Here is a 208,936-nt window from a genome sequence, read left to right as displayed (position 1 = left end):
ACCATGTAATATCATTCATTCATGCTCAGGAGTCTATCCTGGGAACAGTGGGCATGACACAGGAGTACACCCTGATTAGGACCATCTCATCACAGGTCTCTCTCTCTCTCACACACACACACACACACACATATTAGAGCATATAGATGCGTGTAATATCATTCGTTCATCCTTATGAATCCTAGGTGGTCCTAGTGGTCGCCTCACAGCAAGAAGGTTCTGGGTTCGAACCTAGTAGCTGGCAAGGGCCTTTCTGTGTGGAGTTTGCATGTTCTCGCCGTGGGTTTCCCCTCATAATCCAAAGACATGCAGGTTAGGTTAATATGGGACGGCCTTGGGCTGAGGTGCCCTTGAGCGAGGCACCTAACTCCCAACTGCTCCCCGGGCGCTGTTAGCATGGTTGCCCACTGCTCTGGGTATGGGTGTGTGTGTGTGTGTGTTCACTGCTTCAGATGGGTTAAATGCAGAGAGGAAATTTCACAAGTGTGTGATGAATAAAGTTGTGCTTTCTTTCTTATCCTGGTCAGGCCCACAGTGGCTCAGGAGTCTATCCTGGGAACATTGGGCATGACACAGGAGTACACCCTGATTAGGACCATCTCATCACAGATCTCTCTCTCTCTCACTCACACACACACACACACACACACACATATTAGAGCATATAGATGCGTGTAATATCATTCGTTCATCCTTATGAATCCTAGGTGGTCCTAGTGGTCGCCTCACAGCAAGAAGGTTCTGGGTTCGAACCTAGTAGCTGGCAAGGGCCTTTCTGTGTGGAGTTTGCATGTTCTCGCCGTGGGTTTCCCCTCATAATCCAAAGACATGCAGGTTAGGTTAATATGGGATGGCCTTGGGCTGAGGTGCCCTTGAGCGAGGCACCTAACTCCCAACTGCTCCCCGGGCGCTGTTAGCATGGTTGCCCACTGCTCTGGGTATGTGTGTGTGTGTGTTCACTGCTTCAGATGGGTTAAATGCAGAGAGGAAATTTCACAAGTGTGTGATGAATAAAGTTGTGCTTTCTTTCTTATCCTGGTCAGGCCCACAGTGGCTCAGGAGTCTATCCTGGGAACATTGGGCATGACACAGGAGTACACCCTGATTAGGACCATCTCATCACAGATCTCTTTCTCTCTCTCACACACACACACATACACACACATATTAGAGCATATAGATGCGTGTAATATCATTCGTTCATCCTTATGAATCCTAGGTGGCACAGTGGTCCTAGTGGTCGCCTCACAGCAAGAAGGTTCTGGGTTCGAACCTAGTAGCTGGCAAGGGCCTTTCTGTGTGGAGTTTGCATGTTCTCGCCGTGGGTTTCCCCTCATAATCCAAAGACATGCAGGTTAGGTTAATATGGGATGGCTTTGGGCTGAGGTGCCCTTGAGCGAGGCACCTAACTCCCAACTGCTCCCCGGGCGCTGTTAGCATGGTTGCCCACTGCTCTAGGTATGTGTGTGTGTGTTCACTGCTTCAGATGGGTTAAATGCAGAGAGGAAATTTCACAAGTGTGTGATGAATAAAGTTGTGCTTTCTTTCTTATCCTGGTCAGGCCCACAGTGGCTCAGGAGTCTATCCTGGGAACAGTGGGCATGACACAGGAGTACACCCTGATTAGGACCATCTCATCACAGATCTCTCTCTCTCTCACTCACACACACATATTAGACCATATAGATGCGTGTAATATCATTCGTTCATCCTTATGAATCCTAGGTGGCACGGTGGTCCTAGTGGTCCTAGTGGTCGCCTCACAGCAAGAAGGTTCTGGGTTTGAACCTAGTAGCTGGCAAGGGCCTTTCTGTGTGGAGTTTGCATGTTGTCTGCGTGGGTTTCCCCTCATAATCCAAAGACATGCAGGTTAGGTTAATATGGGACGGCCTTGGGCTGAGGTGCCCTTGAGCGAGGCACCTAACTCCCAACTGCTCCCCGGGCGCTGTTAGCATGGTTGCCCACTGCTCTGGGTATGGGTGTGTGTGTGTTCACTGCTTCAGATGGGTTAAATGCAGAGAGGAAATTTCACAAGTGTGTGATGAATAAAGTTGTGCTTTCTTTCTTATCCTGGTCAGGCCCACAGTGGCTCAGGAGTCTATCCTGGGAACAGTGGGCATGACACAGGAGTACACCCTGATTAGGACCATCTCATCACAGGTCTCTCTCTCTCTCTCTCTCACACACACACACACACACACACACACACATTCACAACCTGAGACCCTGGAGCTGTGAAGTGGTAATGCCAATGTTACCAGCTGTCAATTTATTTTATGTATGTGTTATCGATCCATCCATTTTCTTTACCACCTACCTATCAGGATCACAGACGAGTTGGAGTCAATCCCAGCTGGCATGGAGAGAACATGCAAACTCCACAGAGAAAGGCCCCAGTTGGCCACATAGTTCAGATCCAGAACCTTCTTGCTTGCTGTAAGTCGACAGTGCTAACCACTGCACCGGCATGCTGCCCATGTATGCGTTATAATATATAAAATATATTATATAAAAAATCTACAAGGTGAGGGCGGCACGGTGGTGTAGTGGTTAGCGCTGTCGCCTCACAGCAAGAAGGTCCTGGGTTCGAGCCCCGTGGCCGGCAAGGGCCTTTCTGTGCGGAGTTTGCATGTTCTCCCCGTGTCCGCGTGGGTTTCCTCCGGGTGCTCCGGTTTCCCCCACAGTCCAAAGACATGCAGGTTAGGTTAACTGGTGACTCTAAATTGACCGTAGGTGTGAATGTGAGTGTGAATGGTTGTCTGTGTCTATGTGTCAGCCCTGTGATGACCTGGCGACTTGTCCAGGGTGTACCCCGCCTTTCGCCCGTAGTCAGCTGGGATAGGCTCCAGCTTGCCTGCGACCCTGTAGAACAGGATAAAGCGGCTAGAGATAATGAGATGAGATGAGATCTACAAGGTGCATTATGGGGCCTCACAGGTGAGTTGCAAAATAGCATGCCTTAATAAAACATGAGTGTGAGTGCATACATGGCTTAATAATAATCTCATCTCATTATCTCTAGCCGCTTTATCCTTCTACAGGGTCGCAGGCAAGCTGGAGCCTATCCCAGCTGACTACGGGCGAAAGGTGGGGTACACCCTGGACAAGTCGCCAGGTCATCACAGGGCTGACACATAGACACAGACAACCATTCACACCTACGGTCAATTTAGAGTCACCAGTTAACCTAACCTGCATGTCTTTGGACTGTGGGGGAAACCGGAGCACCCGGAGGAAACCCACGCGGACACGGGGAGAACATGCAAACTCCACACAGAAAGGCCCTCGCCGGCCCCAGGGCTCGAACCCAGGACCTTCTTGCTGTGAGGCGACAGCGCTAACCACTACACCACCGTGCAGCCTCGGCTTAATAATAATAATAATAATAATAATAATACACTCATTATAGTATAGTGTAAATATCCTAGATCTTATTTCTCTGTATTTATTTGTTGTACAGTGCATTTTTGTGTTGTATTGATTATTCCCTTTACTACAGTACTATAGGGGTCCATACTTTATGCTCAATAAGAGTGTGCAATTGTCTTAAACTTCAGCATAGATATTCTAGTTATCAGAGCACTAGACGAAGCAGTCAAATGAAGTGTTATTCTTACATAAAGTCCTGCGGTTGTTAATTTATGCCAGTGAGAAGAATAAGTGCTATGCTATGTTTATGATGTGACAGTGCCAAACAGAGCTCATTATGTGTGTGTGTGTGTGTGTGTGTGTGTGTGAGAGAGAGAGAGAGAGAGAGAGAGAGAGAGAGAGAGAATGGTAAATGGAAGGATAGGTGGGGGTGGGTGGATTGGTGTGGATACTGTAATCCTCTGGTGACTTAGACCTGATAAACACAAATACACCCACATGGACATGCACATACAGCATTGATATCATCATCATTTTTTAGCAATGATTTCCTAATGGGTGTGTGCTCTGATGTAGAGTTCAAAGCTGCAAGATATAAACCAAAGGTTGTCCGATATTGTAGTTTTTTTTTTTAAATGAATCAACCATAGTGTAGAGTGTATATTACACCTTTCCTTAAATAAATATGGCTAACATATTTTTTAAAAAATACGGGACACACAATACACACCATGTCAAAGAACATAAATCAGCTGTCCTCATACGGCGACAAAGAAGCGACCACAAATTCACATTCAGTGCAATAGATTTATTGATTAACTAAGACAAAGTGGCACCCTCCTGTCACTTGGGATAGCACATACTGACCTATTAAGGTTATATAAGATGTGCTTAGTACAGCAATACTTGATTTAATTAGACTAAAAAAAAAAAATCCACAGGGTGCATCTTGGGCCATTATGGCTCAGATGTTGCTTAAGCACCATTATCATTAAATCATAAAAAAGAATCAGATGAGTATCATATCATCTCATCTCATCTCATTATCTCTAGCCGCTTTATCCTTCTACAGGGTCGCAGGCAAGCTGGAGCCTATCCCAGCTGACTACGGGCGAAAGGCGGGGTACACCCTGGACAAGTCGCCAGGTCATCACAGGGCTGACACATAGACACAGACAACCATTCACACTCACATTCACACCTACGCTCAATTTAGAGTCGTATCATATCATGCTCCTTATAATTTTTAATTGGATAAACAGCATTTTCATGTTTTTATGGGTTAATTTATTCCCAGAAGACAATAAATCGTGCTGTGATCAGTCCAGAGAAGTTGACTGAAAATCAATGTGATGTTTAGCATCACTTCAAATAATAATAATAATAATAATTTCTGTAAAATATTGGAAGGACGAAACCATACACCGTACATCTTTATTCTGTTCTCTTTAGATCAAGCAAAGTTTGATACATCTAAAAGATATATATATATATATATATATATATATATATATATATATATATATATGGAAATAGAAACCAAAACACAAAGTGGAACGCCAAGGTCAAGACACAGGAACGCATTCACTTTGTCTTTCAGCTCTACAGGAAACAGCAATGGCCGCTACGAACAACATGACAGTCTTGACTTTAATCCTCATTTAAGTACAGTAACAATGCAGGAAGTGGCCCTCCCAGTCCCCATCAGCCTGGCTCACTATTTGGCAGGAAGTCTCGACTCTCAGTCTCTGCTCTGATACCTACTACCTAATAAGCATCACTTAGTTAGCGTCAGGTCTCCACCCCCCCCTCCAGCAACGACTATGTAGTGTGTGAACTCGTATTTCAGCTGAAAAGTGTCATTTCTTTAGGCCCAGGATGTGTTCCTCTGGACTTCACGTCTTATCACAGGAATGTCAAAGGCACTGCTGGGCAGATTAGAAAATAAAGACAGTCATGTGACCAGGCCTGCAAGCTGACCTCAGAGTTGGCATGGTTCCCTGCAGAAAAACACACACACACACACACACACACACACACACAGCTCCACCATTACTGGAGATCAGGACTTTTATGCATTCCTCAAGGGCAGGGCACAGAAGCACACACAAATATGCAGTCACACCCTCATGTTTGTATACACTTCACCTCAACATATCTATATGTACATATGGATAAGACGATATCACAGGCTCATCTTATAATCATTAGAATGCTATTTTATAACAATGACACTCATCACAATCAGTGCACTACCAACTATTTATGCGCAGTGCCCATTTTATTACAAACAGCTGCACCATTGATTAATGGACAATCAGACAATCATGTGGTGGCAGTGCAACGCAATGCACAAAACCATGAAGATACAGATCTTCAGTTAACGTTCATATCAAACATCAGAATGAGGAAAAAATATGATCTCTGTGACTTGAACTACAGAAAAATGCTGGAGTTTATACAGAATGGTGCAAAAAAAAAAGAAAAGCATTTGCATATGGAAATGCCTTGTTGCTGAGAGGAACTCGGAGAAGAGAAGAAAGGCCAGACTGGTTCAAGTTGACAGAGAGGTGACGGTAACTCAAATAACCACTCTTTAAAACTGTGGTGAGCAGAAAAGTAAATCAGAATGAACAACACACCAAGGCAGATGGACTACAACAGCGGAACACCTCATCGGCTTCCACTCCTGTCAGCCAAGTACAGGAATCTGAGGCTACACTAGGCACGGGCTCACCCCTACAGTGGACAGTAAAAGATAGTAAAAAGACCAGGCGATATCCCATATTATTATACATACAGGACACTTTTTCGATGGAATAAAAATAGCCTCAATGAGGCTGTAGCTCATACCGGCCACTGTTGTTGTGTGCGAGTTTGAAATCCGATCAATCCTGTGGGAGGAGTAGTGATTTTTGTGAAATTGCACATGACCCCTCTGTAGCTGCATCAATGGCAGGTGGTATCATCTGGTGAACAACTCTTATTGGAATATGTCTTTAGAGTCTTCTGGGAGAGTTTCAGTGAAAACATCCTAGCAGTTTACGAACAGTAGTGTTTGGTGTGACAAATCACCCAAAATTTTCAAACACGCATAAAATGTTAAATATGACAGGTGGCGGGGCAGCACGGTGGTGTAGTGGTTAGTGCTGTCGCCTCACAGCAAGAAGGTCCGGGTTCGAGCCCCGTGGCCAACGAGGGCCTTTCTGTGGGGAGTTTGCATGTTCTCCCCGTGTCCGCGTGGGTTTCCTCCGGGTGCTCCGGTTTCCCCCACAGTCCAAAGACATGCAGGTTAGGTTAACTGGTGACTCTAAATTGACCGTAGGTGTGAATGTGAGTGTGAATGGTTGTCTGTGTCTATGTGTCAGCCCTGTGATGACCTGGCGACTTGTCCGGGGTGTACCCCGCCTTTCGCTGTAGTCAGCTGGGATAGGCTCCAGCTTGCCTGCGACCCTGTAGAAGGATAAAGCAGCTAGAGCTGATGAGATGAAAGATGGCACCACTGTCTTGACAACTTTTATATGTACCAACCTGGTTAACATTCCATATGAGTTTAATCAAAATCTAATCACTTTTGTAGAAGGAGTAGCGATTTTCGTGAAATTGCACATGACCCCTCTGTAGCCGCATTAATGGCAGGTGGTACCACCTGGTGAACAACTCTTGTTCTTTAGAGTCTTCTGGGAGAGTTTCAGTGAAAACATCCTAGCAGTTTATGAACAGTAGTGTTTGGTGTGACGAGTCACCCAAAATTTTCAAACACGCATAAAATGTTAAATATGACAGGTGGCGGGGCGGCACGGTGGTGTAGTGGTTAGCGCTGTCGCCTCACAGCAAGAAGGTCCGGGTTCGAGCCCCGTGGCCGGTGAGGGCCTTTCTGTGGGGAGTTTGCATGTTCTCCCCGTGTCCGCGTGGGTTTCCTCCGGGTGCTCCGGTTTCCCCCACAGTCCAAAGACATGCAGGTTAGGTTAACTGGTGACTCTAAATTGAGCGTAGGTGTGAATGTGAGTGTGAATGGTTGTCTGTGTCTATGTGTCAGCCCTGTGATGACCTGGCGACTTGTCCAGGGTGTACCCCGCCTTTCGCCCGTAGTCAGCTGGGATAGGCTCCAGCTTGCCTGCGACCCTGTAGAAGGATAAAGCGGCTAGAGATAATGAGATGAGATGACAGGTGGCGCCACTGTCTTGATAACTTTTATATGTACCAACCTGACTAACATTCCATATGAGTTTAATCAAAACCTGATCACTCTTGTAGAAGGAGTAATGATTTTCGTGAAATTGCACGTGACCCCTTCCGTAGCCTCATCCATGGTAGATGGCACCACCTGGTGAACAGTTCTTGTTGGAATATGTCTTTAGAGTCTTCTGGGTGAGTTTCAGTGAAAACACCCCAACAGTTTACGAAGAGTAGCATTTAATCTGACAAGTCACCCAAAAATTTCAGATGCCTATAAAATTGTAAATATGACAGGTAGCACCACCGTCTTGACAACTTTTATGCACACTCGCCTGGGGAACATTGTATGCGAGTTCGATCGAAATTCGATCGATCCTGTAGGAGGAGCAGTGATTTTTGTAAATTGCGGACAGACGATAACGATGGACGACGCCCGATCGCATAAGCTCATTCGGCCTGGCCTATGGCTGGATGAGCTAAAAACATGCATTCTATTCCCTTCTACTGGTTTTCGTAGCATTCGATATTGTTAGCATATCGCTTATCCTACGTGTATTACATCACTCTACCCAATGGAGAATGAAATGTTGAATATGGTTCATGATACTGCATGGTTGTCAAGACATGACATCACACGCCAGAGACGTAAAACTTCCGTGCTAGCAAGCGACTGTCTTTGACTCGTTCAGTATCGTGCTAGCTGAATGGAACGTCTCTGATATACCACTCAACACCAGCCAATATCATTTAAGTATATGAATCCAAACGAAAACTAATACTAATGACAAAATTGAATGCAAAAATTAGAGTGCATCCAGTAACAAAGAATATAAACCATTGACAAGAGAAATGTATAGTGTTTTGGGTTTTATTATTGTGTTACTGTTATAGGTATGGATGAAAAAGGTTCAAATAGTCTCATCTCATTATCTCTAGCCGCTTTATCCTGTTCTACAGGGTTGCAGGCAAGCTGGGGCCTATCCCAGCTGACTACAGGCGAAAGGCGGGGTACACCCTGGACAAGTCGCCAGGTCATCACAGGGCTGACACATAGACACAGACAACCATTCACACTCACATTCACACCTACGGTCAATTTAGAGTCACCAGTTAACCTAACCTGCATGTCTTTGGACTGTGGGGGAAACCGGAGCACCCGGAGGAAACCCACGCGGACACGGGGAGAACATGCAAACTCCGTACAGAAAGGCCCTCGCCGGCCACGGGGCTCGAACCCGGACCTTCTTGCTGTGAGGCGACAGCGCTAACCACTACGCCACCGTGCCGCCCGGTTCAAATAGTTACTTGTTAAAAAAAGAAACACCTTTAAAATGACCATGTGTGCAAACTGACATTGCTCGGCTGCCTTCAACTCAAAGTCAACTTTTCAAATACGTGTTTTTGTTCATTTTGCTTCATAGAGCAGCCAGGTAATACAACGGGGTAACCCCAGAGTCCGGGGTTTGATCCTGAGCTCAGGATGCTCTACGTGACATTTCTGTGTCCATGTGAATTTCCTCACACCTTCCAAAAAGTCATTCCAGTCAGTGGATTAGCTGTGCTTGCTCGTAGGCATTAGTGTGTGTACACGGTACCCTGCGATGGGACTGGTGCCCCATCCATTGGTTGTGTTCAATCTTGAATTACACCCAGTGCTCCTGGGATAGGCCCCAGCTTCACGGTGACCCCAACCATGATAAGGCATTTACCAAAAACGAATGAAACTAATCTGGCGGTATATTTTGAGTCATCTTGTTACAAGATGCCATTTCATTTCACCTTCTTGAAATGACAAAACGTTTCACTTGACTGTACATCATTAAAATTAGAAGTACTGACTTCCAATTTTCTGACTAATCACATAACACTGCATCATGCAACACCTCATTGCAGTCCTGACCGTTACAATAAATTTTGCACACAATAGTCTGCAACGTTCAATGTAAGATCAGTTTTCAGCATATCGTTGTAGAATGCTACTGTTTAGTGGGTATTTCTCTGCTTTTAATCTTACAGATTTTTTGTTTTCTTTTAATCTTTTAACTTTTTAATGACCAGTTGCACTTTATGGTCTGTCCTGTTATGTGTTGTCTATACGTGTTTATGTTGTCTTGTTGCACACTCAATCGCCCCTTTTGGGGACAATAAAGTTGAAGGTTGAAGATTAACTTGAACTCAGCCATTAAATGTCCCTTGACAGCGACCAGAAGAAATCCCAGGATTGCCAGAGAGCCGATGGTGGATCCCGAACCCTAATTACATGCGACAATGTTGTAAATTTGACATCAAATGTGCAGCAAACCTAGAAATTTATACTAGTATAGCTCAAGGTCAATGGTAAAACTATTTTCCCAATAATTCCATGTCCCAAGTGTGGACTCCAGGGATCATTAGAACAGCAGCCATGGACTACATTTTTAAGATACATTCGCATCCACAGAACTTAGGCCTTATTGACTCTCTAAGTTTCTGAAGTAATTAGAGTAGTTAAAAAAAAAATTACTGTACTCCATTGTCTGAATTTATTTAAGCAATATCCGATTTTAAATCCATTCAAGAAGCACTTAAGTATTTAATACGAATAAAAATACTTAAATACAGTAGCTAACTGCAATTCAACCACTTTGCTCCGAGACAATAATATAGTGAGTTCAAAAAACATCTCTTCTTTGGTCTGGAGGTATGAATTGAGTTTTTCTTTTTTTTTTAAAGATTTTTTTGGGGGCTTTTTTCACCTTTATTGGATAGGACAGTGTAGAGACAGGAAATGAGTGGGAGAGAGAGATGGGGAGGGATCGGGAAATGACCTCGGGTCGGAATCGAACCCGGGTCCCCGGATTTATGGTATGGCGCCTTATCCACGACGCCCCCTCGAATTGAGTTTTTCAAAGCATGAGACAAAAAAAAAAAAAAAAAAAAGACGCAACTGCTTTTTGTAATGTTTATGCAAAGGGTTTTTTGAAATCTGATGAAAATAATGACAAGGATAATAATATGGATAAATGCGACATATAAATATTCAAACTTTACAAAATTTAATAAATGGATTTATTTGTTAAAACTACAGAAAAGGGGTAAATACCTTTTTTTTTTTTAAAAAAAGCAGTCTCAGCAGGGTTTGTACAGTGAATAAGTGAAAAGGTGGGGAAAGAAAAGCACTGTGACATGTCAGTACAAAAGACGTCATGTCTCACAAAGGAAAATCCAGGGTCTTGTTTTTAGAAATATTTACTAGAATATTACAAAAGGTCTTCAGTTTCACCAGCCTTGAGTTGTGTAAAGATGAAGGAATGCTGATCTGGAATCAGTTTGCTATTGGAGAGAGAGAGATATGGATACAACCATCTTCAACTTGAGAAGATTCATTTATAACTAGGAGCTGAGGATCATAAGAATGGAGAACAGGTAACTGCATCTTTAGCGCCCTCTCTTGTTTACACCTTTATACACATCTCAAATAAAATCCGATACAGAGTGTGAAACATGCTAAGAGGTAAGCTGAAAAGTGTTTAACAATAAATAAACCAAATGTAAAACAAAAACAATGATCCATGACTGTATGCTGGTGCTTTTTCCACCTTTTAAAATTTCACCAAAAGCCAATACTTTGCAGACCAAAAAAAAAAAGTTTCTGGACCTAGCACAGTACGTACTCCCCTCAACAGCGTCGCCAAAATGTTCTTAACTAACAAACTGCCACTGGTAATTAAAAATCTGATACTGCTAAAATATCTGCAGTGCTCAAAATAGAGAAAAATCTATACATACTTTTTGAAATACCCCACACAAGACAAATTGCAAAAAGAAATGATTACTATGCATTTAGTTACAAGTTTTTAAGATGTAGTTAAAAAAATAAAACAATGAAACAGGACAAAAATCTCTTGATGATGCTGAAACAATACTTTGAGATGTGACTTAGCATTAAAAGACACTGACTCAGGGTACCAGGAAATGCAAGACAGCAACAGATTTGCTTGTTAGCTGATCATTCCTCATATCGTGACCTTCAAACTCTTGGGTGCCTGTACAAGCTCACTCAGGTTTGATATTAAAATAAAACGAGCCGTTTGTTACGACAGTCTTTCTTGAAGTATACCCTCATACCAACCCCTGAAAACGAGGTGCGGCTGAATTTGCCGAGTTTGATCAGATCTGCACCGTAAGGTCTTCGGAACTTATGCTCAAACATTTGTTGTGGCTGCGGGTTTTCGTTCCAGACAATTAGTAAACACAAAAGTCAAGTGGGATCAGATGTGGGCTCCTGATTGGTTAGAATGAAAACCTGCAGTTGCACCAAGTTTTCATGGATAAGACTGAGAGGGGGAAGGGGTGAGAGAGAGAGAGAGAGAGAGAGAGAGAGAGAGAGAGAGAGAGAGAGAGAAATCAAACCAGATAGTGCGCTAAAGTAAAGCATCCTGCTGAACACACTTTCAATGCAAATCTAACCCACACTTCAGTATGTTTCGTTTCACTGGTTAAGGTCATGGATGACGGAGTTAATTTCGTTAAAAGGTTAATAATTCTGAAAAATACTGAAGTCTGTGTCTTCTAATCAAGTTTGTACATGAAGCATATACGCACCGAGGAACCAACTAACGTTGACTAAAAGTTTTAAACTGAGAGATGAAGAGAAATGGCTTCACTAATCAAATGACCAAATATATTTCAAGACTGTTTGCCTCCAAAGTTTTGCCCAGTAGAGCCTCTCTCTCTCTTTTTTTGGCAATGTGTGGACGTTCATGAGGACTGAAATAATTATCGTGCCTCTTGTGACTCGTATCCCAACTGTTCCCAAGATCTCAGTGACATCTCGTTGCCCTAACATCATACAAGTTTAATAAGAATAAGTTAAAATCTGAAGAATACAAGATAAAATCTGCAGGACAAAGGCAGTGGAGTCCTGTCTCCTTTAGTTTTAATGTGTGTGTGTGTGTAATGTATGTATCTATGTGCATGTGAGGGCTCAGAGGCTGATCTGTATGTACAATTTGTGTGCTCACAGTGAGTGAGAGGGGGTGTGTATGTTTATCAGTGTGTTATATATTCAAAGCAGGCTGGCCAGGCTGGTTGTGGGTCCGTTCTGAGCTTGGATCTGCACTGGTGGAGGTCCATCTGTCCACTGGAAGACATTTGCGCGCACACACACACACACACACACACACACACACACACACACACACACACACACAGAACCTGTAACTTTAAAGAGGACCCAAGACTACAGAACTCTGCATTCAAGTCGAAACAACATTTGCATACACCCAACCTGTTTATCCAGACACAATAAGCCTGGTCCTGACCTGAATTACTCGTAAATCAAGAGTTCTTTTATTGAAAGGAAAGAAACGAACATAAACGTGTGGCGGTTTGGGAAAACCCAACAGATGTCATTGCAGGTAAACAAACAAATGTGTCCCCCCCCCAAAAAAAAAGGGGAACCAAACTGAGTTTTCTTGCCAATAATAGAAATGACATTTCTAATTCATAAAAAAAAAAAAAGTTTTATTTAGGCCACATTCTAACCTGTCTACCTGCAAAGATCACGCTGGTTAAAGGAACAGTCCACCGTACTTCCATAATGAAATATGCTCTTATCTGAATTGAGACGAGCTGCTCCGTACCTGTCTGAGCTTTGCGCGACCTCCCAGTCAGTCAGACGCAGTCAGACGCGCTGTCACTCCTGTTAGCAACGTAGCTAGGCTCAGCATGGCCAATGGTATTTTTTGGGGCTGTAGTTAGATGCGACCAAACTCTTCCGCGTTTTTCCTGTTTACATAGGTTTATATGAGCAGTGATATGAAACAAGTTCAGTTACACAAATTGAAACGTAGCGATTTTCTATGCTATGGAAAGTCCGCACTATAATGACAGGCGTACTAACACCTTCTGCGCGCTTCGACAGCGCATTGATATCTGAGCTCCGTATCAATGCGCTGCCGAAGCGCGCAAAAGGTGTTAGTACGCCTGTCATTATAGTGCGGACTTTCCATAGCATAGAAAATCGCTACGTTTCAATTTGTGTAACTGAACTTATTTCATATCACTGGTCATATAAACCTATGTAAACAGGAAAAACGCGGAAGAGTTTGGTCGCATCTAACTACAGCCCCAAAAAATACCATTGGCCATGCTGAGCCTAGCTACATTGCTAACAGGAGTGACAGCGCGTCTGACTGACTGGGAGGTCGCGCAAAGCTCGGACAGGTACGGAGCAGCTCGTCTCAATTCAGATAAGAGCATATTTCATTATGCAAGTACGGTGGACTGTTCCTTTAAGAAGTAGTGATGGGATGTTTGTCAGATCACACATGATTCTTGAAGACATTTCCACGATACACAAATATGCTCACAGCACAATATACAGTAGTACTGGGTAGTTCTTCGCTAACGGAATTACATTCACAACAAAATACGATAACCTTTTTTTTTTAAGTTGCAATACTCGATAACGATAAATAAAAATTTCACACTGTATGGGATATCTTTTGACCCTAAAAAAAAAAAAGCACAGAAAAATTGGCTGTGTTTAATTCTGAACGCAAAATCTTTTATGAGGAAAGAAAAAAAATCAGTAAAGGAATGTCAGAAAAAAAAAAAAAAAAAAACCCTGAACTTTCATTTCTTAAACTTCAAACCAAGATTTCTCTGACGCGACATCGCTATAATTGGGGTGATGATTTTTAAATATGGTTTTTTAGTACATTTCACCTTGGATTTCATACTTCAGCGAGTTGACAAGTTAAGGCAAGTTTAATAAATTTCATAATTCAGCCTCTCTGCTGAAGAATTGCCCAGTAGTATTGCATTAAAAAATCCTGTTTAATTTTTTTTTGTATTTTATTTGTATAATTTGATTTACCTGCAAAAATAAATTAATTTACATTTTTATCTAAAAACATTCAGAATTTGTAATAAATAAAAAAAAATTTAACATTGAAAAAAAAAATCTAAACAACCAATAAACCTTACTTTAAAAAAAGATTAAGTACAAAATTCTAAGTTAACATCGTGTCAAGTTTGGGCCATTATTAAAAAAAATATTCTGTTTCCGGTCCACCGGCCGGGTGAGTGCCGTTTGTGCGGTTGAAATATTTTTAACGCCGGTTTTTCGACATTTTTTTCGGGTTCATAAATCTAAAATCGAACTTGACATTTCCGCATTCCCAGGGCTTTCCACTAAGGCTCATACTAGCCAGCCATGACAAATAAGTAGCCAGCCAGGGGGGGAGTAAACACAAAATAAACTCCTGTGCACGCAGTTCCCAGGATTAAATGTATTTTCCACAGACCATTTATTTATTCACTTTACTCAAATACAAAGTAAAATGGCAGTAAATCTTCTTTCTTTTCTTGCGTATTGCATCATGAGGCGTTCCTGGCTTGTAAATCTCTTATTTTCGGTGCATGACACATTCACGCAACTGAGCATGCTATGAATTAACAACGACAACGGTCTGCAGTGGGGCGACACAATTACACACTCAGCGAACATTTCTCCATTTGTGTATGAAAATACACTCCAACCACTCAGTTTGGTTTCATTTACAACCAACGGTGTCTTTTGATGCCAGCACGTAATTGAACGAGAGAAGACTTGTTTACCGGAGACAAAATAAGCGTTATCTCTGCTTCTGTTCCCTCCGACGGCCCCGACACACTACTGCCTCCGCCGAGTGCGCGCGCACTCTGAACTGAATCAGCTCTGCGCATGCGCCGTGCGGCACAAAAAAATGGCAGCCACCATGAAGGAAGGAGATCCGGAGTTTTCAAACATTTGCTTAAGGGTGAAATCGCAAAATGGTATTCTAGCGAACAACAAAATAGTAAAGACTCAGAAAAACAAATCATTCAGTGATCATTTTAATAGTGTAATTTCATCCGAACTAGGCCTAACGCTCGATTTAGAACTACAAAAAGTCCGTGTGTCGGACATTTTAAGTACCTTTGTAAAAGTTTTGCAAATGTTGCAGTCAGCATTTAAAATGCTAACTTAAAGTTTTTGTACAAGTTTCAGCTGATTAAACTGTCATTTTATTAAATGTGTGCTTTTGTAATAAAAAGTACTGAAAGAAAAAGCAAACACAGCATTGCGATTTCTTATCCATCCATATTTTATCTCATCTCATCTCATTATCTGTAGCCGCTTTATCCTTCTACAGGGTCGCAGGCAAGCTGGAGCCTATCCCAGCTGACTACGGGCGAAAGGCGGGGTACACCCTGGACAAGTCGCCAGGTCATCACAGGGCTGACACATAGACACAGACAACCATTCACACTCACATTCACACCTACGGTCAATTTAGAGTCACCAGTTAACCTAACCTGCATGTCTTTGGACTGTGGGGGAAACCGGAGCACCCGGAGGAAACCCACGCGGACACGGGGAGAACATGCAAACTCCGCACAGAAAGGCCCTCGCCGGCCACGGGGCTCGAACCCGGACCTTCTTGCTGTGAGGCGACAGCACTACCCACTACACCACCTTGCCGCCCCCATATTATATATATATATATATATATATATATATATATATATATATATATACACACACATATACACAGACACACACACACAGTGGGGCAAAAAGGTATTTAGTCAGCCACCAATTGTGCAAGTTCTCCCACTTAAAAAGATGAGAGGCCTGTAATTTTCATCATAGGTACACTTCAACTATGAGAGACAGAATGGGGGGAAAGAATCCAGGAAATCACATTGTAGGATTTTTAATGAATTAATTGGTAAATTCCTCAGTAAAATAAGTATTTGGTCACCTACAAACAAGCAAGATTTCTGGCTCTCACAGACCTGTAACAACTTCTTTAAGAGGCTCCTCTGTCCTCCACTCGTTACCTGTATTAATGGCACCTGTTTGAACTCGTTATCAGTATAAAAGACACCTGTCCACAACCTCAAACAGTCACACTCCAAACTCCACTATGGCCAAGACCAAAGAGCTGTCAAAGGACACCAGAAACAAAATTGTAGACCTGCACCAGGCTGGGAAGACTGAATCTGCAATAGGTAAGCAGCTTGGTGTGAAGAAATCAACTGTGGGAGCAATTATTAGAAAATGGAAGACATACAAGCCCACTGATGAGCTCCCTCGATCTGGGGCTCCACGCAAGATCTCACCCCGTGGGGTCAAAATGATCACAAGAACAGTGAGCAAAAATCCCAGAACCACACGGGGGGACCTAGTGAATGACCTGCAGAGAGCTGGGACCAAAGTAACAAAGGCTACCATCAGTAACACACTACGCCGCCAGGGACTCAAATCCTGCAGTGCCAGACGTGTCCCCCTGCTTAAGCCAGTACCTGTCCAGGCCTGTCTGAAGTTTGCTAGAGAGCATTTGGATGATCCAGAAGAGGATTGGGAGAATGTCATATGGTCAGATGAAACCAAAATAGAACTTTTTGGTAAAAACTCAACTTGTCATGTTTGGAGGAGAAAGAATGCTGAGTTGCATCCAAAGAACACCATACCGTGAAGCATGGGGGTGGAAACATCATGCTTTGGGGCTGTTTTTCTGCAAAGGGACCAGGACGACTGATCCGTGTAAAGGAAAGAATGAATGGGGCCATGTATCGTGAGATTTTGAGTGAAAACCTCCTTCCATCAGCAAGGGCATTGAAGATGAAACGTGGCTGGGTCTTTCAGCATGACAATGATCTCAAACACACCACCCGGGCAACGAAGGAGTGGCTTCGTAAGAAGCATTTCAAGGTCCTGGAGTGGCCTAGCCAGTCTCCAGATCTCAACCCCATAGAAAATCTTTGGAGGGAGTTGAAAGTCCGTGTTGCCCAGCGACAGCCCCAAAACATCACTGCTCTAGAGGAGATCTGCATGGAGGAATGGGCCAAAATACCAGCAACAGTGTGTGAAAACCTTGTGAAGACTTACAGAAAATGTTTGACCTCTGTCATTGCCAACAAAGGGTATATAACAAAGTATTGAGATGAACTTTTGTTATTGACCAAATAGTTATTTTCCACCATAATTTGCAAATAAATTCTTTAAAAATCAGACAGACAATGTGATTTTCTGGATTTTTTTTCTCATTCTGTCTCTCATAGTTGAAGTATACCTATGATGTAAATTACAGGCCTCTCTGATCTTTTTAAGTGGGAGAACTTGCACAATTGGTGACTGACAATACTTTTTTGCCCCACTGTATGCATATATATATATATATATATATATATATATATATATATATATATATATATAAAAATAAATCCCTACTTCCCGACTGAAAATTTTTTTGCTCACCCGGTGGACAGGAAACGGATTTTTTTTTAAGGATGGCCTTGTATTTATTATTTAAAAAAAACAAAAACAAACCCCCCCACAATATCTCAGAGAAACATTGACAATTTAGCACAATATCATCATAAGTGACTTTTACCTCCGGGGATTAGACGGAGACTGATGTAGGTGAACTAAAGTCGAACTAATTTCTCATTGCAAACTTGCCTCTCTTTAAAATTTGGCAGTAATGCTGTATATCCATCAGTAGATTGGATATACCTGACTTTATTCAAACTTTACTTGCCGTTGCGGGACATGGAACAGAGAAACACATTTCAGTTCAAGAAAACTGGTAACAGCAAAATTTGACAAACTGTTTTCCCAGGCCACCACACAAAATAATGCAACAATAAAAATAGAAATAATTTATTCCCCTGACTAAATCGAGCATCAGCAGCAGCCATTTTAAAACTTTAAATCACTTGCTTTCTTTGCAAACAACTAAAAAAATTAATTGATCATATACAGTATTTATGGCCTGTGTATGACGTTCTGCTTGTCGAGGAAACCGTATGTGCAAATATCATCAGCTAGACATGGCCCTGGCATGTTGAGCTCTAGTATAAAACCAGAGTAGCAAAATTCAGGCACCAAACTCCTTCATTACATATGGTGTAAATGGAAAACTGCTGTAAATTTGATTTCCCGCTTCAACCTGCATCTTGAAAACATGATGCCAACCCTAGCACTGTTGAGCATTGTTGGTGTGGAGTACTTACGCTTATGAGGTTGTGTTCAGGCAGGCTGCAGGCAGCTATGTGGTCCTGTAGGAGCTGCTGGGAGAAGTTCTGGTGCATTTGTGCTGCCTCGTGAGCATCTATCGTGTTCCCACAAGCCTTGTTCAGATCTGAGCACAGAGAAACTGGGATGCATCAGCTTTCTGGTGAATCATAATCAAAACATTTAGGTACTAGATCATATTTGTGGGATGTTTAATTTGCCAAGAAACCCCCCCCACACACTTTCCGCTGGCTCACTGGATAATTGTAGAGAAACTTGAGTAAAAGCAATACCATCTTTGATTGGCTTCGTTCTGACTTAAAGGAGACACGCAGAGCCATGGCCTCACCTTCGTTTATAAATGCCTGGAGACCTCAAGAATGGCACAGGAATAGTTTTAAGCGTTAACAATAAATCTAATATAGTAATTTTTACGATTAAAGTGATTCATATAGGTAGCGGTCTGAGTGAATGACCTTGACGTCTGTAACGTCACAGCAGGAAGTCTATCGGTCTCATCGCCATTTCCGCTATGCTAAAACACAGAGCTGACTGCAACTCCGATCCTCCATTTTGAGCTAATTTATCGCCATGCCACGTAGATGTGTTGCTGCACCTGCCAGCAACACGACAGAAAGTGGATTTACGTTGCATTCATGGCCCAAGAATGTTCAAACTGCAAAGATTTGGACGCGTTTTGCGAGAAGTTCACGGGCGCAATGGGCGCCTATAAAGTGGTCTCTCCTCTGCTCTGCACATTTTACTGAAGACTCGTACGAAACCTCTGATCTGTTGAGGAGCGTTGGCTATAAGCCCGTATTGAAAGAGGGTGCAGTACCAATAATTAAAGGAAAAGAAAACAAGAAAAGGAAAGTATTTTATTTTATATTTTTAAAAAAAAGGAAAAGTTCAGTTGCACCAGTTCTCCCAGAGTGAGCCGATGGTTGTCGCTAAAACCCGGGATGGAACGGGATGTGACATATCGCTCGGGCAGTGACCTCGCTGTGGTTGTTGCTAAAACCGGTGACATCCCGTTCTGTCCCGGGTTTTAGTAATTGCCTGAGCCGAGCAGTAATGGCGGAGTACTCACTATGGAGAAAATGGAGAATGAGTGAACCAGCCGTCTAATTTCTAAACTGGATATTACTGCCATCTCGCCCTTACGTGGAAGAAGCGAATGAACGGAGAACTGAACGAACAACTGAAAGTCAGATTGTTTCAAAACAAATCAGCCACAAGATCGGCCTTCAAGAAGCGAGAACGCAGATGGGTAAGCTCCGACTCTCATTTGGATACAAAACAAAAACACTGGTTGTTTACCTGCATTTAGATTAATACATGTAACTTGTATTGTGTGTTTGAGTTAGCGGTATAAGATTATTTAATTTGCTTCAGAATGTGATCGCCTCAGTTCATCTGATTATTTAATTAGCCTTTTACGTTTTATCAGTGAAAATGCATGCATGTACATGTATGTTGCATAAGTTATGACACCTATCCTGTTTTAATGAGAGTCAACCCACAATCAATCAATCAAGTCAAATCAGTCTTAGTTGAGCGAGTCGGTAACGGTATTTCTTACTTTCGCCATAAATTTTTATTTATATGACTTTGGTCTATAGCTGTCAAAGGCCTCGGCCTTAAAACCGGTTCCCGCTGTGACGTCACGCACTCAGGGCTGGCTGGCTCAGCGGGGCAGCTCGAACGCCAACTTTGCGGTCGATTTTAACTCTCAAAAATATATATATTTTTTTTATTCCCATTTATGCAGCATACAAGGAGTCAAGGATGGAGATACTATCCACTCAGAAGTTTATTTAAAGGTTCTGCATATCTCCTTTAACAAAGTGAGGAGATTTAGACAAGGGGTGAATCTGATGTTTTTATACATGTGATACATCAAGATGATAGACTTGAAGGAATATATAAAATACAATATAATAAAGCTGAAGTATAATTACTGTTAAATCAGCCCAGAACTTAGAAACGGTTAACTTTTATTAAAAAGAATCAGTGTAGAAAGCATCGTATTTCTACACTGGCTATGCTTTCTCACTACTGAACTTTAAGATGCATGGTGGTGTTGAGTACACACTTCCAAGGCGCCCAAATGCTGTATCTGGCATTGTTAGTGAAAAATTCATGGATCTGCTCCGTGACTCAGATCCACTCCAAAACGAAACGGGTTCTTCCACGGCCCATGCTACACCCTTCTACCAAGTTCCATGGAAACCTAGTCAGTAGGCTTTACGCAATCTACATTACAAACAAACCACACCAAAAACATACCCTCCTAGGCAGAGGTGATAAAATACAGCATAAAGCAATCATCCAACTCTCCTTCTTACTACACGCATTCCCTTCATTTTCAAACAAGCTGAGAAAAATAAACACGAAGAGAAAATGCTACTGCTCATAACCAAACGGTGCTACCTCAGACACCTAGATACGTTAGGGCTTTCACTTAGCCATATACGCTAAAGGTGTAGTGTGAATGGTTTACCTTTAAGCAGAGCAGAAGACCACAGTTGAACAGACATGTCAGGAATCTTGCTGGCCAGCTGCATGGCTGGAACCACCATATTGTTGCTTTCCTGGAGAAGGTCAACATGAAAACCTTTTAGAGTCAACAGCTCAATGAAAACAGACTGCACATCTCTCTCTCTCTCTCTCACACACAATTTCAGGCTTCTCAATACATGCGATTAGATCTTGTCCAGCCATTTTCACTTTATCCCAGGAAAGGAAAAACCAAACACACGTGATCACAAAATAATGGTCAACACATGAATAATTCATTTCCAAGTACATTACCCTGTGATTTCCCAGAACATAGAATATGTGTCCAAGAAGAACAAGCGAGCATGCGGTCAGTCGATTCAGGTCCTCAGCATTGGACATCTTTAGAGTCTCACGCAGGAAACGCCTGCAAACAAACCATCACACAAGTACGTGTACACAAGTCTCAAAAGGGGACATATTATGAAAAACTCACTTTCACTGCTTGTGCATATACTGTACATTTGCGTAGCTAAAGCCTACCAACCCACAAACTCTGAAATAAGACACCCAGTCAGTTTCTTCTGGGCTGCGGATTTCAGAAAATGTGCTTCAACAAGCCGTTCAGATTTGGCTCCACTTTCTATGTCACAAGAAGCTCATTAGGATTGCTGCCCAGTCATACGGTAGCTTCGAGAACTGCCCGCACGATGAATATTCACAACGACAAAGCGACCCGACTGACTTGCGGAAAGGGAGTTGGGGTAAGCAGTGGCTCATTATCATTTAAAGAACCAGGCACTCAAATCAGCCATTTTGAACAGGGCTGTTTAGACAGGGTGAGAAGGGAGCTGTGGTGTTTTAATCTTGTGGTATTTTGAACAAAGTGTTTCATTTCACTACGACCTCAGGGAACCGTGCCAACTTGTGGAAAATGGGCATGTCACCTTTAAAGTGCATATCCTGGACCAATTTTGTTTTATGAGAGTATGTCCCTTTACACACTCATCCAGAAGGGTAATTTTGCACAAGGCCATCTGTCTACAGCAGAAAAAAAAATAAGATAACAAAATGCGTCTGGAAAAATCCCAAATCGTGACGTTATCTGCGGAAGCGCCGGCAGGCTGCGAGAGCTTTGCACGGTTTCAGTGCACAGCCTGTGTAGACCAAGCGCTCCCATTTCTCTCTCATTGTCCAGTCTTTTGGGAAACGATGACTACTAATCCCGTCAAGATTGGTGTTGCTACACCCTCCTACGATACATCTGTTAACCATTTTAATAATTACGTGATAACGTTGAAGAAATTTGCAGAAAACCACCAGGTCGTTTTCTCATAAACAAACCAGCGCTGACGTAGGATTCAGAAGGAGGCGTCCCGCACGCGACGTCACGGAAATCAATGTTTGCCGGGAAATTCAAATGCCAAGTTTTTTCAGAGGCGGACCAATTCGCCTCAAATGGCTTGATTTCAACTGAATTTTTCTGGTATTGCGCAAAGTAAAAAAAAATTGCACAAAATGTGACAGATATTTGACCAAAGTTTAATATAAAATAGGAGAATTACAGTGATCTTGCTCCTGAATTGACCCGTGATATGCACTTTAAATTTCTGCTCTTGTACATAAAGTCTTCTTTCTTAGAAAGAAGACTATAAACATCAAATAATTAAATGTAAAATAGCTGCCTGTCGTGATGCAGAAAGACAGGCATGTCGTAGCAAACTCACTTGGCTTCGTTGTAGCGTCCTTGAAAGAAGGAGAGGAGTCCACGGATATAAAAGGCTGCAGCTCGCAGACAGTGAGAACTGCAAATGGGAGAAATTATGGGAGAAAACGGGTTAAAATATGTTCAGTGTTTGCAGCAAAAAAAAAAAAAGTAGCAGCAGCTATAATTGTTCTTTTTTTAAGAGGTAAAAATTGAAATCTTGCACCATGGCCCAAATTTTCCCCTGTTCTAAGGTGGTGTTTACATTAGACCGTATCCGTATCATTTTCGTTGCGGATGCACTGTCCGTGCACATTAAAACGCCGGGAAACGACTCCACAGGCGGAACAGTTTGAATCCGCCAGGGCCCACGTATTCAACCCAGTACGTATCTGATCTGGTGCTGTGTAAACATTGAGGAACGAGGATACGCAGTGCTGAGCTCTAGCTGACGTCGTCATTGGACAACGTCACTGTGACATCCACCTTCCTGATTCGCTGGCGTTGGTCATGCCACGTTGGTCACGTGACGTGACTGCTGAAAAACGGCACGAACTTCACTTCCTGCTATTTGTCCCGAATCACTGCTCGTGCGCTTCACTCGCGCGCTCTGTGAGCTGCGCAGGGCCGGAGTGCGCACCCTCCAGAGGGCACTCGCTGTTCAGGGCGGAGTGATTTGGAGCGCAGGATGCCTACAGAGCCGAGCGTATCCGTGTATTGGCGTTGCTGTGTGCACGCGAATCGTGTATTGGCGTTGCTGTGTGCACGCGAATCGTTTTAAAAACGTTAATCTGATGATCCGCTGATACGGTCTAATGTAAACACCACCTGAAACTCCCATTTCATGGGTTTTAAAATAAAAATCCTGTTTTAAAGCGAGACGGCCTTTCAATTTCATAAAATCGGTGAAATTTGGTCATTGTGATACATGTTTATTTCTGTAATATCTCACAAAATATCAGGCCATTCTGTGGCTGGGAAGTTATTTAATTTGAAGGGATTTCCTAGCAAATAATGTGCATGAAATCTCTCGCTTCGCACAGTCAAGCAAACAGAGGAAGTCCGTGTGCGCAGGTGCAGGTTTACCTTTGACTGCGCACTAACAGTTCCATCATTCTGTCGCTAAACGAACAGCTGATCACACCGAGGTGCTCGCTGACCGCCGATATTTATTAGTTTGGTCCTGCGTTTCCTTTCCTTCGTATATAAAACATAACGTCTTTTCTTCTCGCTTTCTTTCCGTTACTGTAGTTGGTCTTTCACGTTTCATTCGCACACTCACGTCCTCCATTTTTCTCTCCGGTTTCAAATTTGTATCCCACGATGCCTTGCGTGAACAGGGAAAGCCCACCACGTCATGCATGACGTAGTATCTTGTATTGGGTTGTGGTGAAGCAGGAAAAAAAATAGCGGAGAATATAAGGCCACGTGGCTCTAAATTCAATAACTGTTCTATTTAAAAAAAAAAAACTAATAAAACTGGAAGTCTGTGATCCAAATTCAGTAGCTTTCCGTCCACTAAACAAAAATAATTGGGTGTCGGGGAAAATTCTTTTTATGACCTACACTTAAAATCTGAAAGGCCGTCTACCTTTAAGAAGGAGTTACGTTACAGGTGATCATTCATATTAGGTTCAGGAACCAAAAACAGTGCATATTAACTTTACACATAATTCAGTAACAGAGGAGTCAGTACAAGCACAAATCTCTTACCTGACAGGGAAGTTGTGGTCAGGGTTTATCCTCTCTAGTAGGCTATAAAGCTGTCAAGAGGACATTAAACATGGTTATCGCTCATTAATACACCTGGAATAAAATACTTAATCCCAATATACACAGTGACTCACCTCTTGGTGTCGGTTGCCCTCTCTAATGTAGACACTGGCCAGGTTGGTCACAATGAAGGTCCACAGCTCCTGGTGTGTAGTAAGCTGGAAAGGGAGCAATTAAGGAAAGTTAAACTAGCAGCACTTTTCAAAAAAAAAGTACAGCTTAAATTCACCAGGAAAAGCAGAAAGAGAAAACAATTAATATCTCATCTCATCTCATTATCTCTAGCCGCTTTATCCTTCTACAGGGTCGCATGCGGAAGAGTTTGGTCGCATCTAACTACAGCCCCAAAAAATACCATTGGCCATACTGAGCCTAGCTACATTGCTAACAGAAGTGACAGCGCGTCTGACTGCGTCTGACTGACTGGGAGGTCGCGCAAAGCTCGGACAGGTACGGAGCAGCTCGTCTCAATTCAGATAAGAGCATATTTCATTATGGAAGTACGGTGGACTGTTCCTTTAATTCAGACACCCTGTCAATAATCAAGCTGCTAGTAACATAAAAAGAGGTGGAAGATTGTTCTTTGCTCGTGTTTTGAACGATGTTCACCATGAACCAGATATGATCGTTGTTCCTCGAAGTCACTTCCTGTGTTCATAAATATTCGTTTGAAACACTTGTCTTGGACTTTTTGTGACAAAAGTGAAACCAGACACACATTGGCATTGTCTGACAGTTGCTTTAACACAATAGAACCGAGACATCATTACCTAAAGCCTCGGTCACAACCGGCCATACGTGCTCCTACGGCCGGTCTACGTGCAAAAAACGCAAAAAATGCACGGAGGGCGCGCGTGTGACGTGCTGATTTTCGAGCCGTAGACCGGCCGCAGAGGTTCTTTGTCATGTCAAACAAACTCTACGGGCGCTTACGTTTTTTTCAGGTTGCAAGACAAACTTACGGCCAACGTGCGTCTTTCTCCACGAACAAAAAAAAAAAAAAAAAAAAAAAAAAAAAGCGCAGCGATTTGGGAAACGCCAAAAAATCGTATGTCCGGTTGTGACCTAGGCTTAAAAGAGCACAAACAGTATGATGCCATGCATGACTATTCAGTTCACCATCTGCAGTAATGAACGAAAAACGGAGCACTCACCCGCAAGGCTGTAGTGAATTGAGCCTCTGCGTTGTCCATACAGTTCACGGAAATACAGTAGAGCCCCTGACGAGACACATGTTCATTAGCCACTCTTACAGAAAGTGCTGGCACCCTTGCTTCCCACTGATGGCACAATGCTCTCAAAGACAGCTGAGCTAAACATTTAAAATCCTGTCTCATTTAAATCTGTTGAAACATTAAACCTGAGCATGTCTGTTGTGTGAGTGGACTGTGGACTCACTAATAGGGTATGGAGCTGAGCAGCATGGTTGGAGAACAGACGAGGAGACTGCTGACACAGCTGGCACACCTGAGAGATCTGTTTGAATCACACACAACTTTATTAGGACCAAACTGAAAACGACCAAACGCCCCAAGAGTAATTGAAACGTTGCCGTGAGCCGACCTCCTGCAGCGCCGTCGCTTTGTGGCCTGTAACCAGGCGACACATGATGATGTGCTCCAGCAGGATGACTTGGAATGACGAGAGGATGGGACTGCAGTCCAACACTGCAATAAAACACAAAAGAAAATATGACTGACTTACAATATACAGTTAGGTCCATATATATTTGGATACAGACACAAATTTTGTTTTTTTTACCTGTTTACTGAAACATATTCAAGTTATAGTTATATAATGGACATGGACATAAAGTCCAGACTTTCAGCTTTCATTTGAGGGTATCCACATTAAAACTGGATGAAGGGTTTAGGAGTTTCAGCTCCTTAACATGTGCCACCCTGTTTTTAAAGGGACCAAAAGTAATTGGACAATTGACTCAAAGGCTATTTCATGGGCAGGTGTGGGCAATTCCTTCATTATGTCATTCTCAATTAAGCAGATAAAAGGCCTGGAGTTGATTTGAGGTATGGTGCTTGCACTTGGAAGATTTTGCTGTGAAGAAACCATGTGGTCAAAGGAGCTCTCCATGCAGGTGAAACAAGCCATCCTTAAGCTGCGAAAACAGAAAAAACCCATCCGAGAAATTGCTACAATATTAGGAGTGGCAAAATCTACAGTTTGGTACATCCTGAGAAAGAAAGAAAGCACTGGTGAACTCATCAATGCAAAAAGACCTGGACACCCACAGAAGACAACAGTGGTGGATGATCGCAGAATAATTTCCATGGTGAAGAGAAACCCCTTCACAACAGCCAACCAAGTGAACAACACTCTCCAGGAGGTAGGCGTATCGATATCCAAATCTACCATAAAGAGAAGACTGTATGAAAGTAAATACAGAGGGTTCACTGCACGGTGCAAGCCACTCATAAGCCTCAAGAATAAAAAGGCTAGATTGGACTTTGCTAAAAAACATCTATAAAAGCCAGCACAGTTCTGGAAGAACATTCTTTGGACAGATGAAACCAAGATCAACCTCTACCAGAATGATGGAAAGAAAAAAGTATGGCAAAGGCGTGGTACAGCTCATGATCCAAAGCATACCACATCATCTGTAAAACACGGCGGAGGCAGTGTGATGGCTTGGGCATGCATGGCTGCCAGTGGCACTGGGTCACTAGTGTTTATTGATTATGTGACACAGGACAGAAGCAGCCGGATGAATTCTGAGGTATTCAGAGACATACTGTGTGCTCAAATCCAGCCAAACTGACTGGTCGGCGTTTCATAATACAGATGGACAATGACCCAAAACAAAGCCAAAGCAACCCAGGAGTTTATTAAAGCAAAAAAGTGGAATATTCTTGAATGGCCAAGTCAGTCACCTGATCTCAACCCAATTGAGCATGCATTTCACTTGTTAAAGGAACAGTCCACCGTATTTCCATAATGAAATATGCTCTTATCTGAATTGAGACGAGCTGCTTTGTACCTCTCCGAGCTTTGCGCGACCTCCCAGTCAGTCAGGCGCGCTGTCACTCCTGTTAGCAATGTAGCTAGGCTCAGTATGGCCAACGGTATTTTTTGGGGCTGTAGTTAGATGTGACCAAACTCTTCCGCGTTTTTCCTGTTTACATAAGTTTATATGACCAGTGATATGAAACAAGTTCAGTTAAAAAAATTGAAACGTAGCGATTTTCTATGCTATGGAAAGTCCGCACTATAATGACAGGCGTACTAACACCTTCTGCACGCTTCGGCAGCGCATTGATATCTGAGCTCCGTATCAATGCGCTGCCGAAGCGCGCAGAAGGTGTTAGTACGCCTGTCATTATAGTGCGGACTTTCCATAGCATAGAAAATCGCCACGTTTCAATTTGTGTAACTGAACTTGTTTCATATCACTGGTCATATAAACCTATGTAAACAGGAAAAACGCGGAAGAGTTTGGTCGCATCTAACTACAGCCCCAAAAAATATCGTTGGCCATACTGAGCCTAGCTACATTGCTAACAGGAGTGACAGCGCGTCTGACTGCGTCTGACTGACTGGGAGGTCACGCAAAGCTCGGATAGGTACGGAGCAGCTCGTCTCAATTCAGATAAGAGCATATTTCATTATGGAAATATGGTGGACTGTTTCTTTAAAGACTAAACTTCAGACAGAAAGGCCCACAAACAAACAGCAACTGAAAACCGCTGCAGTAAAGGCCTGGCAGAGCATTAAAAAGGAGGAAACACAGCGTCTGGTGATGTCCATGAGTTCAAGACTTCAGGCAGTCATTGCCAACAAAGGGTTTTCAACCAAGTATTAGAAATGAACATTTTATTTACAATTATTTAATTTGTCCAATTACTTCTGAGCCCCTGAAATGAAGGGATTGTGTTTAAAAAATGCTTTAGTTCCTCACATTTTTATGCAATCATTTTGTTCAACCCACTGAATTAAAGCTGAAAGTCTGAACTTCAACTGCATCTGAATTGTTTTGTTCAAGATTCATTGTGGTAATGTACAGAACCAAAATTAGAAAAAATGTTGCCCCTGTCCAAATATTTATGGACCTAACTGTATATTTGAATATAATAAACAAAAATTCTCAAGGAAGAACGATGCACTTTCCATTTATTATAGTTATAAACATACTGCAGTGCATTTGTGTGTTGTTTAATTCTGACTCACTCTTTAGTTTCTCTAGTTGCATTAGAGCTTTATCTGTGTATTTCTGCGCCTTCTCCAAGTATCCAGCCTGCATCGAGTGCATAACGGTGACCTGCACAACACACGAACAGAATCTTAGTTTTTAAAAAATGGGAGCGATAACTATTCAAATTTGTCACTTACACAATCATGCAGTGAACTGCTTATTGCAATGCTCCGTAAGTAGTAAAGATAGTTGAAGAGAATAAAAAAAAGCAGTAAAAAGAAAGGGAGTAAGAATGTAATAAATAGAATAAAATATAAAAATGGGATCGAACGCTCTGCAGAGTATACACAATATGCATAAATATATATTGCACTATAATTAATCAAACTGCACACACACACACACACACACAGAGTACCAGTCAAAAGTTCGGAAACACCTCTAATTCAGTGGTTTTTCATTATTTTAAAATTTTCTGAATTGTAGATTAATACTAAAGTCATCGACATTATGAAGAAATATATATGGAATTATTTGTTAAACAAAAAAGTGTTAATCAAACTAGAATATGTTTTATATTTTAGATTCTTTAAAGTAGGCACCTTTTGCTTAGATGACAGTTTTGCACATCTTGGCATTTTCTCAGGCTACATCCACACGACAACGGCAACGAGATTTTTTTTTTTTAGCGGGTAAAAAAAAAAAAAAAAAAAATCGCGTCCACATGGGCAACGGATCAGTAAAATATCAGGTACATATGGCAACGCGACGCTTGCTGAAAATGATGCAATACACATGCCACACCTCTACGTGCGCTGTAAGACGGTCCCATCGGAGACACCAGAACAATAAAAGTAGGACGCATGCGCATAAACCCCTTCCTCTACCCGGCAATGAACTACTACTACTCTGGGGTCCGCCATTGTTGCTGTTAAGAATGATGCGCGTGAGAGTGCTGCTTGTTCTAGTCATGTGGTTGTGACGTCATCGTAAACAAATCCGTTCTACTCATCCAGACGACTTTGTGACGGCGCCGTTGCCAGATTTTTCCACTCTGGAAACCGTTCTCAAAAAATATCGTTTTGGGGCACCCAAAACGCCGGTGCCGTGTGGACGCCAGGCCGAAACGCTAAAAAATTTTATCGGATTCACCTGAATCCGTTGCCGTGTGGACAGGGCCTCAGTCAGCTTTGAGGTAGTCACCTGGAATGGCTTTCAGTTTACAGTTGTGCCTTGTCAAGAGTTAATTTCTTGAATTTCTTGACCTCTTAATGTGTTTGAGACCATCAGTTGTGTTGTGAAGAGGTAGAGTTGGTATACAGTGAATGGCCCTATTTGAGTACTGCTCTAATCCATATTATGCCAAGAACTACTCAACTAAGTAAAGAAAAACGACAGTCCATCATTGCTTTCAGAAATGAAGCAGGGATGTGATTTGGGGCTGGTGAAATTATCTGAAAATTTTAGCCAGGGGTCTGGGGGCCGTAGGCCCCCAGCTGGTCCAGGGCAGCGGCCTGGTGGGGGGACAAGGGGGGCGAAGCCCCCCGAAGCTCCTGGGTTCTGGGGTTTTCTGACTTAAAAATTGTACTAAAATGGCAAGCAAAACACACAAGAAAAAACCTGTCATGATTAACAAATTCAAGCCAATATAATGGTCAACATGCAACTCTGACAGACACACACACACACACACACTCGCTCACTCTCACGCGCGCACACACACACACTCGCTCACTCTCACGCGCACACACACACCTCTTGCTCACTCACTCTCGCTCACACACACACTCACTCTCTCACTCACTCTCTCGCTCACACACCCCAAAGAACCAGTGCGAGCAGGGCCCGCTAGCCCCGCGCCTTGTGACGTAATTCGCCCCGAGGCGAGCCGCGGTTTTTCTCCAACCATTCCCAGCAGAACTTTTTTTTTTTTTTCACTATTCTGTCGATTTCTTTAACTCGATTTGCATCTTTACGCCCAATCATGGAGGCTGCCATCTTTCAACTCTTTGTTTGAAGCGAGCTTACGTACAGCTATCTAACAAGCGCATTCATTGGTTGTTACAGAGCGATGAGCCAATCACGTACCTCGTTTCATCTCAATGACGTAATTGCGTAAATGACGTAATTACGTCAATGAGATGAAACGAGGTACGTGATTGGCTCATCGCTCTGTAACAACCAATGAACGCGCTTGTTAGATAGCTGTACGTAAGCTCGCTTCAAACAAAGAGTTGAAAGATGGCAGCCTCTGTGATCGAGGTGTAAAGATGCAAATCCGAGGCTGCCATCTTTCAAACAAAGTCGGAACGAATAGGATACGAATGTGGATGAGGGAAAAATCGGAAAAAAAAATTTTCTTCAAGTTTTGAGGTGAAAAAAGCGGAATTCCGCGAATTCGCGGAAAAATCACATCCCTGATGAAGGTCAGTCAGTCCGAAAAAAAGTTTGGGATGAGTTGGACCGCAGAGTGAAGGCAAAGCAGCCAACGAGTGCTCAGCACCTCTGGGAACTCCTTCAAGACTGTTGGAAAACCATTTCGAGTGATGACCTCATGAAGCTGATTGAGAGAATGTCAAGAGTGTGCAAAGCTGTAATCAAAGCAAAAGGTGCCTACTTTGAAGAGTCTAAAATCTAAAACATATTTTGGTTCGATTAACATTTTAAAGTTTACTAAATGATTCCTTACGTGTTGCTGCATAGTCTGGATGACTTCAGTATTAATTTACAATGTAGGAAAAAAAAAACACATCAAATTTGAAGGTGTTTCCAAACTTTTGACTGGTACTGTATATATAAAAATCACTATATTCAGAGCAGACAGCAAGGAGTTAATACTGAAACAGCACACACCTGTATTCAGACCTCAATCTTAACTACCGATTTAAAGATTATTCAGACAGGTGTGTGGGAGTTGTGTGTGTGGGACAGGAGTTTGCCTAAAACACAGGTGTGTCTCAGTCATATGCATTTCTGTCCCAGGACTTAAGCCTGTTTTTTTTCCCATGATATCAGCTTGAGAGAGTCCAGGAGAGAAAAAAAAGAAACCTGTGCGCTTCTTTGTATTTTCTATCCCTGATTTTCATGTGTGTGTATATAAAGGCAGTGCTCTCGAAGCAATTGAAAAACCAACTTCTTGTACACTGAGAAAAATCTGGCCACTTCTGATGATATGTGAACTACACATGGGTAATATGTATCCAGAAAATCTACCCAAGTGTATGTGTAACTCGTCTCTGAATACACGCAACTTTCCTCATGTAAATATTTCTGTAACATCTAAACTTGAGTCGGCAACTCCGAATATGGCCCTACGCTGTTAAAAGGTGCGCGTTAGAAATATCAGACTGCTAACATGACAAAACAGTATTCTAGAGTATATTTGTGAAGTTTTTGTGAATAACCATGAAACATCTCGCACCAAGGAAAAGCAAATCAAACAGCCAATCTTTTTCAGCATGTGGCCTGAATGAATTAATCTCAAATGAAGAATGCCTCCCAGACTAACATTTCTCGCCTCTTAACTGTGACTTTCTGAAGGTTTTAAGACTATTTATGCAGAAAACTCCTGAGGAACTTGACTAACAAAATACGGAATGACTGCATGTTTGAACCTGCATTAACTAAAACATGTCCTGTCTGAGTGTCCTAATTATTCTGAGGTTGTAACTTAGAGAAGTGCGCGCGCACGCATTTAAGAGAGAAACTTACCAAGTAGACGAGCACACACATATGCTCTTTAGGCAGCCAGTGGAAGAGGTCCGCGGGGTTACTCGGCAAGATCTCATCATCGTGGAGTGTTGAGATGGTCTGGATGCACTGCTGCAGTTGCTTTAAACATGGTTTGACACTTTTCACCTACACACACACACAGTTGAACAAAATGTACTTTTCTCACAATTCATTAAAGAGCAACGCCACAACCAAGGATTTCTGACGTGATTACAAACAGAAGGTGTTAAAACAAAGAAAACCTGGTGTTTTATACAACCAATTCCAAAAAAAGTTGGGGCACTATGTAAAACATGAATAAAAAACCAATGTAAAGACTTGCAAATCATGGAGACCCTATATTTAATTGAAAATAGTACAAAGACAACATATCAAATGCTGAAACTGAGACACGTTATTGTTTTTTGAAAAATATATACTCATTTTGAATTTGATATCAGCAACACATTTCAAAAATGTTGAGACAGGGGCGTGTTTATCACTGCATTGCATCACCTCTACTTTTATCAACCCTCTGTAAACGTTTGGGAACGGAGGAGACCTACTGCTGTAGTTTTGAAAGAGAAATGTCATCCCATTCTTGCCTGATATAAAATTTGAGTTGCTCAACAGTTCGGGGTCTCCTTTGTCGTATTTTCCACTTCATAATGCACCAAATGTTTTAAATAGGAGACAGGTCTGGACTGCAGGCAGGCCAGTTTAGCACCTGGACTCTTATACGACGGGACGGGATGGACCTTCCCTGAAAAAGATTTTGTCTGGATGGCAGCATATTGCTCTGATGTGTAGATATCATTCAGCATTAATGATGCCTTCCCAGATGTACAAGCTACCCATATCACATGCACTAATGCACCCTCATACCATCACAGATGCTGGCTTTTGAACTGTGCAGTGATAAGCCGGATGGTCCCTCTCCTATTTAGCCTGGAGGACGTGGTGTCCATGATTTCTAAATAGAATTTCTACTTTTGATTCATCAGACCTCGGGACAATTTTCCACTTTGCCTCAGTCCATCTTAAAAGAGCTTGGGTCCAGAGAAGGTGGCAGTGTTTCTGGATATTGTTTATATCTGGTTTTAACTCACATTTGTGGATGCAGTAATGAACTGTTTTCACAGACGATGGTTTTCTGAAGTGTCCCTGAGCCCATACAGTGATTTCCACTACAGACACGTGTCTGCTTTTAATCCAGTGTGTCCTGAGGTCCTGAAGATCACAGGCATCCAATGTCAGTTTTCAGCCTTGTTTCTTGCATACAGAGATTTCTCCAGATTCTCTGAATCTTTTAATGATATTATGGACCATAGATGATGTGATCCCCAAATTCTTTGCAATTTTACATTGAGGAACGTTATTCTTAAATTGTTGCACTGTTTGCCCACGCAGTCTTTCATCAAAAGTGTTGAACCCATCCCCATCTTTACTTCTGAAAGACTTCATCTCTATGGGATGCTTTTTTTTAAAATATCCAGTCATGTTACTGACCTGCTGCCAATTAACCAAATTAGGATTTTTTTTTTTAGCATTACACAACTTTTTCAGTCTTTTGTTGCCCGTGTCCCAACTTTTCTGAAACGTGTTGCTGACATCAAATTCAAAATGAGCATATATTTTTCAAAAAACAAAATTTCTCAGTTTCAACATTCGATATGTTGTCTATGTACTATTCTCAATTAAATATAGGGCTTCCATGATTTGCATATCTTTGCATTCTGTTTTTATTTATGTTTTAGTGTCCCAACCTTTTTGAAATTGGGGTTGTATACAACAATCTTACAATTTTTTTAAACAAATTCTTTTGTATAATCACTTCTGCAAAGTGAGTGCACCAATATGAGGAAGAAAATGATAATTTACATATTGTCGTGTACAAGCCCAAATCAAAAAAAAGTTGGCACGGTATGCTGAAATTAAAACTGGAAACAACGATTTGACCTATATTGCACTCAACACAAGAGCACACTCTTTGATGTTTTACCTCATGAATGTTATTGTTTTTCAAAATAAAAACTCTTCAATTTTTATTCTTGCAACATGTTTCAAAAAAAGGGGACGGTTAAGCATTTACCACTTTGTAATGTCGCGATTCCTTCTCACAACACGAAGATGGTTAGGGGCTGAAGACACTGAGCGATTAAGTGCTTCAGATTTTATTTTGCCCCATTCTTCCTGCAAACAGGTCTTAAGGTGTGCAACGGTACAGAATCGTCAGATTTTTAGTTTCAAAATTCGCCACACATTCTCTATTGGGGACGGACACCCTCTTCTTCCACAGCCATGCCTTTGTAACGTCTTGTTGAAATATCCCTGGAAAAGATGCCGGCATATGCTGAAGGCAAAATATGTTGCTCCAAAATCTCAACATACTTTTCTGCATTAATGCTCCATCACAGAAGCGTATGTTACCTTTGCCAAGTTCACTGACACAACCCATACCATGACAGACCCTGGCTTTTGGACTTGTTGCTGATAACAGCCTGGATGGTCCTTTTGGTCTTTGGTCCGGAGCCCATGGCATCCGTTTCTTACAAAAAACGCATGGAATACTGCTTCATCTGACCACAATACACGTTTCCACTGTGTGATGGTCCATCTCAGATACCGTATTTTCTGGACTATAGAGCGCACCTGTATATAAGCCGCATCCGCTCTATTTTAAAAAAAAAAAAAAAAAAAAAAAAAAGATATACAAGCCGCACCGGGCTATAAGCCGCAGATATCCATGTTGAAAAATTAGATATTTACTGCATGTACAGAACGATTTTGTACTGTAAATGTACATGTATGTACCTGAACAGATTCTTTCCGAACAGTGCCTTTTAACACGGCAGCAACTTTGCTGATTAAAACGGAACAGAACCAAGAGAAAATAACCGGTATGTATTTACCTTCATTTCTCCTGTGTTTGAAACCACAAGTCACTTTAATCATCTTCGCTGGATTTGAAAATAATTACCAGTTAGTAATTTGTCGTGCGTGTTCTATCTGCTAAAGATCTGCTAATTCTTCTTTGCATTGATTTTTCGTCTATCTTATTTTTGATTCTACTTCCGGTTAGAGCGCCCCTAGCGGTGGAAGAAAAATCCACAGAATAGCCGCACCTTTGTATAAGCCGCATGGTTCAAAACCTAGGAAAAAAGTAGCGGCTTATAGTCCAGAAAATACGGTACCTCCGAGCCCAGAGAAGTCGACTGTGCTTCTGGACAAAGTTAACATAAAAGGCTTTCTTTCTGTATAGTAAAGTTTTAACTCCGTATCGTAGTGCTTAACAAAGGTTTGCCAAACTAATCCTGAACCCATGTAATGATATCAGCTATAGACGAATGACGGTTCTTGATGCAGTGCTGTCCAAGGGATCAGAGATCGTGGGTGTTCAGATTAGGCTTGCGCCCTTGCCCTTTACCCACTGACATTCCTCCAGATTCCTTGAACTGTGTAATAATAATAATAATAATAATAATAATAATAAGCGGCGGCACGGTGGTGTAGTGGTTAGCGCTGTCGCCTCACAGCAAGAAGGTCCTGGGTTCGAGCCCCGGGGCCGGCGAGGGCCTTTCTGTGTGGAGTTTGCATGTTCTCCCCGTGTCCGCGTGGGTTTCCTCCGGGTGCTCCGGTTTCCCCCACAGTCCAAAGACATGCAGGTTAGGTTAACTGGTGACTCTAAATTGACCATAGGTGTGAGTGTGAATGGTTGTCTGTGTCTATGTGTCAGCCCTGTGATGACCTGGCGACTTGTCCAGGGTGTACCCCGCCTTTCGCCCGTAGTCAGCTGGGATAGGCTCCAGCTTGCCTGCGACCCTGTAGAAGGATAAAGCGGCTAGAGATAATGAGATGAGATGATAATAAGCAACGTAGAGGGTTAAGTACCCAAATTTCTTTTTTTCTTTGAGGAAGATTGTTTTTAAACATTTCAATAATTTTCTCATGCATTTGTTGATAAACTGGAGATCCTCGTACCATCTTTGCTCATCAAAGACTAGTCCTTTCCTGGATACTGATTTTGTACCAAATCATGGCTATAATCACCTGTTGACATCACATCATTATTTAATTGCTTTACCTCATTACTAGCCCTAAATTGCCCTTGTCCGTACATTTTTATGCCTCCGCCACCGTAAGGTGCAGCAGGCATTATGTTTTCGGGTTGTCCGTCTGTCCCGCAACCTTGTGAACGCGATATCTCAAAGGCTAATGAAAGGAATTTCACCAAACTTTCAGCACTTGTGCGCTTTGGGACAAACATGAACCGATTAGATTTTGAGATCAAAAGGTCTAAGGTCAAGGTCACTGTGAGGTCAAATGTCTGTCCGAAAACCTTGTGAACACAGTGTCTCCAAGGCTAATACAAGTAATTTCACCAGGTCAAGATTACTGTGAGGTCAAATGTCCATCCCCAAATCACAACTTAATAAAGGTGTGTAGTCTACCGGGCGGAGGCATCCCCGTCGACGCCGTTGGCGTCAAGTTCTATCTAGTTTTGGAATGTGTTGCAGGCCTGAAACACAGCAATGGATGTATATTAAGAAATGAAATTGACCAGACAAAACATGAAATATCTCGGGGTCATACTGTCCGCAATGAAACACAAGTCAAAGTAAATTTAGAAATTTCCGCTTTCTTTTTTTTTTTAATTTGTATTTTCCATACCGTCCCAAATTTTTCCCGATTTGGAGTTGTATTTTGAGTACAAGTGATAGAAGGCAGCATGTTAAAATCTCTGGCACCAAACCTTCCCCCCCCCCCCCCCCCCCAAATCCCTGTTCGTCAAATGATTAAATGTGGACACACTGACCTGTCCAGCATCCAGGTAATGCGTGACCTGCAGCACCAGGAAAAAGACCCGAAGGGATTCCTTTTGTATGGGGTTTCCCTGCCAGTTCTCCACGATCTGCCCGCACAACGTGAGTAAGGGATGCACCTCCTGTAGCTTACGTTCCATCAGCAGCAACTACGTGCGCGCGCGCACACACACCATACAATTAAATTAAAAACCTGTACAGACAATCCAACTACTGCTACTGTTCAGTCATCAGAACTAAGATTATTGCACACACACAAAACAACAAAACCTTACCATCCCTTTACTCAGAAGAAACAAAGCTCTGTGGAGAAAAGATCAGGACAATCACAATTAAAGGTATTTCCTCCATATATAGATAACCTTCTCTATCTAAAACTAACATATTACAGACATTCATACCTGGTATATTCTGATCCAACGACCCTGGCATATTCAGCACCTACACCCAATAAGTCGCATGCAGACACCAAGTCCTTTTCGAGAGTGTGTAGTTGCTATAAACAGAAAATAGTTTCCAAACTTCAGAATAACTTTGAAAACAGTTCTTGCAGTCAGCAGACTGAAAATTCGCTGTTAATATTTTATAGAGTATTATGCAGAAGAATATCTGACTCCACTTACTGCTAGTTGGAATAACAATCTGCAGTGCCAGTAGGGAGTCTGCTGAGAAATCTGGATGGCTTTGCGTAGTAAAGGCTTAGCAGAATCAACCAAATTCTAGGAAGGAAAAGAACACAAAAAACAAAACACACAGCTATATTTTAGACAACCTCACTTGAACAATTTGTACCAATTTACACTTGAAGCCCGGAACGATAAACAAAAGAAAGCAGCAAATATAGGTGCTTTGTTCAACCAGACAATTCAAATCACAGATCAGAAAAATCTATAAATATTCTGAAAAAGGTTGTGTATACGGTAGTACTACTGAGACAGGGATAATTTACTGTTCTGCATTTTCAGCTCAGCCACTTCTTGGTTTCTTTTGATCTTGGCAGGAGACAATAGAAAAAAAAAAAGTGCTTTCTGGAAAGCCTTTATACTTATGAAAAAGTGCAAATCCTCTTTTCCCACAGAATACAATGGAACATTTTCTAACATGTCAAGTCAGCTGGGATATATTACACAGAAATATTTCTTCAAGCAAATTTATAGAAGCTAGAATACAGCATAAACTTCCCAGACGCGTACACGTCCATGGCTCTTTGGATGAGACTAATGGCCCTTTTCCACTACCCTTTTTCAGCTCGCTTCAGCCCGACACGGCTCGCGTTTCGACTATCTAAAAACAGCACGACTCAGCCCTGCTTAGCCCCCAAAACTCGCACCGTTTTGGAGTGGGGCTGAAGCGAGCCAAACCGAGCTGAGTGAGGCTGGGGGCGTGAGGAGACACTCCCCTGTGCACTGATTGGTGAGGAGGAGTGTCCTCACACGCCCCGCGAGCACGCTGGGATCTGTAAACACCGTAAACCCGGAAGAAGGAGAATTACGAATTATGAAGCCTTATGCGCCTCGCCTCATCTATACACTCTTGCCAGTATCTGTTGGCGTTGTCGGTGACAACAAGCCACAGCACCAAGACCAGCAACACTAACGACTCCATGTCCTCCATGTTTATTGTTTACTCTCCGGGTTGTGAGACTACCGCTTAAAAGATCACTGACGTCACTGTTTGCGCCACCTAACGACATCACCTGACGTCCACCCACTTTCGCTAACTCCACCCAATGTGTCCACCCACTTCCAGCCAGCACGGTTCAGCGCGGTTGTAGTCGAAATGCAACTCCAACAACCCCACTCGGCTCGACTCAGCCCGACTCAGCACGGCACGGCTCAGCCGCGTTGGTAGTGGAAAAGCGGCATAATATCCCAGAGATTCACCAGTAATAATTATATTGCCTCACCTCACTGCCAGGAGCGCCAAAACTAAAGGTCACGACCAGATGTAGTGTCACTTGATTTATAAATGGGGTCCAAAATCTTTTTGTTTTACTTGTCTACCTTACAAATAATTTATTTTTACAAATTCCTATTATGAATATTGTTTACAAGCCAAATTTATATTAAGTGTGTGCGCGCGCACTATTTTGGCCTTTTATCACTATCCTGACATGCTGCACTAGCTTAGGTGTTTAGAAATAATAATAATAATAATAAAAAAAAAAAATGTCCCCATGCATCTACAACCGCTAGCTCCTATACAAAATCGACTGACTCGGACAATGGAACAACAGAAGTAGAGAAAAACGAATGCAAAAATATCCTGAAACATTTATTGCCATAAAATGTTTGGAGTTGAAGAAAATTCATTGTATCCATTTGGGGTAATTTGCCCGAAAAAGTTTGGAAACTCTTGGCTTATAACATCTACAGGGCTAAAACATGGCAGAAAATTGGGCAGGGAGATGCCTAGCAGAGACAGAAGATACCCGCTTGAACAAATACGGGAATCCAAAAGCTGTTCAGAGAACATGAAATAGGTTTGGGGTAGGCAAAGGTTATGCATACAAGCTATTAGAGAATATTAACACGACATACATATAGGAAACCAAAACTAATTTCTCGTAAGTTTGTTAAGGGTTGTTTTACAATCAGGGTACAAAGTTTGTGTCACAGGGATCCAAAATTCAAATTGATTCAAACTGGTTCTTGTACCTGTTTTTAAAGGGGGACAGAGGGCAATATATAGAGTAAATATAACAATAAAACACACATTAACGAACCTTATTCAAGACTTACAAAAGTTTTTTGTTCTAAGGTTGGAAAGTTATAGTGTTTTGAAAGTAGCTCGAGCAAACTATTTCCGCAGTTTGAACAGCCCGCCATGATATTAATTTTATCCAATCAGAATGCACGTTCATTTTCTCTGCGTAACACTCATGACGTATGTATGTGCCCAGTTGTGTTGGCTCACTGAGGTTGGGAATAGCACGTGTGAATCGGAAAGTAGGATGAATTGTAAGTGATCGGCTACACAATGCCACAGTGTGTTGCTTTCGGGTGTAATAACAGGACCGATGGAAAGCATAACGATCCTCCAGACGTGTCTTTTGCGGGATCTCTTTGTATGATTCGACAGAGCTGTCGCTTTCACTTGATGCACCCGACGCCATGATTACACGCTTCTCCCCTAGTGCAGTGGTTAGGGCTGACGTTTTTTGACGTGTGTATGGTAGTTTTGTGTAATCTGCTATAAGATAAAGTAGCAAAAATGTTATCAAAGACTCCTTGTCAAAAAATAGCTGATAGAAAAAACTATCAAATCTGCACTTTTGGAAATTAATACACATATGAACATAGGCATGTGTAATAGTTCGTATTATAACAAGATTAAGTGTAGCTTTAAGCAGGGCTGGGAGAAACAAATGAAGTGATTCTCGGAGAGGACTTTTTTTTTTGACAATTCAGAATCCACTACTTCCACAGTGCTTTTAAATATAAGGCTGTAAGCTTTGTGTTAGTTCTCATCTCATTATCTCTAGCCGCTTTATCCTGTTCTACAGGGTCGCAGGCAAGCTGGAGCCTATCCCAGCTGACTACGGGCGAAAGGCGGGGTACACCCTGGACAAGTCGCCAGGTCATCACAGGGCTGACACATAGACACAGACAACCATTCACACTCACATTCACACCTACGGTCAATTTAGAGTCACCAGTTAACCTAACCTGCATGTCTTTGGACTGTGGGGGAAACCGGAGCACCCGGAGGAAACCCACGCGGACACGGGGAGAACATGCAAACTCCGCACAGAAAGGCCCTCGCCGGCCACGGGGCTCGAACCCGGACCTTCTTGCTGTGAGGCGACAGCGCTAACCACTACACCACTGTGCCGCCCCTTTGTGTTAGTTGTCTCTGATATTTATGTCCCAATATCTTGACCACATTTTAGGATGAAAATAATCATTTTAGATATGTTATTTTATATTGAAAAATTAGCTGTCTCGGAGAGGACATTTTTTGGACACAATTACATACTAATTTGATCAAAATAGTCTGAAAACTTACTGGCATTCAACATTAAAACTTAACTATGTTTCCAATGATATGGAACCAAATATTTGTTTAATGGTATAAAGAATGATTGAAGTGCATCCCTTTTAGAGCTACCAGTGGTCAAAAAAGCACTTTTTCTAAATGACACGAGTAATTTTGCTAAATATGACATATTGCCGGGTGGCACGGTGGTGTAGTGGTTAGAACTGTCGCCTTACAGCAAGAAGGTCCGGGTTCGAGCCCCGTGGCCGGTGAGGGCCCTTCTGTGTGGAGTTTGCATGTTCTCCCCGTGTCCGCGTGGGTTTCCTCCGGGTGCTCCGGTTTCCCCCACAGCCCAAAGACATGCAGGTTAGGTTAACTGGTGACTCTAAATTGAGCGTAGGTGTGAATGTGAGTGTGAATGGTTGTCTGTGTCTATGTGTCAGCCCTGTGATGACCTGGCGACTTGTCCAGGGTGTACCCCGCCTCTCGCCCGTAGTCAGCTGGGATAGGCTCCAGCTTGCCTGCGACCCTGTAGAACAGGATAAAGCGGCTACAGATAATGAGATGAGATGACATATTGCCATACATTCACCAAAAATAACGTTATCACCAAGGTTTTTTTTTGCATGGTAAATAGAGCTATCACAGGGCTACAATAAACAACCAAGTTTATTCAGTCAAGCCTTTTGATATTGAAGATAATAAGTGTTAAATGTGATTTTTAGCTTGCGTACCCTGATTGTAAAACAACCCTTAAATCATAACATAATAGTGAAAAACGTATATAATACTCACCTGTTGGCAATAAAGCTCTGAGAGAAGACTGGCAGCTTCAAATTTAACATCTTCAAACTGGGGGACCTGGTTAATCTAGTTAAGCTTAATTCTGTAAACTGCATCTTCAGGATTTGTCTTAAGCAGAAAATTCAGAAACAGGGCTTTACGGTTAATATACATAAGCTAATATACAATTGACAGTTTCCACAATCTCACACTGAATAATATAAACACATTTGTGCAAATTCACTCAGCCTTTTTTCATTGCAAGTATATAAAAGGATACTTGTTGCGAGATGCACCACTGAAAGAAAAAGAACCATGATCAGCTAATGCATTAACATGCATACACACATGATAAAAAATGATCTAGTATGAATAATAAAACTTGAAAACCAAATATACGAAGCGGGGGAACTAGCTCACGTTAGCAGATACATTTTCATGACCCACTTCACTACAAGACTGACCCATTGAAATGAATAGCCTACCCTTACGAGAACATGTAATTATAACTAATTTAATTAGTTAAGTCAATACATATTGAAATAATAAAAGAATGACTGTAAAACCGTATATGACTTATATACTATAGCTACTTAGCAAACCCAGCTAGCTAAGAATTCCCACAACGCCGCTCCCACTGATGAGGCCTGCATGTTCCGCTTCTCCGTTACATCCTCGGTGTTTCCTTCTCCCGCTTACCGCTTTCTCCAGGTGATTCCGGGCGAGGTCGCTGTTCTTGGTGTGGTGATAGAGCACCGAGCCGAGCTGAAGGTGCGTTCGGGCCTCTACTCTTTGTGGGGGCTTGAACTGAAATACAGCCTGGAGACAGTGCACGCAGAGGCGAATTTTAGGAGGACTCGAAGTGCGAAAATGTTCAGCAAAACCAAGCAGGGCAAGATACCAGGACTCCGGGGCCTCTCCGCCAGTCGCCATTTTGACGACAATAACAACAAAAACAACTGCGGCCTAAACGATACTGGTCTATTCTCGCGAGATTTCGATACGGGAACTTCCGCACACCAGTAGACTTTGGGTGCATGGGCAGGAAAGAGGACAATCCTGACAGCTTGTGTGTATAATAGAGTTTAAAAAACATAACTTCTACCATATAGGTAAAAGCTGAACATTTAATTTCAGGTGGATTTGATTGGCTTTCCTTTCCTTGATATAATTGATTCTTAAAACGTGACTAACAAAAAACATGGGTTTAGCATACCTGTCAACTTTGAGGTTTGAAAAAAGGGATATTTCCCAGATTTTTAACTCAAAATAAGGGAAAATTTCGGAAAGTCATACCCTTCACCAAAAGTGGGTGTGTAGTTGAATGGGGGGCAATTTTCTATCTAGTATTTGTGATTTCCTGTACTCTGGTGCATGTTGGTGATAGCCAAGACCCAAACTCAATATGCTTATGGTTTATAGAGTGCATTTGTGAATAAACTATACATTTATTTGTATTTGCTTTCAGTGGTACCAGTTATTTCCCAAATTAAGGGCTAAAATACGTATCTTATGTTAAAATAAGAAAGGTCATTTTATAACCAGTCAATAAATTCAATTCCATTGCAATTTATTATGGTTTTACCATAGTCATGGCCTCGGAACACTAGATAGAGTGATAAAGAGTAATATAAGATATTAAACCAAGAGTGATTTAAAATGGGTAAGTTTCAGATAGAAAATAAAAGACAATGAGTGGATAAAACAGTTAATACACCAATTAGTTTACACTAGGCTATTTATGAGGCCTTAGCCAGGACATACTTAATGTAAACATGTGTAGCTTACCTTTGATTATTTGGGAGGCTTTCGTTTTCCCCATGGAAAATTTCTTTGCGATGGAAGAGTCTGGGAACATTCCAGCCACGCACTTGTTGAAATCATCAAAGAAAGAGAGGCTAATGTTTTTCTTAGCTATTAGCATTGCCATCTTCACCTCAGATCTAATCAGTGTTGCCAGATACTGCTGACGTTTTCCAGCCCAAAATATGTTCAAAACCCGCCAAAATGCACTTGCAACCGCCCAACTTGGGCAGGAAACCGCCCAATCTGGCAACACTGGCACCTAATCACTTGTTCAGCCTCACCTCCGGACGGAGTTCTGTAATTACTGATGCCTGAGAGGGCGGGGACGTGAATTCATGGCCCGACTTCCTGCTGTAAACTCCTGTCAGAGGCGCGTCATGAATTCTGGACCTACCGACTTTTTTATATTGTGAAAATACGGGATATTTTCGGGAAAATAAAAAAAATGGGAAGACAGCGGGAAATAAGTCAAAATAAAGGATTTCCCGGGAAAAACAGGAGGGTTGACAGGTATGGGGTTTAGAGCCAGTACCAGAATAAGAGGGTTAGATAGTGAGGTGAGAAAGAGAGTGCAGGCAGGGTGGAGCAGTTGGAGAAGGATTTCGGGAGTCATTTGTGATCAGAAAGTCCCAGCAAAAGTGATAGGCAAGATGTATAAGACAGTAGTGAGACCAGCTGTGATGTACGGATTGGAGACCGTACCCTTAACAAAGAGACAGGAGGCAGAGTTGGAGGTGGCGGAGTTGAGGCTGTTAAGATTTGCGATGGGAGGTTGGACAGGATAAGGAACGAGCACATCAGAGGGACAGCACATGTGGAGAGCTTGGAAATTAAGCTAAGAGAGATGAGACTGAGATGGTCTGGGCGCATTCTGAGAAGAGATGCAGAGCATGTTGGAAGGAGAATGTTGAGGATGGAGCTGCCAGGCAAATGAAAACGAGGAAGGCCAAAGAGGAGATACATGGATGTGGTGAGAGAGGACATGAAAGTGGCAGGTGTGGTAGAGAAGGATGCGGAAGACAAGGAGCAATGGAGACGAAAGATCCGCTGTGGCGACCCCTAATCGGGAGCAGCCGAAAGAAGGCGGCGACCAGAATAAGAGGGTTAGATCTTAAAAGAATGTACACACAAAGAATTAGAGGACCAATAAAACTTTAATAGGATGCCAGAGCACATTACAATAGATGTTTTTGAGAACAAACAAAAACAATACAGGTATCGTACTGAGTTTTGATAAATGTCAAAAATCTAAGAATTTAGTGCTATTTCAGTATTTCTAAAGAGAAATGTGAAAAAGTGGAGAAATGGATTTTTTTTTTTTACACTGACAAGTTACAATTATATCAAGGTGTCCATTTCAAACTACAGGTTGAGGAAAAGGTGTGAGACAAGATAAAAAAATTACAATGTAATACAACTTCAGTAATATGGCCTCCTTGGATTATTCTGTGGGGAAACAGAGAAGAGAGTAATTAAGAAATATATATGAGTGATTCCACGCTTATGGGTACTGAAATGGGGACATGAACTTATTTTTAAAAATTCACCTAAAACCATTTCTTTTTTTTACCATCAGGTCACAAAACATGTAATCTTTAATGAATGATATGTTAAAAGATAACTTTAATTTTCTGAGATGTAATAAAAACATATTTATATGCCAAAGTCAGAACGTAACAGAAGTGTTGTGGACATATATATTCTCAATTTTAACAATGTAGAATTACTTTTTGAAACATAGGAAGGTGATGTTTTAGCAAATATAATTAATAAACATGTGTAGTAGAATAAACATACACATTCTTTCAATAAGATTAACATGGTATATAGCTAGATTGTAATTAATTTGTAACAGACGCGAGATGGACAATCGTAACAGAAGTAATGTAACAGACATCATTTTGGAACTCATAGGCTTGACTTTGGCATATAAATATGTTTTTATTACATCTCAGAAAATTAAAGTTATCTTTTAACATATCATTCATTAAAGATTACATGTTTTGTGACCTGATGGTAAAAAAAGAAATGGTTTTAGGTGAATAAGTTCATGTCCCCATTTCAGTACCCATAAGCGTGGAATCACTCATATAAATAAAAGTACAAAAATAAATGCATCCTTAGGACATCTCAAAATTCAGCCTTTTCATCCGCATATAAGGCATCTCATACACTGTACGATAGTATATGACCATCTTAATTTAAAAAAATAAGTATCCTCCCCCACTGTTTAATCATTACTTAATTTGGTTTTTAATTACTGAATCAACGGTTGTCAGTTTTCTTATAAGATGTAGGAAAGGAAACAAAAAGCAGAGCATGAACTCTTAATCCCTGCATTATACCCTGTGCAATTTTTTATTCCAAATGTAATACAACAATACAAGAGACAGTTATCATATAACAAATTCACACTACTGACCAAAGGGTTAGGTCTGAAGCGGTAAGCCAGCATCATTCTTTTGCGGAAAGCATCAAATTCGTCGTCGCTTTTGGTTAATTCAGCAGGTCGGTCCACTCCAAAGCCTGCTCCATCTACTGCCGTGGTGCCTCTGGAATACAGAAACACACAAAGAAAAGATGATTCGATAATTTGGTGAGTGTGCTGAAAAATGAATTTGTAATTTGCAATGCTACTTCAAAACTATAAAAATATACTGAATAGCTCAACAATGGGTACAGTGATGATTACAACGATTATGTGCTCCATACTGAAATTAGTATTACTGAGCAGACTTAGACAGGATGAGACGCTTATAAACCTGCATTCTTTCCAATGTCAATCGCAGTAAGATATCCTGTTGAACAGCCATTTTAATTCTGAATCATCAATATGGCTTCCTCAGTCATGAAAGTTTCATTAATGAGGAAGTCAAAAATCAAAGCGCAGCCTTAATAATATACAAACGTGTACAATTGCAGAGAAATTATGCTTATTAATACACAGCAGTGTATGGATGAGACAGAAGATTCAAAAAGCAATCAAGAGGTCATTTTTATAACAGGCATGAAAACGGGTCAGGGGTGAAAAAGGTGAGAAGGGTGCGCGAGTGGTGACGTGGCCTCTGGTGTGGTTTTATTTTGTTTGGGGGGGTCCTCCCCCAGAATAAATATTATAGCCTCCTTACTAAGGCCAAGTTTACATTAGACCGTATCTGTCTCGTTTTCTTCGCGGATGCACTGTCTGTTTACATTAAACCGCCTGGAAACGCCGGGAAACGGGAATCCGCCAGGGTTCACGTATTCAATCCAGATCGTGTCAGCTCCGGTGCTGTGTAAACATTGAGAATACGCGGATACGCTGTGCTGAGCTCCAGCTGGCGTCGTCATTGGACAACGTCACTCTGACATCCACCTTCCTGATTTGCTGGCGTTGGTCATGTGATGCGACTGCTGAAAAACAGCGCGGACTTCCGCCTTGTATCACCTTTCATTAAAAAGTATAAAAGTATGAAAATACTGCAAATACTGATGCAAATACTGCCCATTGTGTAGTTATGATTGTCTTCAGGCTTGCCATCCTTCCACTTGCAAGTGGTAAGTGATATGCGCTGGGATCACACACACAGCGGCTCAGTCCCGAATCACAGCTTGTGCGCTTCACTCGCGCGCTCTGTGAGCTGCGCACGGCCGGAGTGCGCACCCTCCAGAGGGCACTCGCTGTTCAGGGCGGAGTGATTTGGAGCGCAGGATGCCTGCGGAGCCGAGCGTATCCGTGTATTGGTGTTGCTGTGTGCACGCAAATCCTGTATTGGTGTTGCTGTGTGCACGCTAATCGTTTTAAAAACGTTAATCTGATGATCCGCTGATACGGTCTAATGTAAACCCCACCTTAGTATACTGTATTGACATTTGCACAAGGACATACAGTACAAATACAAATTCAAATACATGTAGTTATAGGCAAGGCAAGGCAAGTTTATTTATATAGCACATTTCATACACAATGGCAGTTCAATGTGCTTTACAGAAGTAAAAACAAAAACAGTAAACAATAGAGAAATAAAATTACATAAAATAATTTTATCTTTATTCTAAAATAATTAATTAAAAGAATTAAAAGAATTAAAAGAAAATAATAAGAATTAAACAATAGTAGAAATAAAATATTAAAATGCCAAAAAGAAAAAGGAGAAAAAGAAAGAGAAAGGGAAAAAAAAAAACCTAGCAGAATAAAATAGAATAAAGTTAAAATAAATTTAAAACATGCAGAGAAAAAGATTATAAAAAATGTAAAAATATTAATTATTTAACAGAAAGCATCTGAAAACAGCTTGGTCTTTAACCTAGATTTGAAGCTGCCAACAGCAGGAGCATTTTTGATGTCCTCTGGCAGTTGGTTCCATAGCTGTACTGCATAGTAGCTAAAAGCTGCTTCACCACACTTTGTTTTAACAACAGGTTTTAATAGTAAATTTTTCTGTTGCGATCTGGTAGATCAGATTGGGTTAGGCCGCTGCAACATATCAGAGAGGTAATTGGGCCCTGTACCATTTAGAGATTTGTACACCAGCAGCAATGCTTTAAAGTCAATTCTGTAGCTTACTGGAAGCCAGTGAAGGGACCTTAGAATTGGAGTAATGTGTTCTGTTCTTTTTGTTCGTGTGAGAACCCTCGCCGCTGCATTTTGAACCAGCTGAAGTCGTTTGATGGTCTTTTTTGGCAGGCCTGTGAAAAGGCCATTGCAGTAGTCAACCCTACTAGAGATGAAGGCATGTATTAGTTTTTCCAGATCATGTTTTGACATAAGTCCTCTTAGTTTGGAAATGTTTTTTAGGTGATAAAATGCCGTTTTAGTGATTGCTTTCATGTGACTGTCAAAGTTTAGCTCGCTGTCAATGAAAACACCAAGATTTTTAACCATTTCTTTAGTTTTAATCCCTTTTGTGTCAAGAATAGTGGTAATCCTGAGTCTTTCATCTTTTTTTCCAAATAGAATTATTTCTGTTTTATCTGTGTTCAGCTGAAGAAAATTTTGTGACATCCAGCTATTGATTTGATCGATACACTGGTAGAGACATTCAAGGGGGGCATAATCATTTGGTGATAGAGCAAAATAAATTTGGGTATCATCTGCATAGCAGTGATACCAAATTGAATTTTTATTGATAATTTGCCCAAGTGGGAGCATATAAAGGTTGAAAAGTAATGGTCCAAGAATCGACCCCTGGGGGACACCACAGGTCAAGGGCATTGACGTTGAGGAACAATTTCCCAGGGTAACAAAGAAGCTTCTATCTTTTAAGTATGATTTTAACCAATTGATAACTTTACCAGTCAATCCAACCCAGTGTTCAAGTCGATATAGCAGTATGTTGTGATCAGGGCTTTGAACCAGAATTTTTTTCCTATCGGTTCGTTCCGAACAGAAACGGAATTTTAACGTTTCCGGTTTTGGGTTCCACCATTAAATAGACGTTCCCGAACCGGTTAGAACAAAAAAATTTCGTTCCCGGAACGGTTAATTACGTTCCCTGTCAGCTGTTTAACAAATGGCTATAAAATTATGTCTCTGTCTCATCCAGCTTAAGCCAAATGTAGGCTAATTCTATTACAACCTTCATTAAATAAGACAAGAAATAATTCAAAACAATTATTATTTCACATGTTGGCGATTTGGATTCTCAGTATGTCTTCCCATCTACGCAAACAGAAAAAGTGCCAAAAATGAAAGATAATTCATTTAGTGTGTTACCAAAGGCTAGTCAGGCCCTATAGAGGGCTACCGCATGACGTCACCGCGCCGCGAGATTTTGTTAGGCGCCATATTGGAAGACCAAGTACACATCTATGCAAGTACATGCATACATAAAACAAACTACACCTGAAATGTAGCCAGGGCCGGTTCTACCCTAATCTGGACCCAGGTGCAACATCGCGCAACCCCCCCTCCCCCAAAAAAACACCAGTCTAAATCAGGACAACCATCACATAACTATAAACATTTTATATCAACTATTTTAACTAAATGGGCTATAATAAATAAGCCTGCAGGCAGCCACGGTGGGCTGCCTCAGAAAAGTAACCATTTGTCCTACCTTAAAACTCGTTTTGCATTTTCTGCCTCCTTTTTTGTATTTTCGACCCTCCGTTTATTTTCTTTCCTTTTCTGAAAACCCGATTTGTGTCCAGACATTTTGTTCTGCTACCAACGAACTAACTCGTCAGGTCTCGTCTCTCGAGCCCGCGATGATTCCCGTGGGAAGGGCAACAATTGATACATTTTTACAAACAGCCAATAGGGAGGTTGCAATGTTCAGGCTCTTCTTTGCTCAGACACTCAGTAATGGAGACGTGATAGTAGTCCACCTTCCTGCTCTCTCCATTCAATCAGCGAACGTCACACAGGAAGTGAACCCCAGCGGGTCATAGAAACTTGCGCAGGAGAAGAATGGCTTTTTTATTTGTAGGCTACGGAAACTTTGAAGAACGAAATAAAAACCGGTATTAACCGGTTACCATTATTTTTAATGAGCGTTTCTGTTCCGGAACATAAAAAATAATAAAGTTTCTGGTTTCGTTTCTGTTCCATGTGAAATAGAAAAAGTTCCCGGTTTTCGTTTTCGTTCCTTGAACCGGTTCAAAGCCCTGGTTGTGATCAACAGTATCAAAAGCTGCACTGAGGTCCAGTAATACCAGGACCGATGTTTTGCCTGCATCAGTATTAAGACGTATGTCATTTATAACTTTAATCAGCGCTGTTTCAGTGCTATGATTGGCACGAAATCCTGACTGAAAATTATCAAAACGGCTGTTTGATATCAAGAAGGCAGTTAATTGATTGAAGACAATTTTTTCCAGGATTTTCCCGATAAATGGTAGATTTGATATTGGCCTGTAATTATTTAACACTGAAGGATCCAGATTATTTTTTTTAAGAAGGGGCTTTACAACAGCTTTTTTTAGGGACACAGGAACAACACCAGTCTCCAAGGATGTATTTATAATTTGAAGCACATCTGTAATTATAAGATGAAGAACAGACTTAAAAAAGTTGGTGGGCAGAATGTCCAGTTCAGATGTTGAGGAACTGAGATTTTGTACAGTTTTTTCAAGAGTCTCGTAATCAATTAAACAAAATTCTGACATTGTGTTAAAGTTATCTGTGTCATTGGTGATTGCAGTTTTTCAATTTTTTGCAACTGAGATATATTATGAGAAATATTCTGCCGTATTTTATCAATTTTACCTTTGAAGAAGGATGCAAACTCATTGCATTTATTAACTGAGAGAAGTTCAGGTGCTAATTGTGGTGGGGGATTAGTTAGCTTCTCTACTGTTGAAAATAGCACATGGGCATTGTTCATATTCCTGCTGATGATGTTGGAGAAGAAAGACGGTCTTGCTTTACGAATTTCATAATTATAATTACAAAGCATCTCTTTATGGATTTGATAATGGATGTGAAGTTTAGATTTGCGCCATTTTCTTTCAGTCTTTCTACATTCTCTCTTTAGCAGTTTAACAGCCGGGTACTGCTTCCATGGTGCTTTCTGCTCATCACTGATTCTTTTGATTTTGAATGGAGCAATATCATCCATAATTTGGGTCATATTTAAATTAAAAAACTTTAATAGTAAACTTTTATAGTGAAATTATGCCCTGGAAAAAATGCGAATAATAGAACGAAGAAAGTGGAGAACACACAAGGAATAGTGATCATTTTTTCCTTTTATTTGCCTGGACCACCAGTGTCTCCATGGCCCGCTTTCACCGAGTTGCCACATGTTTCAGCCTTGCCCGCTTCTCTCCTTCAGCAGTCTGTTTCTTGGCCTGCTGAGCACTGCAAGTTGCTTGAGAGCCATACTTGCTCTGCTGCTGCTGCTTTTCCTGCTTGTTCACCCTCTGCTGGTGTTTGTACGTGGCTGCTGCAGAGTTAATGTTCTTGCACAATGTTCTGTCCACTTCCCCAAACTTCACGTCCTCCCTTCTAAAGAGCTGCATAGCTGTCTTCCCCCTGGACATCAGCGTGTACTTGACCGTCTGTATTGCATTAAATGTTTCCACATTCATGTTGCCACTCCTTTGATCAATTACATCATTCATCAGACCAAATGAGGACTCGACTCTAGGTCCATGAAAGATGGAGAGGCAACACTTAACCAGTGCACCCAGGGAGGGGTACTTGTCTGGTTTGCTGAAGACATGACCCCACCACTCCACGATGCTCTCTCCCTCCTTGAAGCTGGGGATGGTCAGGTCAACACTGAACCGCACAAGTTCCCTCTGGATCTCCTGGTCTGCTGGCAAGAGGTGCCCCAGCATACCACTCAGCCTGCCGAGATATGGAAGTACCTGCAGCTTTCAGTTCTTTTGAAATCAAGGCTGAATACTTTCTTCTTTGCTGCTGTCTTTTATTAAATCAAATTTGAGACTTTCTTTCAGCACAGACAGCACTACAAAATAGCGTCTCCACTATACAATGCCCTATATAGGGAGTAGCGAGCAATTTCGGACACAGGGATTGTCAAAAGATGCGCGCGCCCTCTTTTGAATGCTGACGTAATCAAGCTGGAAGTTTTGTTTGTTTTGATAGCAATCAGGAAAGTGTGAAAAAAGTAGGAAATTCAGTCCGATGACTCAATCCAGCTTCCGGTGGTCTGGTCTGCACTCTGACTGATGTGTGCACGCTCTGGCCAGCAGGAGAAGAGGCGCGAAATGATGCTGCTTGCCGTTCGCAGCGAGATGTACTCGTTGCTATCGCGTCAATATCAAAGCAGGAGGAGGAGGCGCAAACCGGCACGAACTGTCTATGGGTGCGAAGCGACCTCCTTGCCCTTTGGGTCAATATCAACCCCCCCCCAATTTTTTTTCTCATTGGATCTACACGATTCACGTAGGTCACCCATTTTTTTTTTGGTTTTACACAACAGTCTTAACTTATTGTATTTTTTTGTTGCACATGAAAATTGCAACCGTTCTAATGTTTACCTGTTGACGGGGTTCTTAATGCCCTGGCCCTCAGTTCCCAGACCCTCTCCCTCCTTCCAACCCATCTTCATCAGCATCTTGAAGCCGATGTTCTCTACAGTCAGCTTGAACTCTTTATACTCGGAGTAGTCTGGATCTCTGCCTTCCTGCATCATGAAGAGCCACAAAATAGTCAGCATAGACGTACTGAAAATCTCCTATAAAATCTACTTGTAATAGCATGCCATTAAATAAAGCAGACAGATATACAGTAACGACATACATCGATATATCAGAAGCAGTGATATATATTAGTGCTGTCAAAAATGTCGCGTTATTAACGCGTTAACTTGACTCAATTTTAACGGCGATAATTTTTTTATCGCGAGATTAACGCTCTGTGACATGATGCCACGCCCCGCACAGCCAGAGTCCTCTGCCCTCCCCCGAAGAGCCACGGTGCTCCGATCGTTTTCCCATCGGCGGCTCCAGCCCCACTTTGCAGTGGCTGTGACAAGACGTGTTATGCTCTGCAATAAAAACAAACAAACATTGGTACAACCAGTGTTCGAACTATGCCGATATTTTCGGGGGGGTCCCTTTTTTATTCCCTTGGGGGGGTGCTTGCGCTTGTCTCAGAGTGCGGATCTCCGATCGCGCGCTCACTTCGGATATGCAAATGCTTCCCGTTACACACGATTGCTATGTCAATAAACATCATTTTGCCAATATTTTAGAGACCCCCCAACATTTCCCAAATCATGTTTTCAAGGGATCTCATGTCTGTTTCAGGGGATCTCGGATCCCCCGAGTACCCCCGCAGTTCGAACGGTGAGCAAGCCCATTCACTTTTTTATGCTGATAAGAGAATTACAATGGTTTTTCATGTGACAAAAATGTGCGATTAAATTGCGATTAATCGCGAGTTAACCATGACAGTCGCGACATTAATCGCGATTAAATATTTTAATCGCTTGACAGCACTAATATATAAATAATTTTTTTTTAAAAAATGTGTACGTTTTTGGAGAACATCCTCCAGGATGATGAAAGCATTTTCACTTTTTTTTTTTTTAAAAACACCCCATACGCTAAGATCACTCCATCAAAATGATATCTGGTCTGCAGCAGCGTACAAGTATTTATAAATCTTTTGTGTTCCCACATGAAGAGAGGTTTTCAAAAAAAAATATATTAGTATGGACAGGGACAAAACTGTGTTTTCAGAACTATTCAGATACACACGGTGAGGTCTTTGTGGAAGTGTAAAGGCAGATTTAGGCTTCTACAAAGATAAATCTCTCACCTTTAGAGCCTTAAATGTTTCCATGAACTTCTCCAGCTCATCAGGTGGCAGAAAGTCACCAATAAAATGCTTTCCTTTCCCCATCTCAGTTAGCTGCTCGGCCCACTCTGCACCGAAAGACACAAAAACAACCTGTGATACGACATCCAATAAAAACAGCAGGATTATGTTTGCTAGTTGGTAACAATCACTATACAAGTAGTACCGTATTTTCCGGACTATACGTCGCTCCGGAGTTTAAGTCGCATCAGCCAAAAAATGCATTATGAAGACGAAAAAAAACATATATACGTCGCACCGGACTACAAGTCGCACTTTTTTGAAGGGTTATTCTATCCATAGAATCCGTGATTCTATCTGATAAGCGGCGCGTGGTTACTGCGCGACTGCATTGTTTATTTAATAAACGAACAGCTGAGCAGTGATAACGCGCCCTTTGCCCTGTAAGTAGCCTAGTCTGATTATTTTAAATATCTACTACTATCTTTAATACTATCACTATCGTTATTACTAATAGCCTATATTATTATTATAACTAATATTAGTAGCCTATTCAAGTCAAGTCAAAGTCCTTCCCGCGCCGCTTACAGTACCTGGTATTCCTAGGCAGTCTCCCACTCAAGTACTAACCAGGCCCAACCTGTATGGTGGCGCATCGGGTGGCGCCGATCTCCGTTTCCGTAGCCCTCGGCCTCTCGCCTATTACATAGCTAGGGTTACACTGGGGGGCTAGTCCTCTGGTAACCACGAGAGTTTAACTCCCCATGCACATCTGTATTGCAGCGTGCCTTGCCAGATGATAGTAGGTACCATTTTTATGATGGTCTTTGGTATGACCCGACCGTGAATAGAACTCACGATCTCCCGATCGAGAGGCGGACACGCTACCACTAGGCCACTAGTCGGTTTAGTAGCCTATTACTGATGCATTAATCGGTTTGCTTTTAGAATATTTTTACCGGTAGGGCTTATTATCGCCCCATGGCTCTTTCATCTTTGTTATTAAAGCTGTAGTCATCATCGAGGAGTGTCATTCTTCATTTTTGTCGAATTTTATTTCATCAAATCAGAGGTCAAGTAGGCTATAGGTATATCATCTCCAAAGACAGGTATACGGTAGTAAAAACAACCGTCTAGTGAAAAAAAACAACAACCGCTCAGAGAAAAAAAAAAAAAAAAACAGGCAGAAAGTGCGCCTGCCAGTTAACGTCATATCAGATAAAAACATTAAACGTTATTCAGACCATTAACACCATAACATCAGAGACGAAGAATAAAGTTCATCTTGGAAGGAGAGTTATTTTTAAAAATGCAAAACAAAATCATTTATAATAGCCCAGAGAAAAACTGGCTGAATAGGTACCGTAACATCAAGTTATTCAATAGCCTATAGGCCGAAAATCAGGGCTTAATTTGAGCCAGAACATGACGGAACAAGATCCGTAACCTCCGTTGTCGGATCCGGCAGCTATTTTCATTTCATTCGGTGTTCCGGCAGCTATTTAAATGGATCAGATCACCTCCGTGACCATCACAAAGGGAAAAAAATCAAACAATAAATTAAATAAGTAAATAAAAATTTGTTTAGTGTTCGGTTTTGATTTTGATATCTGTTGTTGATTTCTCTCCTATGACATCCACAAAATCTATACGGGGGGGGGGGGGACATGGGGTGTATACTTCCGCTCAATAGAACACCGGGTTTTTTGTAGCCGTTAGCTTGCGCTGTGGAAAAAATGGCAAAAAAAAAAACAAGAAAGCTTACTAAAATTTTTAAATGAATTCTCCAACTTGTTTTGTAAACCCTTTATTTCTTAACTATTACTTGAATTGATTGCACTCATGTTTGCTGGCACTGCTTTTAATGAGCAGGAGAAAAACAGGGAGGGGTTGGAACATGACCGCAGGTCAGAATCGAACCCGGGTCTCCGGATTTATGGTATGGCGCCTTATCCACCTGAGCCATGAAGTCCTGCTGGCGCTGCTTTTAAATCCCCTACTTAAATCCTTAAAATGAGTCATTTAACTCATGTCTTGTGTGATCTGATCTCCAATGGTAAAATAAACCGGTTGTGATATGAGTACAGTCTGTTATTTTAGAAGATAAATTTAATATATAATTTAATATATCTCATCTCATTATCTCTAGCCGCTTCATCCCTCTACAGGGTCGCAGGCAAGCTGGAGCCTATCCCAGCTGACTACGGGCGAAAGGCGGGGTACACCCTGGACAAGTCGCCAGGTCATCACAGGGCTGACACATAGACACAGACAACCATTCACACTCACATTCACACCTACGGTCAATTTAGAGTCACCAGTTAACCTAACCTGCATGTCTTTGGACTGTGGGGGAAACCGGAGCACCCGGAGGAAACCCACGCGGACACGGGGAGAACATGCAAACTCCACACAGAAAGGCCCTCGCCAGCCCCGGGACTCGAACCCAGGACCTTCTTGCTGTGAGGCGACAGCGCTAACCACTACACCACCGTGCCGCCTCTAATTTAATATATAGCCTAATAAAAAATAATATAACATAATATCACAACATATTACTGTCTGTAACTGTTCGTCACTAAAGCGTTTTCTAAGATCATAATGCGCCGGACCCACCCACCTCCTGCGTTCCGGGACCTCCCACTTCACAAATTAAGCACTGCCTAAAATCATTACATAACTTATTTAAATAACTATAGGCCTATCATTAATAATAAAACACAGGTCAATCAAGTTTATCAAGCCGACGATTTCACTCCAAATCAGCAAATCCATTGAATTCCTCATCCTCGGTGTCGCTTCTGAACAACTCTGCCAACTCCAGCGGCAGACGAAGCACCGTTTCCTCTTCTTCTGCGTGGCTGTCGTCAGACTCGGCATCAGCTCCAGTTATTCCGCGGTGAAAAAAACCCCCAAAAACATATATACGTCGCACCGGAGTACAAGTCGCATGGCCAGCCGAACCATGAAAAAAAGTGCGACTTATAGTCTGAAAAATACGGTAATTGTATAAAAAAAAAAAAAAACTGCAGCCAAACCCTCATTTCTGTTAGATGTATTGCTAGTTGTAACCCCCATGTTCCAAGACAAAATCACTGACCCCTTGTTTTTTCCATCTCCATCTTTCGGAGTCTGTGTTCCCAGGTGCCGTTCTTGGAGTCGATCTCCTCGTCGCTGTCGTACTCGTGCTGGTGATCTCGCACAGCCTTCTCCCACATCAGCTGCATCTCCTGCATTGCCTTCTTGTGCTTCATGATCATATCGAACATCTCCTGCATCTGGATACATATTGCACAAACAATGCATGTAACAGAAGACTTGACAAAAATGACCTCGTGTATCCCCCTTCAAATGCAAACCAAATCTTGGCATCAACGCAACTGAATAATACTTGCATTTATAAATTAGATAACCATTGCAGTGTTCTAAACAAATAGAAGCATTTATGTACTCTTCTTGTGATTTGTTTAAAAAAAAAAAAATTTTCACCATTGGTTTAAAAATTATGAATGCAGAGTGGAGCATCTCTACATTATTTTAAATAAAATATTAAAAAGTCAGATTTCTAACAGCACAGTGCAGTGTGTGTGTTTCGTACCTCCTGCTGTTCTTTGAGTTGTTTTTTCTGGTCATCAGAGAGTTCTGTGACTCCCACCAGACCAACAGGCTTCCCTTTCTTATAACCCAATCCTATCAGTTCCTGCTCTGTAATTCAGAGACATTGCGCACGCACGCACACACACACACAAAATCGAACACACGTTTTCATTTCTTATTATGCTGTATACTTGGCTAAGTCTGTACTTACATAACAGACTAAAACATTTGCTGCTTGGCTTTGCCATGTTGCTTCATTTCATTTCAACGACCTAACTATGCAGAAGGAGAACGCTAAACAACCAGTTTAGGTGTGCGCTTAGTTTACAGGTCCATGTATATAATATGGCATATGCTTATGATGTGAGATTATTAAAGGACACAAACATAGTAGAGTACCAGACAGCGAGGGAGCATCAGGATCTGGCTTAACCATTTGAGGGACGACGACAGAGGGGTCCGGCAGCTCCACCCGGTCACACTCGGACCCCCAGCGACTCTTCCTCTTGCGCTTTGCGCCTGTAGGAGCGTCGTCCTGATTCTGCTCTGTTTGGGCTGAACTGAAGTTGTTGGGAGATGGTGGAGCTGCAACCGGGCGCTTGGTGCCTGAAGAGGACTCGACGTTAGACGGAGGTGCAGATCGGCTTTTGGCCTGACGGTAATGCTCCACTCTGGACTTGTAGAAGTGGTGAGCTGGACTTTGGTGATCATACAGGAAGCTAGAGAAAAGGGACACGATTCTCAGTCATATCCTAAAGCCATTAAAATTTTAAACATAAAATTTATAGGTCATATGGTTTGTTTTGATCTTTTTAGTCTAGTCTAATAATGCTTTGAACACGATTATGGTGCGTTCATGTGCTATGGGAATTATGGTAAATACCAAACGCCGACATGGAAAGCACACATGAACGCCCCCTCTTGTGGTATTTTCCACTGGGCAATTTTGATACACGAGCTGCCGAGATGAGATGAACTTTAACCTTTTCAACATGGCGGCGAGTGGTACAAGACTAGCTTATGAACCAAGAAAGAAGTGGTTTTCACCTACGGAAAGCTGACTCTCACCTTTTAAACGAGTCACGTTATAATATGTATATTATAGCCTAATACAAAATATTCTGTGGCTGTCCAAAGAACGCCAACAATGATCTAGATACTGGCTACTCTCATTGTGGCTACAGCCAAATTTCCAAAAACTGCGTGGCATTCAATGTGTTAAGAAAATCTCTACTTGTCATGATCAGGAAATATTCAGCATTATTTACCTTTTGACTTTTGATAACTCATATTACTGCTGCAGCTGATGAACAAGGCAATCTATAATTGTTTTAGCCAAATAACAGGCCTGATTCTGAATCTGGTCCACCATCTTTAATTTGTCAACAACAACAAAAGCATGTGAACACAACACACTGGTAAATACCACTTCCCAACTGGAAAATATCATCTTCCCATAGCACATGAACGCAGCATTAGGCAAGGTAAAAACCAGGAAGTGCACTGGTGATGCATGTTACCCCTTGTAATCTGTTCACTACATAAATACATTTTACAGCAATATACTTGTACTGTTGTAAAACCTTTTTTTTTAATTATATGTAAAGTCTAATATTATATACACACACTAAAAAAAAGCAAGCCTCCAAGATCCTACTTTTAACAGAAAGGAAAGCAATAAAGATAAAAGCAGGCTCTAATATGGCCTGTTCTAAATTTAAATCATAATTGAATTCAGAGTGTAACTTCAGCCCCACCTCTGAGCCTAACCCCACCCACTGCAGAATTCTGGACGGAAGACAAAAAAAAAAAAAAAAAGCTAAAACTGAGCAAGGAGCGGGGCACCAGAATAAACTCCTGCGAATGAGGAGTCTCAATCAGCATACATTTGAAAATAAGTGCAGTTTCACAGACTCCCACTCAGGGACAGGGGTTGGGGAGGTCGGCCGCACAGTTCTGATTAAAGGGCGTAAAATAAATACAAATATATTTTAAATTCCACAATGTAGAGCTGTGCTAAAAGGTCGACTCTATGGCCCACTTTACACGGGGACGGTCTGAAACAAAAACGCAAAAGTCCGTTTTCGTTCTCGCTTTTTTCCGCGTCTACACGACTGTTTTCAAGGAGGAAATCTGCGGTGACGCATAAATGTGTGGAATTCAATTGGATGTGCATGCCAGGTGGTGCTGTGAAAGACCTCCGCCATGTCTGCACGCATGCGCAACGTCTTCCGTCTTGTCTGATCTGCGCCGCGAAAACTTTGACTACTCTAGCTATGGTAAGTAAGAAAGTAAGTAAAAAAGTAAGAGCATACTATACCCGCCTCTGTTCATTAACGGTATATGTGCAGATTCGGTATAGATGTTCGAAGGACTCCTGGACGTTTATTAAAGCTGCCAGAGCAGCTTGAAGGTCCGTTGGATCGATGTAATCAGACATGCTCTTACTTTTTTACTTACTTTCTTACTTCCCGGGCTGGCATGTACAGTATATGACATATGTATGACGTAAACGCGTACCCGACGTGAGCAGATCCGAGCGGAGTTTCGCGTATTGGGTAGTTTAGACGGATATGCAACGGGGGCTGTTTTTAACTTATCCACTCTGGAAGGCGTTTTCAATTTTTTCCGTTTTTCAGCCTCGGAAACGCCGTCCCCGTGTAGACGAAAGGCACTTCCGATAAAATATTTAGTCGTTTTTACCCGACAGTGTCCTCGTGTAAACGGGCCCTATGTCAGCATCAGCCTTGCAAGGTTCAGCATGATTTTAACCAATAGATGGTGCTTTGAGCAATTTTCAAAAAAAAAAAATTGTCAAGATTAACACCAGCATTGATGTGTTTCATCACAATACAGACAAATTGTTTAGTTTACAGCTCAAAAGACACTTAAAGTGCATATCACGGGTAAATTCAGGAGCAAGATCACTGTAATTCTCCTATTTTATATTAAACTTTGGTCAAATATCTGTAACATTCTGCATCCTCTGCAATGTTTTTACCTTGCGCAATACCAGAAAAATTCAGTTGAAATCAAGCCATTTGAGGCGAATTGGTCCGCCTCTGAAAAAACTTGGCATTTGGATTTCCCGGCAAACATTGATTTTCGTGACGTCATCTGTGTGACACCTCCTTCTGAATCCTACGTCAGCGCTGGTTTGTTTATGAGAAAACGACCTGGTGCTTTTCTGCAAATTTCTTCAACGTTATTGCGTAATTATTAAAATGGTTAACAGATGTATCGTAGGAGGGTGTAGCAACACCAATCTTGATGGGATTAGGACTCATCGTTTCCCAAAAGACCGGACAATGAGAGAGAAACGGGAGCGCTTGGTCTACACAGGCTGTGCACTGAAACCGTGCAAAGCTCGCGCAGCCTGCTGGCGCTTCCGCAGGTGACGTCACGAATCTGGCTCCAGACTCCCTTGGGATTTTTCAGGGCTTTCCACTAAGGCTCATACTAGCCAGCCATGACAAATAAGTAGCCAGCCAGGGGGGGGGAGTAAACACAAACTCCTGTGCACGCAGTTCCCAGGATTAAATGTATTTTCCACAGACCATTTATTTATTCACTTTACTCAAATACAAAGTAAAATGGCAGTAAATCATCTTTCTTTTCTTGCGTATTGCATCATGAGGCGTTCCTGGCTTGTAAATCTCTTATTTTCGGTGCATGACACATTCACGCAGCTGAGCATGCTATGAATTAACAACGACAACGGTCTGCAGTGGGGCTACACAATTAAACACTCAGCGAACATTTCTCCATTTGTGTATGAAAATACACTCCAACCACTCAGTTTGGTTTCATTTACAACCAACGGTGTCTTTTGATGCCAGCACGTAACTGAACGAGAGAAGACTGGTTTACCGGAGACAAAATAAGTGTTATCTCTGCTTCTGTTCCCTCTGACAGCCCCGACACACTACTGCCTCCGCCGAGTGCGCGCGTGTGCACATACACACACGACGGCCCCGACACACTACTGCCTCCGCTGAGTGCACGCGCGTGCACACACGATGGCCCTGACACACTACTGCCTCCGCCGAGTGCACACGCGCGCGCACACACACACACGACAGCCCCGACACACTACTGCCTCTGCCGAGTGCGCGCGCACACACCGCATGTCGGGGCCGCAGATGAGTTACTCTCCCTTGATCAACGAAGTCTGCGGGGAATTTGTGGTTATTATCAGTACAAACAGCGCGAATCACAACTTAAATGAGTGCGGTTCAGTTTGACATTATTGTCAGTCCGTTAGATAAACATTTAATTTTATTAAAATCGAAAATTAATATTTAGAGCCTGTGGGCTACAAAAATGTCATTAAAGTAGCCGGCTGGACTTAATTGTGTAGTCGGCTGTATGGCCGGCAGCCGGCACTTGTGGAAAGCCCTGATTTTTCCAGACGCGTTTTGTTATTTTTTTCTGCTGTAGAAAGATGGCCTTGTGCAAAATCACCCTTCTGGATGAGTGTGTAAAGGGACATACTTTCATAAAAAAAAAAACACACACACACACACACACAAAATTGGTCCAGAATATGCACTTTCAGTGTGAAACACCTCTAAATATTGGGGGGGGGGGGGGGGGGGGGGGGCGCTAGTCTCTGTAATTCCACTAGGGGTAAAATAGAGCAATACAGAAGAAACCTTTATTTGTCACATGCACACTCGAGCACAGTGAGACTCATCCTCTGCATTTAACCCATCTGAAGCAGTGAACACGCGCGTGCACACACCCAGAGCAGTGGGCAGCCACACTCTGGTTAGTTACCTTGCCCAAGGGCACTTCAGCCCAAGGCCGCCCCATGTTAACCTAACTGCATGTCTTTGAACTGTGGGGGGAAACCGGAGCACCCGGAGGAAACCCACGCAGACTCCACACAGAAAGAACTCAGAACCTTCTTGCTGTGAGGCGACAGTGCTAACCACTACACCCCCAATAAACTTGAGGACAAACTCAGCTGCTGACAAAATGTGCAAATACGTACACAATTCTGTATTAGCAAGCCTAAAATTGAACCAGGGATGAGAGTGGGTGGTCATCAAAAAAGCACAAAACAAGATGCCCCCCCGGAAAATTTTGAAAAATAAGGCCTTACAAACCACTTGTCCTGCAATCTGAGCTGTAGTAGATTAAAAAACAAAAAAACAAAAACTGTTGTCTTTTTTATATATTTACATGAAAATGTGTTTCAAATCAATAGGAGTATTGTTTGAATTCAAGATAAAAATCACATTCTACATTCAAGGGTATGGTTATAATTCATGATCAACAAAAACGACAAACTAAATTCACATTAAACTTAAGTTTTATTAATTATCAAAATGTTCATACATTAAATAAAATTTTACGGTGACTGACCTTTTCTCCCCATGTCCTCATTAGTTGCATATGATTTCTTCAAAAAGTCTTTTGAAATATTTAAGTTTTCAAAACTGTCAGCATTAATTCAGATTTACTGACTATCATATACGTGTTCAATGTACTAAATCAAACGAATGCTAAGTTTATGGGATAATGCCTATGTACACTTTATACAATTATTTATAGTTCACAGTCACTTCTCATTTTCATTTGATCATTTCGACGACTTCTTCAGCTTTTTGGCCAAAGACAAGAGCTTGTCAGTCCTCTCTCTTTTTTATACCAGCATTGATTTTACGTACCTTTGCTTCGTCTTGCTTGTCAATTGTATTCGGCATTTTGAGTAAAAAAGCCGATGCGAAAGAGAAACGTATTTTTGAAGAGCAGCGACGATGAATATGTGCAAGTTTCGATAAAATAGAACAGATGCAGGTACTTTTGTAAGAACTGATTGGCTTTTGTTCTGTCCCACACTCTTGTAAGAACTGTTATGATTGGCTATCATGCTCTCGCCAGCGATGTTTTGGCCAATTGCATTGTAGATAACACGTATTCTACCGCGAGACTTAGCGAGACTAAAGATGGCGAAAATGTAAACATGCAACATCATCGTAGGAATGAATTACGCTTGAGTATCACGAAGGAACATACCCCAACCCCCCTCAATAAATGAAAAAAAAAATCTCAACAGATTTGGCATAATATAAAAAGGTTGATTTTTATTCAGAAAAAGCGGAAATCCGCCGAAAAGCGGAAAACCCTCATCCCCGTTGAACATCTAATCGTAATTTCGTCCATTTTTCAATTAACATTATATAACCATGTCATATACAGCTCCGGCGGCACGGTGGTGTAGTGGTTAGCGCTGTCGCCTCACAGCAAGAAGGTCCGGGTTCGAGCCCCGTGGCCGGCGAGGGCCTTTCTGTGTGGAGTTTGCATGTTCTCCCCGTGTCCGCGTGGGTTTCCTCCGGGTGCTCCGGTTTCCCCCACAGTCCAAAGACATGCAGGTTAGGTTAACTGGTGACTCTAAATTGACCGTAGGTGTGAATGTGAGTGTGAATGGTTGTCTATGTGTCAGCCCTGTGATGACCTGGTGACTTGTCCAGGGTGTACCCCGCCTTTCGCCCGTAGTCAGCTGGGATAGGCTCCAGCTTGCCTGCGACCCTGTAGAAGGATAAAGCGGCTAGAGATAATGAGATGAGATGAGATATACAACTCCAATTAAGAAAAGCTTAGTTTTTAAAGACTACACAACATGAAAATGTTCAAGGGGGTGAATACTTTATCAAACAATACATCTTTCATATTATCATCTTGTATATGATTCGCAGTCTGTTTGTGTAGTCAGAATGTACCTTTCAGAAAAAACGGTGATAAATTTAAAAGGAAGTGTTGACATGTTGGTGGTTTATAAACAGATTCTATGGGTTCGGTGATTTACTAAAAAACAAAAAAAAAGGGGGGGGGGGAAGAATATATTCACTGCTGCGCTTTGAAAACAACTTTGTTTTATTTGAGGCTGCATTCTGCTTAGTTTAAAAAGGGTTGTGGCACCAAAAGAAGTCTTTTAAGAATATCTCACGCGTTTGTGACATTTCGTTGTGTTTTCTATGAATAAACCATAATGGCACAAAGTTAGCCGATGTGTGAAAAGTCTCACCTGAAGGTGGGGTTGTCGTGGTTGTGTTTGATAGCGATGGCCTCCACCTCTGGCCCTCCGTCGGCCACGAAGCGGGCCAGCTTCTCCGCCACCTTCTTCGTGTCTTCGTCCACTGAGGAGGAGACTTTAAGCAGCTTATCAGTACTGGGACTCAATTCAAACTACAACTCAACTGCCTCATATCAGTCTACTGCAGGTGGAGGAATAAAAGAGGGAGGGGCGGCACGTAGATAATCTTTGAACCTTTCTTAGGCCCTGGTCACACTACAGCTTGCGAGGGTTTGCGAATACTTGGCGATGAAAAATTGGTAGCATCGCCAACAATTGTTTGCTGCACGGCGAATGTTCTCCGAGCTCCGCGAGTTGTTTTTTGGCCGCGTCTCCGCCTTGAGAGCGGCCAAAAACATCGCGAAAAATTTCGATGCATGCACTGAAATTCGGTGGCAACGTTTTCATCGGCAAACTAAGCAGCGAATACTTGCAGATGGGTTTGGGAATACTTCCTGAAGCTCGGTGAACCTTCTTTGAGGCTCTCGAGATGCGTTTGTCTAGAATCCGTGTCTGCAATACTCGCGGGAGCCTAACATTCGCCGAGACTTAAAATATTACATTTACATTCGGGGATCCTTCGGAGCGCACTGTATGCGCGCTTGGGACACAGGCGTTATGGGAAACACCTGATGCTGATTTGAGCACAAACAGCACACGCATATGAGGACACTTTTCAGAGGCTTTGCAAAGTATTCTGTCAGGTATGCGGCGGTAGACGGACATAAGTGCAGGAAGAGGGTTTATTAGCAGGCGTGATATTTACAAAAACGAAACGCGAAGCAAGGTCAGAGTAACAAAACACAAATGAAACCGAAAGCAGCGTCAAACATGGCTAGAAACAAACGACAGTGATAACAGTTCACAAAGCCTCTGAAAAAAAAAACAAAAAGACAAAACAGCGTCCTTACATGCGCGTGCTGATTGTGCTCAAATCAACATCAGGTGTTTCCCATAATGACTGGGTCCTGTGAGCGAGCAAGCGAAGGCGCGACAGTCAGGTATTTGCCTGCAGTGTGACTACAACTTTTAGCTCGCCTGGATATCACCATCACCAAAACGCCTCATTTCCATCGATAACCTATCGCAAAGCATCGTGAGCTGTAGTGTGACTGTAGCTTTAACACTCAGAGTGAGACTGATGTGTATTTTTAAATATCTGTATATTGAAACACTTGTAGAAATATATTGCTCTCCCTCTCTGACAGTTTCAAAATGAAACGAACATGTGTGGTCTCTTACCATCAGCTGGTGTAGATGAGCCATGGCTCACTTGTCTCATTTGTGCTACTTTCTTGCGAAAGTACAGATATTCCTTGCTGTCCTTCTCAAATAAGAACCTAGAAGAAAGAGAAGACATGAGTCACATTTCTTGTCTGTCATCGATGAAGTGTGGAGTCGGTTTTACTCTCCGCCACATATTCAGCGGACTTACGAGAACATGGGATTGCCCCTGTAGTCTTCCAAAGCTTTCTTCTCGAGCTCTGGCCCGCCTTCAGCAACGAAAGCAGCCAATCGGTTGATGATGTTGACCAAATCTTCATCCTCTGGGGGGGAAACTTTAAGCAGGCTATGAGTACTCCGCCATAACTCACACATTCACAACTGTGTACTAATAAGACAGGACATGAAGTGCGGCACGCTGTGAAACATGCAGTGTCCACCAGAACAGCATGTTTTGACAGCTCATTGCCCTACAAGCTCACATATTTAAAAAACAAAACAAAAAGAAACTAAAGCGGGGCGGCACGGTGGTGTAGTGGTTAGTGCTGTCGCCTCACAGCAAGAAGGTCCGGGTTCGAGCCCCGTGGCCGGCGAGGGCCTTTCTGTGCGGAGTTTGCATGTTCTCCCCGTGCCCTCTTGGGTTTCCTCCGGGTGCTCCGGTTTCCCCCACAGTCCAAAGACATGCAGGTTAGGTTAACTGGTGACTCTAAATTGACCGTAGGTGTGAATGGTTGTCTGTGTCTATGTGTCAGCCCTGTGATGACCTGGCGACTTGCCCAGGGTGTACCCCGCCTCTCGCCCGTAGTCAGCTGGGATAGGCTCCAGCTTGCCTGCGACCCTATAGAACAGGATAAAGCGGCTAGAGATAATGAGATGAGATGAGAAAAGACACTAAAGCAATAAAACAAGCCTTTAACAGTTATACAAGGGTACTTCAAAAAGTTCTCAGCCTCACCCGGAAACAAGAGGCGTAACTCCCATTTAGGGGCATAACTGCATATTATCAAACCTTATCACACTGTCCACAAAAACTCAAATAAAAGAAGCAATCAAAGAAAAGAAAACTTCGAGCTGGCGTACTGTTGCTCCAGGACAATACGTCCATCCACACAGCACAGTGGCAGAAGCAGCCAAATGTGGCTTTGACCTGTTGTCCCATGCACCTTATTTCACCCGACCTGGCACCATCCAAACCAAAATCATACTCGCCTGATCTCCATTTTCAGAGTGATGAAGTTATCCATACTGTTGAGGAGGATCTGGAGACTCAAGAGGTGACCTTCTTCCTCAAAGGGGTAGCAAAGCTTGAACATCAGTGGACCGAGTGCATTGAAGTTAAAGGAGACTACGTTGAAAAATAATGCAGGAACAATCTTTCTTTCTCCTGTGACGGTTTCTGGGTGACCGAGGCCGAGAACTTTTTGAAGTACCCTCGTAACTTATTTCTGAAATGAAAACTAAGTTTGTTTGACAGGAAAATTCAGCTTAACACGAGCAAAATCAGACTGGTACAGTATTATATTTGCATGTCAAAGTCAAGAACAATAAAAAGTACAGGGTGTCCAAAACATCAGGGGATATATTGAGAAAATGTCCAAGGGGAGGGAAGAAAGAAAGAAAAAGGCCATACAGTATGTAGAGTATAACTAAACACCTAAAGAATATGCTGTAAATATTAAATACAAAATTAAGTATACATACATGTTATTTACCAGCTGGGAGGTCCGTATCGTGAAATACCGTGACCGAGGTCTTGAAAGTACTGAGCGAGGTCCTCTGGGCCGAGGTCAGTATTCAAGGCTGAGGTCACGGTATTTCGCCATACGGACCGACCGTAAGCTGGTAAATAATATATTAATTTTTTTCTTTACCAAATTCTAACAGAAAACGAGAGCACCCGAAAGGGAAAACCGAGCCGAGCCGCCATTTTGAATCCTCATTCACGGCTGTAACGCAAATTGCTTCCTCCTCGGTATACAAGTGCACTTCCAAGGCAGGGGGGAAAAAAAAACCCTACATTTTGCCACCTATGTAGTCCCCTATTTATACAAATAGGAGTCATTCAGGATTCAGCCATGTCTTTGCTCAGCGTTAGCAAGTTGGAGGTTTTTAGCTTTCTCCCGAAATGCTTTATTTTATTTCTTCTTCCTCAGGGTAGTAAAACTCACTTTCGCTGTGAACACTGTCGTTATCGTTATCCATGCTGTAAAATTAATGCTATTCTCCTGAGAAATGCTGGCAAAAATGTATCAGATTTTTGATAATCTTATAAATAAATCTTATTAAAAAAAAAGTTGACGAAAAATTCTACTATGTTTGTTGTAAACGAGTGAGTTGCCAGAGGTCCATAATGGGGGTCCGTATCATAGGATACGGACCCTCTTGCCAGCCAATCAGAGCGCAGGATTTGATGGAAACCGCACTGCGAAAAAAATAAATAGGTTTATTCTAGTGCTGTCAAAAATGTCGCGTTATTAACGCATTAACTTGACTCAATTTTAACGACGATAATTTTTTTATCGCGAGATTAACGCTCTGTGACATGATGTAGGTTTTTCATAAGCTTTTGAAACTGCCAGGAACTTGGAACAGAGACTTTGCTTAGGAAAACGATAGCAGCTAGACTGTAATGCCACGCCCCGCACAGCCAGAGTCCTCTGCCCTCCCCCGAAGAGCCACGGTGCTCGGCTTAGGTTTCGTTTTCCCATCGGCGGCTCCAGCCCCACTTTGCAGTGGCTGTGACAAGACGTGTTATGCTCTGCAATAAAAAAAAAAAACAAACAAAAAAAACCATTGGTACAACCAGTGTTCGAACTATGCCGATATTTTCGGGCTGGTGCTTGCGCTTGTCTCAGAGCGCGGCTCTCCATCGCGCGCTCACTTCGGATATGCAAATGCTTCCCGTTACACACGATTGCTATGTCAATAAACGTCATTTTGCCAATATTTTAGAGACCCCCCAACATTTCCCAAATCATGTTTTCAAGGGATCTCATGTCTGTTTCAGGGAATCTCGGATCCCCCCGAGTACCCCCGTAGTTCGAACGGTAAGCAAGCCCATTCACTTTTTTATGCTGATAAGAGAATTACATTGGTTACAATGGAATTACAATGTGACAAAAATGTGCGATTAAATTGCGATTAATCGCGAGTTAACTATGACAGTCGCGACATTAATCGCGATTAAATATTTTAATCGCTTGACAGCACTAGTTTCTCCTCATTGGTTGCTGACTTTTTGGACACCCTGCATACAAAACAACAAAACAGATGACAAATTGTTATCCTTCTACAGTGTAAGCATTCTCGTTACCAAAGAGAGGACGAAATTTCCATTTCAAAAGTTACATTTTGAACAATGGTGTGACAGAACTGACTAGAAAGTAAAACTGGATTTAAAAAAAAAAGGACAGTCGGTTACCTTTAACCTCCAGGTAGTGTGAATCATCGTTCTCGTCGTCGTCGTCGTCCTCGTCTGGTGAGCTGAAGACGCTTGGCCGGGGGATCTGAAGTGGCGTCCTTTTGGTCTGTGAGTAGCTCTTATACTGATTGAGCATACTGCCAACACCCAAACCAGGCCGTTTCCCAACCAGAACGTTTTTCTTCTGGCTCAGTGAGGAAGACGAAGGTCTTCTGGGGTCACTGCTGGATGCTGGATGCATTTCAGTACATTATACAGGGTTATAATCTTTTAAACGCGAGTAGAATCCAAAAATTAGAAGGTGCACTTGAGTGCAAAGGTTTGCAAACCCGTAGGGCAAACTGAAAACAGAACTGTACAGACAGTGCTTAAAAGAGAACTGCACACTGAAATGCATTTATACAATAGTTCCAGAGACGACGTACGAGTGGCACTCTCAAATCACTGAAATGTAGCACAACAGCACTGGGACATGTCACGCTTTCTATCACTCCGCGCATCTGTATTTATTACACTGAAATTGTTACTATACTTACTACAGGTTGTCTGTCAGTCTGTGCGTTGGCATCGCAACACACAATGCTCTAGCCATTACAGTAAAGGCATTTAGCAGACGCTCTTACCCAGCACGACGTACGACATACCCAGAGCAGCCTGGGGAGCAGTTGGGGGTTGGATGTCTTGCTCAAGGGCACTTCAGCCATATCTGCTGGTCCAGGGCAGGGCCGTGCAAAGACCTTTGGAGGGGCAGGGGCTCAACATTCAAAAAAGGGCACTTGGAACAAATTTTTCACACAAGTTAAACTTTATTCAAAACTAAATTTCAACTGCAACTGAACATTCTGTGTGTCTTGATAGAATATGTTGTGGACGTCGTCATTCAGCCTTAAGTTTTCGAAGCTGCTAGAATATGTTATTAACGCCGTCGTTCAAACTAAAGTTTCCGAATCTGCCACGTTAATGAAATGGATGGAGCAAACGGTTTAAATATAGCCTAGGCGGCTTCATTAAATGATAAACAACCCTACGCATTTACTGTTGTGTTCTAAGCTGCACAATATTGCATGTTCAGCTAAGAAATGAAAGGAGACTTTCAGTGTGACCTCACCATGCCGTTCCTCGCACTGTCTCCCACTGTCAACCGCCTGCATGCGCTTTCTGCACAGAGGCTCACTGAATGCATGACGTCACGGATTGATGCCCGCATTTACATAGAAAACATTATTTTATAAATCTATAATTTCATATATTATTGTCAAATTGTAGAGAATATTGATGTTGGAGCTAACTTATCTTTTACAAATATTAAAAAAAAAACCCTATGAAAAGGGCACTTTGGACAGCAAACAGAAAAGGGGCAGGGGCTAGAGCACCTGTAGCACCGGTTCATTGCACGTGGGTGGTCCAGGGAATCAAACTGGTGACCCTATGGAGGCAGGAAGCAGCCTTGGATGCAAAGGGTCACCGTTTTGATTTCCAGACTGGCAGGAAAAACGTGAGGGGTGTTAAATGAATGAACGAAAAGCACTTTCATCTCCCTCTGTATCATGGCTGAAGTGCCCTTGAGCAAGGCACCTAACCCCTAACTGCTTCCCGGGCACTGTAGTGTAGCGGCCCACTGCTCTGGGTGTGTGTGTATGCTCATTGCTCACTTGTGTGCTCATGCGTGCATTCTAGGGCTGTAACGATACACCCAACTCACGATTCGATTCGTATCGCGATTTTTGACCCACGATTCGATACGCCCACGATTTTTTAAAAATGTTTTTTTTAAAGTAGTAAATTTGACTTATTAACATTTACTTACTTACATTAACTATTTAATAACAAATAATTCAGACCACTGCAGAGAATGAGTAATATGTCTGCAAAAATGAACAAATGTATATCCAAAGATTGTTTTATTTCTCAAAATAATACTGTTGAGCCGGAAGCTCTGTTTTTTTCGGTTCTGAAAAAGTCATTTTTCCAAATCGTGTAAATCCGTTAAGATTTTTTTGGGGGGGGGGGGGGGGGGTGGCTCTCTCACTGTCTCACTCTCATAGGGCCAATGATTTTCTGTGATCGCGGAAAACAGATGGAAATTACGGAATTTTTATGGTGAGACATTGCTCGCGTGTCAAAATGTAACTGCTGCAGAAGGCTTCCGCCCAAGCAGACATGCCTTCAGTGTTGCCAGATATTGCTAACGTTTTCCACCCCAAAATATGTTCAAAACCAGCCAAAAAGCACCTAAACCTGCCCAATCTGGCAACACTGCATGCCTTTCCGGTCAAGTGATTGTGATTGGCTTGTGGCACACCTAGCCAGCCAATGAGCTGCTTGTTTACAGATTCGCTCCCCGCGTCGCAACCAGAATGGCGACCGCTTAAAAGAAATGAATGCTCTGCCAGTGGCGAGTGTGGACGTTGCGTGACTCGCAGAAGATTGTCGCAGGTCGGCGAAAAAACGACTTACTAATAGATATATAAAAAAAAAGTAATTTAAGTAAGTTTAAAATGTAATTTAAATAAAAAGTATTCATAAATTGAAGTTTGGAAGCGCCTCTGTTTTTGGGCTGAGAAGTTTGAAAGGGTGTACCGCGATTCTGCCTTCTTGTATCGCGATACGGATCGTGGCTCTGCGTATCGCGATTTCGATACGCATATTGTTACAGCCCTAGTGCATTCACTGCTTCAGATGCAGATGAGGAATTTCAATGTGCTTGAGTGTACATGTGACAAATAAAAGCTGCTTCTCAAACCATTTGGCTATGGCTTCTTTCGGAACTATTTCCATTGACGGAGCGAAAATAAAATATCCGGCCATATCGTGTGTCTGAAATGTCAGTTATTCTATATTAACTTCTTGTTTATAGAGATCACGCTCACAGCCGTGCGGTTGCACTGAATATCAGAACAGCTGTAATTACGCATGGCATCTTGTAATATCCAACTATGGTATATTTCTCTTCAGTCCAACTGCACTCTTGCTCGTGCCACATTGCTTCAATATACCGATCTAATATATTTGTGATGTGCTTAGTGACCGTGGTGCTAATTTATCACTCGGTGCTGTATTGTCATAACTCCTGTGACAAGTTAACAGTTGTGTGCTTTGCTGAGGTCACAGGAAGACATGGCTATTGATGGGAGGGGGGAGATTAAAAGCACGGTGGTGTAGTGGTTCGCACGGTCGCCTCACAGCAAGAAGGTTCCGGGTTCGAACCCAGCGGCCGGCGAGGGCCTTTCTGTGTGGAGTTTGCATGTTCTCCCCGTGTCCGCATGGGTTTCCTCCGGGTGCTCCGGTTTCCCCCACAGTCCAAAGACATGCAGTTAGGTTGACGTGGGGCGGCCTTGGGCTGAGGTGCCCTTGAACAAGGTACCTAACCCCTGGGTGCTGCAGTGTGGCTGCCCACTGCTCTGAGTGTGAGCGCGCGTGTTCACTGCTTCAGACGGGTTAAATGCAGAGTAGGGCTGCACGATATCAGAAAAATATGCGATATTCGATAACATGACTGAATATCTCGATATCGAAATGTATCACGATAATTAAATATATAATGTTTTTCTTACCTCTACTCGCCGTTCTGCCCTGTATCTAGCATTTAAAAAAAAAAAAAAAAAACACCCAATGCATCGCTTCCATTCCAACATTATTTTTTTATTGGAAAAACATGGCTACACCTGCAATGGTGTCCATTAATCATCTTTAAATCTCTTAATTTTTGTGAGCGCAGCAGAAAATGTCTTAAGTTGAAGTAAACAAAAAACTGAAAACTACATTACATTAACATAAAGCATTCAAAATGGCAATTTCAGCGGCTCCCGGGAGATGAAGGTGAGCGACACAGATTCACCATAAACTCAAACACAATCTGTTAATAACACATGCGGGTGAGAGAGCAGTGGTGTGTGTGTGTGTGAGAGAGAGAGAGAGAGAGAGAGAGAGAGAGAGCGGTAGCATGTGTGAGTGAGCGAGCGGTAGTGTGTGTGTGAGAGAGAGAGTGAGAGCGGTAGTGTGTGTGTGAGAGAGAGAGCGCGGTTTTATGTTTTTATGCTTCTGTACAGCAGTGTTTGTCCCAGTGAGCCGCCCCACCACTGTTTTACAGGTACATGTCTTGCAAAGTACCTGAGTTTGCAGTACATCACCCCTCCTGAATCCAAAGGACTTCCAAATAGCAGACGTGCATTTTTTTTTTTGGAAACCAGTTCCTCCTCACACAAGTTTGTCTCACCACACTTGCTCCCGCCTTCCGCCATCACCACGAGGCTTTTACTTGTTTTGCAATAGGGGGCGGAGTTATCCCGCGGCGCTTGTTGACATTCAAATGTGATTGGACGGCACAGAAAAATGTGCCTTTTTATGGAAATTTAAGTAATTTTTGCGGTATGTGTATCGCAAACTATGATATCGCGATATCGATACTTTTTCGATATATTGTGCAGCCCTAATGCAGAGGATGAATTTCACTGTGCTTGAAGTGTGCACGTGACAAAGGTTTCTTCTTCTTCTCTTCTTAAACATACAGTGCGTTTACATGCACATAGAGAAAATCGAATTTCTGCCGTTGCTCGACTGAAATCGAAGTTCTAAATGGCATGTAAACACCTTAGCTCGGCTGAAATTGAACCGAACTTGATTTCTCGCAATCGAGCTACACGACCTAGATTATGCGATTGTAGCCGAGCTACTTAGTGCATGTAAACCCTATCGAGCTACGTATTCGATCTACTTACTTCAGCACTGCCCCTTCCGGAAGTGACGAGTGACGAGATCACAAGCGGGAAACACAACAGCCTCGGTCGGCATGACACTTCACCTTAGCCACCCACTTTATTAGGAACACTTCTGTTCGTTCATACAAACTACAAACACTCTTTTTAGAGTTTATTTTATTTTTAAAAGGGACAGTGCACAAATTAAACATTATCCTTGTGGTAAGGACAGATGTCTGTACCAGGTTATAGCAGTACATGCTAATTTCCGCCTGTAGTCCCTTTGTTTATACTCTTGAATAGCTCTTCTTCATGACGACAACCGGAAGTGTACCAACACGATGGGGCGTGTAGCGCCACCTGTGGCTCGGGTGCACAATGCACCTCACTCAATAGCTCGATTTCACAGTATGCATGTAGGATCGGATTTCTCTGGCACCCCTGCTGGGACCCTTTGCTCGATTACCGACAGCAGCTCGATTTGGATGCGCATGTAAACGCACTGATAGTGTAATATCTGGAGACTAAGACTACGTTCAGACTGCACCCTGAAACGACCCATATCCGATTTTTTTGCCCATATGCGACCTGTATCCGATTTGTTATTGACAATCTGAACGACACAGATCCGATTTTTTCACATGCGACCCAGGCCGCTTGGATATGTGGTCCTAAATCCGATGCATATCCGATATTTTCACATGCGACTGCAGTCTGACCGGACAGGTCGCATTCATGCGACCTACATGTCATCAACAAGAGACAAACGTCACTATTCTGCGTTGGCTAATCCCGCCTCTTTGGTGGAAAACAACAACATTTGTACAGTTTTCAGAATTTAAATAGACTTTTATAGAATTGATCAAGCTAATGGTGGATTTGGTAGGGACCTGGATGTTGATCTGTTAGCCTGATTAAATAAAACAGTTTCAATAACTGATTTATAACTTAAACCATCCTGTATTACAAGATTATAAGATTGTTCTGGAAATTTCCAGTAATTTGACACCTTCGGTCTCATTACTCTGCTGCCCACATTAATCAGATTATTGTGCGAGTTCCTCCGCCGCCGCCACAAAAACCACATCGCCAGGTCTCGCCTCATCTCCATCGCAAACTGCACTGGCGTTTCTGCACCTTGAGCCAGCGCTGAGAGAAGTTGCAGAATTCAGCTGGCTATAAACAATCTAAATAAATATTTATAAAAATGTAGAAAAAGTTTATTAATATGACGAAATAAATATGTGCAAATTATTAAGCCTGAATTAAGAGTTTGGTAATACAGCGGCCGTATCCCAAATGACTGCCTACTGAAGCTCGAGTGCACTATATAGAGTTTAAAAATCCATTACTTCCTAGTAACATGTAGTGCACTTATATAGAAATTAGAGACACATTTAGGAGTCAACCCTCGTTACCAGGCTACACGTTTTCATTTCAGTTCAGAAACAAAAACACACACGAGACCTCACACTTTAACACTAACCAGATAATTAAACAAACAAACAAAAAAAGAAATCATTAAACTTGAAGAGTGCACTTTTTTTTGTTTACGTATTACATAGATGTGCTTATTACGTGTCAATTTGCGCATGCGGGACACTTTTGGGTCGTTTTCCGTTCATATTGGAGATCGCATACAAGTCTCATATAATTGGTAATGCGAACGGCCTAACAAAAAAATCGGATTTCACAACAAATCGGATATGGGTCGTTTCAGGTTGCAGTCTGAACGTAGTGTAAGGATCATACGGTGTAGCTGGCGCTGAAAAGTGTGCCAATTTCTTTGTTGCATTTAATATTTTTGTATATTATTTTATATAATATTTTTGTTTTAAGATATTTTTATATTCTTATTCTTTCTATATTTCTTATATAATTGGGTAAAAAGGTGAATTGTAATTTTGAGCTGTAATAATGACGTGCACAGGTAGTCATGTGACTAACGCAATGAGCAGCTGGGAAATCATGCGTTCAGTCTTTTGGACCTGCGATGCTCATGGAGCAAGATGTGTGTAACAGTTTGTCCGTAAAGCCTCAGCAGCTCCTGATTTTCCGGTCAGAAGGCGCACACGGTATGAAAATTGTATTTCTTGTGCATTCTATGTTTATTTCATGTGTTTAAGTTTCCTTAAGATTTTATATTAAAGTTTCATGAAGGCCACACGGACACTCACGGACTGTAAAAGATATTGGTCTAAGATATTCATTGGTTGGGAAGATGTAACAATGTTAAGAATGTAATATTTATTTCATTTCAGTTTTTCACGTTGTCTGGAGACATTAAAGATTCTTGAAGATAATAAAAACATCACTCTCATCAAGCATCAGTCGATGCGTGGCTTTAATTCTGACCAGAAGAAAGGCGTTAGGGGCAGCTACATACGGGATGCAAATGTAGCTTTGCACTCAAATGTAGCACATTTATTTAAAAAAAAAAAAAGAGACACCAGGATGCGCCATACTGGTTCATCTGAAAATAGTTTTATACCTGAATCTGGGTTGGATTTCTCTTTCTGCATCTTTAGGAATTGCTGAAGAAAGCTTCCATCGTTCACAAATTTGTTTGAGGTCAGTCCCTGCAAATCAGAACTGAAAACACAATAATATTTGGTTAGGAAAGCAGAGTTTCATACCAAGATGTCTTGTTAGTATGTATACACCCTTCCCACGTGACGTCACGACAAACGCGGCCACCATTTTGGACATGAACTACCAGTAGTCTACCACAGCCAACAACGAGGAATGACGGCGAAGCATCGAAAGGAATATAGCCATCAAAGAAAGCTTTTACTTTCAGCAAGACTTCCATCATGCCATTATATTGTTGTGCACCTGGATGTAGTAACCATCAACACACAAGGCAAGATTTATCATTTTATCGGATCCCGACAGATGCTGACCGATGGAGAAGATGGATGGTCTCTAAAATATTGGCAAAATGATGTTTATTGACATAGCAATCGTGTGTAACGGGAAGCATTTGCATATCCGAAGTGTTGTGTTTACATCAAAGGTAAAATAAACCGATATGACAACGACTGCTGCTGCCAGGTTGGGGACACAAACTAGTAGAAAGGAAGTGTGCCAACAGACTTCCTTTGTGGTCGATTCTGCTTTAAGGTAAGATGCATTTAATTATTCGTCTGCTGTGGGTTTGGAATCGGTAGCCTGACCGACTCGTTGATGTTTGTGGTGCCATTTGTTTGTTGACGCGTGTTGAAATGGAAGATTGGTTGTTGACATGATTTCCAGTGATGCTTTGGTGCTGCTGTGGATCAGATGTGTTGAGTAGCCTGACTGTTTTTTTTTTCTTGCGTGTGGTATCATTGTTGACGCGCAGTTGTTTTTTGAACATGCCAATGCGGACACGATTTCCCCTGATGAGTTATGACTTCAGACGCGATGCGTGTGTGGAGTCCGCGTGATATGTGCGTAAGATAGGCTTCTCATGTGTTTGGAGATCTCTGAGACAAGCGCAAGCACCCCCCCCCCAAGGGAAAAAAAGGGACCCCCCGAAAATATCGGCATAGTTCGAACACTGGGTTGGAGAAAGTAATGGCAAATAGTGAGTGCACAAACCATAGAAGGTAAACTGTACACAGTGCCAGGGCAGTGTGATGGTATGTCTACTTTTAGATTGTGTTAGCTTATCAATGAACACACTCATCACTCGACGAGTTTCACGTCTTTACGACGGACACTTAAATGTGTGTTAGGTATTATTGTTGCAGTCTAAGCAGTCACTGTAGCAGCTAGATGAGTGAGAACTGAAAGGGTCTGTGCCATAAACTGTTATTTCTTCATGTCCAAAATGGCGGTCGCGTTTACGAAGGTCACGTGAGTGAAAAGGGTCTATACCCCCATACTCAAATAGCGGCCCCCGGGCCATTTTAGGCCCCCGGGGGGTCCATTTCTAGCCTGCGAGCTGTTCTGTGTGTGGTTTTTTTTTTAATTCGTTTTTTTTTCAATCGCGCTGTCCGCTCTTATTTTGAAAGAGCGCCCCTCGCGCTGCGACGAGATGTGAGGATTGCCTCCATGGCAACGATAAACAAATAGCAAGGCTAATCTAAGGCTACGTTCACACTGCAGGCTGAAGTGACTCAAATCCGATCTTTTCGCCCATATGTGACCTGTATCCGATCTTTTATTGACAACATGAACGACACAGATCCGATTTTTTCAAATCCGACCCAGGCCGTTTGGATATGTGGTCCTAATTCCGATTCCTATCCGCTCTTTTCATATGCGACTTCAGTCTGAACCGCCAGGTCGCATTCATCCGACTTACACGTCATCAACAAGCCACAAATGTCACTATTCTGTGCTGAAGTAGGCGGCGGGTCTCTCAAAAAAAGTTACAACAACATGGCGCATAATCACGGGCGCAGATAGAGGGTGGGACTCGTCCCACCCAGATTTAAATTCACCTCGCTCGGTCCCCCCCACTTATAGGGAGGAAAAAACATCTATGCTGTCTTTCTTTGCATAAGGCAAACCTCACGGAAAAATCAAAAGACTAATTACCATTCGGTTTATTGAGGTGCACGGCAGTGTATACATAGTTGCAACAACTCACATAAAACAAAAAGACTGATATTCGGTTGGTTGAGCTGCGCAGACTGCACAGGTTGCGAGCTCGAGCTTGGTTGCTATGGTTACTAACAACAAGTTTGACAGGCATATCGGGGTTTGGGGTTGGTTTGCTGGCAGCTTTGTCCCCCCCAGTTTTTCGTCCCTCCCCAGTTCAAAAAACGTATCTGCGCATGACATCAATGCGAGGGACGCTTCGGGCTGTGAAGGTTCTGAATCTTCTCAATGGAAGGACGCAGAGGTTAGGGAGCTGATTTCCATTTGGGGGGATGCAGCTATTCAAGCTAGATTGGATGGGTCATACCGCAACCGGGCGGTTTTACTTCCGTAAACACTGGCCATGCTCACTGCGTGTGACGTCGTCGTATCCTGCAATGCGCATGCGGAACACTTTTAGGTCGCTTTTCGTTCATACTGAGGATCACATACAAGTCGCATATATTTGTTAATGTGAACGACCTCACAAAAAAATCGGATTTCACAAAAAAATCGGAATTGAGCATTAAGCCTTGCAGTGTGAACGTAGCGTAAGCCCTCGCAAAACTCCAGACAGTCAGTTTACCGGCCGTAGCCACAATGGCATGCTCGAAGTTTGCACCAAAAAGAAAACTGGACAGCGAGAACCGCCAATTCCAACCAGAATGGACAGAAAGGTTTGCGTTCTTTCTTCCACTGTCCAGCACTCGACCTTTGTGTTTAATCTGTCAAGAAAGTGTTGCGGCAATAAAAATGTAAAAATAAAATAAAAATGCGGTATTGCAACCGGCTCACTAATGAACATACACATCAGTGTGTCTCCCTGGCTATCACACCATTCAAACCAAGGTTCCAAACATTGGCCAAAGACACATGAGGCCATTTCTCCCTTTTTTTTTTTTTAAAGATATTTTTTGGGCCTTTTCACCTCTATTGGATAGGACAGTGCAGAGACAGGAAACGAGCAGGAGAGAGAGACGGGGAGGGATCGGGACATGACCGCGGGTCGGAATCGAACCCGGGTCCCCGGATTTATGGTATGGCGCCTTATCCACCTGAGCCACGACGCCCCCACCATTTCTCCCTTTAAGCAATATTGAGAGTGTGAGTTAGTTCTTGAGTTTGTTAACCAAAGCACAGAAAATGGGCAGCTTGAAGGGTATTTGTTTTGGATTATTAACAGGGTAATGTTTTATTCAGTTATTTATTTGTTTTATTTATTTTATTCAGTTATTTATGCCCAAATGAAAAATATATATTTTTATTTTAGGTAGGCCCTAATACTGTTGTGTTCAATGACAAGGAAATGTTAAAATAAATGCGTTACATTATTATGGCATATATCATACACATTCTCAATAAATGGCCCTTTGAGTAAATGGAAAAAAAAAAGTGGCCCCTCATCATTTGTATTTGAGTACCCCTGGTCTATAAGGAGGAGGAAGAAGATGAGGATGTGTGTAAATGTCGCATCACCTCTCTGCTGATGGTTTGCTGGCAGCTGACAGATTCTGTTTGGCTCGTTCGGCCAACTTGGCCTCTATTTCTCGCTTTTTCTGTGCTATGAGCTCCTCCTGACGGATCACACCGTTAATCTTGCTCTTCTGGTGAGATGATTTACTTTTCCAGCCTCCTCGAGCTTAAAAAAAAAGGGTGGAAAAAAAGAAAACAAAAAAAAAAAAAACAGGGGCTGTAAGATCAACATTAACCTGAGACATGAAAGAGCATGCATAATAATAAAAAAAGATATAATTTACTCATGTATTAATAAACGAATAATTTAAAGAGATGAGAAAACAGTTATAAATATATGATTAATAAATATAACAACGTTAGCATTCTTCCTTTCCACACGTATTCCGACTTGTTCCTATTCCTGCGCTCTGATTGGTTAGAAATTTACACCCGCAACCAATCCGCTGCTGAGTCACTGGTTACTAACCAATCCAAGCGCAGAAGGTCGGCTGTGCCGCAATACGGGTAGGGGAAAAAATTATGCATTCTGCTAGGTAAAACTGCCAGCACAACTTAGCCTCCTCCTGCTAGCAAAGCAACCACCTAAATTAAATGTTGCGTTTATCAGCACAGAGACAACATGTGCTATGAAATTAAAAGGCTAAATCTGTAACGTATCTGCTTTTATATATTTACCTGCGTCATTCGACTCCATTTCCAAGACTTATAAAACCCAGCTGACGCTGTCGAGAAGCGTTATTTCAGGATCTGTTGAGAAAACAAACGTTTATCGGTGACGTGAGGGATTTCACAGCGCCACCTAGCGGACCGGCGGTTTCAATTCTAATGAATGTAAAATTAGAATCAGAATCAAGTTTATTGCCAAGTCTATTTTTGTTGATTGCTTGAACAGTTAAGATAAAAATTTAAAAACACTATAAATAGAATTTTAAAAAATCTAAAACATACAAATCTGAAAAATAGACGTATTTAAGGGTGTGTATGGGTTGTTTTGAAGTCCAAGCTGTACAGTATAAAGAAAAGAAAGAAAGAAAGAAAAACTTTATTCATCACACACTTGTGAAATTCCTCTCTGCATTTAACCCATCTGAAGCAATGAACACACATAAGCAATGAGCACACACATACCCAGAGCGGGGCGGCACGGTGGTGTAGTGGTTAGCGCTGTCACCTCACAGCAAGAAGGTCCGGGTTCGAGCCCCGTGGCCGGCGAGGGCCTTTCTGTGCAGAGTTTGCATGTTCTCCCTGTGTCCGCGTGGGTTTCCTCCGGGTGCTCCAGTTTCCCCCACAGTCCAAAGACATGCAGGTTAGGTTAACTGGTGACTCTAAATTGACCGTAGGTGTGAGTGTGAATGGTTGTCTGTGTCTATGTGTCAGCCCTGTGATGACCTGGCGACTTGTCCAGGGTGTACCCCGCCTTTCGCCCGTAGTCAGCTGGGATAGGCTCCAGCTTGCCTGCGACCCTGTAGAACAGGATAAAACGGCTACAGATAATGAGATGAGATGAGAGACATACCCAGAGCAGTGGGCAGCCATGCTAACAGCGCCCAGGGCCGCGTTAACCCTTGCCGAGGCCCTGGGCAGACACCCCCCCGAGGCCCCACCTCCGCCTGTTGTCAACTGCGCTCAGCAAATTCACCCCCTCAGACGTGCCTGTCTAAGCAGAAACTTAAATAATGCCAGTGGCACAATTAGAAATACTACTGAACGATAAAACTTTATATCCATCAACACCTATTTAATTGAGAAAAAGCAATGGTGAAATAGGCAATTGCATGGTGAAAAAAATCCATCAGACATCACAGTTAACAAGTCTGGTTAACTAAAGTTTAGCCTCAAGAAGCCTTTGAATGAGTGAGTCAATGAAAAACATGGGCGGCACGGTGGTGTAGTGGTTAGCGCTGTCACCTCACAGCAAGAAGGTCCGGGTTCGAGCCCCGTGGCCGGCGAGGGCCTTTCTGTGCAGAGTTTGCATGTTCTCCCCGTGTCCGCGTGGGTTTCCTCCGGGTGCTCTGGTTTCCCCCACAGTCCAAAGACATGCAGGTTAGGTTAACTGGTGACTCTAAATTGACCGTAGGTGTGAATGTGAGTGTGAACGGTTGTCTGTGTCTATGTGTCAGCCCTGTGATGACCTGGCGACTTGTCCAGGGTGTACCCCGCCTTTCGCCCGTAGTCAGCTGGGATAGGCTCCAGCTTGCCTGCGACCCTGTAGAAGGATAAAGCGGCTACAGATAATGAGATGAGATGAACAACATGTCAAGAACATAACCTCGGCCTACAACAGTTTCTTTAGTATTCAGAACAAGAACATTCATTTGGTATATAACCGTTCGTTTTCATTTTGGAATCCAGGCGACTTTTAACTTGTGAAAACAAAGAGCGATAACAAAGAAAGAAATATATCTTGCTTCTCAGAAATAAATCTCAAAATGTTAGGCTATGTGAAACATTTCATCCTTTCACACACGTAATGTCCCAAACAGCAGTGGCACACAGCTTTGCGCATTCGGTTTGACAGCCATGGGTCAACTTACAAGGGCACTTTCCTACTTTTCTGGAAAGCGAAGTCATTAATTAAATCATTGAACTCAAGCTGGCGTAGCGTGTGAAGACATGGTGGACAGTGATCATATTGACAATGACGGGTGATTTATACGACGGGACAAGGTGGGCTTCCTTACGGGTGGCGAAATGCATCAAAAATGTTATCAATATGATCAAAACTTCTGAAAATATCGTTTCATATTTTCCGATCTCGCTACCTCCGAGGCCCCCTAGTGGCCGAGGCCCTGGGCAGCTGCCCATGAAGCCCATTAGGATAACGCGTCCTTGACAGCGCCTGGGGAGCAGTTGGGAGTTAGGTGCCTCGCTCAAGGGCACCTCAGCCCAAGGCCGTCCCATATTAACCTAACCGCACGTCTTTGGATTGTGGGGGAAACCCACGCAGACACAGGGAGAACGTGCAAACTCCACACAGAAAGGCCCTTGCCGGCCGCTGGGTTCGAACCCAGAACGTTCTTGCTGCGAAGCGACCGTGCTAACCACTACACCATCGTGCTGCCCGTATGTCCTGAAATGAAGATGACCATGAGATGTGCAAAATTACAGTTCAGAGAAGAAGTGCATTAATGCTACAGAATGACTGAGAGTTTAGAGTCACTGGGTGTCTCTGACCTTATTGATGAGGCCAGCTGCAGTGGGAAAAATCTGGCCTTCTGGCATGAGGTTTTGGTTCTAATGGATCATAACCTCCTACCAGACAGGAGTGATTCAAAAAGTTTATGTCCGGGGTGAAAAAGGAGTCAGCCACAATCCTTTCTGCTCTCCTCAGGGTCCTGGACTCGTACAGTAGACTCCTCTCAGCAGAGCGAATGATGTGCTACAGTCTGTCCTGGCAATGGCAGCGGCGTACCAGACGGTCATGGAGGAGGTGAGGATGGACTCGATGATGGCAGTGTATGTAAAAGTGCACCATCATTGTCTTTGGCAGGTTGAACTTCTTCAACCGCTGCAGGAAGAACATCCTCTGCTGTGCTTTCTTGGTGAGACAGCAGGAATTCGTTTCCCATTTGAGGTCCTGGGTGATTATAGTGCCCAGGAAGTGGAAATACTGTAACTACAGAGGCTACCGGGGAGTCAAACAGGGTGATGGGGGAAGGAGGGCGTGGCAGAGCTTCTCCTGAAGTCTACAATCATCTCCAAGGTGTCCTGCCTACACCAGGACACCAGATGGTCAACCTCCTACCTGTAGGCAGACTCATCCTCATCAGAGACGAGTCCAGAGAAATACAGTATGCAATCAGAAAGCACAAATAGAAGACTGACAAATAACTAAATCACACCAGTGACAATATTACAAAGTAAAGATGGGTTACTTAAGTAAAAATGGAACAAAATATTTACAGTATTTTACAAAGGATGTCACTGTAGTACATATCACAAGAAGTTATTTTTCAATACAGTTGTAGGAAATGACTTTAGTGGGCAGAGACATGGGTATTGTGTCTGTCGATCATTTTTTTCATCAACCAATCAAATAACAGCCAGTGCCCATTTGTCCCCTGTGACATTGGCCAATCACAAGTCAGAACAAGCTGCCCATCTTTTCTTTAGTCATGTTTAATCAATTAAATAGGATTAGAAATTAAAACTATACATGTAGTTTTGGTCAAGATAGTATTTGGCCAGTCGTCCTAAAGGTGGCTGTTTCACCACACTAGTATTACATTAATGGCATTTAGCAAACGCTTTTATCCAGAGCGACATGGAACATATCCAGAGCAGCCTGGGGAGCAGTTGGGGGTTAGGTGCCTTGCTCAAGGGCACTTCAGCCATTCCTGTAGGTCCAGGGAATCAAACCGGTGACCTTTTGGTCGCAAAGCTGCTTCTCTAACCATTAGGTCCTTTTATCAGATGAAAAATCAAGAAGAGTGGAAGTCTGAGGCAGATTCAGACTCAGACACAGGCCTGGATACTGAAGCCGGTGATGCACGCGTCACAATTTCACCACCTGTCTGAATAAAAGCACTGACCTCTGCAGCTACAGACTGAAAGAGAAAAGGAGAAAGAAAACAAAATATGTAATATTTACGTTTATCTTATAATACATTCCAAGAAAATGGAATTTTTTTTAAGGATTTCAATCAATCAATCAATCAATCAATAGATCGATAGACACAGTACCAGTCAAAAGTTTGGAAACACCTTCAAATTCGATGTGTTTATTTTTTTTCCTACATTGTAAATTAATACTGAAGTCATCCAGACTATGCAGCAACACGTAAGGAATCATTTAGTAAACTTTAAAATGTTAATCGAACCAAAATATGTTTTAGATTTTAGATTCTTCAAAGTAGGCACCTTTTGCTTTGATTACAGCTTTGCACACTCTTGACATTTCTCTCAATCAGCTTCATGAGGTCATCACTCGAAATGGTTTTCCAACAGTCTTGAAGGAGTTCCCAGAGGTGCTGAGCACTCGTTGGCTGCTTTGCCTTCACTCTGCGGTCCAACTCATCCCAAACTTTTTCGGACTGACTGACCTTCATTTCTGAAAGCAATGATGGACTGTCGTTTTTCTTTACTTAGTTGAGTAGTTCTTGGCATAATTTGGATTAGAGCAGTACTCAAATAGGGCCATTCACTGTATACCAACTCTACCTCTTCACAACACAACTGATGGTCTCAAACACATTAAGAGGTCAAGAAATTCAATAAATTAACTCTTGACAAGGCACAACTGTAAACTGAAAGCTATTCCAGGTGACTACCTCGTAGAGCTGACTGAGAAAATGCCAAGATGTGCAAAGCTGTCATCTAAGCAAAAGGTGCCTACTCTGAAGAATCTAAAATATAAAACATATTCTGGTTTGATTAACGGTGGCACGGTGGTGTAGTGGTTAGCGCTGTCGCCTCACGGCAAGAAGGTCCGGGTTCGAGCCCTGTGGCCGGCGAGGGCCTTTCTGTGCGGAGTTTGCATGTTGTCCGCGTGGGTTTCCTCCGGGTGCTCCGGTTTCCCCCACAGTCCAAAGACATGCAGGCTAGGTTAACTGGTGACTCTAAATTGACCGTAGGTGTGAATGGTTGTCTGTGTCTATCAGTGCGTTTACATGCACATAGAGAGAATCGAATTTCTGCCGTTGCTCGACTGAAATCGAAGTTCAAAATGCCATGTATACACCTTAATTTGGCTGAAATTGAACCGAACTTGATTTCTCGGAATCGAGCTACACGACCTAGATTATGCGATTTCTGCCCCTTCCGGAAGTGACGAGACCACAAGCAGGAAACACAACAGCCTCGGTCGGCATGACAACGAATCATGACAATGGCATGAATCTTTTCTTTTTGTGGCATTGTTTGCACTGTTAAAATTTAGCTCACTTACTGTATCACCAAATACATCTGTACAGCTGTTGCATAGCTGTGAATTGTGTACATAAACAAGTCATTGTATTTGTGTGTATATGTCCAACATCTGAAGAATGTCAATAAAAACAAAACAATTGAACTTTTTGTGTTTATTAAGACATAAGTTAAACTGTAAGCAAAAAAAAATTTTTTTGTAAGCAAAAAATGGACTTTAGAAAAATATACAATTGTGCAAAATAAGTTGTCTTACAAAACAGTGGTCTGCGCCGGACAGTTTGTAGCCATACAGTCTGTTAGAGCAAGCCTAACAGCTTGAGCACGGAACTTGTGAACACGGAACTGCCAGTGTTGCCAGATTGGGCGGTTTTAAGTGCAGTTTGGCGGATTTGAACATGTTTTGGGCTGGAAAACGTCAGCAGTATCTGGCAACACTGCTGATAACTTTGTTTATACTCTTGAATAGCTCTTCTTCATGACGACAACCGGAAGTGTACCAACACGATGGGATGTGTAGCGCCACCTGTGGCTCGGGTGCACAATGTACCTCACACAATAGCTTGATTTCCTTGTGTGCATGTAGGATTGGATTTCTCTGGCACCCCTGCTGGGACCCTTAGCTCGATTACCGACAGTAGCTCGATTTGGATGTGCATGTAAACGCACTGACTGTGTCAGCCCTGTGATGACCTGGCGACTTGTCCAGGGTGTACCTACCTTTCGCCTGTAGTCAGCTGGGATAGGCTCCAGCTTGCCTGCGACCCTGTAGAAGGATAAAGCGGCTACAGATAATGAGATGAGATGGTTTGATTAACACTTTTTTTGTTTACCAAATAATTCCATATACATTTCTTCATAATGTCGAGGACTTTAGTATAAATCTACAATTCAGAAAATTTTAAAATAATGAAAAACCACTGAATTAGAGGCGTTTCCAAACTTTTGACTGGTACTGTAGATAAACTGCAGCTGTAACATTTCACAAATAAGTACTGTTTAAAAAGCATTTTCTAGACAATTGAGTTATTTTACATGTACCAATTTTATAACCAAAGACAGAGGATATCTCCTCAGTGATAGCTTGGCGTCCTTGACTGGGTCTTAAATTGAACGGGTTTCAAGTCAAAGCACTTTACAATTTTTTTTTAATACGTATGAAAAGACGAAGTAAAATAAGAAGCTCTCAGAGATAAAGAAGCAAAAGGCAGGCACCATCAAGCAAAGAACAAAATATACTGTATATTTTACAAAACAGTACTAGAGTACATTCCAAAAAAAAGCATACATTATTGACAGGTCACTTCTCATGCAGCAAAAAATACAGACGCATTAACACTTACATTATATAGTATCATGAAACCCCGGATATAATGAAGCTTTTTTTTTTTAAATGGTCAGTGTCATCAAAACCAACCACAAATACTCCTGACATGTACACTGTGTGCATAATTATGCATAAACTGTATTCCTGAGGATTACATTTAATTGTTGAACAAATACATTGCTCTCAGTCAATCCAAATTGTTAATATACCTAAAACCCGAATGTTTAACAAAGGAAAAAGGGGTTTCGGCTTTCTCAGGGGAATATACAAGTGTGCACATTTATCAGGCAACATTTAGGCCCTGTCCACACGGCAACGGATTCAGGTGAATCCGATACAATTGTTTATTGTTTCGGCCTGGCGTCCACACGGCACCGGCGTTTTGGGTGCCCCAAAACGAAATCTTTTGAGAACGGGTTCCAGAGTGGAAAGATCTGGCAACGGCGCTGTTGCGAAGTCGTCTGGATGAGTAGAACGGATTTGTTTACGATGACGTCACAACCACATGTGCTTCACGCCGGGTAGAAGTGTAACGAACTCGATGCGAGTTGTCAAAAAATCCTACAACTTGGTTCATGAAACGCGCTTACAAAATATTTTCACTGTGAATATTTATTGTGTAATGGTGCAAAGTGAGAGAGAGAGAGTCAATCCCGCCAGCAAAAATAGGGAAAAAAAAGGAGCGATCTCACCTCTTCAGATGTTGATTTAAGTCCTACAATACATTCCTCAAAAAGGGCGTAGAAGAACAAATTAATCCATCAACGTGTAGCATTCAATTTATTACGGACCATTAAAGACGCCACCTTCCGCGTAGAATCATACGTCATCCTCGCCGCCATATTGGATGGGTCAAAGCGGAGAATAAAGATGCCTCATTCATGTGCTGCGTTTAACTGTACCAACAGGTTTGCCGTCCAAACGAGATCACATGGGATTACCTTTCACAGGTGAGACTGGAAAAATACTTTTCATTGTATTTGGTCATTATAACGTAATTTTACGAACAGATTTTTCTGACTTTGTGGCTAATATGAAGTCTCGCGCATAATAGTTTATGCGCATGCGTCCTTACTTCTTCTATTGTTCTGGTGTCTCCGAAGCGCCCCTAGAGGTGTGGCATGTGTATTGCATCGTTTTCAGCAAGCGTTGCGTTGCCATATGTACCTGATATTTTACTGATCCGTTGCCCATGTGGACGCGATATTTTTTTAATAACATCTCGTTGCCATTGTCGTGTGGATGTAGCCTTAGTGTCCAGAATTATTACACAACTAAATGAAAAGCTAAAATTTTCCCAGGTCACTTGTTTAATTTTAATTTTTAGACCAAGTGTAACAAATAACTCAGAATTAACAAATAAATACTTTTGGCATTTCAAAATTATTCAGTGACTGATATAACCGGCCTTCTTTTCAATAACTGCCATGAGCCTTCCATTCATGGAGTCTGTTAGTTTTTTTTTTTATTATTTGTTGACGATCAACTTTTTGTGCGGCAGCAACCACGGCCTCCCGAAGGCTGTTCGGAGCGATGTATTGTCTTCCCTCACTGCAAATCTCACGTTTAAGAAGGGCCCACAAGTTCTCAATAGGGTTTAAGTCAGGTGAGGAAGGAGACCATGCCATTACTCCGTCATCTTTAAGGCCTTGGCTGGTGTGCCAAGCAGTGGAGTACTGGGATGTATGTGATAGTGCATTGTCCTGTCCAAAAATCATAGCCTTCTTGAATGATGCAGACTTCTTCCTGTACCACTGTTCGAAGAATGTTATCTTCTAGAAACTGGCAGTAGGTTTGGGAGTTGATTTTAAGTCCATCTTCAACCTGAAATGGTCCAACTAGAGCGGCGGCTACAATTATTGACTGTCCATAATTATCGACAGCTTTTCAGATTTACCAATAAAAAACAATTTTACAAAGGTGAGTTTCAGTTACAACAGTTATTATTGGTTAATCAATCAATTGGAAGACCCTCCCCCCTCGCCCTTTGATCTTGTCGTCTGATGATACAGCTCATTACCTGAGATGGAATTTTTTTTAGCACGATCAGCAATTTCAGGAAAACCCGGACGTCGTCATCACAGGTAAACACGGTGGAAAGATCATGGAAATGTTTTTACTGATCAAATTCACCGATATTTTGTGATCTTGTCGAAACCTACACTACCGTTCAAAAGTTTGGGGTCACTTTGAAATGTCCTTATTTTTGAAAGAAAAGCACTGTTCTTTTCAATGAAGATCACTTTAAACTAATCAGAAATCCACTCTATACATTGCTAATGTGGTAAATGACTATTCTAGCTGCAAATGTCTGGTTTTTGGTGCAATATCTCCATAGGTGTATGGAGCACTTGCATGTGACGTCACAGCCGATCCAGATTGTGACAGACGCCATCTTGTCGGTCAAACGCCATATTCCGCCTTCTACTTCTGCTGTTACTTCTACCTTTTCTTCTGGAAAACCCTACTATATACAATTCTACTACAACGGCTGCAGCTACAAGCTCTCCCTACCCGTGCACGTTTTTTATGTTTTTTGTGTGTATTTTTGCGTGTTGTTCGTCTGTACCGGACTTCAATATCCACTACAACCGTATGGACTTACTGGACATTGGTTTCCAGCAGAAAATGACGGTTTGTAGCGATTTCCATCGCATGCACAACATTCCGGACGAGAAAAAAAAAAAAACATTCCGGACAAGATAGCGAGACCAGCGGGGTCTCCGTGGATTGTTATCGGAAGCAAAGCGAAGGAGGCGGAGCCGGGAGCGGAAGAAAAAGCGAGGCTACAGGCAGAGCCGGCCTGTTGACTAAGCTCAGAAAACAGCTACTCAAACCTCCACTGCCAAGCCTCTACCTCTCCAACGCCAGATCCATGTAAACAAGACGGACGATTTGGAATTACCTTATTCTATTCTATAATCGGCTGGTCAGTGCTATACTCAATACTTAAGTGACTTACCCATCCAGTGAGGATTCTTGTTTACAAGATGCCACATCTGAGTCGCTGACAAATCCTGAATTTCTGTAGAGATAACTGTCCAGAGATTTATAAGCATGCAGTGCTTCACCACTGAACAGCAAGGGAAAGTTGATGAGGTAATTATACACGTCCGGGTATTCCGCTGGCAGTTCAAAATCCGGTCGTGAAAACTCCGTCCGGTAAGCCATAAGGGTCACAAATCTGTAGATCGTTTATTTTAGACATATATCTAGTTATCTGTTCATTAGAAAAATGAGCCGTGCATTCCGTCGGTTGAAATTGATCCATTCTGTACACGAGTGCAGCAGTATTCAGCTGTGTTTTTGACCGACAAGATGGCGGTTGTGTACTTTCCGGTCACGTGACTGCAAGATCTCCATAGAGGCCCATTTCCAGCAACTCTCACTCCAGTGTTCTAATGGTACAATGTGTTTGCTCATTGCCTCAGAAGGCTAATGGATGATTAGAAAACCCTTGTACAATCATGTTAGCACAGCTGAAAACAGTTGAGCTCTTTAGAGAAGCTATAAAACTGACCTTCCTTTGAGCAGATTGAGTTTCTGGAGCATCACATTTGTGGGGTCGATTAAATGCTCAAAATGGCCAGAAAAATGCCTTGACTATATTTTCTATTCATTTTACAACTTATGGTGGTAAATAAAAGTGTGACTTTTCATGGAAAACACAAAATTGTCTGGGTGACCCCAAACTTTTGAACGGTAGTGTACTTTGTTTCTTCCTCTTTCATTTGATGGCTGCCATTTTGTGTCTAAACGTGCGTTTGAGAAGTCACATAAGGTGTTGATAATAATGATCACTTTGACCGGTGTCCACCATTACCGACACGCTGTGGAATTAAGAGACATTTACAACTGTTATGGATCGATCTTTGTGTAACATTGTTGAAGTACTTAAATAAATAAATAAAGTACTGTGATTTTTTTTTCTGATTCATAACAGAATGGAACGTTTATAGAGTATTTGGAATCCTGTTGCAGTAAACAGAATTAAATTCCTAGCATATTAAAAAAAATTACATGCTTGAAATATTCAGATTTTTCTATTCAATTCAGAATTTATTTTTTTGCAGCTTGTTGTAAATCTCTACCACATATTACAATATCAGTCGACATTTTATATTTTTAGATGTAAATTTAAAATCGGGGAGGCACGGTGGTGTAGTGGTTAGCACTGTCGCCTCACAGCAAGAAGGTCCTGGGTTCGAGCCCCAGGGCCGGCGAGGGCCTTTCTGTGCGGAGTTTGCATGTTCTCCCCGTGTCCGCGTGGGTTTCCTCCGGGTGCTCCGGTTTCCCCCACAGTCCAAAGACATGCAGGTTAGGTTAACTGGTGACTCTAAATTGACCGTAGGTGTGAATGTGAGTGTGAATGGTTGTCTGTGTCTATGTGTCAGCCCTGTGATGACCTGGCGACTTGTCCAGGGTGTACCCCGCCTTTCACCCGTAGTCAGCTGGGATAGGCTCCAGCTTGCCTGCGACCCTGTAGAAGGATAAAGCGGCTACAGATAATGAGATGAGATGAATTTAAAATCTCAATTTAAAAAAAAGTCAACCTTCGACCTGGATTTTCATGTGGTTACAAGGTCAATTGACTGTTGACATTTATTGATAAACTACAAAACTAGAAATTAATACAAACAACGAATGATTCACAAAATGTGAGCTACGAAAATACTTAGAAAGTGGAACAAAAAGATTTTCTGATGCAGGTTAAAACATTATCAGTTCATTTCTTTACAAACATTAGAATTACTCAGTTAGTTTTGCCAGAGTCCCTGCTTGTACTCGGCGCAAAATGTATACTGTACCTACTTATTCAGGTGACATTGGGCATACCTAACAACCTGTGTTTTTTCTCTCCCCCCCCCAAATCTGTCCCTCTGAGTTACAGGTCAATCCTGGGATCAAGATGCTGACCTCTTCTGCTCCTCGGACCTGTCTGATCCATCCTGATGCCCTACGTCTGGTTGGAGTCTCATCACATCGCTCCTGTGGAGGACGGCCCCATATGGACAGTTGAAAGTTACACTTGGAAGACGCTCTGGACTCTTACAGTAATGCTTTTAAGGCAGAGGACTACAGTTGGCTTGCTAACTTTAGGACTGAGGTTGTCATGAACAGTTTTGCACTCAAGTTTCCATCAATGAAGAGTTATAACATCAACGTAACTGACTTCATGCTAAAACTGTTAATGTTATAGTCATGTTGTCCAAGTGAGGATGGGTTCCCTTTTGGGTCTGGTTCCTCTCGAGGTTTCTTCCTCGTGTCGTCTGAGGGAGTTTTTCCTCGCCACTGTTGCCACAGGCTTGCTCAATGGGGATAGATTAGGGATAAAATTGGCTCATGTCTTGGGTCATTCAGAGTCTGTAAAGCTGCTTTGGGACATTCAGTGCGTTTACATGCACATCCAAATCGAGCTACTGTCGGTAATCGAGCTAAGGGTCCCAGCAGGGGTGCCAGAGAAATCCAATCCTACATGCAACTGTGAAATCGAGCTATTGTGTAAGGTGCATTGTGCACCCGAGCCACAGGTGGCGCTACACGCCCCATTGTGTTGGTACACTTCCGGTTGTCGTCATGAAGAAGAGCTATAGTGTTGCCAGATACTGCTGACGTTTTCCAGCCCAAAACATGTTCAAATCTGCCAAAATGCACTTAAAACCGCCCAATCTGGCAACACTGGCAGTTCCGTGCTCAAGCTGTTAGGCTTGCTCTAACAGACTGTATGGCTACAAACTGTCCTGCGCAGACCACTGTTTTGTAAGACAACTTATTTTGCACAATTGTATATTTTTCTAAAGTCCATTTTTTGCTTACAAAAAATATTTTTTTTGCTTAAAATTTAACTTATGTCTTAATAAACGCACAAAAAGTTCAATTACACACACAAATACAATGACTTGTTTATGTACACAATTCACAGCTATGCAACAGCTGTACAGATGTATTTGGTGATACAGTAAGTGAGCTAAATTTTAACAGTGCAAACAATGCCACAAAAAGAAAAGATTCATGCCGTTGTCATGATTCGTTGTCATGCCGACCGAGGCTGTTGTGTTTCCTGCTTGTGGTCTCGTCACTCCCGGAAGGGGCAGTGCTGAAGTAAGTAGCTCGACTACGTAGCTCGATAGGATATACATGCACTAAGTAGCTCGGCTACAATTGCATAATCTAGGTCACGTAGCTCGATTACGAGAAATCAAGTTTGGTTCGATTTCAGCCGAGCTAAGGTGTTTCCATGGCATTTAGAACTTCGATTTCAGTCGAGCAACGGCAGAAATTCGATTTTCTCTATGTGCATGTAAACGCACTGATTGTCTATTGTTAAAAGCGCTATACAAACAAACTTGACTTGACTTACTTCCTCGTTTACATAAGCACTGACATCCATAAGGGTCCATCTCAGAAACTGGTCTCTCATTTGGAACATTATGGTCAAAAAATAAATGTTTTAATTTTACTTTTTTTTTTTTTGCATTTACCGAACACTCAATGTTTCTTTTGTCATGTTTAATAAGAATAAAGATAGCATCTTGCTTTATCTGGCCTCCACTGTGGAAAATTTTTTTGATTACAATTCAAATGCTTTTGCAAAATTGATTTTCATATAAAATAACGACATCATGAAGAATTAAAGCCCCTCCTTCACAGATGAGTGAAAATATTGAATAAATTTCCTCTTTGTGATTGCTTGAGTTAAAAATGCCAAGTTATGATGACGGAATTGATTATTCACTTAAATATGAAACATTTTGGGTATTTGATATGGCGAAATAGGACACAATGGAAAAATCAAGAACACACCGGAAAGATGAGAATAATGGCACTGGTAAAAGAACAGCGACTGTACCGGCTGAAGGTCGCGCGGGTCTCTGCTGCGGCACGCGAGCAACGGGACATCACTACCGCACCGGACGGAGCGCGAGGCGGGGCAAAATGACTGGCCGTAGATTCTATCAAAAGTTCAATCTAAATTGACCATGGTTGCAAAATATTGGCCAAAAATACGCAAACACTACAAAATAAAGTAAGATGAAAAAGAAACATTCTATTGCCTTATACTGCAAGACTAAAACAAAATAAAACTGTCAAAACTCACCTTTTCAGCGATAACGTCCGAACAGATCACCCGCGTAACAAAGAATGCAAATGGAAGCGCGATCAACTTCTAACTGTTGGAGAGGAAAATTCCATTCTACACATGCAAATTGTTAATGTGTGTCCTTCCCCGCACACAAATAACACGCTACGGTAAAAAATAGACCACGACTCATTTTATAGCTCAGAAATTCATACAAGACCAGCTACCATTGTAACATATTCTGTAAGAAACATTCTATACCTAACTTTCAGCTTTCGTTTTAAAAAACAAAATAGCAGATTTATAACTAAATTTTTATATGGCGTAGTGATTTTAAGTTACTACTTTTGGTGAGGTCGTGACCTTGACCCTGAGGCTTTCCGTTTAGAGCAAAACACACGATCGTATTGGTTTTGGGTATGGGGAAAATGGAGTTACGACGGTGATCAAACATTTTGCACGATGTTTTATTACGGTTATGATAATTCTGTGAGCGCACCAATCCTTAGGTGGATAAAGTTACAACTTAAAATACAATTAGTGATAACTGTAGACTTTTCAGTGGACTTCAACCTTTTTTAAGGGAATGCGATGTAGTCAACCGTTTATCATGTCCCAGATCAAGCCGCCATTTTTCCACAAATTTGCAGAATTTTTGCCAAATTCTGAATATTCACATCAAAGATTTAGTTTTATCTGTATTAGGCCATTATTAAAAAATGTTCTGTTTCCAGTCCACCGGCCGGGTGAGTGCCGTTTGTGCGGGCGAAAATTTTTTTTAACGCCGGTTTTTCGACATTTTTTTCGGGTTCATAAATCTAAAATCGAACTTGACATTTCCACATTCCCAGGGCTTTCCACTAAGGCTCATACTAGCCAGCCATGACAAATAAGTAGCCAGCTGGGGGGGGTAAACACAAAATAAACTCCTGTGCATGCAGTTCCCAGGGTTAAGTGTATTTTCCACAGACCATTTATTTATTCACTTTACTCAAATACAAAGTAAAATGGCAGTAAATCTTCTTTCTTTTCTTGCGTATTGCATCATGAGGCGTTCCTGGCTTGTAAATCTCTTATTTTCGGTGCATGACAGGGTGATTCTACAGAAACGGTGCCCTTTTGGATTGAAGAGGGTGAGAGGAATTTTTTAACCAAAATGTGTTTTTTTAAATTTCATGTGATTTTGTCATTTGTCTACTGTACAAAAAAACAATTTCCCACCTTAACATGATATTTTAAGTAATATTTATGAGCTTTTATTAGACACAAGTCGATATTTAATTCAACCCCGTCACGGTTATTTTTTATTGCCATTACTGATTATTATAATAGGGTAATGAGAAGGCACTAGCATGACTAAATAATTTGGCTGTCCCTTTATTTACTGTAACATTTTGATACCAAACAAAACATAAGGGGAAACTGATATTCTATCACAATTCTGAAAAAAATGACAAGTATTCATTATTTTACTCTGTAAATTGCTCAAAATATGCAATAACGTCATGTAATATGTACAAACTTTACATTGGTATGTTTATCACAATCTAATATACAAACCATATGTAACCTTAGAAGGTTTTCTGTTGAGAACATTTTTAAAAATTATAAATTGTGTCTCATAACAGGGTTGAATTGGTCATAACAGGGTTGACCTGTTGTAACAGGGTTGACTAAGCAAGGATTATATATCAAATTATATATGCTTTTTATCCATTATAAAAACATATAATCTGATCTAAAACCCCATGGTAGGGTCAATAGGGCATTCCTAGTGTTAGGCAGCTACTTAGAAAATTTACCAGTTAAAAAAAAGTCTTTGAGGGAATAGAAAATCGCTTGGTGAAATGTAGGAGTAGGAGGAAACCTCTCAGAAGACATGGGTCCTGAAAAGCATTTCTGTACAATACTGTGCAAGTTGCCTTTTAATGTACCAAAAAATGAAATCATTAGTAAAAACGCAACAACTTTTTTGGTATTGAACATATTTTATATTTAAAATTCGTGGATCAGCAATTACATCATATTACATCATATGGACCTCTGCACCATACCTGCAGGTAAAATTCTCTGAAAAATCTATGTGAATGAGGCACTCGTCCATGGGCATGTGCCTCTTCAATTCACGACAGTGGGCGTACTGTTGTTTAATGTTAAACAGATGCCTGCGGAACCTGTGAAGCAATGAATGAAACATTTCCACAAGATTTTCTTGGGATGTGTGCAGGTTCTCTTTAACAGTAATCTTCACAGTTTTTTCATCTTCATTTTTTTTGTTTTTTTCTTTCATAATCCATTGTGGACAAACAACATCTTCCTCTGGTTTGTAGGCATCTGATATGGGAATAATTTCCTTCTTGCACTGCTCACACTCACCATACATGCAGTGCTTATTTGATGGACTGCAACAAATTTGATTGGCAAGTTCTTCCAGCTCTGATGTCTCAATAAGCTGTAGTTGTTTGAGCTTTTGGGCAACAAATGAAAGGTTCTCATGGAGCTTGCACATGCAAGTTTCACGATCTGCAAGAGAGGGCTTAACCCAGAAAGGCCGGAGACGGCAAAACATTGAATAAGACAATCTCCCTGGGTTTTCTGACATGAATTTTCGGTGGAGATTCTTCATTGTGTCAACCATGAACCTCTTTTGCATCTTTGTTTTATTTTTTGTTGAGGTTTGGTTCTTGCCAGTGGTTATTCTACTGACATCATCACGTGTGAAGAACTCCTTCACTTTCTTCTTCATGTCATCAAATGCTGTGATCTTCTTGCGTTTGAATTTCAATATTTCACAGTTGGCTAGGCTTCGGTGTTTCTTTGAAAATCCCAATGCGCACTCTGACTTTTTCAGCATTCTGTATTTTCTCATGATCCCACTGACCACTACGCCTGATATTAACTGCCTCTGTTTTTCGGTCTTTGCTTGTTTGTAAGTCTCCTGTATTTGAAGTTTGAGTGCTTCATGATAATGTAAAGTTTTCTTGACAGGGGATCTTGGCAAGTCATTCTTTACACGTTGTAGCCTTTTTTTGTATTTCTCTTTCTGTTGTCTCTCTTGTTGTAGTAATTGCTCTAGTTCTATCTTCTTTTTCATCTTCTCTTTTGATTTCCTTGTTTTTTTCTTTCCCTGCACAGATTGTCTGAAACAGAAAATGAATTACTACTATTAGTTCTGACAACCATATAGAAGTGAATAAGTGTTGCAGAATGGTATTATGAGTTCATATTTAAGTAAATATGTCTTATTCAAAGGTTTAATAATTGATGTTTACATACACTGTGTTGTGACTCCACACATTACAAGTATTTGTCTAACCTTGTAGCCTGGTGTGACATGGGCACATGATTTTCTGTTTCAGGTACAGGAGGGCAAGCTGCTCCCTGTTCTTCTGTCTCCTCTTAGCCTGGCGCCACATCTTTCTCCTTGTCCTCTGACCTCTCTCACTCAGCTCCTTGATTCCTTTCTTTTTTCCTGCCTCAACATCTCTCCTCCATCTCTGCCTCTCATGCCTCAGATATTTTTCCCTTTTCTCTGGGTCAGTGTCTCTTCTGGCCCTGTACTCCCTCTGCCTTTCTGCAGCTGTTTTTGCCGTCATTAAATATAAACAACTAATATAAACAACTATTCAACCCTGTAACAGTCATTCAACCCCATAACAACAGAATGTGTGACGGGGTTGAATGTGATGGGGTTGAAGATTTTATGCTAATCTGTTGTTAACTGTTCATGCTAAATGCTAGGACTGTGGCACATGGCGTGATTCAGTTTAGATCTTCTTCTAATTCATAAATATATAATCATTTCTCGATAAAAAAACTTCTCTACTATGACTTTTTCACTCAACAGTGTTGAGTACTTATGCTTGACGGAACCTATATGTTTATAAAAGTCTTACAATATTTCAAGAAATGAGAGTTAACACTTACCACTGGTTGCACCATGCTGTTCTGGAGACTCTGCTAAATCTACTTCCTTAAATGATGTCACAGGGTCAAACCATTTATGTATACAAATAGGGGGCGGAGGCGGTTGCGTGACGGAGTTGAATTATACATAGGGACAAAGGAAAATGCCTAAATTTCTTCTAAAATATAATTACTTTTCCCCCAAAAAACACATTGTATGTGAAACTGGAGTAGCAGTGATGCATTTAACAAAAAATAAATTAAAAAAATTAAAGAATGTAAACATAAAATTGGCCACATTGTTACTGTAATTGGTGATGGGGACATGCAGAATTGCTGTGCTCCTCACATATTAAAACTAATAAAAATGAAAATAATAGTTATTATGTCCTTCTTTTCAGTTTAATATACTAAAAACACCCAATATTTTGAAATAGTGCAGTTTAAATGTAATTTTGTCAATGTTCTGAAGAAATATATCAGCATTTTATCTTGAGACACTGAGTCTTCTGAAAGGGCACCGAATTCATAGAATCATTCGACACATTCACGCAACTGAGCATGCGCCGAGTGCGCGCGCACACCGCATGTCGGGGCGCGGATGAGTTACTCTCCCTTGATCAACGGTTCAGTTTGACATTATTGTCAGTCCGTTAGATAAACATTTAATTTTATTAAAATCGAAAATTAATATTTAGAGCCTGTGGGCTACAAAAATAGTCATTAAAGTAGCCGGCTGGACTTAATTGTGTGGCCGGCGCTTGTGGAAAGCCCTGTCGAATCAGCTCTGCGCATGCGCCGTGCGGCACAAAAAAATGGCAGCCACCATGAAGGAAGGAGATCCGGAGTTTTCAAACATTTGCTTAAGTGTGAAATCGCAAAATGGTATTCTAGCGAACAACAAAATAGTAAAGATTCAGAAAAACAAATCATTCAGTGATCATTTTAATAGTGTAATTTCATCCGAACTAGGCCTAACGCTCGATTTAGAACTACAAAAAGTCCGTGTGTCAGACATTAAGTACCTTTGTAAAAGTTTTGCAAATGTTGCAGTCAGCATTTAAAATGCTAACTTAAAGTTTTTGTACAAGTTTCAGTTGATTAAACCGTCATATTTTATTAAATGTGTCTGCTTTTATAATAAAAAAAAGTACTGAAAGAAAAAGCAAACACAGCATTGCGATTTCTTATCCAGCCATATATAATAATAAAAAAAAAATCCCTCCCTCCCGACTGAAAATTTTTTTGCCCACCCGGTGGACAGGAAACGAATTTTTTTTTAAGGATGGCCTTATTTCTTTCATCATTTTCAAATTAAAACCAACATCGCCATTCAAAACCATATAGTTTATTGACTGAGTATATTTAGTGGGGGACCCCCATAGTACCCAGTTTCTGAGACAGACCCATATATTTATATAAAATATTTTTTGTACCGGGTGGCACGGTGGTGTAGTGGTTAGCGCTGTCGCCTCACAGCAAGAAGGTCCTGGGTTCGAGCCCCGTGGCCGGCGAGGGCCTTTCTGTGCGGAGTTTGCATGTTCTCCCCGTGTCCGCGTGGGTTTCCTCCGGGTGCTCCGGTTTCCCCCACAGTCCAAAGACATGCAGGTTAGGTTAACTGGTGGCTCTAAATTGACCGTAGGTGTGAATGGTTGTCTGTGTCTATGTGTCAGCCCTGTGATGACCTGGCGACTTCTCCAGGGTGTACCCCGCCTTTCGCCCGTAGTCAGCTGGGATAGGCTCCAGCTTGCCTGCGACCCTGTAGAACAGGATAAAGCGGCTACAGATAATGAGATGAGATGAGATCTGGGTGTCGATAATTGTGGACAAAGGTGTCACGTGATCTGATATGCCAAGTAATCAGGAATCAACTTTTTTTTTTCCAGTGAAAGTGTGAGTAACTATTCATGCACAATTTACATATTGGAAGTCTTTCCTACTTTTGCAACGGCCAAAAAATCGTTAAGGTGTCGATAATTGTAGCCACCCACACCAGTTCCCCTCCTCCACCTTGCTGGCGTGCGAGTCCATTAGTTATCCAACCAGAAGCCCATCAAGAGTCACTTTCATTTCATCCGTCCATAAAACCTTTGAAAAAGTCTGTCTTCAGAGATTTCTTGGCCCAATCTTGACGTTCCAACCTGTGAGTGTTGGTCGTGTTTCAGCCTTCCTTACCTTGGCCATGTCTCTGAGCACTGAACACCTTGTCCTTCTGGACACTCCAGGTAGGTTGCAGTTCTGGAATATGGTGGCACTGGAGGATAAAGGGTTCCTGGTAGCTTCATATTTAATCCTTCTCAAGTCTTTTCTTCTCCACACGTTTTTTTTTTTTTGCGACGTTTGATTGTTCTGTGGTCATATTTCAAGAGTGCTGCATTCCTCTGGTAGGCATTTTACAATTTTTTGTCTTCTCAGTGCCTGTTAAATCTCTTTTTTGGCCCATTTTGCCTGAGATACTACTTCTACTTCTTCTTTAGGGTTTTACGGCAGCTGGCATTCACACTGTATAGGGAAGTACTATATATTGAGCTCATTGGTAAAATGAAAAAACGCTTTCGCACACTAGTCCGTCGCGCTGGTTTTTACGTCACTACTGTCGCACAATTAAAACGTCTCAGATCAGTCAGCTGGTTGGTTTTCAAAATAAATACATGCATGTATTTTTGCGATAAATCCACATTATACTGAGCGTATTTCCTACATTAATAAATACAAACTATCTGCATCTTTCAGTTTAAAAAAAAAATCAAGGCTGAATACTTTCTTCTTTGCCGCTGCCTTTTATTAAAACAAATGAGACTTTTAAGTTGATTTCTTTCAGCGCGACCGCAATGCATGATGGGATATATTGCTTTGGTTAGCCATATAAGATTTTTTTTCTTTTATTTCCCAAAACATTCAAAATACAAACAAATAGAGCACCATATATATATATATATATATATATATATATATATATACAGATCCAAAAACATCAAAGAAGTAAAACACACATAGCAATAAAGTAAAAAATATGAACAAGAAAGTTAACTTAACTATCTTTACATATGTTAATTGAGTAAATCAAAGTCATCCAAAAAGGATATAAAATAACCAACATCCTTATTTTCAACTAACTTTAAAGATTTGGCAAAAAGCTTGAGGTCATTCTTCCAGTGTGTAACATAAGGTTTAGTTTAAAAAAAACGACATTTGTGAATAAAGTGTTTACCTAAAAGTAGTAAATTATTAATACCATATTCAATTTTGTTATTATTTAAAAACACTCCAAATTTAATTTCTTTAATGGATAAAGGGGCAAACTGAATCCCCCTAGACTGTAGCCAAGCCTGAAAATCAATCCAAAATCTTTGTATTAAATCACATAGAAAGAAAAGATGTTCCAAATCCTCCTCCTCTGTTTCACAAAACACACATTTACCAGTTTCAAATTTAAATTTCTTCTTAAGAAATTCTTTGGTTGGGTAAATTCTATTCAAAATTTTGAACTGTATTTCTTTCGCTTTGAAGGGAATTAGAAAGGAGAGATATTTAGTTCTAATCTTTTTAATTTCTACTGTTTCAAAATCTTTTAATATGTAATCTCTTTTGACAGAATTAGGAAAGCAATTATTTTGTAAGGAACGTCTTAAAAATTTGTTATCGCACTTTTTATTACAAAATTCGACACCTTCAATCCAAAGTTGTCTCAGTCTAGGAGAGATGTCAGAGTACACCATATCCTGTTCCACCATAGTTCGGATTGGTACAGGAATAGCCTTTACGATTTGGTTGTATTTTCTTTTTGTACATTGAATCTGAAATTTCTGACAGAAATGACCATGTTGTAAAATCTGTCCATCATTCATAAAGTGAGTAATAGCCCACACACCTTTGGAAAACCATTCCTCAATAAAAATAGATTTTCTATTAACCAATACATACCTATTATTCCACACTGGGCTATTATGAGGGGTAAAATTATGCTTAAATATTATTTTCCAGTAAAGGAGGACCTGTTGATGAAAGTCAGAAAGTGTCTGAGGAAGTTTATTTAACTCAAAATCACATTTTAATAGGAAGTCGATTCCACCGAGCTTATTGAAAATGAGGTTGGGTATGTAATACCAGATAGAGTGACTATTATTTAGAAAAGACTTTAGCCATTTAAGTTTTAGTACACCGTTCATGATGTCAAAATCTATTGCATTTCCCCCTCCCTCACCATAGGGTTTGATTAGATCATCTTCACCTATATAATGACATTTGTTCTTCCAAATGAAGTTAAAGTTTAATCTATTAAATGTTTTTATCATTCTTTTTGAAATAGGGAGGGAATACGCAGGATAAATTAATCTAGAGAGACTCTCCATTTTGGTCAGTAATATCCTGCCAGACAGTGACATCTCGCTTTAACCGCCATATAACAGATAAGTGTCCGAATGTTTGATTGTTCAGTGGTCAATAGCTTAGCTATTTCAAGAGTGTTGCATCCCTCTGATAGGCATTTTACAATTTTTGTCTTTTCAGTGCCTGTTAAATCTCTTTTTTGGCCCATTTTGCCTGAGATAAAGAAGCCGCTTACTACGTTTTCTTTGGGGTTTCACGGCAGCTGGCCGTCGCGCTGGTTTTTACGTCACTACTGTCGCACAATTAAAACGTCCCAGATCAGTCAGCTGGTTGGTTTTCAAAATAATAAATACATGCATGTATTTTTGCGATAAATCCATATTATACTGAGCGTATTTCCTACATTAATAAATACAAACTACCTTTATCTTTCAGTTTAAAAAAAAAATCAAGGCTGAATACTTTCTTCTTTGCCGCTGCCTTTTATTAAATCAAATTTGAGACTTTTAATTTGATTTTTTTTCCAGCGCGACCGCAATGCATGATGGGATATATTGCTTTGGTTAGTCACCATCGGTTTTTTTTTTATTGATTTATTTCGCAATGGAAACATATACATAACATGTGTAAATATAAATATTGCGGAGGATAACACAAAAAGTAAAAATACTTATTTCCATTGTGGTCCTCGAATAAACAAAATAGCACCAAATAACATAAAATACAATAATAATACTAATAAATCACAATAAACTGAATAAATAAAGTAAGAGTAATATATCCAAAAAGAAAAAAATAATACCAAAAATTTCAATATATTACACAATTTTAACATCAATAATATATAAAAGCAGACTGACTGTTGACTAGAAGTTGTGACATAAAATTATCTTCAACCATTTTCTTAAAAATACATTTATTTTGAGCAGATCGGGCAGACAGAGGTAGATCATTCCACAATGAAGCACCAGTGAAATAAAAACTATTTTTACTAAAAGGCCCAACATGGGTAATATTAAAAGTATGAATACTATTTCTGGTGCGTGAATTTGTACTATGTTTGAAATTTTCTTTCAAATACACAGGAGCATTATTATGAAAAATATTATACACATGTCCTAACTTTAACTGATTTACACGCATATCCACCGGTAACAATCCTACATTTCTAAACTCTTCCACCCCAATATGAGACCTAGGAGGGAGATTCAACATGAACCTGATGACCTTATTTTGAACCATTTGTAATCTGGACTTGGATTTCTTTGTCAGTCCACTGTACCAAGAGGTACAGGCGTAGTCGAAATGGCACAGAATCAAAGCTGATACTAAAAGTTTTTTAATGTCTTTGTCAAAATTTCGGGCATTTCTATACAGAAACTTTACTTTATTGGAGCATTTAGAAACAATTTTATCTACAATACTATCGCCAGAAAGAGATTGGTCTAAAGTTATGCCTAAATATGTTACACTACGCCTTGATTCAATTTCATTTCCACCACACCTGACCTGTACTGAGTCATGCACACTTAACCGACGCTTAGATGCAAACAGAATTGATTCAGTTTTGCCCAGGTGTAGCGAGAGTTTGTTATCAATTAACCACTCTTGCACTGATGAAAGCTCGGTACTGAGGCTCGTCTCTATTCCCGATACAACCTTTCCCGATACGAGAAGTGCCTAGTCATCTGCGTAAAGCAGAAGTTTGCACTTGACTGCGGCAGGCATATCGTTAACATATATCAGAAACAGCAACGGTCCCAGTATCGAACCCTGCGGCACACCACATATTCTATTCCTGAGACATAATACCATTTACATCTACAACTTGTTTTCTACCAGATAAATATCTCATCTCATTATCTCTAGCCGCTTTATCCTGTTCTACAGGGTCGCAGGCAAGCTGGAGCCTATCCTAGCTGACTACGGGCGAAAGGCGGGGTACACCCTGGACAAGTCGCCAGGTCATCACAGGGCTGACACATAGACACAGACAACCATTCACACTCACATTCACACCTACGGTCAATTTAGAGTCACCAGTTAACCTAACCTGCATGTCTTTGGACTGTGGGGGAAACCGGAGCACCCGGAGGAAACCCACGCGGACACGGGGAGAACATGCAAACTCCGCACAGAAAGACCCTCGCCGGCCACGGGGCTCGAACCCGGACCTTCTTTCTGTGAGGCGACAGTGCTAACCACTACACCACCGTGCCGCCTCCCTGATAAATATGATTTGAACCAAATAACAGATTCTTCACTCATACCAAGGGCTTTGAGCTTATTCAACAGTATTTCATGATTTACCGTGTCGAAGGCCTTTTGTAGGTCTAACAACACCATACCTGTATAAAAACCCTTGTCACACTGCTGTCTGATATAATCATGAAGGTATAGAAGACATGTATCAGTGGAAAAAGTAGAGTGAAAACCTGATTGTAGTTCATACAATAAATTATTTTGTACAAGATACTCATTTAACTGGTTAAAAACAATGCGTTGTATACTACTGTTGGTTTCCTCCAATGAATTTATTAAAAAAGTTCAATTAGAAGTAGAAAATTGTTATATTATATTTGTACCACAAACATAGAAACTACAGAACACCTGTTTTATGCTTGTGATGCAGTTCAGAAATCCCTTCACAGTTGGATATCTTCCAAATCCACGAGCATAGATTTCTTTTCCTTCCAGAATATTCAGATGGGTGTGATTCTGAAAAATAAGAACATTGAGTTTCTAGTGAATAATCTCATTATAGTTACAACATATTATATACACAAATGTCAATCTAGAAAGTGCTCTTCATAAGTAAGTCTGTACTTTAACAGGAATTATCTTTATTTCACAAATGTCTCAAGAAAATGAACAATGCCCAGGCTAAGAACTTATGCTCACTTATATTGTCATATCAGTTGCGCTAACCCCTTGTTCTATTTCTTTTGTCTTACATACCTTTTGTTCCACTCATTAGAGGAGGTGGGATTTTGGTTTTTGGATGGAATTGATGGATGTATTGTGGTAAGTTTGTCATTGCATTGTATTCTTTTGTTTCAATAAAAAACAAACAAACAAAAATACTTTTCTTGATGCATTGTGGGATACTTTGAGTGCACTATATAGGGTATAAATAATCCTCAGACCCCATCCACCCCCAGCACGGACTGTTCACATGTCTACCCTCAGGCCGGAGGTACAGAAGTGTGAAATGTAAGACTGTCAGACTAAAGAACTCTTTCTTTCCCTCCGCCATCAGACTCCTGAACAGCTGACAGGGGTCTATAACCATGGACTACCTCCCTGTAAACTGTCCTTGACTGTTTACATCTGTTTGCACATAACTGCCCTTTTTTGCTACTACATCTGATCATTGCCTTCTCATCTCATCTCATTATCTCTAGCCGCTTTATCCTGTTCTACAGGGTCGCAGGCAAGCTGGAGCCTATCCCAGCTGACTACGGGCGAAAGGCGGGGTACACCCTGGACAAGTCGCCAGGTCATCACAGGCATAGACATATAAACATAGACGCCGCATTGAGCTGGTGGCCCCGTTGCTGGGATACGTCAGAGTGTCCGCCATATTTGATGTGGCAAATCTTCCCCGTAAACCAATGCAAGTAAATGGACTGAACTTCATAAAACCCCTTTCTACAATAATATTTAACTCGATGCCTTTTATTCACCCATTAAGACATGCACGTATATATTTGGGAAACGAACAGGCATCAAAACAACATATATAACTTTTAATGTGATGGTTATAAATAGTATGCGAAATACCCGTCAATATTCTGAATGACCACCAAACTGAGTTCGGCCAGGTTCTAACGTCATACCAAAACAAAATACATCACTGATTCCTTCACATTCAGAAAGGTTAAAAACATTCATCATACGTTCAAAAACGTTCATCATAGTGTGGCACTGTATTATCTAATTCTCACTGCTTATAACTATACACCTCCCCGGTGGAGATGAGCTGGGAAACTGAAGACTGAAGGAACAGCTCCCTCTCTGATCCTGACTGTCTGACCTGTTCTGTCCAAATCCTCCGTTCATGGATGACGGAGTAGCAGAAAACCCTTCCCGTCGCACAGCTGTCTCCCACTGCTTTTTCATGTCTTTATTTTTGGGAAACCTACATAGTATGTGAAAAGTTAGCTAAGCAACTAACAACAATCAGCGTAGTTACGAAGGAAATACTTCGTTGTTTGGAGACAGGTTTCACCGAGCGGCTATTATGCGTGAGACTTCATATTAGCCACAAAGTCAGAAAAATCTGTTTGTAAAATTACGTTATAATGACCAAATACAGTGAAAATTATTTTTCCAGTCATTAATCCCATGTGATCTCATTTGGACGGTAAACCTGTTGGTACAGTTAAACGCAGCACATGAATGAGGCATCTTTATTCTCGGCTACTGTCTAGACGCTATACCAGAGACAGTTGAAGAATCTCCACTTTGCCCCATCCAATATGGCAGCGAGGATGACGTATGATTCTACGCAGAAGGCGTCTATGTTTATATGTCTATGATCACAGGGCTGACACATAGACACAGACAACCATTCACACTCACGGTCAATTTAGAGTCACCAGTTAACCTAACCTGCATGTCTTTGGACTGTGGGGGAAACCGGAGCACCTGGAGGAAACCCACACGGACAACATGCAAATTCCACACAGAAAGGCCCTCGCCGGCCACGGGGCTCGAACCCGGACCTTCTTGCTGTGAGGCAACAGCGCTAACCACTACACCACTGTGCCGCCAATCATTGCCTTATTTTTGTATTACACTACCTATTTTGCACTACATTTACCTTTATTTTGTACTATACTGGGTGTTTTTTTTTTTCTTTTATATTGCACTATATTGCATTTACTTTGTATTATTTCTTTCGCCTGTTTATTTATTTGTAATTGGCATTCATGGTGGACAGCAAGCTAAGAATTTCATTGTGCAAGAGGACATGTCATTACTGTGCATATGGCAATAAACACATTGAACTTTGAACTAAGGTTTCAGACAGCACTACAAAATGGTGTCCCCACTATATAGTGCCCAGGGAGGGAGTGTTGGCTCTTCTTCTTCTCTGGGGTTTTACGGCAGCTGGCGTCCACTGTGTTGCATTACTGCTATCTACAGGTTTTCCTATTTTCTTGTCATTTCATTTTAAAGCCGTTTTTCCAGTCCAGTCGTTCTTAAAAATGTCAGTAGCCATTTCCTCCCCTTGGCAGTGTCTCCACACTCATCATACCTTTATACTTCAAGATGTACATTAACCTCTCATTTATCATACGTGCCAGTAGTTTACAAATGTGTGAAGTCTGAGCTATTGGTCTGTAGTTTCCAGGCTTGCTAGCATCTTTCTCAGGTTTCTTTATCAGAATAATTATAGCCTCTTTCCAGCTCCTTGGTATTCTTCCCTCTTCCCACACTTGGGAAGTTCTACAGCATCAGGAGCTTCTCCGGACTTTCTACACTTAGACATTTTAACATGCTGTATCACATTCTGTCTTTACCTGGTGCAGACTTTAATTCTCCCATGCGAAAAGGGACATTTTGCCCACCATCATTACTTTTCTTATATAAAGCCTGTATGTTTTCTGATTTTCTTCTCTCTCTGCCTCTCCTTCCTTCTTCAGATAGAGCTATGAACCTTGACAAAAGGGTTAGCCAACATCTCCACGTTTTCCTCATTTGTTACTGCAGGCTCGTTTCTATCTGCCAGAACCAGATAGTTCCATTTCCCTCTTGTATCCTCCCATCTTTCTTATCATCCCCCATACTTCTCCTATCCGAGTTTTATTTCCAAGCGTATCGCAGTATTTCCTCCAGTGCATCCTTTTTGCCTGTCTGATCATCTTCCTTACCATCACCTGGGCCTGTTTTGTACTGAATCATATGTTGATAATTGAGTTCTTTTAAGTTGCTTAAATGCCTTCTGTACAGTAACTGCACCAACATGCACCTCAAAACCACAAATAAACTCCCGCAAATCCATTTTCTCAAGTCCGATCCAAGGTTTGAACCCAGAACCTGCACCCTGTGAGGTAACAGGGATATCCACTGCTCCACCCCATCCAACAGCCCCGTAATGACAAATTAATCTAAAAACTGAGTCAGATTTTTTTTGGTTCAGCTCGAGTTAGAACAGACTCTTCTGGCTGTCACATTAAAGGTGCACATTAAATAGTCAATATTTTTCATTTCATACTAATAAAAAAGTGAAAACTACACTACCGTTCAAAAGTTTGGGGTCACCCAGACAATTTTGTGTTTTCCATGAAAAGTCACACTTTTATTTACCACCATAAGTTGTAAAATGAATAGAAAATATAGTCGAGACATTTTTCTGGCCATTTTGAGCATTTAATCGACCCCACAAATGTGATGCTCCAGAAACTCAATCTGCTCAAAGGAAGGTCAGTTTTATAGCTTCTCTAAAGAGCTCAACTGTTTTCAGCTGTGCTAACATGATTGTACAAGGGTTTTCTAATCATCCATTAGCCTTCTGAGGCAATGAGCAAACACATTGTACCATTAGAACACTGGAGTGAGAGTTGCTGGAAATGGGCCTCTATACACCTATGGAGATATTGCACCAAAAACCAGACATTTGCAGCTAGAATAGTCATTTAGCACATTAGCAATGTATAGAGTGGATTTCTGATTAGTTTAAAGTGATCTTCATTGAAAAGAACAGTGCTTTTCTTTCAAAAATAAGGGCATTTCAAAGTGACCCCAAACTTTTGAACGGTAGTGTGTATAGAAATGATTAAAAACCCCCATTTTGAATAATTTTCTCAAAACAGTTGTATTGCATAACTGAAAAAATAAATAAATTAACAGCTTGGAAACTTGTGTTCCAGTCTGTTCGTATTTGGATTGGCCTCTTGGTGGTTATTTTAGGGACACACCCCAGACACCCCTTCACATCTGTATAAATCATTATGAGAAGAAGTTGTTTCAAGTTGCATTTGAAAGTGATGTCATGACAGCCCTTACTATAACATAACTATATAATTAATAAAGATGTTCATATTTTATTTTCAGTTTTACACCACGGCCACTAGGGGTCAGTGTTGTTTGATAAATAAGGAGCTTGGCTTTTGAACAGTAACCTTTTGTTTACATAAGCTTTTATATCTAGTTAATAACTATGTAATTTTGTAGGATCTTTGTGAAAAAAAGACAAAAACAACTCATTGAATTAGGGAGACAGAAATGCATTTGAATATCAGGCTTCCATCAGCATGGTGGTGTAGTGGTTAACACTCGCCTCGCAGCAAGAAGGTTCTGGGTTCGAGCCCAGTGGCCGACGGGGGCTTTTCTGTGTGGAGTTTGCATGTTCTCCCTGTGTTTGTGTGGGTTTCCTCCACAATCCAAAGACATGCAGGTTAGGCTAACTGGTGGCTCTAAATTGACCGTAGGTGTGAGTGTGAATGGTTGTTTGTCTCTATGTATCAGCCTTGCAATGACCTGCTGGCTTGTCCAGGGTGTACCCTGCCTCTCACCTATAGTCAGCTGGGATAGGCTCCAGCTTGCCTGCGACCCTACACAGGATAAGCGGTTATGGATAATGGATGGATATCAGGTTTCTGAGGAGCTGTGAGTGACCCTGACAATTCTGTAATATTACTTTATTGTAAGTTCTGTGTCAGGGGTGTTTGGGTGGAAAATTTGTATGTACACGTCAAATGCCAGGTTCAAATATTCTAAACATCATCAGATCCCAACTGTAGGCATGAAAGAAGTTTGACACCCACCAGGACAGGTAAGAACCAGTAACCACTCAGGGCAGAGAGCAAAAGAGAGTGCGCAACTGTAATATCAGATTTCCCTGCATGCTGAGCTCCATACTTAAGAGAAATGCTTCGACCTGATTTTTAATGGCGTTGACCATACGACATCTGTATGCACACTGTCAGAAATAGGGGTACGGTAGGAGTCCATTTCTGTCCCTCAAGGTACGATCTACACTAATGTACCCCCTAGTGCTCATTATGGGACCTCAAGGTAACTATTTGTACCTTTGTAAGGCCTAAAAGGTACATATATATATTCCCAATCAGGATATAAAGGGTGCAAATAAATACCTTTTGAGGGTACTGCTCCAGTGACAAGCCATGGTACCCCCAATGGCACAATAATGTACTTTATTTTCTGAGAGTGTATGATGAACAACGTAAGTGTACCGCCACAGGGAACAGAATCATAAGTGCAAGGCACCATATCTCATAAACATTTGACCACCAGACAACGAAATTTGTATCTTTATCGACAGATGGGTTTATATCCAGCATTTATTTTTAATTTGCTTTTTAAAAAATAACATGGGATTATTTACTAACACTTTACAGAAAATTTTCACGACCGTTTCATATAGAACTATTTAAAACAGTTTTATTAGTCCACTAGCTTGTTGGACAGTTGACAGTTTCTGTCATGTAAGGGTGATCGATGGATGTGAGTGCAGGAAGAGTTTTATTGAAAACACTGTCACAAGACAATGCAGCAGTTTATTGAGGTGAAATGCACGACACTACACAATTTGATGGATCATATGCTACAATATTCTTATTCTATTCAGGTTGATTTTGTGCCCTTGCAAATATTTTGCTCACTCATCAGGAGCTAGGTGGGTTCAGGTTTGGATTACTGTTCCTACTTATTCAGGTGACATTGGGCATACCTAACAACCTGTCCTTCTGAGTTACACGTCGGTCCTGGGATCGAGATGTTGACCTCTTCTGCTCCTCAGACCTGCCTGATCCATCCTGGTGCCCTGTGTCTGGTTGGAGTCTCATCGCATCGCTCCTGTGGAGGGCGGCCCGATGTGGACAGTTGGGGGTCGTGCCTGGAGGACGCTCTGGACTCTTGCTTTTGTGGCTGGGGACTGCAGTTGACTTGCTGACTTTGGGACTGCGGTTGTCATGAACAGTTTTGCGCTCGGGTTTCCGTCGGTGGGTTTATAGCATCAACGAAGCTGACTTTGTTAGGACTGTTAATGTTAGTCATGTTGTCTGTTGTTGCCCAAATGAGGATGGGTTCCCTTTTGAGTCTGGTTCCTCTCGAGGTTTCTTCCTCATGTCGTCTGAGGGAGTTTTTCCTTGCCACCGTCGCCACAGGCTTGCTCATTGGGGATAGATTAGGGATAAAATTAGCTCATGTTTTAAGTCATTCAAATTCTGTAAAGCTGCTTTGCGACAATGTTTATTGTTAAAAGCGCTATACAAATAAACTTGATTTGACTTGATTATCTGATCTCATGGATACTGTCATAATTTCATTAGTATACACATAGAACCATTTCCCAAACATCAAAGAATGTTTTAAACACTAATACATATTTATATATCCGCTAATAGAAGCACAAAAGATATGCAATTATATTATATGGACACGAGTGTTTTACAGGGAAATAGGCCGTGTGTGTGTATGAAGTTCAAAGACGTGTTTAGGTTAGTGTGTGTATGACTGTATGAGGACCCCATTGAAAAGATGTTCATGGTGGCAATTTATGAGATTGCGAACTGCGCACATAATAGGGTGATCCTAAATAAATATATTCCATTACACAAACACACACATATCTCCACATTCACTGGATATGAGCAATTGCGTGATCTGATTGGCTACTCTACTACTAGGATATCAGCTCATATACCGTGAGTAGAGAAAAACAAAATGGTGGAACGTGTTGCTGAACCAACTGAGGATGAAATAAAAATTCTACTCGAAAACACAACCCCCCCCCAAAAAAAAACAACAAAATATGGAATAAAAGTATTTGATGGTAAGAACGTATCTTTTTTTTTTCCCCAAGAATTATTACAGCATTTTTCACAAATTGCTCCTGTCATTTCACTGGTTTGTTTACATTCTAAGCAGAAATTATTTTGTCGGACATTTTGTATAAAGTTTTTATTTCCCGAATTTGCAAAAAATAAAATAAAAAAATACTGTTTCTCAAAATCCAGTGAATACGGATAGAATAAAAGTTATTCCTTGGGGGCGTCGTGGCTCAGGCGGATAAGGCGCCATACCATGGATCTGGGTTTGATTCCGACCTGAGGTCATTTCCTGATCCCTCCCCATCTCTCTCCTGCTCATTTCCTGTCTCTACACTGTCCTATCCAATAAAGGTGCAAAAGCCCCAAAAAATATCTTTAAAAAAAAAGTTATTCCACTCAGTCTCCTCGTATATGGTTTCTATCTATCTATCTATCTATCTATCTATCTATCTATCTATCTATCTATCCCAAAGAACCCTTGAAGAAACCTTATTACTAAGAGTATAAAAACACTTAATGGTACAGTGATCTTTGTATGGCTTTATACAGCATGTATGATAATGTTCCACTAATAGAAGCACAAAGATATACAATTATATTATATAGACACGAGTGTTTTACTGGGAAATACGCTACTTGTATTTTTTCATACGAGCTCCATCCAGGACATGGCAAACCAAAACGGTGACATAAATCTCTATATGTCACTCATGAGGGTATCGATGAATTGTTCTGATAAATTTGGGTACTTTTTGTTTGTGAATGTGTCGATATAATAAAAAGAAAATCACACGTTGGCTTGAAGATATGAAGTTTATCTTCTCGTGTTGAAAAACTCACCTTTTTCATACGAAATACTTTGCAGATCTGAGTGAGATATTTCACTCTGATGATGTCACCTCCCAGTGTTTTCCCATTGACTAGACGTGCATTGTCAAAATGGTGAACCGGTTCAAAATTTAAATTCTTTTGATAAACGTTGTATTTTTTGTGTGGATATGTCCATATAATATAAAGAACATTACACGGTAGTGTGAAGTTATGAAGTTTATATTCTCAAGTTGAAAAATATATTACTTGTTTGGTTCTCTCACTCGTGATATCTACATTGACCACTCGAAGATCTCATCTCATCTCATTATCTCTAGCCACTTTATCCTGTTCTACAGGGTTGCAGGCAAGCTGGAGCCTATCCCAGCTGACTACGGGCAAAAGGCGGGGTACACCCTGGACGAGTCGCCAGGTCATCACAGGGCTGACACATAGACACAGACAACCATTCACACTCACATTCACACCTACCGTCAATTTAGAGTCACCAGTTAACCTAACCTGCATGTCTTTGGACTGTGGGGGAAACCAGAGCACCCAGAGGAAACCCACGCGGACAACATGCAAACTCCACACAGAAAGGCCCTCGCCGGCCACGGGGCTCGAACCCGGACCTTCTTGCTGTGAGGCGACAGCACTAACCACTACACCACCGTGCCGCCCCACAACTCGAAGATAAACTTCACATCTCTATGCCACTGTGTAATATCCACTATGAATATCACCCCGGTGACAAGAACTTCTCATCTCATCTCATCTCATCTCATTATCTCTAGCCGCTTTATCCTTCTACAGGGTCGCAGGCAAGCTGGAGCCTATCCCAGCTGACTACGGGCGAAAGGCGGGGTACACCCTGGACAAGTCGCCAGGTCATCACAGGGCTGACACATAGACACAGACAACCATTCACACTCACATTCACACCTACGGTCAATTTAGAGTCACCAGTTAACCTAACCTGCATGTCTTTGGACTGTGGGGGAAACCGGAGCACCCGGAGGAAACCCACGCGGACACGGGGAGAACATGCAAACTCCACACAGAAAGGCCCTCGCCGGCCCCGGGGCTCGAACCCAGGACCTTCTTGCTGTGAGGCGACAGCGCTAACCACTACACCACCGTGCCGCCCTGACAAGAACTTGTATCTTTAAAACCAAATTCATTGTTGGTCGTGTCGCTTCTTTACATGCTTATGAGAATCAACTCTATTGATGTATAAACAATATAAACCTGAACAATGGCTATACACATTGATACAATGATACCAGTCACCCTTGGCATGGGTGCACCTCCTCAATAAACTCACAATGGCAAAGGAAATGGTGTGACCGCATGAATATTTCACAATCAGTTACTGTGCAATTGTCCCTGCATCAACACAATACGTTTAAATTCTGCATTCATCAGTTCTATATACAGTGTGTGTGTGTGTGTGTATATATATGTACATTTCATATTTTCCCATAACCTTAGGAAGGATGCAAGTAATTAGCTTTGACATCCAGGAGCCTACATAGCACTTTCATGATGCTTTGTGTTCCTGAACCCTCTTCTGTATTGTGACCCTGGGTAAACGTGTGTAACTTGACTCTGATCTGAGGCGTCACCCCCCCCAGTCCTCAGCAGGGGCACCGTGCCACTGGCACTCCCGCTGACCGACAGCACGCATTCACGTCCAAAAAGGGCCTGCCATTCAGGGCAATGAAAACGATGAAACGTGGCTATTATAGCGGAGACACAGTGGGATATCTGATCCACCTCTGTTCTTCCCAAGTCCTCATTATCGCATGCATTTCATAGCTGAAATATCTGCTCTGCATCTTTAATGTATTGCAGACAGACACTCCCAGAGTAAAACTGCGTTTTTGCATACCGTGCTTTACATCAAGGGGAAATGGGGAACAAGCAGACCATTTTCACGCCACAGCAACTGGACGCATATCAGGTCAGTCAGATTTCCATCACTCAAATCACTTGTGATCCTAGAATAACTTCTGTAACGTCCATAACCTCTGAACTGGAATGCAAGGTCGCTGTTGGTAGTGATAAAATTGTTTAAACATAATTATTAGTAGCAAGTGGCAAAAAGGTGTATATTCAGTAAATATATGGAGTTACATGGCATTACAACAATACTTCTTTACAATCTTTCAACTTAAAATGTCACTATGCTAATACTTAAGATCTTTAAATACCACAAATTTTGTTTACTGTTGAAATTCCAGTTTGAATATGAACAGCATCATTTGCATTTCCATTTTTGATTTACAGGACTGTACATACTTCACCAGAAAAGAAATTCTCAGGTAATTTTAATTATTTGTTATTCAGTAATCAACACTGTGCAAACGTTTTAGGCACCTTGATTTCATTTTTAAATTTTTTTTTATTTTTAGAAATTTTACCTTAATATACCTTAATTGTTTGTTTTATGCCTTTTGCACTACTGCGTCAGTAGAATTTCATTTTCCAAATATTCATTTTCAAAAAAAAAGTTGCAGAATGGTTTTCTTTTTTTTTGGAAGTAACAAATTTGTACTTGATCTAAACAATGTTTTAATAGTCTTGCTCTATGTCAGAAATATTATGGCTTGCTCTGTCCTTGACCTACGCTGTCAGAAGTAGGGGTACAGTTACAGTAGGAGTCCATTTCTGTCCTCCAAGGTAAAATCTACACTAATCTACCCCCCCAGGGGTAGACCTCAAGGTAACCATGTGTACCTTTTCAGGGACAAAAAGGTACATACACTGTGTGCACAATTATTAGGCAAGTTGTATTCCTGATGATTAATTTTATCGTTGAACAAATACAGTGCTCTCAGTCAATCCAAATTGTTAATAAACCTAAAACCAGAATGATTAACAAAGGAAAGGGGAGTTTAGGCATTCTCAGGGGAATATACAAGTGTGCAGAATTATTAGGCAACATTTAGTGTGCAGAATTATTATGCAACTAAATGAAAAGCTTAAAGTTTCCCATCTCACTTGTTTATTTTAATTTTCAGTGTAACAAATAAACAACTCAGAATTAACAAATAAACACTTCTAGCATTTCAAAAATATTCAGTGACCAATATAGCCACCCTTCTTTTCAATAACTGCCATGAGCCTTCCATCCAGTCTGTTAGTTTTTTGATTTGTTGACGATCAACTTTTTGTGCAGGAGCAACCATGGCCTCCCAAATGCTATTCAGAGTGGTGTATTGTCTTCCCTCGCTGTAAATCTCATGCTTAAGAAGGGGCCACAAGTACTCAATAGGGTTTAAGTCAGGTGAGGAAGGGGGCCATGTCATTACTTTGTCATCTTTAAGGCCTTTGTGGGCTCGCCAAGCAGTGGAGTACTTGGGTGCATGTGATGGTGCATTGTTCTGCATAACAATCATGGCCTTCTTGAATGATGCAGACTTCTTCCCATACCACTGCTTGAAGAATGTATCTTTTAGAAACTGGCAGTAGGTTTGGAAGTTGATGTTAAGTCCATCTTCAACCTGAAATGGTCAAACTAGCTCATCCTTAATAATAGCAGCCCATGCCATTACCCCTCCACCACCTTGCTGGTGTCTGAGTCAAAGTGCCCTGTGTCCATTAGTTATCCAGCTATGGGCCCATCCATCTGGTCTATCCAGAGTCACTCTCATTTCATCCGTCCATAAAACCTTTGGAAAATCTGTCTTCAGATATTTCTTGGCCCAATCTTGACATTTCAACTTGTGAGTCTTCTTTAGTGGTGGTCGTGTTTCAGCCTTCCTTACCTTGGCCATGTCTCTGAGCACCGAACACCTTGTCCTTCTGGACACTCCAGGTCGGTTGCAGTTCTAGAATATTGTGGCACTGGAGGATAATGGGTTCCTGGTAGCTTCATGTTTAATCCTTCTCAAGTCTTTTGCGGTTAATTTGTGTCTTTTCTTCTCCACACATTTTTTGCGACCCTGTTGACTATTTGCAACAAAACGTTTGATTGTTTTGTGCTCACATTTCTGTAGCTTAGCTATTTCAAGAGTGCTGCATCCCTCTGATAGGCATTTTACAATTTTTGTCTTTTCAGTGTCTGTTAAATCTCTTTTTTGGCCCATTTTGCCTGAGATAAAGAAGCTGCCTAATAATTATGCACACCTTAATATAGGGTATTAATGACTTTAGGTCACACCCTCCCTCATTACACAAATAAATACCACCTGAGAATGCTTAAATCCAATTAGCATTCAAGTGTATCTAGCTTGCGGTTGGAAAACATGCATAGAAATAATGGTAGGGTCAGAGTACTCACTTGCCTAATAATTGTGCACACAGTGTATATATTCCCAAGTAGGATATAAAAGGTACAAATAAGTACCTTCGAGGGTACTGACCCAGTGACAAGCCATTGTACCCCTAAAGGTACAATATTTAAATGGCTGGCGTTGAATGAAAAAAAAAGCCAACCAATATTATTATTATTATTATTATTATTATTATTATTATTATACATACACGTTCCTTTCGGGTGTTCAACTCTTTCAAAATTCTCTCAAAATCTTCCGTATTTAACTAAGCAAACCTGGCGGCCATGTTTCTTTACAAATTGTCACAGTCGCTTGCGAGTGCGGAAGTTTTACATCTCCAATGTGTCTCTTTTCCAGTTTTTCGATGTCTGTTGGTATGTTTTTCTCTTGTGCATATGTGTGAAGAATATATAATGAAGCCTTTTGGGTGTTCAACGCATCTTTCTCTTTCCCGGCCAACAAAGAAATGCTTCTGCGCATGTGCAGCAGAAAACCTTCTCCTTGAATATTCGCATCAGCTCCGATGTTTGTTTGACGTCATGTTGTCTTGACAACCATGCAATATCGTAAACCATATTAAATGCTTCATATTCATTCTCCATTAGATAGAGTGACATAATACACGTAGAATAAGCGATATACTAACGATATTGCATGCTGTCGAGCCAAGTGAATGAAACCCGCTAGAAGGGAATAGAACACGTTTTGCGTACAGATGCTTTACACTAGGTACTTGTAGGAAAGTCACTGTCTTGTAGTTTGTTTTGTTCTACATCAGGCTCACATTTCCATTCATGAATGCACCCAATGTGGGAAATACACTATGGTGTGGTGACTGAGAGCATTTTAAAGCCGTGATATGCATGAACTCGTCTATTCGGTTTCCTTTTGTAATGAGAACATTTCCATGCACTGTAGCTTATAAAGAACTCCTTTCGGCATAAACCCATGTCCTTCACGTTACTTCAATCAATATTTCTACTCTGTGTCATGCCAATATAACATGGTTATAAAATACCAAGAGTTCAAGAGTGTCATACCAATATGATGACATGGTTATAAAATACCAAGAGTTCAAGAGTGTCATACCAATATGATGACATGGTTATAAAATACCAAGAGTTCAAGAGTATCAAGATTTAGATATGTGATTAAAGGGACGCCATGCAGAACTAACCTTTGACAACTTTTTTTATGATGATCTTGTTGACTAGAAGGTAGAGTAAGATTTTATTGAACAATTTCAGCCATACTTAGGCAAAGAAGAACAATATCTGGAGAAATATTGGAAATGTTTCGGAAAAAAATGTCAATGAGCAAAGCGAAACGGTGGAGCCAAATGTCCTGATTGAGTTCTCATCAGTAAAAAAGGACACAGGATAAGGAATAATTTTCTTAATTATTACTTTCTTTTTACCAGGCTCTTTCATCGGTATCGTGATTTGGCCCCACAGCTCGTTCCGCTCGACTACACCACCCAGCCAGATGTGCGCCTGCCCTATGAGCTGATTGGCAGCATGCCAGAGCTGAAGGTACAGTATCCAGGCCTCCTATTGCACCGACACTACACACTGCACCACTCGTTCCGTGTTCCTTATCAATTATGAATCTGCTACTAATTGATCGCAGCCTTTGAGAGGTTGCGTGTCATCAGATCCCCCTGAACTTGAGAAAGCCTCAACTTATGGACTCTGTTGAAGTGCAAGCCCATTACACGCCACTTCACACAGCATTATTTACATTGTTCAGTTGGTTATCTGTCACAATAGGAACCAGGGATCATAATTTTTGAACCTATCCACCAATAATCCGGTCTTCTTCTTCAGGCTATTTCTCACATGGTATGGGGTCACCGGTACTAATCCATGCCCTCCAATACCTTCTGTCAGTTGCCATTTCCTCTGTCACTCCAGCAGCTTTCATATCTTCTTTGACACAATCTTGTAGACGTCGTTTTGGTCTACCTCTCCTTCCGATGGACATCTCTCTCTCTTTTTCCAACATACCCAGGGTCACCCCTTAACACATGTCTATACATTCTTAGCCTTGTTTCCATGAGTTTTCCACTCAAAGGCCCCACTCCTAACTTTTGTCTTACCACTTCATTCCGTACCTTGTCCAGTTTAATCAGACCAAGAGAGAATCGCAGCATCTTCATCTCCGCCATGTCCATCTACTTCTCTTATGCCTTGGTGACTGCCACTGCCTCCATTCCATATAGCATTGTTGGCCTGATAACAGTTTTGTAGAGTTTCCCTTTGACTTTTGGGGCTACCTTTTTGCTGCACATGATGCTAGTCACTTTTCTCCAGCTGTTTCAACCAGCCTGGATCCTTTTGACCACTTCTTCCATCTTCTTGTACAGTTGACCCCAAGTACTTATTATCTACCAAATAAATATTTAAAAGTGTTTATGATATATGTTTAAGCCATCAGTATATACAGTATATATGGGGGAGCTATGGACTAATGGTTAGACAAGTAGCTTTGGGACCAAAAGGTTGCTGGTTCAATTCCATGAACCAACAGGAATGGCTGAAGTGCCCTTGAGCAAGGCATCTAACCCTCAATTGCTCCCCAGGCTGCTCTGGGTATGTTGTACGTCGCTCTGGATAACAGTGTCTGTTAAATGCCTGTAATGGAATGGAATGGAATATACACCAGCTTGTACTTAACCCAAATGAAGTGGGGAAAAATCTGTACATATAAATGACTCACTGAAACTGGGCAGTTGGCAATTGGAAAAAGACCTGATGATGTTTTTTCCTCCTTCAACTGTCCAGTTTTGGAGAGCCTGTATCGAATGTCGCTTCAGATTCTTGTTGTTGGCTGACACAATTTGAACCCAATGTCGTCTTCTCCTGTTGTACCCATGTACCTTAAAGTTCAATGTGTTGTGCATTCTGAGATCCTTTTCTGCTCACCATGGTTGTAAAGAGTGTTTAATTGAATTGCCATAGTCCTCCAATCATGTTGAACCAGTCTTGAACCAGTCTCCTCTACATTTTCTCATCCACAAAGTGTTCCCACCCCCTAAAAAAATGCCTCTTACTGGATGTTTTTTTTTTTTTGTAGGTGCTAAAGAAGGCAACCGGACTTGCTTGAAATCCTTGAAGATGTTTCACCTCTCATCCAAAAGGCTTCTTCAGTTCTGTCTGTCTAATGGGGAGTTCCAGGTATTTATCCTTTAGTGGACCCAAAGCAACCCTAAGGAGAGTCGTTGAGGTCACATGGGTCGTTGACCCTCTCAATCATCCTGTAGGTTGTTAGGGTCACCAGAGGCCAGGTGTGAATGGCGTTAGCAGCCTAGAGGGTTGTTAGGGTGATCTGTGGATACCTGGAACTCCCCACTAGTCAGACAAAACCGAAGAAGCCTTTCAGAGGAGAGGTGAAACGTTTTCAAGGATTTCAAGCAAGTCCAGTTGCCTTCTTTAGCACCTACGGTTTACGATGACCTGGATGACTGCGAACCATCACAGACAGATGTGTGTTGTGGGTTTTTTTTTTGTGTGTGTTCCACATTATTCTCGGTAAACATCCAGGTGTGAAAATCCTAGGAGATCAGCAGTTTCTGAAATACTCAAACCAGCCTGTCTGGCTCTAACAACCATGCCACAGTCAAATTTAGTTTATATTTTGTGTTTCAACTGAGAAACGCCTGCTTCTTCCGAATATGAAATATGGTAAACTTGGTAAGGAAAAGTTGTAACCTTTTCTATCACACCAAAAACCACTAAAATTACAGTTCTGTCATCTGTTCTTTTGTGAAATTTATGGACAAAGTATGTTACTTTTGGTTTCTCCTCTAAAGGCAAAAAAAGGATGTTAGAGTAAAGAATCCACCTTGTATGCATTCATTAGACCTGCAACTGTTTCACATGCACCTTCTCAATCACTTCTGATGATTTGTAACAGATGTGTCAGTGAAGTGGCAATCACCTGGCACAGCATGTCTGGCCTAGAAAAAATTCAGGCCCAGCCTCAGCCTCACTTCTTCATACCATTCTGTGTACTTTTTCTCATGCTCATTGGTGGTCCTGTTGCACTTGCTTCCTCAAACGTCCAAAATAACCCACTTTAAGATATCTGTGAAGAATCTGTCATCCAGGTACATAGTAATCTGTGGTTGGTTGAAGAGAGCAACTGGACTTGCTTGAAGATTCTTGAAAACGTTTCGCCTCTCATCCTAAAGGCTTCCTCAGTTCTGTCTGACTAAAGGGAGTATCCAGTATTTATCCTCTCATGGATCATCATAGAATCCGAATCAGAATGCTGATGGCTGCATTGTAGGTGGCTGATAAAAGATGTCATAGACACCCACCTCTGTTCAGTGATGGTCGTTCCAGGTTGACAAAAATGAAAGATCCTCTCTGGCTAAGATGTCTGCCAGAGATGTTTTCTGGAAGTCCTCTCATACTCCCGCACCAGTAGAAGGGATCTCATCCCAAAGTGCGTAGAAACATATCTGTGAAGAATCTCAGTCATCCAGGTACATAGTAATCTGTGGTTGGTTGAAGAGAGCAACTGGACTTGCACTTTGGGATGAGATCCCTTCGACTGGTGCGGGAGTATGAAAGGACTTCCAGAAAACTGGCAGACATCTTAGCCAGAGAGGATCGTTCATTTTTGTCAACCTGGACCAACCATCATTGAACAGAGGTGGGTGTCTATGACATCTTTTATCAGCCACCTACAATGCAGCCATTAGCATTCTGATTCGGATTCTATGATGATCCATGAGAGGATAAATACTGGATACTCCCTATTAGTCAGACAGAACTGAGGATGCCTTTAGGATGAGAGGCGAAACGTTTTCAAGAATCTTCAAGCAAGTCCAGTTGCTCTTTTCAACCAACCACAGATAACCCACTTTAAGCAATTCATTAACAGCAAATAATTTTCACTTGGATGCCAAAATGAAACCTTACAGTATGTTTATCGCCTATGATCTTTCCCCCCGTGCTAGTTCATTTACACCTGCAGCTCCTGAGGAGACGTCTTTATGTCTCATCTCATCATCTCTAGCCGCTTTATCCTTCTACAGGGTCGCAGGCAAGCTGGAGCCTATCCCAGCTGACTACGGGCGAAAGGCGGGGTACACCCTGGACAAGTCGCCAGGTCATCACAGGGCTGACACATAGACACAGACAACCATTCACACTCACATTCACACCTACGGTCAATTTAGAGTCACCAGTTAACCTAACCTGCATGTCTTTGGACTGTGGGGGAAACCGGAGCACCCAGAGGAAACCCACGCGGACACGGGGAGAACATGCAAACTCCGCACAGAAAGGCCCTCGCCGGCCACAGGGCTCGAACCCGGACCTTCTTGCTGTGAGGCAACAGCGCTAACCACTACACCACTGTGCCGCCCACGTCTTTATGTCAATTTTGAAAAGTGTTTTGCGGTTGTGGTTTTGGCGTGATTTAAAAATGATGACTTTTTTTTCTGTGATTGTCTATGCCTTATTCAGGATAACCCATTCAGGCAGAGAATCGCTGAAGTTTTTTCAGAGGATGGAGAAGGAAACATGACTTTAGACGATTTCTTGGATATGTTCTCAGTGCTGAGTGAAATGGCACCGAGGGATCTGAAGGCCTACTACGCATTCAAAATCTATGGTCAGGAAACAGTTCAACCCAGGTTACAGTACACACACACACCATGCCAAATATTTCAGAAGCCATTGTATCTGTGGTCTCATCATTAATGATAAGTCGTTTAAGGTGACTATAGGTCAGAGATGCATGTACAGGAGCAGAGATCATCAGCTTTCTATTGTGATAATCGTGTACAGGCCAGCTGACAGTACTTTAAAGCAAGGTGTAAATAATGCACAAGTTTATTAGAGCATGGTCTATCTCCAAACAGAACACACTGTGTTTGTGTGCCTGAGGCTATCTAATTAAACCGACTATCAGATTAGGACATTTTACAGCAGCACATGCTCTATGGCTTCAGAAGGTCAAGAGAAAGCTTTCATTTATTATTTAGACAGTAAACAAAAGGAGCTCTGCTACGGGGGCGACCAATGGAAACAGAAGTCCCAATACCAGTTATGTATTTAATTTAATCAAACTGTAACAATGCAGTGGAAACCATGGCAAAAATCCACAATAGATTTCATTTCATATATGGAGGCTATTACACGGTCGCACAAAGATATGAAGTTTATCTTCGAGTGGTGAATGTAGATATCACGAGTGAGCGAATCGAACGAGTGATATATTTTTCAACACGAGAAGATAAACTTCATATCTTTGCGCCACCATGTAATGTTCTTTATATTATATGGACATGTCCACAAAAAAATACACAAGTTAATCCAAAGAAGTTTAATTTTGAACCGGTTCACCATTTTGACAACACACGTCCAGTCAGCAGGAAAACACTGGGAGTGATGTCATCAGAGTGAAATATCAGGATTTATTATTCATACAGGACACTTTTTCGATGGAATAAAACCATGTGTTCTATTCCCTTTGAGCAGATTTCATTCATTTGGTTTGATAGCGTGCAATATTGTTAGCATTTCACTTATCCTACGTGTATTACGTCACTCTACCCAATGGAGAATGAGCATTGAATAGGGTTTACGATATTGCATGGTTGTCAAGACAACATGACGCCACATGTCGGAGACGTAAAACTTCCGCACTAGCGAGCGACTGTGACAATTTGTAAACAAACAAACACGGCCGCCAGGTTTGCGTCGTTAAATACGAAAGATTTTGATAGAATTTTGAAAGAGAAAGACGCGTTGAACACCTGAAAGGAATGTGTATGCATGTATAATAATAATAATAATGGCTTTTTTCGTGGTATATCAGATATATTCAATTCAGCTAGCATGATACTGAACTCCTCTTCGACTCATTCAATATCATGCTAGCTGAATGGAATATATCTGATATACCACTCAATGCCAGCCAATGTTATTTAAATAAGTCACTCAGATCCGCAATGTATTTCGTATGAAAAATGCGAGTTTTTCAACACGAGAAGATAAACTTCATATCTTCAAGCCGACATGTGAGTTTCTTTTTATTATTATAGACACATTCACAAACAAAAAGTACCCAAATTTATCAGAACAATTCATCGATTTCCTCATGAGTGACATATAGAAAAATGTCACAGTTATAGTTCTCAATGTCCCGGATGAAGCTCGTATGAAAAATACAAGTGGCATATTTCCCACACTTGTGTCCATATAATATATATATGTTATTTACCAGCTGTGAGGTCAGTATCGTGAAATACCGTGACCGAGGTCTTGAAAGTACTGAGCGAGGCCCTCTGGGCCGAGGTCAGTATTCAAGGCCGAGGTCACGGTATTTCACCATATGGACCGACCTTAAGCTGGTAAATAATATATTAATTTTTTTCTTTACCAAATTCTAACAGAAAACGAGAGCGCCCAAAAAGGAAAACCGAGCCAAGCCGCCATTTTGAATCCTCATTCACGGCTGTAATGCAAATGGCTTCCTCCTCGGTATACAAGTGCACTTCCATGGCAGGAAGAAAACTACATTTTGCCACCTGTGTAGTCCCCTATTTATACAAATAGGAGTCATTCAGGATTCAGCCATGTTTTTGCTCGGCATTAGCAACAGTTACAGGTTCTTAGCTTTCTCCTGAAATGTTTTCTTTTATTTCTTTTTCCTCAGAGTAGTAAAACTCGCTTTCGCTGTGAAGACTGCCGTTATCGTTATCCATGATGTAAAATTAATGCTATTCTCCTGAGAAATGCTGGCAAAAATTTATAAGATTTTTGGTAATCTTATGAATAAATCTTATTAAAAAAAAGATAAATGTTGACAAAAAATGCTACTATGTTTGTTGTTGTGAACGAGTGAGTCACCAGAGGTCCATAACTGGGGTCCGTAACCGGGGTCCTTATCTTAGGATACGGACCCGCTCGCCAGCCAATCAGAGCACAGGATTTGATGGAAACCGGACCGCGAAAAAAATATAGTAATACTGACAATTCCCTTCATCCTAAATGAAGATAATCAGCCTAGACCTGGTTGTTGCCTTTAATTTAGGTTTGCACTGTAACTACAAAGCTAACATACAGTCAAAGTAAAAAGTATGTGAACCCTTTGGAATTATCTGGTTTTCTGTATGCATTGGTAATAAGTGATCTGATCTTCATCCAAGTCACAGGTACTGATATACACAATGAGCTTAAGCCAATAACACACACAAATTCTACTTTTCATGACTTTATTATACAAATACATTCAACATTCACAGTAGTGGTGGAAAAAGTAAGTGAACCTTTGGATTTAATAACTGGTTGACCCTCCTTTGGCAGCAATGACCTCAACCAGGAGCTTCCTGTAACTGCAGACCAGACCTGCACATCGTGCAGGGGGAATTTTAGCCCATTCTTCCCTGCAGAACTGCCTTAACTCTTCCATATTCTTGGGTTGTCTGTGTATGGCTGTCTTCAAGTCATTCCACAGCATCTCAATAGGATTGAGATCTGGGCTCTGACTAGGCCACTCCAAAAGGCGGATTTTGTTCTTCTGAAACCATTGTGCTGTGGCTTTGCTGCGATGTTTGGGGTCATTGTCCTGTTGCATCACCCAGCCTCTTCTGGACTTCAGTTGACGGACAGACACCCTCACATTATCCTGGAGAATTTGTTGATAAATTTGGGAATTCATTTCCCCCTCAATGATGGCAAGCTGTCCAGGCCCTGATACAGCAAAGCAGGTCCAAATCGTGATGTTCCCTCCACCATACTTTACTGTAGGGATGATGTTTTGATGTTGATATGCAGTGCCCTTTTTATGCCAAATGGAGTTCTGCTTGTTCCTCCCAAATAGTTCAATTTTGGTTTCATCACTCCATAAAACATTTTCCCAGTACCATTGTGGAGTGTCCAAGTGCTCGTTTGCAAAATTCAGGCGTGCAGCAATGTTGGCTTCCTTCTTGGCGTCCTGCCATGGACTCCTTTCTTGTTCAATGTTTTTTGTATTGTTGAATTATAAACAGAGATGTTAGCCAGTTCTAATGACATCTTTAAGTCTTTCGCTGTCACTCAAGGGTTCTTCTTTACCTCATTAATGATTTTGCGGTGTGCTCTTGGGGTCATCTTGGCAGGGCACCCACTTCTAGGCAGAGTAGCCATAATACCTAATCGTCTCCATTTATAGACAACTTGCCTGACAGTAGACTGATGAATACCTAAAGTCTTTGAGATGACTTTGTAACCCTTTCCAGCCTTATGTAAGTTAACAATTCTTGATCTTAGGTCTTCAGATAGCGCTCTTATGTGAGGTGTCACGCCCAGCTTGGTCATGCTGAGAGTGCTTACTCCACCTTTTTGATATATTAATCTTGAACTTGTTCTCTCTCCCCCTCCCGACCTTTAGGAGGAGCTGTTTGGTATTTTGTCACTTTGGCCAAACAGGCGGAACAGTTCAAATACAGCCTATGGCTGTCAGGTTGGAGGGCGTGCTTTGCTGGCATTTTGGTTTGGTTGTTTGGCTGTGTGCTGTTCAGGCCTTCACTGGGAGAAGGCCTGCCCAGCGCATGTTTTCCTTTGTTCTTTCTCATTTTTCTTCTTTTTATTATTATTATTTAATTAAAATACTGCTAAAATTGGAACAACTGTGTGGACTCCTTTTTATGTTATGGTCACTTGAGCCTAGTGGTCGTAACAGAGGTATGATTCCCATCTGGATATGCTTCTTGTCAAAAGTTCAAACTCAAACTTTTCAGGGGTTTTTATCTCATCTCATCTCATCTCATTATCTCTAGCCGCTTTATCCTTCTACAGGGTCGCAGGCAAGCTGGAGCCTATCCCAGCTGACTACGGGCGAAAGGCGGGGTACACCCTGGACAAGTCGCCAGGTCATCACAGGGCTGACACATAGACACAGACAACCATTCACACTCACATTCACACCTACGGTCAATTTAGAGTCATCAGTTAACCTAACCTGCATGTCTTTGGACTGTGGGGGAAACCGGAGCACCCGGAGAAAACCCACGCGGACACGGGGAGAACATGCAAACTCCACACAGAAAGGCCCTCGCCGGACCCGGGGTTCGAACCCAGGACCTTCTTGCTGTGAGGCGACAGCGCTAACCACTACACCACCGTGCCGCCGGGGTTTTTATCAATTAAAGTAATTCTAGGCCACACCTCTGAACTCATTTCATTAAATGGAACCCAGGTGTGCTAAATTCTGACTGCAATGAGCTTTTTAAAAAGTCATTAGCTTAGGGTTCACTTATTTTTTCCAACCTTCAGTTTCACAGTTTGAATGATTTATTCAATATGGTCAAACATTCTTTGAAAATCTGTGTATCTTTAGTTATAGGAGACTGTCTTAGTTCATTATTGTGACTTGCATGAATATATGACCATGTTTTATATGGGAATTAGACATAAATTCCAAGGGGTTCACAAACTTTTTATTTTGACAGTAGTTAGCAAGTTTGTTGGCTCCTTTGATCTCGAAAGATCATGGTGATCTGTGCCAGGGTTCATCCATCAGTTGTCGAGTTGCAGCGCCTAGTATGACCGTATAGGCCAATGCGTGAGCCGCACGGTCTGCTACAGTTGCTGCAGGCGAAGTTGCTTGGCCGGGTGTCTGTTGATGCCGTCTGCAGTCTCCGCTGTCATCGGAGCCTCCTCTCCCCCCACCGGGTCTCTCTCCTTTCCTCGGCTTCCCCAATGACGGCCTTGGTGGTGGACCGCCAGCTGGCACGGTCTGAGGCCGCCGTCTCCAGGTCTACGGGGTTGAAGCCGCCTGCCCTCGGGTCGTGCTTGCACACGTCCTTGTAGCGTAGTGCGGGTCGTCCTGTGGCTCTGGAGCCTGTGGCCAGCTCACCATACAGCACGTCCTTTGGGATGCGGCCGTCGTCCATGCGGCTGACGCGGCCTAGCCAGCGCAGGCGTCTCTGGGTCAGCATGGCAAACATGCTGGGCATCTCTGTTAGCAAGTTTACAACTGTTGTTTTAGCAGTGTACAAACTGCATAACTAATTCATCAAACTAACCTGAAAACTGCATCAAATTGTTCAGTAAGTCTGATTTTCAGGTGTCTGGCACCATTTGATACCATGAATATTATAACAATTAATGAATATGACTTTAAAATCCTTTTAGAAATCTTGTCAGGTTAGCCATTTAGCCATCTGTGGGTGGTAAAAGAGAGCAACTGGACTTGCTTGAAGACTCTTGAAGACGTTTCACCTCTCATCCGAAAGGCTTCTTCAGTTCTGTCTGACTAATAGGGAGTACCAGGTATTTATCCTCTCATGGATGAAAAGCAATCCTAAAGTGTCGTTGAGTCATCCTGTTGGTGTGGGTCACTGGGGGCTGGGTGTGAACGGCCTCGAGAGTCGTTGGGGTGATCAATGGATTGTCGGTTCTCTCTGTCCTCCTGTGAGTCACTGAAAACAGCTGGGTTTTGGTGTGCATTCAGTTGTCTGGGAAGTGTGCCAAGGACTGCATTGTAGGTGGCTGATAAATGATGTCTTATGGGGCTTTTCCACTACCAACGCGGCTGAGTTGGGCTGAGCCGGCAGCGGTGCTGAGTTGGGCTGAGTCGAGCTGAGTGGGGCTGTTGGGGTTGCATTTCGACTACAACCGCGCTGAACCGTGCTGGCTGGAAGTGGGTGGACACATTGGGTGGAGTTAGCGAAAGTGGGTGGACGTCACGTGATGTCGTTAGGCGGCGCAAACAGTGACATCAGTGACCTTTTAAGCGGTAGTCTCACGACCTGGATAGTAAACAATAAACTGGCTGGCCTTTCCTCGCTTAGGTTGGTCTTCCATCTTCTAGTTTTCTGATCTTCTTCGTCTTCTTTGTCGTAATTCTTCTTCTTCCGGGTTTACGGTGTTTACAGATCCCAGCGTGCTTGCGGGGCGTGTGTGGGCATGTGAGGACACTCCTCCTCACCAATCAGTGCACAGGGGAGTGTCTCCTCATGCCCCTAGCCCCACTCGGCTCGGTTGAGCTCACTTCAGCCCTACTCCAAAACCGTGTGAGTTTTGGGTGCTGAGTAAGGCTGAAGTGAGCTCAGTCGTGCTGCTCTGAGGTAGTCGAAACGTGAGCCGTGTTGGGCTGAAGTAAGCTGAAGTGAGCTGAAAAAGGGTAGTGGAAAAGACCCATTAGACCACCACCTCTGTTCAGTGATGGCTGTTCCAGGTTGACAAAAATGGCTTCTTTAACTCCTCGCTCATACCAACGATCCTCTCTGGCTAAAATGCGTACGTTGCAATCCTGAAATGAGTGTCCTTTGTTGTTAAGATGAAGATAGACAGCAGAGTCCTGGCCAGAGGAACTGGCTCTCCTGTGTTGAGCGATGCGCCTGTGACCCACACCAACAGGATGACTCAACGACACCTTAGGATTGCTTTTCATCCATGAGAGGATAAATACCTGATACTCCCTATTAGTCAGACAGAACTGAAGAAGCCTTTCGGATGAGAGGTGAAACGTCTTCAAGAATCTTCAAGCAAGTCCAGTTGCTCTCTTTTACCACCCACAGTTTACTATGACCTGGATGACTGAGAATCTTCACAGCTGTTTAGCCATCTAGCTAGCATTAGCAATAAGCTACACATGATACTTGTGAATATATCCTCTCAGAGATTTTGTCTGCGAAGTCATGTTAGCTAACTCTCTAGCTTTGTCATTGAACTGCTCTGATTCAGATTATAATAGATTTAATTTCAGTTATATATTTAACTTGGACTTACTCTGCTATTTCCTTGAAACATTTCTGTATTAATATTGTTACTAAACCGAGGAGTGTGTGTGTTGTTTTAGGGATGCTAATCTGATTTTTTTTTTTTAACCTCCATATGCTAGTTAGCTTGTAGCTCTAATACACAGCTTTGGACAGACACCATGCATCTATTGGATGAGTGATTTGTATTTGGGGTGTTTGAAGGAACTTTAAATAATTGTGTTAAAAATTACTGCTGGATCATTTTTAGGTATGCTGTAAAAATTATAGCAGATTTCATTAGATGTACCGCACTTTCCATTACATTTTTATCAGTATATTTTATGTTAGGAATAAAACATATGGTGTATGTTGTTATAGAAAAAGCAAACCCATCCAAACTGGGAATCCAGCATTGCTCTGGTGTATCAGGATATCAATATAACAATGTTCATGATTTATTTCATATGCTATTATACATACATGTGGATACCTGACCATAAAACTCATACGTGCTTGTTGAACATCATCCTGTTCCAAAGGCATGGCATTTAATATGGGGGTGTTCACTTGGGTTGAGGTCAGGATAGTGATGGGGACGAGACCGCCTATGCCGAGTCCGAGTCAAGACCGAGTCTTTGAAGGGTCAAGACCGAGTCCGTTGGTTTTCAAATACAGTCGAGTCCAAGTCAAGACCGAGTCTTTGAGGAAGCAAGTCCGAGTCGAGACCGAGTCCTTTAGGAGTCAAGACCAAGTCGAGACCAAGACCATAAAAACATGTCAGTTTTCCTATTCATGATTTAATATCACCCCAGTTAATAATCAACAGTTAGGCCTACAGACTAAGCTAGATTGGGAATTGTTTATAGGAGCAGTCTTAACGTCTTAATATGGACAATGCTTTTACTATCATTAAAAAAATCCCCACCACATGCATCATCTTCTGCCTATTTTTCTAAACTGCTTCAACAGTGCTGCTCTGTCATCAACATATTAAGCCCACCCTGACTTTGAATCATAGTTAGGACATGCAGAGCAAATTCAAATTTTCTAGTGGTATGTCGAAATTAGTAAGCTTAGCTACTTATTAACACTTTCCAATATTTCCCAATTTTAATCATTTTGACAATACACTAGAATTCAGTTTCTTTTAAAACTTTATTCCCCCATAATACACACAAACATTACATAAACACAATTGCACTGTGTAATGCAGTTAATGACTAAGATACTGACTCTTTTACACCCCCCTCCCCTTCCACAAACACACACACCCAAATACACACACACACACACACACACACACACACACACACACACATAGTGTAAATCACACTACGTCACACTGCTGTTAACAACTATGTTCTATGTACAGTGGGTCAAAAAAGTATTTAGTCAGCCACCAATTGTGCAAATTCTCCCACTTAAAAAGATGAGAGAGGCCTGTAATTTTCATCATAGGTACACTTCAACTATGAGAGACAGAATGGGGGGAAAGAATCCAGGAAATCACATTGTAGGATTTTTAATGAATTAATTGGTAAATTCCTCGGTAAAATAAGTATTTGGTCACCTACAAACAAGCAAGATTTCTGGCTCTCACAGACCTGTAACTTCTTCTTTAAGAGGCTCCTCTGTCCTCCACTCGTTACCTGTATTAATGGCACCTGTTTGAACTCATTATCAGTATAAAAGACACCTGTCCACAACCTCAAACAGTCACACTCCAAACTCCACTATGGCCAAGACCAAAGAGCTGTCAAAGGACACCAGAAACAAAATTGTAGACCTGCACCAGGCTGGGAAGACTGAATCTGCAATAGGTAAGCAGCTTGGTGTGAAGAAATCAACTGTGGGAGCAATTATTAGAAAATGGAAGACATACAAGACCACTGATAATCTCCCTCGATCTGGGGCTCCACGCAAGATCTCACCCCGTGGGGTTAAAATGATCACAAGAATGGTGAGCAAAAATCCCAGAACCACACGGGGGGACCTAGTGAATGACCTGCAGAGAGCTGGGACCAAAGTAACAAAGGCTACCATCAGTAACACACTACGCCGTCAGGGACTCAAATCCTGCAGTGCCAGACGTGTCCCCCTGCTTAAGCCAGTACATGTCCAGGCCCGTCTGAAGTTTGCTAGAGAGCATTTGGATGATCCAGAAGAGGATTGGGAGAATGTCATATGGTCAGATGAAACCAAAATAGAACTTTTTGGTAAAAACTCAACTTGTCGTGTTTGGAGGAGAAAGAATGCTGAGTTGCATCCAAAGAACACCATACCTACTGTGAAGCATGGGGGTGGAAACATCATGCTTTGGGGCTGTTTTTCTGCAAAGGGACCAGGACGACTGATCCGTGTAAAGGAAAGAATGAATGGGGCCATGTATTGTGAGATTTTGAGTGAAAACCTCCTTCCATCAGCAAGGGCATTGAAGATGAAAAGTGGCTGGGTCTTTCAGCATGACAATGATCCCAAACACACCACCCAGGCAACGAAGGAGTGGCTTCGTAAGAAGGATTTCAAGATCCTGGAGTGGCCTAGCCAGTCTCCAGATCTCAACCCCATAGAAAATCTTTGGAGGGAGTTGAAAGTCCATGTTGCCCAGCGACAGCCCCAAAACATCACTGCTCTAGAGGAGATCTGCATGGAGGAATGGGCCAAAATACCAGCAACAGTGTGTGAAAACCTTGTGAAGACTTACAGAAAACGTTTGACCTCTGTCATTGCCAACAAAGGGTATATAACAAAGTATTGAGATGAACTTTTGTTATTGACCAAATACTTATTTTCCACCATAATTTGCAAATAAATTCTTTAAAAATCAGACAATGTGATTTTCTGGATTTTTTTTTCTCATTTTGTCTCTCATAGTTGAAGTGTACCTATGATGAAAATTACAGGCCTCTCTCATCTTTTTAAGTGGGAGAACTTGCACAATTGGTGACTGACTAAATACTTTTTTGCCCCACTGTATGTTATTAACCCCCCCAAGTCCCCAGAACACGAACATGTATATTTTTTAAACACACAGTTCTTAACACATGAACAGCATGCAGTTACAAGTACAACTAGAGACGAGAGCAAACTGTGCCTGAGACGGGACCGATGTGGTCTCATAATGAATCCACCTTGGCTAAAAACGAGTGCAATGGGCACTGAAGACGCCGGCAGTTTCATGGCCAGCATGTGGATTTGAGGAATACAGTCTTGGTGTTTGGCCCAAAAGTGAAGAGCATTGTAACCTCTACAGCAAAATCTTAAATTTCACATAGTAAAAAGTTCAGCCACCTAGCCAGCCCACTACTCCTTTCACTGCAGAGCAATCTTAGGGCCCGTTTACAAGAGGACGCTGTCGGGTAAAAACGACTAAATATTTTATCGGAAGTGCCTTTCGTCTACACGGGGACGGCGTTTCCGAGGCTGAAAAACGGAAAAAATTGAAAACGCCTTCCAGAGTGGATAAGTTAAAAACAGCCCCCGTTGCATATCCGTCTAAACTACCCAATACGCGAAACTCTGCTCGGATCTGCTCACATCGGGTACGCGTTTATGTCATACATATGTCATATACTGTACATGCCAGCCCGGGAAGTAAGAAAGTAAGTAAAAAAGTAAGAGCATGTCTGATTACATCGATCCAACGGACCTTCAGGCTGCTCTGGCAGCTTTAATAAACGTCCAGGAGTCCTTCGAACATCTATACCGAATCTGCACATATACCGTTAATGAACAGAGGCGGGTATAGCATGCTCTTACTTTTTTACTTACTTTCTTACTTACCATAGCCAGAGTAGTCAAAGTTTTCGCGGCGCAGATGTGCAGATCAGACAAGACAGAAGACGTTGCGCATGCGTGCAGACATAGCGGAGGTCTTTCACAGCACCACCTAGCTGCCTGGCATGCACATCCAATTGAATTCCACACATTTATGCGTCACCGTATAGACGCAGATTTCCTCCTTGAAAACGGTCGTGTAGACGCGGAAAAAAGTGAGAACGAAAACGGACTTTTGCATTTTTGTTTCAGACCGTCCCCGTGTAAAGTGGGCCTTAATGATGGAAATCACATTAGGCTACCTACCCGAAATTATTAGCCTATGTCTACACACTGCTGAATGTTGTAACGAAGGCTTTATGTAACAATATTAATGTAGATTAACAATTAAACAAGATGCAGATGTTGTAGATGTTGACTAATTTTTATCAACAAACTGTATGGAGACAGAGGAAGCAGAGCCTGTCTTGTTGTCTTACACACAAGCACTAAAATAACCTCCCTATGTAGCCTAATATATAATTCAAGTAATATTCAACTCGACACGACACTGAGTGCCCTAATCAAGACAACTACCAAGTGTGGAACTCAGACGAACAACTAAATGTATTCTGCTCCTGCTCGTGTGTGTGGCTACAAGCTCGGCAGATAGATAACATGTTTCCCAAGGAAAGCAGGACGCCGAAATTCTCTTCAAAGCTTTACTTAAGACTCACTGTAAAACTGTAAAGCAGACATACAAAATATATCTTGGTATTCGTTTCCTGAGTGCATTTACGAGACACTGTACATTAAAAATGAATAGAAACCGATTGGTTAGCTTAAAGCTAACGTCTATGGAGAAATCCATATAGATGCTAATGGCTAGCATTCACAAACAAACTAATTGAGTAGCTAAATGGGCACTTGACGTTAAACATTCAACACTTCACACTGATAAAATAGAATGTCCCTGACACCATCTAAGAGAAATTTGTTTATGGTATTCTCCTGCTTAAGCCTTTCCCCTAACTGTCTAATGTGTTAATGAGACAACTTACAGTTCACCGGCCCGTCCACACGAGTACGCGGCCTCACCCAATACGCTGTCGTTTTGAAAAAAATCTCCGTAAACACGGCATCGTTTCCAGAAATATCTGCGTCCACACGGATTCACTGGAAACGACCCAAGACGCTGTAGTACATATGCCAGGCCTGTATGTGGCGCTGTGATGCCGCCACACCAATACACTAAAACCGGAAGAGAAGCCATGGAGCATGCGTATAAAGGTCATGCGCTGTTTACAAACAATGTTGTTCTCCATGTTCTTTTGTTGCTCCTCGCAGTAATATAAAAGCAGAAGGTTTTGTTGTAGCAGCCGTAATAGACTGAGTTGTTTCTGCAGTACGAGCACAAGCCTGTAGTCCGCCATTGTTGTTGTTATGACGCGTCTAGCGGCGGCGGCGGCTGAGGTTAAAGGTTAGAGAGGCGGGGCTTATACGTCATCGTTTCTGAAAAAATCCGCATTCGCCGTCCAGATGACTCCGGGCTATCCGGCGTTTTAGGATTTTCCCACTCTGGGACCCGTTTTCAAAAAATACCGGTTTCACACCTCGAAAAAGCCAGATCCGTCTGGACGCGAGGCCGAAACGATAAAGTATTTATGTGGATTCGACAAAAACATACTCGTGTGGACGGGCCCCACATCTCTGCTCTCAAGTTGGACTATTTGGTCAAGTAGATAGCTATGATAGCTCTGGGTGGCAGAAAAAGACACCAGTGGTGGCTTTTTTTTTTTAGCAACTCAAAATACCATCTATGCCATTATAATGTAAAACTAACAGCTTTATTTCAAACACACTTTCTACTCAGGCAAGGTTAGGTGAAGCACGAATACAGTGGTGCTTGAAAGTTTGTGAACCCTTTAGAATTTTCTATATTTCTGCATAAATATGACCTAAAACATCATCAGATTTTCACACAAGTCCTAAAAGTAGATAAAGAGAATCCAGTTAAACAAATGAGACAAAAATATTATACTTGGTCATTTATTTATTGAGGAAAATTATCTAATATTACATATCTGTGAGTGGCAAAAGTATGTGAACCTTTGCTTTCAGTATCTGGTGTGACCCGCTTGTGCAACAATAACTGCAACTAAACGTTTCCGGTAACTGTTGATCAGTCCTGCACACCGGCTTGGAGGAATTTTAGCCCATTCCTCCGTACAGAACAGCTTCAACTCTGGGATGTTGGTGGGTTTCCTCACATGAACTGCTCACTTCAGGTCCTTCCACAACATTTCCATTGGATTAAGGTCAGGACTTTGACTTGGCCATTCCAAAACATCAACTTTATTCTTCTTTAACCATTCTTTGGTAGAACGACTTGTGTGCTTAGGGTTGTTGTCTTGCTGCATGACCCACCTTCTCTTGAGATTCAGTTCATGGACAGATGTCCTGACATTTTCCTTTAGAATTCGCTGGTATAATTCAGAATTCATTGTTCCATCAATGATGGCAAACTGTCCTGGCCCAGATGCAGCAAAACAGGCCCAAACCATGATACTACCACCACCATGTTTCACAGATGGGATAAGGTTCTTATGCAAGAATGCAGTGTTTTCCTTTCTCCAAACATAACACTTTTTATTTAAACCAAAAAGCTCTATTTTGGTCTCATCCATAGACAAAACATTTTTCCAATAGCCTTCTGGCTTGTTCACATGATCTTTAGCAAACTGCAGACGAACAGCAATGTTCTTTTTGGAGAGCAGTGGCTTTCTCCTTGCAACCCTGCCATGCACACCATTGTTGTTCAGTGTTCTCCTGATGGTGGACTCATGAACATTCACATTAGCCAATGTGAGAGAGGCCTTCAGTTGCTTAGAAGTTACCCTGGAGTCCTTTGTGACCTCGCCAACTATTACACGCCTTGCTTTTGGAGTGATCTTTGTTGGTCGACCACTCCTGGGGAGGGTAACAATGGTCTTGAATTTCCTCCATTTGTACACAATCTGTCTGACTGTGGGTTGGTGGAGTCCAAACTCTTTAGAGATGGTTTTGTAACCTTTTCCAGCCTGATGAGCATCAACACTTTTTCTGAGGTCCTCAGAAATCTCCTTTGTTTGTGCCATGATACACTTCCACAAACATGTGTTGTGAAGATCAGACTTTGATAGATCCCTGTTCTTTAAATAAAACAGGGTGCCCACTCACACCTGACTGTCATCCCATTGATTGAAAACACCTGACTCTAATTTCACCTTCAAATTCACTGCTAATCCTAGAGGTTCACATACTTTTGCCACTCACAGATATGTAATATTGGATCATTTTCCTCAATAAATAAATGACCAAGTATAATATTTTTGTCTCATTTGTTTAACTGGGTTCTCTTTATCTACTTTTAAGACCTGTGTTAAAATCTGATGATGTTTTAGGTCATATTTTTGCAGAAATATAGAAAATTCTAAAGGGTTCACAAACTTTCAAGCACCACTGTATGTTAGCGAACATAGCATAGCTCAACAAATACATTACTGCACTCACCTGTCAGGATGACTTCTTCTAACGTGCCGATGGAATTTAGAAGTTGTGCCATAGGTTTCAGTTATCGATGTGTTGCAGAATTTGCACCGCGCTGTGTGCTTTTTCTTCAAATCTTTTCCGGTAAACGTTTTATGGTTCTCATCTCATCTCATCTCATCTCATCTCATTATCTCTAGCCGCTTTATCCTGTTCTACAGGGTCACAGGCAAGCTGGAGCCTATCCCCGCTGACTATGGGCGAAAGGCGGGGTACACCCTGGACAAGTCGCCAGGTCATCACAGGGCTGACACATAGACACAGACAACCATTCACACTCACATTCACACCTACGCTCAATTTAGAGTCACCAGTTAACCTAACCTGCATGTCTTTGGACTGTGGGGGAAACCGGAGCACCCGGAGGAAACCCACGCGGACACGGGGAGAACATGCAAACTCCACACAGAAAGACCCTCGCCGGCCACGGGGCTCAAACCCGGACCTTCTTGCTGTGAGGCGACAGCGCTAACCACTACACCACCGTGCCGCCCAGTTTTATGGTTCTGAAAGGCGAATTTGATGATGGCAGACTTATTGCTCATCTTGCCGCCACTCTGTGATCACACCAGGCAGCAACTGAAGTGAAGTCACTGACACTGACCTACTGACACTCACCGGCAGAATCTTTGCATTGCACCATGGGATGTCATTTTCAAATAATGCCCGTCAATATTGCGTTTTATTATTATTGTTGTGTTTTTTTTTATATGAACATAAAAAAAATGTGTTGGTCTCGAGGACTCGGTCTGAAATTACAAGTCCTTCTCCTCCCACTGTGGTCCGAGACCGAGTCAAGACCGAGTCTTTGAAGGAACAAGTCTGAGACGAGTCCGAGAAAGCAGAAATCGGTCTCGAGACCGGACTCGAGTACTACATCACTAAGTCAGGGATTTGTACAGGACACTTAAAGTGCATATTCTGGACCAATTTCGTTTGTTTTTTATATGAAAGTATGTCCCTTTACACACTCATCCAGAAGGGTAATTTTGCACAAGGCCATCTGTCTACAGCAAAAAAAAATTAAAATAAAAAAACGCGTCTGGAAAAATCCCAAGGGAGTCTGGAGCCAGATTTGTGATGTCACCTGTGGAAGCGCCAGCAGGCTGCGAGAGCTTTGCACAGTTTCAGTGCACAGCCTGTGTAGACCAAGTTTAGCAGCTAGCGATTTTGCACTGAAATATGGAATTGTCACCTGAGCGCAATGTTATTTCACCTTTGGATGAAGAATATAAGGGCGGCACGGTGGTGTAGTGGTTAGCGCTGTCGCCTCACAGCAAGAAGGTCCGGGTTCGAGCCCCGTGGCCGCCGAGGGCCTTTCTGTGTGGAGTTTGCATGTTCTCCCCGTGTCCGCGTGGGTTTCCTCCGGGTGCTCCGGTTTCCCCCACAGTCCAAAGACATGCAGGTTAGGTTAACTGGTGACTCTAAATTGAGCGTAGGTGTGAATGTGAGTGTGAATGGTTGTTTGTGTCTATATGTGTCAGCCCTGCGATGACCTGGCGACTTGTCCAGGGTGTACCCCGCCTTTCGCCCGTAGTCAGCTGGGATAGGCTCCAGCTTGCCTGCGACCCTGTAGAACAGGATAAAGCGGCTAGAGATAATGAGATGAGATGAAGAATATAATGAGATGTCAGAATTGGGGCTTCATCTGTTTGGATTTGATGATGATTCAAGTAGTGAAGACGACGGAGACAACACCGGGAATGTAAATAATACGGTCGTTTTCTCATAAACAAACATAGGATTCAGAAGGAGGCGTCCCGCACGTGACATCACGAAAATCAATGTTTGCCAGGAAATCCAAATGCCAAGTTTTTTCAGAGGTGGACCAATTCGCCTCAAATGGCTTGATTTCAACTGAATTTTTCTGGTATTGTGCAAGGTAAAAAAAATTGCGCAAAATGTGACAGATATTTGACCAAAGTTTAATATAAAATAGGAGAATTACATTGATCTTGCTCCTGAATTTACCCGTGATATGCACTTTAAGTTCTTCCATTCCAACCTTGGTAAACTGTCTTCATGGAGCTCACTTTGTGCACAGAGGCATTGTCATGCTGGAACAGGTTCGGGGGTTTGGGCCTGTATTTCCTGAGGGTAAAGTGTCATGATACAGCACACACAAAGGCATCCTAGACAATCATGTGCCTCCAACATTGTGGCAACATTTAAGGAACGCCTACATATATAGGGGTCATGGTCAGGTGTCCACAAACTTTTGACCATAGAGTGTAACTTTTCACAGGAACTCAAATGAGCTCGTTGTAGGCGTGTAATGATTCACCCAATTCATGATTCTATTCTAGATATTGAGTTCAAAATGCAATTTTCCTACTTTTTTTTTTTGGGGGGGGGGGATTAAATTTTATTACAAAAAAAAATAATCGCAACATTTTCCTATTCTTTATCAGCTTAAATATTCCTAGGTTTCCTCTTCTTAATAACCAGCAATGATTATTTGCCCACATTTGTAAAAGCTGGAGTAAAATAATAGCCTATAAGCTAAAATATTCCTTGATTTTAAAAAAAGAAGCCTGAACAAGTACGCCTTTTCTTCATGAAATTTTATGGACGTTTGTACTTCCTCCATTTGCTTCTCATTTCTTTAGTTTTTGGCAGTCTGTAAAAAGAGGGCTCTGGTTTCTTGTTAAACCAATTTGTACAATCCTACAACAGCTTTTTCACAACTGTACAATAGTTCTGCTTTTTTGTGGCATTCGAGCTATGTTACTTCCACATAGAGTGAATTCCACAATTTAATATAAGTATATAATTATATACTTATATATACACACGTGTATATATAGAGTCTACCTGTAATGTGCAATTTTTCAGAGCCTCTCAATAAGGCAATTTTTCTATACTTTTTCATGGTAGATAATGCAAATAGCCCTCTGTATTTAATCCTTCGTTTGTCTATTTTTATTATTTCAGTTTTATTTATCTGTTTGACATTTTTCTTGCTACTGTAACACGTGAATTTTCCCGATGTGGGATGAATAAAGTGAATCTAATCTAAGTCTCTTGCATTCCTACTATTCTGTTATTGTGCTCTCTGCTGTCTAAACACAATTACAGTCTGATAATCACAATTCATTTATTTCATCAACTTGAAGTCATAAATTTGGATCACGATTTATCGTCGCACAATATCATTACATGCCTAGCTCATTGCATTAAGGGGGAAACCCCTCCCCCACCTGTTCCATGAGTTTACATTGTGCATTTCATTTTTCCCATCTTTCCTTAAGACTTTAACAACGATGACTTCATTTGTAAATCAGACCTGGAGAAGACTTTGAACAAGCTTACACGCAATGAGCTGACCGAGGATGAGGTGAGGATGGTGTGTGAAAAGGTCCTCGACGAAGCGGATATGGACAACGATGGCCGTTTGTCACTGGAGGATTTCCAGCACATGATCGTGAGAGCACCAGACTTCCTCAGGTTAGAGCTACTGCACATGTAAGGCTCAAGAACAGAACTGGGACTAATGTGCATCACCTCTGTATAGTTATTATTCCAGTGGCCTCATTTATTTGTGAACAATTAAACAGATTCCTACTTGGGTATTTAAACGTAATGAAAATCAGCTCCGAGATCAATTTAAGCCTAACTGGACGTCTCATTTCTTTCTAGCACGTTCCATATCAGAATATGACATCTTTGAGGACTAAACAGAGAAGACAAAGCTCTCCATTTACCAAACAAAATCACCACAGGAAACTGAAGCTGAGATGGAGGAAATGCATCACCTGACCTTAGAACAGTTTGTGATGCATCAAACCAAGATGTTGCACTTCCTCGGTCTACGTCGTGTTTTAAGTTCCTTTTTTTTTTTAAATAATTATTTCAATGCAACTTTTGTTTAATGAAAATAAGCAGTGTTTGAGAACCCAGGATTCAACACTGACTTGTAAGCCCAGAGCTCTCTCCCTCCAATGACAATCAGCACTACTAAAGAAAAAACAAGGCACTAATAAAATAAAATAAAAAAAAAAAAACCTCTTAAAAGAATCTTATTTTAATAAATCAGAAGCACTGATATCTACAAAATTGTAGACAATTTCAACATGATTTTTTTTAGAAAGTACAGTACAATAAGTAGATCTCTTTAGAGTGTTATTTACAATTGTTCCTTTTTTTTTGTTGGTTTTTGTTATTTTTTTCAAAATGTAACAACTTTCTTCTCCCCGTTCACCTCGCAATCAAAAAATAAATGAATGTTTGTATAAAAGAAATAAATGATATGGACAGTGATTTCAAAATAAAATAAAGATTTGACAGTTGAACACTTATCTGCTTGAAGAGGCTTGATGCAGTTAGCAAAACTGCGCAAACTTCAGGAAGCACTACCAGTTTTAATAAACCCTCTCCACAAGGAAGAAAGGGGGAAGAAAAAAAAAACCCAAAAAAACACACTGAACAGTGAAAACTGCATCTCACTCAACTCAATACACTCTATACAAGTCTCTTATTTAAAGAGTCACTGAATTGCACAAAAGTGATTGACAAAGCAAAAAAAAAAAACCAAAAACGACTATGGGAATGTCTTTAAGAAGTGGAACCAAAGAAGAAAAGGGTACTGCAGAGAGCCAGAGGAGAGAGAGAAATATGCAAAAATACAAGAGGTCAAAAATGTCACCTTCATAATGCATAGATCTATAATGAGAGCTCAAGTATTAGTAATTAAGACAAATGGCAGAATGTTAGGAAATCTCAAAGGAAGCGGGTGCACAGGGTGTGGGCTGGAGTGGGACAGGGTGATACGTGGACAAAATCAATACATTGAGACTCTTTGGGAGAAAAGAGGGAGGGGGGAAAAAAAAAGGTGCTCAAGTTTCTTTCATTATCTCAAGCTTTCAAGTGTTTGAAATAAAGAAAACAAAAACAAGGCTCCTCTCAGTGTGCTTTCGTTCTGCTTCCCTGTAAAACACTGTTTTTATCTAAAACAAACAAACAAAAAACTTGTTCCTTCACTTTTTTTCTTTTTTAAATCTTAGCGCTGGTAAGTTAACGGCTCTCCTGTCCTATTGCTAGCTCTGATTAAGATACACGTTTATAACACGTTAACAAAGATGAAGAGAAAGCAGCTGCCGACATGAATGACACGAGCCGCCGTACTCTGTGAGGATAAGGCCGGTCATATTAACTATAATCTAAGCGCACGCAGGAAGTGGGAGGGGAGGGAAACGTCGCAGAAGCTTACTGAATGCATGATGCCATCTAGGGTCCTGAACAGGAAGTGACAAGTGTGTTCCGGGTCGAGCAATATCTATGAAAAAAAACAACAGCTGTTTCCTGTTACATAAATGTCTGCTTTTCTAAGCCAAATCAGGTGCAGTGTAAAAGCCAACACTGAAGAAGAGACGGCCAAGATAGGATTTTTTTTTTTTTTTTGGCTTAAGGTTTGAATTAAATTTCTTATCTTGGATCTAAATAAATATTCAGGAAGTTCACTGTAACTCGGATGTTAGGAAGGTTGAACTCTGATGTGTACGTTTTCTTGGGGCCGTTCCGAAGAGAGCAAAAAGAATGCCGTTGTTGGTGATATATGAATGCAAAAATCACAACTCTGCTAATTACTTCTGGAAAAAAAAAAAATATTGGAAAGTTGACTGCAAAATGAGCCGCTGTTAAATTTAGGTCATAAAAGTTCGATATGGGTTGAAAGGGCAGTGCAAAAATGAAGCAACAATTTCTCTTTTAGATTCCTGTAAACTGCACTGTTTTGTGATTGTCTGTAAAAGAAAGCATGAGGGAGAAACGATCCTCAGTGTGTCGAACCAAACTTTGCTCCGACCCCAGACGGACATCCACGACTGCTTCTGTGCCATGGAAAGAGGACTGATAAGACTTGTGAGACTAAATGGGAATGTGTTATTTAGGGTGCAATCTTTAGTCATGGAAGAAAGAGAGAGAGAGGGGAAAAAAAAGGGCACAACACAAGTCTGCCATGGCCTTGTCAAGAAAAAAGGGTCATAAACTGGAAGAGATCGTGTATCAGTGGAAGCAGGTGAGAGGAGCTGAGCACTCCAGCAGTGCCAGGGCTGGAAACAGAGAAGGGAGAGGAAAAGAGAAAGTGCTAAAACAAGAGCACAGTCCAGTTGAGTCCAGCCCCAGGGTGGAGGACAGTAAGGCCTTGGTCTTCACAGTAGAACACAGCGGAAGAAGCTGCTCTTTTTCTGTTGCTCGGTGGTGATCTTCACTCCTTGGTTGCTGCCTTGGGGATTGTTACCCTCCTACAGCAAGAGACACGAAACAGAAATGGATTAAATTAAAATAAATAAAATGGATTAAAATAAAGCCAGAGCCCAACTTCCACCCTGTTCTGCTTCAGCTCAAACCTTCTATTCTTTGTGTACAACCATGGGGCAAAATAGTGTGACATATGCACCCGCCACCAGGTTGGACGATATACAAATCCAAAATGCCGTCTCGTGCAAACAATAACTGTGATGCATCTCTGACTTTTTCGAAATATTACGATTCTCTGGAGTCCTCTGCCAAGTCAAGATTCAGAGAACAAGTTGAAATTTGTGGCTTTGACCCAGATATGTTCAAGCCATTCAATTATACAGCAGATTTCGCCTCATTACCAGCAACTAAATACCCGGATATCACTCAGTGCGTTTACATGCACATAGAGAAAATCAAATTTCTGCCGTTGCTCGACTGAAATCGAAGTTCTAAATGCCATGGAAACACCTTAGCTCGGCTGAAATCGAAACGAACTTGATTTATCGTAATCGGGCTACGCGACCTAGATTATGCGATTGTAGCCGAGCTACTTAGTGCATGTAAACCCTATCGAGCTACGGAGTCGAGCTACTTACTTCAGCACTGCCCCTTCCGGAAGTGACGAGTGACGAGACCACAAGCGGGAAACACAACAGCCTCGGTCGGGGAAAAAAAAAAAAAAAAAAAGCCTCGGTCGGCATGACACTTCACCTTAGCTGCCCACTTTATTAGGAACACTTCTGTTCGTACATACGAACTACAAACACTAATGGCCCTTTTCCACTACCCTTTTTCAGCTCACTTCAGCCCGACACGGCTCGCGTTTCGACTACCATAAAACAGCACGACTCAGCTCGCTTCAGCCCTGCTTAGCCCCTAAAACTCGCACCGTTTTGGAGTGGGGCTGAAGCGAGCCAAAGCGAGCCGAGTGAGGCTGAGGGCGTGAGCAGACACTCCCCTGTGCGCTGATTGGTGAGGAGGAGTGTCCTCACATGCCCACACACGCCCCGCGAGCACGCTGGGATCTGTAAACACCGTAAACCTGGAAGAATAATAATTACGAATTACGAGAATTTCTGAAGCCTTATGCGCCTCGCCTCATCTATACGCTCTTGCCAGTATCTGTTGGCGTTGTCGGTGACAACAAGCCACAGAACCAAGACCAGCAACACTAACGATTCCATGTCCTCCATGTTTATTGTTTACTATTCGGGTCGTGAGACTGCCGCTTAAAAGATCACTGATGTCACTGTTTGCGCTGCTTAACGACATCACGTGACGTCCACCCACTTTCGCTAACTCCACCCAATGTGTCCACCCACTTCCAGCCAGCACGGTTCAGCGCGGTTGTAGTCGAAATGCAACTCCAATAGCCTCGCTCAGCTCGACTCAGCCGCGTTTGTAGTGGAAAAGCGGCATAAGAGTTTAGAGTTTATTTTATTTTTAAAAGGGACAGTGTCCAAATTAAACATTATCCTTGTGGTAAGGACAGATGTCTGTACCAGGTTATAGCAGTACATGCTAATTTCCGCCTGTAGTCCCTTGGCAGGTGGATGTAATAAAAAGATAAATAAAATGTACAGGAAATGTCATCAAATCTGTCATTAGAGCAATTTGTAATGATTTAGACCAGTAAAATTTCTTGTGAACATGGAACTGATAACTTTGTTTATACTCTTGAATAGCTCTTCTTCATGACGACAACCGGAAGTGTACCAACACGATGGGGCGTGTAGCGCCACCTGTGGCTCGGGTGCACAACGTACCTCACGCAATAGCTCGATTTCCTTGTGTGCATGTAGGATTGGATTTCTCTGGCACCCCTGCTGGGACCCTTTGCTCGATTTGGATGTGCATGTAAACGTACTGAGTGTGAACTATCGTGCTCTATAAACCTTGTGGACAACCAACACATAAATGAAGGCTTATAAGAGCCTAGATGCCTACAATTTCTTTGTGTCCGGCTGGGTTGGTAGTCTTCTCACCAAACAATTAAACGACGACGGGCTGCTTGTTCATACGTGTGTAAACCATTCTCAACGATCGAGAAACGCTGCTCAAAAAGTTCAGTTTAATCAGCAGAAAACAACTTTAATTAGCAATGAACTCTTACCGGATATAAAGTGGTCACCTCACCCCACACGTGTGTAATTAGCTTTTTCCCGCTCAGTTAGATCCTTACAATGGAGGTTTCTGAACCACAGCGCTCAGCGTTCTCTGGACAGTTCATCCGTTTTGCCCGTTTTTAATTATTTAGGGGGTTCCGAAGAACCGTTCCTTTGTCACGAGCAGTGTTGGGCAAGTTACTTTCAAAAAGTAATTAGTTATAGTTACTTTTCCCAAAAAGTAACTGAGTTAGTAACGGAGTTACTTTGTCATAAAAGTAACTAATTACCAGGGAAAGTAATTATTCCATTACATTTTGTTCCCCCTCAAAAAAAAAATCAAATTCAATTAGTGTAATCATAATAAAAGTGAATGTTAAATGTGTTTAATGACTGAAATGGACACTTAACAGAACCAATTAGTAACGTTATCTACACTATATTAATATTTTTGTGGGACAATGTGAGATAAGACATCTATCAAATGTAATATAGTTTTGTAGTTATTAAAATTATGTTACTAATTACTGGCCACTGACGAGGACAAACGCTTTGTTCCTCGACATAATGTGCATTGCACGTAAACACTCTTGCCTTTTATTTCAAGTAATGAAAAGTCCTGGCTGTATTTCCAGTGTGAAAGCGCAGTGCTGGGCTGACCGCTCGCCATCGCTGGCTCTTCCGATTGAAAGCGTGTGCAGTAGTGCAGTAGGCGTGGCCTACCTACATATGTTGTCCAAATCTACTCTGATTGGCTTACTGTGCCGTTGTCTTGTGTCTCCCCGCCCCACACGAAAGCAGAGTAAAGAAAGGCTGAACGAGCAGCGTGCCAGATGAGAACAGCTTTAATAAAGTAACGCATAGTATTTTATTGTAAGTAACGGGAACGGCATTATAACGATGTAAAAAGTAATTAGTTAGATTACTTGTTACTAAAAAAAAAAAAAAAAAGGTAACGCCGTTAATTTCTAACACCGTTATTCCCATCACTGGTCACGAGTAGCATTATCACCGCAATTATATCCCCACACACAAAGTAGGCATTGTCTTTCTTCAAAGGCAATGAAATTAAAAACAAAAAACAACACAAAAAAACCCATCAGAAAGCGTTGCAGCAGCTCACACGTGAAGTGCCGCAATCTTGGTTGTGATCATCGAACATGGCGGACTTCCGATTTAGAAAATAAGCGTGACCTCATGCACACATGAACAATAAATACTTGTACATTGGTAAGAGCACTTTTCCCTGCACCTGCACAAACTCAGAAAATGTTTAAAACAAAACAAAAACCCAGGAATGAACAGAACTTGGGGAATTTGTGAGATGACTGGAATGGTCACAGAGAGGAGTTAAATCCAAAGTTACTGATTAATCCAAAGTAAACCGATTGTTGACCCCAAAAAAAGATCAGAAATCTAAAAGTAATTGATTATATTCTTCTGGTACTGATTGAAATCAGAGTAGTTAAGGATTGTACAATCGTGATTAAATCTGCACAAACAGCACTAGAGCCAAACTACTGTGCGTTTTGATGCCAAGCATTTTGGTACTTTGTGCAGTGGAAATTTTTAATGATCCAGAGCAACCTGATGGAAAAGCATGTCGGGTAAAGTTTTTTTTTTTTTTAATATCTAAAAACTTTCGAAATAAAAGCTTTAATATCTGTTACAATCAATACTGTGATGAAAAAGGAGAAATGATCCTACCAGTTTTGTGTCCATCTTCGCTTTAATGTCTCTGGCAAGCGTTAAGAATGCCTGAAAGCAGAGCAACACAATGCACAAGGTCAGAGTTTGCAAACAGGAGCATTTACTAACTAACCTCACAGTTCTCCTTCCTGACTCATACTTCACTTTTTAATGCATTACAAGAGTTATTCTGTCCTCAAGCAGCGCCAATATATATATATTTTTTTACATATTAAGAAGTGTACATTTGTCGTTAGCCTGATGTGTTTTTCAATAATTATTTTGCTTGCAAACAGCAACAATGGTTGCAACGTGCATATAAAAGTGAATCATTACCAAACCACCGGCCTGCTAACGATAACCAGACCAAGCTGACGTTTATTGCATCTTGTGAAACAAACCATAAAAAAATATTATCTACGCAAAGAATCGTGTGGTAAAAATAACTAGAGACATTAATGCAATTTATAAAACATAAGCAGAGAGAACTGAAGGAAGCATGTCTTATACTTATTCAAATTTAAAGGAACAGTCCACCGTACTTCCATAATGAACTATGCTCTTATCTGAATTGAGACGAGCTGCTCCGTACCTCTCCGAGCTTTGCGCGACCTCCCAGTCAGTCAGACGTGCTGTCACTCCTGTTAGCAATGTAGCTAGGCTCAGCATGGCCAATGGTATTTTTTGGGGCTGTAGTTAGATGCGACCAAACTCTTCTGCGTTTTTCCTGTTTACATAGGTTTATATGACCAGTGATATGAAACAAGTTCAGTTACACAAATTGAAACGTAGCGATTTTCTATGCTTTGGAAAGTCGGCACTATAATGACAGGCGTACTAACACCTTCTGCGCGCTTCGGCAGTGCATTGATATCTGAGCTCCGTATCAATGCGCTGCCGAAGCGCGCAGAAGGTGTTAGTACGCCTGTCATTATAGTGTGGACTTTCCATAGCATAGAAAATCGCTACGTTTCAATTTGTGTAACTGAACTTGTTTCATATCACTGGTCATATAAACCTATGTAAACAGGAAAAACGCAGAAGAGTTTGGTCGCATCTAACTACAGCCCCAAAAAATACCATTGGCCATACTGAGCCTAGCTACATTGCTAACAGGAGTGACAGCGCGTCTGACTGCGTCTGACTGACTGGGAGGTCGCGCAAAGCTCGGAGAGGTATGGAGCAGCTCGTCTCAATTCAGATAAGAGCATATTTCATTATGGAAGTACGGTGGACTGTTCCTTTAAGAGAAGAAGAGACCTTTAATTTGTCACATGCACACTTCAAGCACAGTGAAATTCATCCTCTGCATTTAACCCATCTGAAGCAGTGAAAACACATGCACACACCCAGAGCAGTAGGCAGCCACACTAGAGCGCCCGGGGAGCAGTCAGGGGTTCGGTACCTTGCTCAAGGGCACCTCAGCCCAAGGCCGCCCCACGTTAACCTAACTGCATGTCTTTGGACTGTGGGGGAAACCCGGAGGAAACCCACACAGACACGGGGAGAACATGCAAACTCCACACAGAAAGGCCCTCACCGGCTGCTGGGTTCGAACCCGGAACCTTCTTGCTGTGAGACGACCGTGCGAACCACTACACCACCGTGCCGCCCCAGGAAGTTGCAAGTGGTTATTAAGGAGATGTTATTTTAATCTAGTATGAATGGTGAATAAACGCAATCTAAAAAGTAATAGACAGGACTATTTGTACTTCCCTGAACACAGAGCTGCATCTGTAATATTCATCTGGTTTAAATCAGCCTCATGGTAATGTAACTGAACCTGTTGACAGGCTCGGTCGTGTCGTGTGACCGCCACTCCTGTGGTATCATGCTGACGTGTGCATCTGTGGTCATTTTAGCAAATGATTTCCACTCAGCTGAACAGACAAGGCAAATCTCTTACAAACTGCGTTACCGATGCTCCTCTGGTGAAACTAATAACACCCACGGTGTACTTTAGGTTGCAGAGGTGCTATAGCAACATGTGGGGAAGATAAGGTCTGTGCATTTCACTTACGTTTTCCACGTTGATGTTGGCCTTCGCACTCGTCTCCATGAATTTGATGCCATACTCTAACGCCAGCTGAAGGGAGATGACAGCACTCTCATAAATCATTAGCAGAGATACCAACAGTGCTGACAAGAAAATCCTACCAGTATTAAAATTTTTACACTTGGATAAAATATTTTTACTGTACAGTATTAAATTTTTCCCTTGGTTAAAAGATTTTACGGTACATTGTTAAATTTTACAATTAATTTTCTTTACTAGACAGTATAAAATTTTATACTTAAAAGATTTTACTGTAGTACTAAATTTTTACAGTTTAAGATATTTTAGACTGTTACATTTTACACTTGGTTAAAATATTTTTACTGTACAGTGTTAAAATTTACAATTGCTTTTACTTTACATTGTTAAATTTTACACTTGGCTAAAATATAACTTGTTAAATTTTACAAAATTATTTTTACTGGACAGTTAAAATTTTACACTTGCTTAAAAGATTTTACTATATACCATTAAATTTTAAAAATACTTTTACTGGACAGTGTCAATTTACACTTGATTAAAACATTTTACTGTAGTGTTAAATTTTTACAATTTCTTAAAATATTTTTACCGCAGCGTTGAATTTTATACTTGGTTAAAATATTTTGGTGTTAAATTTTACACCTAGTTAAAAGATTTCACGCTTGTTCTTTATATTTTCCCTCCTTTTTCTGACTAATATTTCAGACAAAACGTTTCGTTGCTGTATCGGCACATCTTTAACGCAGGAAAATCAAGAGGTTTGACGGGGAGAAGAGAGTGGTATGTCAAAGTTGGCACTTAATATTGTTACGAAGTGTTCATAACAACTGTAAGTCACTGCATACTCAGTGTGGATCGGCACATCGGTCTTTTTTTTTTTCCCATGGGGAAGGAGACTGTGCCATTTTGCGTATTTGAGCAATAACCCGTAGCAGCATACTCCGATGTTAAAACATTTACCAAGCCTTGCAGTCTTGAAGCGATTTTGAAGAGAATCTCAGAGTAACATTAGTAAGATGCTCGTTTGCTTTCCCTCCTCAGATGCATGCCAAGCAACAGAAATTATTTAAAATAATAACAACAAACAACACACAGAAAGCCATTACGGCTAAGTTGCATCTGCATCCCTCACCTTCTCTCCTCGGTCTTTGGAAACTTGTCGCTTGTCATTGATATCACATTTGTTGCCCAGAATCATTTTCTCCACGTCTGCTGATGCATGCTGGGTAAGAAGCAAAGAGTTAAGTTATAAAAGATTTTTTTTTTTGCGCTTTGTGCAGTATTTCTACCATCAGTAATCCTCACCTCTTCTATGTTTCTAATCCAATTCTTGATGTTGTCGAAGGACTTTTCATTGGTGATGTCATACACCAGCATAATGCCCTGATCATGATTAAATACATTAGTGCGTGTAGACACCATTTATAGATCAGGGATGCAAACGGTGCGCCTTTTCGCGGATGCCGCCTTTTTCACGGCTGAATCGCGCAGATCCGATTTTTTTTTGGGGGGGGGGGGGGGGGGGGGGGGGGCGTTGGAGTGTCTGATTATAATTTCATCAAAGTAAATTCTCTATATAAGCAAATGCCGTTACAGTCCATGAAACACAGGAAGTATAAGTATGAGAAGAAAACAGTAAATCAGAAAGCTGCGCAAAAGTGCGCAGCTTTCTGATTTACTGTTTTCTTCTCATACTTATACTTCCTATGTTTCATGGACTGTAACGGCATTTGCTTATTTAGTAATTTTAATACAGAATTTACTTTGAAATTATAATCAGACACTCCAACGCCCCCCCCTAAAAAAAAAAAAAAAAAAATCAGATCTGCGCGATTCAGCCATGAAAAAGGCGGCATCCGCCAGAAGGCGCGCCGTTTGCATCCCTGATAGATACAGCGTTACAAAAATGCACTATATTCACAAACTCACCATCGCGCCTCTGTAATACGCCGTTGTGATCGTTCTGAATCGCTCCTGTCCTGCCGTGTCCCTGCAAATCACAAAGTTAAACTCTAAGACTGAGGATCTGTATCAAGTTCCACAGATTGCCAAGAGTCAGACTCGACTAGATGCATAACTAACCGTCAGCCTAAACAAACGGCACATTGTAAATTAATTACAGGAAAATACTGAAGCAGAGAGTGTTGATTAACATGGCCGTCTTAATTAATTTACTACGATGCATAGCTGTTCACAATCACAGCTTTGAAACTGCTGTAAAGGAAACGATCAATTGATAGGAAAGGGCATAATTATTAAAATCCTTGTAATACTGCACTGGATTTCCTAGCAGATAAAGATAATTAAGGGCAATTCTATGTAAAATGTCAACCTCACCATGCAAAAATAAAGCAACATGTAATACATCAAAACCACTCCCAGAGATATCACCTAGGCCTGTATTTTACAGATGTGAATAAGTTGAACCAATTTGTAACCAACCTAATATGTCACTGTCAGTCTTTCTTTCTTATAATGTAAACCCCAAGCTAAAATCAACTTTGATCATGTACAATTCTATATTATTGCCACAAGCCACAGAAATGTATGCTAAAATCCACAAAACAGCAAAACAATAGCCATCCTAAATATTATTTAAGAACTTTGATAGTTTTAGCTGATATTTAGAGAGTTTTTCAAAGGGTTATGGTGATTAAATTGCTGATTTTCTAAACATATGCCATGTCTATTTCAGACGCGTCACATCCATAACGGAATTTCGTCACATCCATAACGCTGACTTTTCCTTCCGAAACTCTGCATGAAATACAAAATATTTTAAACAAAGATTTTTTTAATATTCACCTTGGACCCCTCTATCAAATGGATATCTCCATCTCGACATTAGGTTTACAATTTCACAGAGTTTGATAAAAATGTACAGTCACCCAAGAAAAGTGATACTTTTTCTGTCACATCCATAACGCATCTTTTATTGGCATTTTCTGGCATGCCCTAGATGTACTCTGGGAATTGTTCTTGTTCTATCACTTCTCCAGTATGGTACAGCCTTAAAATATGCAACACCTGTTTAAATACTGGGAGACAATAAAACATGCACTGGGTCATTTGTTGCCATTTTGAGTTCAAGTGTCACGTCCATAACGCTGGAATTGCTCTCAACTTCATAATTTAAAAATCACCCTCACAAGTTTTAAAGCTGATGATTAAATATTTCACTCTAGATTTAGAACCAGCAGTTTCTTTATTGTGACTTAACCACTTCCGTGGATACGTGTTAATTATTTAGCTAAAGACAGCTCATCAGACCAGAGATGAGCTCCAGGGCTAGAGATTATCAACTCACAAAGGGGATTATTTATTTATTCATTTATTTCCCGTTTTTTATTTAGCCCCTCTGGTCTGATCAGGAAATCGAGGTCAGCTTACGCAAGACAAAATTTATACATGAAAACAATGTTTAAAGACGAACATTAAAATAAATAAATAAAATATATCTGATAAAGCACGCATTTATTTCCTCTTGAATTAAATTCAAACTGACGTGTCTCTGTATCTCAGAGTCTGTGGTGCAAAATGTGGTAACGCGAATTGAAACTACTAAACAAAACATGTTATTGTTTCCATAACAACAGTCCACAGTGACATACATGGCAGGGCAGACACTCCAAGACCATCCTGACTTTAAATTTTATGCATAATTCAGTCAGTCAGTCAGTCTTACTTCACTTCCACCTTATTTCCTTTCAATTGAACTGTTCTGATATTAACGACTCTACTGATAAACTTACACGGTAGGCCGCTTGTAATGCAATTATGTACATGGCTTCTCAGAGACTACAAAACAGCAGATATATTTCACACTTTGATGACCACAGAGCCATTCTGGAACTAACAAAAATCAATCAGTTATTCATAAAAGATCCTTGCAATACCCTGATGCTAAATTCAGTAAGACTAAACACGAGGGCACAAATCATTCCTAGAATGACGTGTATGATGCAGTGCTTCACAGATACCAGTCTCAGCAGCTGCACTGCCATTATCCAGGCTTGTTGCAGTCACAGACATGTCTGGCACATTTCAGGCTTTCGTCTAAACGGGGGAACAGGGGCGCTGCGCCCTCTTACTCTTGGCGTGCGCCCCCTTACCGACTCCATGAAAACATCCCAGCAACACTACGTGACAATGTGTCTGATCATCAAATACGTTAAAATTACTCCAAAAATATTCCAATCATAGTAGATACACCGCCAGACGGTGCAAAAACAATCCGAATTGGCGTTTTCCAGACTGAGGCGCCATGTTTAGTTGTTTACTTGTCGCGGCTGCTCTCGCGAGATTTGACATGGGTTACATACAAGGTCAGCTGACTTGTAGAGCGAGATTTCTTGAGACTGAATGACCTTTCACCCACCGGCGTGGGAGCTTTTGACAGAAGTAGTTCGCGAGTTGTTTTTGTTGACACTTGGGCATTTAAAGATGTCATCCCGTGGCACAAAACGGAAGAAAGCCAAAGACTGTCCGGGGCAGAAGATGATTACTTCTTTCTTTTTCAATGTTGACAGACAATTTGTTACAATTTCCCTCTCAGATACTCAGAATGTCCCATTGGAGCATTTTCCAAAGGCTTTGCACGGCGGGGGGGGGGGGGACAACCGGCACCCCCCCGCCCTCGCCATGGTGAGCGCCCTCATACTAAATTTTTCTAGAAAAAACCCTGCATTTACTTGCGTTTTTTCCTCAAACGCCTCTCTTTTCTTTAATCCAGCCTCTGCTTCTCCGCTTTGCTTTCTTGCTGTACATATTGATTAAAGGCTAAGATGGCTCTCTTGACTAACTGTGAACGTGTACATTTGTCATGTGATGAGCCTGGAATCAGTCGACCAGTTAGGAATCTCAGAGGACTGCTCTTATCGTGTCCTGGAATGAGACAGACGCATGCGTTTGAGTATGTGAGCATGCAGCTCAGACTCCGAGCACATCACTAACTCGCAGCCCACCAGGAATTCTCCCGATCAGCCTGTCTGGCACCGCACACCTGAATTATTCAACCCGAAGCCGCGATCTACTTATCAACTGACGATGCAAGCTGAACGCAACCAAACATTCAGGTGGATGCTTGGAAAGGAAAGAAATCTTCATGCACTTCAACCTATAGATAGATATAGATAGTTTTCACATGACGTCACAGAGTCGGGGAGTCCCTAGTGGCGGCCATCTTGCGGGTCAAGCTTACCGTACGGGTCACTGAGCACAGATTGTAACGCGCGAGTACAAAGTCTTCAAAAGAACCCAAGCAGGCTATTTAAAGCTAGCAATGGTGCACACTTCTTGTATTCACGGCTATCGTAATAGGTCAGATGATGACGTCAAGCGGAGCTTTTATGGAATTCCCACTGTACGGGAGCACGAAGGCGAGCAAACAAAGAAACTCAGCATACAAAGGAGAAATCTATGGCTTGCGAGAATCAACCGCAAGGATTATCAGCCTTCCAAACACAGCAAAGTCTGCGCCGATCATTTTATAAGTGGTAAGTTGTTTAAATAAACAATCAGTTGTGTTTAAGTTTGTTTTTGGAAACCAAAACATCGTGTAAACAATCTCTGGAGGATGCCTAACTATAATACCACTAATGGATTTAAAATTTGTCTTAAATCAACTCGATATTATACACACACATTTATATGCAGTGTTGAGAGCTCTAAAACTCCAATGTGTACATACCTTGGCTGTAATTAGGACACGACTGTCACTTGTTTTTATATGGCGGACTTCACGGACCCAGCCACAGACAAAATAATTGTATGACTCCAGCGACTTGTATGCTTTGAGGTCGTCAAGTGTGTAGGCACTTTTACTATTCACGAAACAGTTCACAATATCAGGGTACGATATGGATGGCAGCCCTGCATAGTCACTTGAAAATGCATCTTTGTCCACTTCGTAGGGGTCAATTCCCCCAATCAAGGCCAGTTTGGCTGCATACCGTTGTCGTGAGATGTCGTCCAATGTATCCATATACCTCCGTTTGCTTGATTTTGCCGACATTGATCTTTATTTTAGAAAACTGACTATATAACTTTATAAATTCGCCCGAGATAACGTAGCCGGTAATAGCGATGGCCCGTTTTGTTTGCCCCACAAGATGGCGGCTGGAGGGCGTTCCCCGGAATGCCGTGACGTCAGTGAAAACTATCTATGGACCCTTTTCACGTGACGTCACGACAAACGCGACCGCCATTTTGGACATATACTACCAATAGTTTACCACAGCCAACATTGAGGAACGGCAGCAAAGAAAGTGTTTATTTTCAGCAAGACTTCCATCATCCCACTATATTGTTGTGCACCTGGATGTAGTAACCATCAACAAACAAGGCAAGGGTTATCATTTTATCGGATCCCGGTAGATGCTGACCGACGGAGAAGATGGATAGCGGCCATAAACAGGAAAGATTGACAGCCCTCGGCATACCAGCGCTTGTGCAGTGACCACTTTGTTGGAGGTAAGACGAATAAAATTAGCCAGAAAAGGCATTACATTGCTGTTAACATTCTGTGGCGGCGAGTGCGTAACCAAATAGGTTAAAATAACCCATTGTAACCTCTTTGTTCTTCTGTAGTAGCTATTAGCTAAGGACATTAGCTAGCGTTGTGTTCCTTTGCTGTTGGTAGACTGTAGGACAGATCAGAGACAGTGTCCTACAAACAGTGCTTAATTTGAGGGGGAGCAAGCCGGAGCGCGCTCCGGAACCTTGGGCGTTGGCTCCGGCAGCTATTTACACTGGATCCGGTGATCCGACACCTCTTTTGACTATGTAACAAAAAAAAAAAAAAAAAAAAACACAAAAACCCAAATAATTAAATTAAAAAATGCAAGTTTATTTAGTGTTAATGTCTGATTTTGATATCTGTCTTGGTGATTTCTCTCATGAAACGACACCCACAAAATATCTGCAGATGAACTTAATTTGCAGTGTTATTACAAAACATGCCCAGAAGCGCAGCCCCCCCCCCCCCCTTTTTTCCGCACCGGAGCCGCTCATCCTCTGCGCTCCGGGACCTCCCACTTTACAAATTAAGCACTGCCTACAAATAAGTGTTCAAAACAAGAGGAACATGTATTTGTCTCTTAAATCCAGGCCGTTCCCTGTAATCTGTAACAACGGTTGGAGAAAGTAATGGCAAATAGTGAGTGCACAAACCATAGAAGGGAAACTGTACACAGCGCCAGGGCAGTGTGATGGTATGTCTACTTTTAGATTGTGTTAGCTTATCAATGAACACACTCGTCACTCGACGAGTTTCACGTCTTTACGACGGATACTTAAATGTGTGTTAGGTATTATTGTTGCAGTCTAAGCAGTCACTGTAGCAGCTAGATGAGCGAGAACCGAAAGGGTCTGTGCCATAAACCGTTATTTCTGTACGGCGTTGCTAATGTGTCGTTACTGTTGTTATTTCTCCCTCTGCTCGCCCTGTAAACGCCCTACGTCGCTGGATAGCGAAGGTGTTTTCTGCATCTTGCTCCTTTTTCTTGTATGTTCTCCGTTTGTCGCCTTCCTCGCATTCAAACCAATTTGAGCCGAAGTCCGCTACATGTCCAAAATGGTGGCTGCGTTTACGAAGGTCACGTGACTAAAAAGGGTCTATAGCGGCTAGCTCATATACTGTACCCACCCCAAAAAGTTTTTCCGACTCAAGACGATTCCCAATTTCAGTTTGAAAAATCCAGATTAATCCGGAACAAATCACGTCCCTGAATGATGTCTTATTTAACAAAAAAGTATAATTATTGATATGGAGAAGCGATCTTTAAGGTGACATTTATTTAACGAGTCTCCAGCATAAGTCCTTTGTCACAGTCAGTATGTTTTTTCGGCACAGGAAAGTCTTCAGGATTTTTGCACTTTTTCCTCAGTAACATGACAAGCTGCATTTTTTTTTTGTCTAACTAAATTACAGAGCGAGGGTTTAAAAAAAGAAAAAAAAAAATCAGATGGTGACGGAAAGACTGTTTAAAGCTGCTATAATTGCTATAAGTTGTAACAAGAACTAAATTAAGACAACCATAAAAGGATAAAACATTATTTCATGTTTTAACTAAAGGTTTTAAAAAAAAACCTGTGGTGAAAGAGGAATAACACTGGATAACAGGACATGCTGTTATTATTAGAATATAGCAACCTTCTGGATGGTGACAGGAACTCAGCTTTGTATCATCGTGCTGCATCACACCACCCTGTCGTTGATTTTTTCCCCCCTAGAACAGCATGCCTCCTTACACGGTTAAAGCTCAGGTTGGTAATTTTTCAGAAATGAAAGTGTGAAATTAATTGACTGGATGGTCATGCTGCACTCACTGCATAACCAGAGTGTTCCACAAGACCAGACAGACATCCTGCTAAAGCTAGTCGACACCCGTGAGTACTAACAATAGCCGTGCTCATTGTTTACATCCATTATGATCACATTAGGTGTTTCCTTACATGTAAATGAGACATGAGGGAGTCGGATGCAACAACGACACGTCCATGTGTTTTGGAGGGAAATCTGAAGTAAGCGGATGGGACTTTTCAGTTGGATACTTTTTAGCTTTCTCTAGCTGGTTTCTCCAAAATTATCTACCCTGGCTTTAAAGCAGCCATCATTACCATTCCAACCTTTTCTGAGCAAGACATTTATAAATCAAGGGCCTGACTTAAAGTGAGGATTAGTGGAAGCTGTGAAGATTCATCAGCCTTCTACATTACCTGCAGATTTGGATTTAAAGTGCATATCACGGGTAAATTCAGGAGTTCAGGAGAATTACAAGATCAATGTAATTCTATTTTATATTAAACTTCGGTCAAATATCGGTCACATTTTGCGCAATTTTTTTACCTTGCGCAATACCAGAACAATTCAGTTGAAATCAAGCCATTTGAGGCGAATTGGTCCGCCTCTGAAAAAACTTGGCATTTGGATTTCCCGGCAAACATTGATTTTCGTGACGTCGCGTGCGGGACGCCTCCTTCTGAATCCTACGTCAGCACTGGTTTGCTTATGAGAAAACGACCTGGTGGTTTTCTGCAGACTTCTTCATCGTTATCGCGTAATTATTAAAATGGTTAACAGATGTATCGTAGGAGGGTGTAGCAACACCAATCTTGATGGGATTAGTACTCATCGTTTTCCAAAAGACCGGACAATGAGAGAGAAATGGGAGCGCTTGGTCTACACAGGCTGTGCACAGGCTGTGCACTGAAACCGTGCAAAGCTCGCGCAGCCTGCTGGTGCTTCCGCAGGTTACGTCACGAATCTGGCTCCAGACTCCCTCGGGATTTTTCCAGACGCGTTTTGTTATTTTATTTTTTTCTGCTGTAGACAGATGGCCTCGTGCAAAATTACCCTTCTGGATGAGTGTGTAAACGGACATACTTTCATACACGGGCGCAGATAGAGGGTGGGACGGGTGGGATTCGTCCCACCCAGATTTAAATTCACCTCGTTCGGTCCCCCCCACTTATAGGGAGGAAAAAACGTCTATGCTGTATTTCTTTGCATAAGGCAAACCTCACGGAAAAATCAAAAGACTAATTACCATTCGGTTTATTGAGGTGCACAGCAGTACATACATAGTTGCAACAACTCACATAAAACAAAACAAAGACTGATATTCGGTTGGTTGAGCTGCGCAGACTGCACAGGTTGCGAGCTCGAGCTTGGTTGCTATGGTTACCCACAACAAGTTTGACAGGCATATCGGGGACAGCTCCTACTTCAGGACCCCAACACGGCATGATGAAGGGTGCCAAACCGAAAAGGCAGAAAACGATTGCATCGTTTTTTCAAAAAACGACGACTGTAAGTAAACTGTGCCTTACTTTATCATATCACCTTGCAATTTTTTGATAGTCTGTTCAAAGTAATGTCGTAGTGAAAGTAAAATCGTACGGAGTAGAGATGCCTTTCTGGTAGCCTCCTTCTTTCGGTGGTAGCCTGTAGATACAGTGCTCAGAAGGCAGTTTTAATGTTTAATCTGGCGTTCCCTGCCATAATTTCAGCGAGCATATTGTTTCATAAGGAAACTTTGCGAAGAGTTGTTGACTGACTGCCACTCACGCAACACACAGGCATAGTTAGAAAGTCAACACATGTTGGGGTTAGTCTGGTTAACACCAGACCATATCACAAGTGAAATATGGTCTGGAATCCGCCTGTTGAATTTCTCGTAGGGGAGGCGTGGTTTACGATTGTCAACGGCCGTTTATTGGACGTTGCGAATGTCTATCATTTGGCGAATACGTAGCCCATGGCCAATCATGGCAGTTGTACCCGGTGACGTAGTTAGAGCGACGAAGAGGCGAAGAAGAGAAGGGAAAAAGAAAGAGAAGGCAAAACAAAAACAGGAAAACAATGGCACCGAACGATTACTGCCGTTTGTGCAAGACAAATATGAGAGAAGCTGGTTTGGTTCGTATCGCATCGCTTGCCGCCATGTTAAATGTGATCCGTAAACAGTCCCAAATAAACTACAAGCTTCCGTTTGTCGAGTAGTATGCGTCACCGTCTTTCCACCCCTCCCCACGCTCTGATTGGCTCCCTAACTCAGGCGAGCCTTTAGACCATAGTTTCCATGCTGTCTTTTCAGATCGGAACGATTGTGCAAAGCAGCATGGGATTTCCCAGGCTATGTTGGGGTTGGTTTGCTGGCAGCTTTGTCCCCCCCAGTTCAAAAAACGTATCTGCGCCCCTGCTTTCATATAAACGCCCCCACAATATTGGTCCAGGATATGCACTTTAAAAAGAACCTGAACAAGCTGATAGATCAGTTCATGTGAGGGCTTCAAGCAGGACACCGAGACATACCATATCTGTAACTTGATCTTCTTGCCATCTAACTCTATTGTCCTAATCTTGAAATCGATACCTGCAAGAAAAAAAAAAAAAAAAAGCACATCAAGCAAGGTGTAAACATTCAGCCAGACAGATGACCTCTCAAACCTACGATTCTTCTATTTATCAAAGTGCAAGATGCTAGGACTAGGTTTCTGATAGAGCTGATCTACTGTTCACTTCCTCTAATACTGATCATGACCTTAGTGTGTGCTAAAACACTTCCTCAGCTTAACACACACACACGAATAGAGTTGGTACTAATGATGAAAATCTGACAGATATTTGCACTGTCATATTTTACATACACATTAAAAAAAGAAGTTAAAATGCACCTGATAATTAATATAGACAGTGAGTTGTGTATCTAGCTGACTGAGCTAAGAAGGTTTGCTAGTTGAGGGATTGTAACATGGCGGTTAGTTTTACTGACACCAACGAGAGCCGTGTTTATCTTTAAAAAAAAAAAAGATTAAAATATTAGTTTTTATCAACAGCTGAAGTGTCTAGTTAAGCGAATACTGCTTACTCACTAGCCAACTAACCTCACTTACCCCTTCCGTAATTATAGGCTAGGAGTAGGTGTGTGTAAGCTATTGCTAAGGAGCTATCTATTTATTTATGTAATGTTAAACCCAACAAACAAATATACATTCCTACAAATAAACTCATTTTGTTTCGGTTCCAGGTCAATTTTAACATTGGTGTGTCCAAATCTCGCGATAATACACGCAAAGAATAAAAGGCGTCAACTTAAGAAAAAGGTCTAGCTAGTTAGCTAGCTAATAAGTTGAAGGCTAACTAGCTAACACACCGAAACCAGGTTAAAACCGAGAAAGCTGGCACATATTTAAACTGTTATTTCAAGGAAAAAGATGTTAAAAGACAACACAGAAAAGCGACTGTTTAAAACACAAGTCAATCCAACTACAAAAATGTAAAGAAAGAATTAGCCACACAGCTAGCTAGCATCTAATATTTAGCATAGCTAAGCTAAGCTAGCGCCGAACATGTCACTGTCACTCAGTTCACAGGCAACCCGAAGAATTCAAAACGCACCTATAGTTGAGATAAATGTCGAGTTAAAGGCGTCTTCTGAAAATCTAAACAACACGCAGGTCTTCCCGACTCCCGAATCCCCGATCAAAAGCAGTTTAAACAAATAATCGTAAGTCTTCGCCATACTTGATAATTTGCGGAAATCCCGCCCGGCAAATTTGCTAAGTGGCGGCGCGTACGTACACACAGCACAGAGCAAAGAACAAGCGGCTCTCTCAAGCTCCGTCCTAAACCACGCAGTACCCTACTGCCTAGTGGATCCACAACTGTAACACGTACAAGCGCACTACTCTAACGTACTCCTAAGTGCCGTTATATGCGGTTTAGGACGTGCACACAAGCCCGAGCGAGACAGGAAACTGAAACATTGCACATTGAACACAGCACATAACCGTGAAAAGGGATAGATATTACACCCCTTTATAAATATAAAAAAAATAATTTCTACAACATCTCAAAGCACATTCATAAAAATTCATAAAAAATCGTCATGATCTAAAATGCACATTGATCAGAAAGGGTATTTTACATTGTATACACTATATTATATAGATTGATTGATTATTTCTACTAAAAATTATACTTATTTTCACAAAACTTTTCATTTTGGGTCCAAAATTTCAAATGAAATAATCTAATTTGCTACAAATAATAAAAATTATTACTATGTCAGGTTAAAGATGGACATTTTTACATACAATTTGGACATAAAGCTTTTAAAAAAAATTAAATAATTTATATTAAAAATAATGAAAAAATTATTTTCACTTATAAGACGTTTTTCATGTTGGCTCTAAAATCTTAATAAAACTGTCTAATTACTTCAAATATCATACAGATCCGTTTTAATTCTGGATTTAAAACCACCTTAAGAGGTTGCGGCCCTAAAATGCATTATAGTTCAAGAAAACCCTCACTGATGCATTAGACTTGTCATTTTTTTTCTCAATTTTTACTCAAGATACCTGTATTATTCTTACATCTAACCATCCCAGCCAAGTCTTTAATCTAATTATATAGTGCTCTCACTTGTGACAACAGAAACAGACATGGTGAAAATGTAATAATAATAATAATAATAATTATTATTATAATAAAAGAAAAGTTTATTGCGGTTTAAAAAGTACAAAAGAGATTCATTATTTCCAGAAAAGCAACTGAAGAGGAAAAAAAAAAAGCTTCAGTCGACACTTTTCGGTGGCTTCATATTAACTACTGAAAAAAAAAAACAATCCCCAAGACATACCATGCATCAAATCTGTAGATCGAATATTACCTGAATACTGTGAGTGTGTCAATTTTTTATGGTTTGGATGCCACTTTTATGACATCTGAGTGAGCGGTGGTACTTTCACAGACTCCTGACAGGCGGGGATGTGAAATAAATAAATACAGGAATGTGGAATGGACACATCAATACAGGAAACATTATGGATGGAGTCTCACTGTTAGAAATAGGGGTACAGTCGGAGTCCATTTCTGTCCCTCAAGGTACAATCTACACTAATGTACCCCCCATGGCTCATGATTAGACCTCAAAGTAACTATGTGTACCTTTTTAGGGCCAAAAAGGTACATATATGTTCCCAAGCAGTATATAAAGGATACAAATAAGTACCTTCGAGGGTACTGCGCCAGTGACAAGCTGTTATACCCCTAAAGGTACAATAATGTACTTTATTTTCTAAGAGTGCTGTAACTGGGGAAGCTGTACCAGGGGCCCGGGGTAGCAGGGGGCGGGCCCAAAGGAGGCACTGAGGTGTGGAACAGGCCCATTGGATCAAAATACAGTCTGTTGGTTAAAGATGGAGGTTGGGTGTTACTCATGGTGGGTGTGAACATCATCAGAATCAGGCGTTAGTATCATCACCTTTTGTGTTATAATATATAATAATGGGTCATTTGGCAACATAATGGAAACGTGGGTGGATGCGGAATAAAAATAGAAGAGCATGAGTCAGGCAACACGATAGAGCAGTAAAAGTGAACTTCAAACACACCCAAGCACGCACACACACACACACACCACACCACACATGGAATGTTGTTTGTTGTGATGGTTTCCTTTTTTTTTTAAATTCACAAGCTGTTGAGTTCTTGAAGTGTTTGATCCAAGACTTGGTTCAAGTTCAGGTTCTCCTCTTTTGCATGCGTTAGGTTCTCTGAAAGAAAAAATCAGTAATCTCATTCAGTAAGTAACTTTACATGACTTGAATTTGTCCTGTGAATACCACAATACACCACATACACAACTGACCTTGATACAAAGTTCAGGAATGACAGAAAATAAGAAGTCATAACTCGTATTGTCTTGCAAGCTTTAAGTCATTTTACCATCATTCGTGATTCTGCCAATTAAAGGGGATTTCCTCAACATGTTCACACCTGTGACATCATGAGCTGAATAAGATGCCAGACTCTGGAGGTGTGATCTCACGCAAAACCACCTGAGAAAACTCTGCATCTGTTTTCAAAGCAACCAAACTTGTTTTTTTAAACTTCAATCAATGAATAACTCATATTAATCTTTAGAATTAAATTGGAACCTATGATGACACCAGTATCTAATTTGTAATGAAATTCAGCGTGACTTTTTTTTTTTAAAGTTTTTTTTCTTTTTAGGTCTTTCATCATGTTTGTTGATCTATTTTCACACTGGTTAACAGTTTCCTATTCTACCCACAATGCTCCCCACAACTACATGCTCACAGTGGTGCCTGTGGTACTAAAATGGTGACACTTGTGACAGGAATTTCCAACCTCAGACTAGGAAAAAGCAAAGAAAACACCCCCTCGACTTGGAATTCGTACTCTTAATTTCAGGAAGGGTGTCTTCAACCCTGATGTTCAAAAAATGATGCCATGTCAACCACCTGTCATTACTTTAGATGACTTTATAGTAGGCGGCACGGTGGTGTAGTGGTTAGCGCTGTCGCCTCACAGCAAGAAGGTCTGGGTTCAAGTCCTGTGGCCGGCGAGGGCATTTCTGTGTTGAGTTTGCATGTTGTCCGTGTGGGTTTGCTCCGGTTTCCCCCACAGTCCAAAGACATGCAGGTTAGGTTAACTGGTGACTCTAAATTGACCATAGGTGTGAATGGTTGTCTATGTGTCAGCCCTGTGATGACCTGGCGACTTGTCCAGGGTGTACCCGGCCTTTTGCCCGTAGTCAGCTGGGATAGGCTCCAGCTTGCCTGCGACCCTGTAGAACAGGATAAAGCGGCTAGAGATAATGAGATGAGATGAGACTTTATAGTAGTATTTACTTTAGATCAATCAACACAGACATAGTAATTGGTTAAATCTATAATACTGATCAGACATTTTGCTGTTTTGAGAAATTAAATACATAAACTCATGATCAATAATGTTAGCTGGCTAGCTTGTTATTAACATGTTTCTTCCTTCTTTGTAGCTCAAAAGTAATATAATTCACGCTTCTGGGTTAAGTCGCATGCACTATTAGTGTTTCCTTGATCTCATCTCATCTCATTATCTCTAGCCGCTTTATTTATCCTGTTCTACAGGGTCGCAGGCAAGCTGGAGCCTATCCCAGCTGACTACGGGCGAAAGGCGGGGTACACCCTGGACAAGTCGCCAGGTCATCACAGGGCTGACAGATAGACACAGACAACCATTCACACTCACATTCACACCTACGGTCAATTTAGAGTCACCAGTTAACCTAACCTGCATGTCTTTGGACTGTGGGGGAAACCGGAGCACCTGGAGGAAACCTACGTGGACAACATGCAAACTCCGCGTCAGAAAGGTCCTCGCCGGCCACGGGGCTCGAACCCGGACCTTCTTGCTGTGCTAACCACTACACCACTGTGCCGCCGCATTGCCTTCATCTCCTGTCTAAAGATAGTAATACAGTGGCACTTTAATTCCATAATCTGTGCAGGGGTAGGTTTCCCGATAACGTTGCACTTTAGGACTAAAGAGTGAGTTTAAAGACACTCTTAAGCAACAAACATTGTCTCTGTACATGGTTTTCCCAAACTCACTTGTAAGAAAGATCCTTAAAGCTAGACTGCCTTTCAGATTTTTCAAGTGTAGGTCATAAAAATAATTTTCCCCGACACCCAATTATTTTTGTTTGGTGGACCGAAAGCTACTGAATTCGAATCACAGACTTCCAGTTTTATTATTATTATTATTTAAAATAGAACAATTAATGAATTTAGGGCCACGTGGCCCTAAATTCTCCGCTGTTTTTGCCTGCTTTAACATGACCCAGTTCAAGATACTATGTCATGCATCACATGGTGGGCTTTCCCCGTTCGCGCAAGGCATTGTGGGATACAAATTTGAAACAGGAGAGAAAAATGAAGGACGGGAGTGTGCGAATGAAACGTGAAAGACTGACTACAGTAACGGAAAGAAAGCGAGAAGCTATGTTGTGAAGGAAAGGAAACACAGGACCAAACTAATAAATATCAGCGGTCAGCGAGCACCTCGGTGTGATCAGCTGTTCGTTTAGCGACAGAATGATGGAACTGTCAGTGCACGGTCAAGGTAAACCTGTAGATGGCAGTAGTGCAACAGTGTGGATGCCAGCTGCCGTAAAACCCAAAAGAAGATAAACCTGCGCATGCGCACACGGACTTCCTCTGTCTGCTTGACTGTGCGAAGCAAGCGATTTCATGCACATTATTTGCTAGAGAATCTCCTCAAATTAAATAACTTCCCAGCCACAGAATGGCCTGAGATATTACAGAAATAAATATTTTTTGTGAGATATTTTTGTGAGATATTACAGAAATAAACATATCACAATGGGCAAATTTCAGAGGGAACTAAATTTCATCGATTTTATGAAATCAAAAGGCCGTCTCACTTTAAGAGCAACTCTGATAAGAGCGTTTTTGTAATGCACATCCCCAGTATAGGCATTAGTAGGTGCTAAAGGCAGGCAGCACGGTGGTGTAGTGGTTAGCACTATTGCCTCACAGCAAGAAAGTCCTGGGTTCGAGCCCAGTGGCCGGCGAGGGCCTTTCTGTGTGGAGTTTGCATATTCTCCCCGTGTCTGTGTGGGTTTCCTCCGGGTGCTCCGGTTTCCCCCAAAGACATGCAGGTTAGGCTAATTGGTGGCCCTAAAGTGAGTGTGAATGGTTGGTTTGTCTCTATGTGTCAGTCCTGCGATGATCTGGCGACTTGTCCAGGGTGTACCCCGTCTCTCGTCCATAGTCAGCTGGGATAGGCTGCAGTTTGCCTGCGACCCTGTACAGGATAAGTGGCTACAAATAATGGATGGATGGATATTGTATTGTCGTTAAGCATTACATATATAATGTGGTAATTAATACTGTAATTGTAACTACCGTACTTTACATTTATGGACAATAACTTTTTTTATTCCAAGCATGTTTTTTTTTAAATTAAATTAACAAATATTCACAAGAAAGAATGAACAAATAATAAGCTCAATAATTCAGTAAATGTTTTCCACATGCCCGCTCATTTCACTGTTACCCCCAGTCATGATTATTTCAACTCTTATCCACAATGCCAAGTTGGCAATGTTGTCCCTTATATATTTAGCAGTTATTCCATGAAATCGAGTTGTGCATGAGCTGATAGCCAACGAGGTGCGTAGCGCGAGTCGGCTATAAGTCACGTATGACGAGATTGAGTGGAATAACTGTTTCATTCTGTCCACGTTCACTGGATTTTGAGAAACAGAGCATTTTTATTTTTTGCAAATTCAGTAAATAAAACTTTAGATAAAACGTCCAACAAAATCATTTCCGCTTAGAATGTAAACAAACCAGCGAAATGACAGGAGCAATCTGTGAAAAATGTTATAATAATAATTCTTGGAAAATAAAAAAAAGATACGTTCTTACCATGAAATGCTTTTATTCCATATTTTGTTGCTTTTTTGGATTTTTGTTTTCGAGTAGTTTTTATTTCATCTTTGGTTGGTTCGGTAACACAGTCCGCCAATTTTTCTTCTTCTTTAGGGTTTTTTGGCAGGTGGCAAACCAACTTTAAGGTGGATTACCGCCACTGACTGGGCTGGAGTGTGGAACAGAAGATATAGGGGGGGCATGGGACTATATTCTTTTAGCTATTTCTGTTTCTTTCAAATACTTGATAAGGCAGTGATATATCTGACTTGATGCGCTCTGCCATTTTGTTTTTCTCTACTCATGGTATATGAGCTGATATCCTTGTAGTAGAGCAGCCAATCAGAGTGCACGATTGCTCATATCCACTGAATGTGGATAGACTCTCTCTCTGTATATATATACACACAAAACTGAGACACTAAATGAGATAATCACTCGCCTAATGGAGTTAAATTTGATTAAAATGTGCCAATATCAGTGTGACATTACGATATCCAAATATAGCTCCATAACATCTCATCATCTCTAGCCGCTTTATCCTGTTCTACAGGGTCGCAGGCAAGCTGGAGCCTATCCCAACTGACTACGGGCGAAAGGCGGGGTACACCCTGGACAAGTCGCCAGGTCATCACAGGGCCGACACATAGACACAGACAACCATTCACACTCACATTCACACCTACGGTCAATTTAGAGTCACCAGTTAACCTAACCTGCATGTCTTTGGACTGTGGGGGAAACCGGAGCACCCGGAGGAAACCCACGCGGACACGGGGAGAACATGCAAACTGAACATGCAAACATGCACAGAAAGGCCCTCGCCGGCCACGGGGCTCGAACCCGGACCTTCTTGCTGTGAGGCGACAGCGCTAACCACTACACCACCATGCCACCGCTCCATAACATATTGAAATATATTCATAATATTTTGCATATATTTATTTAATAATTAACTCAATGTACTTGCAAGGTACAAGAAAAATAATTTAACACCAGCAGCAGATTCAGCACCAGTCTCCACCCATTGACTCCGTAAGAGTCCCTCAGAGACGCATGTAAATTCTGTGTACTCGCCTGTGAGGAGACGCGTTTTATTATGAAAGAGTGATCCAGGTTCATCATAAATTAAGAGTGAACTAAAGTACTACTTTGGCTACCACATTGTTCAGGAAAACCACATTTGCTTAACGATAGAGCCAAGTTTACATTAGACCATATCTGTCTCGTTTTCTTCGCGGATGCACTGTCCGTTTACATTAAAACGCCTGGAAACGCCGGGAAACGGGAATCCGCCAGCGTCCACGTATTCAATCCAGATCGTGTCTGGTCCGGTGCTGTGTAAACATTGAGAATACACGGATACGCTGTGCTGAGCTCTAGCTGGCGTCGTCATTGGACAACGTCACTGTGACATCCACCTTCCTGATTCGCTGGCGTTGGTCATGTGACGCGACTGCTGAAAAACGGCGCGGACTTCCGCCTTGTATCACCTTTCATTAAAGAGTATAAAAGTATGAAAATACTGCAAATACTGATGCAAATACTGCCCATTGTGTAGTTATGATTGTCTTTAGGCTTGCCATCCTTCCACTTGCAAGTGGTAAGTGACGCGCATGCCTGATATGCACTGGGATCACACACACAGCGGCTCAGTCCCGAATCACTGCTCGTGCGCTTCACTCGCACGCTCTGTGAGCTGCGCAGGGCCAGAGTGCGCGCCCTCCAGAGGGCACTCGCTGTTCAGGGCGGAGTGATTTGGAGCGCAGGATGCCTGCGGAGCCGAGCGTATCCGTGTATTGGCGTTGCTGTGTGCACGCGAATCGTGTATTGGCGTTGCTGTGTGCACGCGAATCATTTTAAAAACGTTAATCTGATGATCCACTGATACGGTCTAATGTAAACCCCACCTAAGAGGCAGTTAAAGACAATCTAGCCTTAAGAGGTTGTCGGGAAACTCACCCCAGTTCTATTACTTCTTCACCTGTAGCTGTCAGTTCCCAAAATTTCAACTTTTATGCTAATATCACCCTCCGTGGATCTCACTCAGGCATCATGATGTTGCAGACATGCATTGCATTCTAGAACTTTGAATCCAACATTTGCTGTCTCCATTCGACACTGTGTTTTTCATTAATATGACATTGAAAAGCGATGTTGGAAAATGGCAAGGATGAAAAGAAGCTTGGCCATGGAGATAGCTAAGGCTGCATATTTGGAAATCTGGCCCTCGCAATATGTCATGTGGGTATCTATCATGTGGGCTTACTGGAAATATTCACGTTGTTCACAAACATACTTGGTTTAGTACAGACCTTTATTTCTTCTATGAGACATTTTTAATTGGCAGGATGACTGAAAACATTCTCAGAGTTTCACAAACGAAGGAAAGGCTCAAGAAGAGAAGATGAAAAGAAAGAGACAGTGGAAACAGAAAAGAGAAAGGAGACGGTGAAAAGAATCTTTATTTATTTTTTTTTTAGCACAGTTCCTTAATTATCTTTATTAAGCTCTTCAGTAAGACTTTGGTATTAAAGCCAGACTCCAGAACACTGTAATACAGAATCCAGGCACATTTACAGAAAAGAAAATGACAGAGGAAAAGAAAAAGACAAAGAGGAAGTGCACCGTCGAATCGGCTCAGAAGCTGAAGCAGAGTTTATGCACTATAGCAGCTTGTGAACTGGGTCAGAACCGGTCCAGAGCTCCGTAACGAAGCTCCACTTCTTAATGCTTCAGTAGCGCCTGTATTGTTTGGCGTGCATTTTTTTACAATGGAACAAAATCGCAAATAGGCATGAGAGTTAAGGCACTTTTTCTCATCGCATCAAGCACCGCCAACACAACACGCCACTGAAGATTCATCTATAAGGTAGTCATGTCATTGAGGGCGTGATCCAGCTCTTCACAAATCGCCTTCACTTTTACTTTCTGATTGTACAATTCATCTGCAGGTCAAAGGTCAGGGGTCCAGAGGAGAAGAAGGAAGAAGGAATATGAGGAGGGAAAGCAATTGTGAAAAAGTGAGATTATAAGATTGCTATGAATTGCATGCAAGAAAAGACAAGTAGAAAGCGAAACACCTTGGCGTATAATAAGGATTAAGGTTTAAGCGTCTTATTGGACGAACTATACAATGAGGTTGGTTTGTCTGGTTTCTCTAAAGAGCATAATCTCTACTCCTTAATGATGATAAAATGTCATGCAGCAGGCGTACACGCAGGCAAAGGTTAAATTCCAACTGATAACCTGCCCTGGGCAAACACTCCTCATGACCTCATGGTGGAAATTTCTGCTGATCAAGAGGAAATCGCTAGCTATCCGGTAATACTATGAAGTATTACGTATATTATTAAGCTGCCAGTTCAGAATTAAAGCATTATATTGAAAGATAGATGAATACATGAATCATTAATTTGACAATAATATTAATATCTGCCCACCCGCCAATTTAATATGTACACCTTCTTCTTCATACAGTTCTCCAGTGACACAATCATTTGGCAGCAGCACGACGCATGAAATTATCCAGATACAGGCAAGAACTTCAGTTAGAGCTTCATCAGAATGATGAAAATATGATCTCAGATCTCAGTGACTTTGACAGTGGCACGGCTTTTGGTGTCAGATGGGTTTTAAATATGTCAGGAATTTCTGGGATGTTCATGTATCTAAAGTTTACACAGAACAGTCTAAAAAAGCTAAAAACATCCAGTGAGAAGGTGGAAACACCATATTAAACAGGAGAGACCAGAAGAATATGACCAGGCAGGTTCGATCTGACAAGAAGGCTTCGGTAACTCAAACGAGACCGTCAATAATGGGATAGCTCACTCCGGCCCTGTCTAGTCCAGAAGGAACGATCTAAAGTGGGCCACCTTGTGCAATAAATGTTGCAAGCTATATACACTATATACAAGAGATATACCGAAGCTATATACACCCTAGGAATACCGACCTATTTGCCAGAAAGAATCCAAAACGGTGAGGAATTCATCGAGAAGAAGCGATTTTTGTTGAACTGCTCATTAAGGCTTAATTTGTCCATAACTTCATTAATAATTGTAATTAAGCAAATCTGGGTAGAACTTCTATGCACCCTAGGTACCCCTACCTTCATGCCAGAAAGAATAAAAATCAGTGAAGAACTGAGAGAGAAGAAGCGATTTTCATGAAATGTGGACGACGACAGACAGCACATGATGGTATAAGCTCGTCGCCTATCGGCCGGATGAGCTAATAACCACTCTTTACAACCATGGTGAACAGAAAAGTGTCTCAGAATGCACAAGATGTCAAACCTTGAGGAAGATGGGCTACACATAGGGTTCCGGTCCTGGACAGGAATCTGAGGCTACACTGGGAGATCAGCAGTTTCCAAAATACTCAAACCAACCCATCTGACACCAACAACCAGCCACGGTCAAAATCACTGAGATGAGATTTTTTTCCACAATAATTTTGTCTGATGTTAAACATAAAAATAAATGAAGCTTTTTTCTATTTATCATATTATTGGATATAACTGGATATGAATGTCATTGGCCTCAATGAAATTGGTTTGCTGTATTCTGATTAAAGATGCTGACTGCAAAGGCATTTGAAATTTTTACATTTTTTTTATTGTGCATGGCATTTTCCTATGTCTCACAAAAACAATATCAGGCGGATGAGATGTGATCATTTGGACGTCCTGAGGGTTGCTTTTCCCCGTTTTGGGACTGAATATACTCCCTTTTGAGATAAACAGTATAGCCCTACGGCAACAGCCGAACGCAAGGAACTTTAACTAATTAGCTTAACTATGGAACTGCGTCACACCAAGATAGCGACACATAGAAAACATCATGACTCTTCATTGACTTTGGAGAGTTTTGAGTCGCAGGGATGTAATTTGTGTTTGACATTTGCGAACAGATCTGTGAAACAAAAGACGAATACCGTATTTATCCTAATAAACGCGCCCAGGCGCGATGCAAAACATGAAGGGGGAGCGTCAATTTCGACCCTTAAATGTCAAAAATCGAACATGACAAAATCATCGGAATTTCTCATCTCATCTCATTATCTCTAGCCGCTTTATCCTTCTACAGGGTCGCAGGCAAGCTGGAGCCTATCCCAGCTGACTACGGGCGAAAGTCGGGGTACACCCTGGACAAGTCGCCAGGTCATCACAGGGCTGACACATAGACACAGACAACCATTCACACTCACATTCACACCTACGGTCAATTTAGAGTCACCAGTTAACCTAACCTGCATGTCTTTGGACTGTGGGGGAAACCGGAGCACCCGGAGGAAACCCACGCGGACACGGGGAGAACATGCAAACTCCACACAGAAAGGCCCTCGCCGGCCACGGGGCTCGAACCCAGGACCTTCTTGCTGTGAGGCGACAGCGCTAACCACTACACCACCGTGCCGCCCTCATCGGAATTTAAAACATTTATTTTGAAACACATGAAAATACAGTTATATGTCCAAAAAGTCAATTAAACAATGTCCAGCTCGCTTATAAGGATAACACTGGTAAGTAAACTATTTGTAGTGACGTCACAATTCACGTCATCGTCGATGTTTATGAGCTCACAAAACAAAATGTCGTCCTCAAAACGATCCTTCACCGCTAGTTTTAAGTTAAAGGTTGTAGAACTGGCAGAGCAGAAAGGCAAACACTTAGCTGCAAAAACATTTAATGTTCACCGTAAACGTGTACAAGAGTGGTGCAAACAAAAGGTACGTCTCCACCCGTATTGATATCCGCAGCAGAGTGAATGTCCGTATTTTATACTGTCCATGTTTACTAACGCGATTTCCGGTAGAAAAAATCAGCGGTGAAATTGAACGTCTCTGTTGTGGTTTGTTGGATTTAAAGTTTGTTAAATGAAGAAAATGGTTGGTAAATACTATTCTAGCTCTGAAAATCGTGGAGGCGCGTCAAATAGGGAGGGCGCTTCTATAAGGATAAATACGGTATATCTTTTCTCTGTTCCTGCTTTTGTGTTATTGGTTCTTTCTCTGTAAGATCAAAACATTAGGTGTATAAGTCCATATTCGCTACTGTGGAGTCAAGCTCATGCATTCTAAGGCTAAGATAGCTAAGCGCTAGCTAGAATGATTTAGTTATCTGTCCAGGAAAATGGCACGTCATCTAACCTTGCTTTATCTTGCAGTTGCACTCACTAGGTAGGCTTTCCTTTTCTTTTCCGCTGGCGGGAGAGCAGAGTCCGCCATGTTTGCCCACGCCGACTTGTTTTGGTTAAAAGTAAGTCAAACATGCTCCACAATGGTCACGTGATAGTTGCTCAATCTCCGGAATCGTAAAATTCGGGACGCTTTTTATCTCGGCAAAACATTTACACATAGGATACACGGTGTGTGCAGCAGCGAAACATCTTGAAACTCCAACAGCAATAGAAATAGAACATTTTGCCCAAAATTCAACTTTGCAGTCAGCACTGTTAAGTGTGTACATAAAGCTTTATTATTCTGAGCTGTATAAGATTATGAGACTGCATGCATAATTGGACTAGTGTGAATAGGAGTGAGGTAGTATATGTTTCTTACCCTCAAGGTCATCAATAGTCTTTTCCAGTTTGGACACGGTTTTCTCTGCAAACTCAGCACGCGTCTCTGCCTGCAAAGTGAAAGAGGGAAAAAAAACAAACACATACAGTGGTGCTTGAATGTTTGTGAACCCTTTAGAATTTTCTATATTTCTGCATAAATATGACCTAAAACATCATCAGATTTTCACACAAGTCCTAAAAGTAGATAAAGAGAACCCAGTTAAACATATGAGACAAAAATATTATACTTGGTCATTTATTTATTGAGGAAAATGATCCAATATTACATATCTGTGAGTGGCAAAAGTATGTGAACCTTTGCTTTCAGTATCTGGTGTGACCCCCTTGTGCAGCAATAACTGCAACTAAACGTTTCCAGTAACTGTTGATCAGTCCTGCACACCGGCTTGGAGGAATTTTAGCCCATTCCTCCGTACAGAACAGCTTCAACTCTGGGATGTTGGTGGGTTTCCTCACATGAACTGTTCGCTTCAGGTCCTTCCACAACATTTCCATTGGATTAAGGTCAGACTTGGCCATTCCAAAACATTAACTTTATCCCTCTTTAACCATTCTTTGGTAGAACGACTTGTGTGCTTAGGGTTGTCTTGCTGCATGACCCACCTTCTCTTGAGATTCAGTTCATGGACAGATGTCCTGATATTTTCCTTTAGAATTCACTGGTATAATTCAGAATTCATTGTTCCATCAATGATGGCAAGCCGTCCTGGCCCAGATGCAGCAAAACAGGCCCAAACCATGATACTACCACCACCATGATTCACAGATGGGATAAGGTTCTTATGCTGGAATGCAGTGTTTTCCTTTCTCCAAACATAACACTTCTCATTTAAACCAAAATGTTCTATGTTGGTCTCATCCATCCACAAAACATTTTTCCAATAGCCTTCTGGCTTGTCCACGTGATCTTTAGCAAACTGCAGACGAGCAGCAATGTTCTTTTTGGAGAGCAGTGGCTTTCTCCTTGCAACCCTGCCATGCACACCATTGTTGTTCAGTGTTCTCCTGATGGTGGACTCATGAACATTAACATTAGCCAATGTGAGAGAAACCTTCAGTTGCTTAGAAGTTACCCTGGGGTCCTTTGTGACCTCGCCGACTGTTACACGCCTTGCTCTTGGAGTGATCTTTGTTGGTCGACCACTCCTGGGGAGGGTAACAATGGTCATGAATTTCCTCCATTTGTACGCAATCTGTCTGACTGTGGATTGGTGGAGTCCAAACTCTTTAGAGGTGGTTTTGTAACCTTTTCCAGCCTGATGAGCATCAACAACGCTTTTTCTGAGGTCCTCAGAAATCTCCTTTGTTCGTGCCATGATACACTTCCACAAACATGTGTTGTGAAGATCAGACTTTGATAGATCCCTGTTCTTTAAATAAAACAGGGTGCCCACTCACACCTGATTGTCATCCCATTGATTGAAAACACCTGACTCGAATTTCACCTTCAAATTCACTGCTAATCCTAGAGGTTCACATACTTTTGCCACTCACAGATATGTCATATTGGATCATTTTCCTCAATAAATAAATGACCAAGTATAATATTTTTGTCTCATTTGTTTATCTGGATTCTCTTTATCTACTTTTAGGACTTGTGTGAAAATCTGATGATGTTTTAGGTCATATTTATGCAGAAATATAGCAAATTCTAAAGGGTTCACAAACTTTCAAGCACCACTGTAAGAGTCATTGGCACAAACTCAACAAAGCATATACAGATATACAGTAGCAAGTTCTTCAATTAATTTCAAGTCATCTGACCTCTTTCAGTTTGTCATTGAGAAGATTGATCTCTTCCTCGTACTTGTCTTCTTTGTCTGAGTACTGTGATAAGACAGACAGTCAGAAGGTTGTGTAATGGAACCAGCCACCTCGATCTCACACACAGACACACCAGATACACAAATACACCTGAGTAGTGTACCTTCTCAGCCTGGGCTTCAAGGGACTTCATGGTGTTTGTTACATTTTTAAGTTCCTCCTCCAGATCTCCACCTTTGCTATCGAGCAGATAAAGAGGAACGTTTATCCACCTGATTGCTGGTTGAAATTTTCATGTACTCATTAAAAACATGGCGGTGCACTTACAGTTCAGCAACCTCTGCCCTCTCCTCTGCTCTCTCCAGCTCACTCTCTAGGATCACCAGCTTACGAGCCACCTGCAACACACACACACACACACACACACACACACGTAAATACATGTTCATGTGACGCTTTATATGTCTGGCCCATTCTTGCGGTGTTCAGCTCAAAATTCAATATAGCAGAAACCCATCGACTTTTGGTTAGCAGCTGATGTTTTGAGTGTTTTTTCCTCTAAACAGTCTTTTCGTAGTAATTTATCAACATATCTGAGAGAAATGTTGCTATTCCAGACAAATTTGAGCTATCTTCACTGTCCTTACACTTTTACATTGTCTATATAAGCCCTATCTAGTAGCTAGCTAAACCTTTAGCCACCATAATTAGCAAGTTTGGCTACATTTTTCAGTTTTCTCACAACTTTATCATTTCAAAAGCACAAAGTTCAATAAAAATATTCCCTTAACACTGTTCTTTAGTCTGTTTCTGTGTTATTTATGTACATTACTAGTCTATATATATGTATATAAAACAGTAAATGTGTAATAGATGCTACATGTGGGCTAACAACACTTTGGGTTCAAATTAAGTTAATGTTCCAACATCTTGAGAAACGATTCATATAGTCACAATAATGACTGTAAAAAAAAATAATGATATTAGCGTTTTAAAATTCTACAGTGCTTTGAAATGTTAGCTGGATAACCGTCATAAATTATCCAACATTGGCAATATTTTTGATTATTTTAATTTTATTCTTATTTGATTATTTGTAAATTTGATTATGTATATTATTATAGGCTCCAGCTTGCCTGCGACCCTGTACAAGATAAGCAGCTACAGAGAATGAATGTATGTATGTATGTATGTATGTATGTATGTATGTATGTATATTATTATGTACTATGTATATTGCAAAGCTATATATGTTTATACATATTCTGTATATTGTGTATATTTGCAGAGCATTCTATCCTCACATTTTTTATTTAAAAAAAATTCTATTTATTACATTCTATTTTACGCCCTTTCTTTTTTTTACTCCCCCCCCCCCCCCCCCCCCAACTATGTTCATGATTTACAATCTTCACGACTATGGATCATTGCAATAAGCATTTCACTGCATGAAATACTCTGTATGATTGTGTACGTGACAAAAATTTTTAATTTGAAATTTGATTTATTTTGAAAATTCATTTCTGCTAAGCTGAAAAAACACAGTTCCAATTTTTTGATGTCAAACATTCTGGTACATTATGCAGTAGAGAAAAGGCCTGGTCCTGAAGCCTGGGCTGAAACACAGATATAACACTTTGAACCTGAATCTTTTAAATTGATTTCTTATTTAAAAAAAAAAAAAAAAAACAGTTTATTTTAATTCCTAAGTAGGGCAACAGAAAAGTGTTTGGGAATTCAAATCACATTAATGATCAGGCTGGGAAACAAAGAGCGCAAAGTTGCTGACTGGGAGGAACATCTGTGAGCTTATGTATGTGGAAGAGGGCAGTAAGAGCTTTCCTCATACAGTAGCAGTGGCTGGATTCATGTGTCTCAGAGGAAGCACATGCTAGTCGTAGTCTTGTGACATGGGAGAGCTAGCAAATGCATGGGAAGTGGAAAATAACCAAATTGGGAGAAAATGTGGTTAAATAAATTTAGTGCATTGAGAACATCCATCCCTCATCTGTAGCCGCTTATCCTGTTCTACAGGGTCGCAGGCAAGCTGGAGCCTATCCCAGCTGACTATGGGCGAGAGGTGGGGTACACCCTGGACAAGTCACCAGGTTATCGCAGGGCTAATACAGAGAGAAACAACCATTCACACCTACGGTCAATTTAGAGCCACCAATTAGCCTAACCTGCATGTCTTTGGACTGTAGGGGAAACTGGAGCACCCAGAGGAAACCCATGCAGACAGGGCCGTCGACAGGGGGGGACAACCGGGTATTTTGTCCCGGGCCCAGGCATGAGGGGGGGCCCAGAACTGGTCCCTCATGAAGATGGCATTAATCATTCTGTTTCATTCACTAGCGGCTCGTTAATAGGGGCGATTTGGGCGACGCACTCCCAAACAGGGAGGGAGATTTTTTTTTTTTTTTATCTACCAACAGTAATGTCATTGTCCAATCAGGTTAAGGTCGCGCCTGGTGTAGCCACGCCCTTTTGGGGCGATTTCTGTCAGGTTCAGATTTGCCCCAAAATCTCCCATTGACACTAATGGTACGTAGGTTTTTTTTCGAAAATCCTGCTCCCAATGCATTTTCTATTGGGTTTCATGTGCTCGCACAAGCAGCGTGCTTACATCATACGCCTGTTGCGCCGCGCAAGTGTTGCCAGATTGGTTTTAAGTGTTGGCGGGTTTTGAACATAATTCTGGGCTGGAAAACGCAACTTGCGCGGGAAATGTGTGAACATTCTATGAAGATGGCGGCGAGTGTTGAGTACAGCAATACGATAGCGTCTCTGAAAGAAGTTCCCTTTAGTCGTCGTACCAATGAGGAGAAAACGGCAATCAAACAGCTAGGACCTCCTAGACCGAATTTAAATATCAAGCAAGTGTCTACGAAGGGGGAGAAGACCTACTCAAGAGGTTTTAACAAGAACTGGTACCACCGGAAAACTTGGCTAGCTGGCTGTGATGTAGTCAATGCTCTTTTTTGCTACCCTTGCGTTCTCTTCCACCCTGGAAGTAGCACAGCAGACGGTACAGTGATATCTGATATTTGAATTTACTAGGCAAAAGTTGTTTTTGTGTGTGTATGTTACCAATGGCAGTTTAACATTGCCATGCTTGGAATATTTCAGTAGCCTCAAGTTCTCTCTGACTTGGTGTAAATTAAGCATATTTTCAGTTTTTATATATTGTACAGTATATGTGTTCATTGGAGCCAGCAGCACCTTACCTTTTTTCCAACTTGTTAAGCCAAGTTGCACTGACTACAAAACCTTGTGTAACCTTGTGTGTGTATATAGCTAAATAACTAAAGCCTTTTGTGTTCATTGACATGCTTGTAATACTTTAAATTTCCTTTTAAGGCATGGCTTTCTGGAGGAATTCTTGGGGAAAAAAGCTGCAGAATTTATTTAGAATTATTATTTGTTGTTAAAATGGTGCAATTCCATATAAAAAAAACCCCACATAATTAAGCTGCACATGTTTGATGGTTATGCTTTTCTTCATCTTTTTCAAAACTTAAATAAACACTTGTTTTGGATTTATATCCTGCCACTTTAATTGCATTCTTTAGAATTGAAGAAATTAGAATATGTTTATAATTAAGAATTTGTATCTACTTATTATAGAATACTGGAATAATATGAGAAAATAAATGAGTAATGTAATATTAATTGATTGTGATGCCAGATGTTTTGCTTTGAAGGCTTCACAATGAATCTTCCTTAGTTTTAGCCTGGCAAGCCAGACTAAATGTGAATATTTGCCACTCGTAGGCAAAAATATTTTTGGCCGCTAGGCGGGTGGGTCTAGTTTACTAGGCTACCTTAGTTTGCCACCTTTAACTTGTTCAGTGTTGCCACCTATTGGAGAGAAGAGATATTGTCTATATTGATATCTGAATTTACCAGGCAAAAACAAGTTCGGCCAATTGATTTGCTACCTAGGTCAATTTACTTCAGTCCTGTGGACATTTATGGTCCGTGTAGACATAACGGGGGAAAATTGCCCCCCCCGAAAACAAATTCAGGAGCCGCCACTGCAGGAGAGGCTCAATGGGCTGGCTATGCTCTCTATAGAGCACGAACTTGCAAAGAAGCTGGACTTCAATGACCTTATTGACGACTTTGCCACAGCAAAAGTCTGGCGCATTGCATTTCGCACCTGAATAGTTGCAGACTAAGGAAATGTTCAAACTGTAAATATGTTGAAATGTTGAAATAAAATGGTTGACTGTTATAATGGGCTTGGAATACCTGTTATTTAAGGGTTGGAGTGAATGGAGACTGTGAAAAGAGGGGTTGGGTGTGGGTGGCTGCTGTGTGGCGATGTGCGTGCGCGCGTATGTGTGTGTGTGTGGGGGGGCACTCGGATTATTTGGGGGGGGCCCACTCAGATTATTTTGTCCCGGGCCCAGCCAAAGCTGTCAACGGCCCTGCATGCAGACACGGCGAGAACATGCAAACTCCACACAGAAAGGCCCTTGCCGGCTGCGAACCCAGGACCTTCTTGCTGTGAGGCGATAGTGCTAACCACTACATCACTGTGCCACCCGCATTGAGAATATCTTCATCAATAATTTTTACATTTACAGTATCTGAGCGGCATATTCCATAAGAGAGCACTTTTCAGATGAAAGAAGAAAACATAACGAAGGCTACTGGGTTTTGGTGCAAAATTAAGAAGTGAGTGTGACAGTCAAAGTGTCCAGAAGAACTTTGGCTGGTTCTGTAAGATGCTCAGTAAAACCTACAGCTCATTTCCTAATAAAACTGCACTCATTGTACCTGAGACTACGATTTTTTTCAAGCAAAGGGTCGTCGCACACGAAATATTGACTTTTTCATTTATTATGGCTTACTTTATATTGTTTATAGTATTCTTTTAATATTGAAACATTTCATTTCATGATTTTTTCCCAGCCATTTTTGATCTACAGCATTTCTTTACATGTGCCTAAGACCTTTGTACAGTACTGTATGTCAACTATAAGCTGAAATTAAAATCATTTCCATTTCATTGCATTGCAAGGAGAAATAATGATGCAGTCACTTTTACTGTCACTGGGACCATTCCAGTGATGTCTCTCAAGTTGGTGGAATCTGTTTCTGTTGGGGCCTGTTTCTGTTTTTAAATATGCACTGTAAAAACGTGTGAGAAAGAGGGATTCTCACCTCCTCGTATTTGCGATCAGAATCTTCAGCGATGTGTTTGGCCTCCTTAAGCTGCAGCTCCTGAGTTTCCATTTTCTCCTCGTCTTTCATAGCACGGTTCTCAATTACCTTCATACCTCTGTACACACACACAGAGATCCAATGTACACAACATTTCTCACACTATTATGTGTTGAGTTTAAGTGAGGATGTGAAGTCATTTTTGAAGCACATATAATTTTGGGAATGACACAGACACCTCTCTGTGTGTGTGTGTGTGTGTGTGTGTGTGTGTGTGTGTGTGTGTGTGTGTGTGTGTGTACCCACCTCTCGCTTTCATCAGCTGCTTTCTCTGCTTCTTCCAGTTTCTGGAGTGCAGTGCCTAGTCTCCCTTGGGCTCGGTCCAACTCCTCCTCGATTAGCTGGATCCTGCGGTTCAGAGCAGCTACGTCACCCTCGGCCTACACACACACACACACACACACACACGCACGCACAAACACATTAATTTAATTGCCTATTAACTGCCATTGTAACTGTGCTAGCAATGCGACATCAAAGCATCCCACAACGGCTAACTTTTCAAAGAAAAAACAAAAATACAGCATCAACCTACATACTTAGCTCTGTAATTGCTGAGCACATCACAAATATTTCAGCACAAACACATTTAATGTGTTCAGGATGGGCTTTTCCTTTAAAGGGGACATCAGTATTGAGGATGTCTTTTGTCATGGGATTTTCCCAGCAGATGCTGCATTACTTTTCCATACTGAAATTCCTCTGCAGTGATTCTTGTAACGTTGGCCTTTCCAAACTTTCCATTGACACCACGACTTCCAAACTGCACAGCACATCTTTAGAACTCATACTGCACAGGGGATCAGATGCGCAGCTTATGAACAGGCAAGGCAGGCAACTGCTTGGGGCCCCCTGGTCCAGGGGCCCCCTGAGAGTCGGGGCCCGAGGGCTTATTTATTTTGTTTTTTAATTGTTTTTATTGTTCTTTACCATTGTATTTTCACATTTGGAATTTAAAAAACTTTGGTTTCATACATTTTTCGTTGGTGTCAGATTATTTACAGTGGTGCTTGAAAGTTTGTGAACCCTTTAGAATTTTCTATATTTCTGCGTAAATATGACCTAAAACATCATCAGATTTTCACACAAGTCCTAAAAGTAGATAAAGAGAACCCAGTTAAACAAATGAGACAAAAACATTATAATTGGTCATTTATTTATTGAGGAAAATGATCCAATATTACATATTTGTGAGTGGCAAAAGTATGTGAACCTCTAGGATTAGCAGTTAAAATTAGAAGGTGAAATTAGACTTAGGTGTTTTTAATCAATGGGATGACAATCAGGTGTGAGTAGGCACCCTGTTTTATTGAAAGAACAGGGATTTATCAAAGTCTGATCTTCACAGCACATGTTTGTGGAAGTGTATCATGGCACGAACAAAGGAGATTTCTGAGGACCTCAGAAAAAGCGTTGTTGATGCTCATCAGGCTGGAAAAGGTTACAAAACCATATCTAAAGAGTTTGGACTCCACCAATCCACAGTCAGGCAGACTGTATACAAATGGAGGAACTTCGAGACCATTGTTACCCTCCCCAGGAGTGGTCGACCAACAAAGATCACTTCAAGAGCAAGGCGTGTAATAGTCGGTGAGGTCACAAAGGACCCCAGGGTAAATTTTAAGCAACTGAAGGCCTCTCTCACATTGGCTAATGTGAATGTTCATGAGTCCACCATCAGGAGAACACTGAACAACAATGCTGTGCATGGCAGGGTTGCAAGGAGAAATCCACTGCTCTCCAAAAAGAACATTGCTGTTTGTCTGCAGTTTGCTAAAGATCACATGGAAAAGCCAGAAGGCTATCGGAAAAATATTTTGTGGACGGATGAGACCAAAATAGAACATTTTGATTTAAATGAGAAGCGTTATATTTGGAGAAAGAAAAACACTGCATTCCAGCATAAGAACCTTATCCCATCTGTGAAACATGGTGGTGGTAGTATCATGGTTTGGGCCTGTTTTGCTGCATCTGGGCCAGGACAGCTTGCCATCATTGATGGAACAATGAATTCTGAATTATACCAGCAAATTCTAAAATAAAATGTCAGGACATCTGTCCATGAACTGAATCTCAAGAGAAGGTGGGTCATGCAGCAAGACAATGACCCTAAGCACACAAGTTGTTCTACCAAAGAATGGTTAAAGAAGAATAAAGTTAATGTTTTGGAATGGCCTGACCTTAATCCAATGGAAATGTTGTGGAAGGACCTGAAGCGAGCAGTTCATGTGAGGAAACCCACCAACATCCCAGAGTTGAAGCTGTTCTGTACGGAGGAATGGGTTAAAATTCCTCCAAGCCGGTGTGCAGGACTGATCAACGGTTACCGCAAACGTTTAGTTGCAGTTATTGCTGCACAAGGGGGTCACACCAGATACTGAAAGCAAAGGTTCACATACTTTTGCCACTTACAGATATGTAATACTGGATCATTTTCTTCAATAAATAAATGACCAAGTATAATATTTTTGTCTCATTTGTTTAACTGGGTTTTCTTTATCTACTTTTAGGACTTGTGTGAAAATCTGATGATGTTTTAGGTCATATTTATGCAGAAATATAGAAAATTCTAAAGGGTTCACAAACTTTCAAGCACCACTGTATAACATATTGGTGATGAACACTGGTCAGAAGGGCCCCCTGGAAATTTTTGCTTGGGGCCACAACAGACTCTAAAATTGCCTCTGCAGAGGATTTAACTCAGAAATCAAAAGAGATGTAAAGCATACCAAAGAACACTAAGTACCAAAAGTTTTTTTTTTGACTACCAGATTTCAACATGACACAATATAACAAACCATCTTTCACTTTTTCCCTTCCTTTCCCACACATATTATTTGCTAGCGTTGCTTTTCTGAACGTCTTCTGTGGTTTTGAAGGCAGAATTTGCACTGGTTGGTAAATTGAAATAAATCACAAGCTGTCCTATGCTACATACATCAGACACACACTGTGGAAAACATAATGCATTTTTCTTTCATAATATGAAGTACTTTTGAGTGAATAAATTAATAAATTTATATCACATTATTTGCAGGATCCAGAAGCTAGTCTACAGTCATGACAACTTGACATGCTACTAGGGTTAATAATAGATTATTAGATAATTGGTCATTATCAAAAAAGTGATGTGTAAAACAGGCTAGCAAGTGATTTGCCCATAACTATGAGACTTAAAATATTTCTTCTCTATGTAATGATTTAATTATAATCTGTTGTGGTTTAGCCCCGAGAGTAATTTGTCGTCCCATATGGAAAAGAAATAGAAGAAACTTATAAAAAAATATAACTTTCCATCACCTTCAGTTTATGTTTCATGTATTGTGCATCATATAAGGAATATAATTTACTCCTGAAAGTGGCCACTTTTGCATTACTGTCATATATTGTTCTGATAAATACGCAAATCATACAAGTTTCATTTTGTTCAAATTTACTAAGGATCTTATATCTGGTTTCACTGTTGTATGCTTTACATACAAGTTTCAGACAAAGGACATACAAATTTTATAAGATTTATCTACATCTTTTCCATATGGGATACTTCAGAGATGGATCTCTAGATGACAGATCACAGCTAGCTAAATATAGAAGATATTACATGGCTGCGCGAAGATATGAAGTTTATCTTCAAGTGGTGAATGAATATCTCATGAGTGAGCGAAGTGAACGAGTGAAAATATTTTTCAACCAAGAAGATAACTTAGCCGAAACTTAGCCAGACACACCAAAAAAGCAACAGGGCAAAGAATTTTCCAAAGGATTAGCGACAGTGTGCCAGGTAGCTTGACGTTGATTTTAAAAATAACTAAGTAAATTACATCGGGAAATTAATACTTCAGTCTGGGTAAAAAATACTATAGTGAATGTGCTGGAAGAAGAGTCTGGAGACAGAAATCACTCTGTTGTTAGCCTGTGCTACTTGCTCTCGATAGCACTGGCTTGACCGCTTTATTAGCATTCACTAACACGACTGATGAACAATACACCGGCTGGAAGGTGATTTCAGTGCTGTGCTGATGGCGCCAACTCGTGGTTAAGCTTGTGTTGGCCTTCGAGAATGCTGATATGAAGAGAGTATGTATAATAATAATAATAATAACAATAATAATAATAATATTGGCCGGCTTTTTTTCGTGGTATATCAGATATATTCCATTCAGCTACTCGTCTTCGACTTGTTCAATATCATGCTAGCTGAATAAAATGTCTCTGATATACCACTCAACACCAGCCAATATAATTTAAATACCGTATGTCACTCAGGTCTGCAATGTATTTCGTATGAAAAATACAAGTTTTACAACACGAGAAGATAAACTTCATATCTCCAAGCCAATGTGTGATTTTCTTTTTATTATATAGACACATTCCTGAACAAAAAGTACCCAAATTTATCAAAACAATTAATCGATTTCCTCACGAGTGACATGTAGAGATTTATGTCACGGTTTTGGTTCGCCATGTCCTGGATGGAGCTCGTAGGAAAAATACAAGTGCCGTATTTCATAGTAAAACACTCATGTCCATATATATATATATCTCATCTCATCTCATTATCTCTAGCCGCTTTATCCTTCTACAGGGTCGCAGGCAAGCTGGAGCCTATCCCAGCTGACTATGGGCGAAGGGCGGGGTACACCCTGGACAAGTCGCCAGGTCATCACAGGGCTGACACATAGACAACCATTCACACTCACGGTCAATTTTAGAGTCACCAGTTAACCTAACCTGCATGTCTTTGGACTGTGGGGGAAACCGGAGCACCCGGAGGAAACCCACGCGGACACGGGGAGAACATGCAAACTCCGCACAGAAAGGCCCTCGCCGGCCCCGGGGCTCGAACCCAGGACCTTCTTGCTGTGAGGCGACAGTGCTAACCACTACACCACCGTGCCGCCCCATATATATATATATATATATGTGTGTGTGTGTACAGAGAGAGAGAGTAGATTCTGTAGTTCTGGAAGATATTCCTGAAGCACATCTGTGTAATTTGCTTTACAATGAAATATTATTTCCACTCAGATTCTTGGAGCCAGTACATGACCCAAACCCGAGCATGGAGATCAAATATCATTAAGGCATGTTCAGACAGACCCCTGGGTCAGAAACTTGAATTGGGGGGATAGAACTGTTTTCCTAAACTGTTTTCCTAAACATATTGATCTACATTATGGTCTACAAATAAAAATATTCAATACATTGAATACAGGTTATGCTATCACTTTAAAGTAGAAGGAAAGAAGCGTTAGCACTTGTGAGGTTTGCATGCAGCCAGAGAAAAACCACAGCACATGCAGCAGTTTAAATGACAGGAAGTGAAAAAGGTAAAATGTGTGTGTATAGTAGGCGTCACATCCCATACTTCCTGTGGACATTGTTTCCAGGAAGGGGATTTATTTTAGTGGTCTACTTAAGCATTGTTTCCTCTGCTGAAAACTAGGCCTACACAATCGGTAACTGTGACCACGCTAAAATTGAGTGTTCAGAAACATGCACTTTCGAGTGTGTTCGTTTTCTGCAGATAACAATTCATCAAATATTCACAGGTAATTAGTTTCTCTTTCTTTCTCCACCATCAGTATCCATCAACTTTACAGCTTCGCTGCTTCACGCAAGAAAAATACAGCAGTGAGAGAGGAGGGTGGATTCTGGAATTGATTCTTTCGAACAGCAGTTCAATAGTTTAACGGACTCTTCAACAGCAACTAGAGATGGGACAGGCATTCAGAGACACTGCCATTCCACAAGGCTCATAAATCCTTGGAAAGCCCTTGCTTTCCAATCATTTAACCCCATAACCTTCCAGACACACATTCTTCACTCCCATAACGCCATACATTTCTGTTAGTTTCACTGCAGTTATTGCATAAATCATACTACTTAATGAATAATATGGGAATAACAGAAAAATATGTAAAAATTACCTCGAGTGACACAAGTGTTTTGATTTATTTGATTCACCACTCGAATTCAGAAATACCGTCTAAGCTATAGTTCTGAATCTACATTGATCCTTGTTAATTACCTATACAGTACATGATTACATATAGCTACGGTATGAGCACACAGCTATTTAGTCTAATGTTACCAATATGTGGCAATATATTTATATTTTCTACAATGTCTAAGCATTATATTGTCAAAATAATTACCGATATAAACATTTTGATTCTATCCACATTCACTGGATATGAGCAATTGCACGCTCTGATTGGCTACTCTACTACTAGGATATCAGCTCATATACCGTGAGTAGAGAAAAACAAAATGGCGGAGCGTGTTGCTGAACCAAACAAGGATAATAAAAATAAAAATAAAGGATAAATAAAAATAAAAACTCTACTCAAAAACAAAACCCCAAAAATTGTTATTGAGTACTTAAAAAAACAGAAATAAGTAAAAGAATATAGTCCCTCCCCCAAAAAAAGCTCCTTTTCCACACTCCACCCCAGTCGGTGGTGCTTATGCACCATTAAATTGGTTTGCCAACCGCCAAAAAAAACCCTAAAGAAGACAAAGAAAACCACAAAAAATACAAAAAAGCAACAAAATACAGAATGAAAATATTTGATGGTAAGAACGTATTTTTTTTTTATTTTTCAACAGTTATTATTATAGCATTTTTCACAAATTGCTACTGTCATTTCACCGGTTTGTTTACATTCTAAGCAGAAAAGATTTTGTCAGATATTTTTTACAAAGTTTTTATTTATTGAATTTGCAAAAAATAAAAATGCCCTATTTCTCAAAAGCCAGTGAATGTGGATAGAATAAAACAGTTATTCCACTCAATCTTGTCGTACATGGTTTATAGCCAACTTGGTGCTACGTGCCTTGTTGGCTATCAGCTCATGTACGGCTCGATTTTGTGGAATCACTGTTAATTATATGTGAAATGTATAAACTGGGGCAGCACAGTGGTGTAGTGGTTAGCGCTGTCGCCTCACAGCAAGAAGGTCCGGGTTTGAGCCCCGTGACCAGCGAGAGCCTTTCTGTGTGGAGTTTGCATGTTCTGTCCGTGTGGGTTTCCTCCAGGTGCTCCGGTTTCCCCCACAGTCCAAAGACATGCAGGTTAGGTTAACTGGTGACTCTAAATTGACCGTAGGTGTGAATGTGAGTGTGAATGGTTGTCTGTGTCTATGTGTCAGCCCTGTGATGACCTGGCGACTTGTCCAGGGTGTGCCCCGCCTTTTGCCCGTAGTCAGCTGGGATAGGCTCCAGCTTGCCTGCGACCCTGTAGAACAGGATAAAGCGGCTAGAGATGATGAGATGTATAAAATGTGCTGGTCAATGTGATCCATAATCCTATATGTAAAAAAAAAAAAAAAAAAAAAAAAATATATATATATATATATATATATATATATATATATATATATTCTAAAATATATGAGAATATGTTGTGCAAAAAAGTGGGTCCCTGCAGTTTGATCCGAAGTTTGGGTTACTGTCTGTCTGCAGTTTTGTTTGTCTCCTCTAGGTTCTCTGGTTTCCTCTGACCTCCCAAAAACATTGTGGACTGACTACTCTAAATTGCCCCCGAGTGTGTGTGCATGTGTGTACATGCACACAGTGCCCTCTGATGGACTGGGGAACCCACCAAGGATGTAATTCCACATCATACCCATCATTCCCAGGATAGGCTCTGGATCCACCAAGACCCTGACCAGGACAAAGTGGGAAATAGTGGCTCAGGGGTTAAGGCATTGGTTTACTGATGGGAAGGTTGTCAGTTCCACTTCAAGCATGACCAAACTGCCAGGATTGAAGCAAGCCCTTTAACTTTCAGTTAATCATTTGCATCCTGTCTCAATCATATGTCACGTTGGATAAAACCATCAGTCAAAAGTAACATTTTCTACCTTAAAATGTAATTGGTGTGTTATAATCAACCATAACTGATCATAACATGAAACAGTACCACATAATAGACATAAAAGCTTAAAGCATATACGCAGAACCATGGCCTCACTTTTTGTTTATAAATGCCTTAGGTAGCGGTCTGAGTGAATGACCTTGACATCTGTGACGTCACAGTGGGAAGGCTATCGGCCTCATCGCCATTTTCACTATACTAAAACACAGAGCTAACTGCAACTTCGAGCCTCCATTTTGAGCTAATTTATCACCATGCCATGTAGATGTGTTGCTGGCGAGTGCAGCAACACGACAGAAGGTGGATTTATGTTGCATTCATGGCCCAAAAGTGTTCAAACTGCAAAGATTTGGACGCATTTTGCGAGAAATTCACGGATTGGGCACCTATGAAGTGGTCTCTCCTCTGCTCTGCACATTTTACTAACGACTCGTACGAGACCTCTGATCTGTTGAGGAGCGTTGGCTATAAGCCCGTATTGAAAGAGAATGCAGTACCAACAATTAAAGGAAAAGAAAACTACAAGAAAAGGAAAGTAAGTTCAGTTGCACCAGTTCTCCCGGAGCGTGAGCCGAGCAGTAATGGCGGAGTACTCAGTATGGAGAAAATGGAGAATGAGTGGACCAGTCATCAGATTTCTCCACTGGATATGCTTACCTCAGCAGCAATATCTCGCCCTTACATGGAAAAATCGAATGAATGAAGAACTGAAAGTCAGATTGTTTCAAAACAATTGGCCACAAGATCGGCCTTCAAGAAGCGAGAACACAGATGGGTAAGAGATGTGACTCTCATTTGGTTACGTAACAAAAACAACAACACTCGTTGTTTACCTGCATTTAGATTAATACATCCAACTTGTATTGTGTATTTAAGTTCCTGGTATAAGATTATTTAATTCGCTTCAGAATGTGATTGTCTCAGTTCATCTGATTATTTAATTCGCCTTTTACGTTTTATTAGTGAAAATGCAAGCATGTACATGTATGTTGCATAAGTTACTGGTATAACACCTATCCTGTTTTAATGAGAGTCACATGAGACTGTCAGTTCAATTCCATCCAATTCTCTAGACAGCTTTGTTCTCTGGCTTTATTTCGTAAGGTGGGGGCCTCCGTGGCCAATGTATTACTATCAGATTCACTTTCAGCTGGTTCGTATTACTATCTGAGTAATCCGAAGAATCTCCAATAAATCCGAACGAAGAGGCCGTTGCAACCTAGTCTGGCTAACGCAACTTCAAAGCTTTGCGAACATTTGGTCTGGCAAAGATATTAAGCCCAACCGTTTCCCAAAGCGCGTGGTTGACCCGCCTCCCTGAAATGCCTCAGTTTGCTACTGGTCGAAGCCAGAAAAGGCTGTGACAAAGCTTAAACCAATCACATCACTCTTTCCTCTGACGTATGTGATGCGACGGAAACTGCTTGAGTAACAGGAAGAAGATAAATACCTCCAGGGCTGCTCTTTGCTCCGTTTTCAATGAGAACTTCCCGTTGAATGCTTTCAATACAGCATCTACCGCTGTGTCAAAGGCTTGCCGCTGCTCCATGTTCGTAATGTTTCTAGTGAATGAAGCGCTTCCGGCATAGATTCTGTAAACAATCTATGGCTTCCGGTCGCAGTTCTACTACGTCACTGCCTTGAACACGCCTCTACCCAGGGCCGTTGGAGATGCTCAAAGTTGATTGGCTCCCGATTTTTCGGGAGCTTGGAAGAGCTGGAGATAGCTTGCCTTGCCAGACTAAGTTCGCAACAGGCCCCCGTGTTGCGTCACACTTAGGATGGGCGGGCCCAGGCTAGTTGCAACCACTCTTGCCTGCCAAGTCTGGCTTTGGTCTATAGCTGTCAAAGGCCTCGGCCTTAAAACCAATTACCGCTGTGACGTCACGCACTCAGGGCTGGCTGGCTCAGCGGGGCAGCTCGAATGCCAACTTTGTGGTCAATTTTAACTCTCAAAAAAAAAAATTATTCCCATTTATGCAGCATACAAGAGTCAAGGATGGAGATACTATCCACTCAGAAATGTATTTAAAAATAAAGGTTCTGCGTATCTCCTTTAAAGGCAGGGTAAGTATTTTTTGGACAAACCAGCAAGCTAGATTTTGAAAGTATCCAACTGAAAAATCCCATCCCCTTCTTTCAGTGCTCCCTCTAAAGCCACGCCTCCAAAACACATGCACGTACATTGCCTGATTACTGCTGGTCCATGATTTGGTTTATTAACTTCTGTTGGAATTTAAAGTGAAATTATTAATTTTTACAAAAATGCTTCTAAAATCAAGCACCTACCCTACCTTTAGGATAAATTCTGTTTAACTTACTATTGGGTCATAAATTTATTTTGGGTAAGAGTATTCATATAAGGACACATTCACTATTCACAATTCATCTGAATTGATAATAATACATACACTTCATTTAGAACAAAGTGCACTATAGTGTGTCTTACCTTGTCACTGGGGTGATACCCTAAGGGTATATGTAATAAGTGTACTTATTTTTTTTGCGGTCCAGTTTCCATCAAATCCTGCGCTCTGACTGGCTGGTGAGCGGGTCCGTATCCTACGGTACGGACCCCGGTTACAGACCTCTGGCGACTCGCTTGTTCACAACAACAACAACAAACATAGTAGCAATTTTTGTCAACATTTATCTTTTTTGTAAGATCTCATCTCATTATCTCATCTCATTATCTCATCTCATTATCTTTAGCCACTTTATCCTGTTCTACAGGGTCGCAGGCAAGCTGGAGCCTATCCCAGCTGACTACGGGCGAGAGGCGGGGTACACCCTGGACAAGTTGCCAGGTCATCACAGGGCTGACACATAGACACAGACAACCATTCACACTCACATTCACACCTACGGTCAATTTAGAGTCACCAGTTAACCTAACTTGCATGTCTTTGGACTGTGGGGGAAACCAGAGCACCCGGAGGAAACCCACGCGGACAACATGCAAACTCTGCACAGAAAAGCCCTCGCCGGCCACGGGGCTCAAACCTGGACCTTCTTGCTGTGAGGCGACAGTGCTAACCACTATACCACCGTGCCTCCTATTTATAAATTTTTGCCAGTATTTCTCAGCATAATAGCATTCATTTTACATTATGGATAGCGATAACGACAGTGTTCACAGCGAAAGCGAGTTTTACTACCCTGAGAAAGAAGAAATAAAATAAAACATTTCAGGAGAAAGCTAAAAACCTGTAACTTTTGCTAACTCTGAGCAAAAACATGGCTAAATCCTGAATGACTCAATTTTGTATAAATAGGGGACGACATAGGTGGCAAAATGTAGTTTTTTTTCCTGCCATGGAAGTGCACTTGTATACCGAGGAGGAAGCCATTTGCATTACAGCCGTGAATGAGGATTCAAAATGGTAGCTCGCCAAGGCTCACCCTGGTTTTCCCTTCCGGGCGCTCTTGTTTTCTGTTAGAATTTGGTAAAGAAAAAAATATATTATTTACCAGCTTAAGGTCGGTCCGTATGGTGAAATACCGTGACCTCGGCCTTGAATACTGACCTCTGCCCAGAGGACCTCGCTCAGTACTTTCAAGACCTCGGTCACGGTATTTCACGATACGGACCTCCCAGCTGGTAAATAAGATATCTATCTATCTATCTATCTATCTATCTATCTATCTATCTATCTATCGGTATCTATCTTTTACCTGGGTGCATGTATTGTAGCATACCTTTAAAGTTTAACTCCACAAACTAAAAACTAATTACAGTGCATTGATGTATCTTACATCTTTTTAAGGTTCACTATGTCCATATTTCCAGGTGACAAATAACTATTAAACTTTTAAATGAATGCACCTTAAATAGTGTTTTGTAGTACTTGAGACTGGTCTCGGTCTCATCTCGGAATTGACCACATTTTTACTCGGTATTGTCTTGGTCTCAGATATAGAGGACTTGGGATTTTATTTCAAGACTGGTCAAGACCACAACTGCAGGGATTTCACTAAATTGCCTGTGTATTGTCTGATTTATTTGTTAAAATCATTGCTGTGATCGGATGTAAAATTTCCTTCTTCAAATGCAACCAATAACATGACTCATTGCTAATATTACATTTTTTAGTATAAATATGGGGGTGATTATAGGAAATCGTGCACTGATTGGTCGAGAAATTCGGACTATTTCTCGATAATAACCTCGAGCGAGTCAGCAAAATGACGGACAATCACTTTGTCACTGTAAGTGAGGAAGAATTACAGATGATGAAAGAAAACGCTGTTCCTAAAAGCACTAAAGATACTATGAAATTTGGTCTAAAACTATTCAAAGGTAAGGTGGAATTGTGATTTATTTTACCTATTTCTAAACAAAGTATTTTATGTGAGTCGGCGTAGATAAGTGACACAAGTCTGCGCCGCGCTGTTATTACATTTACATGCTGCTGTTGGAGTCGGAAATGACTGATTTTTTAAATTTGTTTAAAAATAATCACCGGTGTATTTATACTAAAACAATTATTCACCTCAGGTTCAGTGAATATCAGTGAATAATAACTGAGATGAAGTATTAGATGAAGAATAATTGTTAAGTTACTGTTAAAGGTTATCACCCCTCCCCACCCCGTTCACACACTGATCTGGTTCTGGTCTTGACTCGGTCTCGCCCTGCCTTTGTCTTGACTTGATCTCAACTCCTCGAAGTCTTGGTCTTGTCTCGGTCTTGATGAACTGATCTCAGTCTTGGTTTCAGTGGTCTTGACTACAACACTAGTCTTAAATATACAGTTTAGGACAGAGCCCCTAAAGACCTGAAAAGTGATTGTTTTTAATTTTGTGGGAATAAGTTATTATCTTGTACAGACAAGATTATATAAATACTGGGAAAAAATATTTTGCGAATTTAAGGGTTCTATAGTTTAGTAGGTACTACTGACAGTATAGATAAAAATGATTTAAAAAGGTCACTTTTAGGACATGATGCCCAACGCCCAGTGAACGAATTGATTTACTCCGAACGAGTCCTTCAGAGGCATCGACTCGCTCCGTTGCTAGGAAGTAAAAAGCGCAAAGTCTCACTTTCTCGCGGAGATCCCGTTCCTCATCCAGCTCTCTCTGGAACAGCTGCGCTCGATCCTCAGCTTCATCCGCCTGCTGCTGTAAGGCCTGGATCCTCCTCTTCACTGTGTCTATCGAGTTCAGAGCCATTACTGCGCCGTCAGCAAGTTACACACACTTTAACCAAAGAACCGAGTCACCCAAAATGGCCCAGAGTGCACAAAAAGTAGGCCTCCTGATGAGTGAAAGAAAGAATTAAAGTTGCATGCAGGAATGTCTGTGCTAGGAGGCTGTTTTTCCCTGAAGTCAGCTTTCAGAGAGAGCAATGGAGAAGAAGCAGCCTGCAGGAAAAGGTCAGGAATGCGCCAAGAGAAGGTTTAGAGTTAAATCTTCCAATCCTGGGAAAGCAAGTGGTTTCAGATGACATCACGCCTGTAGGAGGAGGAAGGTCTTCCTGTATGAAATGTGGGCAGATGCTTTCTAGACCCTGGATGTGACTTTTGGATGTTGGAGGTGGTAATGAGCGTTTGGTTTTGGAAGGAGTTCAGGGCTGAAGTGCCCTAAAACCAAAGAAACAATGAAGGCTTTCTGAGATGCCACCTTGACAAACAACCTGGTTGAAAGCAGAGAGTGGGGTTTGGCTTGTAACACTTAAAGCCGCTTGTATTTGCAGTCAGGGCTTGCATTTGTGATAATAAACTCGGAATGTTAATTGCTTTGAGGGGCTGACAGACACACAGCCCCGCCAGTCCCGGCCTGAATGCTTTTCCGTTCCCAGTGGGATGACCTCTTACTGGTTATAAATGAAGCATATTCAAGGGATTTGGAAATTACTGTAGGTTCCATTCTTTGCTTGGTTTATAAGGCTCTCAAAGCTGCTCACTGAGACTCTAGATTGCATCAAATGTTTTATATATAATATATAATTATATTAAGTGCAAAAGGGGAAAGGTGCAAAAATATATATACATCAGGGGCGATTTCTCAGAGACAACAAGGGAAGCCGAGCTTCCCCTAAAATTCTCTCCCCAAACTGCGGCGTCTACGACGTTGAATTCTCATTAAAACAATAACTTGCATAACATAATATATGCCCAAGATTGTATTTATGTTCATAACTATCCTGTAACTTATTTGAGTGATGTCTGACGAACTTGCAGTTCGCTACGAGAATCACCTTTGCTGCCAGGCTGTAACCTTTCTTATTTCAATGGGCTCTATGGACTGGCAGCAGTGTTGCCAGATTGGGCGGTTTTAAGTGCATTTTGGCGGGTTTTGAATATATTTTGGGATGGAAAACGTCAGCAGTATCTGGCAACACTGACTGGTAGCCAGGTATCCGTTGCAGTCTACGAGACGGCTCTGAACAGCCAATTTCGGCTAGTTGTTATTGGTTAAAATCAACAAAATCGTCACTTCCAGGGAAGCCGGGCTTCTCTGGGACTAAACGAGACAGTGGGAGGGACAAGAAGCCGGGCTGATAAAGGATTATTGGAGGTAGTGTTTGAAAGACATGAGGAGGGCGGTACTTCGGCGAGGAACATGGAAGTATGATCAGTCAGTCCCTAGCGGATGTCGAGAAAGTGTAGTCGTGTGCCAAAGTGCTGTCCGAATTTCTTTTCATATAAACGGTTCTTCTCATTGATGTCTCTGTACATTACTCTGTAAATAAATGTAAATATTACTCGTTGTGCTCTGTTAACTTTCATCCATTCTATCAGTTTGATCATTCGTGAATTCACTCGTTTATTTCATTTGTAGTTCAGTCTGGTTGTAGGCTAGCTTGAGCCTTATTGGGATCTGCAGTGCTAGCTGCTAACAGAAATTGGTGAAGTCTCTGGAAAGCACAACCAGCTGGTATGACAGGGTCACAGACCATTTTCTGGAAAAGGAGCGGAGGGCAGAATTTGTGTATAAATAGTGTTCATGTTCATGAATCTGAAGTGTGTATATTGTTCAGTAATGTTAAGAGAATGGTGGGCTCTGTGTTATAGGTTATACCTGGGTATAATATTCAAGGTTCTGTGTGTTGCATAGCCTACCTGGTTATGAATTTCCAGACTGTGTTGCAGAAGATGTTCAAGGATGTGTTGCACAGCTGGGTGTTGTGTTAAAGACTCTGTGTTGCATATCAGGGTATGATGTTCAAGGCTCTTCGTTGAATAGCCAGTGATTTTTGGATGTTTGATATTTTTGATTAAGGATATGAGGCACTAGCCTGGCAAGCCAGACTATAACATGAAATGTACAAGCAAAAATACTTTCTGCCACTAGGTAGGGTTGTCTAGTTCACTGTGCTAATGGGGCACACTTTTCTATGCTTTGATATCCGGCCTACAGGTTTTATGATGAATGCGTAAAATGGGCTTCCCCTGTTTTAAAAACCAGCAGCCGCCACTGATATACATACATATAAGTGCAAAAGGGGAAAGGTGCAAAAAGTATTACTCTAAAAGCTAATTAAAGTATCAAAGTAAGACAGCAAAGAGTCGTCTTCAAGGTTCAATGATTTAAAGGTGCCACATTCACATTACCAGGTAAAATTCACACACTATAGGTACAAGAGATGTATCCTTGAGCAAAGCGATCCCAATTCAAGGTGTTTAACCCTTTGATGCAAAACATATGCACACCCCTTCTAATGCACAACATGGGTCAAAAATGACCCGCATTCATTTTCCAGGTTATTTCATGCTGACTGAGTTTTTCTTTGCTCTATCTTTTGAAATCAGTTTATTTTATGATTGAATATTCCAAGTATTCTTTAATATCTTGTTTTTAATTACCACAAATCATTAATTTAATTTTTTCTTTCCTACTTTATGAACAAAAATGCTTTTTATATTACTACACATGGGTCATCCAAGTGTGATTTAAAATTAAATGTCTTAATACTATAATAATAATTTGTTTCAAGTAATTACTTTAGCAGTGAATGGGGCCAGTTATTTATTTATTAACTATGTAGTTAGCTAAGCCAACTACAATAAAATTAGCTAACTAAAGTAGAATATGTCAACAGCTCGGTAGCTAATAGTAATTACTTGTAACTTTCTGACAAGTAATCGACTCACTCTCAAGGTAACCTAAACATAATCAATTTTTTTCTAAGGTAATGTTAGAACAATTGAAAAACATTACTTACATGTATTAGATGGGCAAAGGGCGCCGTGCTGAGCTGTGAAATGTCTGACACAAGCACAATTCACAGTTCCCACCAAACGCTGGAGTAAATGCATGCGGGTCGGTTCTGACCCATGTGTGTAAACTCGATGTAGAATTACAAAAGCTGTGCTTGTTCATAACTTAAGAAAGGAAAAATAAAAATGATGATTTGTGCTAAACAAAAACAAGATATTTACTGCATATTTGGAAAAGTAAATGACAAAATGAATTTATTTCAAAAGTAGATCATAGAAACACTCAGCCGTACATGAAATAACCTGGAAAATGAATGCAGGTCGTTTTTAACCCATGTTGTGCATCAGAAGGGTAGTGATACGAAAAGGGTTTTTATTCAAAAAGTAAGAAAGGAAAGAATAAAATAAGGATGTATGATGATCAAAAACAAGTTAATTGAGGAATACCTTGAATACTGAATGATGGAATTAATTTATTGCAAAGATATAGAAGATAAAAACTCAGCCGGGTCACTTTTGACCCATGTTTTGCATCAAAGGGTGAAGTGCTACATAATCCCTTAACAGATATATCTCATCTGTGTTTAGGCTGTTTTGTGAGGTTTTAGCAGTGAAGTCTGGAATAATTTTTAATCATTATGCAAAGGAAGAAATAGCTAACTAATCAGATTTACACACAGTCGAAATCCAAGGATTAAACAGCATTATGATCCTGCTCACATCTGTCACAGAGAGAGAGAGAGAATGGAATACTAATCTATAATCTATCCTGCGAGGATGCAGCCCACGTCAGACTGATGTTACACTGGAAAGTGGAAAATCCAAATTTAGTGCTAATTTGGTTCCTGCAATTCTCTCAGGTGATTTTTGAAAATAACTAAACAAACCCCCCAAAAACCCTCCATTTAGATGTTACAGTGAAGTGTTGAAAGCGAAGGATGTGGAAAATACACAGTCAGACTTAATCTTGTGATGGAAATCAAAATATGAAAAGTAGGTTATATTACATTTCTAGGGGCGGCACGGTGGTGTAGTGGTTAGCGCTGTTGCCTCACAGCAAGAAGGTCCTGGGTTCGAGCCCCGGGGCCGGCGAGGGCCTTTCTGTGTGGAGTTTGCATGTTGTCCACGTGGGTTTCCTCTGGGTGCTCTGGTTTCCCCCACAGTCCAAAGACATGCAGGTTAGGTTAACTGGTGACTCTAAATTGACTGTGAGTGTGAATGGTTGTCTATGTGTCAGCCCTGTGATGACCTGGCGACTTGTCCAGGGTGTACCCTGCCTTTCGCCCGTAGTCAGCTGGGATAGGCTCCAGCTTGCCTGCGACCCTGTAGAACAGGATAAAGTGGCTAGAGATGATGAGATATTACATTTCTATTGCTTTTCTCTGTGTGTGCATGTGCGAGATTAGCTTTGGGAGCTGCGGACAGTAGGAATGTGCATGAATGTGTTTTCTCCCCCCAGTAGAAAAGCTCCAGAGTGATGCATCAGACTCTGGAGCGGAGACTTCACTGTTTGCTTTAGACACATTCCAACCATTCCAGAGCTGCTGCATAACCGACTGGGGTCTGGCTTTTGTCTGTGTGTGTGTGTGTGTGTGTGTGTGTGACTAAATGCTTAATATGGCTTAACTTGATGTGGGAAGTGAACGCACCCATCCAAGAATCAGCAAAGAACTCAATAAATCATTAACATTAACATCTATCTAGGATTTGGATTTGGGGTGTTTTTTTTTTTTTTTAAATCTATCATTTCACTTCTATGGAAAGGAGATCTCTATTAACTGGTGCAATAATAATAATCTTATCTCATTATCTCTAGCTGCTTTATCTTGTTCTACAGGGTCGCAGGCAAGCTGGAGCCTATCCCAGCTGACTACGGGCGAAAGGCGGGTACACCCTGGACAAGTCACCAGGTCATCACAGGGCTGACAGACACAGACAACCATTCACACTCACATTCACACCTACGGTCAATTTAGAGTCACCAGTTAACCTAACCTGCATGTCTTTGGACTGTGGGGGAAACCAGTAGCCTAGTAAACTAGACCCACCCGCCTAGCGGCCAAAAATATTTTTTGCCTGCGAGTGGGTCTAGCCTCGCACCATATCAACAAAACACCCCGGGCATCAAATCGTGCCCGCCAATCACAACGCAAGGTTTTTGTTTGGATTCTTTGGGCGGGCTTTTGCAGGAGTGATGACAAAGCTGCGCGACACTGGAGAAAGCGCAACAGGAAAGATGGCTACGGCTAGTGAACAGCGCACGTTTGACTCCGCTTTGGAATCAGTTTTAGAAGAATTAGACTTGGAGTTTTCATTGAAACATGAGCAGGAAGAGGCTCTCCGCTCATTCCTTTTCAAGAAGGACGTTTTCGCTGTTTTGCCGACCGGCTATGGCAAAAGTCTGATCTACCAGCTGGCTCCGCTCGTAGCCAAAAGGATGGGGCTAGTTTGTGCAGTACGAAGAATTAATAAACAGCTTTGAAACATTACTTTTTGATTGTTTCTTATTTTCCCGTTATTTTAAATTTAAGGGAAATTATTTCACCAAACACCACTAAATAAAAACTCTCAAAAACAGTTTAAGCAAACCCTTGAAAAAAATAAGTGTATGTTAAGTATGTGGTACAGACTCCAAACTTGTGGTCATTATCTCCAAACTTCTTAATATCTAGAACCTGTTTATTAATTAATACGCATTTTGAAAAATTATTTATTTCAAGGCCTCCCCCACTGCTTTCTGTCGCTCTGACTACGTCACAGTCGCGCTGATTGGTCAGAGCGTTGGCCTATACGCACAGAGACAGTTTGAAAGACAGCGGGTTGTTCCACCCCCACCCTTCGGAAATGTCTACGAGCGAGGCCAGACTAAATATTCACATTTAGTCTGGCTTGCCAGGCTAGGAAACCAGAGCACCCAAAGAAAACCCACACAGACAACATGCAAACTCCACACAGAAAGGCCCTCGTCGGCCACAGGGCTCGAACCCGGACCTTCTTGCTGTGAGGCGACAGCGCTAACCACTACACCACCGTGCCGCCTCAGTAAGAGCACTCTTTTCAAAATGCATTAGGAATGAATGACACTGCTGGAGACGTCATGTCCAGACTTCTTTTAATAATGATCTGTTTGAGTCATGTTTTGGCGTCTTTGTCTCCCCTGCCTTCTCGCTACCTCTAATTTACCTCTCCATAGGCTTTAAATGTGGTTTTCACTTTGATTGCTTCAGATTTCCTGAAGACTCTCAGCATCTATTGCTGTTGAAAAGATTATGTTTTTTTTTCTGATTATAATTACTCATTGCTCAGAGTAAGAATATTCTTGAGGTCTGAATATTGTCCAGGAGAACAAAAATTGTCAGGAGTGGGGTTATGTGTGGTATATTAACATGCCCAGGGGCCAAAATTTGTGCTGGTTCTTCAGTTTGTTCCTCTGGGTAAACCCTTCAAGGTTCTTTGTAGAATCTTCTAACAAATGTTTCGTGTTTGAGAGCAGATTCCAAGTTAAAGCTCTTTAGGAAGCAAAAACCATGGTCTGTTAATGGGAACAGTTATTCATGTACTACTTTCCACATTTATTTGAGGTTCTTGACCTAAAAAAATAATCAGGCTGTATTCAGAGTTGAGGTCAGCACATGCAGTGAGGATTTAATAACCAAAGTGTGCATATCCATGTTCAGATCAAATTAAACCAAACTTGCAATGATTAATATATTAATTACAGCTAGTATTATTCATGTAACAATATATTGGCAATAAAGACTCTTATGAGATGTTTATTTCAATGTTTGCCATCTTCTCATTCATATATCACTGTATTACACTTTTTAAAAAAATTGTCTCTTGCTTTTATGTTCCATTATAATACATTTGACATCAAAGTAAACAAAAACTGCTATTTATTTCTTAAGCCCGTATTTTCTATCCATGATTTTTTTTTTAAACTTAAAGACAAGCGCTTGTGTTGTCTCAGATGCTTTTACTTAAGGAAATTCTGGTGACCTCGTAAGCATGAACAACATGCAGGAGATTTTAATAGTCTGAATAGGGAGGTCAGAAAATCAGCTTCAGCAAGGGCGTAACTCAAATCTGAACATACGCAACTTTTCCTACATAAATACTGGCAAACATTTTGGCACTTAGGTCACCAATTCTGAATACGGCCCTACAGTATGAGACCGTCAGTGACGGCGTAGCTCACGCCGGTCCTGTCTAGTCCAGAAGGAACGATCTAAAGTGGGCCACCTTGTGCAATAAATGTTGCAAGCTATATATGTTTTATATATATATATATATATATATATATATATATATATATATATATATATATGTATGTTATATAAATGTTGCAAGACACTATATACAAGCTATATTGAAATAAATGAAACTTGACTATACAGAAGCTCTGTACACTCTAGGAATACCGACCTATTTGCCAGAAAGAATCCAAAACGGTGAGGAATTGACCAAGAAGAAGCAATTTTTGTTGAACTGCTCATTAAGGCTTAATTAGTCCATAGCTTCATTAATAATTGTAATTCAGTAAATCTTGGTAGAAGTTCTATGCACCCTAGGTACCCCTACCTTCCTGCCAAAAAGAATAAAAATCGGTGAAGAATTGAGGAAGAAGAAGCGATTTGTGTGGAAACTGCTTGTTAGGGCTTAATTACTCCATATTGTCATTATTAATTAGAATTATGCAAATTTGCGTAGACGCTATATGCGCCCCAGGCAGACCTACCTTCCTGCCAAAAAGAATAAAAATCGGTGAAGAATTGAGAGAGAAGAAGCGATTTTCGTGAAATGTGGATGATGTCGGATGGATAACGGACAACACATGATGGCATTCGCTCATCGCCTGTCGGCCGGATGAGCTAACCAGTCAAAAGTTTGGACACACCTTCTCATTCAATGGTTCTTCTTTATTAGCTCATCTGGCCGACAGCTTATGAGCTTATGCCATCATGTGTTGTCCATCGTCCGTTGTCGGTCTGGCATCATCCACATTTCATGAAAATCGCTTTTTCTCCCTCAATTCTTCACTGATTTTGATTCTTTCTGGCATGAAGGTCGTGGTACCTAGAGTGCATATAACTTCTACCCAGATTTGCATAATTAATGAAGTTATGGACTAATTAAGCCTTAATGAGCAGTTCAACAAAAATCACTTCTTCTTGGTCAATTCTTCGCCATTTTGGATTCTTTCTGGCAAATAGGTTGGTATTCCTAGGGTGGATATAGCTTCTATATATAGCTTGTATATAGTGTATATAGCTTGCAATATTTATTGCGCAAGGTGGCCCACTTTAGATCATTCCTTCTGGACTAAACGGGGCAGGAGTGAGCTACGCCATCATTGACCGTCTCGTTATTATTAATTAAAAGACACTTCATGTCTTAAAGTAATGATGGATGTCTTTTCTCTTTACTTAGTTGAGCGGTTCTTGACATGATACTGTATGGATTACTACAGTTGTGGTGTTGATTAGGGCTATTTACTGTATTTTTATTATTTACTATTTATGTTTGCTCTCAAATGCATTAAGAAGCAAGAAACTCATCCACTAATTAACTTTTGACAAGGCATACGTGTTAATTGAAAAGCATTCCGGGTGACTACCTCATGAAGCCGGTTAAGATAATGCCACTAGTGTGCAAAGCGTCATCAAGGTAAATGCTGTCTCACTGCAAAAAAAGAATAGTCGAGAATACTTGAAATTTCAAGGCAACAGTCTGCATTAAGAATTTTATGTTTTGCCAACGATGTATGCCCATGATAATCCAAACTATGATAACACTGTTATCTTTATTAAGAATTCTTAATTAAGTCAATTTTCAATTCCTCATTCTGCCAACATAGATTTCTCTTTTTGCTGAACAGTGGCATTCACAGTAGTACAAAAAGGCAATTGAGGTTCTCACAATTTTTTGGGGGGGCTTTTTTCACCTTTATTTGGATAGGACAGTGTAGAGACAGATTGGGAAATGACCTCAGGTCGGAATCGAACCCGGGTCCCCGGACTTATGGTATGGCGCCTTATCCACCTGAGCCACGACAATATGATCTTCAACCGGAGAGAGAACCACATTGCCCAGCCCTTGCATTTGGGAGAGGAAACCCCGTGTCTTGGTCATTAAGAGCATGCGCTGAATAAACACCTGTGGCAATTATGTATTTTCAATTCAGATTATTCACTATTGCATATTTACACATCATTGAGGTGCACCCTATCAGTTTGATGTGGATTTTTCTGTTCATTAATAATTATTCATATTTTCTTGTCCATTCAATTGTGAATATGGAATTACTTGAACAAAGCATAATAGCATAATTCTATTTTTTAGAATTATCCACATCAAGAAAAATCCACATCAAACTGATAGGGTGCACCTCAATGATGTGTAAATATACAATAGTGAATAATCTGAATTGAAAATACATAATTGTCACAGGTGTTTATTCAGCGCATGCTCTGAATGACCAAGACACGTGGTTTCCGCTCCCAAATGCAAGGGCTGGGCAATGTGGTTCTCTCTCCGGTTGAAGTTCATGTCGTCGTGGCTCAGGTGGATAAGGCACCATACCATAAATCCGGGGGCCTGGGTTTGATTCTGACCTGAGGTCATTTCCTGATCTTTCTCTCTCTCCTGCTCATTTCCTGTCTCTACACTGTCCTATCCAAATAAAGGTGAAAAAAGCCCCCCCAAAAATTGTGATAACCTCAATTGCCTTTTTGTACTACTGTGAATGCCACTGTTCAGCAAAAAGAGAAATCTATGTTGGCAGAATGAGGAATTGAAAATTGACTTAATTAAGAATTCTTAATAAAGATAACAGTGTTATCATAGTTTGGATTATCATGGGCACATCGTTGGCAAAAAATAAAATTATTAATGCAGACTGTTGCCTTGAAATTTCAAGTATTCTCAACTATTCTTTTTTACAGTGCTTTAGATTTTGAAGAATCTAAAGTATGAAACATTTTTTGTTTTTTAACACTTTTTTTTGTTTACCAGACATGTTCTATATGTACGGTATGGCCATAATGACTTCTGTCTGTCTCGCTGATGTGTCTGTACTCACATCTGTGGCCTTCTTCTCAGACAGGTCCAGTTTCTCCTGGGCGTCTTTGAGGGCCTCGGAGTACTTGTCCAATTCATCGTCAGTCCCCTTGAGTTTCTTCTGCAGCCCCAGCAGCTCGTCCTCCAACTGAGCCACACAGCAGAATGGGCAGCGTCATTCTACCATCATGACATTACTAATTATCAATGACCGACACATGATAACTTGTATAATGCCTGCCGATGTTATGCTTGTCAATTTGATTACTCGAGTACTTTTGTTTCATAACGTACCACTGAGGTCTCCTTTACTGTATAAATGTTTAAACAAGCAGAACATGTTGGATCGGAATAGTGTAATCCTACACTGAACTTTCCAGAGGGTTCACATACAAGTGTTAAGATGGACAGTTGTATTTATAGTGTCCAGTCATACTAGTGCTGTATTCTAACCCCAAATCTTTTATACCATATCAGTACCCTTCACATCACTATAACGTGTGTTGAATCTCACTTGGACTTTGGCTCAGCTAGCTATACCTGAGCTGCTGATAATTCCCATAGTTCTGGTCAGTGTAATTAAACTCTTTTGCTGAGCTAATGGATGAGGTGTAAATCTGCCTGGACCCCATTAGATGAAATCAAGAGTTCTGTCCATTTATAACATACAGTCGTTGAGATCCCAGAACCAATCAGTGAGTTTTATACCTGGATGATTCTTTAGGAAAGAATAAGCTGATGGGGTTGTGTAATTCATATCCCCCAATAAATAAACATTAAACACAACATCAAAATGAGGTAAAATACATTTTTTGAATATGATTATTACATATTAATATTAAAGCTTGTGTAATATTTAAGCATAGTGCATAATCTCATCAGAACTGAGCAAATTTGAGTTCTGGCTTTATTCGTAATAACTTTTCATATCATTTGAGTTGTGTAGATTGTTACAAATTTGCAAAGTCGTTAAAATTACTTAGAAATTTTTTTTAGAAAACTATTCATCTGAGTTTTCACTGGCTGCGTCCAAGAAAACTCTATATTCAACAAATGTAATGTACATGAGGTGGATCTGACACAGACGCACCAAAACCCAAGCATCCTCTAGAGAATCGATTCTTCTTAAAAGCTCTATGGTGTTTATTAAGAGCCATTATTACCCATGCCCTTGTAACCAATACCAACAGGGCAGAGGGGCAGTTGGTATGGAACAAGGTTATTCCTGGTGACTCCAGGGGCCATGCCTGCTCCCTGATGGAATTTAGTGATGCCAAGGCAAGGAGCTCTTGGAAACTATCAGATGCCTCTCCTGTCCTCCCTGTTTTCCCTCTGGTCCTTATTAGTATTAGTGAATTAGTGTTACTAAGACAGTCTGTGGACCTCGAAAGAGCTTGAAAGTGGGATATTTGAGATTCTAACAAAGATGGAGCTTGTATTTAGAAGTGGTTGTCATGACAACTGTCCAACTGCGACATATTTATTTGCCAAATATTTGCACCACCACGGTCTTGTTGTAACACCTAACCGATGTCTTATTCATTTAGTCCAAAGGGAATGCACACTTTTGCACTCAACTTCATTTAGATATCATTTATAGACACACTATAGGTGCCCCCTACCCATAGAACGTACTTTCGAAGTACATGCACATCATAAAATGCTCCAAATTTTTTTTTATCCATCTGCGAATATATTGAGCTTCTTCACATCTCACCTGCTTGCACTTGTCCTCTGATGACTTCTTGTCTGACTCGGCCTGCTCTGCACGATCGAAGGCATTTTCCTTGTCCGCCTTCAGCATCTGCATTTTCTTCTTGATGGCTTCCATTTTTGCCGGCTGTGGTTCGACTCTCTTAAGAGCAAAACGTACAGAATGAAAAGGAGCTGGTCTCACTCAAGAGTGTAGAGGATGGACAGAATGCAGGTCTTCCTGGTCAAGTGAGGAGGTTGTGAAGACAGAAGATGATGATGATGAGGAGGACACAGAAAAAGAGAGAAAGAGAGAGAAAAAGAGGAGAGCAGAGGGAAAGAGTAGGCTAAAGCAGAATGAAACACGACCCTTCTGTGGAAGGTTTAAACCTGAAGGAGTCAAAGTGAACCCTGCTCCCTGGTGACACCCCCCCCCATCCTCGAAGATGCACACAACTCCTTAAGCATGCACACCCCATTTTTGACACACACACATAATCAGGCACACCACTACTCAGACATGCACACCCCTCCCAATACTCTTTATCTAAAATCTTTCTCTCAACCACTTTCCATATTTGGATGCTTTATTTTTGGAGTGTATTTTAAGGGAACTGGATGTTACATCTGTACAGTCTGTCCTTAGAGCAAGATATACAGTATAGCAAGGGTTTGAATGGATAATCGATAACGCATGATGAACTAAAGACATTTTCAAGATACGATACAATTCTAATATTTGAAATACATGTACATTACTTCTCTAATTTCTTTCATTTCACGCCTGGGACTTTTTTTTTCTTTTTTTTTTGCAACTCATAGATAAAAAAGAACATGCACCCAATAATAACAACAAAATTTTCTTCTTAATTAACTGACTATCAAAAAGAAAGTTCTGTCCGAACGTCTCCGAAAATCAAAAACTTTTTCTGGGAAAAAAAAACAACACCAACATGTTAATCACAAACACCCCTTAAATAAACCAGTCAAGAAAAAAGGGTTGCTCACATGCTGTTTAACTGGCAAAAAGAACGCATACATGAATGTTAATAACTGGGTTGGTCCAGTGTTTAAAAGGGGAGATCTTTTTTCTTTCTTTTCCTGCTTGAATGGGAGTTAAAAGTGGATGGAGGAAAAAAAATGTGCTATAGCAAGCCAAGAAAAAGTCTGAGGTCGGACAGGCTTACAATCTTCAATTCCTCCTTCAAATCCTGGAAGCTTAATATAAACTTAATATTAAAATGGTGGTTTACGAGGGTATTAAGTCCGAGCTGCTGACAGTGAAGTCACTTTTATCTCATCTGAAGATTTAAAGGCTCTGTTTGTAACGTCTGAAAGTGTTTCTAGACCTGTAATAATCATGCAGTGTCACATATACTGTCGAAAAACTGTCATTTGGATTATATCGCCATGTAAGATTGAGCTATATTTTTTAAAATTAATTTCAGGTTTCTGCTTACATTTTTCTGGCCCAGAAATGAGCCCCGCCCCCCAGCTGATTCAGAGCTGTTTATTGCTGCAGTTTTTAATGTACAGTAGAGCAGCGTTTCTCAACCTTTTTTCAGTCACAGCACCCTTCAGAAGTATGCGAATTCTCAAGGCACCCCCATATATAATATATGCAGTCACGCTGACCATACGCTGACCCCGGCAGTGACGTTGTGACATGGGAAAGGGGGCCGTGAGGCAAATTTTGATGATGCATGAGGTGGCGATGATCTGCATTAGTGTAACTATCTCATCTCATCTCATTATCTCTAGCCCTTTTATCCTGTTCTACAGGGTCGCAGGCAAGCTGGAGCCTATCCCAGCTGACTACGGGCGAAAGGCGGGGTACACCCTGGACAAGTCGCCAGGTCATCACAGGGCCGACACATAGACACAGACAACCATTCACACCTACAGTCAATTTAGAGTCACCGGTTAACCTAACCTGCATGTCTTTGGACTGTGGGGGAAACCGGAGCACCCGGAGGAAACCCACGCGGACTACATGCAAACTCCGCACAGAAAGGCCCTTACCGGCCACGGGGCTCGAACCCAGACCTTCTTGCTGTGAGGCGACAGCGCTAACCACTACACCACCGTGCCGCCCAGTGTAACTATCGTTTTTTGGAATTTTAATTCATTTTATTTATTTCAATGTTAGAATATATAATTTTTTGACGGCACCCCAAACGAAGCCAGACGGCACACCAGAGCACCGCGGCACCCCGGTTGAGAAAGGCTGTAGTAGAAGACTCCACCAATCAATGCTTTATGATTCGCTATGGCAACAAACCTGTGATAACACATAGTGATATTACTTCAACTGCCAAGTGAGCCGTATAAATGGTGATATTTAATTTTCTGTTAAAGTGAACATTTTGACTCGTACTGACTGAGTCGATGTACCCTGAGTACATCACCTATACTTTTCACCACCTCATAACCATCACCTCCTTTTTCTCTTAAGCACGTATCCAGGGTACGGATAGTTCTGGTACAGTAATTAGTTACCGTACCATACTCCTTGTTGGAAGTTTTACTCCAAAATGAGGCTTATTTCAGTGTAATCTCCTCCCAGTGGAGTTGATAGTAAAGCAAGAGTTTGGATGAAACTACTCTGCAGGATTTTTGTCTTGAAGGCTTCTTCATGGCTCCAAAATTATGGTCCAGTATAAAAATAAAAGCGTAGACAGGAGTCCTGAGTTGGCAATATATATAGAGGATATTACGTGGATGTGTGAAGATATGAAGTTTATCTTCGAGAGCATATTTCATGAGTGAGTGAAGCGAACGAGTGAAAATATTTTTCAACGTGAGACGATAAACTTCATATCTTCGCACCACTGTGTAATGTTCTTTATATTATATGGACACATCCACAAAAACCCAACAAAAAAATGCAAGTTAATCAAAAGAATTTTAATTTTGAACTGGTTCGCTGTTTTGACAACGTGCATCTAGTCAGCGGGAAAACACTGGGAGTGACATCATCGGAGTGAAATATCAGGAAATATGTCACTCATATCCGTGATGTATTTCATACGAAAAATGTGAGTTTTTCAACACAAGAAGATAAACTTCATATCTTCAAGCCAATGCGTGATTTTCTTTTTATTATATCGACACATTCACAAACATAGCACACATTCAGAAGAGAGGTTGCGCGAGAGCGGGCCGAGAGGTTGCGCGGGAGCGAGG

General features: G+C 41.4%; 6 protein-coding genes across 13 annotated transcripts; 1 reads left to right on the top strand and 5 right to left on the bottom strand.

The window, feature by feature from the left end:
- Window positions 1-10,573: 10,573 nt before the first annotated feature.
- Window positions 10,574-42,967, bottom strand: mau2 (MAU2 sister chromatid cohesion factor). The gene is made up of 19 exons (XM_060906334.1): window positions 42,699-42,967; window positions 42,280-42,297; window positions 42,012-42,077; window positions 37,862-37,957; window positions 37,640-37,734; window positions 37,514-37,541; window positions 37,232-37,387; window positions 32,416-32,562; window positions 28,740-28,830; window positions 26,121-26,224; window positions 25,956-26,033; window positions 25,712-25,777; window positions 24,632-24,715; window positions 24,498-24,547; window positions 22,807-22,884; window positions 21,395-21,506; window positions 21,084-21,174; window positions 18,580-18,707; window positions 10,574-12,670 (listed from the first exon to the last, which is right to left on the bottom strand). Exons 1-19 carry the CDS (start codon window positions 42,930-42,932, stop codon window positions 12,596-12,598), a joined length of 1,797 nt encoding a protein of 598 aa, XP_060762317.1. The 5' UTR covers window positions 42,933-42,967; the 3' UTR covers window positions 10,574-12,595.
- Window positions 42,968-44,940: 1,973 nt separating this feature from the next.
- sugp1 (SURP and G patch domain containing 1) lies at window positions 44,941-100,841 on the bottom strand. 3 transcript variants are annotated; one of them, XM_060906330.1, is made up of 16 exons: window positions 100,441-100,841; window positions 83,261-84,633; window positions 80,762-80,833; window positions 80,087-80,249; window positions 76,533-76,633; window positions 69,345-69,575; window positions 66,135-66,258; window positions 65,942-66,039; window positions 64,652-64,775; window positions 58,018-58,337; window positions 57,620-57,726; window positions 57,122-57,299; window positions 54,022-54,128; window positions 52,737-52,882; window positions 46,228-46,357; window positions 44,941-45,251 (listed from the first exon to the last, which is right to left on the bottom strand). In XM_060906330.1, the coding sequence occupies exons 3-16, from the start codon at window positions 80,778-80,780 to the stop codon at window positions 45,225-45,227; spliced, it is 1,875 nt and encodes a 624-aa protein (XP_060762313.1). In that variant the 5' UTR covers window positions 80,781-80,833; window positions 83,261-84,633; window positions 100,441-100,841; the 3' UTR covers window positions 44,941-45,224. The 3 variants fall into 3 exon arrangements, with proteins under 3 accessions (XP_060762313.1, XP_060762312.1, XP_060762314.1); XM_060906329.1 differs by lacking the exons at window positions 83,261-84,633; window positions 100,441-100,841 and having other exon boundaries at window positions 80,762-80,889; XM_060906331.1 differs by lacking the exons at window positions 83,261-84,633; window positions 100,441-100,841 and having other exon boundaries at window positions 64,652-64,763; window positions 80,762-80,889.
- Window positions 95,868-99,316, bottom strand: LOC132871810 (uncharacterized). 2 transcript variants are annotated; one of them, XM_060906333.1, is made up of 2 exons: window positions 98,287-99,316; window positions 95,868-97,499 (listed from the first exon to the last, which is right to left on the bottom strand). In XM_060906333.1, the coding sequence occupies exon 2, from the start codon at window positions 97,451-97,453 to the stop codon at window positions 96,386-96,388; it is 1,068 nt and encodes a 355-aa protein (XP_060762316.1). In that variant the 5' UTR covers window positions 97,454-97,499; window positions 98,287-99,316; the 3' UTR covers window positions 95,868-96,385. The 2 variants fall into 2 exon arrangements, with proteins under 2 accessions (XP_060762316.1, XP_060762315.1); XM_060906332.1 differs by having other exon boundaries at window positions 95,889-97,499; window positions 97,676-99,306.
- Window positions 100,842-115,100: 14,259 nt separating the features above from the next.
- On the top strand, window positions 115,101-141,266 carry cib3 (calcium and integrin binding family member 3). 2 transcript variants are annotated; one of them, XM_060906326.1, is made up of 6 exons: window positions 115,101-115,173; window positions 115,500-115,534; window positions 118,911-119,022; window positions 122,968-123,115; window positions 140,792-140,987; window positions 141,180-141,266. In XM_060906326.1, the coding sequence occupies exons 1-6, from the start codon at window positions 115,123-115,125 to the stop codon at window positions 141,199-141,201; spliced, it is 564 nt and encodes a 187-aa protein (XP_060762309.1). In that variant the 5' UTR covers window positions 115,101-115,122; the 3' UTR covers window positions 141,202-141,266. The 2 variants fall into 2 exon arrangements, with proteins under 2 accessions (XP_060762309.1, XP_060762310.1); XM_060906327.1 differs by lacking the exons at window positions 115,500-115,534; window positions 118,911-119,022 and having other exon boundaries at window positions 115,123-115,173.
- A 282-nt stretch (window positions 141,267-141,548) lies between these two features.
- Window positions 141,549-161,858, bottom strand: rab8a (RAB8A, member RAS oncogene family). The gene is made up of 8 exons (XM_060906325.1): window positions 161,515-161,858; window positions 160,429-160,489; window positions 151,542-151,602; window positions 150,918-150,995; window positions 150,745-150,834; window positions 149,595-149,660; window positions 147,593-147,643; window positions 141,549-143,782 (listed from the first exon to the last, which is right to left on the bottom strand). The coding sequence occupies exons 1-8, from the start codon at window positions 161,636-161,638 to the stop codon at window positions 143,690-143,692; spliced, it is 624 nt and encodes a 207-aa protein (XP_060762308.1). The 5' UTR covers window positions 161,639-161,858; the 3' UTR covers window positions 141,549-143,689.
- Window positions 161,859-162,596: 738 nt separating this feature from the next.
- Window positions 162,597-206,179, bottom strand: tpm4b (tropomyosin 4b). 4 transcript variants are annotated; one of them, XM_060906321.1, is made up of 9 exons: window positions 205,776-206,176; window positions 204,081-204,206; window positions 181,199-181,332; window positions 180,893-181,010; window positions 176,048-176,118; window positions 175,884-175,959; window positions 175,721-175,783; window positions 173,934-174,003; window positions 162,597-163,676 (listed from the first exon to the last, which is right to left on the bottom strand). In XM_060906321.1, exons 1-9 carry the CDS (start codon window positions 205,887-205,889, stop codon window positions 163,594-163,596), a joined length of 855 nt encoding a protein of 284 aa, XP_060762304.1. In that variant the 5' UTR covers window positions 205,890-206,176; the 3' UTR covers window positions 162,597-163,593. The 4 variants fall into 4 exon arrangements, with proteins under 4 accessions (XP_060762304.1, XP_060762306.1, XP_060762305.1 ...); XM_060906322.1 differs by lacking the exon at window positions 162,597-163,676 and adding an exon at window positions 169,898-170,314 and having other exon boundaries at window positions 205,776-206,179; XM_060906323.1 differs by lacking the exons at window positions 204,081-204,206; window positions 205,776-206,176 and adding an exon at window positions 193,881-194,271.
- Window positions 206,180-208,936: the final 2,757 nt, after the last annotated feature.

This window comes from Neoarius graeffei, chromosome 23, assembly GCF_027579695.1.
Source record: "Neoarius graeffei isolate fNeoGra1 chromosome 23, fNeoGra1.pri, whole genome shotgun sequence".
NCBI lineage: Eukaryota > Metazoa > Chordata > Actinopteri > Siluriformes > Ariidae > Neoarius > Neoarius graeffei.
This window is presented reverse-complemented; position numbering and strand designations above follow the sequence as displayed.

Bases quoted from the DNA above. Each gene is read 5' to 3' on its own strand.
- mau2 (XM_060906334.1), bottom strand. From the start codon at position 42,932: ATGGCGACTGGCGGAGAGGCCCCGGAGTCCTGGTATCTTGCCCTGCTT. The intron at 26,225-28,739 runs GTGAGTCAGAAT...GTTTTATTGCAG, and splicing joins GCAACTAGAGAAACTAAAGA to TGTTGGACTGCAGTCCCATC. The intron at 25,778-25,955 runs GTGAGTCCACAG...GTGTCTCGTCAG, and splicing joins CTCAGCTCCATACCCTATTA to GGGCTCTACTGTATTTCCGT.
- sugp1 (XM_060906330.1), bottom strand. The intron at 57,727-58,017 runs GTACTCTACTAT...TCTGAATTACAG, and splicing joins TGATGCTCCCTCGCTGTCTG to AGCAGGAACTGATAGGATTG. The intron at 54,129-57,121 runs GTCAGTGATTTT...CTTTCGGTGCAG, and splicing joins GGAGATGGAAAAAACAAGGG to AGTGGGCCGAGCAGCTAACT.
- LOC132871810 (XM_060906332.1), bottom strand. From the start codon at position 97,695: ATGTCACACCAGGCTACAAG. The intron at 97,500-97,675 runs GTTAGACAAATA...TTTCTGTTTCAG, and splicing joins ATGTCACACCAGGCTACAAG to ACAATCTGTGCAGGGAAAGA.
- cib3 (XM_060906326.1), top strand. From the start codon at position 115,123: ATGGGGAACAAGCAGACCATTTTCACGCCACAGCAACTGGACGCATAT. The intron at 119,023-122,967 runs GTACAGTATCCA...TGCCTTATTCAG, and splicing joins GCAGCATGCCAGAGCTGAAG to GATAACCCATTCAGGCAGAG. The intron at 123,116-140,791 runs GTCAGGAAACAG...TCTTTCCTTAAG, and splicing joins CTACGCATTCAAAATCTATG to ACTTTAACAACGATGACTTC.
- rab8a (XM_060906325.1), bottom strand. From the start codon at position 161,638: ATGGCGAAGACTTACGATTATTTGTTTAAACTGCTTTTGATCGGGGAT. The intron at 147,644-149,594 runs GTAAGTGAAATG...CTCTGCTTTCAG, and splicing joins CCAACATCAACGTGGAAAAC to GCATTCTTAACGCTTGCCAG. The intron at 143,783-147,592 runs GTAGGATCATTT...CTCTTGCTGTAG, and splicing joins CGAAGATGGACACAAAACTG to GAGGGTAACAATCCCCAAGG.
- tpm4b (XM_060906322.1), bottom strand. From the start codon at position 205,889: ATGGAAGCCATCAAGAAGAAAATGCAGATGCTGAAGGCGGACAAGGAA. The intron at 176,119-180,892 runs GTGAGAATCCCT...TGTGTGTTGCAG, and splicing joins CTGATCGCAAATACGAGGAG to GTGGCTCGTAAGCTGGTGAT. The intron at 170,315-173,933 runs GTAAGAAACATA...TTTGACCTGCAG, and splicing joins GACTATTGATGACCTTGAGG to ATGAATTGTACAATCAGAAA.